Consider the following 243,979-nt stretch of genomic DNA (forward strand, 5'->3'; position numbering starts at 1 on the left):
AAATAGGAATATTTTAAGAGCTTCGGTTTTGAAAGAAATGATATGTTCCGATTTTGCCAATGTCCCCGTTTTATCAGCCTAAAATTCACCAAGGGGCTGTATAGTAGTTGATATGAACACACACGATCTCACAGAACAAGACAAGTGAGTATTTAAAAAAAATCACCCGGGGTAACTGAAAGTGTGTCGAACATGGGATTTATGGAAAAGAAATGATAGAATGTACACTAAAAGAAAAAATAACGCCGTTGATCTCAACAAGCTAAAAAGCCAAGGCTGGGCATGGAACGGTTAAAAGATAAAGAGGTAAGATCTAAATACCAAACTAGAATAGATCGCTCACTATCACACAGCGAACCAAGAATAGCTGAGGACCAAGACAAGTGGAAGACAATCGAATCCGTGGCAATCAGTTTTAAAAACTACGGGATCGCCAGTGCTCAACCAAACTGGCATAAACTAGTCTCGTCTTTCGAATGCATGCCACCTGAAAGCCACAAGCATATTATTTAATTTGAATTACCAGTCCAAGTACCTACCCATTTTTTGTACACTCGAGTAAATCTGATATAGGTTTTTACACATTATTCATGCATATTACTAAGAAACTCGGTAGCATCTAGTCATACATTGAGTGAAGATAGACGATCACATTTTTACTTTACAATCATCTGATTTGTTTATAAATTCGTTATATATCCCTCGTAATTTCTCTCTGCCTTCGTTTTCTGTAAGTTTGCCCTTTTCGCCGAACTCCAACCATTGCATAAATGAACTTTTTTGTAAAGACGTTATTTTTTTATTCATTTCGTTTATTTGATAGACACAAATGCGTTAGCTTGGCGGTGCCAAATTCTTTTGTTTTTACATTTTCGATATCTTAAAACTAGGAGGTTACAATGTTGAAATATTTTTTTTTTACAAAAGTAAAGAAAGTTAAAAATTCAATATACAAGAGAGGGCCAAAAGATTTTTTTGTGAAAAATTTTGAAACAAGGGATTCAGTTTGATATACAAGAGGGGGAGTAATAGTATTTTACGAAATATTTTACAGTTATCTTAAAACTAACAATATAGTTTAGTACACAAAAGGGGGAACAAATATTTATGAGAAATTTCACAGATATCTTAAAACTAGGGATACAATTCTATTTACAAGATGGAAGACAAGAGTTTCAATAAAGAGTAAAAATTACAGCTATCTTAAAACTAGAAATACAGAAGACAAATTTGATTTTTTTTAGCGAAGACTTATGCTTGGCCAAGATATTCAGAGGGTGGCTTATTTCCACATCAGTGTAGCAGCAGTTGTATCAAGGACAGGGGAGAGAAGGCGTATGGTGACAGGGAAAGAAGAGCAAAATTTGCAACTTTCGCTCAAACGGGAGATCAGCGAAACAAATTTGCGCCTCAGTCTAGTAAGTCGTCAAGTAGCGGATCGGCGGATGGTATTCTTCGGACCCGCGGGGAATCCTTCAAAAGTCATCGAACCTCGAGTCGCTCTCGCTTCAGTTTCCTGATCAGTTCCACAAGGCAAGAGGAACTTCTAAAAACGAGAAATAAAAAGAGAGGGGCTAAATTGGGATATTTATCGTTTTTATGAAAGTATAAATAAGGGACATATAGGGGAAATCACGAGTTGCCAGCATATCTCGGACTGGGACATTGGGTGGTCTACCTCGGGCCCGAAGGGAAGCCTTTAACTGAGACCTGGCGTCCAAATACCCGGCGCACACCCAGACAACGTGCTCGATGTTGTGATAGCCCTCGTCACAAGCGCACAGACTACTCTCCGAAAGCCCAATACGCCGCACATGCGCATCCAAGGTGTAGTGATTGGACATAAGTCGAGACATTACACGAATAAAATCCCGACCCACATCCATCCCCCCGAACCAAGGCTTCGTTGATACCTTTGGGATAATCGAATGTAGCCATCGTCCAAGTTCACCATTGCTCCACGAGGTTTGCCAACTGTTGAGTGTCCTCTGACGACAAATACTAAAAAATTCGTTGAAGCAGATTGGTCTTTCGTATCTTTTTTTTTTTTTTTTTTTTTTTTACAATGGAGAAGACCTTTATGTCCTAGCCCAGTACACGTGCTAACGGTAGGGTCCAATCTACCACACGGGGTGCACTGGGGGCGTGTCGGACTCGAATGGTGACCAGCCATTAATACCGACTAAACTCCATTGGGCTCCGCCATCATTCCTCCCAGGAACTACCTCTCGGTATTACTTCTGGGGGGATGGCTGTACTAAATGTACTCATTCACTCTCACTCACGCGTTCATACATCCTGTATGAGGCTTACTTGGGTGCTCTCTCAATCACACTTTGATTCACTCTCAAACACTCCCACATGAGGCTGACTTTTGTGCTCACCTTTTACGTTCCATGCGAGGCTGACTTGTGTGCTCACCTTACTCATTCCTTGCTAGGCTGACTTTTGTGCTCGCCCTACCCATCCATGTGAGGCTGACTTGGGTGCTCACCCTATCACCTGATTCACTCTCAATCGTGCCACTCTATTGTACCTTTGTCACTCCCTCTGGCATCCCATGTGGGACATTTTTCTTAGGCTCCACTTCTGACATACCATGCGAGGCTGACTTTTTGTGCTCACCTTTTTCATTCCTTGCTTGCTACCAACCTGTGAGGCTGACTTTTATGCTCACCCTTAACATGCAGTGTGAGACTGACTTGGATGCTCACCCTTTCACTCCTCTGCCACGCCATGAGGCATTGATAGCTTAGTTCCAACATACTACGCTACGACCCTCCCGTCTTGGCATGAGGCAGTCCACTTATACGCCTATACACTCACTCTTCTGTCTTGCTTCGGGGTGGCTGGGTTTACCCCTTACGCGGTTGCCATTCGCTGCGCCAAACCTGCCTCGGCATGAACAGACCATTCACTCTCTTATTTTGCGCTTGGCCTTTTTCGCTCCAACTAACCAATCACTAGTTAGCCGTGCCCGCCGTCTGTTGCTCGGTTCGCCAGATTACCTGTAGCCTACTGGCAATCTGGATGGTAGCAGCCGAGACTGCGTTCCACTTCTTCACCGTTTGACACATCCGCTGAATAAGGGTATCCGGGGTTGTGTCCCAGCCACAGACGTCAAGCATTGCTCTTCTTTCGACGTCGAACCGATGACATACGAACAGTATGTGTTCGGCAGTTTCATCTACACCTGGGCAGTCCGGGCAGACTGGGACCTCCGCGTGCCCGAACCTGTGGAGGTACTGACGGAAACAGCCATGGCCTGACAGGAATTGTGTCAGGTGGAAGTGAACTTCCCCATGGGGTCTTCCCACCCAGCTCGATATGCTAGGTATCAGCCGGTGGGTCCACCTACCTTTCGAGGAGTTGTCCCACTCACGCTGCCATCTGGCGACCGAGGTCACCCTGGTGCGCTCGCGGGCTCCCCTATTTCCACGTAGCTCAAAGCACTCCTCATCTTCCCGAATGACCAGCCCGACTGGCATCATGCTCGCTATCACGCAGGATGCATCGTGTGATACCGTGCGGTAGGCAGATATCACTCTGAGGCACATCACGCGGTAGGTGCTCTCCAGTTTCTGTAGGTAACTGGTTACCCTCAGTGCTCTTGACCATGACGGGCCGCCGTACCTGAGGATAGATACGGCAACGCCTGCCAGTAACCTACGTCTACTGGCGCACACCTTTGAGCTGTTGGACATCATTCTCGATAGTGCCGCAACAGCAGTCGACGCTCTCTTGCACGTATAGTCGACATGGCTGCCGAAGGTCAGCTTGTCGTCTATAATGACTCCGAGAGACTTCAGACTTCGCTGTGAAGTGATCGCGACTTCTCCCACATGGATAACTGCATGTTGTGCCGACTTGCGGTTGTTGACGATAACTACCTCCGTCTTATGATGAGCGAGCTCCAGGCCTCTCGCGCTCATCCATTCCTCCACCGTGCTGATCGCGTGTTCTGCGGTTAGTTCTACCTCAGGAATTGACTCCCCGTAGACCTCCAAGGTTACGTCGTCAGCAAAGCCGACGATCTTGACCCCAGGAGGGAACTTCAGTCTCAGAACCCCGTCATACATGAGGTTCCATAGCACCGGGCCTAGGATCGAGCCCTGCGGGACTCCGGCGGTAATCGGAACCCTTTTCTGACCGGCATCGGTCTCGTATAGCAGTACGCGGTTTTGGAAGTAACTTTCCAGGATCCGGTACAGACCCACCGGTAGGCTAAGCCGGTGTAACGAGAGCGCGATGGCATCCCAGCTTGCGCTGTTGAATGCATTCTTCACGTCAAGTGTCACTAACGCACAGTATCGAATACCTCGCCTTTTTCGTTGGATCGCTATCTCGGCAGTATTTATCACTGAGTTGAGAGCGTCCACTGTGGACTTACCCTTCCGAAAGCCAAACTGGTTGCTTGACAGACCGTCCGTACCTTCCGCGTACGGGGTGAGCCTGTTGAGGATGATCCTCTCAAGCAGTTTGCCAGTCGTGTCTATCAGACAGATTGGTCTGTACGCCGATGGGTCGCCTGGCGGCTTCCCGGGCTTCGGCAACAGCACCAGTTTCTGCCTTTTCCATCTATCGGGGAAACGGCACTCGTCAAGGCATCTCTGCATAGCTAGCCTGAACATGTTCGGGTTCGCTATGATCGCTGCCTTGAGAGCGTTGTTCGGGACTCCATCCGGCCCTGGAGCTTTGTTCATTGCTAGGGATTTAGCCACTGCGAGTAGTTCTTCGTTCGTCACTGGAGCCACCATTTCGACCGTGCCCGCACTGTCTCGTAGTGCAGGTGGCCAGGGGCTTGTGGCTCGAGACGGGAAGAGTACTTCGATAATCGTTGCCAACCGGTCCGGAGACCGTTCTGGGGGTGAGGAGCCCCCTTTGGTCTTGGCCATCACAATCCGGTAGGCGTCACCCCACGGATTCGCGTTGGCACTCTCACACAGGTTGTCGAAACACGCTCTCTTGCTGCTTTTAATAGCCTTGTTAAGGGCTAATTTCGCAGCTCGAAACACTTCACGGCGGTTCTCTCTTGCATCCTCGGTGCGAGCTCTTTGCATCCTACGTCTAGCTCTGAGACAGGCTGACCGTAGAGCTGCAATCTCGGCACTCCACCAGTATACCGGGCATCTACCGTTTCTTGGCAGTGTTTTTCTCGGCATAGTGGCGTCGCACGCGCGTGATAGAACAGCTACCAGCGCATCCCCGCTTAGACTGTCGGTGTTGGCCTCCAGTCCCAGGGCCGCGGTGAAAGCTTCGCTGTCGAAGTGATTGGACTTCCACCCGCGTACCTGACAGGGATCTCCCGCCCTCGGATGCTGCACACCATAGTTGATCTTAAAGCGGATTGCTAAATGATCGCTATGGGTGTAGCCTTCGTCTACCCTCCATTCCATGCCTGGAGCCAGACTCGGGCTGGCAAATGTTAGGTCAATCCACGCCTCCACTCCGTTTCTACGGAATGTACTAGCGGAGCCATCATTAGCTAGCACAGTATCGAGTTTCGCAAACGCTTCCATTAGCGCTTGACCCCTGCTATTTGTACAGCGGCTGCCCCACTCCACTGCCCAAGCGTTAAAGTCTCCCGCTATTACTACCGGTTTCCGGCCCACGAGGTCCGACGAGAGCCTGTCGATCATCTGGTAGAACTGTTCTATTGGCCACCTTGGTGGGGCGTAGCAGCTGCAATAGAACACACCATTGATCTTGGCAATCGCCACACCCTCGGCGGAGGGGTGTATTACCTCTTGAACCGGGAACCTTCCCGTTGTACAGATTGCCACCATTCCAGACCCGTCCGACACCCAATTGCCGTTGCCGGCAGGGATGCTGTACGGGTCTGATAAGAGGGCGACATCTGTCCTCGACTCCGAGACCGACTGCCACAGCAGCTGTTGGGCTGCTGCACAATGGTTAAGATTTAGCTGTGTGACTCTCACGGCTTCTTCTTATTTAACTCGCCGAAGGGACACGAAGGTCCGCCCATAGCATGTTTATGGGCTTGCTTCTTAGAGGTGCAGATAAGGCACTTATATGCCTTAGTGCACCCCCGCTCTTTATGCCCCTCCTCGCCGCATCGACGACATAGCTTACTCCTGTCTAGGCCTTTGCATTCGTAAGCTTTATGGCCGGATTCTAGGCACCGATAGCACCTGTCCACTGAAGGCGGCTGGGGTATACTAATAGGGCATACCGACCAGCCGATCTTCAGCTTCCCTTTCTCGGTTACCTTTTTGGCATCCGCATTGAGTAGCCTGAGGTAGGCTACTTGGGTGCCAGAGGGTCCGTCCCTCAATCGCACAGAGGCCCGCTCGATTGTGACGCCGCAGTGCTCCTTGACGGCTGCGACGACGTCTTCTGCGGTCGCGAACTCGTCCAAGTGCTTGCACTGGAGAGTTGTTTCCGCACCTAGCGACCTAATTTGGGCGCCCTCGCCAAGGACCTCTTGAGCCAAGGCCTTATATATTGCACTTGATTGTGCGCCTCGCTTCAGCACCAGGAGCATCTCTCCCGTGTTGGTGCGTCTTACGCTACGCACATCCTGCCCAAGGGCCGAGAGGCTTTCGGCCGCCTTCATCGATTTAAGGACATCGGCGTATTTGTCCTTGTCGGTTTTTAACCACAAGGCTTCGCCTCTGTCCTTGGCCTTCCTCGCAGGCCGCGGTACCTCCGGTTTCGGTGCCGGCTTTTTCTTGGTAACCAGCGTCCAGGGGTTTGAGCCCCCCTGCCCCGGTCGTGTCGGGTTGCTGGTACCATCGCTCTCCACAGCGAGGTCACTCTAGCCCTCGCTTACCTCACCCAGGCGGCGTTTGACCTTGACGGTTGCACGCCGAGTGGTGTCGGTTTTGGCACCCTCTCCTGGCGACTTCCTAGGGCGCTTCGCATTCGATGCCGTCTTGCGATTGCCCTTTCCCTTTCCCTTCGAGGGGAACTCGGTCGCCGCTCCGATCGACGTGGCTGCTCCATAGAAGGTAAAGGCCACTGTCTGTGAACCTCTATTAACCTTCTCTCTTTCCTCCCTATTGGAGGCCACTGTCTGGGTTTCTCTGTCGGGCCTCTCCCGACATTCCACCCTCTCAACATATGCCTGCTGTTCCTGTCTTGCGACACGAACAGCTTTCCGGAGCTCCAGAAGGCTCAACTTCAACTCCTTGGCTATGTTCTGCTTTGCGCTAGCGAAGTCGATTATAGCATCGAGTTGCTTCGCTACTTTGCGCATCGCAGCTATTGGCCCCTCCGATGCATTGGTAGGGGTATTGCCCACCGCTGCTGGGGGGTCACTGGTGCTTTCGAGTACAGCACTCATCGTTCCACTACTCTCCCCACGGGGGGGAGACCTCGCCAAACCACCTCTTGCGAAGGGGTTTGGCACCTCCGTCTGTTTATTTTTATTTTTATTTTGCTCCATGAAAATTCCCACGAGTAGCGCGAGAAATATATGTCCGCCACGCCAGAGCTCCGCATTAGCGTGGTAAGGGACGCTTACTGTGGGGGTTGCCCAGGTACCCCACAGGCTCCGTTAACGGTCTTTCGTATCTGTCACCATCTAATGTGCCCACCTTTGCTAATGAGTCGGCCTTTTCATTGCCCGGGATAGAACAATGAGAGGGGACCCAAACAAAGGTAATCTGATAAGATTTTTCAGATAACGTACACAAGGACTCCTGTATCATCCCCAGAAAATACGGGAGTTGCTTTTTAGGCTTCACCGCACGAAGAGCCTCGATAGAGCTGAGGCTGTCCGAAACGATGAAGTAGTGATCTGTGGGCAGAGTGTCGATGATCCCAAGGGTGTACTGAATTGCAGCTAACTCTGCGACGTAAACTGATGCAGGATCATTGAGCTTGAATGAAGCGGTGATAGTATTGTTGAAGATACCGAAGCCAGTGGACCCATCGAAATTTGATCCGTCAGTGTAGAACATTTTGTCACAGTCGACTTCTCGGAATTTATTATACAATATATTGGGGATCACTTGAGGGCGTATATGGTCCGGGATTCCACGAATCTCTTCCTTCATGGATGTGTCGAAGAATACAGTAGAATCAGAAGTATCTGGGAAACGGACACGGTTGGGATTGTACGAAGAAGGATTGATGCTCTGTGCCATGTAGTCGAAGTACAAGGACATAAAACGGGTTTGAGAATTAAGCTCGACGAGCCTCTCGAAGTTTTCAATCACCAACGGGTTCAGAATATCGCATCGAATGAGCAATCGATATGGGAGGTTCCAAAATCGATTTTTCAGTGGAAGAACGCCAGCCAGCACTTTGAGACTCATCGTATGGGTCGAGTGCATGCAACCCAAGGCAATACGCAAGCAACGATACTGGATTCTCTCCAGTTTGATGAAATGTATGTTCGCAGCGGAGTGAAAACAGAAACTCCCGTACTCCATCACCGACAATATCGTTGTTTGGTACAACCTGATTAGGTCTCCTGGATGGGCACCCCACCATGTTCCAGTTATTGTACGGAAAAAGTTGATCCTTTGTTGGCACTTCTGTTTCAGATACCTAATGTGACATCTCCAGGTTCCTTTAGAGTCGAACCAGACCCCGAGATATTTGAAAGTTGAAACCTGAGCAATAGTTTGACCCATTAATTGAAGCTGTAGTTGCGCTGGTTCACGCTTTCTAGAAAATACGACTAGCTCAGTTTTCTCCGTGGAGAACTCGATACCTAGCTGGAGAGCCCAAGCAGACAAATTGTCCAAGGTATCTTGCAGTGGTCCTTGCAAGTCGACGGCTTTAGGACCTGTAATAGAGACCACACCGTCATCTGCAAGCTGCCTTAGCGTACAGGAATTGACAAGATGTCATTCACGTAAAAATTGTAGAGGAGAGGGCTTAGACATGAGCCCTGGGGAAGACCCATGTAGCTAAATCGCGATGTTGTTAAATCGCCATGCGAAAAGTGCATGTGCTTTTCAGACAACAGGTTTAGCAAAAAATTATTTAAAATTGGTGAAAGACCATGCTGGTGCAGCTTCTCTGACAGAATGTTGATAGAAACTGAGTCAAAAGCCCCCTTAATATCCATGGAGACTGATGCCATCTGCTCTTTGTTAGCATAGGCCATTTGAATTTCTGTTGAGAGCAACGCAAGGCAATCGTTCGTCCCTTTGCGGAAGCCAAATTGTGTATCTGACAATAAGCCATTTGTTTCGACCCAATTATCGAGGCGAAACAAGATCATTTTTTCAAATAACTTCCGGATACAGGACAGCATTGCAATCGGACGATACGAATTGTGGTCGGAGGCTGGTTTTCCTGGTTTATGGATGGCGATGACCCTCACCTGTCTCCAGTCATGTGGGACAATGTTACCCTCAAGAAACCTATTAAATAAATTCAACAAGCGTCTTTTGGCAGAGTCTGGCAGATTCTTCAACAAGTTGAATTTGATTCTATCTGGCCCCGGGGCTTTATTGTTACATGATAAGAGAGCAAGTGAGAACGCCACCATCGTAAACGGTGTTTCGTTCCCGGTATTGTAAGGCGACGCGGCGCGGTAGATTTTCTGTGCCGGGGCGGAATCCGGACAAACCTTCTTGGCAAAATCGAATATCCAACGGTTTGAATATTCCACGCTCTCTTTAGTACTGTTTCGGTTTCGCATACGTCGGACCGTGTCCCAAAGAGTGCTCATCGATGTTTCTCTTGTTAACCCGTCGACAAACCGGCGCCAGTAACTGCGTTTCTTAGCTTTCATTAAATTTTTCATTCGCTTTTCTAATATCGCGTACACTCGATAACTAGCAACTAACCCGTCGTTCCGGAAGGTTTTATACGCGGCAGCTTTCTCCGCGTACACGTCTGAGCACTCTTTGTCCCACCACGGGTTTGGGAGAACGTTTTTGGGTGTTCACGTCGGATACTCGTTTCGTCTGATTTTTAATCGCGGTATCGAGAATCGAGTTGGACAAAAACTTATACTCTTCCTCCGGGGGAAATACCTGTATCGAATCGATAGTTTTGGATATCTCAGCAGCGTAGCTCTTCCAATCAATGTTTCGTGTGAGGTCATAGGGAACATTGATTGGTGCCGATGGTCTTGAACCAGTGGTGATTGCAATTACAATTGGTAAGTGGTCACTACCGTGGGGATCAGATATTACCTTCCACTTGCAATCTAACTGTAGTGATGTCGAGCATAAAGATATGTCCAGTGCACTTGCTTGCGCAGGTGGTCTAGGAATCCGTGTCATTTCCCCTGTGTTCAGAATTGTCATATTGAAGTTGTCACAAAGGTCTTGAATTGTCGAAGATCGATTATCGTCGTATAGACAGCCCCACCCCGCACCGTGCGAGTTAAAGTCTCCAAGAAGCAGACGGGGCGAGGGAGGGTGTTCAATCACGTTGGAGAATCTTTGATATCCCATCATGGCCCAATGCAAAGATCTTTGCCTTTGATTGTTGTTTGACAAGCGACAACTTCAATGCCTGGCGTCGAAGGGAGGTTGATTCGATTGAAGGAGTAGTACTTTTTGATCCCTAAAAGTACCCCTCCATATGAGTCTTCTCGATCCAAGCGGATAATGTTAAAATCGTGGAAGTTGAGGTTTATATAAGCCATGATTGTAATTTAGCAAGTGTTTTAATGAATCAATTTTGGGGATAATACTTCTGCAATTCAACTGTAAAACAGTGATCAGATCCTTGATTCCGTCTAATAAGTTAGCCATCGAAGGATACGATCGCTGTAAGGAGGGGCCATTGTTCAGTCAACTGTTTTAAAAATGTTCTTACTGTTGGTAGAATAGCAACCAGCAAGCTTTTCAGAGGATCCGTAATGTTGAAAGCTGTGAATATCCAGTCCACAATGTCAGAAAATTTAAGGAATCCCGTTTTAGGGTGAGTTTCTGACTGTAAAATTGGAGCACTTGGGATTTTTGGTGCCCCGGGGAGTGCTGGGAACTCCTGGTTGTATCTCAATTTCCCAAAACCAGGAGGTATTATCTTCGGATTTGTACCAGCACTTCCAGTTGATGAATTATTTTTATTTTGTACCCTTGTTTGGGACAATCTAGGACCCTTACGAGGAAGTTCAGGTGAGTTTTGATTAGGTCTTTTCCTAGAGTTTCCAAGCAGAGCCAAAGAATGCCCTTCGCGAGGGTCATTAGAGGCGTTATCGTCAGTTGGCAAGAGAGCGAATGGGTTTTCGGAGATAAGTAAGAGCGTCTGGAGCGATCTTTGGCGGATCGCTTCAGTTTATCCGCGCGAAGTTTGTACGTTGGGCATGTCAAAAGTGCATGCGGATTCTCCCCACAGTAAACACACTTCTCAGCGGGCCTACTGCAAGTATCATCCGCATGGCGCTCCCCACATTTACCGCACCGTTGCTTGTTGCTACAGTAGGTGGCCGTGTGATCTAGCTGCTTGCAATTGGAACAATTCATGACCCGCGGTACAAACAGGCGTACAGGTAGACGAGCTCCTCCCACTTCAACGTAGCTCGGAAGTGCAGATCCGGCGAAGGTTACGCGAAACGAGTCTGATGGATAGTGATTCCCATCTTCGATGGACTTTGAGTGCAATTGCTTGCACTCCAAAATCTTAACTGATTGAAGGTTAGGGTCCTTAAAGCGGCCAGCCCCATCATTCATCAGATCATCGACAGTTAGACCCGCATCACTTACCACACCGTCGATCTCCACATCACGAGAAGGGATGTAGACGCGATACTCCAGCGTAAAGAGGCTATTGCTAACGATATCATTGGCCTGTTTCAAGTCAGTAACGACTACGCGCAGTTTATCTGACTGAACCTTTTTAATCTCGGTTACGGCCGAGTAACGTTTTGTCAGCTCCCGTGCAACAGTTATTTTGGGCCGAAAGTATACCACCCAAGGACCAGCGAATCCATCCTGGTAAACCTGGCCTGGGGGGAGGGGGGGCTGTGAGACATTGGGGGAAAGTGGGGAAAGTGAATCGCCCATAACATCATTTGTCTCTGAATCAGATACACGTTCCTCTTCCCCATAATATTCGTCTTCGGAGGGCGATACTTTTGTTTGTTCCATTTTGTTGCGGGAGCAACACGCTCGACCGCACTATTTAATTTAAATCAAAATAAAAAATCAAAAACAATAATAAAAAAACGATAAGAAAAGTAAAAACGAAACACTTCACCAGTTGGTTCCTGACGAGCTGCTAGGTGAATTGATCCTTCGTTTGTTTTATCCGTCACCCGCGTGACCTTCACACAGTAGAGAGCTGATATAGCTCGTCTAAACAAAGCCGTCTTTCAGGCAAGAAAACTGTTTAGTAACGCACTTCACCGCACTACCTTCACCGATATCGCAGGTAATAATTATCACTCGCGGGACTGTTTATTAGTAGTGCTTCACTGCAGCCTCTGCCACAGCAAGCACCTTCGTACTGCCGAAAAAACTAAACCACACCGGAGAGAACAAAAAGCACTTGTTTCTCGGTACAACGTTCGGTTACGAATGGTCATAACCCTTTAGTTTAAATGTTCCTGCTGTATTTAAGTGCAAAATTAATTTTTTTTTTTATTTTTGCATATTTCGGATATCTATAATAAGACCAATATGCTCAAGAAAGGATTTACTCGAATTTAACTTGGTTCGTCTGCTAGAGCCCAAACTACCAAATATCAATTTGCACATGAGGCTGATGAAATCGGGTCTTCACTGCACAGCAAGTCCATGAAAAAAGTGATACTATCTCGCAGAATTCTGTAATGTTTGGTATGATCGTTCCTTACCGAAAAAATAGGAGTGAATTTTTTTATTTCGCCATTAGGATGTCTCTTTCCACGTTAGACTGGTCCAAAAAATCGTGATGCATCAGAAGTTGAATTTTTTACAAATTCATAGCTTCAGAACCGGAAACGAAGATGTCGTGTAGTAGTTTTTCATACATCTTAATCGGGTCACAGCAACTGTGACTAACGAAAGCTGAGTGCAACATTCGTCTCGCCCTGGGGGCTGGTTATTTATCACGAAGAAAAACATTGCAGATCTTGCCCTACCCTCGTGTTCAAAATATTTTTACCGAGCGTCAACTTTGGTTAGAAATTCCACTCCAATAAAAATCCAGGTGGTTTTAAAAGGGGTCATATTTTTTCGAGAGTTGTTCAACTGGAGCTGTAGAGCTAGGTTTTCGGAAAGGATCCCTGTCAGAATCACACACTACAATAGCAGACGAGACAGACAATGGCGCCCACTAAAACACTGCTTTAGGCCAATTGCAGCGGGTCGTGATTCTGAATGTGATAAGGTACACCGGGGCAAGTTGAAATGCGGGGTAACTTGGAAAGGAAGTCTGAACAAGAGCAATCGCCGAGATTTTTTTTCCAGCAAAAAGTTTCCTTAAACGCACCTTTTGAAAACCATAAGCGGTATTTTGAAAAATCTGAACGATTTTCGCACTTTTATTTATTTTTCGTTGTTGGCGAAATTAAAAACTTCTTTTTCCCTAATTAGATCAATCCATCGAAAAATATTATGATTACAGATTATTAGGATAAAAGCACTATAATTCGCCACTGTTCTAGTTTTCACCACCATGGTAAAACAATCAGCTTTTATAAGAACAACACCTCTTGTAAAACTATTGCAACATTACAGGAATTAATATGAAAACACTAATGACAGTATACAAAATCAGTTAAATATTCATTGAACAGAAATTGTTCCATCAGTAGTGCTGTATTTTTCGACGCAAGGAAAAACATCACTATCAGGAAAATCTGTAAAAAACCTGTTTTAATCCACCTAGAGGTACAATTGTGTCTTTATCATTTCTCCAAACTATGATTTAATAGCTGGTTCGTACAATAAAACATTATGAAAATGTCTTTCATTCTTATTACACTTGGTAAGTATATATAAGAGCACCTTTTTGCATTCATCGCGGTATCGGTTTGAATCGGAGTTTTCTATGTGATCGCACTCCACAACCCGTAACTCCGGAGCCGGAAGTCGGATGAAGATGGAATTTAATATCAGTTTCCGGGGACGCAACACCTTTCATTTGAGACTAAGTTGATCAAATCGTTCTAGCCATTTTCGAAAAACCAATATAACCGTTATTCTGAATTTGGATGCTTCCGGATCCGTCGATGATGGCCAGTGTGGGCAAAGAGACTTTGAATGACTGTTGGTGACCTAGATCTACAAATTCAACAGTTCCAGAATGAAATAACAAGATTATGACAGAGCACATTTTTTGTAACATATTGTGTTATAAATTAGGTCTCGTTAGTAGTTAAAATAACAGAAATTTACAACAAGTAACAATGCGAGTTATAGTCTTGAAATATTTCTGTTATGTGTTTCTGATCGGGTTGTGTTCACATTTTGGAAAAAATTTCACCTTTTTACATTCATCGCAGAATTCGTTAGAATCGGGATTTGCTGCGTGATCGTACGTATCATCCTGTAATTCAGGAACCAGCACTCGGATCCACACAAATTTCAACAGCAGCTGATGGACCTTTCATTTAAAATCAAGCTTGCCAAATCGGTTCAGAAAATTCCATACATACATACATACACACATACATACACACATACATACACACAGATATTTTGCGATCTCAGCGAACTGAGTCGAATGGGCTTCGGTTAGAAAGTTGGTTTTTGGAGCAATTGCATAACCTTTCTATATGAGAAAGGCAAAAGAATAATATTTAATTGAAAGTGGAGGGAATGGGGGGTTAGTAGAGTGGGAGTGGAGGATGCGTCAGAAATCCTTCATCTTATTTCGTTATACGAGGTGGATGAAGGAAATGCGGGCGTGAGGGTGGTCCAAGGGGAGGGGAGTGATGAAAGAGGGATGTGTAAGGGCATGGCGGGGGGGGGGGGAGAGACGGCGACGCAATACTCAACTGTATATTTTGCCTTCCATTTGAGACTTGGTTTGAGAAAATCGGTTCAGTCATCACCGAAGAACCGATGCGACTTTAATTGTGGAATATGCCCGGAATTCCGGAATCGTCGATAGTGGACAATATATTCAAAGAATGTTTGATTGGCAATCAGTGATCTAGATCTGCGATTAGAAGTAATTTGGTGACCATTTCAATAGTTTTTAGCCTCTGAGGTATTACGATTGTACCGATTTATATGGGAAATTCCAGTGTATCCTTACTAACACCCCTGTAACTCCGGAAGCAAGAGTCAGAACCGAATGAAATTCAGCAGCAGTCAATGGTATTACTGTGTCTTTCATTTGAAATCAAGTTTGTAAAAATTGGTAGAGAATTCGTTTGGGAATGGGTGTGATATTAGCTTAGGAACTTGGCGGGTTCCCCGGGGGCGTCATGAACCGTCATAGGTGGCAAATGTGGTCAAAGCTGCTTTGATTGATCATTAGTGATCCAGACCCGCAAACTAGAGTAATGTACATCAATTTTAATATGTTTTACATCATTTGAACATCATGGTGGTACCAATTTATATAGGAATTTGCTGTGTGACCGCACTCTTCAACCCGTAACTCCGGAACCGGAAGTCGGATCAACTAAAAATTCAATAGCAGCTTATGGGAGCGTTATACCTTTCAGATGAAACTAAGTTTGCGAAAATCGGTTCAGCCATCTCTGAGAAAATTGTGTGAGTTTAAATGACACACACACATACACACACACATACATACACACACAGACATTTGCCGATCTCGACGAACTGAATCGAATGGTGTATGACACTCGGCCCTCCGGGCCTCGGTTAACAAGTCGATTTTTACAGTGATTGCATAGCCTTTCTTTATATGAGAAAGGCAAAAACAGAACAGTAAAATTAGTATCACTTTCGATGAATGGACCTCTACTAGAAATCGTCGATATATGAATGTTAATGCTCATGACAGCAAGCGTATCTGGAACTTGGGACTCAAACGAATTGCAGGATCAATGAACGCTGAAAAATGCATAACACTGCTGGATGATAAACTATCAGAATTCGGTTTATCTCTTTCCGAAGATATTGTTTCTGCTACGACTGATGGTGCTTCACTCATGAAGAAAGTTGGTAAATTGATGCCCGCAGATCATCATCTTTGTCTCGCGCATGAAATTCATCTGGCTGTTGTGAGCGTACTTTATTCTCGTGATGAGACAATGAATGATGAACATCAACTCAATCAAGAAGGTTTGTGTATTTTATACGGAAATACTTGCATGGTATTTATATATTTTCCCATATTTCAGATTCTGATTCTGTTTCCACCTCCGATAATGAATATGGATTTGAGTCATTCTTACACTATGAAACCAACAAAATTGTTCCGCGACCGGAATATTTTTCTACAATTAAGAAGATCCGGGACATCGTGAAAATTTTCCGCAGATCACCAGTAAGGAATGACGATGTACTTCAAAAGTACATCAAAGCAGAGTTTGGGAAAGAATTGAGCTTGATTTTGGACGTGAAAACACGGTGGAATAGCTTGCTAGCTATGCTGAGTAGGTTTCACGACGTCAGAAATGCGGTGCAGAAAGCGATGATCGATCTGAAAGGACAAATGATGGTTAATTTCTGGGATGACGAAATGGATTTGATTCGAGAAATAATAAACGTTCTTGATCCCATCAATACAGCTGTTGAACACTTGTGCAGAAAAGAATGTTCTTTGTATGAAGCAGATGTGTCATTACATTTTATGCTTGAACAGCTTTCCTCTCAGAATACGACAATATCTAATTAACTTTTCGATGCACTGAAGGAGCGGATTTTGGAAAGACGGTTTGAATACACTGATCTCTTCGCGTTTTTAAACAACCCTTCGGTGAAAACGTCAATAAGAAATGATTATGGTATATTCTTCCAAACGTCGAGGACTACTATGGTTAAACAGGCTGTCGAGATATTGAGTTCTACAAGATGACGACACGAATGAACTCATAATGAATGAAGTTCATGTTTGACAATTCTCGGTGGTTTGTTTACTTTGTCAGATGCGTGAGTGCGAGCGCAACGGTTGCTCATCTGTTACATTCGAACTCACGTAACTTCTATGTAAACAAACCACCGAGAATTGTCAAAAGAAGTTCATCCGGCTCGTTTTGTGGGGTTATATCGGTTGGTGTAAAACCTAATTGAAACGGTTGCATGGTGCTGATAAAGAAGCTCACATTGTTGCCAGCACGGATTCAATTGTAGATGAAGGAGTTGACGACTATGAAAACCTAACATTGAAGCAGAAACTCGACAGAAGACTGCAGCAGTCGAAAACGAATGAAGGTGTTGTTGAAAATTCAATTACTACGCCAGGATTTACAAAAATTGTTCGGCAAGAGTTTACATATTTCGAATCTGAGAAGTTGAGAGAGAAGTATTTGTCTATACTTTTTGAGACCCAGTCAACTGTTCGTCCCACATCGGTAGATTCAGAAAGAGCATTCTCTGTGTCTGGTAACTTTGCAACAAAATACGTTCCCGCATGGCAGATGATACATTGAACATTTTGAAATCTTATTTTGTAAACTAGAATAGCTGTTGAACACACAAGAGTTCTTTTACCCAATAAAATCAATATTTCAAATGTATTTATTTCTCTTTGAAGTTTATCCCTTCCTTTAAAAAACTTCCAATACCGGTATTTTACCGGTACTGGGGACTTCGGTACCGTAGTACCGGTACTCGCCAAAAAGGGTCGATACTGCGAACCCTATTCTTGACTTCTCGACCATCTATAAAAACATGGTCAATTTGGCAGTACGTTTTGCCTTTTGAGTGTCTAGAGGTGTTTTCGTTCTCAACAACACTATAGCATCTTATTTGGTGCTAGAGTGTTGTTGGTGCTAGGTCAAGTAGCCCTACCTCCATATTGTCATTTTCCGTTTAATTCTCACGCTGTCATTTTCAATCACGTGTTTTGGGTTGTTTTGCGAAACTGCCCGGCCTAACTAGATGAATTATATCAGTACTGAACTGCGTAGGTGATGATGCTGGATATAGGTGACTTCTTTACGCCTAAGTTTCACGTTCACCTCTAGAAATATTCCGCTTCATAAAATCCCAGTCGTAAGGAACAAAATTTTAAGCCAACTACCGCGATGTTAGTTGGGACGCTTTTTCATTAACTTCTCTGATAACGGCAAAAATAAATACAATGTTTCCTGTGTTCAAGAGATAGTTCACATTAGATTGCAAGTTATCGTTCGCTTTGCTCGTTTATCGCTGACTCGGTTAGAAGATAAAAGTAGACTGCGACCGTGAGCAGGTTCCACTATGGCACTACAGAGTAAATCAACGTTGTCTCCAGGCTACCTGTTGGCCGCCTCATGAATCGCTTGCAATAATGCGTTACAAACTACTTAGTGTGGATCAGTGAATTTTCGTTTTCAAATGCCAGTTGAATATTTTACAGCCTCCTTCAATCATTTTCCTTCAAGTTGGCGGGTTTTTCATGACTAAACCGAACGCTTTCATTTCAAATTGATTTTTTTTTTCATTCACCAGCCAAAGTCAAAGTTTTCTACTACGTAGTGGCCAGTTTATGTTAAATGTTAACATGTTTGGCATTTTCATGAAGTATGCTCAGGGTAGTTTTGCTTGAAAATCGGTACCCCCAGCAGAGAGATGTTCTCAGGGCTAATGAAATTGAAAATGATTGAACGGTGCGGCTGTTAGAATAAATGATGAAATTAATAACAGCAGTTTGAACATAGTAGAGGATGATTTGAGGATTTGTTCCTCCTTCAAGTTCAAAAAAAAGTCTGTCGAAGACTTCCTTCAAACTACAAAGCGTGCTTCAGTTAAAATCCGGCTGCGAAGTTTATTTTAAAGCAGCGCCTCTAGTGGTCGGATGTGGTCAGACTTAAAAAACATTAATTTTTAAACACTTAACAAACCAAAATCAATATAATAAACAAAAGTTTATTATATTGGTTTTGGTTAGTTTCATGTTTAGAAAGTACAGATTTTTTAGTCTGACCACATCCGACCACCAGAGGAGCTGCTTTAAACAGCCGGATTTTAACTGAAGCAAACTTTGTAATGGCGCAAGTTTGGAATTCGAAATTTAAAAAAAAAAATTACCAACACTGTGTAGCGCTAAAATTTACCTGGAGTTTCAATGAACGATGTCAAGGTCCTTTTCATCGGAACGAGTGATTTTTCCTCTCTCTCTCTCTCTCTCTCTCCCGATACCGCTAACATCGCATATCCAAACGCAAAACTGTAGAAGCACGTGTAGTTCTGAGAGAACTCACAGGTTTTCAACTGGCGTTTTGACGGTGAGAATGTGCGAGAGGGAAGAGAGAAGAAATTTCCTGATGTGACCTACATTCGAACCGAATTGAAGCTTTTTCAATAAAGCTTCTCCAATAAAACTTTACTAATTTTGTTAAGTTCAGCTTGACCAGTTACCCAAAGGCAGACGGAGCGGAGGAACAGAAGAATGTTGTCGGAATTTGCGTTATGGTATAACGAACGGTATATCTGTAGAACTCAAAAAAACATTTTAAATTTTTTCCGATGATACTATTTAGAAGTGTGTTAAAAATACTGTCAGAGTGGCAGTAAACTAATAGCAATAGCCTTGCGATTTCGTGCGTACGCTAAGAATCGATTGTTAAGCCTATTGGAACAGAAAGTACAAATTCTGCGAGGGGATTGTACTGCCAAGGCGTTGCTTGTTTTCTCATATTTGTTCTACCACATACTGGGTAACTACAGCATACAGATAACATTGAAGGCTAAAGATTTACTACTTATCGTATACTATAAGTTCCTCAAATGGAGACGCATAGTACCTGTTATAAATCGTAGACGTGCCCAGACATGCTTCCATCTCTTGTCTGTTCTGATAATGGCGATCAGTATCGCGACTAGACATTTTTCCCTTCCGGTCCTGAACAGCTGATTCAGTAAACGAGTCCACGTTGGCAATCAGCTGACACACGATGGCGAAGAAATACGCATTTTCACTCACACTCCGGAGAGTTTATAAACTTCAGGATCCTGGAAATCTCATCCTCACACAAGTTCTCCCACTCTCTCTCGTTTATTTATCCTAAACGCACGTTCGTGAAGCACCTTTTCCGAAAGCTCCCGAATCGGTCACCCAGCGAGAAGACCAAAACTCGAGCATTTCCACGGGAAACGTTCAGTCTCCGTCAGATTTTCACCCGTTTCGGTTCGCTCGCCTTCCGGTGGTGGTTCCCCGTTCAGCTACCGAGCAAAATAGGCTTGCTATTTCCTCTTTCTCACCGACTTCTACCAGTTCCGGTCGTCGTCGTTGGCTGAGAGAATGATGAATTCCTAAATAATGGAATGGGGGAAAAGTTTCCCACCACCTTCCAACTGCTGGTACAAGTTACCGCACAGCATCACTCTGATTGTCACCGGTTTTTTGGTTGCAGGAGGAGAAAAAGTGTGATGGTAGAATGTGATTAAAGCTTCTGCTGACTGTGAAAGTAGGTCTATGCGGCAGTAGTGTCTCACGGGTTCGGTGCTGGAACAATCAATTTTCGGAAACTTGACAATCTGTTGTTGGCTGCGCTGTGTTTCTAAGTTTATTCAGCAAACGCTGTGGATGCTGTTTATCTCCGGTTTGTTGAGCAGAGCGGGACTACAGTTACAGTTTGGTGGTGGTGGGTGCTTTTGTGTTACGAACGTTGTTTCTTTTGCTTACTCTCGGTGCTTTTATCGATGATGTTCGAGACCAAAACAGAATTGATGAATGGAGAAAAGTGAGTTCTTTCATCGGAAGGAGATCCCCGGCTCCCCCGGAAAATATTGATTGCAACAAAGAGATTCTCGTTCTGTACCGTGCATATCAAAACAAGGTGAAACGGTGAACAGTGTACTATAGTGGTTACATATTTTATTTGGCAGGATTCCCTATCGAGACAAACGGATGTGTCGTTTCGGTGTTTGTGAAATGAATACCGGTAGTAAATCAGAGTCGTTTGGATTTGGGAAATGTGCTTTATTTTTGTTTGTCTAGAATCATGTACATACAGTAAGACATCGTAAACAAAGAGGAGATTTATGATCGTCTCGTCCGTTCAATGATAACATTGCAGAGCATACTGCGATCTATTCATCGGTAAGTCCAACAATTTGTTACATTGCTTCATTAGGAAATTGATTCAAAATGTGTAAGGTTATAGTAGGCCCGGCGTTTACATGGGTGTTTCTACGATTCAGAGTTGACCGAAAACCGTGCTTATGGTTTGCAGTTTTGTAAGGATCAAGTTTATCTGTTCGATTTTATGTAATTTTCTGAGCTTTCGCACAGAAATTAAAAAAAATGTTGAAATTTACAACATTAAGTTGAAGATAAGGATTCAATTCCCAATACATTCAGATGTGACAACTGTGAATCCTGAGATAACGTAATGCAGGTTCATGGATAAATTAATTCAGTAATGATAATGTACGCATAGAGAACTTCGAAAAGTGGTGATTGCAGAAGTATGGCTATTTTTACGGAGGGAGTTGTCTTTTCGGTGAAAAAACATCGTTCTTAAAAAAATGTTTGGCGATACAAAAAGTGTTAGCCTATTCAATCAACTCACATATAATACAGTAATGTTTCAATTATATCACGCTTATATATCCATATATGTATGTATGTATCTGTGTGTGCACATATGTATATGTACGTATCTTAGTATGGAAATGTAAATCAGTATGAATATATTTAAATGACTATGCATACTTGTACTTATATATTGTTTTATACATGTATACATCCATTCCTATATATAACAAGGCGTGATATAATCGAAACATTACTGTAATGCCACATTTGAATAGTGACCAGTGACAATTAACCCATTATTGCCCAAATTATTTTTCACACGCAGCACAAATTGAGTTTTCCGATTGGAAAAAATGATGGGGTCATTCGAGTGAAATTAATTTCCTACTAAGAGTAGCTGATATAATAAGGAACAACCAGTGAAAATTTCAGATTGGTCGATTAATTCCTGAGATATCGTGGTCGCCGCGAATGAACTTTTCAACAAAATACAATTCCGAGATAATCGAGTTTTACTGTCGCTGCAGCGAGTCAACGGTCTAGCGTATCAAACACTACGCACCGCCTACGAGTGGTCAATGGGTAGCGGTCTATGAATCGCTGTAACTCAAGTTTTAGTATTCCGATCTTAATGAAATTTTGAAAAAAAAATTCCTCAGCGTATGTAGTTTGAGAATATCTAATTTAAAAAAATTCGATTTTTTTCATTATGACAAGAATGTGTAACCCCTTAAGGGAAAATTGAATAAAAAAAACATAAACACCGGTTTAAACACTCTAACTCCTCTAAACGTATTCTGTAAGAGTATATGAACAATATTAACACATTGATAATGCCTGTTCTGCGTTATTCCTTAAGTAATAGGAGTTTTTCTTAGCACCTACTATATATAGTAGGTTGGGCAATAATGGGTTAATCTTCAGGAGGCACCTCGGAGAAATGTTGTATACACCATAACTCAAAATCCCATACACCAATCGTTTTAAAATTTCGCACAGTTCTTCTTCACATCATTGTTCAGGTAAGTACGGGACCGTTTTGTAAAGTTATTTTTATTGTTATTTTTACAATAAAATGTTAACCACTTTTTTGACGAAACAGTATTTTTGGTTTAAGGTGCAACAAAAAAAAATCAAAGAGCGAGAAAATTACAAAAGCACCCATCATTCCCTGGGTAATGATGTGTAGAACAGCATTGTTCAAAATTTCAAAACGATTGGTCTAATTGACTAAGAATTATGTTGTGCACCGCAAAACAAATTTTCGACGAAGTGCCTCCGGAAATTAACTGTCACACGCTCAATTTTTAGTGTTTTGCCACAAAAATTTGAGGAAATATTGTTTAATTGTGGTACTACTATATGGAAATTGAATATATTAACACTCTCTGTATCACCACAGCCATTTTTTTTTAAAAATGTGCCTTTTCACCAAATTAAGAATTTATCTTCCAAGTTCCAATAATTCCCTTGATATACTTTTTTGAAGTTCATAGAAATCCTTAAAAGTTTGTACACAATTTCTGTCGACTGTACTATACCGGTAACTTGTAAAATTTTGTTGACCGAAAAATTTGGCATTTTGGATATTTTTTGGCGCCATACTAACAGTAAAATATATGAAATGTTTTCAGCTCATTTGATAACCATGAAAACTATATAGATGCTGTGCTTATTATAGCAGCAGACAGTGCTTTTTGATGCAGCAATTATAATATAAATGTATTCCAATTTTGTTTTTGAAACAACAAAACCACATTTGCCTTAGATCGATCCCATAGTCGTTTCTGCAGGGCGATTTCAAATTGCGAGATTGGGCTATAAGTTTAAGCAAAGCAATTATTACAAAATATTATCCAATCAACCAAAACATTATTTAAGAGAAAGAGTTGCTTGAGCTTCTCGTTTTAAGTAATTTTCGGTAATTTTAAGCAGTTTGGAAGTTCGCTACGAACTATGTGTGAACTTTAGGAGGTTATATCTGTTGAGGTCGGTCAAAAATCGAAATTCTCTTATCTTCACCCTTTCCCGCTTATGGTATCTGTAAAGCACCATAACTTTGAATAGCTATAACTTTTGGTTGCATTGGAGCACTCACAGTTGTTAGTCTAATGAGTATAACTAAAGTTATTGCAATTGAATTATTTGGATTCTGTTGAAGCAGAGCTTTGTTTTGGCAAGAATTGCTCCCAAAACAAGTAAGGCTAATAAATGTGACTATTACCTTTCATTTGAGCACTAACAGTTACAAGTATTAGCTCTTAAAACAGAAGTTATTACAATTAGACTGATTGGATCCCGATGGAGCAGTGCTGCCAGGGACAGTTTACATTGACGACGAAAAATGAAATTATGATATATCTTCGTTATTTTGCAATATTATTGAAAACTGATAAAACCTATCAATTTAGACCGCCTTCGACTACATTTTCCAAGTACTTGGACTATTGTAAAAATCCTAGTAAAATTGTATTAAGCATTGGAAGGTAAAACTTGCACAGCTTCTAGCACTGCGATGGAAGCACCTATCTTGATGGCAAAAGGTTTTTCGTGTTTCATGACTCCACCATTTTCAAGGAAAAATAGTTTTGGACCCTTGTATGCACAAGAAAAATATTGCACATGAAAGGGTTAAAGGTGAAAAATAAAATTCGCATATAACTTCGTTGTATTGCAATATTATTGAAAAGTGATAAAGTCTATGAATTTAGGCTATCTTCGAACTTTCCATGCAATTAGAGTATTGTAAATATTCTAGGGGAATTGTATTAAGCATTGGAATGTAAAAATTGAGCAGCTTGTAACACTGCGCAAAAAGCAAATATCTTGATCAAAACAGGTTTTTCGTGTTTCATGGCCCCAACAGTTCTAAAGAAAAATAGTTTTGAAGCCCTATATACGGTAGGTTAAAGTAGGAAGACCCGGGGCAATTAAGACCGTGGGCGTCATTGAGACCCCCCTCCCGATTTCTCAGAAAATCGTAAGACATTCCGATTGACATACATATTTGTGGAACCGCCATTCTAATTATTTGGTGTTTTTTAGAAACGAGATACAACGTATTTCGTTTTTTTGCTATCCTCAAAACAAAAATCATTATGATGGTAAAACCGTGATTGAAGCAACAAATAAAAGTGAAAAAACCACAGGCATGTATTTTGGAAAGCTTGAGGCTCCTGTTTTATTGGAATGATTTTTATTTGGATTAAAACACAGATATTTTCAAGACGTTCATCATTTTTGTGCGAAATGAGCGTACGGTACCCCTATTCCATCAACCACCGTTTACGGGTTGCGGCTACCCACGCGATTCCACACGCCACAACAAAGAAAATATATGATGCGCCAATCGACAGCTGTGACTAACTAGATTAAGTTTTTCTAACGAAATTGATGTTTTTGCTATGGGCGTCGCGTTGCGTTGCGAAGCACGGTGCTATTCGTAGATTGCATACTAACGATTATCATGTTGCCTATAGGTAGTTCAACTCATCTTGATTGTGAGATAAATGATCGGGAATGAACTTTATCTCTTTTGAGTTCAGTAAACCAATAGCATGAGAATCATTATTGCCGGTCACGAGCATCTTTACCGATACTTAGGATAGGGTAGGTAATGTTGATGTAATACCTACTTAAGAAAGGCCACCGACTCAGCGATGCTTGCATAGGTATTACGGAGTTGGATTGAAGGACAGGTATATGTCTAGGATTTGCCATAAGCAGGCAATGCGACTATGAAATGAGTATATTTTTATGCGGTGCGATGGTTAGTCTCCGAGTACACGTATACTCAGAGAAAAGAAATATTTAGTTATGTGTTTCTTGTGTTTAAACTCTGGATGGCCGGCCATCGAGAGTGATTTGCTTTTTCCCTAAACTGCTGCAAATTGAACTTCAAACAGCCGGCTGTGGGAGTATGGCTACAACTGTGAGCTAGCCTGATTATTTTTTTTTCGAATTATTAAGTGTTAATCGTGAAGAATAAAAAAATCAAATAACGGCGAGTTAAGTTGACGAATAAGTTCTGCTCCGTTAGGTCGCTGTCGTTGACTTTAAATTCTGTTCAATACGACTGTTAGTTTTCGTGAAGACCTGATGAAGGTGAAAATGTAGCATAGGCTTAAGGAGGTCATCTACGCAATGAAGTATTGCTATTATTCAACGGATTAGGTCAAGCTGAACGTTTTGTTTTAAAGAAGAACTTAACAATCGGGATACCAAGGGGGTCAAAAAATGGGAACACTTACTTTGACCGATACTATCTCAGCTGCTACCTAATCGATTTTAAATCTGTCTTCACCACTGGAAAGGTACATCTTTTGTTAACATATTGCACTGAAAAAATAGAATGATAGGGTTGTCTACCGTAAGTTTTAGTGAAATGAGTAAAACAAAGTCAGAGAAGAAAAAATGGGAACGCTACTTTGACTGGCCATATCTTAGCTGTTTGTTCACCGATTTCAATTTTTTCTTCAGCTTTGGATAGGAATATCTTTCACAAAAACGGTAATCAAAAAATAATGGAAAACAAATTTGTATATCCGAAGTAATTCTAAAAATAGTAATTGAAAGTCAGTACAGACAAAATGAGCTTTTCAGTTCAAACAATCGTATCTCAGCCGTTTGTCAACCAATTTCCGATCAACTATTCATTTTTACGGCAATGTTTTCTCGACTAGATCTGTTCGCACCCTCTCATTCTGCTACTATCGGCAGAAGGCTGATAGCACCCAGTCGTCGCCGGTCTAAGGACCAAATGTCATCAATAGACTTAGACTCGCGTGGAGGCATGAGATAGGAAACTTGTGAGAATTTTGTTATCCCACCTTAAACAAACTACGTTGTGCACCCATGAGGGGAAAACTCCTATATGCAAGTACTATAACCAGATCGCCCATCACGGCCGACTTAGCGCGGAAGATGTGAAGGAGTGTGCATCTCAACCGATTGCTAATGCATCCACGGCAAACAGGAATCAGGAATCAGAATATATTGGCTTAAATGGCACGTTCCCCGTATGTAGTCGGGGATTTGTGCCTAAACGGCAAACAAACCTAAAACAGTGTTTTCATTACCAATATTTGAATATTTGAATTTGAATATGCAAAAGTAGAAGCCTATTAGTGTTAGTGTAGTAATAACTGCTATTTTTAGTACTAGTGTGCAACTGTTATGTGCTAGTCGTACGTCTATCTATGTATTTGTTCGTCTGAGTATGTGTGACAGCTGGGTTAGAAAATAGATGCAGAGCTGGCATAAATGATAGAATAGTGGGTAATTTATTGTCTCAAATGCATTTTTCCCCTTCCTAGGATTCGTTGATCACATTTTACCGGTGTTCTATTCGAATGGAATGCAATTGTCGTTAATGGTAAATAAATATCATTTTCTGGCATTTAGACGAGTTCAAGTAGTATGATTGCATGTAACATGTGTTCTGTTCTTCTACATTATTAGTCTGCTTTTGTTGTACCTCCAGTAGTTTGCATTTCCACTACTCAAGTATACCAAAAATAATACCGGTCAATTTATACGCTTCTACTTAATCTCTTTGCATCTTTTTTATCTTTATTCGGCATGATTCTTCCTTTTCTACTATATCTTAAATCAGATTCATACTAACACTCACTAACACAAACAATTGCATAATCTCTCATACACTCTCACACTCATTCTCATTGTAAACGTACAAACGCTCGTAGCCTTCTCGGTAACACAAAGCTGGTCACAAACGCGAACACACAATTGTGATCATCCACACATACTTACGCCCGCGATCTTGTCGACATTGAAAGGTTATATATGTTGAGATCAATCAAAAAATCGAAAAAAATATTCTACTTTAAAATAGGTTGGTAAGAATGTTATCTCAAAGTTTTATAGAAATCCAAGCAATAGAAGCAATAGAAGCAAAGTTATGTCGTTTTTTCTCTTGCTCCCTTGCGGGAGTATGGCTTATACTTGAAAATTTAAACGCGATTATCTCGAAATAATATTTTTCCAAAAATGTGTTTGTGCTGACTACAGTTCACGGAAAAGTTTTCAACCGATTTCAATTTTTTTTTAAATTGTTCGTAATTTAACTGCCGTGTCCTTGAACGATTCTATTGTTTCGTCCAAATTTTCATATTAATGCTATGAATATTTTAATTAATTTTTTCAGGTGAAAAAAGTGGCTTATTTGAAATAAATCATCCCCGATCGCAACTTTTTTTCTTTAATGAATCGTTCAAGGACACCATAGGTCCCTATATTATTGATTTGTTTTTGGGTTTTTGCTTTCAGCAGGGCTGTTCGGTTGGAATTATAATCATGGCAAGCATATTCGAAAAAAACGTTTTTACATTTCTTACAAAAGAAATGTATAGGAATCGCTCAAACTTTGAAAACTTTTTCCGAGGCCCGGAGGGCCGAGTTTCATATACCAATCGACTCAGCTCGACAAATTGAGACAATGTCTGTATGTGTGTGTATGTGTGTATGTATGTATGTACAAAATGTCATGTAATTATCTCAGCAATGGCTGAACCGATCTTAATGAAAATAGTTTCAAATGAAAGGCCTAACGCTCCCATTTGACACTATTATTTTTGTTTTTCGATATGTTGTTTACTTTCTGAGATATGGGTAATTTTGCCAAAACAGGGCTGGTTTGAAGCGAATAACATTCGAACACGGCAACTAAATACCGTGAAATAAACAGAAACAAAAAGCTTATGAAAATACCTTTCTAACAAGCTATAGATTGTCAAAATCCGTTCACGAGCGGTGGAGATATTAAACATTTTGTATTTTCATTCTTCGGTTACCAATTTCCACTAACTAAAGCCAAGACCGTTCCATACATAGTTTTGCTTTGCTGGTTTTTTAGGGTCAAAACTAAACCGATTTTGAATATCCGGGTATGCAAACACATCTGCGTGATTCAAGGATTTTGAATCCGAAAACATTTTGTGAATTTACTTAATAATCAATTACCTATTTCTCAAAAATTAATAAGCAAGTTCATTTCAAAGACAAAATAATGTGTAAATTCACTTCAATGTGCAAATTTGTCCAGAGTTTTTTAATTTCGATTATAGAGGTTTTAACCTTAAGGTCATTCGCTTCTTCGGGTTAGAAAAATCTCTTATGAAAAATTTCTAACGGAGTCGGGACTCGAACCCAGGTGCGCTGCGTACAAGGCAATCAATTTACCAACTACGCTACATCCACCCTCATTGACCAGAGTTGATGAATTTACCCGTTGGATTGAGCAATGCGTTCACTCGTGAGATAAACGTTGGATGGTATATGAATACATCAAGTAATTCTCCTAGTAGTGAGAAAATAGATTTCTAACATAATTCATATTCATATTATACTCGTAGCATCACCAAGAGCAACTGTATTTTGAATAACAAAATTGTAGTGAAAATTTATCAGTTGCATTATTGAAAATAAATATTTAAAGAATCAAAATTTCGCACCATAAACAAAAATAATGTCACAGCTCTAACCATCATTTACCATTCCTCACAACTGACACTTAGTTGTACTGAAAACCCCAATATACATTTTTCATGATCAATGTGACTAAAAGCATATTTATTTGCGAAAAAATACGACATGTAATTTCAAGAATGTTCGTGTATCAAAGCAGTCCAGGGGCACTTTCAATACTAACTGGCTTTTCGATGAATTTAAGTGCTTATTCTGGTAGTTTGAACCATTTCTTTGCAATGGTATTGCTTTGTATAGGACTCATTAACCCATATATCCAGAACGAGAGTTCCGAACGAAACAATTCGCAAGTAATAAGGATGAGTGGAAAAAGACTGCATTGTAATCGACTGCATGTATGAGTTTTATGCAATCGACAATAATATAATTGCCAACATAGCCTGGACACTTGAAACTCTTTTCTAGATATTTCAATGCGATTCATGGAAACATTCTTACATTTTTCCTGTGTTTAAAAAAGGGAACAAATGCCCTATATCAAACTATCGCGGGATAGCTGCCTTATGTGCAGTATCTAAGCTATTTGAAATTATTGTGCTCCAATTCATCACTCACAACTGCTCTAGATACATATCTGATACCCAGCATGGTTTTATGCCCAAACGGTCAACTTCAACAAACCTTGTTTGCTATACATCTTTCATCATCAAGTCCTTACAAGCACGACTTCAGGTGGACAGCATATATACCGATTTCTCTGCTGCTTTCGATAAGATAAATCACCAGATAGCCATGGGTAAGTTCGATAGGCTTGGGTTCAATGGTTCCTTTCTGGCTTGGATCCAGTCATATCTGGCTGGTCGTGACATGACTGTGAAAATTGGAGACTGCACAACCATGCCATTCAAAGTGACCTCTGGGGTCCCACAGGGAAGTCATCTTGGACTACTCTATCTAAATGATTTAAACTTTTCATTGGAATGCTTTAAGTTCTCATTCGCCGACGACTTCAAACTATTTAATCTAATCAAAGATTCTGAAGATACCGATTTTCTGCAGACACAGTTGGATATTTTTTCAAGTTGGTGCATCGTAAATAGTATGGTATTGAATCCTTCAAAATGTTCCGTTATCTCTTTCTCCCGCAAACGCACGATAATTAAATATGACTACAAGATTTCGCAAACCATTCTCAAGCGAGAGTCATCCGTAAAAGACTTGGGGATTCTACTAGACTCTAAAATGAATTTTAAGGATCACATAGAATATACAATTTCCAAGGCCTCTAAGTTACTGGGGTTTATTTTTCGTGTTTCGAAGAACTTCGACGATATATACTGCTTAAAGGCACTTTACTGTGCTCTGGTTCGTTCAACGCTTGAATATGGTGCTGTTATTTGGGCACCATATTACCAAATCGATATACAGCGCATCGAAGCTATTAAACGCAAATTTATTCGTTTCACTCTTCGTCGACTTCCATGGAGAGATCCACTAAACCTCCCGAGTTACCAGGACCGCTGTCAAATTATTAATCTCGACCTGCTGTCCGTTCGACGAGATGTCTCTAAAGCTGTTTTCATTGCTGATCTGCTACAATCACGAATTGATTGCTCTAATCTCCTACAATATGTGGATTTCAATATTCAACCTCGTAGTCTTCGATTTCATCCCTTTTTAAGAATACCTTATGCCAGGACCAATTACGAGTATAATGAGCCATTTGCTAGTATGTGTCGTCTATTCAATCGTTGTTCTAATGTCTTTGATTTTAACTTGTCCCGAGATGTTGTAAAGCGATTGTTCCATAATACCCTGTCATATCAATAATAATCTCAGTGTTAGTTTGTAAGCGTAAATATTGTACTCATAGTATTAGTTATAGTGAATCGTTTATATGTATCATTTGGATGTTTGTAATCTGTTGGTGCAAAAGATGAGGAGGTTTTATGCCGGCTGGAGAGCGAGATTGAAAGGATTTCAGCTCCAGCGGGCTTTTCCCTGCTCCCAAATAAAACAATAAAACAACAATGCGAATGAATACTATTTACAGGTGGCCTTTTCTCAGTTTACTATTTCTAATTACGTTAAAATACTAGACCTGAAAATTCCATTCTATACAAAATCATTTTCCAGATGCCTGTAACCAAAAAGATATCTTTTAATTCCAAAACAAATTCCTGATTTCTAGATTTTCTGATGACTAATTAAGGACCATCAATAAAGTAGAAACACCAGATAATCCTAAAAATTCCGTCAAGAAAAGAAGAACGAAAACGTGCTCTTTGCAATGGGATTTTCACAAACATTTCAGAATATTCTGAAACAATGGTTTTGGAATTCGTGAAATTCGTTTTATTCATTTACTTCATTTCAACAACTTTCTTAAAATATTATTATATATTCTCATTTTTTCCAGCTCATTCCTTTAATGTATTATATTCGATTGCATTTTAAATATTTGACTAATAATAAATATATGATCATTTCATTTTAAAGATTTTTTTCATTTTGCATTGTTTTTATTTATTTTGTTTATGTGACCTAATTTTATTTATTGTATGCATTTAATCCTTTGTATGCATTCCGATCAGTTTATTATCTTATGTAACTTATTCGAATTATTCATTTAATTTATTTTATTAACTTTTTTCTAATATTTTTTTCTGATATTTTTCTGGTTCACACTTTTATTCATTTTAATAATCCGACTAATTTTGTTCAGTCATTCACTTTATTCATTTCATCTAGAACATTAATTAGATACAATATAATTTATTTTATTAATTCTATTACTTTTTAATATCGCTGATTTTTTTCATTTTAATAATTTCACTGCTTAAAAACAAACAAAATGAAAAAATGATAAAAAGATAGAAAACATTTTTATTGTGATAAAAATTCTTTATTTTGTTTATATTATTCATTCCATTCATTTTATTGATTTTATTAACTCTCTGTTTATCCTGTTATTTATGAACAACATTTTCAAATAACTTTACTGCCCATGCTCGCAAATCAGTACCATAAAGATAGAAAACGGGACTTCATGGGCAGTATAACTTTGGGCTTGGACAAGGTTTCTTCACAAAAAAGTAAAACTAATAATTGTGACAATCACCGTTTATTTGAGCGCTAATAGTTGCAAGAAAGATCCGTAGAACTCAAGTTATTGCAATTGTTTTGATTGGATTTCACTAGAACAGTGCTGCCAGAGACATTTTCAGTTAACGGTGAAAAATTATATTTTGATATATCTTCGTTTTCTTCAAATATTTTTGAAAACTGATAAATCTTATTAATTTGGACTGCTTAATTAATTTGGACGGCTACCTTTTCTGCCCAAACTATTCAAAGATGTGTATTAAGGATTAGTATGTAAAAAATCAGCAGCTTCTAACACTGCTAGAGAAGCATCTATCTATCAGGTTTTTCGTGTTTCTTTACTCTAACACTTTTAAGAAAAACGGCTTTGGTACCCTATATATGCGACAAAATAATTAGGTATGAAAGAGTTACTTTAATCCATATTATTCATATTAGGGTAAGGTGGGGCAAATCCGACCGTTGGGTAAACCCTACCCCCTCCGTTATCGAAAATCGAAAGCACTAAGCGAACTAATATCAATGTTGTCGTGTAGAGCATCGAAAATAATTATAATGGTGGTATGACAGCATTTTACTAGTCTACATTGAGATGCTCAAACCTTATTGTTGTTTTTACAACTTTTGATTTGATTTCTGTGTATCATTGACTACAGGATATTTCTTATTGTTAAAGTGAAAGCATAAAAAGTGTAAGTGGATTTAAATTCTTTGATTAAAGGCATACAAAGTGCACAGATGAATTTAGTCCAACTTTCTCATCATTTTTTTAATTGCATCGTAATGAAAAATGACGCGGTGGGGCAAATCCTATCTCTAAATAGTAGAGTAAATCCGACCACTTTTTTGCTAAGAAAATGATTATTTATAAAATTGGAATATATTTTTATTGTTATTTTTTATTATTTTTTCACAATGGTTCATAATTACAAACGAAAGATACAAAAACGTGATGAATATAGTATTCGTCTAGTAATTGCTCCGAGAAAAATGGGCATATCTTTACGCTCGTGATTTGGACATTCCAAGATTGACATTGAATTCCATTTTCTTCATGCTACAATTCAATAACATAACATTCATTGATTTATTTTCAATGATAAATCCATATAATTTGGGTAGTATCTATACTAAATCAACCAAAAACATAGGCGGTCGGGTTTACCCCACCACCCAAAACACTGGTATCTCAAAGTTTTCCCAAGATAGGAATAAAATACTATACATTGAACGTTGTCCAGAAGTCTAACCTTTAATTTGGTATATAAAACGACTTGATCCGATGTAAAATGAGCATTTTACAGCCAAAACCATTTACTAGGTCGGATTTGCCACACCTTACCCTATTTATTTTATTATTCCAATTTTTTATGGTTTTATTCATATTATTTATTTCAATCATTTTATTAAATGGTTAGTTTTTCACAGTTCACATATTTTATTCAGTTTCTTAATTTTATCAATTCGGTTTTGCCAGTCCTTTATGTTATTGTATGATAGCTTGTTATCCTGAAACAATTTAATTTTCTCTCTTAATTTCATTACGTTTTAATATCGTCTAATTTATATTTGAGCTAATTTGATTTATTTATTTTATTAATTTGATTTATGTTAATCATTCTATCCATTTTATGAATAACTTTTTTATTTTAAATTTTGTTTTGTTTTATTATTTTTCTTTAATTTATTCAGTTTATTCGAAGCGTTATTCGTGCACATCTCACATCTAGTTGCTTGTAAATTTAGCGTGTGATCGGCAAGCTAATGAATAATACAACAGTGATATGTGTAAGAAATGTCTCATCTCACTGATAGGTGGATTAAATCGGTTTTTTTTGCGAAAATTGCTAAAATTACGACAATTATTAATACCATTAATATTAATACGCTAGACGTATAACAAGTATTTCATAAAAATCTGGTTACATACCTTTACAAAACTTCAAACTCAAACAATCAGAAAAAAGACGCTCACATCCACAAAGCGACATGACCGGGAACTCTAGTGATATGGGGGAACTTACTCTCTTCTAGGATCTAAACCGTGCACTGAAAAAAAAAGAATCACATTCATGGTTCGCGCAATCATTCAAGAACATACACGAATATGCGAATGGCCACACGGTCATAAAATCGATTTTTTTTCACGCAAAGCTACATAGACGCTAGCACACGCGACACAAAAACGCCCACGCGATCGAACACGTTAACATACAAACGCTCGAGCCCCTCGTGATGATACACAAAGACTAACATGCCATCGTAATCATCCACGCACAACTACACACAAGATTTCGTAAACACGAATACGCTCCGATGGTTTAGCGTTTGTAGCACTTATTTTTAATGTTGTAACGACATTTAATTAGCAAGGTACGCGAAGGTGTGAAATTAGTGAGGGCAAAAACTAGCTCAATCAATGAGTTTAAACGTCACAAATACTTAGTGTGGAAGTTTTCCGTAACTTAACTTGTGTCGGTTCCGACAGTATGAAGTGCAAAGTTACTTTACACTTGTCCAGGACATGCTGCAGACTCAGGTGATTCGCATTTCAAATGCCAAAATATCCTGACCCCTGAGATAGAAGACAAAAAGTTTTAAGCCGCCGGGAAACTCTAAGATTTCTCATATGAAGCTATTCCAAACTTTTCTAAATTTTCTTCCTTTAACTCCTTGCTCTCACTTGAGTACTATGACTCCTAATATTGAGAAATATTTCACACCCTCCAGTCCCTTGCTAATTAAAAATCGTTACAACATAGAAAAAGGAAACTCGCACAAAGAAATGCTCATTCCCATCCGATCGTAAAATCTCTACACCCGCACATCTGAACCTTACATTTAATATTACAATCAGAATTACGGCCCGCTACGATTGGCCAGTTTTTTAATGGGTAACATTTCCCGTCTCGTCTGTAATTGTAGTGAGTGATTCTGATGGGGAGCCCTTCCGAGAATCCAGCTCCAGTAGGACAACTCTTGAATAAAACACAGATTTTATTAAAATTAGAACCACCCTGCCCACTATTGAAATTGACAGAGGGAGTCGTTTATTTGCAAACCATTTTTCGTGAGATAGAAACTATAACTTTTACATTGTCTATTGTTTATAAATTAAACATATAACTAAGGAGCAATTTGTGAAAAACCAATTTGTAATATCACTTTTAAAGACACATTTTTTTTTTCTAACACGTCAAAGCTCTATCTTGATATAAGTACCTTCAATTTCGTAAAGTCATTTTTAGAAAACAATTTTGCGTGAGTTTTTTCTCCATTATACCTCGAATTTTCTTATAAGTAGTTAGATAAGAATTATCTTTCGCTTGCCCCAAGAGATATTGGCAATCCAAAAACAAAAAGCAGTTTGACGGAAAACCGCTCTAAACAAGGTCCCAGGTGAGCAGAGAAAGCCTATAAAACGTATTGATGACGACCATTCGCCTTAGAAACTGTCATACATACGAGCACAGAGGCAATTTTCGTTTTGACGCATGTTAGGACCTTTCTATATAAGAACTTTGCCACGATAGTTGGATATACTTGGAACAAATTAACCGCCCTAAAACAATCTTGAAGTTATCTGCAGATTATTTTAAATCAATACCACAATAATTATATGAATAAAATCGTTTTTCTAAGCAATACCATAAACCTTGAAAAATGTCACAGCTAGAACTTACATGCCTTCAGCAAACATCTCTACAATTCTAAACAATATTACTGCAGATAGTTAGAATGATTAAAAAGTTAATTTTTTGAGCTTGGTAAAATTAGAACCCTTCCTAGCTGTTGTGTAAACTAAAATAAGCTACGAAAACTCTCCCAAAACATAATAAGGCTAAGTGGCATAGTTTTAGTATGAATTTGAAGTCCCTGCTAAATTTGTACTCTGGACCCTTGTATACTGATAAGAGTGGTTAAGAATGGACTGAAAGAAACTTTTTCTACTAAAAATAATGGTGATCCGATGTCAGTTCTCTACTATATTTAACAAAAACATCCCCAAAATTATGCTTTTAATCCAAGAGATTACCGTCAAAATAATTATATGCTATAATGACAATCTCTCCTCAGCTATAAGCGCCCGTTCTCATTTTCCATTAACAAAGATCCAGCGTCTCTAAGGGAATTAGAATAATACCGAGCTTGGTATCTATGCTCAGGACTCCAGTCTTGGCAGAAACCAATTTCTCCTCCAATTAGTTTCCATTTCAACCATCCTCTAAGTGGTACTGCTCGATGCTACTACTACTGCTGCTGCTTCTGCTTCTGCTACTGCCACGATTCCGTGCTGCACGGAAGCTTTTACTTCATAACACAAATTTAATTACACTTTCCCCGGGCAGAGAAGGGATTACCACGAGAAGCTCCGCTTGTCGCTTTCCGAGAAAGAAAGTTTCATTTTCGTGCGTTGACATTGGAGTGGTGCTCGCTCACACAAATCCTTTTCAAATTAGCACTGCAATGTTATTTTCATAAATAGCTTTTTCACCGGTGCAAAATAAACTATTCGCAAAAGTTCTCACCTCTGACATTGATTCGAGTGCGGGAATGTCATCCCCTCTCCAGCCGGTTATTTTTGTTCAAACCGGAAGAGTATACCGCCTTTCACTGAATGTACAGTGCCGTGGTGGTAGCGTGTCGCAGTGCGCCGTAAACCATTTGCTCTCGCTAGCTTCAGGAACGGTCTCCCAAACCACCCACTCGTAGATACTGCAGCGAGAGGTAGGCCTTTTCCAGTGCACTTTTGTCAGAATCAGGATCCAGTCGCAACCGCTTATTTTTGGAGGCTTCGAAAACGGGGTGAATGTTATACTGTTCCGAGTTTTAGCTTCGATCGTACGGGAACGAATGAGAATTTGGGTCACTGAAAAGTCATGGTTTGCTGTTTTGCTTCACTTCAATAGGCTTTATGTTTTGCAATCAATTTGTTCATTGCAAAGCCACTGAATACCATCGACATATTCCATAAAATTTGTTATTCCCCACCCTTCCATTTTGCGGAAAAATAATAAATCTTACCCAAACTCCATGCGATAGATAATCACGACAGTTTAAAAGCCAAACGACAGCCCGCAGTAAACCCATCAAGCATTTAATTAAACATAAATTCTGAATGTAATGCAGCATTCCCATAAAACGTAAACCCATCTGTGCGCGTCAGTCCAGCGAAAATGCGAACCACGTCCTACCCACAGACTATCAACTAGAAAACCATCCATAATTCCTGTAAACTGCGGCAAGTCTTCTTTGGAAGCACATGGATAGGAGAACGACTATTTGTAGAGCTATTCCGTTCAAACACATTAAAAGTGAACGCGCACTCGATTAAAACCAACCAAACGATCCGTTCCACCCGGGACCAGCCCAGCCCCAGCAGCAACAGCAGCAGGAGGTGCCAATGAAAACTGCTAATGGTGTCATTTTTCTCCCCGGGAAGCTAGTCCTTAAGAAGATTGACCTCTGTTCCTATGTTCCTATTTTTTGTCCTATCCCGGCTGGCTGCTGCGGAGTCGATGTTCCATTTGGTGGGCACCCTGCCAAAGGGTGATGTTATTTTTTCCTCCCAGTTTCTTAATAACAAAAATTGAAATGAACAGATTGCCATTCTCCACGCCTTCTTTGTCGGCTTTCAAGGGCTGTGAAAGTGACCGTCCATAACGAGCCTCCAAACTAGGAGCGTTCAATTTGGCAGCGAATAATAGAAATTAGATTTAATCTAATCGTAGGCTCGTTCGGATCGGTGAGCTTTGCGGTGAGGCGTGTGGTACAACACGTTCGAATATGCTTCGTCCAGTCGACAGGAAAGTTTTCTCCTTCACTGAAATATGTAGGTTTTTTTTATTGAAAATAACAATGTGTTTGTAGGACAATGACAAGAAAAGGGTCCGGTTTCGGTAGATACGGCTTTGTTAATTTCCTATCGTTCCCTAGAAACCCTTTTTAGATTATATTTTACTGCCTGGTTAAGCGGGTTTGATTCCATATAAAGACCGATTGTAAGAGTAGCTCCTTACGTATGTTGTCGGATCTTTGGGGTATCGCATTTTCCGCTACGGTATAAAGATTAATACATTGCATTGAATGACAATGCAGGAAATTCGTAAACTGCCATTCAACACTACGGTTATATTGTGAAACTTCTCTGTAAAATTTGAGTACATATCGAAATATGATGTTTGAGACTAAAAAATGAACACAACATTATTGCAATAGACAGAAATTACCCTAATTGAGTACAGCTTCCCCTGAACTTCGGGGAGCAGCGTGTAAGAAAATTGAGAGAAAGGTTTTCACCAGAAATCCTTACGTTTAAACACGATATAGAGCTAAATTTTCTCAAATTACGATGAACGTTAGCAAACTGTTACCAACATCCACGCTAGGCAGTTCTATATGGAGATGTGGATTAGATACAGTTGCTTTGTGGTGGAATCGAACTCTCTTATTTGGCAGGCAGTCTGAGCCTGTGGAAAACAAAGTAAAATTTGCGCCACGGAATATCCTTCAAAAACCGTCTTTTGACATTTCGATTATTTATTCCATTCAGCATTCTTTTTATTCATATTTTTCATTTGAGTTCATTTTATATATTTTATTCGATTCATTCATTGGTTTCGCTCTGATTAGTTTATTCTTTCTATTGCGATCCTTCGCAAGCCCCTCGTCAAGATACTGCAAAACACAACCCTACTGGGCAACGATCGACAGATAAGCGGAAGCTGTCAAACGAAGAGGAGGAATAACTGGTCGACGCAAAGAAGACAGAAGAAAAAGATCGCGCTACGAGTGCACTGAAATTTATCACGATTGAATTATTGTACATTTGCTATCGAATTTATTGATTGTAAAAGATTTACCGCCGCTGTACGCTGTACTGTGTACTATTGAATTAGAAGGATATTGAAATTCTGGTACTAGGAAAGTAGGTTGGAATCTGGTTGATGAACGAGAACTTGGAGCACGCCACTAAACGTAATCTTTATGAACTAATTTGTATATGGGCAAACCTACTGTATTTTCTAGGAGATTTATAACGACCAGAATAAAGCGTTAAAAATCACGGAATTTCCCTGCACATTGTAGAAACAACACTTTCAATGTACTTAATTCATATAATTCATTAAACTCATTTTATTCGCAGTTTTCATTTAATGATTCTATTCTTTTTTCTTTTTTCCATTCCATACATTTTATTCATTTTTTTGCATTTTAATTATCCGACTATTTTTACAGTCATTTATTTTATTCATTTTATCAAAATTATTAATTTGTCGTAACTCATTTTTTTCTATGACTTTCTAACTTTTTGATATCGTGTATTTTTCATTTGAATCATTTAGTTTATTTCGTTCGGCTTATTTTCTTCTTTTTTTATTCATTTCATCAATTTTAGTCGTTTTATTCACTTAAATCGTTGTTTTATTTGTTCATTTAATTTATTTTATTTTATTCGTTTTACTCATTTCATTTATTTCATTAATTTAACTCGTTTAATTCATTGAATTCCTTTGAGTCATTTGATTTATTTGATTCGTTTGACTTAATTTATGTATTTCTTTCATTTTATTCATTTCATGATTAGCATTTTTTAAATTTCGTTCAATTTCTTAGTTTGCGTCATTTTAATTTATTCGATAAATTTAATAACTATTTTTAAATATTGCCAAATTTTCATTTAATGAGTCAATTTAATTTGATTTATTTGTTTTATTAATTTGATTTGTATTAATCATTCTACTTATTTTATGAGTTTGGTAACGTTTTTTTATTCTCATGCTTTCTTTTAAATTTCATTTGTGTTATTGATTTTCTATCATTTATTCAGTTGATTCGTGGTTCTATTTGTGAAGGATTCAAAAAAGTGCTCATCTCATCTCTAATTGGGTGCCTACTTCGCATGAGGTCTGCAAACTAATGAATGATTCAACAGTGATATGTGTAAGAACTGTTTCGTCTCACTACTAACTGGATTAAGTCGATTTTTGTTGTCAAACGTCTTTTTTAATTAAAAATTTTCAAATTTGAAAGCGTTGTACAAATGTACATTTTTGCATACTAAAATTGCAAAGAACACTGAATCAGGAATCAAAATATATTAGCTCAATTGGCACGTTCTTCATGTTATTTAGAGATTTGTGACTTGCCGTTTCGTGATGGAAAGAGAAAAAGAAGTGAAAAAAAGAATGTAGGAAAATGAAAAAGGAAGGCACAATACAATCACAACACAAAACAGTTAATTGCCTGGATTCTTCACTACTGAACAGACAATGAACTCTACTGATAAAGCCTATAGCTGTTTACCACACGGGGTTATGAACAATACCATATATTTGAGTTTTAGCGCCCGGTAACCTTAAGACGGTGTGCATGTTTTTTTTAGAATAGCATATTGTGGTTTTATGTTCAAGTGTCTTTGGGGCAGCAGTAGGTGTTGTCGAGGACGCACGTTACTATGACCAGACCGTCCTCTGAAGATGGTTTAACTTGGATTGGATTATGATGACTTCTTTCTTCTGCCACCAAACAAGGCACTCGTTTGCCAGTAGGTATAAAAATTGTTCTGCAGATCCACTGAATGTTCTTGGATTTGAGTCATCACGATTTGCCGAAAGCTCGTCTATATTGGCCGAAGGCCATGCAAGCTTTCTTAATTTTGAAATCTATGTGAGCTGTCCAATTATGTTTTGAGTCAAGAATTACTCCAACGTGCTTAACTTGATCTGCGACAATAATTTCAGAGTCAACGGACGAGCTCCGGTTGTAATCCTTCTTTGTGTGAAAAGCACCATTGATGTTTTATTTTGATTAACTGATAGTCCAACATGAAGACACCATTGCTCAACAGTGTGTGTTAATACAAATACTGATGATCATTATATAACAATCATCGGCCAAACCAAATCAAAGCTCATTAAGTTTCCTCGACAAGCCATCGGTGACAAGGTTCCATAGAAGTGGAGACAGCACACCACCTTGAGGATATCCGCAGATACTCAGTTTCCTTATCTCTACTTGTCTTAACGATGAGCACAGATGTCGGTTGTTAAGCATAACGTGTATCCAGTTCGTGATATATGAAGGTACTCCATGACCTCGTGCTACTTCTGAAAAAGATTCGAAAGACACATTGTCAAAAGCACCTCCAATACCGAGAAAAACTATTTAACTTGATTGCTTTTGTGAAAAAAAAATTTCAATGTTGTAGACAACATTGTGTAACAGGGTGGTAGTACACTTCACCCGCTGATATGCATGTTGCATTGCATTGCATCCCAAATGTACTGGTCGATTAAACATTCCACTGATTTGAGAAGGATGGAGGTCAGGCTGATGGGTCTTTTGCCTCTTCATAAGTAACGTGGCTACCTTTGGGAATGAATTTTACAGTTATTTCCTGCCACACTAATGGAATGTTTCCTGTTGCAAGACTACAAGTAAGAACTTTTTTTCAAAATATGCTTGAAGTGTTCATACCCTCTTTTGTAGTAGAACTGGAATGATACCATCTTTTCCTGGAGACTTATACGGAGCAAAACTTTCAATTGGCCATTTTAGCGAGACATTTAAATGATCAAAGACGATGTACTTACGATCAGATAACGACGGTTCAAGCTCGTTTGGTACGAGATAGTTTGCCAACTTATGCGTGATATCGTCAGAGCTGAGAGTTACATCTAACACCTCTTCCCTGACAGCTCGTACAAATGTTGGGATATTTCCTACATCAAGTATGTGCAGATAAATATTCCATCAATTCGGTACCTCTCAAATTGATATCTGAGCTACCCCAAATTACGCGGTGGACATTTGCATCACTGACTATTCGAAAAATTGACCCTAATCCGTATTTCAGTGTGAGCTCAACATGATTGTAAATCTAAGTATTATTATTAATTTCAGTACTCCGGAACGAGTTTATATTGAAGTGTTTTCATGCGTGTATTTAATATTGATGTGATTTGACAACTTTGGAATATGCTATATTTCTCCTTAGTGGAGAAAAAATTAAGTATAAAAGCTATTTTTATCCACTAAGAAACTTTGCGGATGACCTGAGAATATATTCGCAGATTCGTTCAATTACGAAAGTCCACTTTCTACAAAAGTAACAGGGCAGTTTCTCGGCTTGGTGTGATTTAAATGGAATGATTCTCAACCCCAGTAAATGGTCTGTAATTTCCTTCACTAGGAAAAGGCAACCGATTGATGTGTAGTTGAAGTCGATCGCGCCACCCGCGTTAAAGATCTTGGATCACCATGCGCATAGATAAAGATATGCACCATGCGCATAGATAAAGATATCGCACAGTCCACCGCGGCTTGATCCGCATCGGTTACCTTGCTACGAAAGTCGGTGTTCAGTTATTGACCAGCGGGATCTCTTCAAAGCGCTCTTCATTGCAGATATTCAACAGAATAGAATCGACTGTGCCGCCCTTTTGCAGGATATCTCAATCAACGTCCCTCCTCAGAGCTGTAAGGAACAGGTATTTGCTACGGTTGCCGTTTCATCGAACCAACTACGGGATGAACACAACAGTCTACGACTACCACCTTCCACGCGACGACAAAACTAATCCTCGCTACTCTTGCTTTGCCAATTCTGACTTTTTATCATTATCTAACACATGTCACATGAATCAACAAACCCACCACATACTTCTATCATGAATCAGAATATATTGGCTTAAATGGCACGTTCCCCGTAAAGAAAGAAAATTGCATTCTGTTATAATTTTATTAGTTGATTATAGCCGGAGAACAGACCGCCTCATGGATCTGCTATTTCTAGTTGATCGTCCTTCAATTCTAGGTGTATTACTCGGTAACACCCTAACCCAACAGATGCTGTATGTTGTCTCCTGTAATCAGTATTGTTGGACTGTCTTGCGCCAAATCTTGGTTAGACTAGAGTTTTGTTCTTGACGTCTCGATAGTCTATAAAAATATGCACAATTTTTCAGTACATTTGCCGTACTTGTGCGTTATTTGGTGTAAAGTCATGTTGCCATAGTGTGATTTTCCGCGTACAGGGGAATCTTAATCCCAACGCTGTCATTTTCAAACAGGTGTTTTAGGTCGTTCGATGAAACAAAACTCTTTGCTCGGTCTAACTAGTTGAATAATATCAGTATTGAACTGCAAAGTTGACGATACTGGATGTGGTCGACTTCGGTAAGCCTGAGCTCCATTTTCACCTTCGGAACGTATTGCACAATACACGGAACGCTCTTATAGAATGAAATTGTTTGTCAACGATCGCGATATTAGCTCGGGCAGCGCTTGTTCATTAATTTCCCTTGATCTTGCGACAATAAACACTAGATTGAGAGATGCATTCGTTTGTAGCTGACTTGGACAGGAGTTAAAAATAGACTGAGACTAAGACTATTTTCCTCTATGACACTTCAGAATAATTCGACATTGTCTGTAAGCTCTCTGTTTGCCGCCTCATGAATCTTTTATCAGGGCCGGCGTAACAGTTTTAGTCCGAATGAGTAGTAGAATAAGCATAGGGTGGGGGTTATGTATTACTAGAAATTTATCGCATTTTCGCATTATACACGCTTGAAAACAAACACATACAATCAGTAGCAATGCCTTTGTTTGAATGAAATCGTCATAATGGGTCGTCATGGAAAGCCATCTCCGACGACAGACCTCCCCTCAGGCTCAATGGATGGTCAATATGAATATTTCCCCGGATGGCAAAAATAAGGTCGATAAGTTTTCTTTTCGATACAAACTTTATCCATCTAATTCAACCGGCCCCTGGATTGTCTACTTGCGAACCAGAGATGAGCAATTTAACATCTTCGATATAAGGCCCGGCCAGATTAACAAATATAGGTTATCTGTGAGCGACTTTGAACAGATAAATACGCTTGTTCGCAGCGAGCTTTTTACAAAGAAGTATCTTGTCTAAGTACCCGCCCTGGAAGTAGAGATTGACAGTGTAGTCTCCGACATTTAGTGAAAATTCTGGAGTGCAAGCAATTGTGTTCAGCAAAAATCGAGAAGTACAAGAAAACAACTTATTTTCAATTGGCCTCATTTCGAGCCTTTGGCCGGATTTGCTCTTCCAAACTTTGTTCTTTTGAGCTAAGTTTGTCTACCTGGCCGTCTTTTTGTGCCGGGAAATGAAGTGCCACCATTGCAAAAAAAAATGGGCCATTCAGCTACTAACTGGAGAAACAAGGCACGGTGTGGACAATTCGGAGAGCATTATGAACATGATTCTTGCAATGGGAATGCTGAAAAGTCATCCTACTGTCGGAAGAATCCGCATGGTCTCCCGACATATTTCGCAGACAAAGCAGAAATCCTGCAAGAAATGCTGAAGAGTGCGGCGCCACCGGCCATGACCAATTTTTACGCTCCCTTGTTCATTGAATTTCATTTCATTGAATTTCATTAAAGGAACATCTTCTAATGGCCCGAGGGTATTCCTTGATGGGTCTCTAAATATAATAACTCGATGAAGTGCTGTTACAAAACAGAAGTAAGTGGTTCTCGGTCTCGAAAATCTTATACAATAGTGGGAATTTCCAAATGAGACATCAAAAACCCTAACTGCCACTATAGTTAAGCTAGAAATTCAACCTAGTATTGACTAGATGAAATTATCTGATATCGTGGACTGGATGCTACAAACTTTCAACAGGGAGTAGTTTTCTACTAAATGGCCTTCCTTGAGCGATCGTATTCATCGATGGCTAATTCATCGAGCGAAGTCGAATTTGTTGACAGCTTGCAGCAGAATCATCGATCCTTTGAACCATTTATACGATTTACAGTGTGATGCATTTGCGCGATTTCATTCGGGTGGTATCTCGGGTTATGTCCAATCATCATATATCGAGTGTGCATTTCTGGCGTATTGGGGTCGAGAAAAGCGGTCTCTGTGCTTTTGGTGAAGGATATCGCGATATTAACCATGTTGTCTGGTCGCGCGTCTAGCACATTATAGTGCTAGATCCCCTCTCGTTCCAGACTGAGATGTTCTGGCAGTGCTTGATCTCCGCTAAATGTACATATACATATTCTCAATCACGAAAAACATCCACATCTTGGTTGATATGCTAACAGCGACCAGGGAATCTGGTCCCAAAAGAGTCCCAAACAAATCCATGGAGGACCAGTCGGTGGTCCGGTTCATGATGATCTGGCAGTGATCTTCCTTTTGTCAAAATCTATAAGTTTGATTTCTTCTTTCTCTGTCATTGTTGTCCGTCCTCTCTTCACTTTCTCTGATACGGTCTCTGCTACTCTGATGCTGGAATCAATTCCGCTTGTGCATGTCTTTTGCCTTCATTTAAAAATCCTAATAGTGTTTCTTCTTGTTTCGATTGTTAATCAAATAATAGTTCCTGTAAAAGAATCATAAATCATATATCTACTCTTTAAAAATATTTCTAGCTGCATCCTTCAATCTGAATAAAATTGCGATAACATTTTTATATATCGATCTGAATTTCGTGTTTAAGGTGTAGATGTGTCAAAATGTATTCCTCCTTAGTATTAATAAAAATAATTTCAAATTGCAATCAAATCCTAATTATTATCCCCAAGTTTCAAAGCTTCGAGTGGATAATTACACCCTCGGTTATTTTCAATCGGGTAGTACTACGCATACTATCCACGGTCCTGTCTTTTGTAACAATGTATTACAAATTACTTAGTGTGAACTCCTTCAAACTACAAAGCGTCTCCATCGAAATGCATCGAATGGAGTCGCTTGATTATTTGTTGAACAATACTTTTATAGCGGGAATTTTGTTTTATCCTTCAACAACATATTTGTTTGAACATTGAAAACCTCCCTGTACAATCATAAAAATCCTATCAAATATACAACGAAATTGAAAATGATCCCTTTTACATTTCCCACAGGTGCTGGTTGGAGCCGTGTTGGATCCGTGTTCTCTCTAATCCGGATAGATGGATGTTGTTAAAGTACGCAATCAAATTTAAAGCCCATCCATAAACCAGTGCAGCATCAGGTGAAACTCCGACGAAGCCAGCAGGCGGCAAAGGTTAACCGGTACTCACGTATATATTTTTAATAGTACCAACACCTCCTACAATCAACACAGCGGCCACGGTGGGTGAAGAGAAATGACGGTCGTAATGAACTCATAAATAACGGAAGGCTAATAAGCGGAGGTGGGTTCGGATTCGGAGCGAAAGAAAAATAGAAGAAGAAAGTTTTTGTTGTGCTTTGGAAAAGTTTCTGCCCAACCAGCGAACGAACCGGTGAGGGTAAGGTATTGAACTCCAACCGAGCGTGGGAGAAACGGTACATGCAGCGTCGCAATTCGGTGGCAGAGTTAGGAAGTGTGAAATAGCAGTGTGGTGAGACAAGTAGTGTGATTATTTATGTGACAGGTGTTAGACATAGATAAAAAGTTGGAATTGACGAGGTATGATTCGCGAAGCTTGACTCATTAATTTGTGGTAAGTACAATTGAATTTTCTAAGCTAGGAAAAAATCATGAAAATCTTAAATTTTTCTTCTATTCACAAGATTTAAAAAAAACAAAAAGAAAAATTTGAAGTACAGGAAAAGTACTCTTGAAAACAAGGATCTGCTCGCCAAAACTACAACAGGCCAACTCATCCGACTTTACTCTTTTCCATCTCGCTGGTTTGCAACGTGCAACGTGTGTGTAGTTCTGAAAACATAATGCAACCAAAGCAGATCTCTTCTATATTTTGTGGGTGTGTACTCTGCACCATGTTTCCGCTAAATTTTTCGTCAGTGAAAAATAAAAACTTGCTATGGTTTGCTTAGTATCCTCACCTTACCTACAGCTAGTTTATTTATTCATGTTGCCCAGCTTACGGTCGCTTTTGGCGGAATAAGCACTGTGGGAAAAGGTGCGCCATAAATTAATCCAGTCATAATTAACAAAAATAATTCTTCTAGAACTTTACTGCCGAGATTTCAGAACCCACAGCCCAAAACTTAAATGATAATTTAGCCTGTCAGCGAAGTAAAGAACTGAACTTGTGAACAAATTAATTTCTGCAGTGCCAGTGGAAAATGGTAAAGCACTCCTTAACTCACCAGTTGAGTTCTCTGGTAGACATTTTAGAACCCCCTACCATAAGCCCTGCTTCGACGAAGCATCTTTTCGTTTTGCATAAAAATGTGGAAAATATTGACGAAGTTTTCACCCATTTTCTGCACTTACTGCTATTGCCGCATGTTTCAACGCGGGAACCAGCTGGAGGCCCAAAGACGACGACAGTTTAGCAAACACTGTCGCCTAAGAGGGTGGTGTATTGAAAATTGCACTTTGCTATTAGCGTCGTTCGGCACCGAAACGGAGTTCGGAGCGATTCATCAAGTTAAAAAAGTGACAACTGAGATTTGTGAAAGTTTTCCCGCTAAAATTGGATGCCAGATGGAAGCTTTTTGGTTTTAGTTTGGAGTAACGATACAGTTTCTATTTTCGACGATAAGAGAATATCGATCCTATCGTGCCATGATTTTTTGAAATATATCGGGGCAGTTTTCTCTTGGAAGTAAGTTTGGGCCATGAGTGTTGGGTTTGTTGAATCAATATTCATCACAGCAGCCGTGTACAAACGGAGAACCGGTATATTTGTTGGCCCGCTTTACCGCGTTGCCATTCCACCATGGGATGCTTCGGTATGAATTGCGGGCCAAATATACACTGCTGGTCAATAAAATAGGTGTGAGATAAAAATACATGAAATCATGAGTTTTTTCTAAAAATATTTTTATATTCAAATAGTTTATAGTTAGGCACAGTCGTAAATATGAAAAAGAACAATTTTATTTGTAAATTAAATATTATGCTTTATCGTAACTCTTTCTTCTCCATGGAATCCAAAAAAGTACCTGGTCAATTAAATAGGTGTATTGTAATCCATTGCATTAACATTTTTCAAATCTAATGATTTTAACCCTTCAACATTTTTGACAACTAGTAACCTGTGTAAGCTCCCTTATTCAACCAAATTTTATCCATTTGTCTTGACATTGAGTCATTCAAACGCTGATAAGTTTCCGTTTGTATTGGGTAGCATTCCTTTTAAGCTGCTTCCCACAAACGATCCTTATTTGTGAAATTTCGATCGAATAACTTCTTTTTAAGTACATTCCGTAAATTTTCTACGGGATTAATGACAAGAGATTGGCATGGTCCGAAATTATAGTCACTTTATTATCCTGAAATCATTCCTTTATATACTTCGATGTGTGTTTTTGGTCAATATCTTGCTGAAACTGTCATGTAAAGGCACGTTATCTTTGGCATAGGACTGCATGAAGGCTAAAGAATGGACATCCTTTAGGATGTCCATCCTTTAGCCTTGCATTCGAATCTTGCCATTATAGTGAAAAATAGAAAGAAGCAAATGATGGCGATATTTTATAAGAAACGAACATATTTCCAATTAAGGTTGTTTCCTTCAACAAAAGGCATACACTACAATTTACAGAGGGCTAGTTCAAAAGTTACCACATTTTCCCTCATATTTTTCCACGGAGGTAATGGCAAAATTTTCAGTCATAAAAATACGTTGATGTCCACCTGAAACGCATCAGTAGAAGCATTTTACTGATCCTGAACTTGTTATATGACGAATTTCGCGCCAAATCGTATTCAGAGTTGGTAGCACCCTCTCAGATTCTAATGAAACTTTCTGTACATGAAGACTGTCACAAAAAGCCACTTTGCATATTTTGTTTTTCCAAAAATGATCTAGACTGTCTTTTGAAAAGGGCCAAACTTTTTTTTTACCAATTTCTTTCAAATGGCTGTAGTCTAAAAATGGCAAACTTTACAAAAAAAGTTGTAGGAGTTGTATTCACAAAATTAGTCAAATTTTTGAATAAAAATATTGAAAAAATTCCTCATTGACTGAAAATCGATTTACAACAAAACCCCATTTTTGATTTGGCTAAAATTTTGTTCCAAGATAGATAATTATGTTCCCTACCTATCGTCAAAAATTCAAGTTGGACACTTTTAAGGAAAAAAGTTATTTGAAAAAAACTTTTCCTTGTCCAAACTGAATTTTTTTCAGTGTATTTTTATCGAAAACTAAACCAATGAAAGTCATAATAATCTCAGAATCCAATAAAACTCAGTTTGTGAGAAGATATCGTCTAATTTAGCAACTAAGCATATTGTTATTAAGAGGATAACTACTTTTTCATTTTTTATGAAATCGATTTTTTTATTACTTTATCTGAAAGTACAACTCCTTGAGAAAGTTTTCCCAAATTTTTATAAAGATCCGAGAAATAGATAGAAAGTTACAGCGCTTCCAAGCGCGCTTCGTCTACCAAGAGCAGTGGTAATTTGAAATTTTAAACTCGGCTATCTCGAAATGTCGTTTTACTAAAAATGGTTTTTCCGTGATCACGATTGCTGAAAAACTACTCAATCAATTTTCTTAATTTTTTTTCAATTGATCATAATTATTTTTTCACGTACTTTAACGATTCCTTTTTTATTCATAATTTTTTGTTTCATGGAGAATTTTTTTTAGTACAATTTTTAGGCGTAAAACAGCGATTTTTTACTAAAAACTTTCTCGAATGCAGGAAAAAATTATAATATAAGGTACGAGGAATGCTCATATACTAATGGATTTTTTTTAGTTTTGGGATTTTAGATGATCTATTGGTCTCCGTGATCACCGCAAACCTCCTAAATAAAAAAAAGGGTTCGCGGAAAAAGCGATAACTCAGCCAATTATCAATTTATTATTATAAACTTATGCTTGTTTATTTTACTACCAAAACATTATAAGTTATAAAACTATCTTTTTTCCTTAAAAGTGCCCAACTTGAATTTTTGACGGTAAGTAGGGAGCATAATCACCTATCTATCAACAAAATTTCATCTAAATTAAAAATGGTTTTTTTTTGTAAATCGACTTTAAATTTTTAAAATCGATTTTTTTCAGTGTAGGAGTAAATGAAGATTTTTTTTAAATTTGTCAAGAATTTGTCATTTTTAGACTATAACAATTTGAAAAAAAATTGGTAAAAACACTTGGGCCCTTTTCAAAAGACAGTCTAGATCTTTTTTGGAAAAACAAAGTATGCAAAGTGGCTTTTTGTGTCAAAGTTCTCATCTACAGAAAGTTTCATTAAAATCTGAGAGGGTGCTGCCAACATTTGTTCGAGTTGGCGCGAAATTAGTCATATATGATAAAAATTGGTTGCGAAACTTATTTAAACAAAAACCATTCGGCCGAATAGCCAAATGGGGGCCGCCCTTTCAATTTAGCAGCTTTCGGCCAAACGACACTTTCGGCCAAATGGCATTCGGCCTAACTACCTTCGACTATTTGACCCACTCGGCCAAACGACATTTGGCCAAATGGTTTTCGGCCAATTGACCTAGAACCTTATGTATGTCAAAGCGATTTTCTTGAACCAGACAAATCCGGGAATATAACTTGCAGACTCATCATCTGTTTCTGGGTTTCAAGGCGGTGCCCGATTCAGTGTTACGAAACGAACTGTGCTTAGCCGACAAAACTGATAAAGCAGATTCATATGATGCTGGATTAGTCAAAATAGCTGGAGAGACATCCTACTTGTTTGTGACGTTAGATAGATTGATTGTTCAACATAGTGCCCGAAGGTGCGAGCGAAGATCTGATGGGAAAAGGAACGGAACCATCAGCACAAGACCTCACATGTTTCTTGGCTTTGAGAATAATATCGACACCATTGGTGTTGATCGCAGAGCAGTGGAAGAGGCATTTGTGGCATTCAAAAAAGTGGCTTTACGAACCGGACTCTGACACGATAAGGTACATGATAGCTGGTAGAGAACGAGGCAGTCCGAACGGTGATGATTCTGAAGTGGAAATAGATGAGGTACGGTTCTAGGTTGTCAAGAAATTTATACATCTTGAAAGACACAGTAATACCGTTGGCTGCTGCTGAATTTCATTCGGTTCTGACTCTTGCTTCCGGAGTTACAGGGGTGTTAGTAAGGATACACTGGAATTTCCCATATAAATCCGTACAATCGTAATACCTCAGAGGCTAAAAACTATTGAAATGGTCACCAAATTACTTCTAATCGCAGATCTAGATTACTGATTGCCAATCAAACATTCTTTGAATATATTTTCCACTATCGACGATTCCGGAAGTCCAGAATTCCGGGCATATTCCAAAATTAAAGTCACATCGGTTCTTCGGTGATGACTGAACCGATTTTCTCAAACCAAGTCTCAAATGGAAGGCAAAATATGCAGTTAAGTATTGCGTCGCCGCCCCCCCCCCCGTCTTGCCCTTACACCTCCCTCCTTCATCATTCCCCTCCCGTTGGACCACCCTCACGCCCGCATTTCCTTCATCCATCCCGTATACCGAAATAAGATGAAGGATTTCTGACGCATTCTCCACTCCCACTCTACTAACCCCCCATTCCATACACGTTCAAATCCATTCCACCAACCTTTCCAAATTATAATCACATGAAGATAACATTGAACTCATGCTTATTAAGCTAATTAAATATTATTCTTTTGCCTTTCTCATATAGAAAGGTTATGCAATTGCTCCAAAAACCGACTTTCTAACCGAGGCCTGGAGGGCCGAGTCTCATATAACATTCGACTCAGTTCGCCGAGATCGCAAAATATCTGTGTGTATGTATGTGTGTATGTATGCATGTATGTATGTATGTGTGTATGTGCAGATTTGTTTAGAAAATGTCCACATCGGTTTCTCGGAAATGGCTGAACGGATTTTTACAAACTAAGATTCAGATGAAAGGTATAATATTCCCATAGGTTGCTATTGAATTTCATTTTCAACCGACATCTTGTTCCGGATTACGAGTTGAAGAGTATGGTTACAAAACAAAATTTGTTGATTTGTCCACATCGGTTTCTCGGAATTTTCTGAACCGATTTTGACAAACTTGATTTTAAATGAAAGGTCCATCAGCTGCTGTTGAATTTTGTGTGTATCCGACTTCTGGTTCCTGAATTACAGGGTGATACGTACGATCACGCAGCAAATCCCGATGCGATGAATGTAAAAAGGTGAAATTTTTTCCAAAATGTAAACACAACTGTTGAATTTGTAGATCTAGGTCACCAACAGTCATTCAAAGTCTCTTTGGCCACACTGGTCACCATCGACGGAACCGGAAGCATCCAAATTCAGAATAACGGTTATATTGGTTTCTCGAAAATGGCTAGACCGATTTGATCAACTTAGTCTCAAATGAAAGGTGTTGCGTCCCCGGAAACTTATATTAAATTCCATCTCCATCCGACTTCTGGCTCCGGAGTTACGGGTTGTGGAGTGCGATCACATAGAACACTCCAATTCAAACCGATACCGCGATGAATGCAAAAAGGTGCTCTTATATGTACCGTAAACCGGGGTGACTTTGATCACTCGGAACTTTTTTCGTAGATCGCTTATTAAACCAGAATAGTCTACCGAAACATTTTAATTTGAAACGATTTTTACTCTAAACTTATAAAATACTGATTTTTTATACTTTTTGAGTATATTGTTCGGTTTTGGGTGCAAAAACTACAAAAAACCGAAATTTGACTTTACCTTATTTTTATGAAGCTTCGTAAAGTGTTTATTTTCTATAAAACAAATAAATCTCAGATTTGAGCAAGAGTAATAAATTACAAGCGAGTTTTTATTTTCCTTTAGAGTGGGATGTGCTAAATATATTTTTAAGAGTTTGCTTATTTCAAATACATTTTTTGTGAAACTAGTTGGCAATTATTTCAAATTATTTCAAGCTAAAATTCGCAATATTTTTTATTGTTCAATAGTCCAACGTGTTAAAATGGATGAAAGTTTTTGTACATTGATAAAGCACTGAAATAAAACAATTTTAGCAGTTTTAAAGGTTTTCAGAATCATTTATTCTAGTTGGACACAAATTATACGAATTTTGGTTACTCGAATTTTACAGTATATTGAAATACTTTGTATAATACCGATTAACATCTACTTAACAATGAGTATCTTTCCAGAATTAGTTTAAACAAACATTTGAATGAAAAACATTGACATATCAATAACTTAATGTGGGTGAACATGCAGGTTATCAAAGTCACCCCGGAATACGAAAACGGACTTCAATTTGAAATCATTTTTGGAAAAATAGCTGGAAGCGGAGAATTTTAGGTAAAACCATCCAATCTTGTTCTCCATACATCAGTACATGGTTTAAAAATATTAAACTTGAAAAAAATGTGTTGCGTCTAAAAATATGTAATGATTACTTCGATCAGTGATCAATGTCACCCCGGTTTACGGCACTTACCAAGTGTAATAAGAATGAAAGGCATTTCCATAATGTTATATTGTACGAACCAGCTATTAAATCATAGTTTGGAGAAATGAGAAAGGCACAATTGCACCTCTAGGTGGATTAAGACAGGTTTTTTTTACCTTTTTTTGAAGATTTTTAGGAACGTGTCCAATGGAAAAAGAGAAAGAATGACCTTAACGGTGAGCATGAAGACATGGTGAAATTTTACCTTTTTATTGGACACACTATGAAAAGATATGTCCTCAAGCAGGAATCGAACCTGCGATCTCCCAGTCTCTATTTCGGTGCGTGTCATCACAAATCCCCAACAGCGATCACGCACCGCCACATACCTACTAATGGACCCCTCGACCACCATTGTCTCCTATAAGCAAATCGTCACCTCTCACTTTCCAATTTTTAGCTCCAATGGCTGCGTTCAGGCTTGAGATATTATTATCACTGTTTACTTCCTATTAGCTGGGACACCGCCGGACTCAGGCTGTTCGGCCGTCCAAGGAAAGTTGTCTTTCAATGTCAGCTTCTTTCTCCGAACAGCCTAGATAAGCCGTCTAGTGCTGGTAGTGGTTGTTTCAACCGGCTAAGAATTACACTACGGACTACCTGTTCCGGTGGAAAAAGCCCACCGAACAGGGAACCCCAATTCCATAGTGTCATGCGACCCGTGCTATGGGTAAAATTGTTGAGGGGGTTTAAAATATTCTCAATGGCGAACGGAGCCTGGGAAGAGTGATCCGCTCAATTTTGCCGAATTTTTGTTGGCTGGGGGTTTGCTGAGACTCTCGGCTGATGGTAGTTTGGTGATTTTGGCGGGTTTCGATTATCAAATTGCGATGTGTACAGACGAACCTGCCCAGAGGCCGTGTGGTATCCGGCCAAGAATTGAGTCACTGGGTTCCTGCTCCCATGTCGTAGGAGGCGACTGAAAGTGGGAGACCCTAAGTCAAGGTGTAGTTCCGTGCCGAGGACTTGATGACTGGAGGGTCTAAAATATGCCAGTCGCGCACGGAGCATTTTGGGGTTTACCCTTACTGTGTTATGCGAATCTCTGACACAGTGGACCATTATTTTCTTCGCAAATCGAATGATCGTGTCCCATTTTAACCTGATATAGCTCGCTATATGCGTTACCATCTCAACTCGCTTGGTGTCCTCTAGTTGTTGTGCAATTTATGTTGGAAATGAAATGTACAGTTCTCTGATCAACAATGGTTAGAATAACACAAATCAATCTCCAGCATAAACGTACAGAAACTATGAATTTATCTCGACTCATGCAGGACGGTAAAGCTTCCATTGCATTGGTCCAAGAACCATATTTGCATAAAGGAAACTTCCATTTTGGAAATTTACTCACTGCCGTCATTGTTTACAACAAGACACGCATGACTAACCCACGTGAAATGCTTCGTGCTTTCATTCTTGCAGCTATTGACGCGTATCTTATATCGGAGCTCACAACTCGCGATATCCTAGTTGTCATAGTTATTCTGACTGTTGGTAACGTAGACAAAAAATACATATATTGTTCAGCATATCTACCGCATAACGAGTCATCTCCTTCTGATGATTTCGAAAGCTTTGTATCGTATTGTAGCAGAAATGGGCTTCCGCTCATTATTGGCAGTGATGCGAATGCTCATCACATCATTTGGGGCAGCTCAGACGTCAATCTGAGAGGCTCTGAACAGATGGAGTACATAAGTAGTACAAACCTCCATATTCTGAATGTGGGAAACCGACCAACTTTTGCGAGTTCCATGAGGGAGGAGGTGTTAGATATAACGCTTTGCTCTGACAGAATTTTGAGGAGCTGGGAAATTGGCAGGTTCCAAATGAAACTGAACCGTCTCTATCCGATGATAAATATATATTTTTCGATCATTTTGATGTCACCTTCAATGTGGTACCATATCGTAATCCTAAATCTACAAACTGGGACCTCTTTTTGGAAAACTTGGCGACTAAATTTCATTGAAATTTTCCAACAGTTAGTCAAGTAGACGACTTAGATGACGTTGTGGATACGACAAACTCATTCATATTAGCATCCTACGAAGAAGCTTGTGCATGGCCTTCGGGCAGTGCAGTCGAACTTTTGGAAAGACGTCGGATGTCAAGCTTAAACACATTTATTGGATTTACACGATAATTTTACGTCCAATATGGATGTCTTGTGTTGTGACAAAGGGGAGAGGTGAAGATGGTCCAGTCAAAGCTAAACCATCTGCAAAGAATGGCGTTGACTGGTGCTTTCACCACAACTCCGACTGCTGCCCCTGAGATCCTTCTAAATGTCACATGCAGTTTTCCTTACAGGACATTCCACTTGAAGAATCCCTCTCGAGATGATTGGTTGACTGGCTACATGAAGAGACAACAACAAACGCAAGTGGTCTGTTACACAGACGGTTCTCTGAAGGAGGGAAGCGCTGGTGCTGGTGTCTACTGTCGTGAAATGAGATTGGAACAATTCCACTCGCTAGGTAGACAGTGTACTGCATTCAAAGCAAAAATCTTCGTTATTATATGCGGGGTACAATCGTCCTTTCAACATAGCCTGTCCGCCAAAGTTATATATTCCTGCTCCGATAGTCAGGGTGCAATCAAGGCCCTTAGCTCAGACAAATCACGGTCCAAGCTAGTGATTGCGTGCCGAACCCAAATCGAAGAACTAAGCATTGTCACCACCTTGTCTGGGTGCCAGGATATTCCAGTATTACTGAAAATGAATGTGAGCACGCCCTGCCAAATTCGATAAGCTGGATAAGAGAAAAATACGGTCCTGGGCTACGTTCGAGCACCGCAATTATTGGGGAAAGCTACAAACGTGTCGGTAAACAAAGGTGTTGCTAGAACAACCGTGCCCAGTGATTTCGAAAAAACTCCTACATTTTTCGAAGCTCCACTGCGGCATGCTGACCAGGGCTTTAACCGGCCACTGCAAACTCAATTATCACATGGCAACTATTCAGCGCGCTGAGTCTTTTTCATGCGATCTTTGTGAATCCGACTACGGAACCTCATACCATCTGATTTGCAACAGCCCAGTAGCAGCGCAACTGCGATTTCAAGTTTTCTGCCGTTTAAGCCAATATCAGTGCAGTAATTCTTCATTATCAATTGAAATATTTCAATGATTTTGAGAATGGCAACCATTCAGTTTCCATTTGCCACTATTCACTCGATTGACTTTGATGTACTTCTTCTTATGAAATACTAAAATTCATCTTCAATTGAATGGAAGTATGGGTTCATTTGGAGCATTTCATCCTATGCAAGTCAATGATGGTATGAAATGATGTTACCGAAAGTTCACTCCGAAGACAACGGTGTAGCGAACGAAACATTAACCCTTCAAACGAACGAAAATGAACTATACACGGTCAGATGAGACAAACCAAATATAAGTGCTTGTGTTGAGTAGGAAACGTCATATTTCTAGCCAAACATTTGCAAAAGGCCTAACTGGTAAACGTAAACATCGAGAATATTACAGAAGAAGTTTTAGCCAAATTCATTGTAATCCTTTATACAAAATTGACATTATATTATTTCATTTGATTGCGTATATTGTTTGTACTTGCAAACCCCAGGTAAAATATTAGACCGAATGTTAGAAGAACTAAGTTGAATCTATTTGATGGCAAGATTGAGCCTATTGAAAATTGTAAAATCAAATTGGTGCTGTATGTAAATTACACAAAATTTCGGCGTAGAGCAGTTATAGCACAAGCGAACCGACATGACAGAGTCCCATACAAAATAAAGATTGTTTTGAAATGAAGCGATCACTACTGTGAAACTATGACAGATTGCTCCGCCATGTTTGAATCTGGGCAGGCTTCTCGATAGATATATTGATATTACAGAAGGAGTGCAATCCCCTCAGCTGCGTATGTAGGGGTAATATGCATCAAAATAGTATTCAGAACTCATTGAAAATGCATGTATTCTGTTGTATTTTAGCATTCAAAATGCTTTACTCTACTATATGGGGCTGGGGCTAGGTGTAAAACTAAAATCTGATTTCGAACAGCGTCACGAAAATGTGGCATAATTTTAAATTACTGTAGCCTTGTTAATTGTTGATGGATTTGCGTCATTTATACACTAAACGATTCAGAGAAGTGCAATTTAAAAATTGGTTGCAACTATAAATTGGTATTTCAACTGTACACTATTGAAAAATTATTATTTTGTAAACATTGGGAAAACGTAAGAAAATAGACAAAGTTTTCGCTTACGTTTTGTTAATTGTTGATGGATTTTCATAACTCGAACACCAATCGATTCTAAAAATTGCCAGTAAAAATTGCCAGTAAAAATTTATCTGTGTATTTTATTAGCACATTATTGAAAAATCCGTAAATATAGAATAAATAGGAATAAACGCATACAATTTTCACAAATTTGCGCAAGACTTTCGCTAACACGGACCTCATCTCGACATTCATAAGCTTTCTATACATTCCATCGCTTGATATAAAAGGAATATTTTTGACCGAATTCCTTCATTGCCATGCCTGCTCTGCTGGCAGAACCAATTAGATTATCGCTACTGTAGGATAGCTGTTAGATCTTTTATTTGACACGAGCTACAGAAAGGGAACGATTATCTTTACGCTGGAAGGATTTGGTTCACAGTTCCAAATGACGGCGGAACAAAAGCGAGATGGCGAATTGCTGGTTCATACCGTTAATATTAGTTGTGCAGGAAAGGCTCAAATCGTTCCATAGGATTTTCGTCCGTAACCTAAAACATGGTTATTAGCAAACCGTCCATATTAAGACGAATATATACTGGAAAAAGAATTCAATTAGAAAATTCCTTTAATTAACTTCTATTAAGTTTGTGCTTATTAATTCTTTTCCTTTACCATTGAATCATGGTATAAGCAAATATTCAAAATAATCATCCCTGATTATTTCTGCAAAACCTTTACGAAAATTAGTGAATGTGACAACCCTGCCACTAAGCGAAAGCTACACCAACAATGCTGCATTTTCAATGTGACTGCGATCGTGTCTTGCACACAACCCTTTAATTTTTTTTGCTTATAACGGACCGTTTTTGTTAAATAATGCATACACTCACTCGCCGCTGGTTGGTAGCAATCAGAAGAGTAAAGTTTTCTCTTGAATTTAGTGATGTGAACTGTGTTTGGAACTTCCCTTTAAAGAGAATTTTGACAGTTGGCTTTTACGCCGTAATCATATGTTTGTCGAGAATTCATCTAGCAGATGTGGCGCTACTTTAATAATCTTTATATAATCAGTAATAATATAATAATCCTTTATAATCCTATTAAAATGAGAGTATTGCTAGTTTGATCCTTTCATAAATAGCTAGGCCTTTTATAATTATAAAAATCAATAAGGCCCTTTTATAATCTGTGATGAAATCTTTGAAAAAATTCTTCATAATCAATTGTTGCGTTATGTACATGTTCCGTTCGATATTTTTTAATGGATAGCATGAACATTCGATATGTTTATATTTTCAAGTTAGACCCTATTCAAATGCTTGGCTAGATTTTTTTTTCGTTGCCGGGAATGTTTTTGTCTGCATGACGTTTAGATCCGCATAATAATTGAAATTTTTTAGTTTTCACGAAAATCAGTTGTTTTTTTAAGTAAAGAATAATTTTTTCCTTTTTTATTAACGACTTATAGTGAGTCAATCTTTTTCCTTTTTTTTATTATATTGTAACGACATATAATTAGCAAGGGACTGGAAGGTGAAGTATTTTTCAAATATTAAGAGCCATAGTACTCAAGGGAGAGCAAGGATTTGAAGTAAGAAAGTTTAGAAAAGCGTGGAGTAGGGTCAATGAACAAGCTTAGAGTTTCCCGGTTACTTAGCTTTTTGTCTTCTGCAGCGCAGTAGTCAGGATCTTTTGGCATTAAATGCGAATCACCTGAGTCTGCGGCATGTCCGGACAAGCGTAAAGTCAATTTAATGACCTATGCTGTCGGAGCCGACAAAAAGTTAAGTCACGGAAAATTTCCACCCTAAGCATTGTGCGACGATGAAACTCATTGAATGAGTTAGTTTTTTGGGGAAAAAAAATGTACCGCGATGGGGATCCATCCAGCAGCTTTGGGTGAAAGCTGCCGACGCCGTGTTCAATCAACACACAGTGACTATATGCACAACTTGTTGAGGCAGACACAAGAGTCGATGAAATAAAACACCCCGGCATGGCAATTAGTGAGGGCAAAAACTAACTCATTCAATGAGTTTCATCGTCGCACAATGCTTAGGGTGGAAGTTTTCCGTGACTTAACTTTTTGTCGGCTCCGACAGCATAGGTCATTAAATTGACTTTACGCTTGTCCGGACATGCCGCAGACTCAGGTGATTCGCATTTAATGCCAAAAGATCCTGACTACTGCGCTGCAGAAGACAAAAAGCTAAGTAACCGGGAAACTCTAAGCTTGTTCATTGACCCTACTCCACGCTTTTCTAAACTTTCTTACTTCAAATCCTTACTCTCCCTTGAGTACTATGGCTCTTAATATTTGAAAAATACTTCACCTTCCAGTCCCTTGCTAATTATATGTCGTTACAATATAAAAAAAAATGTAAAGAATAATTATTTCAAGTGTGCTTGTACTCCCAGGGTACAGTTTCGATCGGATATCTTCGTCCATAAGATATCAACCAGCAGATCATTGAATTGCAACGAAACGATGGGCCACTCGATACATTCATTAAGTACCGTTCTCAAAGCGATTAGCCAGGAACTGGATTGCTGTGCGTGGTGATTCCACACCATGGCTTCGAATTCTCGACTACAGAATTCTTGCCTTCGACCATAAAATGCTGATGATATGAAACGGTTACACAATTATAAACTTCGGTTTCTGAATCGATGGCGCGTCTGGATTCTATACTGCTCGTATCAGAGGACCGTATCCTGAAGCTACTCAAAGAAGCTAAGCTAACAGTAATGTAAAGAGCTTGGTGGGAAGTCCACAGAGCGTAAGATTGTTGCGGAAAATGTAATCAAGTATTTTAATCTGCTTTTTCACTAACAGGGTCTAGTTATTGAAAATATGAATGTCCTGCAAACTGAACTGAGTAAAACTGGCGACTCAAATCTCAGCGGTCGTTGAATACTGATACGTACTGCTTTCTCAGCAAACGGTGTGCATCCAAAGACAATTTCTAAAAATACTCGAGCCGAAATTCATATCCGGGGACCGGATTTCTGAACGAGTCATGCATCCTACATACTCTACCCGCTTAAAATATAAAATTGCTTTAATAAGTGTAGTAAAACCTACATTGGATATTGTATTATCTAGAAAGTTATCTCTTCAGCAAAGTTAGGAAGGTGGATAATTTGGTTCAGAATTGGATCACTATGTGGTGACTAAATTTATCTTGTCTTCCAAACAGCCTGCAGAGTTTGCGTCTTGATGTTTTGGTGATTAAGTGGGTGTGGCAGGTGGATGATTTAGTTCAGAATTTTGCCACAATGATACATTTATTAATTTACCATGTTTAAAGATCAGTATTCATGATTGCTTGCGACTTTTCTAGAAGGCCTAGTACTATGTTTAATTCAGAACCGAACTGTTATCTTGTGAACGTTCAGAAGGTACGTACTTTGTAAGCGGTTAGGGAGATGGATTAAAACATTTAACGAATGAATAATTTCACAAGCCGACATTTTGGCTAATTTCCGCTAAAATGTTGGCTCGTATGACAAACGATTTTTAGTTGGAATCGGTTGTGCCATTTAAGCCGGAATCCTGACAAGCCAACCAGAATACTTGCGGGGATGACTAGAAGACTATCTTAATGTTTTGATAATAAATATTTCTTTAATATCTGCTAACCGTTTTCATTATTTAATAACAATAAATCCTATGCGTTTTTGCCAATGAATCTGAACTTGGTAGTAGGTAGATTTAAGCCAAAATCCACTGTTGTAAATTACAATTTGTAAACGTTGGTTTAACAACTACTCCCATTTTTGGACTTCGTATGTGTTTCTTCTTCCTGCTGCTGTGTGTAGTTTGATTTGTCAGTCTGTTACCAACAGATTGTAAAATTTGGTGCAGTGTGAGTACGACATGAACCCATGAACAAATCAAACTACCGGCTTGTTTTCGCAAATAACATTATTTCAATACAAACAGATAATATTGAAATATATTTATAAGTTAATTTCACAAAAAAGGTATTAAGCTGTAATTTAACTGAACATGAAACGATTTTTTTTTCAATCACATGTTTGAAAGAGAGGGATTTTTGGTTTCCTTGAAATATAATGAGAAGTAATGAGTATTTGGCCGATTCAAGTGACGATGCTGTACGGAATGGATAAAATGAAAGGTTTAGTGTTAGTTTTTATTAGTTGTTACTATTTAGTTTTTGTGAAGTAAAACTGTGAGCTCTGGGTTCGACTGTGAACATTAAGCATTTATTTCTTGGGAAATGGTCTTACAGTTTTATGAGGTTGCAATAATTTGATCGTATATATCCTTGTTAAACTTGACGAGAAGAATGTGTTCAAGCGTATCCTCGGCCAATGTTGAACGATGGAGTGAAATATTAATGCCGGGGCTCTGACAGATCTTTCTACCGTAGTTTGGGTGGCTAGCACGGACATCACTACAGATGCTACAGAAGATAGCTCAGGATGGCTCGTTTTTCGTTTGCATCCAATGTGAATGTCTCCATACGTTATATTTGGTACTTTGACGCTTTTCAGCTTGGAGTGATCGTAGCTGTTGTTGGAATGTTATGTTTGAAGCATCAACAGTGGTAGGCGATCCACCAAACATCGCAGAAATTACCTGAATGTGCTCTCTCCGTAAATATTTTTGAATCGACATTTTGTAAATACCTCCCCACCTAGTTTGGCACCACACCGGAGGATATTGTATTTTATATTTCAGTTAGTGTTGCATAGCCAAAGCAGTATGACTAGTTCGAAAACGCCGAATTAAGCTTCCGATATCATATTTCGATTGGATGTATGTACATTGTACAACCGTTCCGAGTCGTCAATCCGAGAGAACGCCAGATTTCCGTTTCGACGCACAAACTTGGCAGCAATTTTGAAAATGTTTTTCCTTTTCTCGTTTTTACGCTCTGAAGTTCAGAGTCTGAAACATCCATTCCGATGATAAACGCTTGATGAGCCGCTGGCGAATTCAATTGAATGTGAACAACTGTTTCAAATGAAATGATGTGAACTCAATTGACAGGCATAGCGGACTCAACCCATCATGAATGGGGCATTGAATGAACGCATGTTTAAATAAATGAGTGTGAGTGAGTGAATATACTGAATTCTTGAAAGATTCATTCGGACCTGTCAAATCATTTCAACCCACATGCTAGGTAATAATGAAAAGAAAGGTTGTCAGATTTGACTGAATAGTATAGTTTATTCACATTCAAATGAATGACTTGAAATTTTACCGCACTGGCCAATATACAATGGTTCATATTTCATCTAACTAGACCCACAAATTTGTTAAACTTTATTTCGAGGCCTGTTTAACTAGATGAATTTCTATAAATTTAAATCAGAAAGCTCGCGGTACCGGTAGCATTACAACATACTGATACCGTACAACAGAGGCCATGGGTACGAAAAAACTATACAGAGATTTGAAAGGTTAAAGAACCTCTGCTCTATTAGCACCCTGGACCTGTCATTGTTCGTGTTTTCGAATACATACTTTATAAGTGCAAAGCAACAAATTCTTCGTCAGCACGCAAATCCTTGCTCCAGTTACATCGGCCGAACGCTAATATAATAAAATATGCAAAGGATGTAATTTAGAAAATTACTGCGAAGCGCTGTTGTATTCTCGGTAAGCGTTACCAATAGTCGTAGGGTAATAGTTTATTCTTTGACATGGAAAATACACCCCGCAGAACAAAGCTTACGTGAAAACTGAACATACAACTGCTACCATCACAAGCCGCTAACAAAAAAGTTGTTCCGCCCACTCGTTTCAGTTACCACCTAGAACGGAAGTTTCTTCTAGCAGGTTCTAAAACACACCGCTATATTTCACCATGATATAGTACGCTGTCATGGTAACAAACTTGATTAGCGCCGAATTTCATCATTGCGTGTCAAGGATTCACTGCCGCCTGCTGCGTTGGATTCCAGCAACGGAAGCAAACCATTCCGTCGTCCAGCGATATTTATCATGTGAAGCGATTCGAAGCGTAGAGCTAAAATAATAGGCCTACTCCGCTGCTATCAATCATCTAAATCGGCTTTCGGCAGGCAAAAAAATATGACTCGACGTTGTTTACGAAATTGTCGCGTCACGGTTTAATCTTGACTGGTGAGTGGATGAATAGTGACTCCGATGGAACTGGCAAATCATTTCCCAACCAGGTTCCGCTATTCGACTTGATTTTGGGTTATTGATGACCGACTCATCGGTAGCAGGACTCTTTCGCAATAAATCACTGGAAGTCCGATATAATGTTGATGTTAGTATGAAACGATGAAGGAAAAGCATTGTCCGACTGTAATCCAATAAGCTAGACAAACACCTTTTAACAAACTGACAAATCAAGAGCAAGCTAGTCAGCAAAGTCAGTCGTTGATAATACGAACTCCAATCATACCGTAAGGCAAAGTTCTCCTGCTCCATGAATGCCAAATCCAATGATGACATATACGTATGTAAATACACGTAAAAGCCAAGGGAATATCAACAGTCAGCTAGCAAGGAAGGTGAAATCCACAATTTATGTTATTTTAAAGCTTCCTGTAAACGGGTCACAATAATTTAATTTTCTTCCTTCCTTTCGCCTATGCTTTATCAGGAGTACAACCCACCCGGTCATCACTCGGTCACCCGCTCGGACGCAAATAGCAACAGAAGTTTGTCCTACACCAACAACATCCGGAAAGGAAAAGCTCCTTTTCATCTGATTACTACTCCCACCGGCCACTGGACTGGACTCGGGACCGAAATAAGAGGGTGGAAAACGAGAACAAAACTTTCTTCTCTCGAGGCTGAGTGTGACCGTATGGTCGGTCCTTCCCGGGCTGTATTTAGTTTGTTATTGGACTCGGAATTCCCCTGAGTTGATCACGTTTTACAGCCATAAGCTGAAAATGCTTTGCCGCAGTCCGGCGGGTAACAACCGGTTTGACCATATGGTTTTTCTCCTGGCTATGGCTCTGTATCGTCGAGGGGACACAGGGAGACCGAGTTCGGTTGCTGAAATGTTTCCACCTAACAATATCAATGCAAATATTATTATGACTTCAAGGCGGTAGGGGATTGTTCCCTATGAGTGCGGTTCGACTAGCTCAAAATGAATTATGCGAATTCAGCTACTGTCGTCGTCTAATTGCGTGGGGTTTGTTTGCTAATATTATACTGGAAGCAAATAGGTTAGATTTTTAGAATACATCACTGTTTTTTAATCCTTCGAGTAATACAAATTTTTAAGGATTTTTTTCTAAAATGTTTCTTTTATTTTCTGCTCTGGAAAACCATCAAAGTGTCAAAAATCGATAGCCTTACGTACAGTTTGAACATTTATACATTCGCAATAAACTAATAGTAATAGAATGACGTCATCATCGAGTATTTAAAGAACGGATTTGTTGGCCGGACAAACTCAGTTGCCTGTTGAACGGCAGGCGGAGAAGATCACTGCGCTGTGTGTTTTCAAAGCCAGTGTAGCTGAGTTAGAAGTTCGTTACATTGGCTGTTGAGATACGCTACCCAGTGCCGTCCAACACGCGACTGAGCTTGTCCGTTCAAACACTGCTTTATTTTGTGTTGTGCTCGTTTCCAGCACACTTTTATGTACAATCTCGAACACAATTATTCGTACATAAAATCGCTTGTATATTTGAGCTCCATTTGCAAACACGGTTAACATCAGCGTTGACTTATTTTGCTTTGTGCGCTTGGGTTCAATGTTAGCGTCGAATGTGGGAATATTTAACTCGTTAGCAGGGTTACCATATTCACAGATTTTTCTGTAATGTCACAGTTTTTTTTCACAATTTTTGTTCACAGATTCTTATTCACAGATGGCCGATTTTTGGCATTTTGATGAAAATTTCGCAGATTTTTGGAAATATTGTGATTTTTCGGAAATTTATCACAGATTTTTTTCGTGTTTCGGTTATCACAGATGGTAAAACGATATTTTTGACCGAAACACAGATTTCAATGTGGCATCCCTGCTTGTTAGCGATTGCATGCGTAATCTGCATGGTAGCAATCTGTGCTCTCGTTGCGCAAAGACGAAAACTTTCTTAGCAACAAATTTATGCGGATCGATGGAAAACACAACGAAAGTTTATTATTTGCGTTCGGTCAATCCATTGATTTATTTCCACTTCACGTGATTCATTTTCACTCAGCCTAATCTATTTTGATTCTGCTAAAAGGTACATACTACAAAGCCTATTTATGAATGAGTACACTGCCACTCGAAAAACCGTTGCAAAAACGCATCTAAGTCCATAGAGAAAATTATTTTCGATTCTTGTATATTTACAGTTTCGATATATGATTAAAACCACTACATTCGCTACATTTGACTGCGCACTTTAGGAAAGTTACAGTAATGGCAAAATATAACTAGAAAGTTTGGTCTATACATGAAATGTGATTATATTGTCTAAAATATGATTTTTCTTCACTGGTCTGGGTTTTTTACCACACGCAATCGAAAAGTTTTTACGATTTTTAAAATTTGATCTTGTGCCACAAAGATTTAGTTCCTGATATTAGTTCGGTCACGGTTTTCTGTCTTCTTTCTTCAGATCTTTTCAAATAAGTTTAATCGGATTCGATCGCCTACTACTGAAATGACCATAACCAAGAAGATTTGGTTCAATATATAACATTCGATGTTGATTGGTTGTGCTTAAAGTATTTGCAAGAAATATATTTGATTTATTAGGACTCTTAAAGTATTAAGAAAATAAACATTTTGCATTAAGTAGTATAGTCTTACATCTACAGTTCGTGCAACCCCATAGGGCTGCCCCTTGTAGTTTTTTTTTCCGAAATAGTGACAATGAATTCTGAAACAATACAGTTTTTACGTTACGAAACTAGGCCCATGAACAAAAATCATGTGTTTTATAATTATGTTCCAATTCCAATAAGTAACGCCTATATAACGCTTTTATTAGTGGAGATATTTGTTTTCGTTTTGTGAACTTCAGCCACGGTTTCTGACATACCATTACCAAATCTATTTTTTTTTATTTGAACGTGAATTAGTTTACAACTTTATGAACAGTATTTATAAAACCAAAGGTTGAATCGCAATTTTATTCATAGCTTTTAGAACATTAGTCAGAGTCCGACTATGCGACGTGAACTGATTGATGATTTGTTACATCTTGAATATGATCTGGCTTTCGTGGTTGTGTAGTGGTTCACAAAATCAAAACATATTTTCTCGTGAACTATTTCACGAAAGCCGGAATATTATTAATGAATCCTTTCAATAATCGTGAACTAGTCCTCGATTCCTAATATATTAGTAACGATTCAATATCACTACTCGAGAAAAAAATATTAAAATCATTAGATCTTACTCATATAAACGTGAACTGATTCATGATTCCTAATATAATAGTCACACTTGGCCATGCGGGCCTGTGTAATAGTTCACAAAATCATAAAATATTGTTCATGTGTTCGTGAACTGGTTAATGATTCCTAGTATAATTTCCACGACTCACCATTTGTACTCGTGAAATAGTTCACAAAAACATAAAATATTATTCATGGATTTGTGAAGTGGCTCATGATTCACGATCTATCTTGGGTTCTTGTGATATTTGGAGGACATTCGTAATCATTTTCATTTGCACGCAACTGCACATGGTCTTGAAATTTTTACGTGAACATTTTCACAAAATTTGGATTTTTTCATAAAATATCATATGGTTATGTCCAGTCCTCGAACATCGTTATTCATCGGATAAGGTCCAATGTGATGTCTGGACAGAAAACGGAAAGCTGCGCTGATCACCTAAAATTTATTATAGAGCCACAGATCGTGTTCGTGATGTAGTTCACAAAACAAGATACCGCGAATCAGTCACACTTTTATGAACCAAATCATATTGTCACGTTACTCCGAGTAAAAAAATCGATTGTAATTACAAAATAACATTTTACTATAAGACGAAGGGGAATTAGGAATATTAAGTTAAAACTGCTGATATCATGAATATGAGTCACATTACTCTACGTGTCAAATTCGAAAGTGAGCTCAACAATAAAGTATCACGATAACGTGCCTATAAATTACGAAAATTATGACAAAGATCCTGAAATCATGAACATAAATTACACTACTTGTGACTAAAATATCAAAATCGTGACTATGATCCTGAAATCACGAACACAAATCACACTACTTGTGATTAAAATATTACGATAACGTGAATACCAATTACGGAAATCGTAACTGATATCCAGAAATGATGAACATAAATTACACTACTCTGTCAGACAAATCCAACACTAAACTCGTAAATGAAACATCACGAAAACGTGTACATAAATTACGAATATCATGACTAGAGCCCCGAAATCATGATATGTTCGTGATCCGCAATTATGCTACACTGCCCGAAAAATCCGATAGTAAACTCATGAACAAGATATCACCGTAATGTGATGAGAAATTATGAAAATAGCAGCTGAGCTCCTGAAATCATGAACATCGTTTTAGTTGATATACTACAAACCAGTGTATCCCCAAAGTATGAACAAGAATCGTAACAAAAACTAAACACGTCCAGGGAACACCCACAGTAACCCACCCAAAATTGCAATGTAACGCCATGTACATTTTAGCGCGAACTAGTTTTTTTAAAATCACACCTAATTTCATGAATACGAGGTTAATTATCCATAGTTTCAGAAACGTGGTCACGATTTTCGTAAATGGTTCAGTTTTTTTCGATTGTAGAGGTTTTAACCTTAAGGTCATTCGCCTCTTCGGGTTAGAAATATCTCTTATGATAAATTTCTAACCCTATGTGCGGGGTCGGGACTCGAACCCAGGTGCGCTGCGTACAAGGCAATCGATTTACCAACTGCGCTACGCCCACCCCCAAATGGCTCAGTTCACGAAATCGTGATTTTTTGTTCATTTATGAACGAATCCGTGAACTTAAAACTTTTTAGCGTCATCTGTGTGTAAACCACGGAAAAAAGAGCACACGTCGGATGTGTTTAACCGTGGTTCTTAATTGCATTGCATGCATCCGTACATTGCCTCGTCATAACGGGTGTTCAATAAAAAATGAGAATGTTTTCAGTTATGTAGTTCTTCGTCATTCACCGGCACTGCGATTTCACGATCGCTATCTGCTCGTCCGTATACTAGGGGGACCGAGTCTTCTTTCGACAGATGATGTCTCCATCTTGAGGATTCGGTGAATCAAGGTATGGGAGCAGTAATATTTTCGGCCGGCGTCACGCGAACTCGTTCCGTCCTTGTTATCGAGCAGCTTTTCGAACGCTTCCTTCTTCTTCTGCGTCATTATCTTCGCCGGACGGTCGCTACCGGCCTTCCGCTCCACGCTCAGGGATCCCGTAAACTGTATTCACGGGAACCATTTCGTCTCGAAAGTGCTCTACCGTAAACTTTTTTCCACGATAACCATGCGTTTCGTAAAACCGTACAACACGCTCGCGGAGTGCTTGCTGTTTCGACGCCACCTTCGATTGAACTGACAGCACCCGAGCGAAAAGAAACATGCCACCAATTTCTAGGCAGTCCAGAAAGCAATTCTCTTGGAAAGCAAAAAGTTTACGCTCTTTACTTTAATTTTAGAAAGGTACTGAAATCATTTTCATTTTTTATTGAACACCCGTTAGGTCGTTTTCCAATACAGTACATTTTGTGTTCCAAAATAACTGCCATAAAATCGAGTGTAATAACTATCGAGGCCTACCAATGCGAAGCTATGGCACTACATTCCGTTGCAAAATCTGACTTTCTGTTTTGATAGACTCCACAACCGATTCGTAGTGTACAGAACAGTTGCAGGACTGGTGCTATGATACTACTGACCACTAAGAATTATTCCTGGCAAAGGCTCGTACAACCAAGGAGTGTCTTATTAAACCGATGCCATACAAAACAGCTCACTCAGTTTTGTCGGAAGCCCATATTCTAGCGTTTTCCCCTATAGATCGTGTCGTTTTACTGAATCGTACGCTGCCTGGAAATCTACTGATAGACGATGAATCCGTATGTTTTATTCGCGAAACTTATACAGGAATGTTCATATATTGACTTGATTTTGGTACAGTTGTTCCATGTGAAAATTGAAAGCGTGCTAGTTTGTAGAAAATAGTGAGATGAGCCAACCAAAGATAATGCCAAAGTGAGAAACTAAACCGGTCAAGAGTCAGTGAAAACTTTTGACTTGTAATTTTAACATGATAAAATTAGAACTTCCATTGCCTGGTCGTGGAACTAGCTTTGGTTATGGATGACGAAAGAGTGTTAAGGTTTAATGAATTTTTAATCCTGGTTACTTTTGACTCTTGGCTTTAAGTAGTCTCACAGTTAAAACTGCTTGTTGAATTATTTAGAGTTTAAATCAACGACTTATTTAGATAGTGATTTACTGAATAGTAAAAATCTGCATACAAATAATATAAAACTATCATTATCGTTTCTTATGTTAAATTCTCGAATTTCTTAGCCAAAACGTACTCAAAAAAATAAAGAATCAAAATCTATATTGCAATTTATTTCCCAAATAACAGCTCAATTTCGGGCCTCGAGAGTAGAGGTGCCCTTAAACCTGTGCAGTGGCGTGGATGAAAACGATCACGTACTAGCGCTTTCGGGCACTACAAAAGTAATAAATGAAAACGAGAACTCAAAATAAAGAGAACTAAAATTTAATATTCGTCGTTTTTTAAATTTATAGGTAGGAGGATCGCCGTTTGCAATCTCATCCTGAAGTGGAACCTCGGGTGATCTCCTCGGGCCCGAAGAGAACTCAATAGCTGTAACCTGGGGTCACAGTATTCGGTGCACGTCCAGACAACATGCTCGATTTCGTGATAACCACAAGTTCAATCCGATAGAGATGCACGTCCAATGTGTAATGATTTGATTTGTTCTATCCTCTTAAACCAAGATTTTTTTCTACTCACAGTAGGGATACTTTTCAACATTCCCACTGCATGTTCACTCTCCCCTCCTGGGTGACTGTGTTGCTTACCTTTGGTGCAACTTTCACCAAAATCATTACTAACTGATACCCGGGGTCTTTGAAACAACCGAACCGTATGTCAAACTCGAGTCGGTTACTACTCCATTGATCTCAACTTTGTGGGTAGGTACATAGACACGTTAATCCTTCGTTAGGATCTTGCCCCCATCAATGTTATTAGCTTGCCTTAAGAGTATCGTCTCGTCATGGCTTCAGAAACCTTTAGAATACTTTATCGCTTTATCTCAGACCATGATCACAAATGGTCAATGTCGAGTTTAAGGGATAGAACTTCAAACGGGAAAACGGAGTCTTTTAAAGCGATTTTTGTGCGACAACCGTACAACCATCAACAGGGTCAGTTGAGTCCATAATTGCACGGGTCTAGAGCCCGGTACAGAGTAAGGACGTAATGAATATCAATGGAGAAACAATATATAAGAAATTTAAAAACGAATTAGAGGATTGTATAGTAAAAATGTGGGCACCTTTACATATTTAATCGGTGTACAACTGATTGTTTTTGATATCCATCGACAAGCCGGTGACGGAACATCAAAACAACTACTGATTCACTTAGCAACTAGCAAACGGAATGTGCAATACCAGGGCTTCACCAATTCACAAAAATGTCTTCTTTTTGCGCGCTCAAAAATGTGCAAAGAATTATCGTCAAAGAGTCTTAGTTTCTTAGCTTCGCAAAAAGAATTTACAAAATCCTCTATTGATTTACGCGGGTACACAACACTTCACTGAAAACACATCCGAACGATCCGAGTGTCACAATACGACAGAAAAATAAACTTTGATGTGTTTTTACAATACTACTCTTCCCCTACGAGGACAATCTGGGCGGCAAACGCCAGATTATCTAATTTACGGAGCCCTTCGGCTTCCTTGTGCCATTCAACACTACGATTTGGCTCCCTTGTGCCATTTAGCACTGCTACTCTTTGAGTCCTTTGGCTTAGTTTTTATACCAATTAGCACAACTTCCTCATTGAGCTCCCAAATCGTTCGCGAACTACTCGGTCTAGTCCCCGGCGATGGACATAGCTTACTCCGACGGAGCATTACCCGGCGAGTGGAGTTCTCTCGAAACTGAGCCAACCAGCCATGTTCTGAGATCGGTCCAGTGATTACAGTGGAGCGAGGCGTCCGGTTCGCTGGTGCCCTGACGATCCGCAACTGGTGATGTCTCGTTGCGATCTACACAGTCTGGTCCTCGACGGTTAGTCGACGGAGAGTTTCCCCGGCTGAAGAAGTCCTCTCGACACCGATTTTTCTTCTGTTTTCGCTATATTGCTATCGGGCCTACCGGTAGAGTGCCATGGTCGGTCCGGTGATTGCGGGTGGAGTGTGGCGTCCGGTTTGCTGGCGCCCCAATGATCCATACCCGGTACGCTGTCGCGGGTACTCCGGCAGTGCTTCCCGAAAATGATTGCACTCCCGAAACCATTGCTCGCTACGCAGCAATTCATTTCCACTGTAGGGCGGTCATGATCTGCGTCACCACTCTGTTGACCGCGTTACACGTGATTACGTCGCTCATCATTTTATGGACATTATCCAGGTTGATTTCCGACCCTCCCGTTTTGATCATCTCTCTGCGTGTCGCTTCGAGCCTCGGACTTTCAAAGACCACATGTTCGAGTGTCTCCTGAGCGTTCTCAAACTCTGGACACAACGATAGCGTTGCGTACCCGATCCGATGAAGATACTTTGTGATGCAGCCGTGGCCCGACAGGAGCTGTGTCAGGGCGAAGTTCCCCTCTCCGTAATTTCTATTGAACCACATCAACAGGTTCACCTATTCTATCCGAACCGGGGACTGGGCGCCGTCTACTGTAGAGATGGGCAATTCGTTCGCGAACGGTTGAAGTGAACTGGTTCTTTGAAGAGAATGAGCGAACGGAAGTTCTTTTTAAAAGAACGGTAGTTCTCAATTCTCTTCAAAGCGAATGAACTGAATATGACCCAAAGCCGTTTAGCGAATTTCTCGGACCGATTTTTAGGCGAACGAATGAAAATGAACTGACTTGCCGTCCCACAAACCGCTCTCTGTGCTCTCCCAGAATAAAACCGGCGAAGAACGACTCATAAGCGAACGACTCATCTCATTCTCTGTTTCTCTAGTTATACATAATGAAGAAATCGCCACCCTTGATGAACTTGTTAAGCATACAGATAATAGTTTGGGCAGCATCTGTTTGGTTCCTCTCCAAGAATCGAATGTTTTGAGAGACATTCGCTAGATACAAGTAAAATATCAGCTGAACGGAAGAACGGTTCATCTGAACTAGTTCTTTTTATAGAACTGTTCAGTCGGGAATGGTTCTTCGAAGTGAACTGTTTCGCCCATCTCTAGTCTACTGCGTGGCTCCAGTTTTCGTGTCATTGTGCCGTCATAATCCCTCACAGTCCTTCTTGTTAGATCAGCCGCATCAGCGTTCTCGGTCTCGCTCTCCGGCCGACGTGCCTAACGAAGAGGTCTTCCACTTTTGCTCGCCGGTTGTCCTTCTCCATGCTGTAGCAGGGTTCCTTGGACGATGTGGTAGCGAATCGCCTGGTAATTGCTATGGGTATACATCTTTCACACTCTCCAGTCCATGTGCGCCGTCAGTATAGGACTACATAATGTGACGTCGATGATTGACTCCCTCCCGTGTCTCCGAAATGTGCTAACGAAGCCTTCATTGCACAATCGTACGCTACTACCCACTTCACAGTCACAGTCACCACCAATGACTACCGACTTTCAGCCGAATAACTATTCGTTTAATTGCTCCAGCGTTAGGCTGAACTGCTTCACTATCCACCTTGTAAGTGCATAGTAGTCGCACATGAAGACCTCGTTGATTTTGGTTATCAAGAAGCCTTTTTGCTCACAAGTTTTCTGAAGTTAACTCGGAGTCTCGCGTGATCCATGAAATGGCTCGTTTCCTTGAGCCATTTAGCTCCTAGGCGGTAAAAGTATCCTACTCCGACTGAGAGTTTCCCGGCGACGGAATTTCTCTCGATACCGATGTCCGTTTCGTGAACCAATTAGCTCCCAGTTGTGTCATGATTCAGGTGCGCCATTTAACTCTCCGCTTCGTCACGATGCAGTCTTCCGCGGTAGACCTAGCCTCCACAACGAGTTAACCAATAGGTGCCGAGGCCTGTCGCCAATTTTCACTACGAAGAAATATTCTCATAGTTTCATTTAAAATATTGGGTACATTTTTGTCCGGCGTCTCAGTTCATGGTGTCTCCTAATAAAGGCCGTCCGAGTATGCAATCGATGCCTTTGATCTCATGTTTTTTCTTCTCCCTATCATCATTGTCAAAAATAGCTCTAATTCGCCTCCTAATCTCAATAAAAATAAATTTTAATACCATTCTGGAAATTTAGCTTAGTTATTTTTATATTCAGGAAGATACAAGCATTTGGCATAAGCGTCATACTTACACTTAGCAACATTCAAGTTACATTCGGCATAATTAATTGAAAAGCGGATCATTGTAATCATCAGTTGGCCAGCAAACCAGTCTTCAAAACTCGATCCCCACATAAATTATTCATTGGAGTAATCCAGAAAAGTAATTCCAGAATTAACCATTTTTCAGAAAAAATTAAAAATTTGCTTCCTTCCGCGATGAAGAACTGCTCATGTTCAGAAGAAGGAGAAATTTCTGAGGAGTTTTGCGGCACATTTTGACTGATATTTTTAAATCATTTATATATAAGCTGTTCTTTCTATGTACACTCAGGTTTTTTTTACGCGGGGGATACAAGCCGCGTAAATGAAAACCGCGTAAATGAAAACCGCGTAAATTTCAAAATCCGCGTAAATGAAAACCGCGTAAATTTCAAAATCCGCGTAAATGAAAACCGCGTAAATTTCAAAATCCGCGTAAATGAAAACCTCGTAAATTTCAGAATCCGCGTAAATGAAGACCACTTAAATTTAAGAATCCGCGATAAAGGGAACCTCATTGATGGATACCGCGTAAATTCCAAAATCCGCGTAAATGAAAACCGCGTAAATTTCAAAAACCGCGTAAATTTCAAAATCCGCGTAAATGAAAACCGCGTAAATTTCAAAATCCGCGTAAATGAAAACCGCGTAAATTTCAAAATCCGCGTAAAAAAATACCGCGCAAAAAAAAACCGCGTAAAAAAAACTTGAGTGTATTCTCAATTTTATAAATTTTTCATTACAAATTTCGCTGAAGCGCATAGTTGATGCTTAAAACAGGGTGTCGACTCATTTCTGAAAATGAAATTCCCTGATTTTCCAGGTTTTTCCAGACCTTTTTAAAAAATTTCCAGAGTGCTCAAACAAATCAAATTAAATTCACATTTTTCAATGTCTATCGTTTGAGCTTACACCATTTTTGCATTTTTAGTTAGTTTTAAACCTTTTGTATCTTCTATTTCAATTAAACCACTTTTGGTCTTTTAACTGCCATGTAATTTAAATATTTCCAAATCTAAACAAGTTTCATCCTCTAAAATTTTAAATAAAAATATGTTTTCTAGAGGCCTGATTGTGACGAATCTTGGATCAATGCATAGCATACTCATCGTGGTGCTTATGGAAATCACAGACCAACAGATATAACACTCGAAAACAATGCTTCGCCTAATATAACGGTTATTTTAAATATAGTTTTCTGTTGGGGCTGTGGTCGTATTTGCGATAAGGCCGCCTCTGGCATATGCACAAGTAAGCTGAGAATAGATCACTAGTGAAAAATTGTTACCAGGCCCGAGGGATGACCGACAAGCAAATGAGTGTATGGGACCGTGTATAAAAGGAGGAGCTAGTGTTCTGGAAAAATTAGCGGATTGACATTTTAGGGATGAATTTCCTCATAGTGTTATGTATTTTAGTCTATGTGGAAATGGTGATGAGTCTGGGATCTTCCGTTCACCTTCTGGCAGTCGCGCTGGTGCACTGAGTGCACGCTGCTTTGAAAAGCTAGCAAATTGTCTTTGGGCAACTGCGGCTACTCATTCAGTGGGCCATATGCGCGACTTTCGGAGGGTTAAGTAGGCACCGTTTTAACATACTCTATCATATTCCAAATACCCTTAAAGGTGGTAGTAACCCATTCTTACGTCAATTTTCAATGTAAAGTTTGTTCGCGACACAATATAGAAACCTAAAAACACATAGATCTCTTGATGTATTCAACCAAAAATAAAATATTTTTCACAAATATGGACGTATGTCTTTTTAATCTCAAAATACATAATTCGTTGACATGTTAAATGCGCTTTCAAAAATGGGTCGAATGAAATGCGTATTAGAAATAATATGTGCGGTCCAAACGGAAATCAAAAGATATCTCATTGGAATAGTTCTAAAAAGCTTGGCTAATCGGCAAGCTCTGTTCACACTGTTTCCAAAACTTCTAATACTCGATTGCGATCAGCTACATAAAAAAGAAATGCAAAATACAATCTTAAGAAACGACCAAATGGATTCGATAGTGAGACAACCATTCTGTTCGTACACTAATAAAATAATAATAAAATAAAAACGTCAAATGTGTTTGTGCATAATTCGAAGCATCATCAAGGAACGAAGTCATTGAAGGTATTAATTACTTCGAATTATAGTGATAGGCAGAATATGAGGGCTAAACACTTCTTCGAAAACTGTAACGTGGATATTCTACCAATTTTTCCTGCGTGGATTACAAAACTTGGACGTAGAAGACTTCAACCAAGCTTCATGGCATGTAACGAAATGATGTATTAAAGTAATTCTGAACGATAGAGAAGTCTAAGTTTCTCAAGAAATAATTGGTTAAGCAGGTCTTCTGCAACAGTGGGTGAACCAGTAAAAACTCCATACCAACAGGAAGGTATCCCAGAATATGTACTAAGAAGATTGTTTACAGAAACGGTTTAACTACTTCTGTGCAGTAATAATCCGCTTTTTATGTTCTGGTTAGATTTGGATTCTTCTTTTTAACCTTCCGGAAGTCATGCTAGTGCACTGAGTGCACGCTGCTCTGAAAATCTAGTGAAATCGTCTGAGCGCACCAGCGGCTGCTCGTTCAGTGGGCCTTTTGCGCGACTTCCGGAGGGTTAATAATGATTGCGTTGTTGATACAAAATCATCCAGCACTTTTTCACAACTTTAAAATAGGGGGATAATTCAAGAAAATGTCGAATAATCACAAGAAAAAACAGACAGGTCTGCGAACAAATTATAGAAATCGGTTTTTGATAAGTTTACTTGTGATTTGATACAAACAGTTGTGTAGTCTCTCATTTGCCTGCCATTTCCCACCAATTCGTCATTTCAGAAATTAAGTACCCTCTAAACTGTCGTTGAGATCGTATTCGTCCCATGTTCTATGAGATTCCCTCTATACACAAGACAATTATGCGTTGAACGGCAGTGAAAAGGTCAGTTGGAAATTCCATCTTGGAATATAATAAATACAAACAAATAAATAAATAAAGCGATTTTTAATGCAATCTGGTGATAGCAGCACGTTGTGAGATGAGTGAAGCTTCGCAGAAAAAAGGGAGGCAAACTTCGGTTAAATACACTATTTGTTGATTTTAAATGTTGTCGTATCCGCCCGTCTTTTAGCAGAAGGTGATATTGAAACTGGAGATTGCGAAAGTCATCTTCATACAGTTCTATTATATACGGGAACCCATATCGAAAATGTTGAATTTTTAAGCGGAGTTGAGTGTTTAACCGTTAGGTAACGACATAGTACGCCAGTACCTTTCCAGATTTCAATTAAAATTAAAATTTTCTTTCCAAAACTAGAACCTTAAACTTGGTGACATCATAGTACATCACGAGGCATAAATTTTAGTGAGAGAAAATCGAAGATGTAGTAAATGGGCCTGAGGGGAATGTTTTGGTCGTTTCTACCACATAGCAGAACAAAAAAAAGCCGCAAAACAAGAGATCAGCTACAATGCGATATACCGTTATACGATCATGAAGACTTATTTCAAGAATCGGCAATTTTTCAAAGAATTTATTGCTTTATTATTTTGGAAATGCAACTAGATTATCAATAATATGTTTGATTTAATAGGCATAATTACTCTACCACTCTGTATCTCTAACATTATTGACCCATCTTTTTCGTCTACAATTTGTAAACATAAAAAATACCCACGGTTCGGCCAAGCTAATGCATTGAGCCGTGTCAGAGTAAACGGCCTGTGCACACCAAGCGTACTTATATGTATTTACCTTACAGAGTCAGAAGAATCACAACAAGGCCGTCGATAAATCAATTTGGCGACCGTATTAAATATTATATATGAGTCAGTCCTCGTCAGATTTACAACCAATTTTTTTTTGCGATCTTTAGCTGAAAATTGTTCGCACTAAGTTTTGTTTTTGATGAATACGATTCTTTTTTTCAATTTATGAGTTTGTAAAATTTCGAATTTTATTGAATTGAACATTTTTCAATCACTGATAACTCAGAAACTATTCAATTTGTATGTATGTATGTTGGTAGCCACCATCCTAGCTCGAGTCTTGCTCTGCATGCGGCTCCACTTAACAGTACGCTCAAATTTCGTTACAATTCTGCATTCAGCATACCACTGTATGAAAGGCCAAAAGGGGGTTAGCGGACCCGTAGACAATTACACCTACTCAGTATCCGCTGGAATCAAAGAATCTTCTACTCAAAAAATATTCAATTAGTATAAAAAATATTAAATAATAAAAGTTGCCTTTTCGCATAAGCTCACCGAAATTGTTTTTGCAATGCATATTTGTTTTTGCTATGTAACTTATGTATTCTGTAAATACTAGAAGCAATTTTTTTTAAGTTGAGCCAAAAATATTTTGTTATTATTTTTTGAAATCATTTATAATTATATTGCGAAGATTCGGTAGAAATTTCGATATGGATCTCCAAGTACTTCACGAGATAATACAATTATAACAGGTCTGTCACCGGTCGTTTAGTGTAAAATTGGCTTGTTTTCAGTTTATACTGTAATATCTCGCATAGTATTCTGATATCCACTCCAGATTTTTTCACAAAAAAGAATTAAACATGATTCTTAATATTTAAAATCGGCCCAACTTTAAAAAAAATCAATTTGTTTATAATAATTGCAGATTTCGTAAGATATATAACAAAAAATATTTTTTATGTTTTTTTCGGTAAGCTCATGCAAAAACAACTTTTTGTAAATAATTTTTTTCCATGCATCAAATACTTTCCGAGTTATCAGTGATTGAAAAATGTTCCATTTTATAAACTTCAAAAGTTAAAAATCTAATAACTTGAAAAAAGTATCATATTTTTTTTAAACGGGCTGATAAGACTGCAGCTTATAGCTTGAGGGATCTCGATCCGTCCCGCGAGACAAAATTTGCAAAATCGGAAGGATTAGCGACTGTCCGCCAATTAAACACCGGTCCTCGGGAGGAGGACTAAATTTTGCGCCTGTTTGTCTCGAAGTGTGTAACGTCAAGTTCTCTATTTTGTCTGGTCCAATGTATCCTGCTCCTAACAACGCGTGATGCAATTAAAACTTCGCATTGATTCCGCTTCTATTTTCTTCCTGATCTCCTCATGGGTCCCCTAGGTCAGAAGCGGATCAATCGACTGTTAAGTAAATTAGAGATCGCAGTCAGCTGTGATGTCCGCGAATTTCATACATACATACAAACTATTTGGCGCAAGTTCAGAGCGTGTAACGTCGTGTCATCTAGTCTGTCATCCTATGGAAAATCATCTTACCATCGCCTTGGGGTCAACGTCATATTGGCAAATTTCGCATTGAATCCGCTTCTGTCTCTTCCTAATCTCCTTTTGTCTCCTAGGTCCGAAGCAGATCAATCGACTATTAATTGAAACGGTAAACATACTAGCAGTATTAGTCCTTACTCGCGAATACTTTTCCTTCAACTGTGCTGTTCCTTCTCTATCTTATAACATAACTCGATTATCCCTGTTCTAGTCAATATACATATTCATTACATTATGGACCAGGCAAACCCTTAATTTTTCTATTATTATTATCCTGAGTAGCTATACCAGTGAAGGTATTTTAGGATTTCGCAAAAAGAATCTCTGCCAATAAAGGCGTAAGAAATATTTATCCACTATTAACCATAAAGTTTGCTCGAACCGAATGTCCGCCTGGTTCGACTCGAACAGACCACACCGACCCGAAAGGGTTGCTTATCATTTCTGAGAGCCGGTGTGCTTGATCGAGTTTAATAATCATAAGAACAAATCCTGAATAATTAACTATCTCTTAGGTGCCAGTCCTGCACTCCTTTCCTGAACTAGCCTCATACTCACGATCAAAAGAGTCGACAACTAGTAGGATCCACATGTCCCCCACCCAAGCGAATTGATCAACTTGCAAGTAGGAGCACATATCTACCAACCAGCCAAGAAGACTTCCGAATCAATGAGAATGGACCATGCCAGTCGAAGGCCACAGGCCCAGCGCCATCTCGTACAGTGTCATTGTTATTTCTCAAGACGAGAACCTACAAAGCCTAACTGTTCGTATGTGCTAGTCCGTATAGATTTTGGTGATTTTGGTGAAACGAAACAAGAAAAGCAAAACAATTGTGATTAGTATCGTAGCTATAATAAATAAATAAACGATTTCTCCTCTGTTGTCGGTTTCCCTGTTCGCAGTCCCTCCTGTTCCTGATCTGTTTGGGCCACTGGCTTTCCGTTTCCTTGGCCGTCACGCTCGAACCGCACCAATCCGTTCATATCATGGCAGGAGAAACAAATGAAAAGACAAAACAAAACAAAATGAAAATAAATGGACGTCTGCTATCTGTGCCTAAATTGATGTTGCTTCTCAGTTTTGCACGACCCAGGGGGGACTTGGCCTTGATCCCAATGCTCTGTCACCGATGTTACGTGATATTCGTTATGGAATATTCTTTGTTTGGGGGCCATTCATAAACAATGTTGTACTTTTTTTTATCCCTGATCCGCTGATACGTCTAAAATTCATCTCGTTACGTGACGCTCTTCCCCTATTGTCAATATCCAACATCATTTATGAATGGTCCCCTGGTGATATATTTAGAGCAGACAATCCAATGAAAAATAGGATTGACAGGATTTTAGTGCGCTCTTGGCGCCTTGTGTCACATCTTCATGTTTGTTATACATTCTAAGAATACCAAAGCATGCGATGTGATGACCGGAAGATTAGAGAAGCAACTCCTCCCCTTCCCCCCCCCCCCCAATAACTTGAAAAAAGTATCATATTCAGCCAAAACAAAAAATACGTGTCAATTATTTTTAGCTAAAGAATGCAAGAAAAAAAATCGAAGGAATTCAAATTTTGGTTGTGAATCTGACGGGGAATGACCCATACAACCATTGTTGTGAGAAGTTGTAATTATGAGATGGATCAAATATTGTTATTCTCCCTAGTATAAAATGTGTTGAGGGGAGTAAGTGAGCCAATACTTTCCAGTCGCATTTATAAAAAAATATTAACACCAGGTCGAAATTTTTCCCTGATTTGATTACAAATTCCCTGAAAATTCCAGGTGTTTCCAGGTCAAGTAGAATTCCCTGAAATTCCCTGATTTTCCAGGTTTTTTCCAGGAATCGCCACCCTGTTAAAAGCAAGATACGTTGCTGTAGGTTGAAAAACGACAATAGAATATACATTTTCAATCTTCGCGAAAAGTGTCGCACCAATAATCTTGTATTTTCATGGAAAATGCAAAATTGTACTGATTTTTGGTGCGCTGAAGATATAAAACGACATTAATAATTGGAATTTGGAGAAGTATCGTAAAATTATTTAGAAAGTGTTTTCAAGCATTGAACATCAGAAAAAACAAAAACTATCAGAAATGACTAAAAGAAATAACCATAATCCATTTTCAAATCGATTTAAACAATCACACAAAAAGCTCCGTTCTGAAGACAGAAGGTGAAAATTTAATGAAAGTACCTGTTTCGCTTTAAATTCCGGTAATAAAGTTCTTGACATTCCTACGATGCTACACAATCTAAGCGAGATAACGATAAACTACACATACATATGCGCCATCCCGTGCCATTCACAATTCGCAACACGTGCCGTATACCATCTCAGCATATGACAGCAACGGAGGCTCGAAGCCGAAAGCAACCCCCGGGGGGATGTCCAATTTCAAGCGAAGTGCGATCCTCGCTAACCAGCAACCCAACCAACCAACCCTTCTGTAGTGGATAGATGGGGCTCGCAATGGCCACCGAAAGGAGGCATCAAAAATTAATTCACTCAAACACTTCCACGGACAGGCACATACCGCCCACCCCGGTCGGTCATGCTGTTTGATAATGTGGCCCTATTCCAAAAAACTTCCCACTTAAATCGGCTTCCCAGCGGGTCCGGAATTAGTTTGCTGATGTGAAGTAGGTAGTAGAGATATAGTAGCACGCCACCATCAAGGGCCTACTTTGTTTTGTATCGACTGCTCTCATGGTGACGTGACGGACGAACTGGAGAGGGGGGGTGTACTCGCATGACAACACACACACACACAAGGCTCGTCACACGCTGCCGCAGCTTCTACTGTTTCTCCTCAGTGGTGCTTGAATTTTGTTGAGGGCTTGCCGACGCGCGGTTTGTTGTAGGCTGGAAAAGTTGGAAAAATGTGGTAACATTTCCATTCAAATTGCAAGCAGCACAGCACACACATAACTTGGGGATTGATGTTTTAACCCGGCACTCTTCGCTAATATGTTTGCTGGGAGGCTATGAAAAATTTAAATTAATTCGGGTTGATGTTGTGGTCCTATGGAGCGGTGCTTGGAGAAATTAAGAGTTTATATACGACAACTTTTGTAATAGGAAAATATGTAGAACCTTAGGATCCAACGTCGCATAAAAATATGAAGCTAAACGTTGCAGTGTAATATGTGTATTGACATTCGCAGCACGTTCCGTCCAATGGGATACACGCATTACCCACGTCCAATCTATTTAAAATCTCCTACTGTTTAAAGTACAGAATGACACGCGAGTTCCTTATACACGCACGTGTGTATGTGTTAACGGCTCACGTGTCATGTTTAAAAATATCCGATATGCGGAATATGCGTGGACTTCCGCCTTTGAGATGGGAAAACACGACCGAAACGGATTTCGGAAAGGTTGACGACAAGAAAAACGATCCTTTAGGAGACTTTGAGTGATTAAATACGCATGTATAATGGCAGTTACGAAGCAAGGATAAATTCTGTGGTACGTACGCGGGAAAAGCTTAACCGGTGCTAAAACAACGTAGGCGCGATTGAAGATGAAAATTTGAATTGCGCAGCAACTTTTTCCGTTGTCAGAAGTATAGGGATTATACAAATTACAAATTTCTAAACAATCTCAGTCGGCTGCGTTTCCTTTTCAATTTGGACCTAATACTAGGTTGCACAATGGGTAGGTGTCAACATTGTCAAATTTGGTCAGATTAATTTCAATGTACTTTTTTTGTTGCTATGAATAATAATAATATCCACTTGTTTTTATGTCTCGCTGCTTCTTTAGTTAATAACTTTTCTCAACGAATTTTCATAATCTTACAATAGTCTACGAATGTGTTCAGTAGATGAATACCTTTCGTGATTTTTTAAGAATTTATTTTCAATGTTAACCGATTTTCCATACAAATTTCCATATAAACTTTGAAATTTTTGGAGGGTCCGTAGACACAACCGATCGGTACCAAAATTTGCACGATTACTGAGGGCCATAAAAGGAATCAGTAGAGCCTGGTGGAGCTAAAAGTCAAAAATTGAACCAGTCTAGTGACCATATCAGGTGAGAAAATAACTCAGGACAGTCAAAAGGGGGCTGCTTTCCCCGTTATCCCTCAATCGATTGTTCCTTGTCCACAGGTTTTTGGCACTTAAAACGTTTCGGGGTCAGACAGGCAGGGCTTCTAAGGGTTAGGCAGAGTTCTAGGGGTCTGGGAGGACGAGCTCTACCAGAAAGTCATTCGTCGGAATTCGATCACCGAGCACTTGTTCAGAGTTACACACAAGCAATTCTTAATTAATCCAGGTGTTTGCATTTCGACTTCGTCTCTTCAGAACCACGGCTCTTGACCAATGCACCGGGCTGACGCTAAGTCCAATATTGGAAACACTACTTGTGAACACTCTAGACGACTTCTACCTTACGATGTCCAGGCGTTTGCTGCACTACCATCAGCAAAATTTTCAAGCTGAGATCGTCTGTGCAGGACCAGTGAGAAGTTTTCAACACTAAATACACGTCATTGAAGTAAAGCAGAAACATCAACGGTCCCAAGTAGGTTCCCCACGCTATACCTGCCTATCTTCAATGACACAACCATTATCTCTCATTCTGAGAGCTAGAATCGAAACAACTGCAAAACTTACCGTTGATTTGAAATTTCTCCATTTTATCAAAACCGGCGGATATATTGGTGTAAATAATATCAGTTTAAGCGCGACATTTCCTACTTCCTGTAATGTAAGATGTTGGACTCAGTAGGTTATTGCTGTTCTACGTCCACGCTTGAAGCCATGTTAATCGTGGATTAGGTACTATTTTTTATGTCGTTTATTTGGCACGACTGAACACAGTAGCTTATTTAAGCCGTGTATCTTTTAATATTTACAATGTGTAAATAAAAATAAATAAATCGAATTTAATTCTATATCCATCGGATCTTGTGTACGCGATTTGTTGCTTAGTGTAAAGTTCGTTTTTCTTGTTGGAGATCCATTGGCTACTTTTTTTTATTTCGTTTATTTGACACGGCTCATAGCGGTAGCTTAACGGAGCCGTGGATCTTTCATGTGTTTATAATATGTGCAAAATAAAAATAAACGAGCAAATAATTTTGATTACCCATTGGATCTCGTGCGCGCAACTTTTTATTGCGAGCGAAGATCTTCTTTCGCGGCTCGCCTACTGCGTCATGGGGATCATTTAATTCTCTATCGTTAAAGGTGTCTTGGTGCTCGCGATCAGATGTTCATTCCTGTTTATTACCCTTACGGGTGACCAGTGTAAATCCGTCATCATTGTTTTTATCTTCTTCGCCGATATTGCTTACAGTGGCTTGGTATTGTGGTTCGGGTATTGGTATTGAAAACTCTTTTTTGGGTTGGTTTTCCGTGGATTCGTTGGAAATCGGTTGAGATGCATTTTCCTCTGTATCTTCTGCGAAAGGTTGTCCGTGGTGTGCTGTCTGATTACTATACTTGCATGTAGGAGTTTGCCCCTCATGGGTGCATAACGTAGTTTGATTAATAGTAGCTTCGCGGGTTTTAAGTTCTATAGTCAAGTGGGAGGGGATAGGTCTTTTGATCCGCATCCTCACCACAAGAACACCGTTAGGTGTACCCGGGAAGAAATTTCTCCACGTATCGGGTGTAACGGATTCTACTTCTCCGTATTGCGACATGTATTCTGCAACTAGATCAGGAGGGGTACGTGGTGATAGGTCACGTAGCTTTACATCTACATAATCTTTTTCTATATACACGGGAATTTTAATTCCAGCTTTATCACTTTCAGCCACGTACTTCAAGTTGTTCTGCAAAACGAAACGTTCAGCATTGGCTAATGTGTTGAATGATATGAGTACTACGTTGCGAAGATCATCGTATCATCGGAGATACATAACCTCCTTGAGCCTAAGCTGCATTTTCACCTTCAGCAGGTATTCCACTTCACTAAAACTCAATCTTATTGAACAGAATTTAAACTCAACGACCGCTGTGTTGAGTCGGAGCAGAGTTTTTCGACAACGTTACTCATGATGGCAAGAATAAATTAAATGTTTCCTTTGTTCTCGAGAAAATGCACACTAGATCGAGAGGTTGCTAGTTGTTGTTCACTTGGTTCGATTGTACGTCTGACTAGGGCAGAAGTAGAAAGTAGACTGTGCATTGGCTGCTTTGCCTGTTGTTACTTGGGGATCACTTTTGCTCGATTTATTGTTTTCGTCCATACTGTCCTTGCTATAGATGTTGTATGGGTTTTCACGATTACCTAGTTTGAGTGGTTTGTGGGACCTACGGGTCACGATCGTGTATGCGTGTTTGTCATTTACTTTATTATCGGTGGTCTTGGCAATTGATTGGAAAGTAGTAGGCGTATCACAATGATCGGACACGCTGTGTGTAGGTTCTGTTGTTTCAGGATTCGTTAGTGCCTGAGTTGTAACTTCGGTTATTTGTTATTGATGAGGTTTGTATGTTGGGTGTGCTTGCAGTTGATGTCGTTTCGTTAGTGGTTTGTAAACATGGTTTCTCGTAGAATGTGTTCTTATTACAGAATTGGCGTCTAGGGGTCTGTCCTTCATATGTGCATAGTGTGATTTGAGATTTGGTTACGCCTTCTATTTTGTATTGAAAGTTCAAGTATGAAGAAATAGGGTCCGACACTCGCATTCTCACGATACGAACACCATTGGAAATACATGTAATAACATGTCTCCAGGTTTCAAACTTGACGATTTCCACCATTTCGTATTCGACCTGATGATTGTAATGAGTTTATTGGTAGTACCCGAGTATAGATCGTGCAGACGCACATCAATCTTATCATTGTTAATATAAAGGGGTATGTTGTTTCTAACATAGTCATGCTCGTATTTTATATTGTTTTCCATTGAAAAACTTTCCACATTGCCAAAGTTTAAATTTGATTAGTTCAGCATTACGAGTGTAGTGGAATTCGATGTGGACGACTTCCGTAAATCTAAGCTGCATTTGCACCTTTAATAACCACGTTCCACGCCACGAACACTAGGACGAATCGGGCAGTGTTTTAAACATTGTACCGAATATTGTTCAAATTTTGATGCTGAGTTCCAAACATCTTAAAATGAACGATCGATATCGCACCGATGAAAGTAACGGTGCTTCATTGTTCACGGTGGCTTGGGCCGAATGTTATTTCTCAATTGCTTAGCTCGCTTATAGTACTGCGCGGGACATGTAGACATCAGACTGTACGTAGAAACGTTCGTTTTATTCATTGCGCTGTTAACAAACAGAGCGAGTTTAGCTTCCGATCCGATCGAGATGAAAAAGAAGACTGATTAGGTACTCGTATTGAACCTGAAGTGGTTCTATAATGACCAGCTCGAAAGAGCGCTCAATGAAGTTATTCCACGATAGTTATTGATATTTCGCCATTTTCTTTTTTTTTATGGAATGGATTTCCAGTAATACAAAAAATGCCATTAGCAAGAGAACTCAAGAAGAAGCAAAGCCATCAAAACGTTGATATGTCTTCTCAGAGGTATTCTCAGGGAATTCTTCGGGCCCGGTTTGAAAGCCGAGAAGAAGCTTTGGTAATCATCCTTTCGTCAACATTGATTGTGGCCAGAGTTTGGTCCACAACTGGAATCGGTTCGATTTATTCGGTTACCAAATTTCCTTGCAAACGGACTATAGCTCATTTATATGCTACCTACATACGAACCCTTCTTTCTCTTTTCAATGTAGGAAAGAAAAAGAAAAAGAGAATTAGGGTCAGCCGCATTTTTATCTGAAAATAAAACGGAATATTTTTTTAGTCTTTCGGATTCTCCTCGTCAGTACCTAACACCGACTTAATGCTAGTTAGATAAATCGAAACTAGCACCATATTGGCGCTCACGAGCACAGCAATGGTCCCACTTTACCTATTAGCATCAGCTAAAGGTTGGACGGGTAAGAAAGCCTTTGAAATCGATCACTGCTGTGTTAATGTTCCACAAACACTGGGTTTTGTTCATTGGATTCGTACTTTTTTTTATAGGAGCACTATATACTATATAATCAACAGAAACAGCAACAGATCCAGCATAGTTCGATTTGAACCGTTTGATTCATACGATTCTTCGATACAAATACTGAACGATCGACTTCGATATCCTGTTAAATATACTACGGATCACTGGTAAACTTTGAAAAATATTGGACGAATACACTGCCGACAACTGATCACATTCCCCTACCGTTGCGATAAAAATTTATTAAGGGAAGACATTGGAAACAAAAGCAATTTTTCGCAACACCACCAATCTCGGTGGCTAAGCCTCATCCCGCAAACGCAGCAAAATCAGAATATTCAACACTTGTTTGCGTTCCCGAAAGCATAAAGCTTCGAACCTTTGCATTTTCATGTCACATAAAAAGAAACAATTCCTTTTGGAATCCATCGACCCGAAGGACTGACGCGACAACAGCTCTATATAGAGGAGCACTTTCGAAATGATTTATCAGATATGAAAGCTGTCGCATTTGTCACTCGCCCTAACTCCATAGGGCGGGGGTTGTTTTACATACACCTACATAGCTGGTCGGACCGGGTCCTACATCAGAAAATGGATGAAGCACTTAGTAGCAGTCTGGGTGTCGTTTATGGTAAAACTGGTTGCCATGACAGCGGCTAGTATCGGCTTGTGGGATGGATCCGTAAACATGGTAAAGCTTTTCTCCTATTGTTGTGGAGGGCCGGTCCGATATAAAGAGAATATTTTTTCTCCATTACTCGCGGAATGGAGGAACGGCGCCCCCTGACGGACGTGTGGGGGTTGGGTAACGAATGGCTAAGCCACTGAATTTTGTGAACAATGCAATAAGAAACAGAATAAAAAATTGAAATCGATTTTGGTCGCCCACACTTTCAGATACTGATATATAGGAAGAATGTCTATCGCAGTGATGCTGCGGGGATCAATTTGCATGAATGATAGCTTTTAGGATCCTTTTCTTTTTCTTTGTGCAGTAAATTGATCCGTAATATATTGAATGTTTGGGATTTCCGTGGGATTTTTGGAATGCGGAAAAGTTGGACCAGATGAGCCTGAGAAGTTCGTCGCACGGAAACATTTTTTTTTCTGAAGAGTTATAAAATCGGATTTATTATGGATTTGTATTTATTTTTTAGAAGAAACGTATGAAAATATTCCAGCGAAATTTGAACGGTGACAATTGAACATAATGAGATTACAGATTTTTAGTTCAAAAAACCATTTTTTAAATTCTTTTTTCATTTTATTTCAATCCGCTTCATTTACTGTCGAACATAATTAAGAAAGACTTCACTTTCGCATATTATTATTTACGGAACTCGCCAAAAGTGTTTTTCCAGATTACATAAGAGAATGGCAAAAAACTAAAAACAGATGCTCGATGTCATGCCATTCGCTTGACGCAATTAATTCAACAAGGAACGGGAAAGGAAGAACATGGATGACCACGGTTTTTTTCCTGCTTATCCTTGTTATGTACATTTTCCATTACCATCGGCCGACGAAGCACTGAATTTTAATGAAGTAATAATGATTATGGTTGAACTATAGCCCATACCGTACCGAGGGTCGTAAAATGAAAGCAATTTTCCGAGTTTTCTTTTCCTTTCCGACCCAAAACCAACTCCCACGTCCGGCGGTAGTTAAAGCAAATAAATTACACGATATTCTCTTCGGTAAAGCCAGATTCACACACACTAACGGATGGAAGAGCGGTGGAAGAGGGGAAGAAAATAAATGGTATTGCAATACTACTCACTTGAAGTCCCAAAACAAGTAATACTGGTCGCTCTAATACGTCAAATTCGTCTGAACTAGACTATTACTGAAGGGTGTTACTGATCCAAAAACAAACCCAGCATTAGATCCCTAAAAACTTTAATTGTTAGTTTTGTCAGTTGTTTCTAATTTCCGTAAACAAATTAAACGAGCAGCAGGGTATCCAAATATCAAAGTTAGTATAGTAATTCAAAAAATTTCAAAGTTTGAATTTGAATTTTAGGTTTGTAGTTTCGAATTTATAATTTCGATTTCCAAATTTGAAGTTGCGATGATTGATCGAAACTGATTTAAAATTAAAATTTATTAAACACTTTTAGGGACCATTCATAAATTACGTAACGCTTTTAGGGGGGGGGGGGGAGGTACAACAAGTTGTGACATGTTGTGACATAGGGGGGAGGGGGAGTTAGCTAGATCGTTACGTAACATGTTTTCACCGAAGAAAAAAATTTTTTTCTGGGAATTTGTTACGTAATAGGGGAGGAGGGGATGGATAAATTTGTGACAATTTGTTACATGGGGGAGGGGGGAGTCAATTTTGGGCAATTTTTGCGTTACGTAATTTATTAATGGTCCCTTACCGTTGTCTTCCGTTGTCTATCGTTCCGGTAAAAGTGTTTAATATAACATTCAACTAAGTCGCTCAAAACAGTGCTTTTGTTAAAGTATTAAAATTTATATTTTCGAAATTACAATTTCGCATACCGAGTTTCGAATTCCGAATCATAAATTTCGAATTACAATTTTTGAATTTCAAAATTCGATTCTCAATTTTCGAATTTCGCAAATCAGTTTCGAATTTCAAATATTGAATTAATTTCAAATTCAGAGTTTTATTTTCGAAAATTTCTGTCGCCGAATTTCAAACTTTGAAGCTCAATTTTAGATTTTAATTTTAGAATTGTGGATTTAGAATTTCGAATCTTGTATTTCGAATCTCGACTTTCGCATTTCAAATGACTAATTTTGAAAAATTCTGGCGTTAAATTCATGATTTTAAATTTCGAATGGCGAAATTTGAATTTCGAACTTTGGATTTGGAATGTCGATTTTCAATTTTCGAGTCATGAATTTCTACTTTCAAATTTCGAGTTTTGATGATTGATCGAAACTGATACAATGAAGACCCATTTGTAGCACCCCCTTGGTGAATTGTAGGCTGATAAAACGGGGACATTGCCAAATCGGGACATATGTTTTTCTGTCTTTTTATTAAACCGAAGCTCTTAAAATATTTTATAGTTTTTATAGTTTATAGTTTAAAGTTATAGTCTCAAAGCCCTTTCTGATTATTTAGCTTAAATTTCCCTTTTATAGTTATGTAAAGGGAAAAATTAAAAAAAGTTAAAATTTTTATTTTTACTTCGAATCTTTAAGATAAGAAAAATATGCTCAGGAAAGGATTTACTCGAATTCAACTAGGTTCATCTGTTAGAGCCCATCAAACTACCAACTATCCATTTCCATATGAGGCTAACAAAATCAGGTTAAAAATTTTGAATTTCGAATTACGACTTTTGAATTTCGAATCTCGAGAACGAAAATTTCTGACATCACATTTTAACATTCGATTCTCAGTTTTCGAATTTCGCAAATCAATTTCGGATTTCAACTTTTGAACTAATTTCAAATTTAGAGTTTTAAACTAAGAAAATTTCTGATTTTGAATTTCAAACTTTGAAGCTCAAAATTCGGTTTTAATTTAGAATTTCGAATCTCGATTTTTGAATTTCGAGTGTCGAATCTGGTATTAAATTAATGATTTTAATTTCAATTGTGGATTTTGCGATTTCGAATGGGTAAATTTAAATTTCGAACTTCGGATTTGGAATGTCGAATTTCGAATTTCAATTTTCGAGTTTTTAATTTCGAATTTCAAATTTCTGAAATGGACTCTCAAATTTTGGATTTTAATTTTTAATTTTTTAATTTAGAATTCCGTCCTCCGAATTTCGAATCTTGGACTTCGAATTTAAAATTACGAATTTCGGATTACGGGGATGTCGGATTTTAATATATGAATTTCGAATCTTCTAGTTTCGAATTTTGATAATTTCCGATCTTGAATTTCAGAAATTCCTATTTTGAATACTAAATTTTGACTTTCAGTTTTCGATTTTTGAATTTCGAATTTTGTATTTCAAATTTAGAGTTTCAAATTTCGAAAATTTATGATACGATATCCGGATTTCGAATGGCGATTCGCCATTCGAAATTCGAAAAGCGGAAAATCGAAAATTTGAATTTAATATCATAAATTTAGTACCAGAATTTTTCAAAATACGGCACTCGAAATACAAGATTCGAAATTCAAAATTCCAACATTAAAATCTAAAATTGAGCTTCAAAGTTCGAAATTTGAAATCACAAGCTTTCGAAATTTGAATCTCTTAATTGATTCAAAATTTGGAATTCGAAATTGGTTTGCGAAATTCTAAAACTGAGAATCGAATTTTGAAATTCGAAATTCATAAGTCGTAGTTCGAAATTTAAAACTCGGAATTCGAAACCCGCTATGCGAAATTCTAGATTCGAAAATTGAAATTAAAAATTTGAAATTTGATATCAGTCGAATTTGAAAGTCGAAATTCCTAATTCAAAAATTAAAATCTAAAATTCAAACTTTGAAATTCAAAATCTATGCTAACTATGATGTTCGGATATCAAAATAATATTCTTGTTGCTTGTTTAATTTGCTTACCAAAATTATTTATTTTATTTCTTTTATTTTATTTCTTATCTTCGGTATACACCGTACAGACACATTTTAAAACTATATATTTCTTATTAATAACTTATATCTATTCTTGGAAACGTTAAAATCGTATACTGAAGAAGCTTCGTTAAATCTGCGGCAACATCTTTCCAGTGGATTATTTTGTCCATATGAAGTACGGTGTCTAGGGATCCACAACAGAGTGGGGTTACGGAGAACACGAGGAGGCGCATACAAATTAACGCCCGAGAGAAGATCGGGACTGTCGATATTACCTGACAGCAAGTTGAAAACAAAAACTCTTTGCAGGAAGATACGGCGAGTCGCCAGAGTCTGCAGACCGAGTAGCATACATCTATCGGCATAAGGAGGCAACACAACTGGATAATTCCATGGAAGTTTCCTGAGGGCGAATCGCACAAAACATCTTTGTATACGTTCTAGTCGGTCAATTTGGACAGCATGGTATGGTACCCACACTTGCACAGCATACTCCAGAACACTTCTGATCAGGGCACAGTAAAGTGCTTTTAGTGCGTAGAAATCATCGAAGTCCGCCGTGTTCCGCTTTAAGAAGCCCAGCATTCCGAAAGCCTTAGCAGTTGTCGCGGTGATATGGTCGGAAAAGCTCAACTTCCTATCGAAGAGCACTCCCAAGTCTCGGATCGAGTCGACGGCTTTCAATTGTTCTTCCTTTTAGGCTGTATTCATAACGTCCTGGAGTAAGCAAGCGTCCGAAACTAATTACTTTGCATTTACAAACGTTGACTTCCATTCCGTTAAGCGTGCACCATTCTTGCATAGTACAGATATCTTCTTGAAGCACTACGGCGTCAAGTGCAGAAGCGATGGTTCGGAAGATTTTGAGATCGTCCGCGTACAGCAGTTTCCCAGACTTGATCCGACTACAGATATCACGTGGGCGCAGCTTTTTATAAATTGGGGCGAGAGATGATCGGGGCCAGGCCCTTTCGACGAATCAACAGCCTTCAAGACGTCAGCTCGACTTACAGTGGGACGGGGGAGATTTATGTTGTACGATGGTAATGTTTCCAAATACTCTTCCGAAGGGACGGTATAGTCGCTTCTAAACATTCCGCGAAAGAAATCAGCAAACAAATTTACGGTATCAGCTGGAGATTGCGCGCTTGCGTTTCCAAGGAAAACGTCAGTGGGAGTACTACCAGATCGTTTTCTGCTGCTAACGAATTTCCAAAATGTTGCAGGGTCGCGAAGGCTATTTTGCACATGATTCAAATACTCACGAAAAGCGGAATTCCGGGCCGTTTCGTATTGCAGTTCTATCCGTCGAAGAGTAACTTTGTTTTCGTCTGTTTTATGGCGGAAATAACGCTTGCGTTGTTTTCGTAGGGCATTGCACAAACAGCGAATCTCAGCGTTCCACCATGGAAATTTGAAATCCACCCTCCTGTTGACTCGTTTCAGTGGAACCTTTAGGCGGAGTATGTCATATACTTTGCCATAAAACAGCGCGACTGCTTCGTCAAGCTCATTACAACACATTAAGTCGGTCCAGTCGACAGCGGCAATCAGTGCGGAGATTTCGTCAAAGTTGCAACGGTCAAAATTCAAAATCAAGCTCGTCAATCGAATGAAATGAATCATCTCCAGTGTTGGTATGTACATCTAGCCGCAGGACAAACGGTTTGTGGTGAGGATCAACTTTGAGAATGGCAGTCGGAGGTTTAAGCAGCTCTACGATATCCGTGTTGTTTGCGAATGCAAGATCGAGAATACCCCGTTCATATTGGTTAATGAGCAGATCTGGTAGACTGCCTGCAACCATAGACTCCGTTACAGCTATTTCTTGTTCCGAAGAGGCATTAATAGGTAGGTAACATTTTAGATCATTATCGAGCGACCACTGAAGGCGTGGAAGATTGTAGTCTCCAAAGACGAGAAGTGTCGGTGCTGCCAGCATTGTCTAGAATTGTTTGAACGGCATTAGCGTGCGCATGATACAAATCCGGATCACTATTTGGCCTGAGATAAACACAGCTAATATATACAGATTGATTTGGGAGGGCGATACGCACGGCGATTTGCTCCAGGCGTTCAATTCCAGACAAGCTTAGCTGCGAACCTACGAGGTTGTTCTTTACCGCTATTAGGACGCCACCGCCTCGACGCAGATGACTGGTTTTTGAGTTGCGGTCGCAGCGATATATTACGTAGTTCGAAGAGATCACCGTTTAATATGTCTTCGCGCAGCCAGGTTTCCGTAAGGACAATGACGTCATAGTCACTAGAAGAAAGCGCTAGATGGAATTCTTGTGTTTTCGTTCTCATTCCTCGCACGTTCTGGTAGTAAACGAAAAAAAAATGCTCGGAATGTGCGGCAACTTCGGGAACAGGCAATACAGGATGTGAAACAGGCGATGTAACTAATTGGGAGGAGGGCGAAGAGCAGTGGAAGCAGTCATTGTTGCTGAGTCGGGCGCATTCGGTTTCCAAAAAACCTTTCTGGAATCCGACTTCTCTTCAAACTCACGATAAGCAATGCCAACTAGCCATGTAGACGCCGTCATAGCCTTTTCTTTGAGATCCGTGGGCACGCCTACTTTGTAGGAGACAAAATTCAGCGTTCTAGGATCTCTGCCACGAGGGACCAACTTGACGACAGTGATGTTCGAATTTCCGAGTTTATCCGCAGCTAGCTTGGTGACGCTTTCATCAGGGACATCGGGCGAAATTCCTGACAGGTGCAACCAAAACTTTTTATCTTCACGATTCACAGCGATGGATGGTGTCAATGAACCGGCGGCATTAGTGCCACGTAGCAGCTTAGAAGGATTGGAACCTGTATCGTCGTTGTCTATTTTTCTTTTAGCAGAATTAAAGGAAAATTGTCGCGGTCCAGGAATCGGCGTTTTTGGTACAGCGTCGATCACCGTTTTGAAGTTGGTCCGAATTTCTACCTTTAATTCCTCCAGTATGTCGTTGAATTTTTAAGCTCCTCGATCACTATTTGGTTTGCGGACTCAACGGACACTAATGCGTTACGAAAACGTGCTTTGTCCATAATTCAAATTTTTGAAGCACAATTTTCGATTTTAATTTTCAATTTATGTATTTATGAATTTTGTAAATTTCTGATGTAGAATTTAAGACTACAATTTCAAATTTCGAAGGGTGAAATTAGAATTTCGAACTTCAGATTTGGAATGTCGAATTCTAATTTTCGAGCTTAGAATTTTTCAAGTATTTCCGATTTCGAATTTTGTATATCTGATTTCGAATTTCAAATTTTAGATCCCAGTTTTCGATTTTTCGTGTTCTAATTTCTAACATCGAATTAAGAATTTCGCATGCCGAGTTAAAAATTTTGAATTACGAATTTCGAGAATGGAAATTTCTGATATCGAATTTCACACTTTGAATCTCAGTTTTCGAATTTTGCAATGTCAAATTTTGAAAAATTGTGATATCGAATTTAAGATTTAAAATTTCAATTTTTGATATCGAGTAGTTCTGATTCCAAATTTTGAACTTTTGATTGCATATTTCAAAGCTTGGATTTCAGTTTTTGATTTTTAAATTTCAAATTTCGTCTTTTGAATTTCGAAATTTTCTGATATTGACTTTCAAATTTTGGATTTTCGAATTTATAATTTCAAAATTCATGAACTTCGATTTTTGAAGTTAAAATTGCGAATTTCGAATTTCAAATTACAAGGATGTCCGATTTCGAAGTTATAAAGTTCAAAACTTTAAATTTCAATTTTTGATTTTATGTTTTGAATTCCCAATTTTGAATTTCTATTCTAGTTTCAAACTTCTAGTATTTCTGATTTTGAATTTCGAAGATTGCTGTTTTCGAATTTCAGATTTTGAATTTCAGTTTACGATCTTCGATTTTTTGAAAAAGAATTTTGATTTTCAAATTTAGAATTTCAAATTTCGAAAATTTCTGGTTTCGAATTTGAAATTTTGAAGCACAATTTTGGAATTTTACATGCCGAATTTCGAATTTCAAGCTTCGAATTTTAAAAATTTCTGATTTGGAATTTAAGATTATAAATTTGAGTCTTTCAAATACCTTTCTGATTTTCAAACTTTGGATTTCAATTTTTGATTTACGAATTTCGAATCTTAGACTTCGAATTTAAAATTTCATTATTTTAACTTTTTGATTTTCAAATCTAGAATTCCCAATTTTTATATTTCGATTTTCGAAAATTCCAAATTTTAAATTTCAATTTTCGATTTTAAGTTTAGCATTTCGAATTTTTAATTTTCTAGTTTCTAATTTCTAGAATTTCCGATTTTGAATTTCAAAAATTCTTATTTTTTTATTTCGAATATCATTTGGAATTTTAAAATCAGAATTTCGAATTTTGTGTTTCAAATTTTGTAAATGTCAGAATTGAAGATTATGATTTCGAATAATGAAATTTTAATTTCGAACTTCGGATTTGGAATGTCAAACTTCCAATTTTTGAGTTTAGAATTTCAAATTTCAAATATTTATGATTTCAAATTGCTGATTTTGAATTTAAAATTTTGGATTCCAATTTTTGAATTTTCGATAACGAAATTCAAATTTTGAATTTCCATGTTCAAATTCAGAATCTAGATTAAAAATAACGAATTACGTATTTCGAGAATAAGAACTTGTGATATCGAATTTCAAAATTTGAATCTCAGTTATTGAATTTCGCAATCCAATTTCGAATCATGAATTTCGAAAATTTTCAATTTCAAAATTCAAAGCTCAATTTTCGATTTTAATTTTGGAATTTAGAATTTCGTATTTCGAATCTCGACTTTCGAATCGAATTAAGATTTCAAAATTCAATTTTCGATTTCGAATTACGAATAACGAAATTTGAATTTCGAACTTCTGATTTAAAATATCGAATTTCGAATTCCAATTTTCGAGTTAAGAATTTCAAATTTCAAGTGTTTCCGATTTTGAATTTCTGATTTCATATTTCAAAGTTGAGATTTAAGGTTTCGGTTTCAACTTTTGAATTTCGAATTTTAAATTTTTCGTGTTTCGAATTTCGAAAAATCTGTGTTTCAAATATTGGATTCAAATTTTCGAATTTTGAATCTTGGATTTGGAATTTTGAATTTGAAATTGCTAGTGTCAAATTAAGTGTATGGTTTCGAATCTCGAAAACTCCAAATTTCAATTTAAGTTTTTAATTTCGAATTTCGATTTTCTAGTTTTGAAATTCATGTATTTACGATTTTGAATTTCAAAAATTGCTGTTTTCGAATCTTAAATTTTGAATTTCTGTTTTTGACGCTCGATTTTTAAATTTCGAATTTCAAATTTAGAGTTCCAAATTTCGAACATTACTGATCTCGAATTTCAAATTTTTAAGCACAATTTTCGATTTTAATTTTGGAATTTTGAACTTCGAATTTCGACTTTCAAATTTTGGGCTTCGATTTTTACGTTTCGAATTTCGTGTTTCGAAATTCTGATATCGAGTTTCAAATTTTGGATTTAAATTTTTGATTTCCGGATTAAGAATACCGATTTTTTTTTTGATTCCATACGCTTTAATTTTAAAATTTTGAATTTAGAATTTTGTGTCCCAATTTTGAAATTTCGAGTTACGATTTTTTAAATTTTCGTGACTCGAATTTCTAATTATAAATTTAAATTTTTGATTTCAAATTTAGAGTTCCGAATATCGGTTTTAAAGTTTTAAACATCGAGAATGTCCGGTTTTTAGTTTCGAAAATTTCTGATTTCAAATTTTTAATCACAATTTCGATTTTGAATTTCTAATTTCACATTTTGAATTACGAATTATAAATTTCGAATCTTGAATTTTGAATATTCAATTTAGAATTTAGAATTCAGAAAAAAAATTCAGAAATTTTAAAATTTGGATTTTTGAAATCCTGAAATTTTGAAATTTAGAGTCTTGTAATTTTTGAATATCGAATTTTTGAATTCTTGAAGCTTGAATTTTCGAATTATCAATGTTTGAATTTTAGAATTTTTGAATTTTCGAACATTTTGAATTCCTGAATTTTAATTTTTTTGAAATCTGGATTTTTTTAATTTTTGAATGTGAGAATCCTAGAATTTTAGAATTTTTATATTGTTGAATTTTTGAATACTTGAATTTATAAGTGATTACGATTTTTTGAATATTTTGTTATTCGAATTTCAAATCTTGGATTTTAATTTTTGATTTTCGAATTAGGAATACCGAATTTAAAATTGTGGACTTCGAGTTTTGAGTTTAAAATTACGAATTTCGTACTATGAAAATGTCCACTTTCGATTTCCAAAATTTCTGATTACCAATTAAAATATCGAATTTCAATTTCCAATTTTAATTTTTGGATTTTGAATTTCGAGTTTTGAAGCTTGAATTTTTTTCTAATTTTGTTTCAAATCCCATACAGCGTTTTTAATTTTATAATTTTGAATCTCGATTTTTAAATTTCGAATTTCGATTTTTGAAAATTTCTTTGCTCGGATTTCCAATTTTGATTTTCGATTTAAAATTTCGATTTCCGAATTTCGAATTCCGAATATCTGAGAGTTTTGAATTTCGAGAGTATTCAATTTCGAAAATTTAATTTCGAATTTCGCATAACGCGATTCGAATTTTGAATTTCGCGCTTTAAATTTTCATGAACATCGAATTCCAAATTTGGAATTTAGAATTTCGAACGTCGAATTTGGAAGATCGAATTTCGAATTCTAAATATTTAATTCCGAGTATTTGCATTTTTGAATTTCTGATATCGATTTTTGATTTTCAAATTTTGAACATTTCTGGTTTCGAATTCCGAACTTCAAATTTTGGATTTCAATTTTCGATTTTCGAATTCTGAATTTCTGATTTCTGAATTATTCTAAAATTCTAAAACTTGGCATTTAATTTGGAATTTCGAAACTTTCTGATTTTGAATTTCAAAATGAATTTGAATTTTCGATCGTAATGTTTGAATTTAGAATTTCGAATTTCGTTGATTGATAATTTCTGATATCGAATTCCAAATTTTGAATTTAAATTTTCGAATTTGGAATTTCGCATATCGAGTTTCAGATTACGAATCTCGAGAACGTCCGATTGCGAATTTCGAAAGTTTCTGATAGCCTAACGCAAACTTATTTAGTAAAATAGCTGAATTGTGGGACCAGTAGATTCTGAATACACTACGAAAACATGGAAAAATTGTGCAAAGCAGTATAAAGTAGCGTTTGCCAAGAATTAAATAAAGCAGTACACTTGTGACTGAGACTAAAGTCAATTTTAAATCTTAGATTGCAAAAATATCTTGATTTTTATATGATAATTTTGGAATGTTATAATGATCTCATGTTACAAGAGAAACTTGAATTTAATTCGCCACAAATGGGCCTAATAGTCTATCAAAGTTTCAATTTTAATGCAGACCTAAACCATTTTCCTCGAATAACTAACATAATTGGGCCAATTGCCATATGTACTCTGTAGTCGAATGAAAAGCCCCTTTGAATTCACGGTCCTCTGAAAAATTAGGAAGAACTAAAAGAAAAAGTTTATTACATACCCAGTTAGTCCATGGATACATCCAGCGCCATCTCTCTGAAAGTTTCCAAGTTTGACCGTGAAAATACCACATCATTCGCAACCGCCAAAAAAACACCAACCTCTCTTCCAACCATATGCATAAGGAAGCAATATGAGAGCTTTCCTGCACCACCCGTCGACTGCAATATACCGCTTGGAGTTGGAACTAGTGGAATGACGTGCTTTCGGATTGTTCTGACTCTCACTAAGCGATATCGGGAGTACATTGGACGCAAATTTACACCGCTAGCTTTGATTTCGACGGATGCAGAAAACTGTCTTTCATTGGTTACAGATAATTTACACTTTGAAAGTGTGCAGTATTTAATGGAACTTCCTTTAAACTAGTCGAGATTCGTAGAAATTCCGTTAAAAGCCTGAAGTTGAATTTACCTTCGATGAAATGGCATTGCCAATAGAAGTTGATTTCGGATTCTAGCAACCCATACGTTGGTTGGCACGTCAAGACTCCTACCGGTACCTTACACCAACCACATTTGCTCTACTTCCTGCTCCCGCAGGCTGCATCCTATGGTTTCGGTGGTACGCGCTACATTTTCAGGATAATAATGGCAAGAATGCGGTTGAAGTGAAAATATGCGAATGTGCTTCATGCAGGAATTGATTCGCTCGTTTAGCTGGTGTTTGAAGGTTCGACCGTTAAATACAGAATGTGTGTGTGTGTGTGTGTGTGTGAATATTTCCCGTTCATTCCATTGCGTAATGTTCTCTATGCAAGAAACACACAGCTCAAGAATATCTTTCGTTTCTATTATCAAACGAAAATGGCAGCTAGATTTTCAACGATTTAATAGTTTTATGATTTGATAGTGATATAGTATTAATGTTCAGTTATTTATAGAAGTTCAATAAGAATATAGGAATACAAACGCCATTAAGCAAATTTGACTCATCACCGATACTGAATTCATGTCGATAAACTTACCATGACAGTGGATATGTTAAGTACTTCTGCGCTACACCTAATCACCAGTTCGAATACAGTTTTTATTGGGAATTGTCCGGTACAAGCCAAACTGCAAATTCAAAAAAATACATGTCATTGAATACTTATTTCAAACCATTAAAACACAGTTAAAAACACAGTTAAAATTGAGCGACTGAAAACAAAACTCGCAAGGACGGAACATGCTTCGCAAAACCCGTTTCAAATTTATTAGAATATAGAAATCGAAAATAAACTACAACCGCAAAAATCGGACAAAGATCCTTCAGCATAAGAATTCTGAATTTCATTGAATTGATATGAGAATACATACTAATAGCTTTTATGATACAAATAAAATACGAGTAATGAGACTGTGTAGTCTCTCATTTTGTATGTATGGTAGATGCGAAGTCTGAATACCATCGACTAATTCACTTCTAACATTGTGAAATTCTTCATAAATATTAAATTCGAATGACATTAGCAAAATAGTCAACTTTGCGGCAATATTGTAGCTATTCATCAACTGCATTCTCGATATATTCACGCAAACTATTCCCTCTACTGTAAAAAACGTAGATCAAGGCGTTTCCGTCATTCGTACGGTGACTCTCGGAGCGATCAGTCGATTTTTTAGTCCGTGCAGTGTATTGTGCTAAAGAATAGTGCTAATCCCCTTTCAAGGTTATCTTGTGCATTCTCCGCCTCTTCGAAATTTTGGACTTTGTTCTCTTTTGTGTATGCGCGTTAGCCGTTGGTCGATCAGCAGCAGAAGACGAAACAAAATCGGCTCCCCGGTTTAAGGCATCCCCATGCTCAGCCACCGGATCCTGCATGGGCCAAAGACAAAAAGTGTTTGAATTTATTGCAGATTCGTGAAGTTCTGACGGAACGGTGTATATTTAGCCGTGCAGAAATATCAAAAATTCGCTCTGATAAGCTTCGGGTGGTGGTAAATAGTTTAAAACAGGCAAATGATTCGCTGGGACTGCCGTACCTAACTACCGCTTCTTTAATAAGGTTCGCCTGCATAACTTGTCTACGTAGGCGATTGTGATGAACACCAGGTGGGAACATCTTCTGCTATGCCTAGACGCAATAAATAAAAGAAGAGAATTTCCTCTCGTAAGCCTTGTTGTAAAGGCCACAAGATGTCTCTTCAGGGTTCTCTAAAAATAACCACTCGAGGAAGTACTGCTACAAGCAAGTTGCTCCTGGTCTCAGAAACCTGAATCCAGTAAAAATGTTCCTGGCACTTCCTGAGACATAAAAATCCGCAAGCGTTCCCATGCTTCAGCCAGAGAAAGAAACCAGCACTGGATTAATACAGTTCTCTGACATTGTGGTCCGTATTTTCACAGTTTTAAACATTTCTGATTCTCTTAGAAGTATTCTAATATGCTTCTTACAGTAAAAATATTTTTGATGAAATTCACTGCAAATTGGCCACTCCTTTCAGCCATCGTATCCTTCGGTGGCTAATTCATCGAACGAGGTCACGGATTTGATCACCGTTCAACAGTGAATGACAGAAGCATTATCCCGAAAATCGATTCTTTTACAATTTTAATAAATAGTTTGAAATGCGATGAATTCACATTATGCGCAATAATATGGTGACTAGAGATGGGCCATTCGTTCGCGAACGGTTCAAGTGAACTGGTTCTTCGAAGAGAATGAGCGAACGGAAGTTCTTTTTAAAAGAACGGTAGTTCTCAATTCTCTTCAAAGCAAATGAACTGAACCTGACCCAAAGCCGTTTGGCGAATTTCTCGGACCGATTTTTAGGCGAACGTATGAAAATGAACCGACTTGCCATCCCACAAACCGCTCTCTGTGCTCTCCCAGAATGGAACCGGCGAAGAACGACTCATCACATTCTCTATTTCTCTAGTTATACATCATGAAGAAATCGCTACCCTTGATGAACTTGTTAAGCATACAGGGGTATAATAGTTTGGGCACCACCTGTTTGGTTCCTCTCCAAGAATCGAATGTTTTGAGAGACATTCGCTAGATACAAGTAAAATATCAGCTGAACGGAAGAACGGTTCATCTGAACTAGTTCTTTTTACAGAACTGTTCAGTCGGGAATGGTTCTTCGAAGTGAACTGTTTCGCCCATCTCTAATGGTGACCATATCAGGCGAGTGAAGACCCTGAAAATTTTGTAGGAAGCTCCCTCCCCACCCAATTGCGTCTCGCTCGAACGTGTTTGGCGATACTCTGCCAGAATGTATTTCGTGAGAATTCGCAACCCGAGCACTTCTTCGGATTAACACTCAAACGTTGTAGAAATCCGTAATTCTCAATTAAGCGATCGGATGAGATGAAATCTTTTTAAATTGTCTGCGAAGGAGTGCCGAAGAGTCTTTAGCAAATAAATACTCGTCATTGAAGTAAAATAGAAACATCAACGGTCCTAATTAGCCTCTCTGAGCTATTCCTGACGTAAAAGTAAATATCTGGCAATCTCAAATGAAAACACTTACCTCTTGATCTGTGAGCTAGGATCGAAACAAATGCAAAAACTACCATTATTTGAGCATGACGTTCCATAGTACCTGTTATGTAGAATGTTTGACATGGCAGGTTAGTCTCTGAAGTGGCTCCATAATTACCAGATCGAGACAACGCTCAATTAAGTTATTCCAGGATATTTTTTGTTGTTTCAGTTATTTTCTTTAATGAACTGGAAACAAGTTCGCGGATTTCCAGCAAGATAGAAAAATTTCGCATGCAAGAGATGTTCGAAAGATTTCGTGATTCGAGTTCCTCAGGGGTTTCATTTCTCGTACTCTGCTTAAGAGATAGTTTACCTCGTAGTTCACGTGCAAGTTATGACCAGGAAAAGAGTCAATCAGAAGTATTTATGGAACGAGTTAGGCTTGGAGGATAAAAACCAAGACAATTCAAACATTTTCCTTGACATCCATGGATACCAGGACAGTCATTTCAAAAACAGGATATGACCTGTGGAACCAGGACGTATGGTCACTCAATACAATGTGGCTTACTTCAGAAACAGACCTCACGATTTCCACGATTTTAATATTCTTCGCTTGGATCGATAAGAATCTTAGGCAGGGGTACATTTGATGATCAAGAAGTAATATTTTTTCAATCGAATCAACCTCCTTTGGACACTAGAATCAACTGCAAAGACCTTTGCGTTGCTTTCACCTGCGTCCCCCCTAGAGCCTCAGATGGCCACCGACGGCTGTGCGATATTGTCGAACTCCTCCCCGCAACTAGGCTAATTTTGGATAATTTTAACTCTCATGGCACGGCATGGGCCTTCATGATGATAATCGATCTACCACCGCGATATCCGGAAAAATCGAGTCCATACAAGAGCTTCCTCCGTAGGAAGAGTGCGGGTTCCTGGCTGGCTTGATTCTCGATACCACCACTCAAGCTCAGACTAAACGCGTACCAGAGGCTAACTCTCGCGGGCCTCCTCCTGGATCATGGTGGGACAAAGAGTGCTCAGACGTGTATAACACCTTTTGAGACGACGGGCTACCCGCTTACAGTCGACAGTACGTGAATTTGGTTGAGATTGGTTGACGGATTAACGATAGAAACATCGATGAGTACTCTTTGCGGCACGGGCTGGCGTATGCGAAACCGAAACAGTACTAACGAGAGCGTAGAATATTCAAACCGCGTTCGATATTCGATTTACAAGTACCATTAAAAAATGCCTTGGACATTTTGCTTACTTGGGCTTTTAAGCTGGTTGCGGAATTCTCTACGAAGAAAACTGAGCTAGTTGTATTTTCGAGGAAATGAGAACCCGCACAATTACAGCTTCTATTAATGGGTCAAACTATCAATCATTGCAGATTACCTTGGTTTGGGTCCCTTCTTATTACTCTATTCTGGGAAATGAGAGGGCGGACTCTTTAGCCTAGGTGGGTGCTTTAAAAGGTGATATTTATGAAAGACCAATCAGAGGACTCTCGAAAGTTGGCAAACTTCATAGAACAACGGGGAACTAGGAAGGTGACTACACTCGCTGGTTGCACATGTCCGACATATTGGGCTCATGCATGTCCGACATATTGGGCATCTGCGCCTATGGCGACGGCTATTACGATACCAGGATGTACCATGTATTACCAGGCCAGGATGTACTGGCAAGCTGCGATCTTCCTTATATGTCCCTCGTATACAGCATCGTAAAAACATTAAGATACAGATTTAATTACACTTTCAAGATAACACGAAACATCTCTGTCGTCTACGGAAAAAATCCGCTCATAAATTCATCAACAAAAGGTCACGATTTCGTGACCAAGTTCCTCAAATTATGAATAATAAACCTCGTATTCATGAACCTATTTGTGATTTCTAAAAACCAGTTCGCCCCGAATATATACATGGAGATACATTAGAATGTTTGGTTGGGTTACTGTTGTTGTTCCCTGGACAGGTTTAGTTTTTGTTGTGATTCTTGTTCATGATTTGGGAATACACAGTCGACAGTCAAACGTTGTTCATGATTTCAAGAGCTTATTCGCGATTCTTGTGACTTCTCATGACGTTAGCGGGATTAAAGTTCATGATTTCAAGATCTTAGTCGCGATGTTCGTTATCGTGATATTTTAGTCATGAGTAGAGTGCTTCATGTTTACGATTTCAGGATTTTTATCACGATTTTAAATATTTTTGTTACGAGTTGTGTGATTTGTAATCATGATTTCAGGATCTTAGCCGCGATTTTTGTAACTGCTGTTCATGTTATCGTTATATTGCAGTCATGAATAGAGCAATTCATATTCATGATTTCAGGATCTTAGTCACGATTTTCGTAATTTCTGGTCATGTTATCATATTTTATTTTAGAGCTTACTTTCAAAGAGTAATGTTACTAATCCTCATGATATCAGCAGTTTTATCATGGTATTCGTAAATTCTCTTCGCCTTATCGTGATCTATTATTTTTTGGTTACTAACGGTTTTTTTACTCGGAATAACGAAACAATATGAACTGGATCATTAAAATAAGACTCATTCGCAATATCTGGTTCTGTGAACTATATCACGCACACTATTTGGGGTACTCAGAGCGGTTTTCGTTTTCTGTCCGGACACCATAATTAACGTTATCAAATGAATTACGATGTTCGAGGTCCTAAAGTTAAAATACACAGAAATGAGGTGCGAGTAATCAATTTGTGCGGATGAAACTTTTTAGTGAAGTGATTGTTTCCTGACTAGTACGCCTACTAATTTTACTGTGAATCGCCTCAGAATATTATCAGCTTTACGGAGTTTGTGTTATCCAGACAGAATAGAATTCTAATTCGGAATAAATAAGCAGAAAAAAAAACTTTACATCTCATCAAGCTGTAAATTTAGACATTTTATACGAGCAGCGTTATCATTGTGTGAGTAATATATCATAAAAATGCCAAAATGTGTGAGCGACCGAGTTCAAGCTTCTTTGTCCCATGATAACATGGGACTCACTAATCTTGCTGATATGATAAATTCGATGCTGACAAGCTTCTCCACTGACATGAACGCATTAGTAAACAAGGCTGTTGTAACGATGGTTGAACAGATTGCCCTATTGAAAACCCAGCATGAGGAAAAATTCAGTTTGCTTGCTAAATCGGTTGAATTAGTAAAATCCATGGCACTTGTGCAGGCAAATAAAGTGGAGAATGTGTCGAAACGTAATGAGCTGATCGTCCACGGAGTTCCGGCAGTTCGTGATGAATGTCTGTATGATTATTTCATGAAATGGTGCATCAATTTGGGCTATGTCAAGGATGAAGTTCCAGCAGTACACATGTATCGTCTCGCAGGGCTGCCAGCTGTTGCAGGGAAGAAGTCACCGATACTGATTGAGTTTGCTTTCTGCAGTCAACGAAATGAATTTTTCGGGCGCTATTTACGAACCCGTACGTTGTCGCTTCAGTTGCCTGGATTTCATAGACACGTTCGACCCTTTATCACAGAAAATCTAACTCTAACTGCAAGAAAGGTGAAATCAACAGCATCTCGATTAAAGAAGGCATGAATGTTGCGTCGAGTATTCGTTAAAGATGGTGTTGTAAATATATATACGAATGACAATCGGAAACTGGCTGTATCAACTGAGGAAGAACTACATGATGCGCTGTATACACAATAAACCTATCCAAGAAGTTATTGTTTAATTCCTTCCAATCCTATCATTATTTTCCTCTGATTCCTTCCTAAAAGTCAAGCTGTTTGCTGCATGATGCTGTCCCGACCGTTTGCTTTTATTGTTGCTTTGCTGTTGTCGCTGCTGAAGTTCATCGTTGCTGATATGCTGAGTTACGTTAGAAAAACGAATTTTAGTGAAATAATCACTTCTAGAAAAGTTTCTTTAGTCGCAAGATATATAAGATGATATTTATTTGGATTTTAAAACATGAAATTAGTTTACTGTTAGCTTTACATTCAAGACATTTATGTTTTATTGCTATGCTAGTTCGCGTCTTAATTTTAGATAGTGGTTAATCCCGTCCAAAACAATTCCTCTTCAAATATGGATTTACCTAGCATTGTACTTAACGCTGTTCTCCCTAAAAATAAATTTTCAGTGTGCTCCATTAATGCACAAAGTATATGTGCTAACAAAATGGTAAAGCTAAATGAGTTACAGTATCTAGCAAATAAAACGAGTTTGGATGTTATATGCGTGTTTGAATCATGGTTAAACAATAGAACGTGTGATTCGGCATTAAATATAAATGGTTATAGTATGGTTAGGCACGACCGGGTTGGCAGGCTGGGCGGAGGAATCCTAATATATGTTGAGCACAAAGTAAAATTTAAGGTAGTTGAGCTTTCTACAAATGAATTGAATACTGGAAGCACTGAATATGTATTTTTGAAAATTATCTTGCATGAATCAGTAACCCTGATCGGAGTTTTCTACAATCCTCCTTCATCAAATTGTTACTAACTACTGTTTGAAAAGCTAAACTTAATTGGAAACAACTATGATAATATTATATTGTTGGGAGACTTTAATACTAACTTGAAAAGTGCAAATAATAGGGTTTCAGCTTTTAAAGATATGTTAACTGCTGTTTCAATGTATAATCTTGGGACTGAACCAACGTTTTTCCATCGAAGTGGATCATCGCAATTGGAATTGATTTTAACTAATCAGCCCTCCAAAGTTATAAGGTTCAATCAAATAAGCCTCCCAGGTTTCTCTAGCCATGACATGGTATTTGCATCGTTGGAATACAACAATAAGTTTGAGCAAAACCTTTTTACATATCGTGATTATAACCAGCTGAACGTTCACCATGTTGAAAATGAGTTTAGTAATATAGATTGGGGCACATACTATCAATTACATGATCCTACCATGCTCCTGGACTTTTTAATAGCAGTATTCGGATATTATTTGACCGGTGTGTTCCCTTGAAAACTGTTAGAACAAAGCAAAAGTATAACCCTTGGTTTACCACTGATATACAAAAAGCAATGATTGATCGAGACTTTATGTACAGAAGGTGGAAATCGACGAATAGCGAGCAAGATCACACCACCTTTAAAAGGTTACGGAATAGAGTAACTTGCAGTATTCAGAACGCCAAAAGATTCTATTTGGAGCAAACGTTTGAAAATAATATAAGCACACGTACATTTTGGCAAAAAATTAGGCAATTGGGGATTAGGCAAAATACATCCAATGATATTGATAATTATTCAGCGAATGAAATAAATGGTAATTTTACAAATTCATTTTCACAGACTCAAATTACAGAATCTGATACGCCAATTGTTCGTGATGAGGACAATTTGTTCTTTTTCAACGAAATTCAGGAGCATGAAGTAGTTAATACGATATACAGCATTAGCTCAAACGCAGTCGGACTTGATCAAATTCCTCTCAGATTTATTAAAAGTATATTACCGATTCTTCTACAACCAATAACCTATTTATTCAATTGCATAATCAGGTCTAATATTTTTCCATCAAGCTGGAAGTTTATCAAATTTCAGACTTATATCAATTCTTTCAGCCTTATCCAAAGTATTCGAGAGGATAGTCAAAAATCAGATAAACATATTTTTAAACAGTAAAAATCTACTCTCGCCATACCAATCGGGTTACAGATCTAGATTGAGTACAAAAACAGCTTTAGTAGATAAAGGTGGCTCTGTAATCATGTTATTGATAGATTACTCCAAGGCTTTTGATACAGTGAACCACAAGAACCTATGCAAGAAATTAAGATCGCATTTCAATTTTGCATTGAGTGCCACTTGCTTGATCCACTCATATCTAACAAACAGACAACAAGCAGTTTACAATAATAATACCTTATCAATTCTTTTGCCGATTTTGTCTGGTGTTCCACAAGGTTCTGTACTTGGACCGATGCTTTTTTCTCTTTACATAAATGATTTGCCAAATGTACTTAAATATTGTTCTATACATATGTTCGCCGATGATATTCAATTATATTTTAAATGCAACAGTTTATTAACAACTCAAATAACAGCAATGCTGAATGAAGAATTAGCTAGAATACTTGAATGGTCAAAAGAAAACGGTTTGAAACTAAATGCTTCTAAAACTACTGGTTTATCTATTTCTCTATCCAATACGAACTTCGATCAATCGCGACTGAACCTTTTTATTGGACATGATCGAATTCGGTTTATTGATGAAGCGGTGAGCCTAGGAATCACGATACAGTCTCGATTCTCATGGGATAGGCATTAGGGTGGGACAAAAAATAGAATCCAGCTCCGAGCAACTTTTCAGGTACCATTTGGGTCCTAGAACAACTGTGCAAATTCTTAGCTCGATCCCTGAAACTATATTTTTGCGCCCACTGTTTAAAGTTTACATGGGATTTTACATGGAAAAACTAACTTTCACAAAATAATTCCTCCGGAAGTCGCCCATTACTTCCTAAAAATAAATCGTTATGTGGCTTTTATAGGAAATTTAACAAAGAAACGAAGTCTCGAAAACCACGAAACGATCTGACGCTTGAGAAAAAAGTTATTAAGCAGAAACCGATTGATGCTCTGACGATTGATAAAATATTCATTTTTTCTAGCACCACTGCTGTTGGTTTTCCAATTCTATGCAATTTTGTTTTGATCTTCTCTTAATGTGTTTAAATTACTTATTGTTTCTCGATTAAGGGGTTTTTTTTACTAAAAAATGGCGTAATTTTTCGTGAAAGATAGTAAATTTTAGTTTAGTTTACTTTTAAAAGATTAGCATATTACCAATACATCATGAAAACATTTATAGCTGAGCGAAGTTCAAACTTCTATTAAAATACCTTCTGACCAGAGATGCCACATTGAAATTGCAATACTTACAAAAATCGGTGAAATTTGGGAAATTTATGCCACCCCCTGGTTAAGAATGATCGACTACGCGCAAAATTCTCGCATCAATAAAAGCATTGTTGACGCGCATGCCGCAATTTGTTAGTTTACCATAAATTAATTATACAGAGATTTGATCTATCGCTCTCGTTTTGCATATTACAAAGCAGAGGAGATTTTCATTCCCTTTAGCTCTCATCGCTCTGACCTGGGTTTCATAGGACAGGGAGAGTCAGTCGAATAAAACCATAAGGACTTGATACATTGCATTTGTCTATCGCGGAAAATAAACGTTTGGAGTATTTTTTTTACAAGTCACAGTAACGAAGCGAGTGTTCACTAACCACGATATCACCACCGGTATAGTTCACGTTTTTCTCTACCACGATCCGGTGAACCAGCACTCAGCTCGAACAAACATTATATATGCAATTTCATATTACTTTTAAGGGTTTTAAAACAATTTATATTATGAAAAACCTGTTTTAATCAACCTAGCGGTGCAATCGTGCCTTTCTCATTAATCCAAAACAAAAAAAAATGATCCCTAAATCGTGAATAAAGTGCCATGAATCCTGGAACAATCACGTTTTTCGTTGTGAAAACAGGACCATGAACAAAAATAATGTTTTTTAATTATGTTCAATTTCCCTTCAGTAATGCTTAGTTAGAAAATTATTTTAGTGGAACTATTTGTTTTTGTTTTGTGAACTTCAGTCACGGTTTCCGCCAAGTCATTTCTAATGCGATTTTCAGTACGCGAACTAGATCACAACTTTATGAACATTATTCATAAAACCAAAGGCTGACTCATGATGATTTTCATAGATATAGGAGCCTTAGATCACAAAAACAAAATATTCTGGATATGTTCTCGTGAACTATTTCGCGAAATTCAAATTTGTATTCATGAGTCCATTTAATTCTCGTAAACTAATTCATGATCTCTAATATATTAGGTACGATCCAATATCCGTACTCGTGAATTAGTTCACAAAATCATCAAATATTATTCATTTATTCGTGAACTGGTTCATGATTCCTAATATATGTCACGATCTATTATCCTTGCTCGTGAAATAGTGCACGAAATCATTAAATCTTATTCATGTATTCGTGAACTGGTTCATGATGCCTAGTACACGATTTACACTCTATTTTTCGTGCTGGTGATATTTAAAAGATTTCACTAATCATTTACAATTTCATGCAACATGATAATGAAATTTTCCCGTGAACTCTTGCACAAAATTTGGAGAATTATTCGCTGAATCATTTTTATTCTATACACTGTTTTATAAAATGTCCAGCTGCTAGCGACCATAGTAATAGATACGAGCATTAGATATAAAAAAAAACAATTAGGACCTCGAACTTCGTTATTCATTTGATAAGGTTCATGGCGCTGTCTGGATATAAAACGAAAACTGCGATGAGAAGCCCAAACAGTGTGCGTGATATAATTTACAGAACAAGATATCGCGAATCAGTCTTGTTTTTATGATCCAGTTCATATTGTCACGTTATTCCGAATAAAAAAACCGATAGTAACCAAAAAGTAAAAGATCACAATTAGGCGAAGAGAATTTACGAATACCATGGTAAAACTGCTGATATCATGAACATTAGTCTTATATTACTTTTCGTGTCAAATTTGGAAGTAAGTTTTAAAATAAAACATTATGATAACATGAACAGAAATTACGAAAATAAGATCCTGAAATTATGCACATGAATTACTCTATGACTAAAATATTACGATGATCAGCAGTTAGAAAAATCGCGACACTCTGCTCATAACTAAAACATCGCGATAACGTGAATAGAAGTTACAAAAATCGCGACTACGATCCTGAAATCATGAATTTAAATCCCGCTAGTCTGACAGAAAAATTCGATAGTAAACTCGTGAATAAGATAGCACAATAACGTGATGAGAAATCGCAAAAATCGCGAATCATGACCATCATTTGACTGATTATTCCCAAATCATGAACTAGAATCACAACAAAAACTAAACATGTCTAGGGAGAAGCAACAGTACCCTAACCAAACATTCAAATGTAACGCCATTTATATATTCGGGGCGAACTAGTTTTTTGAATATACAAATAGTTTCATGAATTCGGGGTTTATTATTGATAATTTCAGAAACTTGGTCATGATTTTCGTAAAATGTTCAGTTCACGAAATCGTGACCTTTTGTTCATGAATTTATGACCGGTTTTTTTCGTGTACGATTTCATGACAGGTTATGTTCAATAAAATGGTGGAAATGTCCATTACATATTCAGTACGATTTGCACATACATAAAATGGATCGACAGTCACGAACTTGAGAAGCTATGTGTCGAAGCTGAAACACTTGAATCCAGCAGCGGATCCAGCAGGAGGGTTCGGACTCCGCACAAAAAGTTTCAACTTGTTAACAAATTTTAAATTAGTTTCAATTTTAAAGTGGTCGGTGTTAAGTTAGACCGGACTAAGTAACAAAATATTGATTTCGAGAAAAACGGCTTTAAAGTTTGAATCGCAGTATCCTCTACGTTATAATTGGAAATTATTTTTTGCCATAATTCTTGTTTATGGTTACATATATCAAATCTGGCTAAAGTTGAATGTAGCTGAAGAAATTCTTTATCCAGTGTTGTCATTATCTCATTTTTTGATGTTTTGCGACTTAGTCCGGTCTGACTTAACACCGACCAAGTAGTTTTCAAACTCAAAATCATTTCAAACAAAATTTTTCACTGGTTTTACAGACCTACTAGGGAAGTTTATTTTGGAGAAACTAGAAAATTTTCTTCGGGGTGGGGGTTGTAATTGATGAGGGAAGGTGGGTGTAGGAAAGGATGGTGTGTGATGGGAGCATAGACCGGGGTTAGGTTGACGATGTTTAGATTGATTGCATAACCTTTCTATAAAGGGCGAACACGAAATTATTGCGACACCGAAAATGTCATGCCAATTTTCTTATAATGTTTAAAATCAAACCAAAATTTTAGGGTAGTTTTATACATATATTTACTTCAAAAATCAAAAGAAAAGTTAATCGATGGAGCCTTGAGTGTAAAATTGAATGCATTTTCGCGTGATGCCCTCCATCAAAGTCTTTACAGTGTCATCCGGTACCAGTTTCTCAGTTTTTTTTCCATTTTCTTAACATGTCCTACTCGTCTTTGACTGTCTTCTTGCTCTTCCGAAGTTCCCGCTTCATCATTGCCTATTACTGCTCCACCGGGCGCAGCTCCGGACAGTTTGGCGGATTCATGTCCTTTGGAACAAAATGGAGGGAACTGGCCTCATACCACTCCAGGACACTTTTAGAATAGTGGCATGATGCCCAATCTGGCCAAAATAGCGGAGCTTCGTCGTGCTGCTGCAAAAACGGCAAAAGGCGCTTCTCGAGGCACTCAGATTTGTAGATCTCGCCATTTACTGTGCCCTTTGTCACGAAAGGCTCACTCCTCAGTCCGCAAGAGCAGATGGCCTGCCAAATGAGATATTTGGAGGCGAACTTCGACATTTTCTTCTTCTTAAATTTGTCATCCACATAGAACTTGCTCTTGCCGGTGAAAAACTCCAACCCCGGAATTTTCTTAAAACCGGTTTTTATATACGTTTCGTCGTCTATCACACAGCAGCCATGTTTTGTCAGCATTTTCTCGTAGAGCTTCCGTGCCCGCGTTTTAGCCGTCGATTGTTGCCGCTCATCGCGGTTTGAGAAGTTCTGTACCTTGTATGTATGTAGTCCAGCTCTCTCTTCTTTGCATTCTGGACGTAGCTCTGCGACATGCCGATCTTTTTAGCCAAATCACGGCTTGAGACGTTGGGATTTGCTTTAATCATCCGCTTCACCTTTCCCTCCGTCTTTTTGTTCTCCGGTCCCGGTTTTCTTCCAGCTCCTTTGCCGTGGTCCAACGTCAACCGCTCCTGGAACCGCTTCAACACTCTGGAGAATGTTCAACATTTTTCCCAACTGCCGGTGCGACAGGTCAGGAAATTCCAGGTATTTGGAAAGAATTTGTTCTCTCGACTCGCTTTGGTACACCTCCATTTTCGTTGAATCGAAAAACACGACTTCGAGTTTGACAGCATGTAAACAATACACGTCAATGAGAAAGTGTGCAAAATTTGGTTGATTTTTACCCAATGGTAAAAAAGTTATGCCCTGTCGAATGTGTCGCAATAATTTCGTGTTCGCCCTTTATGAGAAAGGCAAAAAAGTAAGGCGAACTTATAAATATGGGACATCACTTTTTCACTTTAACTATTATAACAAACGAACGAAACGCACCAGGGCTTCTAAATTTCGAGAAACATCGTCGATTAAGCTTCAAAACAAACGCCAAAAAATTGGTACAGTTTGTTTGAATAGAAAAAAGTTATTCTGAGAAATTATGGTGAACGTATAAATGTGAGGCATACTGTATTTTCCCATGAAACCAATGTCAAAAACTTCAAGCAAAGTGGGCGGAGGTCTAAAATTGTCTAAATGATATGAAATTTGGCATCTGAGTTTACTTTGCTATTTGTCACAATAGGACCCTTTGAAATTTCAAAAATGAGTGTTTTTTGCAATACTCGAATGCGGTAGTGAGTGTGACCAAGGGGGGGGGGGGGGGTAGATGAAAGGTGGAGGTGTTAGGGTAAGTGGGGGGCGATACTACACCAAATTGCATAATAAACCTTCCATTTGAAACTTGTTTTGCAATTTGTAAATCATTTTAATTATTTTTGCATTAATTATACATATATTGATTACCGGTTTATATGGAAATTTCGCATGTATCCGCACACTTCAACCCGTAACACAGGAACCAGAACTCCGATTCAAAGGAAATTTAATAGCATTCAATAGGAATATTCTAGCTTTCATTTGAGGCTGATTTTGTGAAAATCGAGTCAGACATTTCTGAGAAGCAGATGTGAATTCAACTCAGGAACATAACCACTTTTTCGAAGCTTCCGGCTCCGCCGTAGTTGTCCAATGTGGTCCACGTGGGTTTGATTGGGCATCAGTGAGCTAAAACTATAAATCCAAACATTTTCGAACATATTTTATGAAGTTTTGCATATTTTAGATATAATGCTGATTCCGATTTATATGGGAATTTCATGCGTGACCCTACTCTTCAACCTGTAACTCCGGTACCGGAAGTCGGAATTAAATGAAACCCATGGGAGCGTTGTACCTTTCATGTGAGATTAAGTTTGAAAAAATCGGTTCAGCCATTCCTGAGTAACCGATGTGCTTATTTTGGTCACATACATACATACATATACACGCACACACACATACGTACATACGCACACACACCGACATTTGTCTAATTCGACGAACTGAGTCGAATGGTATAAGAGACTCAGCCCTCCGGGCCTTGGTTAAAAAGTCGGTTTTCCGAGTGATTGCATAGCCTTTCTATAGGAGGAAGGGAAAACAGCAAAATTTCAATAAAATTACCTTTGGCGCACTTCAATTTACTTTCGGGTCCATTAATTTTTCTCGGATCAGTTCCAAATTTTACAGGGGTGTTTTGTTAGGTTAAAAGAAAACTTTTTCAGACCGGCGCTCGTGGATATCGCTATTTTTAAATTTTTTCTAACAAATCATGGCCAGACTAGTGTGTATCCTCGAAATGGTATTGATATGTTGGATATAGGGGAGACTGAGGAGACTTGATCCCGGGGGAGACTTGATCCCATCATTGTAACTCAAAGGCGGATCAGAATACATTAATCGAATATACTAGAAAGTTGCACAGTTTTATCTAAACATAAGTTACTTTAACACAAAAAAATAAATTGGACATGTGTTACCGAATTTTTACCGATTCAAAGAAAAAAATCTCAGAAGAACTGAAGAAGATTTATTTTCTAAATTTTCAAACTTTTATACAATTGATAAAGTCACCCACTACATACTATACTATTGCATACAGAATTACAGGAGAATGTCAATTATATGAATACGTTATGATTGAGCTGATTTTTTTGTTCAACTATACTTGTACTAAAGTTTGCTGAAATAGATGCTATGGGTTCACTTGATCCCTTCAAATTTGTGGAGATTTGATCCCCTTCGCCATGCTTCATACACACCACTGAAAATAACCAAATTCACACCAGAACAATTGAAGTCATTGTTGCCATATAATAACAAAAAAATACTGTCAAAAATGAACGCTTCATCGTACAGAAACTTAACTGCAATTGTTTACTACAGTATACGTAGCAACCATGCATCCCACATTCTTCAACCATAATAACGACAGCTTTCAAATAATTGCACAGAGATTTGGAGAATTCGTAAAAAATCTTGTGAGAGATGCGTAATATGTAGTAACAAAAATAGTAATATGTAATTACAACAGCTGAATCAATACCACAATACATTTATAACATTGAATGGGGTTAGGTACCTATTTTTGTCCTATTAGGGAGGGTACCACATTATTTCATTATTAACTTTATTATTTCAGCTTCTTTACTTTGTTATTAGGAACCATTTTTTAGTTCGATGATAGAGGTTTTAGCCTTAAGGTCATTCGCCTCTTATTAGGAGCCAATATAATAACAAAATTGTCTTGAGAATGGTGAAAATCTTCTGTTTGAGCGCAGCAAAAACTCTAATCAAGTACCCCAATCATCGCAACACCATTTGAGCCAATGCGTTGAGCAAAGATGGCAGACGCTGCTCTAACCAAAGGCTTCAGATGGGTCGGATGATAATAGAAAATAGGGTAAAAATAGGCTTATTACCCTACATGCTCTTTTAAACACGTTTTCAATAAATAATCAAGTGTCCCCAAATAAGGGATCGAGTCTCCACTAGTCAAAGAATTTTCCAGTTTTTTGTTGTTTTCCAAAAATGCTCATAGCTCATGTCCAGTATAATATTTCCGTGTAATTTTTTTATAATTATCAGTCAACCCTAGAAGCAATATAAAACTACAAAAAATACATAGTTTTTGTATCATTCCACGGAGTAGGAATGAAAAATAAAAAGGGGATCAAGTCTCCTCAGTCTCCCCTAATCACCGAGCACCGAATTTCACTTTGCAGGACAGACACTGTTTCGAGCCGCTCAATGAAGAACAGATGCGCTTTGGGTTAACCTCCAACCATAAATGTCACTATAGTTCATTGACACTACACTAAAGTACTGAAGTATTACACTAAAGCAGGCACCGGAAATGTAAGAGATTGAAGCGTCACCTTAGTTAAAAAATGGTTCAGTTTTGCCAACCATGGAAGTTTTTAACCAAAACTCATAAATATTACTCATAGGGTAAAGGAAAACTGAAAGCATTACTTTCAGACTAGAAATGTATCTTTTTTAGGAGTCCACAACTATTTTGAACTAAGCAGCTTAAGAAATTACAAACTTCCAACAGTACAACATATTAGAGGTTATGCCCATCCTCTTTTTGCCAAGGGCTCACTGGTCGGTCGTCTGTTGTACCGACGTATATCGGAAAAGTTCAACAAAAGCCTTTTTTGATAAAATTTGTTTCCAATTGTTCATGTGTTGCAGGTACACTACCGATTCTATCTCCATTCCTACCAAACATTACCCACTCTATCAGGTGAACAAAGAAATTGAACATCCAACCAGAATGAGTTTTTCCCAGAAGCAATTACGAAACTGAAATTTAGGCTCTTCTCCGTTGTGCTTCCTGCATATATTCATTCATACGGCATCCTCCGTCCGTACGGTCCGAATAATCGACCCGATCCCGAACAACAGGCAAAAGTGGATAGTTATTATCAGTTCGCTGCTCGACCGGTATCGGGTTTCTGCGCTGAAGTTGAAGCCTTCCCGATGGCAACATTGTGCTTCATCAGAGCTTCCAGCTCATCTCATCGTCAGTGAACTGATGAGCAAATGGACAGACTGTTGCACACGTATTTGTTCACTGTCGGTCGTTTCCCGGCAACCGTTTCATTGATGGCAAACAGTCATAGTCGGAAGAGGAAAATTATCGGGGAAAATCCTAGCAGCCTACGCGTTCGGTGTAAGCTTTCATAGACGCTCCCCGCTGATGGTGGTGGCGGCAGCGTTCGACTGGAAAGAGGAAAACGAATAGCTTTTGAATGAAAATGAGATCTGATGGCTTCTGCTTCGGTATGCCGTGAAGTAATTTTATATTCATGGAAAAATCCTAATGACGAGCAAAGTTCCGATGGGGGGAAATAGTTGAACTTAGGAAGTGAAGCGAGAAATTGAGCTGTAGTGAGTATCATGAAAAAGCAATCGCCAGACTTGGATGAATTTTGCCTTCGTTTTTCCTTTGCCCGGTGCTCTATGATAGAACGTGGTTCCTCGCGTGAAAAAGTACAGTGTACATAAAGCAAGACCACCGAAAATGTATAGAACCGCAACATTTCGGACAGCTGAACAAGAAGCCATCGCTCACTGTCTCATAACTGTCGCCTTTTGTTGGTTTTAACCCCCTGTGTGTACTGGCAGCTTTCCCTTGTCACAACAATGAAGGGGGTTTGTGTGCAAACAACGGAGACTTCCGATCCTATATAAGCTTTCATCATCAAATAAAACCTTCCGCGTTTCGCTTCTTCGGCCCGGGTTTCCGACCGGTTTCACAATAGAAACCGAGGGGGGCCCTATCGCAGCAAAAGGTCACCACAGTAGAAGCCAGTCGGTGCAGGGAAATGAAAAATGACTTCTAGCTACCCGGTTTTCATCTGCAACGGTCGTTCAACAGTTTGATCCTGTCATTCTACTGTGGTCCTGGCGAAACGCCAGGCGATGAGTGAAATAGAGAACAAGTTACTAATCCATCGACTTGTTTGATGATGATGATGCGACGACGCTATCGATTCAATTAAACACAAATCCGATTTACAGTGCCATGCCTTTATGCCTGGGAACACAGACAGGGTTAGGGTCAGTATCTACTGGAGTCTCAAATTTGCTAGCGAAGTGGTGGTTATCGAGTTTCAATTTGATTGTTTGAAGTAATTGGTACATGGGTGACCCGTTTGATTTGTAACGTCTTAAAAATAATTTCAAAACGCATAGCAGAATGAGAGGGATTTTGGTTCAGGTAGGTGCCATGTGAAAGATTTCAAGTGTAGAATAAACCACGAAACACAAGCTTGCATCACAAACAAAAAAAATTATGTACACTCAGCTCACTGAATAACTTTACAAATCGTGGATTAAGGTAGATTGGTTCCTATTGTAAGCCGCCTGGATAACAATTTAGCACTGGGTGGAAATATACCTATTTTTGACTATACACTCCGTAGAGTGTATTTGTTTACATAAAATTAGACTCACCGCTGTTCAATATGCTCGATCATGTTTTCGATGTAAATTTAGTTTGTTTTTTCATCCATGAACGTTTTTGTTGACATAGATAGGTTAGGTAATTTTTGTTGCATGTTTGTGAATTAATAGTAGGGAAAAAGTGGCAGCACTGCCGAATCTCGGAAGTGATTTTGTGTTCCTCCCATAGTTTACCAAATTTTGCAGTGAAATATAGTATATTTAATAGGAAATCGAAGTTAATCGCTCGGTAGGTCGTTTCTCCTGTTGTGTTATGTGTTGGTAGGCAAAAATATCGTTGGAATAGTGTAATTTGACGTAGTGATTTTATCGTCACATCACAATTATTTTACTATGTATGTGCGCGACTCGAGCAAGCTACCAAAAAACTGTTTCCACTTAGCATCGACAGCGCCATCTGAACTTGACTAGTTGATGCAACGATTTCACTGATTTCCAGTTAAACTCATTCCGGAACCGGTTCGGATATCTGAATGGAGTCAGTACCCAGTCAAAAAAAATGCGGATGAAGATCGTCAGGCGATTTAAACAGTTTGACGTTTGACTCAACTCGTCTGTGCTAATTGCCCCTAGGAACAAATGCGATTAAAGGCAATTTCAATACTTAGACGACAAATTTTCTGGCGGCTGCAATAGACTTGGTTGTTTTTGCATTTTTCAAACATGGCGGTTAGTGTTATCCACATTATTTATCTTATTAATTCAATAATTTTTTTTATTGTTTTATTCAAGTTATTTGTTTCATTTGTTTTAATCATTTTATTAAATTGTTAGTTTTTCCCAGTTCATATATTGCTCAGTTTCTTCATTTTATTAATTCGGTTTAGTCAGTTCTTTTAGTTATTGGATGACAGTTAGTTAGCTTGAAACAATTTAGTTTACTCTGTTAATTTCATAACTTTTTTAATATTGTCTGATTTTCATTTGAGCTAATTTGATTTGTTTTATTAATTTGATTTATATGGATCATTCTATCCATTTTATGAATAACTTTTTTTGCTTCATAATTGTTTTGATTTTTGGTTTGTTTTGTTATTGTTTTTTGTTGCTTGCCAGCTTTGCGTGCGTTTGGCAATTTAATGAATAATACAACAGTTATATGTATAAGAGGTGTCTCATCCCACTGATGGGTGGATTGAATCGGTTTTATGTATACATGTGTGTATATATGTGTATGTGTTTATGTGTACATATAAATGTTCAAAAAATGGTTGCATTATACACGGGATTGTTTTGTAGTGTACACATATAATCTATTAATGTGAAAAAAACTGATACTTCTGGATAGAAGTCAGATCTTCCTCCAATTACAGCTCCTTGGAGATCTCCAATGGAACAACTTACACAAGTCCAACAGGCAGTGACACCAGACTAGGAGAAACGGATGCGCTGAGGAAAACACGGAGCCTATCGGTTCTTTTTTATTATTTCCCCTTTTCTTTCTTAAATAAGCAGGAATTCAAGAAATGTGGATGAGAGTTAAAGGAGACATAAATGGGAGATAGGAATGAAGGTAAAAAACTGTAAAAATGGTAAGTTCTAGTACACATGTGTTATGTTATATATATACAAATTGAACCATTATAATGAATACGCGTCGATTTCCTGCTTAAATGGAATCGAAAGTTTTACTGTAATGTTACAATCCAACTGATACAAACATTACAGTAAGGCGGGGCTAGTTGATGGAACGATGACCTCGGAACATGTCTGGCACTGTACACGAAATGGGTCATCGGAAAATCAATTGAGCTAACACCTTCCTAAATCCGTGAACCAAGTTATTTGCATGAATGTTTAAATACATGCAAACATCTTTTTTCTGTAAATCACTACTAGCTAGTGGGAGATAGGAAGGTTAACACACACACACACATGTTTGTGAATTAATAGTAGGGTTTAGATAGGCTTCTATTTTCCACTTGCTGGCAAAAACGATTGCTGAATACGCTACTCAGCGGGTGATAGCGACGGTGGTGGTAGAAGGTGGAGTGGCATGTTGATATCGAGAGAGGTAACCAACGAAAAAAGGGAGTTAGCTTCGAACCACGTTTGTGGGCAGACGTTTTGTGTCTCGATCGAAATCGATTTTGGAAAATTCACGACAGTTCGTGTGTTGTGAGCAGAAATATCTGCAAAAGTGTCTGCCTGTGGTTCGAGTGCTCTTGTTTGGTGCTAGATCGCCGTTTGTGGGAAGCTTGGTGTAAAGGAGCTTTCGCTTCCCCGGCTAACCGTAAAGGATCTAGAAGCACCGATCCGCCCTCACTGGGAAGAATAAGCCGAACGAGCCTTGCTCTCCTTCCCAGCTAACAGCCAAGGCGGGATAAGCAGGTAGGACAACGGATTCGCCTGGGAAGAACAGTGCGGTGTCTTCCGGAATTCTTTGCGGGGAGCAAACGAATCCGGTAATTCGTCACCATCGTCGCTAGGGAGGTTCCAACAAACGAGCCACGCTCACCTCCCTGGCTAATTGCAAAGGACCGCTGCCGAAGCGGCAAACAATAATCCCAGAACTCGGTCGTTGCTGTCCCGGCCGGTCGACCACCCACCTTTCCGCCCAGCAGTAGCAGCTCAACAGCAGCAGCAGTGGAGAGAATTAGAAGGAATAAACACGGTAAAATTTAGTTTATTTGTTTTTCCCTTTTTTGTTTGTTGTTACGAAAATCCGAAATTCTGTAGAGGCACCTAGGCCGCCCTGATAAGAAGGGTCCGCCGGGCAATCAGAACCCGAGTAGTGGGCAAACCGCTACCTACACTGTCATAAATGCAACGCCCTACTGTGCCAGGTGAGTCGAAGTCTTCTAAAACTAGTCGTGGTGCGGGAAGGGATTTAATTGTATAAACCTAGCTTAGAACAATTTTCAAGGGAACGACATAGTTTATCTTCGCATTGCACTATGGTCCCAAAGCTGTATTTAGAAAGATAAAACTGTTTGCGCCTAAACCGTTGGTTGTAGATATATAGTATCTTCGGCAAACTGTCTTAGAACTTTCTTTCCATTTTTTATATTAGTTGAATTAGGGTGGTCCTTGTGGTTTGAGTGTTCAAAGTATTAACTTCTTAGATATGTAAAATTCTGCTACATAATATTGTACAAAGTTATAAATCAATCAAATTCAAGCAACTTTTGTGAACAAACTATGTGGCTATCTCTAATGGTTCATGTGCTATGATTTTTGCAATATTTAAGGTAAAACTTTTCTAGTTTTTGGTGAAAAAACTGTGGGTGCGTTATTTCAGTAAAAAATTAATAAATTTTTAAAAATGGTGTATTTTTCAACAGAAATCTTTTATAACTTTTCAAATAGACGAGATAATAACTTTGTTACTTCAGCAAAAATATGCACCATGCAAAGTTCTAAAAGTGCTTCAAACAAAGGATTCACGATAAATCAATGTAAATGAAAATAGTGAGCCAGGTAAAAGAATGACACGTACTATGTTGAATGAAGAAGATTGTGGTTCTTTATTCGCGGATTGAATCCGAAGATTGAATTGTAAACATTCACAAGTGAATCAACTTTTAGTTAACACATGAATGTGAGTTGGGTTATATTATATTTCCTGATTATACATCATATTAACATGGTTTAATCCACAATATTCCGCCACGTCACTCGGTCAGTTGCTGCTTGTCTCCAACCTCTCAGGTGCCCGATACTCGCCAGGTTCTGTTCCACTTGGCCCAGCCACCGGGAACGCTGCGCTCCTCTCCGTCTTGTACCTGCCGGGTTGGAGGTGAAAACCAACTTGGTTGGGTTGATGTCCGGCATCCTTACAACATGCCCCGCCCACCGTACCCTTCCAGCTTGAGCTACATTCCAGATACTTGGCTCACCATAGAGTCGCGCAAGTTCGTGGTCATCCTTTTTCTCCACACGTCATCCTCCTGCACACCACCGAAGATCGTTCTCAGCACCCTTCTTTCGAAGACTTCGAGTGCTTGCAGATCCTCCTCGTGCATTGTCCACGTTTCGTGCCCCTAGAGAACCACCGGTCTAATCAGTGTGTTGTACATGGCGCATTTCGTGCGGTAGTGAAGCTTCCTGGATCTCAAAGTTTTGTGGAGCCCATAGTAAGCACGACTTCCAGAGATAACACGCCTTCTGATCTCCCGGGTGCTGTTATTGTCCGCAGTCACCAATGACCCTAAATAGATGAACTCGTCAACCACCTCGAACTCGTCGCCGTCGATCGTAATACTACTGCCCAAGCATTCCCTATCGCGATCGGTTCCGCCAGCCAGCATGTACTTCGTCTTAGATACATTTATCTTCAGTACTACTCGTGCTGCTTCGCGCTTCAGTCGGGTATACAGATCTGCTACCGTCTCCTTGTTTCTACCGATTATGTCCACGTCATCAGCGAAGCACACGAACTGTCCGGACCTCGCGAAAATCGTTCCCCGCATGTTGAACCCCGCTCTTCGCATTACACCTTCCAGCGCTATATTGAACTCACTGAATCACTGCGTGTTTCAAACGGACCCGAGACCCGCCCAAATTTTGACACAACTCCTTACACCATCCATCGTAATCATCGGCCTTAATCAGTCTTGTCAGCTTCCCAGGGAAGTCGTTCTCGTCCATCATTTTCCATAGCTCTACACGGTCCACCGTGTCATATGCGGCTTTAAAGTCGATGAACAGGTGATGTGTCGGGACCTGGTATTCACGGCATTTTTTGAGCATTTGCCGTATAGTAAAGATTTGGTCGTTTGTTGATCTGTCGTTGATGAAACCGGCCTGATAACTCCCGACAAATCCATTTACCAGCGATGATAGGCGCCGGAACATAATCTGAGATAGCACTTTGTAAGCGGCATTTGTCACTGTGATCGCTCTGTAGTTTTCACAGTCCAATTTGTCGCCTTTCTTGTATATCGGGGTGATTACCCCTTCCTTCCACTCCTCCGGTAGCTGTTCCCTGTCCCAGATTCTTTCGATTGTTCGGTGCATGTTTTCCGTCAGTTTCTCCGGACCCACCTTGAAGAGTTCCGCTCCTAGACCATCCTTACCAGCTGCCTTGTTGTTCTTGAGCTGTTGAATAGCCTCGTTAACCTCATTCATTGTGGGCGCCGGTACATCCCCGTCGGTTGCGACACTGACATAATCGTCCTCCTCGAACGCCCGATTGTCGGCCTGCGCACCATTCAGATGTTCATTGTAGTACTGCCTCCACCTTTCGACCACCTCACGTTCGTCCGTCAAGATGCCACCTTCCTTATCTCTACACATTTCGGCCCGCGACACAAAACCGTTGCGAGAGTCATTCAGCTTCTTGAAGAACGCCCGTGTTTCTTGAGAGCGATACAGTAGCTACATCTCCTCTCTCTCTCTCTCTCTCTCTCTCTCTCTCTCTCTCTCTCTCTCTCTCTCTCTCTCTCTCAAACTCGTCCAGGCGGCGCTTTTTGTCCTGAAAAAGACGAGTCTGTTGTTTTCGCTTCCGACGATATGACTCCACGTTCTGACGTGTGGCTTGAAGCAACATTGCTGCGCGTGCTGCATTCTTCTCGTTCAATATCTCTTGGCACTCGCCATCGAACCAATCGTTCCGTCGACTCCTCTGAACGTATCCCAGGACGCTCTCCGCAGTGCTGCTTATGGCTGCTTTAGTCCTGGTCCAGCAGTCCTCAAGGGGAGCATCGATGAGCTTCTCCTCCGGTGGCAGCGCTGCTTTAAGATGCTGCGCGTACGTTGTCGCAACGTTGGTTTCCCTTCGATGTTAACGCCCCGATAGGTCCTTACGTCGATAATGTCCGAGAAGTGCCGTCCATCAATCAGAACATGATCAATTTGCGTCTCTGTTTATTGCGGTGACCTCCAGGTGTATCGGTTCAGGAGGCGGTGCTGGGAGAAGGTGCTCCTTATGGCCATGTTCTTGGAGGTGGCAAAATCGATTAGTCTTAGGCCGTTCTTGTTCACCTGCTGGTGGGCGCTAAATCTTCTAATTACCGGTCTGTATTCCACCTTCTGGCCAACCTTAGTATTAAGGTCGCCGATGACGATCTTGACATCATGTCTTGGGCAGCGATCGTATTCACGCTCCAGCTGCACGTAGAATTCGTCCTTCTCGTCATCGCTACTTCCGAGGTGGGGGCTATGCACGTTAATTATGCTGATGTTGAAGAACCGGCCCTTGATCCTCAATCTGCACATTCTGTCGCTGACCGGCCACCATCCGATCACACGCTTTTGCATCTCCCCCACCACCATAAAAGCTGTTCCCAGCTCGTGTGTATTACTGTAGCTCTGGTAGATGGTGTGGTTCCGGCGAAAGACCCGCACCGTAGACCCCTTCCAACACACCTCCTGCAGCGCCACAATGTCGAACTTGCGGTCTTTCACTATATCGGCAAGTATGCGAGTGCTCCCGATAAAGTTAAGCGACCTGCAGTACGTCTGTGGCAATTTTGTCCATCCGAAATTTCTTGTTGAACTTCCTGAGCATGCTATTTTTATAGGCGACTAGCTAGGCCTGCGCCAACCTTGCAGTAACGCTGAAGGATCACGGGAGGAGAGAGATTTGGGCTAAGCGCTTATTTAAAGGCGCACAGTGGCTGGAGGCTGGCCAAAGCCTCAAAAATTTATTTTTGAAATATTGATATTTTATATTTTCCCTAAATTTTTCATGTACTGAATTATGTATATTCAAAATATTATGATCCTGTTTCATAATTGCCCAGTATTTTTCGATGGACCTTACTTCCGTTGCATTGGGGGGTTCATGTCCTTGGGTACGAAAGTAACCCCGTTGGCTTCGTACCACTCAAGGACAACAACATTTGAATAGTAGCACGAAGCCTGATCCAGCCAGAAAATCGTAGGGCTCTCGTGTTGCTTAAATAGTGGAAGCAGACGCTTCTGTAGACACTCCTTGAGGTAGATTCTTCGTTTACAGTCCCAGTAGTCACGAAAGGCGTACTCCGTTTGCCAAATGAGCAGATCGCTTGCTCAATCATGTATTTATTAAACCTTGAAAGTTTCTGCTTCCTTACTTCCTCCAATACATCAAACTTGTGCTGGGCGGTGAAGAACAATAGTCCCGGAAGCTACGGGAAGTTCGCCTTGACGTAAGTCTCACCATCCATGATAAGACAATAAGGCTTCGTCAGCATCTGCGAGTACAGTTTCCGGACCCGTGACTTTCCCACCGTATTTTACCGTTTCTGTGCTTTGTACGCATGCAATCCCTTCCGATCCTTGGCTATCTTAGTTGCATCCCTGACCGAAGGATTTAGATTCCGGTTAAACGCTTTCACTACACGCTTGTGATCCTGAATAATAAACTAATTAATAATAATAAACATTAATTCTGGTCGCCTTTCTCCTTCCGTTTGATACTCAGAGTTTGTTAGTAACTTTAATCACTCGACTCACCGTTTACTGCACGATTCCGAGTTGTTTTCCGATGTCACGATGAGAGAGCTGAGGATTTTCCAGGTGCTTGCGCATAATGAATTCGCGACGTTGTTTTTCGGGTGACACCATTTTCCCCAATTTTGAAAAACTGACAGTGATAAAAATACAGTGTACACTCTAAACTACTTCTACCCAAATTTCATGACAAAATACCCAATCGGTTATTTTATACAGCGTTCACTCCGTGATGCAATTTGATGTGGGACACCGTTTATAACGAATATCACATTCAGAACCACGGCCCGCTGCAATTATCCTTAAGTAGTGTTTTAGTGGGGACATTTCCCGTCTCGTCTGCAATTGTAGTGATTCTGACGGGGAGCCCTTCCGAGACCATAGCTCTACGACTTCAATAGGACAACTCCCGAGAAAATAATAATCCGTAGATTTCTTGTTCATAGAGTGCTGCATAATCTACTACTTTCTCGAAGCTTACAGATTCCTCGTGATTAGGCAGAAATTACAACAAGAAGCTTTCAAATAAGTGTATCACTTTCACCTTGCCATTCTCACTTACCTTACCGTTCAGGCTACAGCTTTGTTGTCTCTTGCTGTATGCAGAAGCCGTCTCCACTCCACTCGGCCCATTGCTGCTTGTCGCCAACCTCGCAGCCTTCGAAGGGTCCGCAGGTCATCCTCTATCTGCTCGATCCACCGTGCTCGCTGTTCGCCCCGTCTTCTTGTTCCTGTAGGGTCGCCCTCAAGAACCATCTTCACCGGGTCGTCGTCCGACATTCTTTCGACGTGGCCAGCCCACCGCAAATGTCCTATTTTTGCGGTATGCGCGATGGATGGTTCTTCCAGCAGCTCATGCTTCATTCGCCTGCGCCACGTTCCGTTTTCCATCTGCACGCTACCATAGATGGTACGCAACACCTTTCGTTCGAAAACTCCAAGGGCGCGTTGGTCCTCCACGAGCATAGTCCAGGTCTCGTGGTCGTTGAGGACCACCGGTCTAATCAGCGTCTTGTAGATAATCAACTTCGTGCGGCGGCGAATTTTATTCGACCGGAGCGTCCTCCGGGGTCCAAAGTAGGTACGATTTCCCGCTAAGATCCGTCTCTGAATTTCTCTGCTAGTATCATTGACGGCTGTTACCAGTCTCGATTTCGTCACCGTCAATCCGAACTCGGGATGGGAGGTTCAAATTGTCGTCACTAGAACCTCTTCCTCTCATGTATTTTTCTTCGAAACGTTGATGGTTAGTCTAATCCTGCTGGCTTCAGCTTTCAGTCTGATGTATGTTTCCGACATCGCCTCAAAGTTCCGTGCCATTATGTCAATGTCGTCGGCGAAGCCAAAAAGCTGGACGGACTTCCTGAAGATCGTGCCACTCGTGTCTGTCCCCGCTTTCCTTATTACACCTTCTAACGCAATGTTGAACAGTAGGCACGATAGACCTTCTTCTTGCCGTAACCCTCTTCAAGAATCAAAAGGACTCGAGAGTGTCCCTGATACTCGAACAACGCACATCACCCGATCCATCGTAGCTTTGACTAATCGTGTTAGCTTATCCGGAAAACCGTGCTCGCTCATTATCTGCCATAGCTGATCTCGATCGATTGCGTCATACGCCGATTTACATTCGATGAACAAATGTGTGGGCACGTTGTATTCGCGGCATTTCTTCAGAACCTGCCGAATCGCGAATATTTGGTCCGTGGTGGCGCAGGAACCCATGAATCCCGCTTGGTAGTGCCCCAACTCCCCAACTCCTTGCAAATGGTGACAATCGGCGGCAAAGAATTTGGGAGAGGACCTTGTAGGCGGTGCTGAGTAGTGTGATCGTGCGGTAGTTTCAGCAATCCAACTTGTCACCCTTTTTGTAGATTGAGCAAAGGACATTCTCCACCCCCTCCTCCGGAAGAATCTCCTCCACCTAAATTTTGGCTTTACCCAGTGCAGCACTCTAGCCAGTGTTTCACCACCGTATTTTACTAGCTCGCTGGGTAGTTGATCCACACCGGCAGCTTAGTTGTTTTTCAGCCGACCGATCTCTATCTATCGTCTTCTGCGCGTGCTCCAAGATCCGTTGCCATACAGCCTTCGTCCTCTGCTGTTTCACCGTCGAGGTGCTCGTCATAATACTGCTACCACCTCACCTCAATCACCTCACACTTGTTCTTAAGAAGGTTGCCGTCTAGGTCTCTGCGCATATTGGCTTGCGGAACGTAGCCTGTTCAGCTTTTCATAGAACTTCCGTGCGTCGTTTACGCGGTACAGTTGTTCCATCGCTTCACGATCTCGTTCCTTCTGTTAGCGCTTCTTTCTCCGGAAGACCGAGGTTTGCCTGTTCCGTGCTTGTTTGTATCGCTCAACATTCTATCTCGTTCCGTGCTGCATTCTTCTACTGTATTAACTGCTTACATTCGTCATCGGACCAGTCGTTTCCTCGATTCGGAATCGCTGTACCTAGTGCCGCTATAGCAGTACTTCCTATGGCGGAACGGATCTCCCTCCAGCCATCTTCAAGAGTAGCTGCGTCCAGCTGTTCTTCCGTGGGTAGTGCTGTTTCCAGCCACTGTGCGTAGTCTTGGGCAACCCCGGCGTCCCGAAGTTGCGCGATGTTGGTCCTCGGCGTTCGACTACGAGTGTTGTACACCGTCGAGAGTTTTGAAAGCATGCATACTGCAACTAGGTAATGATCCGAATCTATATTCGCACTGCGGTAGGTACGAACGTTGGTGATATCAGAGAAAAATCAGCCGTCGATTAGAACGTGGTCGATTTGGTTTTCGGTGCGTTGGTCAGGTGATCTCCAGGTGGCTTTGTGGATATCTTTGCGGGGGAAGAAGGTACTTCGGACTACCAGCCACGGGAGGCTGCGAAGTTCACGCATCGTTGGCCGTTGTCGTTCGATAAGGTATGCAAGCTGTTTGGCCCGATTACCGGTCTAAACATTGCCTCGTGTCCTACCTGAGCGTTTATATTACCGAAGACGATTTTCACGTCCCGTTGCGAACAGCCGTTGTACTGCTCTTCCAGCTTCGCATATAACGCTTTCTTCTCGTCATCGGGTCTCCCATCGCGTGGGCAGTGTACGTTGATGATGCTGTAGTTGAAGAAAAGGCTTTTGATCCTCAACTTACATATCCTTGCGTTGATCGGAGTCCATCCAATCACGCGTTGACGCATCCTACCGAGCACTACAAAGCCGTTGGTTGTTCCACAGCTCGTTGGTTGTTCCACAGCTTTGGTAGAAAGTAGCCGCCCGATGCCCGCTTTTCCATACCTTTTGTCCTGTCAAGCAAAGTCCCTGCAGTGCTACTACTTCAAAGTTGTGTGGTTGGAGTTCCTCGTAGATTATTCTGTCGAAAGCTGGAAAGCTTGTCATTCTGTGTATGCCTAAAAGGAACCTCTTTTTGGCTCAAAGAATCATCCTAATTCTGTATTACGACATATCGTTTCGAATAAATGACAGCAGCAACTGTAAGACAATATATTGGGGATCATTCATAAATTACATAACGCAAAAATTGCCCAAAATTGACTCCTCCCTCCTCCTATGTAACAAAGTATCACAAATTTCTCAATCCCCCCTCCCTTATTACGTAACAAATTTTTTTCCGCCCTAAAAGCGTTACGTAATTTATGAATGGTCCCTTGAGTATGAATAAGCTGACCAGCTGTGGGCTAAGAAAAATCCGTACACATTTCATTTCAAAATTTAGAACACAGAGGTTGATTTCTAAGACTGTTTAGTGTTTCTCTTGTTTACTATATTTTACTACAGGCAATGGAATTTTTAACAATGATTTTAGGGGTTGGCATAGCGTAGTTGGTAAATCGATTGGTTCGATTCCCAATCCCGCACACAAGGTTACAGTTTTTTCAAAAGAGATTTTTCTACCACGAAAAAAGAGGCAAATGACCCTAATGTTAAAACCTCTATAATCGAAATATTTTCTGGATTCAATGTAAGTGATGAAGCACAGAAATTATATGCCAGAGTTGCCTGTTGTAGTGTCCTGATCAGTTTCCTTCATGTACATTTGTTATTTAATTTGCAGTTATAATTTATGGAACCAAACTATATTTAGTTTACCATCTAAGTCTAGTTCGACCATTCCGAGACATCGTTTCGTTCTTCGCATTATGTTTTTAAAAAATCCAGAAAAAATACCTTCTTTTTAAAAATCTTCATGTTAAGTTCACAACAAACTGAAATTTCTTGCCATGCAGGAAGGTTCTTTGAAATTATATGGGTTTCTGTAGAAAATTAGATATTCCGATCGAAATGAACTTACGAAATTATAACAGACTTTTGCTCAGCACATTGGATTCAAAATCATTAGGTTTCGAATTTAAATATACACGACCATCCAATCCCGGGATTACGAATTTTGATTAGAATCTTAGTACAGAGACCAAAGACCCGAAACGTGCACAGATTTTTTTTTCGAATTCAAATTTTGAAATAAAAAGGATGTATTCTATACTTCAAATTCACAAAAACAGCTGTTCGTAAGAACTGAGTTCTATACAAATCGACAAATTAAAAATAAAATTCTTATGCGTTTCGAATTCATCTCATCAGTACATGCACGGTTGGATCTTCTTTCTTTCTTCGTTCCAACTGAGAACTCTGGCTTTTGATTTGAAGTTGCAAACAGTTTTTACGGTTTTGCAGTTGCCGTTATTGCCTGAACAAGTGCCACAAAGTTGGCAACCATTTGGGGATCAGACAACGGAATTGAAGACTGTGTATTGGTATTAATTGTCAGAGATGAGTTTCCTTAACGACTGCTGTTACGGTTTATGATAGTGAGCCGTTTCATCATAGAATATGGAGGTAGGAATCTGTCATTGATAACTGCAAAGCATTATTTGTAAAATAATACTGTCGTGTTTTGTATTGTCGGATCAGGTAGGAAGGACGCAATCTTTCCGTGTAATCACCATTGAAATAATCTAGGCATAATTCTCGACAAACATATGATTACGGCCTAAAAGCCAACTGTCAAAATCCTCTTTGAATGGAAATTCCGGACAAACCGTTACACGAAAATCACAGATGTTGGTAGTAAACGAAAGAGAAAAGTTTTCTCTTTCATAAACTGTTGTGAACTGTGTTCGACTAATAACGGTTTGTCTGGAATTTCCATTCAAAGTGGATTTTGACAGTTGGCTTTTAGGCCGTAATCATATGTTTGTCGAGAATTAGTTTTTTCATGTATCCTTTGTAACGATTCCACTTTTCTGTACAGCGATACTTTTAAAGACCGTATCACAAGTTCGAGGTGCCGTATCGGGCAGTTGAATCTTAATTTTATCCATAAACACGAGGATATTGAATTTTATTATAGTGCTTCACGATCAACGACATGTTGTAGATTGTTCTGCAAAATGATTTTGTTTGCCTGGCGCAATCTATCGAAAATTATCATTATTGAATGCCTGATATGATGGCATCTGATAGAGGTGACTTTCGCAAGGCTAGGCTATGAAACCTGAAACTAAATATTCCAAAAACTCGGGCTAATACGGAAAGCCTCGAAGTCCGTTCTTTGACCAGAGCTCCACTTTTGTTTTTAATATTCACATATCTCGACACTAAACGATCACTTCGGCAAGAATTAAAATATTACAGCGATTCACCCAAAAATCTTTAAAATCGCGAACGACCATCTTCGATACAGTTGAAACATTAGACGTTTTAGCAGCATGGGTTCTGAGCATTTTGCAGGCAAAGCAAAGCATTTTGATTCAAGCGCAATACTTTCAAAGGGCCTAATTTTTTTTGCAGGATTCGTTTAAAAAACATGTTTCGAGATCTGTATTTTGCACAGTAAAACACTCCGAGAAAAAATTGCAGGGAATAATCTCTTCTTCGCAAAAAACAAATGCTGTATAAAAAGTTGTGAATTTATCAAAAAATTAAAAAAAAATATTATAAACTAAAACTACAAAAAAAACTCCTTTTTTAAAAAGTTTTATTTTTTGGTAACGAAAGTCTGAAGAGAATGAAAATATATTTAATGTGATTGCATCGCGGAGAAGTAATTGGTAAAAATGTTTTTCTAGCAACTGCTTTAAATATGTTCCTAAATTTCATACTAACTGGCAGACAAAAACATAATTTATTACAGAATACGATTCTCATAGATATTTTAAATTTTGTTATCTTTCTTTCTATTTCGAGAGTTTTCCTACTGGAGCTGTAGAGCTGAGCCCACAGAAGGGCTCCCTATCAGAATCACTCATCACTGCTTCAGTCCAATTGCAGCAGGCCGTGATTCTGATTGTGATATCGACTGTACGGTTCAGTTGTGCAGTGGAATGAACTTGACGATCGCGGAATGAGCGTTTATTTGTGTGCGCTTGAGACCGCGTTAATCGGATTAGAAGTGCTGTAGGGATTACTAAATCATTGGGGTCGTTTTTGTGTTTATAAAATCTTGGGCGTAGTTGTACATGGATGATCGCGATTGTATGTTCGTCTTTGTGTACCCTCGCGAAGGGCTCGAGCGTTTGAATGTTATTGTGTTCGATTGCGTGGGCGTTTGTTTGTCGCGTAGATGTTAAATTCGATTTTAAAACCGGGTGTCCATTTGCATATTTGCGTGTGTTCTTGGATGATCGCAAGGACCGTTAATGTAATACTTAATTTTCAGTTTATGCTTCAGATACTAGAAGAGAGTGAGTTCTCTATCACTATCAACTCTATCACTAGAGTTCCCGGTCATGTCACCATGGAACGTATTGTCTAGTGTATATTAGTGTCATTTTTCTGATTAGTCCAGCTGAGGGCATGGACCTAGGCGGCTAGGGCCGAGAGAAAGAATTTCCGGACATAACCAATTCATGATCGCGCGAACACAAGCGTATGTAGGCTCATTCTTCAGACCACGTTTGTAAATTTATAAGTGCTAGAACGTTCACTTAGTCACCGGAGTGTTATCCTGTTTGTAAGATCGTAAGCGTAGGTATGCGTGGATGATCGCGAAAGGCTCAAGCGTTTCTATGTGAACGTGTTTGTCGCGTGTGCTAGCGTGTATGTAACTTCTCGTGTATACATTCGGTTTTATAACCGTGTGGCTAGTCGCATATTTGCGTGTATTTTTGAACGATCGCGCGCGGATTCTGAATCTGAAATTTAATTTGCAATGTATGGTTCATATCCTAGAAGAGAGTGAGTTCTCCCATATTACTAGAGTTTCCGGTTATGGCCAAAGGGGCATCCACGTAATATAAAATCACCAAAATAACTGAAATAGAAGTAACAAATCTCATCACAACAACTTACAGCAGTAAATATGGACGGTTTTTGATACAAACGAGCCTGATATATAACACAATTCCTATTATGCCGCTATTCTATTATGTATCGCTGAGGTTTCTATTTTTGGGTTGTAACCGGGTTTTTTCCCAAATCATTTTAACCCGGCCGAAACCTGTTTTTTTTCGATAGATCGACTATAGAATGTTTGTTTTTTTAAGAATCTTGTATTTAGATTTGAGCGACCGAAAATTGAAGTCGCAAGGATAGAACATGCTTTGTAAAACCCACTTCAACTATCTTAAAATGTTAAAATCGAATATAAACATCAAGCATAAAAATCGGACAGAGATCCTTCAGCATGAGAATCACTTAGAAAATTCTCACTCGAAAAAATTTGCAACCTCCAGCATAATTGGCTTGTGGCTAAATCCGTATAACGTTACATTCAAGATTGAAAGTCGGATGAAGAAGATTCCTTTGTAAGAACCCAATATATTTATTACGGATTTTATACCGGTTTTTTTAATCGACTGTTACATGGAAGAGCTTCTTTTAGCTTCCGATTTTAACATTCTAATATATTTAAAGCGGGTTTTATGAAGCATGTTCTGTTCTTACGACATTTATTTTCGGTCGCTCATTTAGTCCCCAGCCAAAAATTTCAGCTCGTTTTTTATAATACATCGAACAATAGTCATAGTTACCCTAATAAAAATCAGAATAATCATGTGATGCCTAAGTCACTCTTATCCTGCTTGTTACTCATTTTGAAGTTATTTCGCTTTTATCGAAGATAGATAATTTTTCACCCAAAATTTACAAAACACTTCATTCGGTGAAAAGTAAAAATGAGTAATATGCACAAAAACATCGCACCGCAATCAGAACTCTCACAAATTGCAATCCGAATTCTTTCGGCCGGTGGTTGATTCGCAGCAAGAAACGCAATCGACTTAGCTCAGCTTGTGTTGGAAAGCTATTTAAATACAAAATTGGTAAATAAATGTTGGATCAGCGATCAGACAATGATTATATCGAGAAAGACTTATCAAAATTTTCAGATTCAAACCAATCCTAATGACAATAATGCTCATAAATCAAAAAAAATACATTAATTTTCTATTATTAAAACATCAAAAACTCAAAAAACCTAATCTTCCCATGAAAAAAACCGTTTTAACCGGGAATAAAAACCTGGGGTTTTTTCCCCCGAAAATTATAAAAACCCGATTTGGTACATCACTGTACGCCATAATTTTATAAACGCACATACTACTACGTTCACACTACGAGTTAAAGCGTGTTTTAACGCTATCTATGGCATCTATGACATGTTTCTTGTTGCTAATTATAATAACGTATTTTAACTCTGTAGTGTGAACATAGTATTAAAGTCAAAAAAGCGCTTCTTTGCACAAGAAGAAATTGATTACGGAATATAAAAGTGAGTGTACACGCATTTTGCACTTGTACTCATCATGTTCCTTGTGTGTATCAAGCTACCCAATCAGTTTATCTGGCTGAAAATCTAACGTAAATATAAAGACTCTATTGTACTTAACAGTCTCGTTTCTGTATCTAATGTTCTTCGAGTATGATTAAATTTTTGGTTCAACCTTTCAAACGAAATTGTTAATCTATGTAAATGGAAAATTTTAGAGAGTTCTAGAATCCACTGCATATTTTAATTGTATTATATCTCAGAACTACAGAATACAATCGAACTGCAGTGGTACTAATTTGGTTCCGAAAAAGATTAAAAATAGAAACTGTATAATTCGGATCATATTGAGATACCTTCATAGGAGTCAAATTGAGTTGAACCAAATGTGTACATCGAGCACTATATTTTTCATAACGGAAATTAATCGGGTAAATTGCGTTTCGACTTAGATAGAACGACTTGGCGGCTGCTAGACACTGATTTTCAAAATACCACCCAACTTGGGAGAACGACTTAAACAACTAGTCGAGGCGGGGGACGGGCATAGCGTAGTTGGTAAATCGATTGCCTTGTACGCAGCTCACCTGGGTTCGATTCCCAACCCCGCACATAGGGTTAGAGATTTTTCCAAAAGAGATTTCTCTAACCCGGAAAGAGGCGAATGACCCTAATGTTAAAACCTCTATAATCTAAAAAAAAAAATAGTCGAGGCGGATAGCGAGACACATAAAAGTTAAATTTTTTCTTTCATGTTAGAAAAAATCGCAAAGTTTGCTTAGTTCCACAGCTTATGAGAAAATTTACAAAAATCAAGTCTTTAGCACTCTTCTTGTTCATCGGTTTCCATTTGCTAACAAAAATTACATTTCTGGAACCTGGGAAACTAGTTTGCGACATTATTTAGTCTTTTTCCATTTGTGGAAGATTTTTTCTTGTCCCGGGAGTACTTCCACTTCCACTGAAGTTGAAAATTCCGTACAAATTCCGGACAAATCCGTACAAGTATTTTTTCCGGACACACGACCAAAAATCCGTACTGTCCTCCCAAATTCCGCACGGTTGGTCAGCTTAAGTATGAAGCAGTTCTATTTCACAAGAAAATTATCATTATCTGAGTTAGGTGCTGTGCCCTTATGCACAAACTTGTTTCCCTCGAGGGAGTACATTTTGCATAGCAACGGGCGTTTGGTTCTCAAACCTCTAAACAAGAGTTCATTTTCGCTTTATCATCAGCAATCCACAGCTTCCAGCCAGTTTTTTGGATATGCATACAAGTTGTGTGACTGTTTTTAATCTGGTGTATAGTTCGTGCTAATTTTCATTTATCGTCTAGCTTGACCTAAGTTGGTGCTACTTACTGATGAGATGAAAATTCGAAACACAAAATCCAACTTTCTCTTTCGTATTGATTTTACAAATTTACAGAATATTGAATCTAGCGTTTCTGGAGGGAGTAAAATAACTTCAGACAGCTATGTAAAAACGAAAACACTATTACTGACTTCACTTAACGAGTGCAAATATTCACTCTCGTTAGAACGACGGAATATTTGTTCCATTTTTGTGTAGCGTTCAAAGCCAAACGAGCACTCTTAGAACCGTCCAAAACTTCAGATATGTCGCAATTGTCCAACTTTGCTGTACAGCTTAGCACTGTAAGCGGATTCCCCGATGGCGAAGTCCAATTAATGCGTTCGCGTGGTTGTCCTTGTCACAGGATTGCAACTCCCACCTAGCAACACACGATTGCACCGTTGAATGCAAACAGTTACGGATCAGTTTCCAACTGTGCATTGGGGTGCTCATAGTGCCACCAGAATGTTGCGAACTCATTTGTTGGGTTTTGGACCCGGGTGACTCCAGTCAGTGGTCGTCCCTGCCGCCCTGCCATCTCTGTTCTGTTCGGCCCGTCGCATCAGGAAACGATCTCAATTACTCAGCCAGCAGTGCAAAGATTTGTCGTCACTATTCATTGGTGAATGCGAAAGCGAGCAATCTGCGGAATTGAATTTCACGCCTGGATGTGCTTTTCCGCATCCTGTGCTCGCTTCGTTCGTGGTGGGTCCGGTTGTTCAGACCGACCGACAGACGGACAGATAGTCTTCATTATTCCAATCAGCAATACTTGCTCGGTAGATTACTGCACCGGGAGTTTCAGTCAAAGGGTTTTTGGTTTCGCAATTTACTTCATCGTATGAGTAATTTCGTGATGAAATGTTTCAGTGTCGATGGTTTGTTCAATTGTTGAGGGGAAAAGGTAAAAATATATCCAAAAACAAACCTGAACACAATTTCAGTATAGCATTATTCTATTTGTTTATATGTTCCCTGAATCTGAAAACAAACAAACTATCTAACGAGCAACATTTTTTTGCTCCACCTTTCAGGAAAACCTGGTGCACCGTACGTGTCGGATACATACACTCTACTCGACTATGTGCACTGACTGACTCTCGGAAGGGCGTACAAAAGAAGTGATAGTTTGTCACACAATACTTTAGGTATCTTCATTCGCCCACAATTTGCACAAGACAAATATCGCCCGATCGAACCACGGATAGGAACAAATCTAGTTTAGTGTTTGGGGTGTAATGCATCTTTCCTGGTGCACACACCGTCACCATCTTTTCAAGAAGGAGTGGAACTGAACGAAGCCAAACGTTTCGGATCCTGTTTTGTTGCTGGCGGTGAACGAGGTACGTACGAGTTTAAACATATAGGGTAGACGATCTCTTATTCGTTTTATTAGTTACTAGTCAGCATTCAATCAGTGGTTTCGCAGATACATCCCAATGCGTTCAAAGGGATAGAAGAAATAGATATGCAGAGATGAATTAGAGAGCGCCTACCCTAGACACACACATGGGCGTAATGGAATGAGCAATGACTGTACATGAGAGAGTTTTAAGGGCTTTCGGGTATGTTTAAGCTGTATTTACAAAGCAAACGAAGCCCATGACGGAAGGACGTCCACAAATGACTGAAATGTAACAACTCACACAAAAAGCTGGTTTGTTTTCTTTTACATCGTATAATTAGTTTTGAATACATAATAAATTGTAATATTATTTGTGTCTGTATAACAATTACATAAAAGTCTACAAAAAGCAAATATTTTCCGTTCCTTTTTTTCTTTATCATGTATCAACCTGGTTTGTGCCGAACTTAGCTGGCATTCGATTGTGTTAACTCTGTTAATAGTCCGTAAATGTGATTACATATATGCATGGCCCTTAACCATTTCCGTGAGCAGAAAGGAATAATAAACGAGTAGCATAACATGGTTTTCTACTCTTACTCTGTCTGACGGGGCACCGAGTGCGGACGACGACGGGCAATTTCTATCATAGCTAGGGAATAAGGACACTGCGACCGGTAAGGATGATGATGATGATATTCTGCAGTTCGAGACTGACGAGATTTCTAAGCTATCAACTTCAAAGGAAACGCATTTTCATTCCCAATGTAAACATGTTGTCCCTTTTTGTGTCGTGAGAACGAACCCAACTTTAGGTGATAACGACCGAAGGATTACATTTCTTTCCCAGTTTTTATTTTATGGTATAAAAGGGCGATGGATGATTCTGTTTTTTCCTGCTCTCTTTCAAGTTGTGCTTCGGGGTTGCGAAAAAAATATCTGAGCGAAGATTTCAATCGTCAAATGTTGGCAAAAAATGTGCGTTGGTGTTTTTCTTTTCATTTGTGTTTGTAAAGTATGGAGGGACGATGTTTTTCTCTGGGAGAAGGACTAAAAGTAGATAGAAACTGAAAAAGAAAAGAAATTCATCAATCAATAAACATCTTCTGATATCCTTTGAAGTTGTTAGTATCCCATTGAAATTATTAGTTATCTAGCTACTGGTTTGCGTGCTAGAAAATCTAGCTGTTCGATTACAGTAAATACACACGCACGAGAATGCAGAACGGAAAACAAATATCTAAGCAGAAAGCTTTTCTTGTTATATCGTCAGACCTGGCCGTATATGCAGGATTCAGAAACACTATTATATCGGTTTGAAAGCGCAAAATTGGAATCTTTGGAACATATCGATGAAATTTCACATGTGACTGAAGCATTGTAAATTATTAATGTAGATTTTATATGGTTTTGGGCTTTTTTCGTGTTCGCGAGATCGCGGGCTTAGATGTCGGTGGATAATCGCGAGGGGCTCGAGCGTTTGTATGCTTGTTATCCTTGCATTCCCGTCGGATATTTGTCTTTATTTTTTTATTGTTGTGTCAATAATGTTCAGAAATTGGATTCTAATTGATATAAAATATGGTATCCATCCTCTTGAAAATCATTTTGTCATTTCTGACAGAGTAATGGCGGTAAGCAATTTCCAGAAAGGGGTACATGGTAGAGACCAATCTTTGCCAAGGGGTACACAGGACCGTAGAGAGCCGCGTCGGGCCCCAAACCAGGTATTACCGATGGGCCCTTCTAATTGATTAGAGCAATTGTATGCATTCAATTGTTCAAATCGAACCATGTTGAATCTGTTGCTGTTTCTGTTGATCAAAATCTTATTACGCTAGTTTATAGTGCTTCTATACTGCCCATGATCACATATCAGTCCCAGAAAGATAGGAAATCCCATAGAAAACGGGACAACTATGCGATCATGGGTAGTATAGAAATGAACGCATTCAAGGAACAAAAATCTGTGACTGTGGTATATTAGTACACCAGTGATCAATTTCAATTTTCTACCCGTCCAATTTTTAACAAGGTGGAGCATCAGCCAATGCACAGTGGGAAAAAATGAACCCAAAACAGGCTGACTAAAGTATACCAAAAAGGTTTTTTTATGTAAAATGCTCTCAAAAATCGATTGCAGGCATTTAGAACGACCGCACGAAACGCTATCATGCTCGTTTTGCCCCAAATACCCCTTGTGTTTAAGAATATTTCGAAAAATGACTGCATAACATAATGCGGTTGACCAAAATAGCATTCCTTATGTTAAAAAGTGCTAGAAATCTATTGCACATAGCTGGAATGGCCGCACGAAACATTTTGACCCGTTTTACCCCAATTCTTCCCTTAAGTCAAGACTATAGTTAAGTATGGGTCTTAATCTCGCAAAGAGGCTGAATGCGGTAGTATTTCTTAAGTAGAAAAGTCCATGGAATCGATTTAAGACAGATAGAATGACCGCACGAAACGGATACAGACCCATTTTACCCCAATTCTTCTTAAAATTCAAATTTGGTGTTAAACAAGGATCTACATTTTGGAAGTAGGCTGACTGCGGTTGATCAAAAGTAGTGTTTATTATATAAAAACGACCATAGAATCGATTTCAATCAGTTAGAATGACCGCACGAAACGTTTGTATCCGTTTTACCTCAATTCTTCCCATAACTGTAATTTGTTGTCAAACATGGATCTTTATCTCTGGAATAGGCTGAACGCGACTCATCAAAAGTAAAGTGTCTTATGTAAAAAAGCTCAGAGATTCGATTGCAGACAATAGTAATGACCGCACTAAACGTATGAATCCTTTTTACACCAATATTCCCATCACTCAATTTTTCCGTTAAACAGGAATTTATATTCCTGAAAGAGACTGAATACGGATGATCAAAACTAGTGTTTCTTATGTAAAAAGCTTAGAGAAACGTTTGCAGATTATCGCACGGAACGTTTTAACCTGTTTTCCCACAATTCCATTGAATACTTTACGGAGACGTCATAAATGAATTGAGTGTTCATTTTTGATAGTTCGCTTGTACTGTTTACATGGACTTGGATTTACATTTGATTCATTGGATTATTTACATAAAAAGCAATACTTTTAATCAGCCGCAATTAGTCGTATTTCGAGATACAGGTTTAACTACGAACTTGAGTCATACAAAGAATTGGGGTAAAACGGGTTCACACGTATTGTGTGGTCATTCTAACTATTCCCATTCGATTCCTTTGACTATTTTACATAGGAAGTAATACTTTTGATAAGCGATAATCAATCGCTTTCGGAGATGTAGAGCCAAGTTTAATTGATGTTATTTTAGAGAGCAGAAAAAAGTTTGAAAACACCCTGAGCAGGTACAAAATGTACCTACAAAAACCAACAACTCCGGGGACTGGTTTGGGCAGCCACCCGACCCGCTAAAATAATTACTCTTGCACCTGACAATCTTGACCCGGCTTTATCTTATAGCGTTACTTCGGGAGGGGTCTTTTCTATGTGCATACTTCGTAGTTTGTTCCTTCAGTAAGGTCACAGTACCCCTACTCGACAAACTACTAGTTATTGACCATCCACACAACGTGGCTCTTTCCTTACGAGGACAACGTGGGCAGCAAACTTCACATTGTCTAATTTACTGAGCGCCATTCAGCTCCCTTGTGCCATTCGGCACCGCAATTTCTTGAGCCATTTGGCTCTCTACCCGGTGCCATTTAATACCACAACTTCTTTAGACCTTTTGGCTCCCTTCTTGCGCAATTTAATACCACTTTCTCGTTGAGCTCTCGACTTGTTCGTGAACTATTCGCTCTAGTCCCCAACGATGGAACTACCTTACTTCGACCGAGCCAACCAGGCTCCGAGGTCGGTCCGGTGATTCCGGTGGAACAAGGCGTTCGGTTCGCTGGTGCCCCGACGACACACAACTGGTGGTGTCTCGTCGTGATCTACACAGTCTAGTTCTCGGTGAATCTTGCTTACGCCGACGGAGAATTCCTCGGCGGAAGAAGTTCTCATAACACCGATTCATCTTTTGTTTTTGCTATAGTTCTCTCGGGTCTACCGGTGGGTGCCGTGGTCAGTCCGGCGATTGTGGGTTGAGCTTGGCGTTCGGTCCACTGGCGCTTCGATATCCGGTGCTCTGTCGTGGTATATTCAACTAATCCCCAGCGGTAGATCTAGACTACTCCAGCCGAGCTTTCAGGCGGGGATTGCTCTTTTGAAACCGTTGCTCGCTGTCTATCACGCCATTTCCGCTGTAAGGCTGTAATGATCTGCGTCACCGCTTGTTGACTGCGTTCTTCGGGATTACGTCGTTTATCATTTTGTGAACATTGTCATTGTGACAGCATCTCGGACATTCAAAGACCACGTGCTCCGGTGTCTCTCCGATGTTCTCACACTCCGGGCACAACGGTGACGTTGCGTGCCCGATCCGATGAAGATATTTTCTGATGCAACCGCGGCCCGACAGAAACTGTGTCAGGTGGAAGTTTACCTTTACGTGCTTTCTATTAAACTACGCCAACAGGTTTAGGATGAGCCGGTAGGTCTACCTTGTTTCGTATTGTCCCATTCCTGAAGCCACCTTGCCATTAAATCGATTTTCTTCCATGCGTTTCTGGTGTTTCTCCGATTGCAATACTCGATATCCTCCACCAGGGTGATGCAGATGGGGATCATCCCAGCGATAACGCATACCGCCTCCGACGATAATATTCTGTACGCGTTCGCGACTCGTAGGGCTATCACGTGGACTGTCATGTACAGCTTTTCGCGATTCCGCTTGGTTTTCATCACTACACCCCAGGCCGGAACCTTATATCACAGCATCGATGACGAAACACTAGCTAGAAGACGTCTCGTGCTGCTTCTCGGACCACGGACGTTTGGCATGATCCTCGCTATCCCGGTCGTTGCCTTCGCCGATCTTTAGCAGGCGTAGTCGACGTGGTTATTGACGATCAATCGGTCGTCGATTAGTTTTCCGAATGTATCCAGTAGGCATATAGGCATGTACGAGGCGGGATCACCCAACTGGTCAACGCAGAGAGGGGCGCACAGTGGGACCAATCCAAAAAAGGTGGGACAAAACCTTTTTGAGGCCTTAGATGTCATTTTAGAGCCAGCATTCCTTCGTAGGATATGTTCACAATATTATTCTGCAACTTTTTAAATAGAATATTTTGTTGTTGGACTAAAGTAGAGTACCCGAGCAAAATTTTTTTTTTTTAAAAAATTGTTTTAGAGGGTCGATGTCTTCGACAAAGTTGTAGAATATTATGTTTTGAATAACTTCTTCTAAGATACCACAGACATCAGACCTAATATTTGAGGCAAAATTGTTGTTTTTTGAAAATATGATCAAAAAATCAGTTTTTCGATATTTCCATGCTATAAACCTTAATTGATTAATTTAATATGTTCTACAAACTTGCAGGTAATATTAAAGTACAACTTTTTGTTGAAGGAACTAATAACCTAAAATCAATATTTTGGCTTCTAAAACTATTTTTCATATAAATTTACTCTATTTTCATCAAAGATTTCTGTTTTAGGTGCACTTTTGTGCAGCTAAACTTCGGCTATTTCGATACTCTATTATTCGTAGAATAAAACTAATACTACATAGAAACAGGATATAGTTGGACGCGTTGTTTGGGTGACCATTCATGTACGACGGTTTATAACAAAAAAATGTGTTTATATTATTTTTAATTTATATATATATTATTAGCTATTAACAAAATCTTATATTTTGTACGCACTTACAAGCATATAGAATATATTGAGTTGATCAATTACGGTTACAATATGGAAAAGTGAAAAAATAATATAAATTTTGAATTTAAACTGCCAAAGAACAACGATTTCGGCTCAAAAAAAAATAAATGGTATTTTCAACAAAATTGTTCCAAATACAATATTTGACAACTTTGCTGAAGACCTCAACCATTTAAAGAAAATTTGATTTTTTTAGTTCAGGATTTCTACTTTAGTTTAACCAATAAGATTAGTTCTACAATTCATAAAAGTAGAACAATACCTATTTGAGGCCTTAGATATTATAGAACCTAAGTGTGTGGAAAAATATTCACAACATAATTGAATCATTTCTATTTTTTTAGATGGTTGAGGACTTCAGCAAAGTTTTATAATATTCAATTTCGAACATTTTTGTTAAAAATACCTTATACATACGGTAGATTTATTTTTTAATCTGAAATCGTTGTTCTTTGGCAGTTTAAATTCAAAATTTATATTATTTTTTCACTTTTCCATATTGTAACCGTAATTGATTAACTCAATATGTTCTACATGCTTGTAAGTGCGTGCAAAATATAAGATTTTGTTAATAGCTAATAATGTATATAAATTAAAAATAATATAAACACATTTTATGTTATAAACCGTCGTACATGAATGGTCACCCAAACAACGCGTCCAACTATATCCTGTTTCTATGTAGTATTAATTTTATTCTACGAATAATAGAGTATAGATATAGCCGAAGTTTAGCTGCACAAAAGTGCACCTAAAAACAGAAATCTTTGATGAAAATAGAGTAAATTTATATGAAAAATAGTTTTAGATGCCAAAATATTGATTTTAGGTTATTAGTTCCTTCAACAAAAAGTTGTATTTTAGTGTTACCTGCAAGTTTGTAGAACATATTAAATTAATAAATTAAGGTTTATAGCATGGAAATATCGAAAAACTGATTTTTTGATCATATTTTCAAAAAACAACAATTTTGCCTCAAATTTGAGGTCTGATGTCTGTGGTATCTTAGAAGAAGTTATTCAAAACATAATATTCTACAACTTTGTCGAAGACATCGACCCTCTAAAACAACTTTTTGAAAAAAAAATTTTTGCTCGGGTACTCTACTTTAGTCCAACAACAAAATATTCTATTTAAAAAGTTGCAGAATAATATTGTGAACATATCATACGAAGAAATGTTGGCTCTAAAATGACATCTAAGGCCTCAAATAGGTTTTGTCCCACCTTTTACATTTCTTATAAAAGAAATGTATAGAATTCGCTCAAACTTTCAAGATTTTTTCCGAGGCCCGGAGGGCCGAGTCTTATATACCAATCGACTCAGCTCGACGATTTGGGACAATGTCTGTGTGTGTGTGTGTGTGTGTGTGTGTGTGTGTCTGTGTGTGTGTGTGTATGTAACGGACAAATTCTCATTCGTGTTTCTCAGCAATGGCTGAACCGATCTTATCCAAACCAATTTTAAATGAAAGAACTAAAAAACAGTATGAACGCTATTAATTTGTTTTTGATTCTGATGTTTAGTTTTTAAGATATAAATGTTTGACTGCGTAAAAATGGTGTTTTTTGCAGTTTTTTTAAATTATCTGCAGAAATTGACAATATAGATTACCAATTTATATGTTTTTAGACAGCTTTAACGAATACCTTTCGAACAAGCTATAGATTTTTGAAATCGGACTATTATCAAAAGAGATATTTAACATTAAATGCGGACGAAAGATTTTTATCATTTCCCTTTGCCAGAAATATGACCAAAAACATGTAATCTATTATTAACGCCAAAACGGCTTATTTTAGGTCAATTGTATCTTCGGAGAATTTAATGGAGGTAATATGTCCTTTCTTTTGGTATTGTGCTTTTGCTGATTAATCCCCCTATGAGTGAGATATTTTCTCAAATTTTCTTGGAAGTGATTATAACGAAATGATGCCTTCAGCAAATTTGTAGCTCTTACTTTTGCGAATAACTTTACTGAAGACTTCAAATATCTATTTTGAATACTTTAAAAGTTATGGCTTGTTGTTTGTGGATTACTCTTCGTCGCCTATTTATTGTTCAATATAGTAATAATCCATTGAAATAAGCCAAACATTATTTCGATAAATCGAATTTTGTATTTCATTTTTCTATCTACAACCACTAGAAATAATCACCGAACACTTCCAAGTTGTCTGAAAGGAACTTGATAACTTATCAGTGCAAAAATGTACATTTATGCGAACCTTCTGACTGCAATTTTTCTAACTTATGACCATCGGATAGATCTGAAACCTTTCGGAAAATGAAAAGCGAAATAAATAACTCCAAGCAACGGCGTAGCCAAAAGAAGGTTTTGGGGTTTAACGCCATACAGCCCCCCCCCCACACCAAAAAAAAATATTGGATTGGAGTTGAAAATTTATTGATGCAGACTGATTCAATTCAATATTACAATAACATTATCTGATCCGTAGATTGATATTCTGTTGTTGTAAACATCATGAGGACTTTTGATAAATTGTCGGAATGGGGTCCTGATATGTAACTGATCTATTGATCTTGATTTCACAGTTGTCTAATAGCATCAATATCAAATTCCTGCCTGAAAACATTCCAATATAAAATTCCAGAGTTCTGTAATCAATCATAATCCTCAGATTTATTTTCAAATTTTCAGCTTTTTTCCTACACAATATTACGAAAGCTTATTAAACAATTTTTCCTAATAAGTTTGTGAAAATTATAAACTATTTGAAATTTTTTAATAGTTTTATTTTTTATTCAACCGTGATTTTTTAATAAATAGTGACCATCGCTTCACAACGTAGTCTATTTTTCATGGCTTGCGGTGAGCACGATCTCTCGAATTGCTGAACTGAAAAGTATGGAATAGAAATTAATATTTAGTATTCTTTACAGACCCGCTGGTGCCCTAAGACGATTTCGCTAGATTTTTAAAGCACTGTGCACTAGGCTGCCCAGAAAAATGATGAATTTTTGAAAACTCAATCGGCCCACCCCTGAGTCGATTCCTAGTCCCACCAGGAGTACTTGTACCAAATTTGAAGCAAATCGGACAAGTCTAACTACCGGACCAACGTGCCTGAAGTTTATATTGGATTTTTCAACAATTTACATGAAGAAAACTCACTAGATCGTATTTTCGCCGCTAGGGGGCACTGTATACATTGTATTATCACTGTAAGTGAAAATAAGAAAGATATTTTAATTATCTACAACTTAGTCGAAGACTGCTAGTAAATCCGGCTATGTTAAAAGAAGTTATTAAACTTTTAACGAAGTGATGTCTGAGTCAGTTTTGCATGGGGCCTAGCAGTGCATGGTTGTGTATCAGTACTCGAGTCCCGCGAACTATATATTTTTGTGAAATGATGGTTAGATTTAGCGGAATAGTATGTTTACAAGAATTATAGTAAATAATACGAGTTATGTTTTGGTTAGAAAATTTTAGTTCCACCTGTGACCGCATAGAGGGCGCCACTACTAACTTTTCATAGAAGAGAGATAGAGTATCAAGATGTTCAGAAGAAATACTGAAAAATGCCTGTTCTATAACTTTATAGAAGACACCAAATTTCTATTAGAGGTGTGCGCCGATGCATTTTTAATCGGCGGCGGCGTAAGCGACATATTTGACCGGCGGCGGCGGCGTTGGCGGCGTCACGCCGTTGGACCCTATCGGCGGCGGCGCGCCGGCGTGTGTCGGCGTGACGAATATTGACGCCTATGTAACTAAAAACAATTCTTGGCAGTAAAATTCCTTTCCCAAATTGGTAACAGACTTCGCAGCACATACAAACAGACGTTACCAGCTTGAAGAAAATTCTTTAAAAAAATCATCGCTCACGATGTACTAGCGACATCTGTTGAACACATTGCACAAAATGGAATTCTCGCAATCATATCAAGTAATTTTTTTTCAACTGAAGCCCCAATAGTGCCCACCTAGGGGCAGATCACTTTCAGAATGTATAACAAATTTGCTTCAAATTAGAAAAAATGCATTTAATTTCCATTTTTGCAACAACTTTGCACTCCTTCGCAGAAAAGATTGTTTAACAATCGTCCTACGCTGATCCACTTTGTTAGATGTTTTGTTGAATGTAGGGCTAGTTTTTTGTAGGGTTTTGACGTCTTACTTGCAACGCAAAATGCATTATGAATTTCTATTTTGATGGAAAGAAATGCATTTAATTTCGCTGATGCGTCACAAGTGCCCACCCTGCTTGCCAAATGCAAGATAATAAATGAATGGCGGGACTATTTTACAGTTGCAAAATTTAAAGAACGAAATAGAAAAATTGTCGATGTCGCATACTACGACTTCGCATGAAATAATGATTGCAATGGACAAATTTAAAGAATGCAGAGTAACGACTGTATTTCAATAACCCATAATAATTATTTATAGTTCTATGTTTGGGAAATTAAAACGGTAAAATAGTTTTTGTTTGAGGAAATTAATTCTAGTTGTCGTTTCATTGTTTTTTGTTTCATTTTAGTCTTCTTTACCGTCGCTCTTTAAGAATCCCACAGATATCGGGTACCCTAACACGAGGCGTTACTAATGGCATTACAGCGCAGAAATGTCACTTTTAATGGTCATGTAAGGAACTTTTACTTCATTTTCCTGGTTGGCATTTACTTTTACTTCTTGTAAGTACAAAATAACGCATACGATTCCGTGACACCACATTTTCTTTCAACTTAAGATTTGCTTCTATCTAGAGTGCAAAGTATGCTCGATTTGCTGGAGTCATACAGATCTACACCATAACGAAACCTAAATATACAGTTACTATCATTCATAATAATTCCACGACTTGATGTTGGGTTGAAACTGATTACTAAACAAGTCTGATTGAAAATGGTCTGAGCGTATCTCTAGTTTTCGTAGCACCTGCACTCCGCCAATTGCTCCAGCAGATTCGGGGACCAACAAATTCGAATCCATTGCATACACCTAGTCAGATTCGATACATCGAATCAATTAAATTACTAACATCCTATTAAGTGCTTACTCAGCGATCGGCATCGTGTTGTAACTTAAGAAATAATTGTGAAAAACTCCCGCCTTGGGCACTTCGACAAGAATGAATTTCACATTTCCGGCCAATTTTGTTTGTTTTGGTTTGCATGAGATTAAAAAAACGGTAACGTTTTTGGGTGGGTGCGGAAACTAAGTAACGCATTTAGCTCTGTGTCAAAATCTCTTCACTAACACCACGCTCGCTGATATGGCGCATTTTTTGTAATGTAAAACGACCGTTTTTTCTACGAGTGATGAAAATTCATCTCGTGTTACGTCTTTTTTGTCTGTGATACCGGGTTGATGCAACTGACACTGAAAATCTTTCCTGAGTGGGGCTAGATCACACGATGAATAATTTTTGAGACCAGAAATCTTACCCTCTGCATCGCCACATCAGTGCACCAGCGTCGCGAAAAGTCAAGATTATTCCGTCCAACTATTCTTCGAGAAATTTTTTTTAAAATAGGTCACGACTCAATCAATGACAAGTAAACCTCGCATTGAAAATAATTTTTGTGTTTTCAAAAAACTAGTTCGCGCAAAAAATATGGCATTATACTCAAATGTTTAGTAGGTGGTTGTGTCTGAATATGCTTAATATTTTTATGATTCTAGTTCATAACTTGATGATACATTAATTTGTATTAACTTTATTGACTAAAAAAGTCAAGAATTGAATGATGTGCAACGATTTTCGTAAATTCTCTTCGTGTTAACTTGATATTTTAGTCTTGAGTTTATCGTCGGATTTTTTACACAGAGTCACGTGTCTTATAGTTTTCTTAATTATTTCACGGATTTGAATTGTGGCTAAGTAATGTATTTTTGATGCTTAGCGCAGTTTCATTTAATTCCGAACATTACACTGAATCTTAACAAAATAATAACAGGGTTACAGGTCCTGGTAGTTTCCTTGTATCTAATGCTCGCGCCTATGAGACTGGTTGCTAGCATTTGTACACAATATCTCACATAGAAATTTCAAAACCAAAGAGCATAGCGAATAATCCATGAATAATAGTCTGAGTTCCTTGAAATTGTTTTCGTAAGTATATTAAGATTATGTGGAAAATTAATTACTTCATGAACTATATCATGAACAGTTTCACGAGCTCGACGGGTAATCGTGTCTAGCATACTATCATGAATCGGTTAAAAAATCGATGAATAATACACTGTATTCCAGTGAAATTGATTACGTGCAAAGATTAAGATCAGGCAAATTATCGTAAATTTCATTACTTATATCTTGAAAGTGGAAGCGTTTTTTTTAATTTGTGGACATTTCCACGCGCACGAATGGTGAATTGTAACTTATATGCTCGCAATCATAACCAGTTGACGAAGCAAGAATGGATCCATGAATTGTATTCCGAGTGTCGTGTAATGATTTGCGAGAAAATATCAAGACTTTGTTAATGTTGTGATCTAATTCACAACCACTAATACCAAATAAACATCAATATATGATTAATCATGAATCAGTTAACGTCGTATATTCGGACCATAGACAATGTTTCTAGATTTGTGGTTAAAATTTTGAGCCAACGATTGTCGAGTTCGCGAATTGTCGGCGTGGGAAAAAAGCATCGGCGGCGCGCCGCCGGTCTACCTTTCGGCGTCGGCGTTTGTTAAAATTTACCGGCGGCGGCGGCGTGGCGTGGCGGCGCACAGGTCTAATTTCTATCTCTCTCCGTTGAAAAGTTAGTGTTGGCGCCCTCTATGCGGTAACAGGTGGAACTAAAATTTTCTAATCAAAGCATGACTCGTATTATTTACTATAATTCTTCTGAACATACCATTGAGCTAAACCCAACGATTATTTCACAAAAATGTTTAGTTCGTGTGAATCGAGTACTGATACACAACCACGCACTATCAGGCCCCATGCAAAACTGACTCAGACATCACTTCATTAAAAGTTTAATAACTTCTTTTAACAAAGTCGGATTTACTTGCAGTCTTCGACTAAGTTGTAGACAATTCAATTATCCTTCTTATTTTCACTTACAGTGATAATACGATGCATACAGTGCCACCTAGCGGCGAAAATGTGTGCTGGTGGGTTTTCTCTATGTAAATTATTGAAAATTCCCATACAAACTTCAGGCCCGTTGGTGCGGTAGTTGGACTTGTCCGATTTGCTTCAAATTTGGTGCAAGTACTCCTGGTGGGACTAGGAATCGACGCAGAGGTGGGCCGATAGGGGTCATTTTTTCCTGTCACCCTACTGTGCACCCAGTGCATTAACGCAAGTGACGGAAGGTTATCGAAAAGTTTCGTGAAAATGAAAATTCCACTAATGATGATGATTTTCCCAAACGGTTCGTTTTCGTGTGGTTTTTATTTGTTCTTTTGCATTAGGATTAGCGATAATAATTCAAATCAAGAATACTACTGGGAAGTCACCTTTAGAAAAAGTCGATGTCGAAGTAAAATTTGAAACTATGCACGCATGTACTTCAGAGATAGCGTGATATCAGGAGCTGCGATTTCATTTCAACGCTTTTTTTGTGAAAAGGGCGATACTTACAAATGTAAACATAGATACATGCGAATGAGGGCTTTGAAACGCAACAAATTAACCTAAAAGTTTGGATTCTACGATACTGCTTTCTTAAACTACAGCAAAAAGTACAACAGGCGAAACTGTATTTTTGTTTGTTTATTTAAAGTTTCGCCCTCCACGCTCCATGCAAACAAACAGGGCGATACTTTTTTTGCTAGCAGTTTAGAGGCGAAACTGTTATTTTCGTATTTTTTAGGATTATCAAACTGATACCAGCTGTAAATAGTAACAATGATCTCTATTGAAAAAACCCGGACGAAATCGGTGGTGTAAAACGGTAGTTATTGTAAAAAAACGTAAGGGCGATACTTCAATGCTGATAGATGGGACCGAAAAAGTAAACAATCGCCAAAGGGGCGATACTATCATTTTGTCAATTTCAATAGCAAAAACAAATTTTAATTTAATAATTTCAAATACTTTATGAAGTTTTGGGTTTCGATCACTGAATCATGCAATCTAGAATGTAAAAAAATACAATAGTTCTTAAATAGGAAATAAAACCAAGTCTGGAAATATACACTGTTGATTTTCTTTGAATGGTATCACTGCTAGTATCGCCCTTTTCAAGAAAAAGCGTTGATTTCTTAGTTCTCAGTCGCGTTGGAAATTTGAGTAAAATATAAACTTCAAATCGATTCAAAAAAATTCGTTTTTTTTGTTTCAGTACAATATATAACCCCTTTAGGAAAATTCAGTTTTCCCACCACAATATAGATATTTTATTAACAGAGCATTAACAATAATTCGTTGGTATGTCTATTTTATGGGCCATTTTTTCGCTTTCCCATTGATTTGGTTTCAGATTCCTAGCACTGATGTTGTCCTGTGCTGATTTGAGCGATTCTCTGAGTCCTGCCACTATCCCATGTAGTATGTGTTATCAAAAACATCGCGAAGCATCAAGTTCTAAATGCTCTCAAACGATATAATATCCGAAGAGTGATAAGAGTTATAAGAAATGTCTCATCACACTGTTAGGTGGATTAAACACGTTTTTTAGATTGGTCCCACTGTGGGGCGCATGTAGAATATCATGCCGTGCCGGACTGATATAGCGGTTACGAGACCAGCGAATTAGCATGACCAGCTGGACCTGGAATTAAGTGACGTGCATGAGCACAGCCTCCCCCCGAAGTAGTCATTAAATGGAATACGGAGGATCAGGCAAATGTCGGACTCCTTGGTGGAGGTCAGCGGAGTACGGTTCAGAGTTATCTTTTCTGTTCAGAATCTCTCATTCTGACACGCGATAGACGAAATCGGTAGTATGGTCTAACTACTGGCGTGACGTGTGCTGAGTCGGCGTAAAAGTTTTACTACCAAGTAAAAACCTGTTTTAATCCACCTAGAGGTGCAATTGTGCCTTTCTCATTTCTCCAAACTATGATTTAATCGCTGGTTCGTACAATATAACATTATGGAAATGTCTTTCATTCTTATGACACTTAGTAAGTATATATAAGAGCACGTTTTTGCATTCATCGCGGTATCGGTTTGAATCGGAGTTTTCTATGTGATCGCACTCCACAACCCGTAACTCCGGAGCCGGAAGTCGGATGGAGATGGAATTTAATATCAGTTTCCGGCGACGCAACACCTTTCATTTGAGACTAAGTTGATCAAATCGGTCTAGCCATTTTCGAGAAACCAATATAACCGTTTCTCTGAATTTGGATGCTTCCGGATCCGTCGATGGTGGCCAGTGTGGCCAAAGAGACCTTGAATGACTGTTGGTGACCTAGATCTACAAATTCAACAGTTGTGTTTACATTTTGGAAAAAATTTCACCTTTTTACATTCATCGCAGAATTCGTTAGAATCGGGATTTGCTGCGTAATCGTACGTATCACCCTGTAATTCAGGAACCAGAACTCGGATCCACACAAAATTCAACAGCAGCTGATGGACCTTTCATTTAAAATCAAGTTGGTCAAAATCGGTTCAGAAAATTCCGAGAAACCGATGTGGACAAATCAACAAATTTTGTTTTGTAACCATACTCTTCAACTCGTAATCCGGAAAAAGATGTCGGTTGAAAATGAAATTCAATAGCAACCTATGGGAATATTATACCTTTCATTTGAATCTTAGTTTGTAAAAATCGGTTCAGCCATCTCCGAGAAACCGATGTGAACATTTTGTTAACAAATCCGCACATACACACACATACATACATACACACATACAAACATACCTCGACGAAATAACGACGGAAGACGAGCTGAGAGGTGCTATGAAGCAGCAGTGCAAACTGGGCGAGGTGCACATGACGATCCGGTTAAGGAAGGGATACGGAGAAACGCAGACAGCGATGATACGTTTACCGGTAACCGCTGCAGACAAGGCGCTGGAGGTAGGTAAAGTTACAGTTGGATGGTCGAGATGCCTACTGAGAGCCGCCCCACGAGTAAATAAACAAGCGGAGAAATGCTTCAAAAGTTTAGGCTTTGGGCATTTAGCAGGGGCTTGCAAAGGCCCAGACAGATCCGGGATGTGCTGGAAATGCGGAGAGACGGGCCATCTTGCGAGAGACTGCACGCAGAGGCCGAAGTGCTTGTTTTGCACCCCAGCGGAAGGAAACGACCATCAGACGGGTGCCTTTAAATGCCCAGCCTACAAGAAGGCGACTGCAGGCCAACGGTGATGGAGGTGACCCAGATAAACCTGAATCACTGTGATACCGCACAGCAACTGTTGTGGCAGTCTACGACAGAAACTATGTGCGATGTCGTTTTGATCGCAAGAGCCTTATCAAGTCCCCCCTAATAACGGTAACTGGGTGGCGGATAGATCAGGACCGCTGTGATACAAGTAGTGGGAAGATTCCCCATCCAAGAAGTGGTAGAACGTTCATACGAGGACTTCGTGATAGCCAAAAACGGCATCTTCGTATGTAGCTGCTACGCTCCCCCAAGGTGGACAGTAGAGCAGTTCACCCTAATGCTGGAGCAGTTAACCGAGCAGTTGATTGATCGGAAGCCGGTAGTCATTGGTGGTGACATCAACGCCTGGGCTGTGGAATGGGGCAGTAGAGTAACCAACACAAGAGGGTGTATCCTGCAGGAAGCTCTAGCGAAGTTAGACGTACGATTGTGCAATGAAGGCTCTGTTAGCACATTTCGGAAAGACGGGAGGGAATCTATCATCGACGTCACATTCTGTAGTCCCTCATTGACGGCGAACATGAATTGGAGAGTATGCGAAACGTATACGCATAGTGACCACCAGGAGATTCGCTACCGTATCGGTCAACGGAACCCCGCGGCAGTACAGAGAAGGGTGACCGGCGAACGAAAGTGGAAGACGAAAGCCTTCAACAAAGACCTCTTTGTTGAGACACTTCGGCCGAACGGCGGGACCGAGAACGTGGATGCGGCTGACCTAACAAGAAGGATTGTGGCGGCTTGTGACGCCACAATGCCGCGAAAACTGGAACCACGCAACAAACGCCGTCCAGCTTACTGGTGGAACGAGACGCTTAGTACGTTACGCGCTGCTTGTCTCAGAGCCAGAAGGCGGGCCCAAAGAGCAAGGTCGGAACCAGATAGAGAAGAGCGTAAGGCAGCGTTTCGGGAAGCTAGGGCCGCTTTAAAACGGGAGATCAGACTTAGCAAGTCAGAGTGCCACAAGGAGCTATGCCGAGAAGTAGACGCCAATCCCTGGGGTGACGCATACCGAGTAGTGATGTCGAAAATGAAGGGTCCGACGACGCCAGCCGAAATGTGTCCGAGCAAGCTGAAGATAATCGTCGAGGGTCTTTTCCCGAAGCGCGATCCAACTATATGGCCACCGACACCGTACGGCGAAGAAGAAGGAACAAGCACGGATCGGCAAGTGACTAACGACGAGCTAGCAGAAGCATCGAAGCGCCTAAAATCAAAGAAAGCCCCTGGTCCGGATGGAATACCAAACGTGGTACTGAAAGCTGCGATCCTGGCATGTCCGGACATGTTCAGGATAGCGATGCAGAAGTGCCTAAATGAAGGCAACTTCCCCGAAATGTGGAAGGTCCAGAAGCTGGTGTTGCTGCCGAAGCCAGGGAAGCCACCTGGCGACCCGACCTCCTACAGGCCCATATGCCTGCTGGATACACTCGGAAAACTCCTGGAAAGGATCATTCTTAACAGGTTGACGAAATTCATGGAAGGTGAGCGCGGACTGTCCAAGATGCAGTTCGGTTTCCGCAAAGGAGCATCGACAGTGGATGCAATTCGGATAGTGCTCGAGAGTGCTGAGAAGTCATCTAAACAGAAGCGAAGAGGAGATCGATACTGCGCTGTGGTCACGATAGATGTGAAGAACGCGTTCAACAGTGCCAGCTGGGAAGCCATCGCTGCAGCGCTGCATAGAATGAGGGTTCCCGACTATCTGTGCCAGATCCTGAAGAGCTACTTTCAGAGCAGAGTGCTACTGTACGAGACGAGCGAAGGACAGAAGTCATTGCGCGTCACAGCGGGCGTTCCTCAGGGATCCATTCTCGGTCCAACCCTTTGGAACGGGATGTACGATGGGGTGTTAACGCTGCAGCTGCCTAGGAAAGTGAAAATCGTAGGTTTCGCGGACGACGTGTCACTAACGGTGATGGGTGAGACACTTGAAGAAGTGGAGGTGTCGGTGACGGAGACAATAGACGCGATCGAGAGCTGGATGAACGGGGTCAAGCTGCAAATAGCTCACCACAAGACGGAGGTGTTGTTGGTCAGTAACTGCAGATCGGTCCAACGGATGCAGATCGACGTCGGAGGGCACGTGATTGCATCGAAACGTGCATTGAAGCAATTGGGAGTTATAATCGACGACCGGTTGAGCTTCAACAACCACGTTGATTACGCCTGTGAAAAGTCGGCGAAGGCAACGAACGCAATAGCGAGAATCATGCCAAACGTCGGCGGTCCGAGAAGCAGCACGAGACGTCTGCTATCTACTGTTTCGTCATCGATACTCCGATATGGGGTTCCTGCCTGGAGTGCTGCGCTGAAAACCAAGCGGAACCGTGAAAAGCTAAACAGGACATTCCGACTGATGGCCGTACGAGTCGCGAGTGCCTACAGAACAATATCGTCGGAGGCAGTATGCGTTATCGCCGGGATGATCCCCATCTGCATTAGCCTGGCGGAGGACGTGGAATGCTATCAGCGGAGAAATGCACGTAACGCTAGGAGACTGGTTCGAGCGGACTCGTTGACTAAATGGCAACAGGAGTGGGACAACGCGGAGAAAGGAAGGTGGACCCACCGACTCATCCCAAATGTATCGGCCTGGGTACATAGGAAGCATGGAGAGGTGAACTTCCATTTGACGCAGTTTTTGTCCGGGCACGGATGCTTCCGGAAGTACTTGCATCGGTTTGGACATGCTTCGTCACCCCTTTGCCCGGGTTGTGCGACCGTGCAGGAGACACCGGAACACGTGGTCTTCGAATGCCCTAGATTCGAAGAAGTTCGTAGGGGTATACCTGGTATGACAGCGGACAATATCGTCGAAGAGATGTGCCGTGACGAACATACCTGGGACGCTGTCAACAGAGTGGTCTCGAGCATGCTCTCCGAGTTGCAGAGGAAGTGGCGTAGAGACCAACAAGAAACCGCAAATCGGGTTTCGAGAGAAATTCCGCCGCCGGGGAACTCTCCAACTGTGTAGACTAGGTCCACCGCCGGGGACCAGTTGAGTAGTGCGTGATGTAGCACCGAGTTGGGTCGTCGGGGCGCCTGGGAACCGGACGTCAAGCTTCACCGGAATCGCTGAACCGACCTCGACATCCTTCCGGGTAGCTCGTGAGTAGGCTATATCCACCGCCGGGGATTGGACCGAGTAGACCGCGTCGCAGAGCTAGCAGTGGGTCGTTGGGGCGCCGGTGAACCGGAAGTTACGCTCCAACCGGAATCGCCGGATAGACCTCAGCACCTACTGTATGGCCCGTTGAGTAGGCTAGATCCACCGCCGGGGACTAGATCGAGTAGATCGGGCGAAACGGAACGAGAGGAAGCCAAAGGGCTCAAGAAATTGTGGTGCTAAAACAAAAGAAGAATCGGTATCGGGAGAGCCTCCTTCGCCGGGGAACTCTCCGTTGGCGTAAGCTAGATCCACCGCCGGGGACTAGACTGAGTAGACCGCGACGAAATACCACCAGTCGCAGGTCTTCGGGGCATCAGCGAACCGGACGCCCTGCTCCACCGGAATCGCCGGACCGACCTCGGCAACTGGTTGGTTGGCTCGGTTTCGGGAGAACTTCTCTCGCCGGGGAATTCTCCGTCGGAGTACGGTAGGTCCATCGTCGGGGACTAGACCGAGTAGTTCGCGAACAAGTCTGGTGCTCAACGAGTAAACGGCGCTGAATGGTGCGAGAAGGGAGTTGCGGTGCTAACTGGCACAAGGGAACCGAAGGGCTCGGTGAATTAGACAGTCTGAAGTTTGCCGCCCAGACTGTATTCGTAGGGGAGGAGCCTCGACTCACAGCCAGCTTTCCGACTGCCATGCAGAACTTGCCAGTCTGTGTGGATGGTAGAGAATTGATGGTGTGTAGAGGAGTGGGGCTGTAACCCTGCGGAAGAAACGAACTAGTAAGTAGTTGAATTAGAGTGTGTGCTATGCACATAAAAACCCCTCCCCGAAGTAATGCCGTAAGGTAGTGCCGGGGAGGAATCAGGTTCTGGGCAAGAGCAGTGGTTTTTTATCGGGTCGGGTGATGGCAGCCCAAACCCGTTCCCTGAGACATTGGGGTTTTTGTACATTTTCCCTCAGGTATCAGGGTTTTCCTGAAATTTTTTTTACTGCTCTCTAAAAAAAACACACAGACATTTTGTGATCTCGACGAACTGAATCGAATGGTATATGACACTCGGCCTCCCGGGCCTCGGTTGGAAAATCGATTTTTGGGGTTATTGCATAGCCTTTCTTTATATGAGAAAAGGCAAAACGCAACAAAATGAAAAACAAACCTTGATATCTTATTTGTCAACTTGAAATTTAATTAACATTTAAGTACAGTGAAGACTCGATTTTATCAGCACCCGATTTCATCAGCCTCCAATTTTATCAGCTTCATATGAAAATTGATAGTTGAAAGTTTGATTAGCTCTAGCAGACGAACCAAGTTGAATTCGAGTGAATCCTTCCGAAATATGCAAAAAAAAATTATTTTGCGCTGTCAGACCCCCTTAAGGTAAATTGAAGCTAAATAATCAGAAAGGTTATGAGGCCTTATCTAGGGACTAAAGAAGAATATTTTAAGAGCTTCGGTTTCTTAAAAAGAAAGAAAAATATATGTCTCGATTTTATCGAATGACCCTGTTTTATCAGCCTAAAATTTACCAAGGGGTGATAAAAACGGGTCTTTACTGTATTAAAATGTTATTTCGTTTTTCTGTAAATGCTTTCTCAGTTTTTATCGCGAACAGACCTGCTATAGTGAAACCCTTTATATCATCCATTGTATCCTGATCGGTTGCAGTTGCGTAAAATTTGACTTGACTAACTGGAAAACAAAAACATTCACCACGTGTTGTTAATGTTAAAAAAATCTATGGCGAAGTGGACTGACGATTAGTAAAGAAAAAAGAATAGTGATTGCATTCAAAAATGATGTGATTTGTCTTACTATTCGTGAATCTCTGAATAGGAACGGAGTTAAGAAATAAGTTTGCAAAATTCTTCACTATTTTGTCAGGAAGGTGTGCCCTCCTTTGCCAGTTGGAGCCGCCTATGAAGACCATATAAGGTAGTTGGCCACTCGTTTTAGCACGACACATTTCCAATGCAAAAGAAGGATGAATACTTGGAAAAATTACCAAACGCTCAGTCAAAATGTGCAATTATTTAGATTTTAATACAGATTCAAATGAAGCACGAAAGAAGCAATCAACCCCCAATGTTTGAGTAAACCGGGTAGATGAAAAGACCAGAAGTTTCAGTGAAAGAGTTATTTGGCATACAGATTCAAAGAACTGAAAGAAGGAATCAACTCTTATGTTCGAGTGGACCGGGTTTATGAGTGGATAACAGGTTTGTTTGTGAGAGGCCGTTGCATCCGACGGCTCATCCTCATCAGCTTTACACCGCCTCAGTTCCTTGACTTAGGTAATGCGCAAAGCTTTGGCTTCTCTCATAACCTACTAATTACTAATATTTTACTAATATTTTAAAATCAATCAACAAGTGCAACGTATAACACTTTTACTTGGCGCACTTCCATCAGTAGTGAGAAAGTGAAATAAACTGCTGAAGAGAAAGGATGTCACTGTAACCGTGCGTCCGTGCTATGGCGACACAGTTCAGATCATCGGTTACAGATTCTAGAACCGAAGCATCAGTCATAATACGTTTAGATTATAGAAAGAAATGTAAAAATTCTGCAATTGTCTAATGCGGCTAGCTGTGCACTCTTCGAGGGGAGCAAAATGACCTACATTCCGAACAAAATGATCGATTTTCGTCCAGATTTGTCCCAATTCGAAGCAATATGGATGCGTGTCCCATCTTTCCAAAAAATCCTGGGTAGTGGTTATATCTAGGGAATTAATTTCGTCGATCTTCACTCCCAGTTCTTTCAGTACACGTTTCGATGTTATGCCTGCTATGCCTCCGAAGATGAACTAAGCGGACAGTTGCTAACTAGCATCACCTTTGTTTTGTGGCGAGCTAGCTGTAACTTCTCTATTTCTTCCTTTTTATTAATGACTTAGAATGAGTCAATTTTCCTCTTTATGTTTTAAACGAGATTCAATTAGGGAGAGCAAGGAGTTGAAGGAAGAAAGTTTAGAAAAGCGTGGAAAAGGTCATATGAGTAAGCTTAGAATTTACCGGCGACTTAACCCTTTGTCTGCTACCGCAGGAGTCAGGATTTTTTGGCATTGAAAATGCGAATCACCTGAGTCTACGGTATGTCCGGACGAGCTATTATGTCTCTATTATTTCTGTTCTCAAATGTTTGATGGTCAGCGTTTTCACCTCTTCCAGCATCCCGTCTGTTTTCGTTACAATAACGACATTCGTGAATCTGACTATCTCGACTCCGATAGGCAGCTATAGCGTTAGCACGCCATTACACATTATGTTCCAATGCCAAATATAGTGGCTTGTGGCACGCCGGCCGTGACCTTCGTCGACTTCTGCTTCGAATTTTCGCAGTAGACTAGTACACGCTTCAAAAGGTAGCTGTATAGAATATTGCACAGCTATTGGGGGACTCGTATTTTGTGCAATGATGCTGCTACAGCCTCCTCTCTCTCTATGACTCTCCGGATTGCTTCCGTCGTCGATCTTCCTTTCCGCAATCCGAATTGACTGTTTGACAGACCGCTTTCAGATACTGTGCACCCCATAACCCTTTCGAAGAGCTTTCCGAGGGACATATGGGCCTGTAAGAAGCCAAATTTCTTGGCGGTTTTCTCGGCTTTGGCAGCAGAACCAGCTTCTGTATGTTACATGTGTGGTAAGTAGCCTTCGTCCAAGCATTTCGTCATCACTGTCCTGAACATATACGAGGATGCTAGAATTTTTCGTTCCAATCCGGCCCATTTTGACTTTAAGACTCTTTACCACTGTCCGAAGCTCGACAATGGAGGCATGCATATCTTCGTCGTCTATCTCGCCGTACGGTATCGGCAGCCATGTTGTTGGATTATGCTTCCGGAAAAAAACCCTCCACAGGCACATTTCAATCGATGACGATGGACCTTTGATCGTCGCCATCACGACTCGATAAGCGTTACTCCAGGAATTAGCATCAGCTTCTCGACATAGCTCTTTGTAGCTGTTTGATTTGTTCACCTTTATTTCTCGTTTGAAAGCGTGTATGATGTAAGAATATTAATAAAATTTCACGTCGGTTTTTCAGAGATGACTGAACGCATTTTAACAAACTTTGTTTCAAATGAAAAGTTGCATCGGCTGCAACTGAATTGCATTCCGATCCGACTTCCGTATCCAGAGTCTTTACAAACAAAATCATGCCATTCTTTTCCGTAAACCGATGTGTCCCAAGGTAGCAATCTAAATCTTTTGCTATTCGGACAGTTCTTCAACGACATCACAGTTCTGGCGAATGGTAGATTGTCCATGAACGCTGATGATTTGAACAAATTTTCTTTTATGACGTGAATAATTTTGCTTGTTGAGTTTTTGGAACATTCTCAAAATGCGCGGCTCGAATTGCTATAGAATTTCGGTTGGTCGATGTAACTATCACCAGAATTGTAGCTTCTCAACATAAGTTGTCAAATCTTCCTCCTTAGAAGGCGTTATGTTTTGATGATGATGTGACTTCCACCTCATACCTCTACAAAAGCTTGAGCTGATCGAATTATCTAATGAAAAATTAATAATTTGACACACGAAAGACTTAGTGTATGAACATTTTCGATTATAATTATTATATTTTACGCCATAGTTTTTTCAAACTATAAAAGAAAACGAAACAACGGACTTATCCATCTTTACAATTTAAATATTCAATTACCAGTTCAGCAAATTGCAAATGAGACAAACCTGATCACAGGTTTATAAGAAATCGCCGAATTCATACTGCTACAGCTTTAAACGAAATGCTTAACCTCGCGTTGAAAGCCGCCTACCCTACATCCAACCAATGGAAAGAAAAATTGCCCAAGGATACCACTTTCGAAGCCACCATTCGGATTTAGGTATATCCTAATGCCGGGTGAAGAGAGGAGCAAACGAAAAATCGCCCCAAAACCAAACCAATTCCGAAACGAAATAAATTGCTTTGAAAAAAAAACGAACGAATGTTCGCGAATGGCAAGACGAATGGCAGCTTCAACAGCCCCGAGGAAGCTTAAACATGTACAAGTCAGAGAAGAAGAAGAAAAAACCTTCCGTGTTCGCCGCTAATAAATAACGGAAGAAGATATCCCGGGTCGGAATCGTATTTCGGACAGCAACAACCTACAGCAGTCACTCAGTGGCACCACGGCGGCCGTGGCAGAAAATTGCCAAGGGAGATTGTGGAAATTTGCAAAAAATATAAGTTGGACAATGCCGCGCGGAAAATGCCCAGATAAACAGTAATCCTTGTTCTGAGTAGAGCTGGAAAACGGATCGACTCGGATCGGGTGGTAACTTTTCCGCCAGGCAGGTTGAAAACGAGACGAAGAAGATTGAACGGAACAGTCAGTGAAGTGTGGAGGCAATAATCGAAACTTTGCCTATTTCGCATCCGTTAAGCCGACTGTTTTCCTGATTTTTGCCATCGGAGTTGAGAAATCGTGATGCGGCAGTCTGCGATGAAGGAAAAAAATAACGAAACCGGTTGAATCGAAGGAAGTGAATGAACAAAGTTGCGCTTTCGGATTGTGATTGTACGGCCGGTACGGAGGCTGAGAGCGAATACTAAATTGTAGTTTGTTTCAGGAAACAGACAGGCTGTTCATGGCAGATTGCTGTGCTGGCCTAATTTCCCTGTCTATGGTGGAAGAAGTGAACAATGTGCCTCATAATATATCTCGTAAATAATTGCTTATTGCGGGAGACTTAAGTTGTTTGCTAACAGGCCGAATTAAGATTAGTCTGAAGAGCTTTTACTGCGCCGCCTTATATGCAGAAGAGCATTTTATTTTCGAAGGACCTTATTTTGTGCAATAGTGTGTTATTTAAATACGTTAGCCAAGTCGCAAAGAACTTTGTAAAAAGAAACGGTGGTTATTAAAGTGTGAATAGCGGAAAAAGCGCATTGAATTAATGAAAGGATATTCCAGCGTTCAGTCGTTACTTTTTTCCGCAGTTTGCTAGGAAAGAAACTGAAGAAACAAGGGCGGATTCATTAGGTACTACATGCATCTAATTAGAAAGCGCCGTCGCCGTTTTTTTGTTTCCCTCTCACACAAAAAAAACACAAGAGTAATACTATATATCCACACTAATGACAGTTACACTCTAGCCTCCAAGCGAGGAATTGCGCCCCCTCAGAAAAAGGATAGTTAGTACTCACGGATGATGATAATCAGCAGAACCACTCCGATGATGCCCATGATGATCATCATCTTCATGTTGGCCCACCACTGCTTCCGCTTGAGTTTACCGGCCTGCTGTTCGAACTGCGATGCACCGTGCTGAAGGGCATCCGCTCGGGTGTCCAGTTCCGACAGCTTCTGGTCCCGTTCCAGTACCTTCTCCACATTCACGCGCATTATACCGACCACCTCGTCGACCTGGGCCTGTGTCTGCTGCAGTCGGTTCCCGCCGGCGGTATGGTTGCTTCCGGTCGGTTGGGTTCTGCCAGTCGGTGGGGGTGGTAATTTAGGAAAACTGTATGAGTTTGGGATTATGGCGATTGGCAAATAGGTTGGTTATTTGGTTGAGAATTTAGATCAAACACACATACAGGGGGGAGACACGCGGAAAACGGTGAAAGGTGAAACGTGCAGGCTCGGGAATGGAATGCATTCATTTATCTAGCGAAAAGCTTATCAAACGGAATCAGGATTAGCTATGGTCGAGACTACAGGATTAGTTACAGAATTATCTAATTGAAACTTGAAGAATCTAATGTCGTTTTTGTTTTAATTGCCCTCTCTACCTACAGATTTACACTCTAGTGCAACGTTTGCAACTTACGTAAAGTACAGTCAAATGGAAGAAGCAAAACAAATGAAATAAGAGAGCTGACCAAAAACTTACCCATTCGAAGTACCTTCAGGGGCAGACATTGTTGTCGTATGACGTTTTCTGAAAAGAAAAACACAATAAGTAAATATTTCTGGATGCTACACTGAGACAGTCTGTATCAAAATATGTTCGGATTTTAAGAGAATTTAATAGAGTCATACAGTTGTTTGAGATGTCTTCAATCCGCGCAAATTTATTCAAATGGTTCTATGGACAAATAAGAGCATCTCTTCGTTTATTTTCCCTTTCGGTTTTTACAAGGCAATCGAAATACTTTCCAAGAATTGGTCTTGGATATTAGTCAGAGTTACTGAACAAATGTAGAAGCGAACAAAAAACTATCTTTACAGTTTTGCACATAGGACCATTTCAATAAGTATGCTAACATTGCCTTACTTAAGGAGTATTGCCACCTTGAAATCAATAAGGTATTACGAATTAAATTTACTATCTAGCACTAGAAATTATCGTCTTATAAATTATGAAAATTGACTACACACATGTTTTCAAGTTTATCATTTTGAGTGCACACTAATTTACAGTATTTGTATTCGGTCGATCATCCCTGAACTTGAACAATGCATTACTCATAAGCTTAACTCGCATCCTTGGATTTGCTCATCGTTAAGGTACACAACAGACAAGGTAAAATTCCTCAAATAAAGGCAAGCTTCTGTCTTCAAAGAAAACCTGTGTGGTGGCGAGGTAAAGCTGTTCGGCTATAATCAGCACGTGCGCAAAGAATTCCACCGGAATCGGGCATCGTAAGGATGGTGCAGCTTTTATGGCCTATTTTGGTAGCTAGGTATTTAACGTTGATTGCTGTGCTTGGTCAGTCCTGCTGTTCTACTGGTAGAAAGTTTTTTTTCGAATGTTGTGACAAAAGTTGGAAGAATCACACACTACAATTGCAGACGAGACAGGAAATGTGGCCCACTAGAACACTGCTTAAGGCCAATTGCAACGGGCCGCGATTCTGAATGTGATATTCATTGTACGGTTCAGATCACGTGTATCATCGCGAAGGGCTCGATCATTTGTGCGCTTACGTGTTTAATCGCGTGTGCGTTTGTATGTCGCGTGCGCTAACGTGTATGTAACGTCGCGTGCATAAATTTTATTTTATAACCCTCAGCCTTTCGCATATTCGCTTGTACTCGGGTGATCGCGCGGGGAGCGAGAATCTTAATATTTAATTATCGGTGTACGTTTCAGATGCTAAAAGAAGGCCAGTGAATATGAGCTTTATTTTTTGATTGGTCCAACTGAATATATGAAATTGCTAGGACAGAGGGTAATTATTTTCGGCTAAAACGTTCACCTTATTACCAAATTTCAAATTATCAAATTTGCGCGTTCGCGGGCGTAGGTGTGCGTTGTTGATCGCGAAGGGCTTAAGCGTTCGTATGTTAACGTGTTTGTCGCGGATACAAAACTCGATTTTGTAACCGTGTGGCCATTCACATATTCGCATGCGTTCTTGGATGGTCACGCGGACCGTCATTTAGTTTTCGGTGCACAATTCACATTTTTGTTAAAGAATTTTTAACTACATAATATAATCTTTGTATTTGTATAGAAGTTCACGAACTCGTGGTTTCCTTTTTATGAATTGTCTTGAATCTCTGTCCAGAAATATTTCGTCTACATCTAGATTTGTGTTAATGGAAGTCAATTATATTTCCTTATCTAGTGTTTTTGATGTTGTTGGTTCATTGTGTTGAGTTGTAGAGGTTGTTGCCAATTGTGGAATTTTCTTTACATGTGCCACATTCCTTTCGTATTGTTTCTTTGATCCTGAATCTTCAACTGTTACCTTTGAACCTATTCTTCTAACCGTATATCTATTTTAGTGAAAGGGTGTTTGCATTTTGTTGTATGGTGTTAAATGTTGCATTAAAACGGTATCACCCGTCTGGACATCCGATTCCGTTGCGCGTCGCCTGCTGTCCTCACGGTCTTTTCCATTGTGTCCGGTGTAGGTGGAGCAGTCTCTATGTCTTCAATACAAGGAAGCTTAGAGCATACGGTTCGACCGTAACACAGTTCTGTTGGTGTTTCCCCTGCAGATGAATGAAGCGTCGTATAGTATATGATGAGATAATCGTTTAAATCTTTTTTCCAAATTCTTCCTAAAGCGCGACTTATTTGTAGTCTTTTCTAGAGTGAACGGTTCTGGCGTTCTACATGTCCATTTTCCTTACTTTTTTTTTAAATAGTAAAATAGTTTTTGTTACGACGAGGTCCCCCGTTCGACATGCTTTACTCGACGCGGCGACTCATCGATCGTCCACAGCGGTGCGGCAACTGTCAACCAGTCGCAGAGTCAAGATTAACTGTCGTCCAAACGTCATCGGCTGGCAGCAGGCCTTTTTCTTTTCGGATCCAACAGTTTAAGTGAACAGACCGTAAAATTAAGATTTATTCATTCTCGTATTTATAAATATTATATTATTTCTGCATTACGCAGTTACACAGATCACCTAGATACTTACTGTAAGTAACAGCACTGATTTATATTTTACAAAATTTCTAATTAAAATTAAAAATGTAGACGTGTGATCAAGGTGACGTACACCGGCCGACCCACTTCCACATGGTCGTTTGTGCACCAAAATTTGTAAGTAGGATACATAGAGATTATATGAATCACACTAAAATAAAGAAAATTTACAGCTTGAAGCTTACAACGATTAAATAGTGTTGCTATCTTGGATTTGGTCAGTCACAGCGATATTCCCCTCAACAGTTTTATTTGTCAAGTTATTTACAATTCAGTCCTTTTATACATTTAGATTTCTATATCGAGGTAATAATTCATATCAGCAATATTAATTCCGTCGTTACGTGCATTAACATAGCATATGTAATTAATAATTTTTTTTAAAATTTCTAATCTTTTTGCTTTTACTAGCCCTCTTAGTGATGGTCTTACTAGATCCTCGAATGACAGGCGTCTCCATCCGTTTGTGATACCTGTTAACCTCTGTTGTAGCACCGTCCATGCCGGCATCACACGAGCACAGGTACTAAACTTGTGGCTGAGAGTCTCCTCCGTTTGGTTGCGACAGTATGTGCAGTTTCCATCTGAAGTACGCTGCATCACGAACATCAGTTTGCGGTGCTCGATCTTCTCGTTCACCAACAAATATAGTTTCGATCTTTGCGCTGAGGAAAGTTGTTTTACTGCTATATTTCGCCAGGTGTGGGGCCAGTTGTTTTCCGGATTTCGTCGTTCCACTCTTGGCAAGTCAGTTTGTTCGATGAAGTGTTGGTGAATTCGATCGGTGGAGGGGTTTTGTTGGATTTGCTGGGGGATTTGAGCTAAATGGGAAAGGATTATTTTAATGTCGGGAAGATCTGCGGGTATTACTGGGCGAGGATTTGCATGAAGTAGGGATCTGTAGTAAGGAAGGGATCCGATCTCTCGTAAATGTCGATTTATCGCAAGTGATTTACATTTCAGCGCTGGTATTTGCAGTTTTATGCCTCCTTCGTCTCTACTGCGGGCCAGCTGCATAATTGGGACGCGGGCGACCATTCCTCTCCAGAGAAATGTGCCCATCAGCGATGTAATTTTTGCTATGTGCACTGTAAATGGTGGCAGTATCGATGACATGTACCATATCCTGGAAGTGCCGAACGTATTCAACATGATGATTTTTTGTTGAAGTGTCAGCTGACGCGAAGAGTGCAGCCACATTTGTTGGGTGAATTTCCCTACAATTGCATCCCAATTTATCGTCGTCATCTGCCGTATCGAGTTTGTGAATACAACACCCAGGATTTTAACAGCATTGGTTGATTGTATCCACGTGTTGTTGATATCATTGCCTCCCCAGACTCCAACGTCAACGGCAATCGACTTTCGCTCGTTCAGTTTGGCACCGGCAGCTATTTCGAAGCGAGCAAATAGCCCTCTAATCGCCTCGATCTGCTCGTTCGATGTTACGATCACGCTAATGTCGTCTGCATATGCTACCAGCAAATCGTAACCGCATACTGCTTCAAGCCTGCTTATTAGTGGGTGCAATTGCAACACAAATAAGTGCATTGAAATCGAATCTCCTTGTCTAACTGAGCGTTGTATTTCGAACGAGCGCGACAGATGGCCATTAATAAGCAGCCGCGATGTGGCTCGACTGGCGATCTCCGATAAAATATGAATGAGATTCTCATTGATGCCAAGCGAGCGCATGGTTGCGAAGAGGAAAGAGTGTTACTCTATCGAAAGCGTGGTCCAGATCGAAGCTGATAAGTTTACCAGCGCGACGACGGTGGCGCAAATCAGCAATTCGATCTTTGAGAGCGAGAGTGGCTTGAAAAATGTTTCGCTCTGAGTTCGAACATTTCTGCCCTTCGCTCAGAATATGGTGGGCCTTCATCACCTTGTCTAATCGTGTTTTTAATATACGGGAGAACAACTTGTAATCACTGTTGAGAAGCGATATCGGGCGATACGATCGGGCTGTGTTGTCTCCTCCTCTCTTTTTAACCAACACGATAATGCCTTCTACGAAAGCAGCAGGTAGATTGCCGCTGAGTGCTTCATTCAGCAATAAATTTATTTCTCGATGGATGACATCGAACGTGCGGTGGTAGAACTCCCTTGGGATCCCATCACAGCCAGCAGATTTTCTGGGTGCGCTATCTCGTATTGCAGTTAGAATTTCTGCTGTGGTGATCTCGCTCATGCAAGTGGGTCGTTTGGTGGGACGACTCTCTCTGAGACAAAATTATTTTCGTTTCGTTCACTTGCTTCTTCAGTATACAGACTCGAGAAGTAGTCGGTTATATGCGCCTCGATTGCATGTGGCTCTCGGATGATTTCGTCCCGCTCTGTCTGTAGCTGTGTGATGACGGTTTTTTTCTTCGCCTCTCTCCCAGCTGAAATATCGATATTGGTTCGCCCGCCACGTAAGTTTCATTTATCCTCATGAACGTGTGCGAGAAGTTCCGTTGGAGCGACAGCATTTCACCTTTCAGTCGGTTGATGGTGGGTAGCATTTCTGGATGTTGGTAGTACCCGTCGTACGCTAACCGTAGCTCAGTATATAATCGTTGGTGTTCGCTATGAAAATCCTCGAAAACTTCACGAGATTTCCATTTGAAAAATGATTTTATCTTTGGCTTAGCGTATTCCAACCACCATTGCATCCAGGAGCGGTAGTTTCTGCGTTGTCTAGTCCAGTATTGCCATTTCAATTAGAATTCAGCAACATTCTCGTCTGTCAAGAGGTGGGGCCGGAGGGACCAATAACCGCGCCCGTGTTCCCGTCCCAGGGTAGGAAGGCAGAGTCGAAGTGTTACTGCTTTATGGTCGGTGAATGAGCAGACGTGTGTGTGCGCTGTTCGCAGGTTTTCTTGAAGCCCACTGCTGACATATATGCGATCGAGTCGAGATCGCGCGTTCCTATTGACGAATGTGAACCCTTCATCGCGTGGAAATAACCTTTCCCAGACATCGTGTAGTTGTAGTTGTTGTACGGCTGTTCTTAGTGCGGGACTAGCATTAGGGCTGCTAGAGTCGCACGTTCGAAGTACACAGTTGAAGTCACCCGCAAGAAGTAAATGCTGTGTGCGGTGTCGGAGATAATATGCCATTGTTCCATTGAAGAAATCCTCCCGGGCAGCGCGTTGTGAGGAACCAGAGGGAGCGTAAACATTGCAGATTGTTGTGTCTTGCACTCTCAATGCAATGAGTCGCCCATTCAAACTTCGCTCGACGTGAGAGACTTGGATGTGTTCCTTCAGAGCAATAGCGGTGCCTCTTCTCATGTGGTCTACATTGCAGAAAACGGCGAAGCCAGGCAATGAGAGCTGTTCGTTCTCCACTTCTTGCAGACACACGATATCGAGTTCTTGGCTACTGATGAAGGTTCGGAGAGCGTTAATTTTCGTGGGATTTGTTATCGTACCGATGTTGATGGAAGCGATGTTGTAGGTTGCCATTATAGTTGCTCATGCTCCATTTCATCGTCTTCGCTATCCCGACGTGGCTTTTTGCCCGGCTGTCGGTTTCGCGTTCGTCGGCCATTTGTAGATGTGTAGGACTCGTCGGTTTCGTTCCAATTGCTATTCTTGCTTTGTGCGCGTGTTGTAATAGTAGGTCTTTTAAACAGCTCAGCTGCAACCGTGCTGGTGTTAAGTGGTTCGTCAGTTTGCGGTGGTACTCGTTGCGATGACGTCGGTCTTTGCATTTGTAGAGGTTCTAGGCATAAGGCAGCTACAATCTCTGCAGGCTGGCTGCTACTGTGCGCTGTCATACCGGCAGCCTTAGGCAGTTCTGGAAATGTCTTTGGTGTAAGAGGTGGTGGTGCCGATAAGCTTGGTACGGCCAGTCGCTTGTTAACTGACTTTTTGCCAGCCGAACTTTTCGGTTGCGGTTGTGGCACGTTTTGTTTTGCCACGTTTGCGTAGCTCTTTTGAACCAGCAGTTTCTTGTTTTGGACACAAGATATGCTCTTTACAGTGTCGGCAGGATTGCAGCTGTCCTTGGTACGCAACGAACGCTTGCTCTCCATCGATAGTGACCCACGAGTCGATGTTCCGTTTTATAATCATCCGGGCCGACCAGATGCCAAGGGTTATTCCACCGAATTCAAAACCTTCACCCCATGTCAACTCACGAATCGTTAGTACATCACCGTACGTGCTCAAAAAAGCAGTAATCTTCTCTTCGCTCACATCTTCGGGAAGGTCAAACACTTTCACTTCAACACTTCCATCTTCCATGGTTATTCGAAGTTTGTGCTTCTTCCCGTCTAACTCCACTTCGCGTTTCTCGTCGTGTTCGTCCACCACTTTTTGTGCTAGCGCCAGATCACTGACCTTAACGAAAGCACAAGCTCCACCTCGATGGCACTGTAGTCTTTTGACATCTTCCTTTTTCAGGCCCAGCACTGTACGGCAAAACGAATGCACTTTTTCGAATGACGGCTTCACTGAAAAGCTCGAATAGTCTATTTTAATAGTGTTTTCTCGCCTCATCGCGGACTCTGAACACGCGACGCGGCACAGATAACTCGGGAAAAAAACAATTTGATTTTTCTACGGTTCGACCTTTTATCAGCGTAATCGGAGAAATACGTCCGTTCGGTGTAAAAGAGAACCGATAACTGGTTACTCCATGCATTTTACAATATTCTTCAAAATCTCTTCCTATGAACTGCTTCGCATTGTCCAACGTAATTGTTCTGAGATATCCGAATCTGGTGAATATTTTATTTAGTCTATCCACCATTTCTCGAGATGTTATTCGTGTCATGATTTCTACCCTTTGTACCTGCTGAAAATTATTACCAACAAATATTCTCATTGGAACCGGCTTGCTAGGCAGTCCGACCAGTTGGCATCCTTCACATTTAACTACAAATTCCTTCGCTTCTCGATCCATCAGTGGCCACCATGCGCGATCCCTCAGCCGTTTTTTCACGAGAAACTCTCCCGGATGACCCTCATGTGCCAGCTGTATTATCCTGTTTCGTCGAGACTTCGGAGCTACCAATTTATTCCCTCTCACCATAGTTTCTCCTACAAATCCGAGCTCATTTCTGAAGGGTTCAAAAGGTTTTACTATAGGGCTGTTCCAAATTCCAGATTTGAGACTTTCTTTCACAACTAATATCTCTTGATCATTGCGTGCTGTATTTTTGATTTCTTCGACGTCTACAACAACCGACTCTTGAATTGCAAACACAAGAAGTTCGAATGTCCTTTTGATTAAGGAATTTTATTGAACTTCTCACACTTACTCGAACTGGGCACTGTTGATCATTGCCATAGCGATTTGTCTATGCGCATCTGTAACATGTTCCAGTAAGGTGTTTCGTGTTTTCTTGAATTCAATTCACGGGAGTTGAGCCCGATATCATTGTTTTGGTAGCTGTCTCGTTCCCTGTGATCATAATTAGTTGAGCTTGATGTTAGATCCATTCAAACGAGGTTACCATCTTCGTGATTTTTGTCAATGTTAGTTCTTCTTCTTGTAGCAGTTTTTCCTTTGATTCCATCGGTGTGCAGAGCACGATTTTAACAATGATCACTCACTTCTCTCGACTTCGGTTTTTCCAAATTCGCATTTCTTGGCCTCTTCGGTGCAACGGATTGGAAATTTTACCGATGACACAAGTGGTCCATCTAGGGAAGTAAAAGGCTTACTTACCTTATCGTTCAGGCTAGAGCCTTGTTGTCTTGCTGTATGCAGAAGCCGTCTCCACTCAATTCGGTCCATTGCAGCTTGTCGCCAGCCTCGCAGTCTTCGAAGGGTCCGCTGGTCGTACTCTATCCGGTCGATCCATCGTGCTTCGTCTTCTTGTTCCTGTAGGGTCGCCCTCAAGAACCATCTTCACCGGGTCGTCGTCCGACATTCTTACGACGTGTCCAGCCCATCGCAAACGTCCTATTTTTGCGGTATGCGCGATGGATAGTTCTTCCAGCAGCTGAGCCAACTCATGGTTCATTCGCCTGCGCCACGTTCCGTCTTCCATCTGCTCGCCACCGTAGATGGTACGCAACACCTTTCGTTCGAAAACTCCAAGGGCGCGTTGGTCCTCCACGAGCATAGTCTCGGTCTCGTGGCCGTAGAGGACCACCGGTCTAATCAGCGTCTTGTAGACAATCAACTTCATGCGGCGGCGAATTTTGTTCGACCGGAGCGTCCTCTGGAGTCCCAGGCACGATTTCCCGCCAAGATCCGTCTCTGAATTTCTCTACTAGTATCATTGTCGGCGGTTACCAGTGAGCCCAAATACACGAATCGTCGACCATCTCGATTTCGTCACCGTCAATCCGTACTCGGGATGGGAGCTTCACATTGTCATCTCTAGAACCTCTTCCTCTCATGCATTTTGTCTTCGAAACGTTGATGGCAAGTTCAATCCTGCTGGCTTCAGCTTTCAGTCTGATGTACGTTTCCGACATCACCTCAAATTTCCGTGCCATTATGTCAATGTCGTTGGCGAAACCAAGAAGCTGGACGGACCTCCTGAAGATCGTGCCACTCGTGTCTATCCCCGCTCTCCTTGTTACACCTTCTAACGCAACGTTGAACAGGCACGATTGACCATCACCTTGCCGTAACCCTCTTCGAGATTCAAAGGGACTCGAGTGTCCCTGATACTCGAACAACGCACATCACCCGATCCATTGTCGCTTTGACTAATCGTATTAGCTTATCCGGAAAACCGTACTCGTGCATTATCTGCCATAGATGATCTCGATCGATTGTGTCATATGCCAATTTGAAATCTATGAGCAAATGATGTTTGGGCACGTTGTATTCGCGGCACTTCCGCAGAACCTGCCGTATCGCGAATATTTGGTCCGTGGTGGCGCGGGAACCCATGAATTCTGCATGGTAGTGCCCCACGAACTCCCTTCCAAATAGTGGCAATCGACGGCAAGGAATTTGGAAGAGGACCTTGTAGGCGGTGGTAAGTAGTGTGATCACGCGGTAGTTGCAGCAATCCAACTTGTCACCCTTTTTGTAGATTGGGCAAACGACACCCTCCATCCACTCCTCCGGAAGAATCTCCTCCTCCCAAATTTTGGCGATTACCTAGTACAGCGCTCTAGCCAGTGTTTCACCACCGTATTTTACTAGCTCGCTGAGTAGTTGATCTACACCGGCAGCTTTGTTGTTTTTTAGCCGACCGATCTCCTCCTTGGCCTGATTACCGGTCTAAACATTACCTCCCGTCCTACCTTAGCGTTCATATCAACGATGAAGATTTTCACGTCCCGTTGCGAGCAGTCGTCGTGTACTTTGATGATGCTGTAGTTGAAGAAAAGGCCTTTGATCCTCAACGTACACATCCTTACGGAGTCCATCCAATCACGCGTTGACGCATCCTACCCAGCACTACAAAGCCGGTTCCCAGCTCGTTGGTGGTGCTACAGCTCTGGTAAAGTAGCCGCCCGATGCCCGCTTTTCCATAACTTTTATCCTGTCAAGCAAAGTTCTTGCAGTGCCACTACTTAAAAGTTGCGTGGTTGGAGTTCGTCGTAGATTATCCTGTCGAAAGCTGGAAAGCAGAGTGACCTGCAGTTCCATGTTCCGAGTTTCCAATCGTAGTCCTTATTTCGTCGCGTAGGTCTGTGCCGACTTTTTCCGATTCGCATTTTCTTCCGCATTGTTCGTAACGGTTAGTTTTCCAGGGCGGCTTGTTGGGCCTTCCCCAACTCCCTGTCTCGCCGGAGGGCCATCGTGTCAGCTCTGTTTAGAGTCCCACGCTGTCACGAGGACGATACATCAGCCGCCCCTAACATGGGGTAGACTCGGGTAGACTCACCCTCCGAAAAGAGGAGCCCCCCTTCCCTGTCAGCATACAAACATGGTCCCACCGGGGTTGGTTACCCGATCTTTCCTATGGTTACTCGTACCCCAGCTGGCACCGCGGGGAGGTAGGGATAGGAGCTACTGGACAAGAGGCTAAGAACACTGTTGCGAACCACAGGGTCTATATTAGTCATTTACCAACCACTACAAGATCGAGCTCGGGTTTTTAGGACGAAAACAGTGAATGTTCCAGGATACAACGCAGGAACAGTGACTTGTTAAATTGCGGTTACCTGTAGTATTTCTGCGAGTATTCAATTTTAATAGTGGGTGATGTCGGTTCCTAGTCTGAGTAAATCCTTAGAGGAATAGGCCCCTTCTTTGTGCGTCTCTCTTCCGGCGATTCCTGAGCGTCGTAGGTTGTCTGCCAATTCCGGTGGGAGTGTAGTGTCCGCACTGACGGAGCCACGGCTACCCAGGGACCTGAGCGGGTATGTCTCGGTGCGTTATGATGAGCCTTCTGCTGTAGCCGCTTGATTTGTTCTCTTTGGTTTATTTAATTTTGAGAAGCCGTTTTTGTTTCGTACTGTGATCATTTTGTATGATTGGTCTTGTGTACGTGGTTGTCTTTTTGTCGAGGCCGATTTTTTTTCGGCTTGCAGAATTTTACGATGAAGTTTGTGGTAGGGAGAGGATGTGGCTAGGGTGGATTTGTACATGTAGTTTCTAACTGCGTTGAAGTCAGCTTCCGAGGTAAGAGCCGAACAGGTATGATTTGTTATAGGTGGTGAGCGTAGTTTGTCTGAGGTATAAGCATTTTTTGGCGATTTGAAAAGTTAATCTGACATTGCATTTCCGTGTTCGTCATGAATGCTCAATTGGTAAGTTTCACATATTGTAAGGTTATTTCTACCTCTGAAAAATATATAGGTGTTAAATTTCTTGTTACAATACTAAGATTTCGTTCGATTACACAATAGATCCAAATACTGGTCGCAGTGGTTCGTCTCCAACAAAAAAAAAAAGATTTCGTTCTTCCGTATTCAGTTTATACTAAAATGAAATCCAGAGGTTGAAATCTGGATAGAAAAAACGATAATGGGCAAAAATAACTGGATTAATTGATAAATCCAAATTTTAGATGAAGATCTTCCGTATCTAAAACAACCAATCTAACCTCAAAAATCGAATGGTATCAAACGAAAAAGCTTTTTTTTATCACCTGTAATTATATTTTTTGTAAAACTATGTAATTTTTATCCAAAAACAATGAATATAGAACAACCATCCTACAGCATCAATGCAAGAAAAAGCTTTCATCATCATTTGATTGGTAGCAATAATTAAATATAGTTAGCGCTTAGAGCGGACAAACTTCACGTTTGAGAGCCAATCAGGTGTCGTTTTCGATGGTAGTGCACCGGTGAAGTGAAGTTCACCGGTATTGCCTTTTTCGAGCATAAGTGTCAATAAAACATACCCAGTTGTTTGCACTTCTGCTCGAAAGTGCAAATCAAATGCGTGGAACCAACCCGGTGCACATCAGTCTGAACAAAGGGGAAAGAAGCATTCATTATCCAGCGCATCCCCCATCAACACCAAATGCAAACATCGATGGTTCTTTCCGAAGCACCATAATTATCAACGAACTATTTGAAAACTATTTCAAACGTCATTCCATTGAATATCGCTAGATTTGCAATAACAAACCGAAGTGCAGTCATGATACTCCAGTCATGGCTACAGACATCACCAACCAATTTATTTTTCTATTGCCATCACGCTGAGTTGCTAGACTGGTGAAGGCATTTTAAGGCAGTCGAAGGCCACAGGCCCAGCGCCATCACGTATAGTTCCTGAATTGTTGAAACAGGAATTATAAAGCGTGTTTCACAACAAATTGCAATACGGAAAAAAAATTTAACTCATTGAGTATTTTCTCTTGAAAATTTGGGTTGAAGTAGTTTAAAGGGTATTGGTTATACTGTACTTTTATCGCTGTCATATGGCCAAAGAAATTTTCGATTCACATCGAGCAGCTTCGCTGTGTCTCCAACGACTTTCTGTTTCCTTAATAATTCCAAAACTACACAGCGCTTGTATTCCTGCTGCATAGTACTGAAAATTTCGCAATGAAGTTGTGATTTGCTGGTTGGACCGAAAATTTATCTGCTCACATCTCTAATTAATGTCAATTTGATTGTCAAAGTAAATTTGACACAAGATTCCCAGAAGAAAATATTTTCACATAAATTTGAATTTGATCTGTTCTCAGCAGTTTGTGATTGAATTTTGATTGATCAAAACTATGGGATCGTTTTGTAAACCCTGTATATTCGAATTGTCTCTGCGTTCAACAATGGTGGACAAGCATTACAACAGCTCAATTTGAATTCTTTTCGCCATTAGATTTCAATCACCCTAACCATATCCATACAAACTGAAGGTAAAATTGTTCCCAATTGTTGACAAAATTCAAGGACAGAATGTGTGAGACGTAGTGTAAATATGAGTGAATAAACGGTGCTTGTTTATTCATGTGCTATAATTACTCAAGTGATAAGCGTACCCACTGAACAACCCAATGAAAATACTCACAAGTGTACTGCGGTACTGGAGAAAACATTTTCAAATTTTACCTTTCAGTTATAGATCGATACACTGTACCACTTATAAATGACAAGGTTCGATAAAATCTCGCAGATATATTACCTAACTAACCGAAATGAAGTCACGTCCGTTCCGATAGGATAATTTCCGTTCAATCAATGCGTGCCCTAGCCCAGGCTACCATCAACTCCCGGAGGAAATGAAGAAATCTTCCATTTCAAGTAGAAGAACTACATCATTCATTCACTTTGCTTCTTACAATCCATCTGAAAATGCCGTAATATTCATGAAACCCAACCCAACAGACGGTCTTTCTACGCATAACAATCAACCGGCTGTAATAAGACCTCACCTCAGAGAATTAGACTCCGGAAACCTGCACCCCTAGAATTAAAAGGACTGCAAATTAAATTTTACATAATCTCAAGACTCAAAATCTTATCCACCCACATCGGGACAACGCTAAAGTTGTTGAAACAACAGATTGACTTGGATTGAAAGTAAAATACGGGTCGGAAAAATGAATAAAAACTTTCGTAAGGTGGCAAAGCCAGTTTCCGTTTTCTGCTAGCGGGCACCGAAAATCTTGGCAAAGAACAACCTCACGACGACCCTACCTCTCCCAATTTGCTTCCCTCACTACCAAACCCACAAAATAAATGATAAATTTTGCCCAAAATGAAGTTTCTCCTTCAACGAAGATTGAGCATAATCAGGCTTTTCACTTCGTGCCACCCTCGAAGTGGTTGGATATTTATCCAAATCCGGGGTGATTTTCTTCCGCTTCAATTGCGAGCCTTCGCATTCGTTTTTGGGATGCCTTTCGTAGAGCCTTCCGGCTCTGAACTGGGGCTCGCTTTAGCTTTTTGTTTTTAGTGGCCTTTCCTAGTGATAAACCGGAGAAGTTGCTTTCACTCTCTGGAGAGTGATTAGCCATGCTTCAATGGAAACTGATTTTTTTGATAATTCTCGAATTTTTTTTCAATTGAACTAGAAAGAAGGTATAAAATAATTAAGAAATAAAGAGCCTATCCTACTAAGTCAGTTTCGGTTAAATAACACACGTCAAATCTCAATTGTTTGTATTACAACTAATAATTTGGTACCTTTGTACAATCGTCTTGTTTTACCCACACGCTCCCCTAAACAAATGTGGAAAACATGAAGTTAGGTTTTTCTTTACTGTAGCGGCGCGCCGTAAAAAACAGCTAATTAGCGATGGTTCCAGTTCAACGATCTTGACCTTGGGGAATGTGAAACCACAACAGCCCAAACTGTCAGAGCAGTTCTACTACTCCTCTAGCCAAGAACTAACAGTTCTAGTAGAATCAATTAAATCAAAATTAATTATCGTCTTACAACCGTTCCCATTTAAAGAATGAGTCATCTGAACTCCTGCTACTCATCACAACCATCAAACATATCGCTTGCAAGAAAAATAGCGAAACAAAAACTCACATTCCAATGAAGGCAAACGACGGAAAAGAAATGGGCAATCGACCTGTTGCACTTCACTACACCACAAAGCCCACCCCGCGGTTTGCATCACTTCCTCCACGGAAAAGAATATCAATTTCTGTACAAGCAATGGGCAAGATAAAACGGTATATTTGACACGTAAAAACATTTGATGACAAAATGACTCAACCGTAAGCAGGCTGGGAGATTTTGAGCTGGCAGAAAACGGAACGCGACGGTTCTGCATTAGATTAAATCTACGGAAAACTTACCACAACAGCTCGGGGGTAACAAAATGCAACTGGTTCTGGAAGTGCTGAACGAGAATTCCGATCCGGTAAATCACTTTTTTTCCAATTTTTCTGCACACTCAATCAGCAAATTACTGCTGCTGCTGCTTTTGCGGAGCCACGGGAGGAGTCACATACAACAACTGTCACTCGAACGGGAATCGGTTCTTGTTTGCTTCTGACGCGTCGACTGTCAATGCGATAGTGCGCAAGCTGAACCGATTACGTATCGGTTATGCGTGTTTGCCTGCGCATTTTGCGCCTGAATGGCTGTATTTCGAGCGCTACAACTTGCGCAAAACGATAATTTGTGAATACAGTTTTATTAGCCTGGCAGTTATGCAACAAGCGGGAAGGTTTATAACTAGAGTGTGTTTCTAGAAGAGTTGCGTACAGAAAAATATGCAACAATGCATAAATGAATGAATTCTGTAAAACATAGGTATTACTCGATAATGATTAGTAACGTATTTTTATGTGAATGTTTACACAGGTCTATCAGAATAAGTTGTTCTAGCTTATAAAGCTGTATGCTGTGGCTACACAACCGCAATATTAATTGTAACTTCGAGTGACTTCGACCAAGTTAAAAAACAAATTCATACGAAGCTCAACAAAGAACTTTGTGGTTTACAGAAAATTTAGCACATTCTCCAATTGAGAGATGAAACGAAGTCGAAATGCAAATGACATAACTAATTTATGCGAATATCCCCCAACCATAATTTTAACACAAAGCCAGGGATGCCATTATGCCAGATTGATCTGGCACAGCCAAAGTTTTTTGCAGCTTCCAGACAAAAAGACAAACCTCTCATTCTGTCAACAGTTTTTTCGGCATTTAATTAGCAAGGGACTGGAAGGTGAAGTATATTTTTCAATATTTAGAGCCATAGTACTCAAGGGAGAGCAAGGTGTTGAAAGGAGAAAGTTTAGAAAAGCGTGGAAGGATCATATATGCAAGCTTAGAGCTCACCGGCGACTTAACCCTTTGTCTGCTACCGTAGTGGTCAGGGTCTTTTGGCATTAGAAATGCGAATCACCTGAGTCTACGGCATGTCCGAACAAGCGTAAAGTAACTTGTTACTTCATGCTGTCGGAACCGACAAAAAGTTAAGTCACGGTAAACTTCCACACTAAGCATTTGCGACGTTGAAACTCATTGAATGAGCCAGTTTTGTTTGTTCCCTCACCAATTGCCTGCCTGAGTGATTTTATTTTATCGACTATTGTGACTGTCTCAGCGTGTGTGACAATATGGTCACATGTGTTGCTGATTTGCACGGTGTCGGCAGCTTTCACCCAACGCTGCAACGATGAATCCCCATCACGGTAAGTTCTATTTTTACCATTTTTTTGTTAACCATTTTTGTTAACGACCTATTGAGTTAATTTGTCAACAGTTTTTTCGGCATTTAATTAGCAAGGGACTGGAAGGTGAAGTATATTTTTCAATATTTAGAGCCATAGTACTCAAGGGAGAGCAAGGTGTTGAAAGGAGAAAGTTTAGAAAAGCGTGGAAGGATCATATATGCAAGCTTAGAGCTCACCGGCGACTTAACCCTTTGTCTGCTATCGTAGTGGTCAGGGTCTTTTGGCATTAGAAATGCGAATCACCTGAGTCTACGGCATGTCCGAACAAGCGTAAAGTAACTTGTTACTTCATGCTGTCGGAACCGAGTTTTAAATTAAAGAAGTGTTTGCACACACATTTTGGAAATTTGGGGCATATTTTCCCAAATTTATCAAAAATTGATTGATAAATTTTGATGACTCTGAGGTCGCTGTTATGTGACTGATTTTGCCACACATTTTTAGTTCATCTGCCAGATATTCTTTGGAAAATAGTGGCAACTCTGGAAAGGCGGATATTTTCCAAAGTGCTAGTGCAGCTGCAAAGCTGAAATCCTGATCCAGTGATTGTCCAAAGTCCGAGAATTAACAGAAGTTTTGTCACCACGTACAAGTTGTAAAACTGCCTTATTCTAACGCCCCGCATAACGGTTCATTGATTTCCGGCGCGGGGCGCAAAAGGATTACCAACGGCGAACCAGTGATCTAAAAAAAGGTGATGTGAATAAAGTGCATTTTCTCAATAAAAACTACAAGTGCAGCATTGTAAACAATAACAAAAGTTAGAGACGTGGACATTTTCCACCTCCTTGATTAGGTCTATTACCCCTTCGCTGTAATCGGCTCAGATACAGCAATCCGGCCGCCCGGTTTCCCGAAATCACACGTAGAGTGCGTTAGTAGCAAAACCAGCACACAAGTTGCGTGCAATTTTCGGTTGAATACAACAATTGCAATCAACTTTTGGTCTGCTGTGCGAGTTCTTCCGTCTTCAGTGCAACCCAGCATTGGATTGCACTGAACAGTTTGCAGCACACAAGTTCACGTGATAGGCAATTACTTCTGTAGATACACCTTAACAGCTACCGTAGATTCAAATACAGGAGTGTGTCCATATGGGAACAGCTACCGGAGGAGTGGAAAGAAGGGGTCATCACCCCTATATTCAAGAAAGGCGACAAATTGGACTGTGAAAACTACAGAGCAATCACGGTGTCAAATGCCGCTTACAAAGTGCTATCCCAGATTCTGTTCCGGCGCCTATCACCGCTGGTAAATGGATTTGTTGGGAGTTATTAGGTCGGTTTCATCAACGTTTCATCATCATTACTATACGGCAAATCCTCCAAAAATGCCGTGAATTTCCTGACACATCACCTGTTCATCGACTTTAAAACCGCATATGACACGGTGGACCGTGTGGAGCTATGGAAAATGATGGACGAGAACGGCTTCCCTGGGAAGCTGACAAGACTGATTAAGGCTACGATGGATGGCGTAAGGTGTTGTGTCAAAATTTCGGGCGGCCTCTTGGGTCCGTTTGAAACACGCAGTGGACTAAGACAAGGCGATGGGTTGTCCTGCTTGCCTGCTGTACAATATAGTGCTGGAAGGTGAAATGCAAAGAGCGGGGTTCAACATGCGGGGCACGTTTTTCACGAGGTCCGGACAGTTCGTGTGCTTCGCTGATGATGTGGACATAATCGGTAGAAACAAGGAGACCGTAGCAGATCTGTATACCCGACTGAAGCGCGAACCAGCACGAGTAGGACTGAAGATAAATGTGTCTAAGACGAAATACATGCTGGCTGGCGGAACCGATCGCGATAGGGAACGCAAAACTTTGAGATCCAGGAAGCTTCACCATAGCGCGAAATGCGCCATGTACAACACACTGATTAGACCGGTGGTTCTCTACGGGCACGAAACGTGGACAATGCTCGAGGAGGATCTGCAAGCACTCGAAGTCTTCGAAGGAAAGGTGCTGAGAACGATCTTCGGTGGTGTGCAGGAGGATGGTGTGTGGAGGAGAAGCATGAACCACGAACTTGCGCGACTCTATGGTGTGCCAAGCATCCGGAAAGTAGCTCAAGCTGGAAGGGTACGGTGGGCGGGGCATGTTGTGAGGATGCCAGACAACAACCCCACCAAATTGGTTTTCACCTCCAACCCGGCAGGGACAAGACGGAGAGTAGCGCAGCCTTTCCGGTGGCTGGACCAAGTGGAGCAGAACCTGGCGAGTATCGGGCACCTGAGAGGTTGGAGACAAGTAGCAACTGACCGAGTGTGGCGGAATATTGTGGAACAGATTAAATCATGATAATATGATGTATAATCAGGAAATTATAGTGTGTCCATATACCTAGACTTTCGGACACTAAAAATTTTCTGTTAAAAAATTCGTAAGTAGTGATGGACGTTGACACGCCACTCCCTGGAGGGGGGCCGCCCTTAAGTCATTCTATTCCACGTTTTCTTAATTTCGGGGACCAAATTGACCAACAAACTTTACTTTTGAGAGCTATAAAGGACAACGAAGGAAACACCCAAAATCTGCAAACCAACCCTTTCATAATTCACCTCTCCCTAAAAAACACCAACGGCACGGAACCCACAAAATGGATTAAAGTAGCACAAGATACGTAACCTCTTCAAAAACGGTCTATGAAAGGCTTCTGAAATTTAATCAATTATCAGACGGATGCAAGGTAGAAGTTATCCCACAGCCGCACCTTAATGAAACCCAAGGGATAATATACGATCTGGGCACCAATAATTTAGCTACGCCAACTAACACCCTTTACACGTCCTGTCGTTCTCAGATTCGCACTTGCCTGAGCACATCTTACTGGGTCTAGTCCGGATAAGCGAAAATATTAGCCTTCACCGATGCAGTGTTTTCGCTGCGGCATATTCGGGTATGGAACAGAGCTTGTGCCCAAAAAATATCTGTCTAGCCAATACGTCATCAATACCATAACAACAACAACAACTACTACTACTAATACAACAACAACAAAAACAATAGCAACTAACGCCAACAAGCCCACTCACACCGACCTCATCCGGGGAAGTACTGGCCCATACCGACAAGCACCCACGCAAGCTCCCTATTATCTACCAGACCGATAAAAATGACTGCTCCGCCACCTTCCTCCATAGCAGCTTCTCAAACGGCGGAAGAATTCGGCCGCGCACACTTGCGGGTTATCGTGCAGGCAGACCGTCCACCATGACTACATCAAACCACTGAAGCAGGACCATTTTCAACCAAGCCCTATATCAGCCCACCGAAACACTCACCAACACCGGCCATGGGGCTCCCGGCTGGCATCCCAACGGAAGCCCGTCTGGTCAGTTCAACCCTCAACAACCGAAGGCCTTGGCCTCCTATCCTCACCCAAGAGCGACGCTACCCATCTACACGGATCCCTCGCCACACCCTATACGGTTACAGGAAAAGCAGTCCGCATACCAAATATCGTACAACGCTCACCCCAACTGGGTACAACAACAGACAGTCCGAAACAGCTAGCAGCCTGGTTAGGGAGAACGCTTTCCCTCTTGTACCAGCCCTATCCGGGAAAGTCCCGGCCATCATATGTCACCCACCCACGAGCAGATGAATGCCCCTGAACTCCTTACAGGCAGCGAACAACGTTCTTCACCTCCAGCAAGAGAGATGACTCTCCCCAACTACGTGGACCCTTGCCTATACCCCGTGCGGCCACTGGAAGAGCAGTCCGCATGTTTGCCTACGCAGTTCCGCTAACACAGTATATTAGAAATGCCAAACGAACAGTTTTACGACCGTTAAGCCCTATTGCTGGATGTTCTTGGCATCCAATGCGGTGCCACAGCAGGTAGCCCAAAGAGGAGACAACCAACTCAATCTTCACGGACCGCTTGTCACACCCCCAACGATCACTGGGATGGCAATCCACCTGTCCGCCCGATTACGACTACATAAAGAAACGCACCAGCTCTAACACCAACACCAACAACTCTAACCGCAGACTATTTAGGTGAAATGCACTCTCCCCTGCATCAGTCCTGTCTGGGAACGTTTCCCCGAAGAGCTTCCGGCGGCTGCGGATGCAGGGGGCCCGGCTACCCCCGGGTAAGTACTCCACAGCCTTTCGATCATCACGAACAGCTCAGCTCCCCAAGCGTAGTTATAGCGGGAGACTTTAACGCTTGGGCAGTAGAGTGGGGCAGCCGCTGTACAAATAACAGGGGCAAAGCGCTAATGGAGGCGCTTGCAAAACTCGATACTGTGCTAGCTAACAATGGCTCCGCTAGTACATTCCGTACAAACGGGGTGGAAGCGTGGATTGACGTAACATTTGCCAGCCCGAGTCTGGTTCCAGGCATGGAATGGAGGGTAGACGAAGGCTACATCCATAGCGATCATTTAGCAATCCGCTTTAGGATCAACTATGGTGTGCAGCATCCGAGAGCGGGAGATCCCTGTCAGGTAGGCGGGTGGAAGTCCAATCACTTTGACAGCGAAGCTTTCACCGCGGTCCTGGGACTGGAGGCCAACACCGACAGTCTAAGCGGGGATGCGCTGGTAGCTGATCTATCACGCGCGTGCGACGCCACTATGCCGAGGAAAACCCTCCCAAGAAACGGCAGATGCCCGGTATACTGGTGGAGTGCCGAGATTGCAGCTCTACGGTCAGCATGCCTCAGAGCTAGACGTAGGATGCAAAGAGCTCGCACCGGGGATGCAAGAGAGAACCGCCGTGAAGTTAAGGAAATTGGCCCTTAACAAGGCCATTAAAAGCAGCAAGAGAGCGTGTTTCGACAACCTGTGTGAGAGTGCCAACGCGAATCCGTGGGGTGACGCCTACCGGATTGTGATGGCCAAGACCAAAGGGGGCTCTTCACCCCCAGAACGGTCTCCGGACCGGTTGGCGACGATTATCGAAGTACTCTTCCCATCTCGTGCCACACGCCCCTGGCCACCTGCACTACGAGACAGTGCGGGCACGGTCGAAATGGTGGCTCCAGTGACGAATGAAGAACTACTCGCAGTGGCTAAATCCCTAGCAATGAACAAAGCTCCAAGACCGGATGGAGTTCCAAACAACGCTCTCAAGGCAGCGATCATAGCGAACCCGAACATGTTCAGGCTAGCTATGCAGAGATGCCTTGACGAGTGCCGTTTCCCCGATAGATGGAAAAGGCAGAAATTGGTGCTGTTGCCGAAGCCCGGGAAGCCGCCAGGCGACCCATCGGCGTACAGACCAATCTGTCTGATCGACACGACTGGCAAACTGCTTGAGAGGATCATCCTCAACAGGCTAACCCCGTACGCGGAAGGTACGGACGGTCTGTCAAGTAACCAGTTTGGCTTTCGGAAGGGTAAGTCCACAGTGGACGCTATCAACTCAGTGATAAAAATTGCCGAGATAGCGATCCAACGAAAAAGGCGAGGCATTCGATACTGTGCGTTAGTGACACTTGACGTGAAGAACGCATTCAACAGCGCAAGCTGGGATGCCATCGCGCTCTCGTTACACCGGCTTAGCCTACCGGTGGGTCTGTATCGGATCCTGGAAAGCTACTTCCAGAACCGCATACTGCTATACGAGACCGATGCCGGTTAGAAAAGGGTTCTGATTACCGCCGGAGTACGACGGGGTTCTGAGACTGAAGTTCCCTCCTGGGGTCAAGATCGTCGGCTTTGCTGACGACGTAACCTTGGAGGTCTACGGGGAGTCAATTCCTGAGGTAGAACTAACCGCAGAACACGCGATCAGCACGGTGGAGGAATGGATGAGCGCGAGAGGCCTGGAGCTCGCTCATCATAAGACGGAGGTAGTTATCGTCAACAACCGCAAGTCGGCACAACATGCAGTTATCCATGTGGGAGAAGTCGCGATCACTTCACAGCGAAGTCTGAAGTCTCTCGGAGTCATTATAGACGACAAGCTGACCTTCGGCAGCCATATCGACTATACGTGCAAGAGAGCGTCGACTGCTGTTGCGGCTCTATCGAGAATGATGTCCAACAGCTCAAAGGTGTGCGCCAGTAGACGTAGGTTACTGGCAGGCGTTGCCGTATCTATCCTCAGGTACGGCGGCCCGTCATGGTCAAGAGCACTGAGGGTAACCAGTTACCTACAGAAACTGGAGAGCACCTACCGCGTGATGTGCCTCAGAATGATATCTACCTACCGCACGGTATCACACGATACATCCTGCGTGATAGCGAGCATGATGCCAGTCGGGCTGGTCATTCGGGAAGATGAGGAGTGCTTTGAGCTACGTGGAAATAGGGGAGCCCGCGAGCGCACCAGGGTGACCTCGGTCGCCAGATGGCAGCGTGAGTGGGACAACTCCTCGAAAGGTAGGTGGACCCACCGGCTGATACCTAGCATATCGAGCTGGGTGGGAAGACCCCATGGGGAAGTTCACTTCCACCTGACACAATTCCTGTCAGGCCATGGCTGTTTCCGACAGTACCTCCACAGGTTCGGGCACGCGGAGGTCCCAGTCTGCCCGGACTGCCCAGGTGTAGACGAAACTGCCGAACACATACTGTTCGTATGTCATCGGTTCGACGTCGAAAGAAGAGCAATGCTTGACGTCTGTGGCTGGGACACAACCCCTGATACCATTATTCAGCGGATGTGTCAATCGGTGGAGAAGTGGAACGCAGTCTCGGCTGCTACCATCCAGATTGCCAGTAGGCTACAGGTAATCTGGCGAACCGAGCAACAGACGACGGGCACGGCTAACTAGTGATTGGTTAGTTGGAGCGAAAAAGGCCAAACGCAAAAAAGGGAGTGAATGGTCTGTTCATGCCGAGACAGGTTTGGCGCAGCGACTGGCAACCGCGTAAGGGGTAAACCCAGCCATCCCGAAGCAAGACAGAAGAGCGAGTGTATAGGCGTATAAGTGGACTGCCTCAAGCCAAGATGGGAGGGTCGTAGCGTAGTATGTTGGGACTTAGCTATCGATGCCTCGTGGCGTGGCAGAGGAGTGAAAGGGTGAGCATCCAAGTCAGTCTCACACGGTATGTTAAGGGTGAGCACAAAAGTCAGCCTCACATGGTATGGGTGAGGTGAGCACACAAGTTAGCCTCGCAAGGAACGAAAAAGGGGAGCACAAAAGTCAGCCTCATGTGGAGTGCTTGAGAGTGAATCAAAGTGCGATTGAGAGAGCACCCAAGTAAGCCTCATACAGGACGTATGAACGCGTGAGTGAGAGTGAATGAGGACATTAAGTACAGCCATCCCCCCAGAAGTAATACCGAGAGGTAGTTCCTGGGGGGGGGGACCGATGGCGGAGCCCAATGGAGTTTGGTCGATATTAATGGCAGCGTCACCATTCGAGCCCGACACGCCCCCAGTACACCCCGTGCGGTAGCTTGGACATCTACCAATAGCACGTGTACTGGGCTAGGACGCTAATGTCTTCTCCATTGTAAAAAAAAGAAGTTCGGATGTTCGATGTACCAGGGGGAGATCGGCATTATCCCTGCTTTTTTCCAGCGTATGGATGGCCAACCGGGCTATATTTTGAAGAACGAGTAGGTCGAATGTTAGGGTTCCTGCTTCTGCCATAATTGCTAGAATTGGACTCGTGACGTATGCACCAGATGCGAACCTTATCATCCTATTGCATGTAGGAGCGAGCGTTTGGATGACGGCATCTCTTCCTCTGCTTACAAGTCCCATGCCGTAGAGGAGTCGCGAGGTAACAATTGCGGACCCGATTTGAAGTAAAGAAGTGCGTTGACCACGGGGCAACTTGGCACCGATCATCTTCAAGATACGCAGCCTGGATCCAAACGTCTTCTTCGTCAATTTACAATGCGCTTTAAAGTGGAGCGATCGGTTGAGAGTGACACTGAGAGTTCTCAGCAGCGTTTGTGTCGGAACGGCTACACCATCTACCTTTACCTTTGCATGGGTTCACGACGTACGTTAGGGCTGCAGTAGAAGATGCTTTATTTTTTTGCAGATATCGTAAATCCAACACTTCTCGACCATTTATCGACGACTTTTCCTGCAACCTGAAGTTTTCGGAGGAGCGACTGGTCTTTCTTCCCCCACACAAGAAGCAGAATATCATCGGCGTACAACAACACTTATACGGAGTTCGGAACAACGCGGAAGACGGGTTGGATAGCCACGATAAATAGTGTAACAGAGAGCACTGAGCCCTGCGGCAGACCGTTTTCCAGTGGATGTGCTGGCGACAAATGCCCCTCTACGTTGACCTGGAACGTTCTCTCAGCCAGAAAACTGTTGACAATGTTTATCATCCTTCCGCGTATTCGCCATTTCTGCAGTGCTCGTAGGATGCCATATCCTTGGCCAAGTCTAGCGACGCTATCAGGCAGTGCTCGTTACGGTCGGGTAATGACCTCTCCAACTCCGCAAAGTATGTGTCAGTACCCCGACCAGACCTGAAGGCATGTTGTCGTTTGTCGAGTCGCCCGTTCGACTCTAGTTCGGTGGTCAACCGTCGGTTGACTATTCGCTCGAAAACCTTCGCCATACAACTAGTTAAGGTGATTGGACGGAATGAAGCTGCACCCGCGTCATCCGAGCTTGACTTTGGAATTGGTACGATGAATCCAGTTCGCCAACAGAGTGGGAATACGCCACTGCGCCATATTCTGTTGAAGAGTTCCACTATAGCAGTTTTCACAGACAATGGCAGTCGCTGAAACTTTTGATAACCGATGCAGTCCGGTTATGAACAGCCACTTCGTCCTCTGTCGAGTGCCCACAGAAACTCAATCAGGGTGAAGTCAGAATTGTAAATATTATAGATATCTGGCGAGAAATTTATGCGGTTTCGTTCGGCCTTTTCTTTCTCCCTATGGAAAATTGACGAATAGCTGGAGGTTGCGGATCTTTCGCTGTAGTGTTGAGCTAGTTATTCAGCTTTTTATTCTGGCTTATCCGTGTAACCACTGGACCGCTTGATGACAGTTGGGCGGTGTTGGCGTTTCCCTCTCAACGTGTTCACTGTCTGCCACGTCTCCGACGTAGTTGAACTTGGAGATATCTTCGCGACGAAGTCTTCCCATGATATTTTCTTGGCGTCATGGATAGACTTTCTTGCTGCTGCCCGTGATTCCTGGAAGCTTTTCAGTGGATCCGCTTTTCGTGGGCCCTCTGCTGGTATACGCTTCAGTGCTCTAAGTGCTTTTCTCCGTTTTTTGATAGCTGGTTTCACCTCCGCACACCACCACGGAACCGCTTTGGGACCGACTCTGCCGGTAGTGCCGGAAGTATCGCGGTGTTTGCTGCTCTAATCAACCGGTCAACGAAACAGTCAATTGATATTTCGACGCCCGGTCCAATAGCGTTGGCGGTCAATCGTTCGTACGTTGTCCAATCTGATAGCCGAATTAATACCGGTAGCTGAATCAATCCGAGTGTGCGATCCGTCGTTGAGGATGAGTAATCTTTCCGATAGCATTTTTGCGGCTATGAAGTGGTCTAGTGCGGTAGATTTCGTGGAACCCCAGCAAATATGGTGCCCATTAAAGTCGCCTAGTACCAGCACTGGACGTGGAAGCGTTTCGAGGAAGTCACCCAGCTGTTCTTGGACGTAGTTCGACACCACCGTCATCTATTGTGGCTGTTGGATCTGAACTGTGATTGCCTGTATATTGTCGTCGACATCGATTCGCTCTAAGGGTACATCATCCCGGATGGCAAGATCCTTGTTGCCAGTATCGACAGCTACCAGTTTTCAGCAGCAGGGTATAGTTGCAGGCCCGACGAGAGGGGGGGGGGTCAGGGGGGGCAACTACCCTGGGGCCCGGGTCTGTTTTGGGGGCCCGCATTTTTAACTGAATTTAATTTATTTTAATTTAATTGTTGAAGTTTATTGTTTCTGTTGGTACTGCAAATATACCACAATCAACTACGTTCCAGTCGTTCCAATGGTTTTCTGAAGTACGTGAACGTAACCCTATTAGATTCATTGAACAGTGCAATTGAACCATTCTTGTTTCATTTATCGTAAATATTTTTGAAAGCGTTCGTAAAAAAAGTTTGAATACGCACAGTACAGTACAAAGTTGTATACAATTTAACATATTCTTAGCTAACTGGAAGAACGACCACGTTGTTTTCAACAGATGGAAATGGCTTTTGGTCACGGTTTTAGCCAATATTATTTTATTTGGTCTATCGCCTACGTTTCGAAGGTCTACGCCTTCATCTTCAGGGCAAAATTATTGTAACCGTTTTTTGCCCTGAAGATGAAGACCTTCGAAACGTAGGCGATAGACCAAATAAAATAATATTGGCTAAAACCGTGACCAAAAGCCATCTCCATCTGTTCATATTCTTAGCTAACTGTTACTAATGAAAGTTGGATATTTTCGGAATGGGGTTGACGAGTAGATGACAAAAATCAATGTATGAAGCCATATTGAAAACCAAGATGGCGAATTCCAGTTAAGATATCTGTATAACATAAAATATTGACATTTTCGAAATAAGATAATCATAGAATAGATATAGATATAGTGATTTGTGATGCGGATGATATGATTATAGAAAACTTTTCTCAACCAGAAGACACTATCTTGGCCTCCAAAAGGGCATCGCTCATTTACTCGTCAAATCCGCTAAAAATACCCTCATAGTTTATACAGAAATCGTTAGAAATAGCTCCAAGCTACCATTTCTATCATTTACTCGTCAAGCCCATTTCAAAAATTCCCAATTTTTTTTAACCCTATATGCTGGGGTCGGGACTCAAACCCAGGTGCGCTGCGTACAAGGCAATCGATGTACCAACTACGCTACGCCCACCCCAATTCCCAAATTGTTAGGGTTATCGAGATTATTGTTCAATCGGAAGTGTCCATCCTGGATTTCAAAAAGGTACCAAATATTAATTTTCATCATGTACTTGTCAAGCCCGTTTCGGAAATACCAATATTGTTAGGGTTAACGATAATGTTGCTCAAACAATGAATTTTAGTAAGAATGTAAAGCGAACTTTTTTACCCATGGCTTGGTTCGTAAATGGAGGTTCCAGTGTACACATTTTATGAAGAAAAATATGGGAATTCAACTGGATACTTTTTCTACCCATTAGTTTTCACCAAAAGCTGAAACTCTTTCTCTCACAACTCTGTGTCTCAGTCTTTTTAACAGCAGACTTCGCTGTAGGATCCCAGTCATCGTCACCCTCTGAATGTCAGCGCAAATGTAACAAGCGATTCCAAAACCGATTATACCATGTTCGGAAACCGGTAAAGAAAATTCGTTCAGGTCATAGTGACAAGTGCAATAGCTGCATCTAGTACCTCAAAATCAACAGCATGTACCAACAACAAGAAACAAGCCAGCATCAGTGGTGCGAAATTTCACATTTACTTACTTATTTTTGATTAATTTGCTGAAAACAATATTCAGTTTCAACGCTCCCCTCATTCATTCACTTCCAAACTGACTGAAATTTTATGAAGAATAGAATGGTTGAGTGTACAGGAAATATAAATTCATTCACCAACCAAAGCATTCATTTGTTATTATGTGGACAGTTTGAAGGCAGAAGTTCTTTTACATTTTCGAGCATAGCTGAATTGTGTAATTTATATCTGGTGCACTTTGCTTGATAATCCCTCTCAGAGCTAGCATAGAAACAAGGTTCAGTTTGCTTCTGAAACCGAACATATGCGGACATAAATGCTTTGTACCGAAAAAGCGAAGGACGAGGGAAACAAACCAAACATTCGATTCATCGCGGCGGGCATGAATTGAATTTTGTTTCTCTTTCAAGCTCACGCAGGGATGTCAATTTTTCTAAGCGCTGATTCTGGGCAGCATTAACGATGGTAGCATTAACGTGAGTCAAGGGAGCATGAGCGATGGCGATATGGACTTTATGGCAACGCCGCAAAAAAGGATTCCAATTGCAATGGCAAGTCGGACGTAAGTCATTCTGATGGCCAGCCACAAATATTCTTTTATAAATTTTTATTCTTTCCATCTATTATATGTTTAAAATCTAGTACATGTTTGAGCTAACGCATTGAATCGTGTCAAATCAACAATTTTCATAAAAAAATAGTTTAATTGAAACAATTGCATCCGTATAATTTCTCTAATCGGTATTGAAATAAGATGACTATGATAGGGCCCGTCAGTACTTCAAACCCCGGGGCCCGGCGCGGCTCTCGACGGCCCTGTATAGTTGTTACCGATGGAATCTGCTGGAACTACTCGGTTGTCCACTTTTGTTTCCTGTAGCGCTATCAGGTTTGGTTCGTGTGGGGGATCAGCTGCTTAAGTTCACTGATATTGGAGCGGAGGCCCCGAATGTTCCACTGCAGTGCGAAACTTTTGCGATTGCGACTGATGATTGTCGCTGACGAAGACGATGTTGATGGTGAACGTCTACGAGTTCGTATTGGCTCGCCGACAGGGTTCCTCGACGTGGTTGGGAGATCGGTGTTCTGGAACTGCTGTTGCGATGGTGATGACTGGTGCGTTCTCGACAACACCTACTGCTGCTCAGCAGGCACTGTATGCTGTATGTGTTTCTGAAACAAGAAGCACTCTTTTGTGCATACCGTGTTAAGGTTACTGGGCTCTGGAACAGTAACCCTATATATCGTGCTTCTGGTCACACAAGACTGTGGTCCCAAATGGCTACTTGGGATGAGTACACACTTGCTCCCAGTGACCTTGTTCGGTTCAGTGTAAAGACAGCACAGTGTCTGCCCTGGTATAATTTTAGACAGTATGGCAGCCATGTACATTTTCAATCCCACCGTCATCATCAGCAGTATGTATATATCTTGGGCATAACATAACTGTGTGAGCCTTATGCTGTTGTGTTGACATTCGGAAACAGTTCTCTCTTTTCGGTTAGCAAGTGTTATTTATTTCGACTGTTTCCTATTAAGAAAGATATAAATAACAGTAAGAAGAAAACAAAGTGCAGTTTTATAGTTACAACCCACTAGACGAACATCACCACGTTTTTTGTACAATTTAGTTTGAAACCCATATATAATAAACTAATTTGAGAGATTCAATCAAGTTACTATTAACGTAGTGAATCGAACTAAGTGCAGAAATCCCCAAAAGATAAATTTGTAGTGATATTTATCGCCCTATACCGCTTACCTACCCGTGCCGTGCCGCTCTGGAAGACCGTAATTTTACTTACCCGTTTGCTGCTACCGTTGATGATCCGTTGTTCCTGAAAAGAAGCGCTGCTAAACGAGGAAATTTGGTTACTCCCGTCCCGTCATTGACCGCTGTTCCTGAAAGAAGAAAGGTTACTTACTCAGTGATTGCTACTGTCGATGATCCGCTGTTCCTGAAATAAATAGGCTGCTAAAGGCAGAAGAAAGTTGAGTGCTCCCGTCCCGCCGATGATTCGCTGTTCCCGAAAACGAGATCTGCAAAATAAGAAGGTAATCCCGTCCCAAACAGAAATCCTACCCCAACATTTTGGTGCCGTGACCAGGATTTCTGTACCGCCCGTCCCGTCACACATTCATCGTAAGACAGATTGAGTTGACATAACCTCCAATCAAGTTATCAACCCCTGGATGAACATCGTTGCTGCTGTTGCTTAGACGATAATTTCAATCGCTGATCCTGTGCTGTTGAAATATATAAAAATACAAGGCCTCTTTTGGAAGAGGTACCAGTCGCACGTGTGTTATTTGTTCCCGAGATGCAAGCAGCAAAAATGCCTAGTGAGAGGAAAATGAAGGCAAAGGAGTTGAAGCGGAGAAATGTCGTGGAAGCATTGAAGAGGATGAACGAGTTTTTGGAAAATTTTGATCCTGTTCAGCATCAACACGAAGTCCCCCTTCGTCTCGAACGTTTGGACAAGCTGATCGAGACCTTCGAGATGATTCAATCGGAGTATGAAGAATTCGACGATAGTGAAAAGTTGGTAACCGCTAACTTGGAATGCAGAGCAGCCGTAGAAGAGCAGTACTTTCATATCAAAACTGGTTTACTGTCGAAGATGCCACAACCCGTTCCTGTTCCGATTGCTCATACATCGACTGCTGAAATCCATCCTGGCCCATCTGGTTTGGCTAATGTGAAACTACCGACTATCACGCTGCCAGAGTTTAATGGAGATTTCAACAATTGGCTGACGATTCACGACACTTTCGTCTCCATGATACATTCATCGACAGGGATTTCCTGCGTGCAGAAATTTCATTATCTTCGTGCAGCACTGAAGGGAGAAGCTGCAAACTTGATCCAGTCGATAACAATTACTGCTGCTAATTATTCCGTAGCTTGGGACACGCTCGTCAAACGCTACTCCAATAGGTCTATTCTTCGGAAGAAACATATTCGCGCGCTGCTGAAATACTCGAAAATCCCCAACAATTCCGTCGATGCTCTGCATAAGATAGTGGATGATTTCCAGCGTCATACAAAGGTGTTACAGCAACAAGGTGAACCCGTCGATCATTTCAGTTGTATTTTGATGGAGCTACTGGAAGACAAATTGGACGATGCTTCACTGCATGCTTGGGAAGAATCAGTCTCGTCAGAAAAACAACCCATATACACCAAGATGATAGAATTGTAAACACTGTAACAAGCGTTATCATTCGATGATTCATCCCGGACCATTCTCAGCAAATTAGTCTTCTACAGACAATCGTACAAACGGTTCTAATCCCGCTCCCAGCACATCTCAGATAATCTCAGCTGTTATTTCCCCGCGCGCTTGTGATCCCGTCCCATCAAATGCAGCCGTGAAAGTGAGAAATGAGGGCGTAATTTTGTCGACCGTCGTTTTATTGATAGTCGATGCATATGGTCAGGAGCATATTGCACGAGCACTGTTGGATACTGGCTCACAACCGAATGCCATTAGTGAGCGCCTTTGTCAGCAACTGCACCTTCCTCGAAAAGTAGTCAACGTTCCCATCGCAGGTGTAGATGGTACTATTACCAATTCGAAGTATGAAGTCCGTGCTGAGGTCCGCTCCAGAGTATCCCGCTTTAAGGAAGTGCTAGATTTTCTTGTGTTGCGGAAGGTTACCAGTGATACACCACCATCTTCATTCGTCGCCCCTAAGTGGGAAATTCCCAAAAATCTGCAGTTCGCTGATCCCGAGTTTAACGTGTCTCGAATGGTAGATATAATCATCGGAGCAGGTCACTTCTACACATTCCTGCTTGAAGGCCGATTCCGTTAAGCCAATAATGCTCTGCTAGTCGATGCTGTGTTCGGTTGGCTAGTCACCGGGCAATTAGTAACCAACGAAGACAACCATCAACCCCCTGTAGCTTGTCATGTGGCGACAGTTAATCCTGTCGATGAGTTGCTAGAACGTTTTTGGGCCATAGAGGAAGTCAGCACGTCCAACTATTCTATCACAGAACAGCATTGTGAGAACCTTTTCAGTGAAAGTACTTCACGTGATCCCGAAGGACGTTATATTGTGCACCTACCAAAGGAGCCTAATTTTCAGCAACTGCTTGGAACTTCGAAGGTTAACGCTCTACGACGATTCAAGTGGTTGGAGAAAAGGCTGGAGAAAGACAACGACCTCAAGCAGCAATACCACGAGTTCATGGCAGAGTATATTGCATTGGGCCATATGAATGCCGTCCCAGAAGACGGTCTGGATGGTCCGGATGCCTGCTACCTTCCCCACCGTTTCGATGGTTCGGCGAAAACAAGCACCGGACATTCGCTGAACGAAGCCTTATTAGTTGGACCCGTCGTGCAAGATCAGCTGCTCAGCAACATTCTGCGGTTCCGTAAATTTCCGATCGCCTTGGTGGCAGACATCGAAAAAATGTACCGCCAAGTTTCGATGCATCCCGAAGACCGTCGTCTACAACGAATCTTCTGCAGATTCAACAGCACGCAACCCGTAACCACCTATGAACTGTCGACCGTTACCTACGGACTCGCGCCATCCTCGTTTTTGGCGACAAGGTCATTGCAATAGCTGGCAGATGATGAAGGCGCACCGTATCCCAATGCTTGCAAAGCAGTGAAAAAATGTTTGTATGTCGACGATTTGATCTGCGGCGAATTCTCCGTCGAGCAAGCAATCCAGCTTCGTAATGAACTGAACGTTCTGTTAAGTAAGGGCGGCTTTTGTCTTCGAAAGTGGAGTTTCAATTCATTAGAGGTTTTGGCTGACCTCCCGCAAGAGCTTCTTGGGACACAAACATCCCGAAAGTTTGAACCCGATGAGACAATAAAGACTCTTGGTATCAGTTGAGAACCAGCATCCGACATGTTCCGTTTCGACGTTTCCGTAATCCTGAGGGATGAGCCCGTAACCAAACGCAGTGTTCTTTCAATCATAGCTCAGCTGTATGACCCTTTGGGTCTAATCGTTCCCGTCATTGTTCAAGCAAAAATACTGTTGCAGCATTTATGGTTGCTTTCCCTGGATTGGGATGACGAAGTAACCCGTGACTTTCGACAATAATGGTTCCAGTTTTGTGAGCAGCTACCTGATCTACGTAAACTTCGCATCGACCGCTATGCATTTGTATCCAGTATCTGCCATAGCGAATTACACTGTTTTGCAGATGCATCAGAAGCAGCTTATGGAGCCTGCATTTATGTGCGTTCGGAAACATCAGATGGTAGAGTCAAAGTAATTCTGTTGGCTTCAAAGTCCAAAGTTGCCCCGTTAAAGCGAATAACCATCCCTTGATTGGAGTTGTGTGCTGCACTGATCAGTACCCGTTTGTATACCAAGATTGTAACAGCTTTAGACATGAAGTTCGACGCATGTTTTTTCTGGACTGATTCAACTGTGGTACTCAAGGGGCTCAAGTCGCCTCCCAGAACCTGGAAAACATTCGTCGCAAATCGTGTTTCGGAGATTCAGTCAAATACCCGCGGTTCAAGTTGGCTTCATGTAGCTGGTGCTGACAACCCTGATTTGGATTTGGTTTCTCGCGGACTATCACCTGATCAATTGATAGTAAGCGAAAAATGGAAAGGCGGACTAATTTGGTTATCAAAACTAAAGCAGGAATGGCCGAAGCAAGTGTTATCTGAAATCCCATCCCCTGCAGAAGAAATGGAGATGAAATCTGTCACCGTCCTCGTCGCCCAGCAGAAATCACCCGATTCCTGAGATTTTCATCGTACCAACGTCTTCTGAATGTCGTCGGATACTGTCTAAGATTCGTTCAAAACGCTCGCAGTAAGAATAACAGAATAACTGACCGAGTACTCTCCGTGGTAGAACTACAAGCAGCAAAATTCGGTTTAGTAAAATTGGTGCAAGTAGAATCGTTTCCTGAAGAACTAAAATCGCTGCATCGGGAGGTATGTGTGTCCACGAAATCCCAACTTCGTCTACTTAACCCGTTCATGAAAGAAGAAAGGTTACTTACTCAGTGATTGCTACTGTCGATGATCCGCTGTTCCTGAAATAAATAGGCTGCTAAAGGCAGAAGAAAGTTGAGTGCTCCCGTCACGCCGATGATTCGCTGTTCCCGAAAACGAGATCTGCAAAATAAGAAGGTAATCCCGTCCCAAACAGAAATCCTACCCCAACAGACCTTACATTCACATGTAGTTTTCCATTTAAAACTTTCATTGTGAGAATGCCTCCTCGCGAGGAATGACTGTTTGTTATACTGACGGTTCTTTGTTGGAGGGCAACGCCGTTGCCAGTGTCCATTGTCGTGAAATGAGATTAAACCAATCTCATTCGTTTGGTAGATACTGTACCGTATCCCAAGCAGAAATATTTGCGATTCTGTGTGGCGTACAATCGGCCCTTCAACAGGGAGTTTGCGGTATTTTTGGTCTGATGGTTAGGCATCCCTGCAAGCAATTAGTTCGGCTGATTTGAGATCAAAATTAGTAATCGCATGTCGAGCTCAAATCGAAGCATTTTAAATGCTATCTACCTTTTATGGGTACTCGGTCATTCCGATATTACTGGCAATGAATAGCCGGACGAATTGGCTAGTTCAGGCGCTGCGACTGACTTCGTTGATTAAGAACCAGTTCTACTACTGTCGATCAGTTGGATAAAGCACAAGATTCGCTCTTGGGTTGCATACGAACATGCCAACCATTGGAGTAGCTTGCAAACTTGCGTTCAAACAAAAACTTTTCTGCCGAATGTGAGTCCGAAAATGACACAAAAATTGCTGCATTTTTCCAATCCCAATTGCAGTATTCTAGTCAGAGCACTGACTGGATATTAAAAACTCAATTATGACATGGTTACTATTCAGCGTGCTGAGTATTATTAATGCGATCTTTGTGAATTCGACTACGGAACTTCACACCATTTGATATGTAACTGCTCTGCAGTGATTCAATTGCGTTTCCGGATTTTTGGTTCTCCAGTGAGTGACCGTACATACCCAGTGTGGTAAAGAGTTAAAGTGAAAGCCGTATTTGTATAAAAATATATCTTCAGGGGTATTGTTGTTCCTTTATCTCAATATCCCCTCGAGGGTATTGATATATCCGCGCAAGGAAAAGTGTCTTTTATTTCCTCGGAGGTAAAGAATACTTCCGTACTGTCTATGTTCTCTGTGTCGTTAGTTTCCTTATCCTTAGCCTTAACACTTCTTCAATCATTCCCAACAGGAAGTAATAAAAATACAAAACACAGCTAGCCAGTCGCTACTGATTCCAAATTCCTGATTGAGGTTATTAATGGTCATGAATAAGAGCGTCTCAACATGAACTATTACGTTACATTTAATTTCATGTTTTCCGTTTCTTTCCCTTTCTTCCAGAACTCCAACCCAGCCGACTGATGCCTCCACCGGCAATCGACCGATGAACGTTCCCCGCATTGCCCCCCACTGGACAGTATGGTTCGTATGGCAGGATCTAAACTGCTAGCAAGACTGCTGCTGTTGATCTCTTCGGTCACGCTAATCTCGCTGCTTGCGTTAACCCGTTGCGGTCTAGGCGGCCTAATCGCCACGGAAAACGGTCTGATTGGTGGTGTGAACGTGGCGCCAGGCAGCGCGTCAGCAGCCGCAGCTGAAGATGAAGATTTTGGCGGTAGTTCTGGCAACAAGGAGTCCGCCGCTGCGTTGTCGAGTCGAAACGAGCAGGATGAACAACAGAATGGTTATCTGCAGATGCTGCAGCAACGAGAGGAGGAAAACCTCAAGGAGGTGGCAAAGCTAACGGCGGAGATCAAAGCACTTAAGCTACAGATCCTAGAGTTGAAAAACGGAGTGCAAGCCGCGGCCGCGGCTGCTGCTCAGCAGGTTCCATCGGGGGAGCTGATAAACGCAAGTAATGCAGCGTTGAATTCTCCACAAACGCCAACCCTCCACGATTGCTCGGCCTTTATTCGACGGCAAGTCGGATCGGCCGAGATTCTTCACGGTCTTCCGTTGAACAACGAATACGAACTGATTCCGTTCAATCATTTCACCTTCAGCCGAGTCTATCCCATCGAATTGGGTCTCGGAAAGCGAGTTGTCGAGAAACCTATCGGTTACAAGCGTCGCGATATTCTAAGTGCGTTAAATAAAGCGATCGAGACGCTGAACCGTAACATTACCGTAAACATGCTGAAGTACACGCTGGATGACTTCACGGAGGGAATCTATCGGAACGATCCTACAACCGGAACGCAGTACGAACTGTACTTCCGCACCAAAGTTGGAAGTAGGATGACTTCCGCTAGCGGTCAGCATCACGATCACGGTAACCACGGGACGACCAAGCTGATCGTGATGCGTCCATTCGCCCCGCTGCAAACCATCCAAATGGAGGCATTCCCCAAGCAGCAGGAGAAAGAACTAATCCATATCATACTGCCTTTGTCGGGAAGGACCTCCACCTTCCAGAGTTTCATGGACAAGTACGTGAAGATTGCCCTGAAGCACGACAAACGAGTCCATTTGACGGTGGTGTACTTCGGCGAGGAGGGCCTTTCGGAGGCTCGATCCATTATGAGCCGGGTGATCGGAATGAAAAATTCCGGGGGGAATTCGTCCAACTTGAAGCTGCTGGCGTTGAATGAGACGTTTTCGAGGGGTGAGTCGTGTGGCAGGAACCCTGCGTTAAAGGCGTTAAAAAATTGTGTTTTCTTTTTCCTTCTATTTCACAGCGAAAGCCCTTCGAGTTGGTGCTGAGAAAGTCTGGAGCAGCAATGTAAATAAAGAGAAGGACGTGCTGCTTTTCATGTGTGATGTAGATATAGTGTTTAGTGCGAAGTTCTTAGATAGATGTCGCTGGAACACTAAGCCTAATAAAAAGGTAGATCGGATCAATCTGGCGAGAAAAAATCGATGACGAGATAATGACAAGACAATGACAAGACAATGACAAGACAATGACAAGACAATGACAAGACAATGACAAGACAATGACAAGACAATGACAAGACAATGACAAGACAATGACAAGACAATGACAAGACAATGACAAGACAATGACAAGACAATGACAAGACAATGACAAGACAATGACAAGACAATGACAAGACAATGACAAGACAATGACAAGACAATGACAAGACAATGACAAGACAATGACAAGACAATGACAAGACAATGACAAGACAATGACAAGACAATGACAAGACAATGACAAGACAATGACAAGACAATGACAAGACAATGACAAGACAATGACAAGACAATGACAAGACAATGACAAGACAATGACAAGACAATGACAAGACAATGACAAGACAATGACAAGACAATGACAAGACAATGACAAGACAATGACAAGACAATGACAAGACAATGACAAGACAATGACAAGACAATGACAAGACAATGACAAGACAATGACAAGACAATGACAAGACAATGACAAGACAATGACAAGACAATGACAAGACAATGACAAGACAATGACAAGACAATGACAAGACAATGACAAGACAATGACAAGACAATGACAAGACAATGACAAGACAATGACAAGACAATGACAAGACAATGACAAGACAATGACAAGACAATGACAAGACAATGACAAGACAATGACAAGACAATGACAAGACAATGACAAGACAATGACAAGACAATGACAAGACCTTGTTTTTGTTTAATTTTCGTCTCATTTTCGCTTTAATTTCGTTCCATTTCGTTTTACGTTTTCCCAACCGCTGATTGCATTTGTTTCTCACAAATTTTTCCGCAGGTTTACTACCCGGTGGTGTTTAGCCTGTACAACCCGCACGTGGTTTACACGCTGCAGGGCAAGGATGTTCCTCCGGAGACGGACCAGCTGCTAATATCGAAGGATTCCGGTTTCTGGCGAGACTTCGGTTACGGCATGACCTGCCAATATCGATCGGACTTTCTCAAGGTGCGTGGTTTCGACGAAGAAATTATCGGTTGGGGCGGTGAGGATGTGATGCTGTACCGAAAGTACGTCCGATCGCACATCAAGGTGATCCGGGCCACCGATCCGGGTATTTTCCACATCTGGCATCCGAAGGTTTGCTCGGGTGTGGCCGCCGGTCAGAAGCTTTCGGTTGATCAGTATCGAGCCTGCATTCGTTCGAGGGCATTGAACGAGGCTTCGCATGCCCAGCTAGGGTTTTTGGCCTTCCGGGACGATATTGTGGCGAACGAGGGCAAGATGCTGGGGATTATGAAACGTGGCAATTTTAGTGTAACTTTACACAAGACTGGCAGAAGTGGTAAGGCGGATGGGGAAGACGGGAAAAAAGTTACTACGACAGATACTAGCAAGAAGAGTACATGATCTTTTATGATACACCATCAGGAAAGTATTTGGAGAATAGAGTTTTAGGTTAGAATGTGGTTGGAGCAGTAAATAATCGTGGTTGGCATTCCTGGCGGGTGTACATAATCCAATTAGAATCAAGTAGGCCGTGTCGGTTATTCCGACGTGAAACAACGCAGAAGTTGAGGTTAGATTTTGTAAAATAATAAAATATTTGTAAATAACACTGAATTTACCTAGCAAAACGAATTTCCCTTTACTAGCCTTGAAAATTAAGACATTGAAATTGGTAGGTCAAACGTTATAAACGAAATCAACTAATTACACCTCCGGAACGAAGTACGGCTCGGTAGCGAAACCATCAATCGCTGGACGCCAGTTACCGAGCCGAAGGTGGGTTATTAAACTAAAAAACATTTTTCTATAATAATCAGCGTACCGGTTGACACTTGCTTCCCTCGCGCCGTGATATGCGCGAGGCCATCATCGAGTGATCTTCCAGCATCGAGCGCCGCTCTCTGTTTGGCTGACCCTCTGTCTCTTTCTCTCACACACACTCTTTTGGAAACAATCGTAAATGGAGCGGTAAAAAGTTGTTAAATCGTGCAGTTGACCGTAATTCAGGTGGATAATGTATCTACGTTGAATTTTGTTTTTTTTTGTTACGAAATGCGGGCTTATTTTTAAGTAATCTGAACCGCCATTGGTTCCATTGCCAAAAAAGAACGATCGTTTGTTAGTCAATATTTTTATTAAACAAGAAGGAATAGAGTTTATGTTTTAAACATGAAAGTTGTATATAAGTAGGGAAACTTGGAATCATACAGAAAAAAAACGATTAGTAGAAGTCAAATAAAAATTTTCCAAATATCAGAAATAAGTATGAATACATTTTATCGATTGATGACATCCATAAGCACGAAAGTAACAATATACAATAAAAATACGAGTAGTTCGTGATGTTGTAGCTAGAGAATCGTGACCAGAAGGTATGTACCATTTCTATATAAATCCGCCGCATCCTACTAAATTCAGTACAGTTCAAGCTTGAGTCTAGTCTGACAATCAAAGACAACAGATTTCCCGTATAAACATGGCCACCAAAACCATTCTCCTTTTGGCAATCGTAGCAACCCTGTTTACTGTTGCCGTAGCTGCTCCTGCACCACAAGCGTTGCTAGGAAAACTTAACGTTGATTCCGAGTAAGTACGCTTGTAGCTGATCAGCTGACATGCATTTATATTTTTACGTGTTAATTTTAATAGTGACCTTACCGCTGTTGAGGCACCACATGCTGCTCAAGTTCCGGGAGCAGCTCAAAACCTTAAGGCTCCTATATCAGGCTGATTTCGCTTTGTTATGCTGGATACATGAATTCAACATTGGCCGTAAAGTAAATAAAGAGCACATCTTGCACTGCATGTAAACAACGGCGTTTTATTTTTGTGAGGTTTATTCATCTTATTAGTCGGAGTGTCACACTATTTCATTCATCAGATTCGCGGTCCACAATCGCGTTTTTGTTTTTTTTTATATTTTCCGTTGGCCTCTGCCCGCAGTGAGAGCCTATCATCGATGCCAGATAGGCAGCTCCACCATCTCGACCCATCAACGCGTGGACCAGGACCAACGGCTTTATTAGGAAGGCGCGACTACTAGTTTTAGGCATCAGAAAACGATCCATAAATGACGTAGTATTTTTTGAAGGATTTTTAACACCCCCCTCCCAATCGTAGCATTTCGTCACAAACCTCTAAATATCCGCCTGGTGATTACGTAGCCCCCCCCCCTTGTCCCCGCAATTTTTTTTAAAAATATAAAAAACGATGTTAGTTATTCCCCTTTAAAAAGGCTACGTAGCATGATATGACCCCCTACCCCCTGTCGTCACACATCATCACAAAATACAAAACTCCCCCCTCCCCCTATAATGCTACGTCATTTATAGATGATCCCTAATGGTGTCTTCTTGCTAACTTATTTTGTCATGCGGGAGTGGGTATGCGAGGGGGGTGAAACACCCACAACCCAGAGCGACCACCCCAGCTTGCCTGGTGGGCAAAGACGAAGGGTATGAGACCATAACTAACATCTATAGGAATTAGAACAGAGTGGTAGTCTGAGGGGGGGGGGGGGAGTGCGATGGAGAGGGATCTGAGGGGAGTTTGATGGGTGGGTGGGGTTTTTAGAAGAAGGTTGTGCGATATGTGGAGGAGTGATCCCTACCCCGTCATACACCCTTGTTAAAATTCAGAATATTTATTTAAGTCAAAAAAGTTGGCAATGATGGTGCAGATATATGAGCAATTTTTATGCGACCGCACTAAACAATCTGTAACTCCGGATCCGAAAGTCTGATCGGAACGAAATTCAATAGCAACCAATTGAAGGATTGCATCAAACATTTCAGATTTGGAAGAAGGTCGAAAGCGGTCAAGAATTTTCTAAGGAATAGATGTGGAATTTACTCTGAACATTGGCAAGTTCTCCGGGGCATCAAGACCATCCTAGGTTGCCAGGCCCGTAGCCAGGATTTTGTTTCGGGAAGGGCTTAAAAATTATTGCATAAATGTATTAATTCTAATGACTTGAGATAGTCACTGAATGTAATTATGAAAAGTCCTTAGTGCAAACAATTCCAAAACTAAGACAATAGACACTAAAAATCCTAAAAAAATGTTATCTGTTACAAGAAAGGCTATAGTGCATATAATTTATAATTTTCTCTAGTTACAAAAATGAATATTCAAAAGTTCCAAGTATTTAAGAGTGCTTGAAAATGCAACGTATTCTAGACTACACGTCTACAAGTTGTAAAAGCCGCTAAATTGGAGTGAGTAGAAAAACATCTAAAAACCCTCTCACGAAACTTTACACGCATTTGCTAATCAAATCGTTTTCCGTCGGGATGGAGGACGAAACCAACGTCAATGTTATCTCGATGGATAGGAATAGATCAGTGTGAAATTCAAGTTTACCGACGCAGAGAATGTCCGAACAAAGTGAATGCCGAAATTAGTTTTAAATCAGCCGATCAGGCAGGCGATTTGTAGATACAAAAAATAGGTTCAAATTCTATTTTCATGATCACCCGAAGTTTGCGCTCAACTTTATGAATTTTTCAATTTAAATGATACTGATAATGTCGTAATCAAAAAAATCCTGAGAAAAACACATATTTTTTGTTTGACTCTCACGGGGGATGGGTTAAAGAATATCTTCGACAATATTATCAGCCAACTGAAAACAACTATATCTTTATCTATTTAAGTAGATTCTTTCACAGATCCACAGATTTTTTTATGAAATTATAACTTTTTATATCATTGCACAGTGGTCCGAATCCAGAATTTAGGATGACAAAAACATTTGTGACTAAACTACTGGCTCTAGAGATTTCATGTCTTCGGAACAAATAATCTGTGTCAATTGAGGCATGTTTTGAGGTGGGTGACATTAGGGTGGTCCTTATTTTTTGTACGATCTGAAAATTATTTTCGAAATAAGAAGAGATAGAACAATGAAGTGTTCCGCAAAATTGTAGAACAACTTTTTTCAAGCAACTTTGCTGAGGACGTCATATTTGTAACTTTAATGGTTTTAATTTTACAGCTATTAAAATGTTGTGTGATAGGGTATCCCTAACAAAATCAGTTTTTTCGTTATAACTGTTTAAATAATTTTTTTCCGTCAATAGCGTCTTCACAAAACTTTTAGAGCTTATTAAGACGAATATTATTTATATAGACATATTTGAGATAGCTCATTTAGTTCAAAAGTTATGAGCATTTTTAGCAAAAAAACACAACCTTTTCAAATGTTGATATCTTAAAATGGAGCAAGTAAAATGGAGCAAGTGAAATTGATTCGAAAGATCACAATTCATAGTATGTTTTATGAAAAAATCTCAGAGGTCATTTTTGTTTAACTCATTTTATTTTAGTTTGAATATTGAGAATATTACTACTATTTGTAGCATTAAAAGTAAAACGGTCAGTGTAACCTAGCAACTATTTTTAAAATAAGATCAGATAGATAAACAACATCTCAAATAAAACCTCTCGAGTGTGGCGAAGGGCCCGTTGAGTTGATTCCGATGTATTTCGTTCCGGCTGAGCCGCGGAAAACCTTTCCAGAACCACGTCATAATGTGGCAAAGAGTTCTGAATTATTATTTTAGTCACAGCCTTGGTAGAATCCATTTGGGAATCGAAAAACCTTCCCAGCACCCTGCTTAAGTGCGGCGAAAGGTCCATGCATGCTGTTAATTTGTCACGAGTAATCAAGATCCGGGTAGCATCCGGAAGATCTAGAAATCTGGAACATTATTTGACCTATTTTTCAACAAGATCAAAGGGTCCGAAGTAAGCAGCAATTTTTTAATACATCTTCAATATTGGCAACGCTGCTAAATTTTCTTGAATGGTTTTCTCGAAACTTGCCGATAGACTTATTCCTCGTTTCTAATGCCTCAGTGAAAAGGCTTTAGAAACGACGAATAAGTCTATCCGCAAGTTTCGAGAAAACCATAGAAATACATAGAGTAGAATGGGGTCAAACATGTACGGGTGTACAATAAGTATAGGGCAGTATCTTTGCAATGTTATTGCAGAGGTAGCTCGTGTTGAGTGAATTAGATGCACGGTAGAGAGCATCGCTGACGACTATTATTTCGGCTGTTGCCGTGAAGCAGCTGTATTAGTTACGACGTCGTTTATGTTTTCGCGTGTTGTTATGTGGAAACGAATTGGTCGGTATTAAGTCAGACCGGACCAAGTCGCAAAACATCAAAAAATGAGTTAATGATAGCACTGGATGAAGATTTTCTTCATCTACATTCCACTTTTACCAGATTTGAAATATGAAACAATAAACAAGAATTATGGCAAAAATTATTTTTCAATTATAATGTAAAGGATGCTGCGATTCAAACTTTAAACGCGTTTTTCTCGAAATCAATGCACTATCATTTAGTCCGGTCTGACCTAACACCGACCAATTGTCTTTCGTCCTCAGTACATTACATTTAATCAACGTAAACATCAAGTGAGTTTTTTGCATACGTAAAAATTAATGTTGAACAAGAGTATTGTGTTGGTTTTTGATATTTTTGTTTTTGAAAAAGATTCGGACATCAACATGGAACATATGCTACCAACAGGAAGAAAAGCATGCTTGACGATAGACGAACCAAGTGCCAAAAGTTTATGAAGGGTTGGAGATAGAGGAACCAACCGTACTCGTGATCGTAAATCATTTTCGTTGCTTCCAAATAGTCTGCAAAAACTTGGGCGTTTATTTTTGCTTCGCTATTGATGACGGCGAGAATGATACCTAATCGTTCCAATAAATCTGTATTCAAACCCATGATCTCACAAACTCCATTCAGCAAAAACTTTTCTTGTCGCGTTGCCATCATTGGAATTGCCTCCACTGGGTAATGGCACATTAATTCGAAGGCTCGATCTTTTCTTTAACCATTTGTCGTCTTTCCAACACGCCACTTTGGTGTTTCCTTCTCAAAACGTCGTCATCGACCACCGATTCTTAACATTTCCTTTCGATCATGCCCATATGATCCTGCCTAGCTCCAGCTTTCCGTTCTAAGTTTACGAATGATTAACTTTAGAATACCTATCTGTTTTTCAATTTTAACATCTTTCGTTTCTCTTATTCATAAATTTTCCGAAAATAGCTAACAAAGTTGATACTGTAAATTAAAATATGTGTGAATAGGATGGCTACGTTCTCCGCTGTTCAGATGGATTGATACACGACTACATTAAAAACAACAACTCAGTGGGCCCTTTGCCACACTCGGGCAGTTTTATTTGAGATTTTGGTTATCTATCCGGTCTTATTTTAAAAATAGTTGCTAGGTTACACTGACCGTTTTCCTTTTAATGCTACAAATAGTAGTAATATTCTCAATATTCAAACTAAAATAAAATGAGTTAAACAAAAATGACCCCTGAGATTTTTTCATAAAACATACTATGAATTGTGATCTTTCGAATGCAAAAAGAAGAGATCAATTTCACTTGCTCGATTTTAAGATATCAACATTTGAAAAGGTTGTGTTTTTTTTGCTAAAATGCTCATAACTTTTGAACTAAATAAGCTATCTCAAATATGTCTACATAAATAATATTCGTCTTAATAAGCTCTAAAAGTTTTGTGAAGAGGCTATTGACGGAAAAAAATTATTTAAACAGTTATAACGAAAAAACTGATTTTGTTAGGGATACCCTATCACACAACATTTTAATAGCTGTAAAATTAAAACCATTAAAGTTACAAATATGACGTCCTCAGCAAAGTTGCTTGAAAAAGGTTGTTCTACAATTTTGCGGAACACTTCATTGTTCTATCTCTTCTTAATTCGAAAATAATTTTCAGATCGTACAAAAAATAAGGACCACCCTAATGTCACCCACCTCAAAACATGCCTCAATTGACACAGATTATTTGTTCCGAAGACATGAAATCTCTAGAGCCAGTAGTTTAGTCACAAATGTTTTTGTCATCCTAAATTCTGGATTCGGACCACTGTGCATTGTACCCACGAATTAAAAATATCACAAATAGATGAAGCAAATATTATATGTGAACAATTGAAGGTTTTATTTCGAAATTCATGGATGACAATGCTAAATATATATTTCAATGATTTAATCTACTAGTGGAAACTACCCGGAATTTATTCTACTGAAGGAAGCTGCTCAGAAACTGTTCACTAATCGAAAGAAAATCACTTAGCACTGATTACTAAAAGCTTCTAATTTACATCACACCACCAAAATAACTAGAAACTGTTAATACGGGCGAGCTTAATAATTTCAGCATCACTTGCTTCCGACACATGGAAGAGAACACATCGCACTTACTTCTCCTTAGCCGAAGAGTCCTTCTTTTAGAGTTGTCTGTTTTTAAATTATTTTGGAAATATTTTTAATTAAAGTTGTGCACCTAACACATAAAAGTTGTACAGATAACGAAGACGAAAATGTCGTTGTATTCAAATCGAAATGAGCAGATCAGAACGCAATTCCTAAAGAACTCGTGTTGAGTCTATAGAAAAGATAGGAGAGATGCTCTTGAGTAGATTTCGATTGGTTGATTCCTCTCTTTGCTCTCTCATTTTATTCCATGACGAGCAAAAACAGAACGAAAAACTGTCACATACTGAAGACATGAAATCAAAACATTTATTCCAACTTATTGGCTTATAGATTCAACCAGTCACAACATTTTAGTCGCTCTTCATGATTGTCTCATCGATTTGTTCGTAAGATTTTAAGCCGGTTTCTAAAGACCCTGCCACTACTAGTTTTCCTATCTGTATATTTCACATCCTTGCTCTCACTTGAGTACTAAAATTTTCATAACTTACCCTTACCCTTACCCTTACTTAGTATTCTCTAGCTAATTGAATGTCGTTAAAAAGTAAAAAAGTATAGAGTAGCTTGAGTACGATTCGAGGTCGAAGATTCATTCTTACCCTAGTAGTGATGACAATGTCGTCTGCGTAGTCCCTCACTTCAAATCCCAAACCTTCCAGCTAATTCAGAAGTCCGTCTACTATCAGGGATAACAGAAGGGGTGACAGCGCTCCTTCTTGAGCATAGCATCTAGTGGTTCTCATGGTTAGTCTCGCATCTCAGCGACGCACAGTGGTCCCCCCATAGGCCAATAATACAAAAAAAATATTTCGGCGAAGGCGTATTTTTATCTTGCGATTACATCGTTCTGTATGTATATTTTAAAGTTTCATAATTAATTTTGTCAATACTGAACTGGTTTTCTTAGTATATAAAAGAATGCATAGGGTGGCTCGTTATTTACCGATAATGTAAATAATATCGATAATCGATAGCTCGCCAGAAAAATGTTTTTGTCGATCTGTAATTTTTAATATTCAATTTTTTTTTCAGATAACACTACTATCAGCTTTGTATTAAATGATAATTTTCAATTTTTGGAGTGTAAGGAGAGCAGAAATATGAGTTTATTTGTATATGTAATAGAAAAATTAACCTAAAAATTTTCAATATGACTTTAACTAACTTTGTCCCTCGATATCCTTCCCGAACTTCTTTTCAAAATGGTCGTCAGACGTTCCACTTCCACTTAAACTAGGTTTCAGCTGCGCATCTCTGCGCCCAGAACATGTTTAACGGGATAATGCAAGACGAAAAACTTTATATCAGATTGTCAAATTATATTACGATAATAATTACTACTGATCTCGAAACTATATAGCTTCTTTGTTATTTTCCCAAAATTTCTTATCGATCGAATCATTAGAACTTGAGTTATATCGATTTATTTGACGCTTCTCTTTGAAACACATGTCACTACGGAATATTTGATGTACGAGGCAAATGTCTCACTCCACTTCGTATTACAACTTCGTTCTCAAGTACAAGTAGTATTTCTCCATTCTAAAATAGCTGGTACTCGGCGTTTTTTTATTATGGTATAATTTTTATTGCAGGAAAACACATTGGTTGTTCACGAAAACCATTATTTTAAAGGAAAAAAATGCACGATTTATTTAAAATTCGAGATATTATGCTCACCGAAGACGATATCATAATATTTGCGTTCAGGTGCAGAAGCTACAATTTAGAGAACTTTCAATGAATAACTATTTCTTTTTTTACCAGCGCAGCACAACTTGTACTATTCGATACTAAAAAAAAACTGGAACAAAAAAAGTAAATGTGAATCTTAATGTAATAAGAAAAGCCGTATTACACTGTTAGGTGGATATAACCGATTTTTTATTGCGAATTGAATTCTGCGACCCAAATTTACTATAGAAATGCAGTTTTGAATCAAAATTTGCATTAAATATATTTATGACCGCCTCTCTTAAGGAATGGAACCACTGTGCGACGGCTTCACAGTCCGGCGACACCACATTTCAATAATCCGGCATCTCGGTTTTGTAGTGCTCCTTGCATCCAGGGGTGGCATTACGCATCTCGATTCCATTAAAGTTCTATCGACTCGACCTTGTTTCGCATTATGTATTTCGAACCGAGCTCGAAAGTAAATTTTCGTTGGAGTTCGCTCGAAGAAGTACTAGATTATCGAGAAGTGTTGGCATTATGTAACCGTAACAATCGAACTCGAAAGCGACTCGAGTCGAACGTATTTGCTCGATAGTTTTATTGCTGTCGACTGTCGTTCGAGATTATGATTTGCGTTTTTATTTCATGTCATTCTTTAATTGGTTAACAATCGGAATACTTAGAGGATATAAAATCACCAATAGGTGTAAAAAGTTCCCACGTACTTTGAGCTACTTTATGTTATATCTATTTTTACCATCAGGAACATACTTTTTTTTGAAAAAGTTGTACTAAATATTGCTAATAAATTATCCTACACCACGTTATAATAAAAAAAGTGTTAAAACAAATTTGAATGCATCAACCGATTCAAAATTATACCATTATGTTACGCCTATCTCTAGTTGTGTGCTATAACAAAATAATTAACTAACAAGTACAGTCAGCGGCATAGTGCCAGGAATAGTCGAGAAGAGTGCCAGGACTGACTTGCCGAGAGCTACAATAGCAGGGCGTTTTTAAAGTGACCGCAGTATAACGTAGAGGCTTTAGGCAGATGATTTATTCAGCAGAATAAGATAGCAAAATTATCCAAAACATAAGAGCTGGCTGCCGAAGTGAATCCACACACATCATCACCTACAGAGGCAAGCAGTATTGGAACGCAGCGAAATTCCTCACAATGACTTGATCTCGTTAGATGAAATTCCAGGAAGTACAATTTTCATAGCATATTTAATCGACCGAAAAATAAATATAAATATAAATACTAATTACTTATCCTTCAGAAAAAGTAAATAAATTGACTATGAAATTTATCATTCGCTGCCTAGTTATTTCTTGCCAATTTGAACAAGACAGCAGATAGCTTTATTGCGGTGCCAAAATGATGGCTACTCGGGATATAATATAAATTTACATATAATTTCTCCTCCCTGATATTCTACCAGAATGTATAATGCTCTGCATTATTATTATCACTCCTATCAAAGCCTTCTTACTCCTTATCGTCAGTGCCGAGCGCTATTTTGCATTTGCCGGCCAAATCAACGACAATGCGATAATCGACGAAACTTTTGCTGTAATGGAACTTGAACACGAATAATAAATAATTGTTCCATTCGAAAGCGATAACCTTGTTGTCCTCATGTTTGCAGCTATAATACGCTGGTAGGCTTTCTGACCAATGGAAACGTTCTTCGATATGGGCATTGAACGATCAAAATCATTTCAACAACTTATCATCGACCGTTACCTATAAAGTTCAGGTAAACTTCACCCCCTAAAAGGAATAATAAATCGGATCATCTTGTTAGGAATTAACCCACGAGCCTTATCCATCATCCAGAAAGCAATCGTTTTATAGCCCAATGTTTGATCTTACGATTCAGCATATGCCACCGGGTTTTACATCCAGCGCCGATTGGTCAATGTATGAACCAGGTTACCATTGTTCCAATCCTCATCCCTCTTGAGTTGATATTCTTTCAAAGAGCATCGAAAGTATTCAAGTAATGTAAATTTTAAAAGTCCGTGTAAACAAGTCTTAGGTAAACAAGCACACCGAACTGTCAGAAAAGTGAGGTTTTACATTGTCATACAATGCTCTATATTATTGACAGGTATATGAATGAATCATTTCAGCATCAGTGATGCCAGGTCTATTTAAACAATAGCCTGCAGTAAAAATGTAAAAGTCTGCCGATTGCTACAAAAATCTTCAATAAATGCGACGTAGAAATGTAGTATGTATATAATTTAAATGATCAAAAATGTTGAAGGCTGGTGTATAAATTGGCTGGCATAGGCTTTGTTCTGCTAAATATTTGTAATCTGCAAAAGATCTGCAGTGAAAATGCAAAATCTGCAGATTTACTAATATACATGCAGATCTGGCATCCTTTTAGTATTCCCCACAGGAAATACATCCAAATGGTGTAAAAATATGGGGAAACAAGGCAAGATCGGTATTCAGAATATGGGGTTAAATGAGCAGCTTGCACTATTTTTGATTTTTTCAATAGTTAGAGGTACCAAATCATCGGGGCAATAGGCAGTAACGAATTGGGGATAAAAAAGGAAGCATCCTTCCATATAAAATTTTTTGACGAGAAAGGTCTATTGGGAGGTGTAAGAGTAAATTTCCACTAACTGAACGAAAGTAATAAAACTAACAATAAAAATGCGGATGGTTCATGGCATTACGATTAGAGAATCGTGACCAAAAGGTATGCACCATTACTATATAAACCTGCCGGAGCCTACTAAATGTATCATAGTCCAAGTCGGAATCTAGTCTGACAAACAAAAACAACAAATTTCTTCTATAAACATGGCCGCAAAATCCATTCTCCTCTTGGCAATCGTAGCAACCCTGTTTGCTGTTGCCGTAGCTGTTCCTGCTCCGCAACCACAAGCGTTGCTAGGAAAACTTAACGTTGATTCCGAGTAAGTATCCTTGTAACTGATCAGCTGAAATACCTTTTTTTCAACATGTTTTAATTTCGACAGAGGCCTTACCGCTGTCGATGCACCACATTCTGCTCAAGCTCCGGGAGCTGCCCAAAACCTGAAGGCTCCTATATCAGGCTAAACCCGCGTTGCCATGCTGGACGGATCGACTCAAACATTGATCGTAAAGTAAATAAAGAGCACCACTTGCACTGCATGAGAGCCACGGCGTTTTTATTTTTGATTTAGTAGGGTAAATGATCCCTTTTTCATCAACAGATAGCTTAAAAATATTTTCGCGATTGGCACGTTCCACCACCACCCCCAGTTGTTCAGAGATTTTTGCATTACCATGTCGTCTGATCACTTAGTTCACTTGGTGTGAGAAAGGGAGGTAAAAGAAAAAGGCAGAGAAGTGGAAAATGAAAACAATACAATCACAACGCCAAACAGTACACTGACTGGATGCTTCACTCCCGAAAGAATAATGAAACCTACTGATAAAACCTGTAGTTCGTTACTACACTAGGTTAGGAACAATGACATATCCTTGAGTTTGAGCTCTCTATGTTGGTTTATGTATACTACAGGGCAGTTACTCAGTGGATCCACTGAATGTATTTGGGTTTTATTCACGTTTCATCACGTTCTTTCCTCTTTGCCCCTGGTATTTTTTGATGCAAATTTCGATACCCTTGGATCCCCCGATCTTTGACACATTGGACTAGCTTCCCAGTAATGTTCAGCCGGAAATGAACTGGAATTCTAGCTGGTTTCAGTTCGTATTCCGGCTTCAGTGACATAACCGATTCTACCTAGAATCGGTTGTGCCACTGAAGCCGGAATACGAACCTGAACCAGGCAGAATTCCGGTTAACTTTCGGCTGAGCTTAACTGGGTTAGGTCATCCTTCCAACCATCACTGTCAACACTGATATATTGATAATACCGAGTGGGATTCAACTAGTATATCCTGAATTTTTAGAGTCTAGCACAGTGGACTTCGTGATCGGTATCGAATCGTTCTTCGCCTTTTTTCGTAACCGGTCAAAAAATTTCCAATTCTCAACAAGTCCGTATTCGGAGTTATGCGGCAGTATTTTGGTTTCAGCCCAGGCCCTACACATTCATCGCAACATGTCTATATTCGAACGGCTCGACGAATTGTGGTCTAGCTTTTAGTCATGTGAGGAGGTAGAGTTTAGTACTCACTGGCGATGAAACGCTGCGAGGAGCTGTTTCTTGGTACTTTTCAACAGAATCCGGTATTCCGTCGTTTTACCCGAGAAAGAAAACGTACTTTCAGGGAACGAACGTAGGCTGGCAAGAGACTCGTGGCAGTGGAATTAATACTGTGCTTTCATGAAGGAATATCTAGCTGTGGTGTAGGCGCATAGTCAGGATTTTATTTCAGAAGGAGCATAAAAAATAATTGCATAAATGAAATAATTCTGATAACTTGAGATAGTCACTAAACACTGAATGAAATTTTGAAAACTTCTTAGTGGAAACAATTCAAAACTAAGAAAATAGAAACTAAAAATCGTAAGTATATGTTATCTACAAACAAGGCAACAGTCTGACGACGAATCATTGCTTTTAAATTAGATTTTAATTATTATATAGTTACAATTTGCTCTAGTTACAACAATGGATTGTATTTAGAGGCTAACCGAATATTACAAACCCTAATAGTGCTAGAAAAAAATGCGTTCTGACAGACCGGTATTCGGCCGTGACAGAAATATCGAAAATTCGCCCTGATAAGCTTCGGGTGGTTGTTAACAGTTCAACTCAGGCAAATGATATTGCTGGCTACGAGCCCTTTACGAGGGAGTACAGGATGTATATTCCAGCTAGCAGGGTTGAAGTCAGTGGGGTCGTTTCCGATTCGAGTCTGAATTGCGAGGACCTGCTAAAATATGGGACTGGCTGTTTCAAAGACCCCATGCTTAAGCCAGTGAAGATACTGGAATGCAAACGTTTGCATTCAGCATCAGTCGCAGCTGACGGGAAGAAAACATACGTCAACTCAGACTCTTATCGGGTGACCTTCGCCGGCTCTGCCCTGCCCAATTACCTCCTCTTTGACAAGGTTCGTCTACCTGTTCGCCTCTTTGTGCCGCGGGTCATGAACTGTACTAATTGCAAACAATTGAGACACACAGCCTCCCATTGTAGCAATAAAGCCCGCTGTGGGAAATGCGGTGGGAATCATGCGGATGATTCCTGTGGTAGAGATGTCGAAAAGTGTCTCTACTGTGGGGGAAACCCACATGATCTCCCTTCATGTCCCGCGTACAAACAGCGCGAGGAAAATCTTAAGCGTTCCCTTCAGGGACGCTCTAAGCGATCTTTTGCAGAAATGCTTAAGATAGCTACGCCACCTGTCTCTACGAACATCTTTACCAACTTGTCTACTGACGAAGGCGACTGTGATGAACCCCAGGAGGGAACATCTTCTGCTGTGGCTAGAAGTAGTAGAAAAAGGAAGAACATTTCCTCTTCCAAGCTTCGTCGTAAAGGCCAGAAGGTGTCTCTTCATGGTCCCCCTAAAATAACTACTCAAGGAAGTACTGGTGCAAAACCGAAGCAAGTCGCTCCCGGTCAATGTCATTCACGTAAGCTGGGGTATCACATACGTCCGCAAGTGATCCCAAGCATCTTTCATAGTAAATTTCGAGAAGTCGACTGCAACAAGATGTTTTACACCGACGGGTCAAGCCTCGATGGCTCCACTGGCTTCGGTATATTCAATCAAAACCTCACCGCCTCATTCAAACTCAATGATCCTGCTTCAGTTTACGTCGCAGAACTTGCTGCTATTCAGTATACCCTTGGGATCATTGATACTTTGCCCACCGATCATTACTTTATTGTCTCGGATAGCCTCAGCTCAATCGAGGCTCTCCGTTCAATGAAACCTAGAAAGCACATTCCATATTTTCTAGGGAAAATCTGGGAGCGCCTGCGTGCTTTATCTGTAAGATCGTACAAGATTACCTTAGTTTGGGTTCCCTCGCATTGCTCCATTCCAGGTAATGAAGAAGCGGACTCTTTAGCTAAGGCGGGCGCTTTACAAGGTGACATATATGAAAGACCAATTAGCTTCAGCGAATTTTTCAGTATTACTCATCAGAGAACCCTCGAAAGTTGGCAAACATCATGGAGCAATGGTGAACTGGGAAGGTGGCTACATTCGATAATCCCTAAGGTATCGACGAAACCTTGGTTCAGGGGGATGGATGTGGGTCGGGATTTCATTCGCGTGATGTCTCGGCTCATGTCCAATCACTACACGCTGGACGCACATCTCCGGCGTATTGGGCTCGTGGATAGCGGTATCTGCGCTTGTGGCAACGGTTATCACGAAATCGAACATGTTGTCTGGGCATGCGCCGAGTACTGTTCTGCCAGATCTCAACTATTCGATTCCCTTCGGGCCCGAGGAAGATCACCCAATGTCCCGGTTCGAGATGTACTAGCAAGCCGCGATATTCTCTACATGTCCCTTATGCACACGTTCCTCAAAACCATCAATATCCAAATTTAAATGCCCCTATCTTTTCTCTTATTATTCCCAGAAGTGCCCTCTTCCGCCTACCGTACCCCAACGATGGTTTGATACGACTCCAAGACGAGACAAAATATCTGTCGAATGAACCAACAACACGAGATCTACAGTACAACATAACACACGCAGCGCGGTGTGTTCCCGATCCGTATCTGAGCCGTACTACGAAATCGTCTGGAGGAACCCCTGCCGGCTCGAGGAAAACCGCCCGGCGTCCCAATACTTGATACATCCGTTCGAATCTGTAATCCTGGTCCGTTGATTCCTGATGCTGGAAACTGAAAGTTTATATTCCCCCCCCCCCCGTTCAGCCTTGTCCACCCTCTCTCCCATGTCTCTGATACACAGATGTATAACTTCACCCCTTCTCCCCTTGAATATCTTCCCAAAACATGTGCCCCCTATCTTCTAGTGTTAGTTCGAATCTGTAATCCTGGCCGTTAATTCCTGATGCCAGAAACTGAAAGTTTATATCTCACCCCCCCCCGTCAGCCTTGTCCGCTCTCCCTCCCATGTCTCTGATACACAGATGTATGACTTCACCCCTTCTCCCCTTGAATATCTTCCCAAAACTTAAGTGCTTAGTTTTAGTTGATCAATATTTAATCTCGTTAAGAAATGCCCAACAGTACCACTACTTTAAAATAGCCCTAATTAATTCCCCTTAATCTTGAACCACTCTTTCTAGTTATTTCTAGTTAATAAGCTTGTAAAATGTTCCGCTTAGTTAATAATTAATTTCTCCTACAATCTCCCTTCTAAAAATCATAAAGTGAATTACTATACAAAGAACATACAAAATGACCCGTCCCCCAAATCTTACGAATATTATATTATACCCTCTTTTATATGTATAAGTTAGCTGTAAAGTTTTTTTTTTTAGTTTCATTATATAAAACAAAATAATACTGAAATGTGCAACCCCCTAGTTTTAAGAAATTCAAAATGTAAAACAATGAAAAAATGGCACCTTTAAGCTAACGCATACGTGCCTTATCAAATAAACAAATTGAAAAAAAAAAACCAGTTATCATCAATAAGCACTTTTATGAAAATGATAACCGGATGAATGATTCAATAACATAAAATGCATAACACAATTTGTTATCAATATGAAATCAGTGATAACTTGATTTGTTATTGTGTTTAAATCCAAGATACAAAACTTTATTATCATTTTTGTTATGTTGGCTGTTAAATCAACCAAATTGATAACAAATTAAGTTATCAAACTAGTGATAACTAGAGAACACAATTTGTTATTATTAAGTTATTTTCTTTTGCTCGGGACTCCCAGGCACCATTCCTTGATTCTCTGTGCTATTTCACTTTTTCTAATCAACCACGGAGTGCAACTACTTTTCGACATTTTCTATCGGTTTTGCCATTTTCCCATCTAAAAATTTCTATATCACCCGTAATTTCTGCCTCTTCATCTTTCCTTTTTTGCGTCGGGCTCTAGGACCGTGCATAAATGAACACCCTAGTAACAATAGAAGTTTTATGGTAGTTTTAAAGCCACTGATAAAATTTTGATTACACTTGTAGCGTGCTATAAAACTTAAATTGTTACTTGGGTAGCGACGGATATTACTGACGATAGGTATTTTATAAAGGGCTACCCTGTCTACTTCTCGCCTACAAAGTAGAAATCGACGGCGTGATCACCGATCAGATGCTACCTAAAAGCCGCTTTTGGCAAAATTTACGGCTACGTTACTGCACTGCAACAAGTACCCAAATCAGCACTAGTTAGATACTATATCCAAACAGCAACATGACATACATGACGCCTAAAGCCGCTGGCAAGTTGCAAATTAAGTCTCAAAAATAAATATTTCATAGCGCCAGACGTTTGGCTCCGTAGCCAAAAACAATCGTTCGGGACATCACCCGAAGTCTGCTTTAGGCGTGTGGATGGGACGTAGCGTAGTCTTCTGGAGACTCTCGTGCAGTCTTAGTTTTGCGTCCCTTTGATTTTTACATTGGTTTATGTTTTTAGTTCGGCTTGCCAATTTTAATTTAGTGTGTATTTAGAAATGGCACATAGATTTTGTTTTTTTTATGACTTATTCCTATTATTTTACATGCCGGCCAACCGCATGCTAAGGGCCTGCATATGCATGGCTATGATTAGGGACTTTCTCAAAGCAACAAACAAATCGTATCTAATGTGCGAATGGTGCTGTTTATCAAATATCAAGAAGCTTTTGGATATAAAGGAAAAAATAAATCGAATATTTCCGGTATCCCAAACCAGATACTCTCTAACCCCCAAGATTGACAGGTGCTTCCGCTGCTTGGGCTGCGCCAGCTACTTGAGCAGAATGGGGAGCATTTGCGACCTTGGTTCCCCTGTGAAAAAGGAAAGTACATTACCACCAACTGTTAGCTTAGCAGCTTGCCGGCGATACGTACCTTAATTTGATATTGGGATCCTCCAACAGTTGCAAACCTTCGACTGAGTTCGTAACCGTCATCATCAGGGTAGCCACGATTAGGAGTAGAAGAATGGTTTTGGAAGCCATGTTGTTTTTTTTACGTTTCACAGAGTACTGCCCTACTTGTCAAACTGTTGAACGTTGCCCGGGTTGTGATGATTCTAGCTTGGCGAAGGGACTCTTTAAATAGTGCCAATCTTCGAGTGTTCGTCGTGAATTCGTGATGACCGTGGTGCGATTGCAGTTAACTACTTCGTCACGATTGCTATTTGTTTATATGTAGTTGATTATTTTTCAGGTGAGTTCGTGCATGACTGAGCGTTTTGCAAACTATTTTTTTTTAAATTTTATGCTTCAGTACTTTTAAAATTTTACTATCTCGGTAGATGCGATCTTTGACACACATATAGAGACGCATGTTTACTGCTGATCACCGATTACGCCAATTACACAATTAGATCTGTCAGAATTATGAACAGTTCACCAACCGGAACCAACAATCTTGCTTCCGGCTTTGTCACACTTCCCCTTTCGCTGGTGCTGTATCAAAACCACCGACGAAACCTGTCACCATAATCATTCGATGAACACTTCCCAACCATCGAATTGTAACTTTGTTATCAACTAAACACAATCAACAGCAAAAAAAAAAAACAGAAACAAACAAGCTTTATTATAGCGCGCATGTAAAAAAGTCTCTTCTCCGGTTATGCTTCAAGCAAGCCACGTCAGAACGCAGTAAAAAGTTCGCCTCTTTACACTCGAACCATGGCATGCTCTGATGAACCGATGTGATAATGAAATTAAGTTCTGAATAGGTAAATAGAACCGTGAACGGATACATGAAGTTTTATCGTGGTGTTCTGTTCTTTCCGCGTGCGCGTAATTCACGGAACACCTTGGTTGACACACGAAAGCTAAACAAAAGCTTTCCCAACACCGCCCGCCGGAGCCATACAACCCCAGCCAAAGCAACAAATTTACATTTTCCCCTTTCTTCCGGTTTTCTCGAGGAAAAGTTTTTGATTGAGTTCAAAGCCTGGCAAATTTACATGTCACAATGAAGAGTTCCCGCAACACAGCAGACGTGGCGCGCTTTTTTGTTTCGATGAGTTCTAAAAAGACTCGTTATCATTTTCATTTTCTTCGTTGTCATTATCATCATAACCGCGTGGCACAATCGACGTAGCATGGCGTGAGACAAAGAACCACTTTACGCGAAAATCTATTCCATAAAATGATATGGGCGAAAGGGTCTGAAATGAGCCCCTGAATTAAGAATGGCCTACTAGGTGTATGTTGGATTAGGTGCGTGTTTATTTTGGTTGTTTTGTATTTTTCTTCTTAACTGTAAATTTGGTTTAGTTAATGTTCAAACGTTTATTTTGTTGTTTTTGTATAGTTATTTTAGCGATTCACACTATTCTTCCATAGATTAATTTAATGTGTCTCCTCACTTCTTCACGTATAATAATTATTAGTAATAGGTAAATAATCTTTACAATTCCGCACGATGTTATTTTATCTATTCTGACTAGTTTCGCTCGTTGGAGGCGGCAACCGATACGCTTCGTCGCAATCGTTAAGAGCCCTTAATGGACAGGACATTGCCGTGTGGGAGTTTTCGTGTGACGAGTACAAATTCAACCTGGCCGGTTGAGAATCAGAACCGGAAAGAATATGCCGTTTTCAGCCTTCTTTGTCTGGTACACTAGTCTCCCGGAGGGGATTTAAATAAATATTTAATCAATTCGTGTCGGTCCGGTGGTGGTGGTGGCAGCTGTGTCGACGAAGATGTCAGCAGTGTGAAACATGTTCATCAACCTCTTGCCGGATGAGCGTATCTCCGGAAAATTCATCAGTGACCGACCGTCGTCGTCAGTGTGGACGTTCCAGTCAGTTGAGTGGAAGGGTAAAACCGGTAAAACAATAGCCTGACTGCGAAAGGACGTTGACACCTTTTCGAAAGGTAGAAAAAGGTTCAAGAATTGTTTTCAGAACGGGGTGGTGGTCGTTCAACCCTAGAACTTTCGAAAGTTGAAAATCAATTTTAAGGTACGCTTGAAATAGGGCATACAACACCGTTCTGTTAAAACCGAAAGAAAACATCACAGTCAGTAATATTAATACTTACGAATTTCCCCATGTATATTTTCGTCTGCAGGGCTACTTCAAAAATTGACAGTTCTGCTGCACGGATACACTTTATTTCACGCACTAATTCACCCATTGGAAAAAGGTTACGGTAGGCTTTCTGCCAAAAATTTCTGAATCGAATTCTTTTTTTTCAGTTCACGGTACATTGTCCCAAGCATTCGCTTATGACGGTAGAACTAACCGAACAGAGAAAATCCGCGCTGATGCTATCGGGTTTGAGAATTTCCCAACTGGAACTAAACGAACAACCGGGCCCATATTGTCCGAAAAAGTTTACGTTTGTTCTGATTGCGATTATTTCCATCTTCGGGTCGTTGACAGTCGCATGAACGAATCGAACTTTCAACAACCGCATTTCCGCGGAAATAATCAATTCCAGCTGACCTGATATGTTCTGTGGTGGCCTCGGATGAAAAGGCCAAAAAGCTATAGTTTTCCATTTTCGTTTTATTTTCACCGACTGTCACCGACCCGGTTGACACGTAGGTGGCTACAGCAACGTCGCCTCTCACCCAAAAAATCGCTCGCAGGTCACGCGATAATCGATTTCATGGCTGACTGCGTCGGCACATGAAAATTACGCGTGAAATGCGTGGAATTCCAATCGTGAAAATGGAAATCACTCCTACCCAACGAACTGTTGATTACCCATAGCTCCGGGTTCGGGCAGGGCAACCGCTAGGTTGTCAAAACCTTTCCATCATCAATGCATTTTCAATGGATGGTTTTTTGATGAGCCTTCCGATTCCGTCATTCAGCGCACACACATGTATCACACATGCCCAGCCCAGGACCTTGAACGAGGCAAATTACCACCCGCAATGCAGGCAGATAGATTGTGGTGGTGGCCGCTTTCAAGTCAAAGCTCATGCCACACATCACTGACATGTTGTTGACCTTCGTCGGAAAGTTTGTCAGGTCCAGTACACGCCAGCGCTGATGAATTCCCGCCGATGGCACAGCAGCCAGAGGCCATTTAATTTGCTTACAGTGGCGGAACCGAAACAAAAGGTGCTTCGCCAAAAATAAGCACCATCAGAGGTGATACGCAGTGGGAAATACAAAAAAAAATGTGACTGAGATCTAATACAGCAACACTGCGGATTGAAATTTTTGAATCGCGCGACAGAACCAAGCAATCTGTGCATTATCCATGAACGTAGAACATTTTATCCTTATCCTTCAAATTATTCAAAATGTGGACAGGTTCGATGAGAGGGGTGCTCAGCATGGACAACTGCCCCGAGGCCTGGATCCTTTTCGGGGATCCGCATTTTTACTTGAAAACATCACTGAAAGAGAAAAGTCTGTGTTCAAACATGATAAAACAACACGTAGCAGAATTTTGTACTTGTCAAGTGACCTACTATTGGTTGTAGGTCTCATCAATCGCAATACAAATTAATAACCTAATCCTTTCATTCCAGGTTGAATAATACAACATTTTCAAAAGTACCTTACATTTTCGGGGTATGAAAACAAATATACGTGATTCAAGGAATTCAATTCCGAAAATATGTTGTGAATTAACTCAATATCACGCAACGCACACATACACACATTAAGGCAGCAGGAACAAGAAGGACAGGAGTTCAGGGGCGTAATGGCCCTACACCCCTCTTCGACCTACTGCGAGTTGGGCAGTCTTGCCAGGATTTGGTGGAATTTGAATTGGACTCTGCTAAACCTCTAAAAAAAGCCATAGTTCCGAAATCTGCTCTGGCGAAGCGAGTCTGTGCCGCTTCTGCTAGGATCCTTAGCTTTTGGAAATCAAACATCAAAGTCGATCAGAATCAGTAACATCCTGATTACGGCGTACTGGTCATTGCAAATGTCAAAGGACAGGACAGGGATCAGGGATAGCGACTTTGTGCTAACAGGCGTGCTGTTCTACTTCCTGAGTAAGGTAGGATACTACTACACTACTTCCCATGAAGGATAGCGTCAATCCTAGCACCTCCCTGCTCGCATAGATAACCATGGGATCACAAGAGGCGACTACGTACAACGAGTGGAGATAGCGGCTGTGTAGTGTAGCAGCAGCCAAAAACTGGTGGACGAATTGCACAACTTTGTCGACAAGTGGAGTAACGTGCACAAGGCCATCAAGGCTCTAGTCCTGAAGATACAAGGAAACCTCGGATTGGCCGATAAGACATGGGGAACCTTGGAGCAGAAAGCGAAGGTAACCGAAAGGGAGTTGTCGATGGCCAAGAAGTCCTTGGAAATACGACAAACAGTGCCACCAACAAAAGTGAGGGAAACTGTTGATGCGAAAGACAAACCCCAGGGAACGGAAACCGCGTCCTCCTTTTTTTTACAATGGAGAATACATTTACGTACTAGCCCAGTACACGTGCTATTAGTAGATGCCAAGCTACCACACGGGGTGTACTGGGGGTGTGTCGGGCTCGAATGGTGACGCAACCATTAATACCGACTAAACTCCATTGGGCTCCGCCATCGTTCCCCCCAGGGATTACCTCTCGGTATTACTTCTGGGGGGATGGCTGTACTTGATGTACTCATTCACACTCGCTCACGCATTAATACGTCCTGTATGAGGCTTACTTGGGTGCTCTCTCTGTCACACCTTGATTCACTCTCTAACACTCCACATGATGCTGACTTGTGTGCCTCTAACATACCATGTGAGACTGACTTGGATGCTCACCCTTTCACTCCTCTGCCATGCCACGAAGCATCGATAGCTAAGTCCCAATATACTACTACTACGCTATGACCCTCCTATCTTGGCATGAGGCAGTCCGCCTATACACTCGCTCTTCTGCCTTGCTTTGGGGTGGCTGGGTTTACCCCTTACGCGGTTGCCATTCGCTGCGCCAAACCTGCCTCAGCATGAACAGACCATTCACACACATTTCTGCGCTCGGCCTTTTTCGCTCCAACTAACCAATCACTAGTTAGTCGTGCCCGTCGTCTGTTGCTCGGTGCGCCAAATTCCCTGTACCCTATAGGCAATCTGGGTGGTTGCAGTCGAGACTGCGTTCCACTTCTCCACCGATTGACACATCCGCTGAATAAGGGTATCAGGGGTTGTGTCCCAGCCACAGACGTCAAGCATTGCTCTTCTTTCGACGTCGAACCGGGGACATATGAACAGTATGTGTTCGGCAGTTTCGTCTACACCTGGGCAGTCCGGGCAAGCTGGGACCTCCGCGTGCCCGAACCTATGGAGGTACTGTCGGAAACAGCCATGGCCTGACAGAAATTGTGTCAGGTGGAAGTGAACTTCCCCATGGGGTCTTCCCACCCAGCTCGATATGCTAGGTATCAGCCGGTGGGTCCACCTACCTTTCGAGGAGTTGTCCCACTCACGCTGCCATCTGGCGACCGAGGTCACCCTGGTGCGCTCGCGGGCTCCCCTATTTCCACGTAGCTCAAAGCACTCCTCATCTTCCCGAATGACCAGCCCGACTGGCATCATGCTCGCTATCACGCAGGATGCATCGTGTGATACCGTGCGGTAGGCAGATATCACTCTGAGGCACATCACGAGGTAGGTGCTCTCCAGTTTCTGTAGGTAACTGGTTACCCTCAGTGCTCTTGACCATGACGGGCCGCCGTACCTGAGGATAGATACGGCAACGCCTGCCAGTAACCTACGTCTACTGGCGCACACCTTTGAGCTGTTGGACATCATTCTCGATAGAGCCGCAACAGCAGTCGACGCTCTCTTGCATGTATAGTCGACATGGCTGCCGAAGGTCAGCTTGTCATCTATAATGACTCCGAGAGACTTCAGACTTCGCTGTGAAGTGATCGCGACTTCTCTCACATGGATAACTGCATGTTGTGCCGACTTGCGGTTGTTGACGATAACTACCTCCGTCTAATGATGAGCGAGCTCCAGGCCTCTCGCGCTCATCCATTCCTCCACCGTGTTGATCGTGTGTTCTGCGGTTAGTTCTATCTCAGGGAATGACTCCCCGTAGACCTCCAAGGTTACGTCGTCGGCAAAGCCGACGATCTTGACCCCAGGAGGGAACTTCAGTCTCAGAACCCCGTCATACATGAGGTTCCATAGCACCGGGCCTAGGACCGAGCCCTGCGGGACTCCGGCGGTAATTGGAACCCTTTTCTGACCAGCATCGGTCTCGTATAGCAGTACGCGGTTCTGGAAGTAACTTTCCAGGATCCGGTACAGACCCACCGGTAGGCTAAGCCGGTGTAACGAGAGCGCGATGGCATCCCAGCTTGCGCTGTTGAATGCGTTCTTCACGTCAAGTGTCACTAACGCACAGTATCGAATGCCTCGCCTTTTTCGTTGGATCGCTATCTCGGCAGTATTTATCACTGAGTTGAGAACGAATTCGGGTTCGCTATGATCGCTGCCTTGAGAGCGCTGTTTGGAACTCCATCCGGCCCTGGAGCTTTATTCATTGGTAGGGATTCAGCCACTGCGAGTAGTTCTTCATTCGTTACCGGAGCCACCGTTTCGGCCGTGCCCGCACTGTCTCGTAGTGCAGGTGGCCAGGGGCTTCTAACTCGAGACGGGAAGAGTACTTCGATAATCGTCGCCAACCGGACCGGAGACCGTTCTGGGGGTGAAGAGCCCCCTTTGGTCTTGGCCATCACGATCCTGTAGGCGTCACCCCACGGATTCGCGTTGGCACTCTCACACAGGTTGTCGAAACACGCTCTCTTGCTGCTTTTAATAGCCTTGTTAAGGGCTAATTTCGCAGCTCGAAACGCTTCACGGCGGTTCTCTCTTGCATCCTCGGTGCGAGCTCTTTGCAGCTCTACGGTCAGCCCTCCTCAGAGCTAGACTCGGGCTGGCAAATGTTACGTCAATCCACGCCTCCACCCCGTTTCTACGGAATGTACTAGCGGAGCCATTATTAGCTAGCACAGTATCGAGTTTCGCAAGCGCCTCCATTAGCGCTTGACCCCTGCTATTTGTACAGCGGCTGCCCCACTCCACTGCCCAAGCGTTAAAGTCTCCCGCTATGACTACTGGTTTCCGGCCCTCTAGGTCTGACGAGAGCCTGTCGATCATCTGGTTGAACTGTTCTATGGACCACCTTGGTGGGGCGTAGCAGCTGCAATAGAACACACCATTGATCTTGGCAATCGCCACACCCTCGGTGGAGGAGTGTATTACCTCTTGAACCGGGAACCGTACCGTTGTACAGATTGCCACCATCCCAGGCCCGTCCGACACCCAATTGCCGTTACCGGCAGGGATGTTGTACGGGTCTGATAGGAGGGCGACATCTGTCCTCGAATCCGAGACCGACTGCCACAGCAGCTGTTGGGCTGCTGCACAATGGTTAAGATTTAGCTGTGTGACGTTCACGGCTTCTTCTTATTTGCCTCACCGAAGGGACACGAAGGTCCGCCCATAGCATGTTTATGGGCTTGCTTCTTAGCGGTGCATATAAGTCACTTGTGTGCCTTAGTGCAACCCCGCTCTTTATGTCCCTCCTCGCCGCAGCGACGACATAGTTTGCTCCTATCTATGCCCTTGCACTCGTAGGCTTTGTGGCCGGACTCAAGGCACCGATAGCACCTATCCACTGAAGGCGGCTGGGGTATGCTAATTGGGCATACCGACCAGCCGATCTTCAGCTTCCCTTTCTCGGTTACCTTTTTGGCATCCGCCTTCAGTAGCCTGAGGTAGGCTACTTGGGTGCCAGAGGGTCCATCTCTAAATCGCACAGAGGCCCGCTCGATTGTGACGTCGCATTGTTCCTTAACGGCTGCGACGACATCTTCTGCGGTCGTGAACTCGTCCAGATGCTTGCACTGGAGAGTCATTTCCGCCCCTAGCGACCTGACCTGGGCGCCTTCACCAAGGGACTTTTGGGCCAGGGCCTTGTACACCGCACTAGATTGTGCGCCTCGCTTCAGCACCAGCAGCATATCGCCCGTGTTGGTGCGTCTCACGCTGCGCACGTCTTGCCCGAGGGCCGAGAGGCTTTCGGCCGCCCTTATCGACTTGAGGATCTCGGCGTATTTGTCCTTGTCGGTTTTTAACCACAAAGCCTCGCCTCTGTCTTTGGCCTTCTTCGCGGGTCGCGGTGCAACCGGTGTCGGTGCCGGCTTCTTCTTGGTAACCAGCGTCCAGGGGTCTACGCCCCCCCCTGCCCCGGTTGCACTGAGTTGCTGGAACCTTCTCTCTGCCCAGCGGGGTCATTCTCGCTCCGGTTTACCTCGACCAAACGGCGTTTGGCCGTGACGATTACACGCCATGTGGTGTTGGTTTTTTTACCCTCGCCTGGTAACCTCCTAGGGCGCTTAGCGTTCGACGCCGTGTTGCGCTTGCCCTTGAGTTTGCCCTTCAAGGGGAACTCAGCCGCCGCTTCGAGCGATATGGCTGCTCCATAGAAGGGGAAAAGGAGGGCCCCTGTCTGGGCATCTATGTCGGCCTTCTCCCGACATTCCACCCTCTTGGCGTAAGCCTGCTGTTCCTGTCTTGCGACACGAACAGCCTTCCGGAGCAACAGCAGGCTCTGTTTCAGCTCCTTGCTAATATTTTGTTTCGCGCTAGTGAACTGCTCCACCACTTTGCGCATCGCGGATAGTGGCCCGTCCAGCGCGTTGGTAGGGCTATTTTCTACCACTGGTGGGGGATCACTGGTGCTATCGGATACAGCACTCGTCGCTCCACTACTCTCCCCCCTGGGGGGAGACCTCGCCAAACCACCTCTAGCAAAGGGGTTCGGCACCTCCGTTGTTTGGTTTTTGTTTTTTTTTGCACTTCATTCATGTTAATTCCCACGAGTTGCGCGAGAAAGAAAAGTCCTCCACGCCAGAGCTCCGCAGTAACGTGGTAAGGGACGCTTACTGTGGGGGTTGCCCAGATACCCCACAGGCTGCGTTAACGATCGAGCTTCTTTTTCACCCCCTCGAGGCACGGGCCGCTTGACGCCTTGGACTTGGGGTTATGACTTTTGTTGCTTTATGTGATGACCGCGGCCTAGATCATCACAACCATCCTCCTTTACCAGGGCTTTGGACCTGTAGCTGTGGTTCTCAATAGTTCCAAGTACGTAGGTTATTACGGACATGCTACTATTCAGATCCGTCATTCGCTAGCGGAGTTGATTAGAATTAGTGTGATTGCAACAAAAGACCGAAGTGTACATTAGAAAGCTATTATGTCACTGTTAGGGGTGAATTTTACTATAAATAAACATTTCATTAGACTGTTTGACGTATAAGATGACTGAAAATCCATCGAAATAATTTTGGCAACATTTTTACATATGCAGAGAGCTAAATGGCTCACGGAAACGAACATCGGTATCAGAAGAAATCTACCGCTCGGTTTCGAGAGAACCTTCTTCGCCGGGGAATTCTTCGTCGGAGTAGGCTAGATCCATTGTCGGAGACTAGACTGAGTCAGTGCCGTAGCCAGAAATTTGGCTTGGAGGGGGTTTTGACGAAAATCATAGATTTTTCAAAAATTGTTGGCGGGTCTATTGATGACATTTAATCTGTAGGCCGCGATCGACTGGGTACTACCGTGTTCTGCAGTAATAGCGAAATGGGATGGTGTGAGCGGACATGGGCGCCATAACCCTACCGTAGGAAGAACTAAACACCTGTCCTGTCGCAGGTGTCGGTTATGTTGGGTTGCGGACTACGAGACAGGTTAGGTCAAGTTCAACGAGTGGCCCAAAAACACCACTTTACTAACAATCAATGAGAAAAGGATGAGCAGAAAACTCGCAACTTCGAAACCGTAGCATTGGAGGAGCTTTGCTAGACGTGGTAGAAGGTGTGGAGATGCAGGGATCGAGCGACGGCACAAGAGCTGGGCAAAATGCGCCAACGCGTGATCAAGTGGCAGGCGTTCGGCGAAAGGATGTGTGTAGTGTGGATCAAAGGTAGGGTTGTGGTACCGGTAATACCGGTACCGGAAATCCCAGGAATACCGACTCATTTTTGGTGCCGTAATACCGGTACTGAACAAAAGCCAGTACCGGTATTACGGTACTATACAATTTTTAGGACAAATATGTTAACTCTGCAGGGGGATCTGTTTCAAAATATCGGTCTGCAAGATAACGTTTAATTATATTAATTTGCCTTCTAGATAAATCGTTGAGATAACACCTTTGTGTGGGAATGAGGTGGGGCCATCATCATAATAATTCTAGAAGTTAAAGTTTTATTAGCGACATTCTGATTGGTTTCCATTATTCACTGGGTGGCGCGTAAAAAGACTATGGTCTAAGTCATGTCAGTATTTGGTTTGCTGTTAAACCTTTATCTATAAAAGAACGACCAGCGATTTAGTAGCTAACAGTTTTAGACTTGGTGAACTGCTTCAAATACGGCGATTTGTAATTATTGGTGATCGGAAAATTCAGCAAAACTCCATAGTTTACAAGAAAGCAAGGAGCCTTGATATGCATTAGAGAATAGTAGACAAACGACATAAAGGTCGAAACCAATTTTCAGAAAAGCAAGAGAGGAAATGCGATTAACCTGCTCGGATTTATCGCCTTTCTAGCTTTGATTTACTTTTGTTAATAGGGTTTCATACATTTACCATCTGTTGAAGTCGACGAAAGTCGCACCACTTAGCAGTTATTGATTTCAAAGTGGCCTAGATTTCGAAATAAAAGAAGGTGCCCGATACGAAAAATATCTTCTGTGAAATGAGTCTTTCCATTCCGAAGCAGTTAAAACAATAAACATGTTTTTGATCAGCACAAATCAATCATCTGAGAATAAGATCATCAGTTTGAGCATTCAATTTCAGTTTGAATTTTTTAAAAAAATATTCGAGTACCGGTACTTTACCGATACTGAGGGCTTCAGTACCGTAGTACCGGTCCTCGCCAAAAAGGGTCGGTACTGCGAACCCTAATCAAAGGCCATTTCTTCGACTAGAGCAATATCAATGTGCACTGACCTCACGAAGCTGAGAAAGATGCATTTTATGCTCAGCTGGAGCATGTCTATGACAGCTGCCTACGGCGGAATGTTAAGCTCGTCATCAGTGACATAAACATCCTGATAGGCCGGGGGCATTGTATAAACCGGTTATCGCACAGGATAGTCACCTTATAAATAATGTGCAGAAATTCTCACGATTGATAAGTATATTATGACGAACACCTAAATAGCGAAGTAGTAGAAGAAAAGAGTATTGCACAAATCAGTTTGGAGATGCGCGCAGTCGACGACAGATTCCAGATCTACCTAAGATTCGTGAAAAAATAGGACGGTTGAACCGCTGACAATGATCAACTGTCATGTGAGCTACTCAAACACAGAGTAAGGAATTGGCTAGAGCACTCCACTTGGTGCTTTTGAAGATCTGGAAGCAGGAGATTTTACCGAAGTATAGGATGCAGGGAGTAGTATGTCCCATCTATAAAAATGGTGTTAAGCAGGATTTTTGCAACTAATTACCGATTAGTCACATCACTGAACTGCCCTTGAAGGCAAAGGTGACGCAAATGCCATCGAGTATATTTTTCAGGAAATCAATTTTCAAATCTTGCATGGTGCGGGTAAAAGCATGCTTTCGCCACTTTGTCTTTCGCATTTCAACAGGTTATTTTTTATTTTTATTTGAAGTCGTTTGCACTGAACGATGCGAATTTTCGTAGTGAACTTAAAAATGCGAAAAAGTTAAATTTGACCAAAGTGGCGTTGAAGTCACTTTTGCATACTAGGATAGTAAACGTCATCTACAACATGTTCTCCCAAATTCTTTGTTGTCGTCTATAACCGTTAGAAAGGGAATTCGTAGTGCAATATGGCCTATAATGCACAAATACGGGTTGTATTCATATCTTCAAACAAGCTATTTGAGCCCGCAAGTGATCCCCAATATATTTTATAATAAATTCCGAGAAGTCGACTGTGACAGAATGTTCTACACTGACGGATCAAATCTCGATGGGTCCACTGGCTTCGGTATCTTCAACAATACTATCACCGCTTCATTCAAGCTCAATGATCCCGCTTCAGTTTACGTCGCAGAGTTAGCTGCAATTCAGTACACTCTTGGGATCATCGACACTCTGCCCACAGATCACTACTTCATCATTTCGGACAGCCTCAGCTCTATCGAGGCTCTTCGTTCGATGAAGCCCAAAAAACAATTCCCATATTTCCTGGGGAAGATACGGGAGTCCTTGTGTACGTTATCTGAAAAATCTTACCAGATTATCTTTGTTTGGGTCCCCTCTCATTGCTCTATCCCGGGCAATGAAAAGGCCGACTTAAATGGTGACATATACGAAAGACCAATCTGCTTCAACGATTTTTTTAGTATTTGTCGTCAGAGGACACTCAACAGCTGGCAAACCTCGTGGAGCAATGGAGAACTTGGACGATGGCTAGATTCCATTATCCCAAAGGTATCAACGAAGCCTTGGTTCAGGGGGATGGATGTGGGTCGGGATTTTATTCGTGTAGTGTCCCGACTTATGTCCAACCACTACACTTTAGATGCGCATTTGCTGCGTATTGGGCTTGCGGAGAGTAGTCTGTGCGCTTGTGACGAGGGCTATCACGACATCGAGCACGTTGTCTGGGTATGCGCCCAGGTCTCAGTTAAAGGATTCCCTTCGGGCCCGAGGTAGACCACCCAATGTCCCAGTCCGAGATATGCAAATCGTGATTTCCCCTATATGTCCCTTATTTATACTTTCATAACAACGATAAATATCCCAATTTAGCCCCTCTCTTTTTATTTCTCGTTTATAGAAGTTTCCTCCTGCCGTGTGGAACCGATCAGCTCCAGACTGCCACTATGTAACCGCCGTCGCCCTTACCACTACGGAAATTGAACCGAGAGCGACTCGAGGTCCGATGACTTTTGAAGGATTCCCCGCGGGTCCGAAGAATACCATCCGCCAATCCGACCTACTAGACTGAGGCGCTAATTGGTTTCGCTGATCTCCCGTTTGTCCGAAAGTTGCAAGTTTTGCTCTTCTCTCCCGGTCACCATCTACGCATTCTCTCCCCTGTCCTTGATACAACTGCTTCTACACCGATTTTGGAAATAATCCCCCCTCTGACTACTTTAACCAAGCATAAGTCTCCAATAAAAATTAAATTTGTATTCCGTATTCCTAGTTTTAAGATATTTGATTAGATTAGATTAGATATTAGATTAAAATATTTTAAGATATTTTCATAAATATTTGTTCCCCCTTTTGTGTACCAAACTATATTGTTAGTTTTAAGATAACTGTAAATATTTCCTAAAACTATTACTATTGAATTCCTTGTTTTAAAATCTTTCATAAAAAAAAAAATTTGTTGCCCCCTCTCTTGTATATAGAATCTTATTTCTGGTCTTAAGATAGCTGTAAATTTTTTCTCTTTCATAAAAAAATATTTCAACATTGTAACCTCCTAGTTTTAAAATATCCAAAATGTAAAAACAAAAGAATTTGGCACCGCCAAGCTAACCCATTTGTGCCTATCAAATAAACGAAATGGAAGAAAAAACCAAGCTATTTGCGATAACATTCTTGAAAACTTTGCTGAAGACACTAAGTTTCGAATTAAATTTCATTGGAATTAGTAATGCATCCAACTGGAAAAATTAATCAACAAAATTATGCTACTAAATACTAAACCTCAAAAAGCTGATGGTTTCCAAATTATGGAATCTTGGCGCCATTCAATTCGATACCCAAATGTACATTATAAATAGCGTAAAACGTGACAAATCTTCAATTTTTGACGTAGGACTAAGTCTTTGTTATCGATATAGGGGTGAACGTTGCAAATTCTACAAAAATGGTATGTAACGAAAAGTGGTCCAATTTTAAACGCATATAATTCAGCCATCTCGCGATAAATTTTCAATTTTTTTGCGCATATCGCCCCGAAATACTTCTAAGAATAGATTCCAATAGATAAACCCCGCTTCTATGAATGACGTCATCATCGACTATTTAAACGGACGGATTTCGCCGAACACGCTCAGTTGCCGGTTGAACGGCAGACGAAGCAGATCACTGCGCTGTGTGTTTTCACAGCCAGTGTAGCTGAGTTAGAAGTCCGTTCCACTGCCTGTGGAGGTACGCTACCCAGTGCTGTCCAACACGCGACTGAGCTAGTCTGTTCGAATACTATGCTTTATTTGTGTTGTGCTCGTATCCAGCACACTTTTATGTATAATTATTCGTACACAAAATCGTTTGTACATGCGGTCTCGATTTGCAAACACGGTTAATGTTAGTGGTTAGTGTCGTGGTATTAGTTGTCTCTTTCGCTCTACCCATCATCATCAGCGTTGATTCATTTTGCTTTGTGCGCTTGGGTTTAATGTTTGAGGCGAATGTGTAGGTAGGTAGATTTAATTTGTTACTAAATTGCACAACGAAAGTTGATTATTTACGTTCGATCAATTCATTGATTCATTTTCTCTTCACGTGATTCATTTCCACTCAGCCTATAGTATTTTTATCCTACTAATAGGTACATACTACAAAGCCTATGTTCGAATGCATACACTGCCACTTGAAAAACCGTTGCAAAAACGCATCTTAGTCCATATATAAAATTGTTTTAGATTCTTGTTTCTATATATGTTTAAGACCACTGCATTCGCTATATTCGTATGCGTACTTTAGGAAAGTTACGATAATGGCAAAATATAACTAGAAAGCTTGGTCTATACATGAAATGTGATTATATTGCCTAAAATTTGATTTTTCTTCACTGGTCCGGGTTTTCTACCACACACAATCGAAAAGTTTTTACAAGCTAATCTTATGTTATAAAGATTTAGCTCCAGATATTAGTTCGGTCACAGTTTTCTGTTTTCTTTCTTCAGATCTTCTTAAATAAGTTTAATCGGATTCGATCACCTACTACAAATGAAATGACCTGATAACCAAGAAAGTTTGGTTCAATACGTAACATTCTATGTTGATTAGTTGTGATTAAACCATACGTAAGAAATATGTTTTATTTATTATTACTATTAATGTACTAAGAAAATAAATATTTTACATTCAGTAGTATAGTCATACGTCTACAGTTCGTGCAACCCCATAGGGCTGCCCCTTGTAGTTTTTTTTATTACCAATCTTAGCTAGTGGCACTTTATATAAGTGATAGGGTAGATTGCCAATTATTGCACACCACCCAATTATTGCACACATTATATTCTAGAACTTCTTTTATAAATTAACTGTAGATTTGGGTTCGAATTACATTTAAATGTTTAATTACCAATTATTCAGAAGAGCATCAACTCTGTTCATTGCAAAAAAATAATGATTCAGTTGCATTAAATAAGATTGAAATTGTGCAGTTCATAATCACTTAACAAATTCTCATTTCTAAGTTGGCTTACGCTAAAAAATAGCTTAGTGAAATAGTAAATAAATAAACCTTTATCTACAGTATTATATAATTGAAACTAAGCAAGATTGATTAAACAACATTATTGTTGTTATTGGTTAAAGCACATTTATTATTCAAATAATAAAACATAAATTTTAATCATCGCTTAATTATTGATTCAAACAAATTTCTCCGTTCCTATTTTATTGCACACACCATAACCTCTTTTTCTCCGTGTGTAGCAGAGTTTGACAGTTCCATCGGTACTGCAGCTTTTGTTTTTCGCTTCTACGGAACGGAAGGAACAGCGTATCCAACAACTTTTAGGGATTCTTCAGGTTGCTGACAATGGACAATGGACAGGTAATGTAAAAGAATTTAAAATATCACTTTATCTTATCACAATATCAAATTACAGGAAAATATTGCGCTGCTTCTCGAATCCACTTTATCAGTTCCACAACCATTGAAAATCCGTAAAAGATACGGAATATGCGCTACAAAAAAGCATAAATGCCGTAAAAACCAAGGCTATGTCTCTTGGACAGGCATTCCAGTGCTTTAGAGTCCCAAAATCAACCATCAAATTCCGTCTTGGTCTTCGAAATGGACAAAAAAACTTCGCAGAGGCCCACAAACTGTTCTTTCACTACAGGAGGAAACGAAAATAGTTCAGCTGGTACAGGAAATGGAACGCCGTGGTTTTCCATGTACAAAACATGCCCTTATATCCAGAGCGAAAGCTTTTCTTGACAAGAATCCTCGCCAAACACCATTTAAGGACAATAGGCCAGGTATGACAGCTTCAGGTAAAACAGTATAGCTCATCAATGCTCATGAATTTCATTCTATTGTAGGGAACAAATGGCTGAAACTGTTGCTTGGTCGACACAAGCAACTTTCGATTCGGAAACCTGAAAATGTCACCATGGCCGGTGTCACAGTAGCAGAGGCTGACATACTTGGTTGGTTTGAGAAGATTATAAAGTACTTGGGAGACAACAACTTAAACGATGTTTTTCTGGACCCCCGGCGTATATTGAACGGTGACGAAACAATGTTTCTTCTGGATCCGGTCACAAAATCTGTTGTTGCTTCCAAAGGAAATAACAATGTATATTTAGTTCAGCAGGCGGACTCTAAGAAAAATGTTACTGTGCTATTCACATTTGATGCAGATGGATACATGTTTCCTCCGGATGCCATCCTGCCCAATAAGCGATTGTCCAAACAACTTCTGGTGAGCTTTGATCCAGAGTGGGGTATCGGGAAATCAGATAGAGGATGGATGGATAGTGAAAATTTTGTTGCATACATACAAAACATATTGCACCCATCTTTAGTTCGTCGTAATGTTACATTTCCAGTAATTTATTTTGTCGATGGACATTCTTCGCATACCGGATACGATGCAGCGGAAATTTGTGCCGACCTTGGTATTATTCTTATTGCTCTATACCCTAATGCCACACATATAATGCAACCAGCGGACGTAGCAATTTTCAAACCATTGAAAAATAGTTGGAGCAAATGTGTTGACGAATGGAAAATGCGTAATGATGGTAGAATGTTTACAATTGAAGATTTTGGTGGCGTGTTAAAAGAATCGATTAGTCGTGGTGTCTCACAATCCACCGTGCGAGCCGGATTTCGCAAATGTGGATTGTTTCCCTACGATGCTAATGCTGTTGACTATTCCCGATGTCTTGCTACAAGTAACTGTTCACCACACGTTCCCATTACAAGGTCTCCAACGGAAAATGAGACGGTGCCCGTTGAGTTGAGCAAAATTAAACAAGCCCTCAGGATGATCAGTACTACTAAGATAAAATCAATCGTAGATATGCCTGAAGCGGAAATTTCAAACAATTCAGAGAAAGCGCTCCTTTACATCTACAAATCAATTCCCTTGGACTATGCCGTGGATGACTATACAATGGAGAATGATAATAAAAATTTGAGTTCGATCGATGTAACAAATTCAACATTTGGAAATGATGAGACATCAAATTGCGCTGCTAGTTGCACCCCTCAATCTTCTACAGATTATGTTGGCGAACAAGTTGAAAATCTGCCAGTTAACAAAATGTACGAAATTTTGGAATACTCACCTACCACTAACGATCTTTCTGTGGAAATTATAGATAATGAGAGTACATATGAAGTTTCTGGGATCACTTACGATGTTGAGCCAATCCATCTAAATGCATTTACGTCCGAACAAGATAATCATTTGAATGATATGGTTGTGCTTTCTGCAGCTTCGTCCAACTCTAGTGAGCCGGAAACGAATGAACGTGTTGTCTTCGAAGAAATTGTAAACAATGAGAAAGATGAACGCAGAAACAGCATTTCATCATTTTTCAAAATACCTGCGACGCCAAAACGAAAAAATGTCAAACGAAACTACACAAGTAAGCGTCATTTTGTTCTTACTTCGCGGGAACGTTTAAAGGAGTTGGAAGATAAACACAACGAAAAGCAACGTCTAGCTCTTCAAAAAGAGCTCAAAAAGAAAGATCGTGCCACAAAAAAGGAAATAAAAGAAAAAGAGAAACAGGAGCGTATGAAAATTAGGGAACAAAAAAAGATGGAACAGGAATTGAATCTTCGACTAAAGCAGGAAGCCAGGAAACCGTCTCGGAAACTTCCAAGGTCATTGAAGTCTGTGCCACCAATCGCTCCAAGTTTGCCGATGAGAATGAAAATAAGGGATAAAGAACTTGAAATGTTATTTTCGTGATATGAAATAAACGTTACCGTTGTAGTTAATGTAGTGTAATTTTACTATGATAATACAGTCAATTTAAACATTTAAAACCCTATCATTTTCGAGAAAAATGTGGATAGATTATAATTTGTGCAATGATAGGCACATGTGTGCAACAGTTGGATACACAAGCATTGGTTGTGCAACTATTAGATACCAAGTGTGCAATAAAAGGATTGCAAGGTTATGATGATGTGGAACAATTGGATTTATAATATGCAATACTAAACTCGTTATTTTAGGTTTATTTGTAACACTATCATGATAAAACAGTGCAACCATGTTTAGGAGCTAAACAATTGAGTACTAGAGAAGAATCCCTCGCCCAAAACGTTGTAGTATACGTTAAAAGTTGAAAATACTGCTTAAACGTGCAATAATTGGCAAATTACCCTAATCCAAAAAAAAAAAATCAAATCTGCATAAAAACCGATTCTGAAACGCCATTTTTCATCTGTTTCTATGTGGGCGTTTTCGTTGAACTATTTTGCTTGATATTTACATGATTTATCAACTATAGGCTCCTCACTGAAATATTAGTTACAAGATCTTATTCTCACAATTTACAAAAAGTCCCCATAACGTTTAAAACATTAGGTTCTCAATGTAATGAACAGATAATAAACTTCCAAAATTATTATTTGAATATTTAAATAAACTAGTCAACATCAAACTTTTTTTTCTTCAATTCCAATATGTTGGTTTGGAGAGGTTTTTAACCCCCAAACCCCCCCTCCCCCCCTTGGCTACGCCACTGGACTGAGTAGTTCGTGTACAAGTAAGGGCGGGAGCTGATTGGATAATCGGGAAAGTAGAAATGGAATGAGAGGGAAACCAAAGGGCTTAAAGGAGTTGCGGTGCTAAAACTAAAGAAGAATCGGTATCGGGAGAACTTCCTTCGCCGTGGAACTCTTCGTCGGCTTAAACTAGATTCACCGCCGGGGACTAGACTGAGTAGACTGCGATTAGACACCACCAGTCGCGGGTCGTCGGGTACCAGCGCCGAACTGACCTCGACACCTGGATGGTTGGATCGGTTTCGGGAGAACTTCTCTCGCCGGGGAATTCTCCGTTGGAGTAGGCTAAGTCAACCGTCGGGAGCTCAACGAGTAAATGGTGCTGAATTGTACGAGAAGGGAGTTGCGGTGCTAACTAGCACAAGTGAGCGAGTCGTGATGCTGAATGGCATAAGGGAGTCCAAGGTCTCGGTGAATTAGACAATCTGAAGTTTGCCACCCAAATTGTCTTCGTAGGGGACTACTATTAAATAGTTGAATTAGAGTGGGTACTATGTACATAAAAACCCCTCCCCGAAGAAATTCCGTAAGGTAGTGCCGGGGAGGAATCAGGTTCTGGGCAAGAGCAATTGTTTTTAGCGGGTCGGGTGATGGCAGCCCAAACCATTTGGGCTTTTGAACATTTTTTCCCGTCTCAGGGTATTCAGGGTATTAAAGTTTGAGCGAATCCTATACATTTCTTTCATAAGAAATGTAAAAATTAAAAAAATTAAAACAAAGCAAGGACGATTCCAGGGAGGTTAGATTTAAATGATTCCGAGACAGGTCTGTTCAATTGGATGTACGTCGACTCCGTATTCTTGCCGCCGTTTCAAAACTTGCGAATGTTAGTGTGGATTAATGTGTAAAAACTTCAGCAGTGGAATCGCTCAAACAAAAACGAGAATTTATGACGACGGATATTTTGGAATGATAACCATTCCAACAGTATACCATTTCAGTGAATCTCAACCAAGGTCAATGATGTGCAAATGACGTCACGACAATTTGTACAGCTCTCGAATATTTATAACCTTATTGGCATATGAAACAATAATTTTAATAAGTCAGTTTAGTGTATACAGTGAAGATCCGATTTAGTCAGTTTGCTGAATGCATCCAAATCCGATGTTCACAAAGTATTGGAAGGATTCGAGTCATTGAAGTTTGTGTAGTCATAGGCTGTGATTCTTTAATTTAAATGAGTCTTTCGTCAAGATTAGTGCTATAAATCAATTTAAAAATAACTAATCTCACAAAACGCAAGAAAATCTAATCAACTCATAAGAAAATATTTTCTATCATTTAAAGTTGTACGACTGACGGAATTGCTGTTTAGATAAGAAACTTTTACTCACGCAAATTCTGCAAGTACTATTGCGAAGTCCAAATACAACAAGAAGCATACTTGCATTGAACGTAAGAAGCTTTAATTGCAGAAAATACAAAAAAACGCTTTTATCCCACCTAACAGTGTGATGAGACATTTCTTATAACTCTTATCACTCTCTTCGGATATTATATCGTTTGAGAACATTTAGAACGTGATGCTTCGCGATGTTTTTGATAACACATATTACATGGGATAGTGGCAGGACTCAGAGAATCGCTCAAATCAGCATAGGACAACATCGGTGCTAGAAATCTCAAACCAAATCAATGGGAAAGCGAAAAAATGGCCCATAAAATATCTAAATATCTAAATTGTGGTGGGAAAACTGAATTTATATATTGTACTGAGCCAAAAAAATCGAATTTTTTTTTGAATCGATTTGAAGTTTATACTTTACTCAAATTTCCAACGCGACTGAGAACTAAGAAAATTTAATGAAATCGCAGCTCCTGATATCACGCTATCTCTGAAGTGCATGCGTGCATACTTCCAAATTTTACTTCGACATCGACTTTTTCTAAAGGTGACTTCCCAGTAGTATCCTTGATTTGAATTATTATCGCTAATCCTAATGCCAAAGAACAAATAAAAACCTCTCGAAAACGAACCGTTTGGGAAAATCATCATCATTACTGAAATTTTCATTTTCACGAAACTTTTCGATAACCTTCCGTCACTTGCGTTAATGCACTGGGTGCACAGTGCTCTGAAAATCTAGCGAAATCGTCTTAGGGCACCAGCGGGTCTAATTCAGAGCTATCTGCGCGGCGAGTTAAATCTGTAAAGAATACTAAAAATTAATTTCTATTCCATAATTTTCAGTTCAGCAATTCGAGAGATCGTGCTCACCGAAAGCCATGAAAAATAGACTACGTTGTGAAGCGATGGTCACTATTTATTAAAAAATCACGGTTAAATAAAAAATAAAACTATTAAAAAATTTCAAATAGTTTATAATTTTCACAAACTTATTAGGAAAAATTGCTTTCGTAATATTGTGTAGGAAAAAGCTGAAAATTTCAGTATTTTTTCTATCTGCAACATATAAATCCTTAAGTATACCGATTAATTGGTATACGAATTGGAATAGGTTCGCCAAATTTTGGAAGAACCCCTTGAAAACTACCTAAAAATTGTTGTAGTTCGATGCAATAAAAAATCCCCAAAAGTGAAATATACCTATTAATGTGAAACACAGTGAATAATACATGCAATAAAGACCCATTTTTATCAGTCTCATGGTGTATTTTAGGCTGACAAAATGGGTACATTGACTAAATCGGGCAACTTTTTTCTTTATAATAAACTGAAGCTGTTAAAATATTCTTCCCGTCCCTTGATGTAGTCTGATAACTATTTCTGATTATGATGAACTTTTTACTTTACATATTTCCATCTCCATGATAAGGAAAACGTGCCCAAGAAAGGATTTACTCGAATTCTGTCTTGTTCGTCTGCTAGAGCCCATCAAACAGATGTTCATATTTGGCTGATAAAATCGGGGTTTTCATGTATTATAATAGATATTCAGCATTCGAAGACGTTTCTTGTGAACGAGTGTAGAACGACTTTGTTTTTACTTACTGGAAGTCAGCGGCGTAGCCAGAAATTCGGTTTGGTGGGGGTTTGGTGAAAATCGATCTTACTGTCCAAACGGCATAATTCCGAAACCGTAATTTTTGAAGTTATAAAATTATGCAGAATTAATTTTTCAGAAAATAGTAACAGAGTTCGTGTCTTTAGCGAATTTGTTGAGACTTGTCATGAATATTAACCCGAGAAAATTCACCATAAATACTTCTTGGACGATATACCGTCAAAATTATTTTATCAAATGATGCGCTGTTTAACGTTTGTAAAACTCATTGAAGATACTAAACTTCCGAAATTGGCGGTTTCAAAATGATGCTATCTTGACCTTAAATTACTGTTTTTGAACATTTGATCTATACATATAATTGGTCATACAACAAAAATCAAATGCCCATCAAAATCGATCAGGACCTGCTAAAGTCGAATGGAAATCGTCATTTTTCATAAATTTCTCTCTACATTCGGAAAGTGTTATCCTCGTTATTAATCATATTACGTTTTCGTCTCAACTCGACGCATTCCCAAAATAAAAACCTGTTTTAATCCACCTAGTGGTGCAATTGTGCTTTTCTCATTTGTCCAGACTACGATTCCTTGGCTGGTTATGTTCAATACAATGGTGGAAATGAATATTACATGTTCAGTACGATTTGCACATACATACAACGGATCGACAGCCACGATCTTGAGATACTATGTGATACTGAAACATCGCTTGAAACCAGCGGCGGATTATGATCCGAGATCCGTTACACACATACATACACACACAGACATTTTCCGATCTCGACGAACTGAGTCGATTGGCATATGACACTCGGCCCTCCGGGTCGGGATTAGATTGACGAATTTTAGAGTGAATGAGAAAGGCAAGAACATTTTTAGCAAATGTTGAAAGTTATGCAATGTTTTGGTGAGCAGTTCTATGTTTCATAGACATTAAATCAATTTTAACTTCGCTTTCTATTAAATAAAGACCCTTATTACAGTATATCTCTACAAAAGCGAGCTCAATTTGAAAAGAAATCTGAGGATTATTATTGATTACAGAACTCTGGAATTTTCTATTAGAATGTTTTCAGGCAGGAATTTGATATTGATGCTATTAGACAACTGTGAAATCAAGACCAATAGATCAGTTACATATCAGGACCCCATTCCGACAATTTATCAAAAGTCCTCATGATGTTTACAACAACAGGTTATCAATCTACGGATCAGATAATTGTTATTGTATTATTGAATTAAATCAGTCTGCATCAATAAATTTTCAACTTCAATCCAATATTTTTTTTTGGGTGTGGTGGGGGGGGGGGGTTGTATGGTGTTAAACTCCAAAACCTTCTCTTGGCTATGCCGTTGCTTGGGGTTATTTATTTCGCTTTTCTTTTTTCAATATGTTTCAGATCGATCCGATGGTTATAAGTTAGAAAAATTGCAGTCAGAAGGTTCGTACAAATGAACATTTTTACACTGATAAGTTATCAAATTCCTTCCAGACAACTTGGAAGTGTTCGGTGATTATTTCTAGCGGTTGTAGATAGAAAAATGAAATACAAATTTCGTTTTATCGAAATAATGTTTGGCTTATTTCAATGGATTATTACTATATTGAACAATAAATAGCCAACAAAGAGTAAGCAACAAACAACAAGCCATAACTTTTAAAGTATTCAAAATAGATATTTGAAGTCTTCAGTAAAGTTATTCGCAAAAGTAAGAGCTACAAATTTGCTGAAGGATCATTTCGATATAATCACTTCCAAAAATATTTGTGAAAATATCTCACTCATAGGGGGATTAATCAGCAACAGCACAATACCAAAAGAAAGGGCATATTACCTCCATTAAATTCTCCGAAGATACTATTGACCTAAAATTAGCCGTTTTGGCGTTAATAATAGATTACATGTTTTTGGTCATATTTCTGGCAATGGGAAATGATAAAAATCTTTCGTCCGTATTTAATGTTTAATATCTCTTTTGATAATAGTCCGATTTCAACAATCTATAGCTTGTTCGAAAGGTATTTGTTAAAGCTGTCTAAAAACTCATAAATTGTTATTCTGTCATGTCAGTTTCGGCAGATAATTAAAAAAAACTGCAAAAAACGCCATTTTTACGCATTCAAACATTCATATCTTGGAAACTAAACATCAGACTCAAAAACAAATTAATAGCGTTCATACTGTTTTTTAGTTCTTTCATTTAAAATTGGTTTGGATAAGATCGGTTCAGCCATTGCTGAGAAACACGAATGAGAATTTGTCCGTTACATACACACACACAGACATTGTCCCAAATCGTCGAGCGGAGTCGATTGGTATATAAGACTCGGCCCTCCGGGCTTCGGAAAAAATCTTGAAAGTTTGAGCGAATTCTATACATTTCTTTTATAAGAAATGTAAAAACTTAGGGTCGATCAAAATTTTCAGCGGAAATGAGCCAGGATGTAGGGCTAATGTTAGACCGAACGATCGATGTTGGGCCAACCATCGGACAGAATGAAGGAGCAGCGGTGTCGAACGGATGTAGATCCAATGCCAATTATGTTTCAAAATAAATAAATTCCTGCAATTTTCAAAAGTGTTTATGATGCTTAAAAGAATATTAAAATATTTAACAGAAATGCTCTAGAAAAATAATATTTGCGTAGGAAAGGCAATATCCTGAGCTACTATGCTATTCATCTAGAGCATGTAAAATGTGTCCGAAATTTCACCCATAAAATCTGTCTAAAATCATTCTCCTATCATAAAGAGTTCATCGATAACTCGATACACCTGATAGGCCGTTCCACTTCTCGCTTCCAACTGTCTAATCTGCTAATATTGAATTGCTAGTCACCATTCATGCGTGTCTCTCGCACCGGCTATTCGCGAACCAACATTTTGTCATGGAACTTGAACATGTGCGTGGTAGGTTGAAAGACATTAACCGATAGTTGAATGAAATTACAAATTCACCAAACATCATTAATCTCGTGCCAC

General features: G+C 40.5%; 2 protein-coding genes and 3 long non-coding RNA genes across 7 annotated transcripts; 3 read left to right on the forward strand and 2 right to left on the reverse strand.

Annotated features, from left to right (window-relative positions):
• Window positions 1–20,102: 20,102 nt before the first annotated feature.
• LOC131693751 (chondroitin sulfate N-acetylgalactosaminyltransferase 1) lies at window positions 20,103–202,321 on the forward strand. Its single transcript, XM_058981870.1, has 6 exons — window positions 20,103–21,030; window positions 45,919–46,482; window positions 137,475–137,783; window positions 198,520–199,783; window positions 199,857–200,005; window positions 200,903–202,321. The coding sequence occupies exons 4-6, from the start codon at window positions 198,598–198,600 to the stop codon at window positions 201,470–201,472; spliced, it is 1,905 nt and encodes a 634-aa protein (XP_058837853.1). The 5' UTR covers window positions 20,103–21,030; window positions 45,919–46,482; window positions 137,475–137,783; window positions 198,520–198,597; the 3' UTR covers window positions 201,473–202,321.
• LOC131693752 (synaptobrevin) lies at window positions 100,178–178,567 on the reverse strand. Of its 3 annotated transcripts, none has more exons than XM_058981873.1 (4): window positions 178,421–178,567; window positions 163,814–163,861; window positions 163,125–163,408; window positions 100,178–100,421 (listed from the first exon to the last, which is right to left on the reverse strand). In XM_058981873.1, exons 2-4 carry the CDS (start codon window positions 163,840–163,842, stop codon window positions 100,393–100,395), a joined length of 342 nt encoding a protein of 113 aa, XP_058837856.1. In that variant the 5' UTR covers window positions 163,843–163,861; window positions 178,421–178,567; the 3' UTR covers window positions 100,178–100,392. The 3 variants fall into 3 exon arrangements, with proteins under 3 accessions (XP_058837856.1, XP_058837854.1, XP_058837855.1); XM_058981871.1 differs by having other exon boundaries at window positions 163,125–163,441; XM_058981872.1 differs by lacking the exon at window positions 100,178–100,421 and adding an exon at window positions 138,670–138,852 and having other exon boundaries at window positions 163,125–163,441.
• A 7-nt stretch (window positions 202,322–202,328) lies between the features above and the next one.
• Window positions 202,329–202,885, forward strand: LOC131693753 (uncharacterized). Its single transcript, XR_009306312.1, has 2 exons — window positions 202,329–202,657; window positions 202,721–202,885. It is a non-coding gene; the product is annotated as an uncharacterized LOC131693753 (long non-coding RNA).
• A 9,938-nt stretch (window positions 202,886–212,823) lies between these two features.
• Window positions 212,824–213,208, forward strand: LOC131693998 (uncharacterized). The gene is made up of 2 exons (XR_009306372.1): window positions 212,824–212,983; window positions 213,047–213,208. It is a non-coding gene; the product is annotated as an uncharacterized LOC131693998 (long non-coding RNA).
• A 5,521-nt stretch (window positions 213,209–218,729) lies between these two features.
• Window positions 218,730–219,197, reverse strand: LOC131693379 (uncharacterized). The gene is made up of 2 exons (XR_009306232.1): window positions 218,979–219,197; window positions 218,730–218,915 (listed from the first exon to the last, which is right to left on the reverse strand). It is a non-coding gene; the product is annotated as an uncharacterized LOC131693379 (long non-coding RNA).
• Between the last annotated feature and the right edge of the window lie 24,782 nt (window positions 219,198–243,979).

Source organism: Topomyia yanbarensis, chromosome 3, assembly GCF_030247195.1.
Source record: "Topomyia yanbarensis strain Yona2022 chromosome 3, ASM3024719v1, whole genome shotgun sequence".
In the NCBI taxonomy this organism is placed as follows: domain Eukaryota; kingdom Metazoa; phylum Arthropoda; class Insecta; order Diptera; family Culicidae; genus Topomyia; species Topomyia yanbarensis.

Bases quoted from the DNA above. Each gene is read 5' to 3' on its own strand.
- LOC131693752 (XM_058981871.1), bottom strand. From the start codon at position 163,842: ATGTCTGCCCCTGAAGGTACTTCGAATGG. The intron at 163,442-163,813 runs GTAAGTTTTTGG...AAACTCATACAG, and splicing joins CCTGAAGGTACTTCGAATGG to TTTTCCTAAATTACCACCCC. The intron at 100,422-163,124 runs GTGAGTACTAAC...TTGAATTTGCAG, and splicing joins TCTGCTGATTATCATCATCC to TTTGGCTTGTACCGGACAAT.
- LOC131693751 (XM_058981870.1), top strand. From the start codon at position 198,598: ATGGTTCGTATGGCAGGATCTAAACTGCTAGCAAGACTGCTGCTGTTG. The intron at 199,784-199,856 runs GTGAGTCGTGTG...TCTATTTCACAG, and splicing joins GAATGAGACGTTTTCGAGGG to CGAAAGCCCTTCGAGTTGGT. The intron at 200,006-200,902 runs GTAGATCGGATC...ATTTTTCCGCAG, and splicing joins ACACTAAGCCTAATAAAAAG to GTTTACTACCCGGTGGTGTT.